The sequence below is a fragment of the Bemisia tabaci genome, chromosome 6 (genome assembly GCF_918797505.1).
Source record: "Bemisia tabaci chromosome 6, PGI_BMITA_v3".
Classification (NCBI taxonomy): domain Eukaryota; kingdom Metazoa; phylum Arthropoda; class Insecta; order Hemiptera; family Aleyrodidae; genus Bemisia; species Bemisia tabaci.
In genome coordinates, this window is record NC_092798.1 from 4950215 (window position 1) to 5176633 (window position 226419).

A 226419-nucleotide genomic window follows, 5' to 3' on the forward strand; every position below is an offset into this window, starting at 1 on the left:
TCCAAATGAAAGAAGAATAAATATTTACCTTCATTACCACCAAGTAAATGAAAGTTCCACTGTGAACTTAGTTGGCCAATAAAAATGCAAACAATGAAGCTATTTTTTTAATTTCCTGACTCGAAATGGTAAGAATTCCAAGCAGTGGTGTCAATCCCCCCCTAGGTACTTGACGAGTTCCCCCCCCCCCTATTTCATTACTTTTCACCCCCCTTAAACAGCCGCGAATTTCCAGGGGGCGGCCCCCTCCCCCGACGGGGGTCCGGGGGGCCTCCCCCGGAAAATTTTGAAAACTTGATGCTCTCTAGAAGCAATTTGAGGCTATAGTCAGCAGTTTTGTCTCCGATTCCACTGCAGAATTTTGCGAGAAAAGGAAATGGGGGGGGGAATAAACGAAGAATAGGGGGGAGAGAACAAAATATGGGGGAATGAAGGATAGAGGCGAAAAGGAAATGGGGGGGCGAGGAACAGGTGAGGGGGGTAGAACAAAATATGGGGGGAATGAAAGATTGGGGAGAAAAGGAAATGGGGGGGGGGAGAAACGAAGAATACGGGGGAACAGGAGACCGGGGGGTGGGGTGCAGAAAATAAGGAAGATGGGTGGAGAGGAGAATATCTACGAGGGAAAACAGGTACCTAACGCTTTGGCGGATTCACGGTAAAAGTGCCCATTTAAAAAAAAAAAAGTCACCCCCCCCAATTTCAAACTTGACGAGTTGCTCGTCTACAAACATGGCTACTGACACCACTGATTCCAAGGCATTGTCAAAACTGTATTTATCATTCCTCAATTAATGCAAGGTTGACTGTTTGCATGGAAATGGAAGTACATATATTAGTTGGCTTATCTATTTTTCTAAACTTTATATTAAGTTGATGAAGGTAGCAGGTTGTTGTCGGCTAGAGCTGTTGATATATTTAGTTTATAATGGTCTATTTTTAATTATTTCAGAGGAGCATCATTAGTATTTAATACAAAACTCTCTGGGTTCTCCGTGATACTATGCCACCTCTTATCAAGAATGTTTATGCTAATGTTGTTGCTATTATGGTGACGGAAGAGATAATTTTGGTAAAAGTCGGGCATACATGTGGATGCCAAGTTTATACGAAAATTTCACAAACCAAAGAGCAAATTGTTCTATGCCTCTGTAATTTTTAGCTACGTGCTAAGTTCTTGCAAGGTTAGCACAACGTGCTGATCAAAATTTTGTTGAATTTCTTGTTAATTTTAGAATGTGTGTTATAAAAGTCGCAATGAGTATTCCACAAGAATTTCAAATCTGAAAAATCTAGAAAAAAAAACAAGTACCTCTCAGCTTCCGCGCAATTTGCACCCCTGCTCACAAACTTCTGAGATAGTGAACACTTTATCCTCAAAACATTACTTACACTGATTCTGGACTAATAATTTTATGTATAATATGGTGAATCTGAGCTGTACTTACTCAGCAAACTTTATTAAGCGAAGTTGTTACTTAGGGGAAATCCATTAACTGCTGCCAAGGATTCACAAACTCTGACCTGACATAAATATTTCCTACAGATACTTGAGATACAGTCAGATGTTTAGAATTCTGGACATTCAGTTATTATGAGAAAGAAAAGGATTTTAGCCAAGGTGTTACGGTTATCACTGCTTTATTTATTTTATAAACATTTTAAACGTTAAAGCTTTTCGGCTCGCGGCCATCATCAGAGCATAAAAAAGGGTCAAAATCACAAAACTACAACACCTTTAACAAAGACTTAAAAAACATTATGCTGGTCACTATTATTGACAACTTGCCGCTGTGCGATTATCGGCATTAATTTAGGTGTGCTGAAGTCTACACTGAGTGGTGGGGATATAAGCAAACCTGATTTATCCTCCACCAGAGTGCAGCATCTCACAACACCTTTTAAATAGTGAGTTCTGGGCTAGGTCGATCTTGGTTTGTACGTTCATTAACTTAACACCCTCATTCACCGCTGTTGCAATTTCAAATCGCTCTAGGACACCTATATATTTTTTGTCCCTAGATTTATGGATGATCTCAATATTAGCATCTATAGAGAGCATCCTTTTTTATGCTCTGATGATGGCCGCGAGCCGAAAAGCTTTAGCGTTTAAAATGTTTATAAAATAAATAAAGCAGTGATAACCATAACACCTATGCTAAAATCCTTTTCTTTCTCATACTGAAAATGGTGTTACTAAGCATGAACGATTTCATAAATATTCAGTTATTGTTCACATACTGAAGAAGTTGACTTACTAATGCATCCGTTTTATATTTAAGTAACTTCTCAACAAAACATACCGGCAGTTGTAATTAGGTTCTTCAACAGCCAACAGCATTCTGATAGCGGTATTAGGTAAGGGATCCCTACCCTGCGGCAAAAAAAGAGGTTACTAGATAGAAATTTTAATTCACATGGTGCTAATGCTGTCAAGACAGAATTACACTCCACGCATAGTCAAAGAATATTTTGATAAGTAAGATTATCCATTAAGGAAATTATTAAGAATTACGCTTTAGTCTAAATTCAAAAGTCAGCAAAATCAGAGAAATGAAAGCAGAATAGTGCTTGGAAAAAACCAGAAAAATAGGAAACCAGGAAATTATTACAGGAAACTGTTTTTTTCTTTCAAAATGAAACACTTGCCTTTTCTTAGTAACTAAGTTTTACAACAATGAAATAAATAAATGTAGATCATATTATTAAAAACATAAAAAACCCCGCATTCGATTCAGCTATTGATTTCTGTATCGAGTGCGAGGTTTTTTATGTTTTTAATAATATTATCTACATTTATTTATTTCATTGTTGTAAAACTTAGTTACTAAGAAAAGGCAATTGTTTCATTTTGAAAGAAAAAAACAGTTTCCTGTAATAATTATTGAAGCATTATACTTAGATGAAAAATTTACTTCTTCTGTTCCTTCTCTGGTACATCGAATGTCATATTTTATAATGTTCCCCACCCTTCAACCATGCGGGGGAAGAAAAATGTTTCCTTTTAAAAGAAAGGGTAACATTAGTCTCTGTTAGTAAAACAGTTCAATTAGTTACGACAACTTTAGCTAAAGAGCTTTCAGGAAAAACGCCGAACAGAATTTTTAAGAGTTACAAAAACTGACATAAATACTTGCACTTCTGTTCTGAAAAAATAACATTCTTGACTGATTTATTCAAAGCAGGTACTTATGTATTTTAACCAGGAGGTCAAGATTTTTATCTCTTTGTTTCCTGATACTCACGTAAAAAAAAGTAAGACAAGCATTTTGTAGTCATGAAAAAATGTAAAACTTTTACTTCAAGAGCCTCTAACACCTATAGGTAAAATATGTCAATTGGTTATTTGACTACTACGCCTGTGCCTCAATACATTATTTTGAAACAAAACAAACCAATTTCTGCAAATCATTTTATTATTAATTTCAACAATAATTGATAAAAATATGTTTCACAAATTCAAGCAAAGACTTAGATGGATGACAAGTACAAGTAGTGTAAAAACGAAGAAAAAGTTCTTACTGTAAAAATAAAGCTTTTCTATCAATGTAGTTCCTGAACTGTAACAAAGTTAACCACAGACTTTAAAAGTTAAAATTAATACCTGGCTATTAAGTAAACTTCCTGTTAAAAACAATAAAAAACAAAATACGTGGTCTGTCCGGAAAGTATCAGGACTTTTTAGATTTTGAGAAATCGAGCTTACCTATGACATTGTGGCTTTAATCTCCTTCAAAGTACTCTCCGTAAGACACAATGCACTTGTTCCAGCGATTTTTGAGCTGTTCAAAACAGTCCAAAAAGCACTCCTTTGGGATGTCCTTCAGCGCTCTCGTCGTATTCTCTTTTGGGTCATTGATGGAGTCAAATCGAGTCCCTTTCATTGGAGATTTTATCTTTGAGAACAGCCAGAAGTCGCAAGGAGCTATATCTGGACTGTATGGAGGATGTGGAACCAGAGGAATACCGAGCTTTGCCCAAAAACTGTTGCACAAGACAGGAGGAATGAGCCGGAGCGTTGGCACAAATTTCGCTGCCACTCTACGGAGCCCGAGTTTTTCAGTTAAAATTTCCGCAACGACGGTCTTCGGGATATTTAGCTGCTTTTCCAGTTCCCGCATGGTTAACCAACTGTCTTCGGCAATAGCTTCCCGAACTTTTTCCACATTATCGGGAGAATTCGTCGACGGAGGTCTCCCGGACCGCGGATCACTAGCGACTGTTTCACGACCCGATTTAAAGCGAGCATATCACTCATAAATATTGCTCTTGCTCATAGAATCAGTGCCAAAAGCTTTCCGAATCATTTCCATGTTCTCCTTGGCAGTTTTTTCTAGATTAAAGCAAAATTTAATACAAATTCTCTGATCTTCACGCTCGGTCATTTCACGAAAAATAAAAAACGCGACGATAGCACTTGACACACACACTTTGATCAGTTGATTGCAATCGAATGATTAAAGGTGTGAAAGCCCGATTGTGTGGCTGCATTGGAATGGACATTGGCAAAGTCCAACCCAAGTTTCAGCTCATTATATGCATTACATTCTGAGATAATCAAAAAGTCCTGATACTTTCCGGACAGACCACGTACATACCCATAACTACTCATATTAGACGATTGGAGAAATAATTAAGGAGAAAAATCACAGTATTTGCTTTTCAAAGAGAAAAAGCATGTTGACAAGTGATTGGCAAAAAATCTAGACCAGGATTCCTGAATCTGCATGGACTTTTCAGGTGATGAAAAATCACTATTTGGAGTCCTTGAACGGCACATGAAGGTGATAAAATTTCATGCTAATTTTTAAAAGTACTTTAACGATCATCACATGATTATTAAAGAGTCTTTTGCAGCATCAAACATACAGTAAGGGCAAAAAGCAAGATCATAAAGGCATCAAAACTGCTTTACAATCCAAATGCTGTATAAAAATTCACATAATTGAAAACCAAAACAGGTAAAAATCACAAATCTAAACAAGAAAAATTAACTTGACAACAAAAAAGGGAAAATAAGAAAATATTTTCTTCGGAAAATTCCCTTAGAAATAGCGAGTAAAGGCCTACAGAAATCACAATGACTTTGAGAGTGAATTTAAGAAACTGCTGAGAATATCTTTACATATTGAGAGGATGGACAGAAAGACTGATGCTCACTCTGGGAAAAATTCTGACTGTGCTTGGAATATATCATCCACACTCTTAAAAACTTAAGTATTATGCAAATTCAAAAAAACAAAAATAAAACAAAAACATAAAAAAACCAACAACAATGATTTGATTCAAAGATTTACAAATATTTTCTTGTAAAACTCCGCGGGCTTCAACATTTGGAGTCGAGCTTGTCTCTACGATGACGTAGACTCAACAGCAATAAAAACTATGTGCTCAAATAGATGTAAGTAGAATCCGGTAGGGAAACTTATTCATATGACATAAATTGTTCTTAGTACAGGAGGAAAATTGACAGACGCAAATATAGGGGCAGACAGGCAAGCAGGGCATCCTGATGGGCTGGGAAATTAACATTTAAGTAGAATGGTTAGGTACCCGTTTTCTTGTAGACCATGTAACCAGTCCAAGCACTAATAGGCCAGTATTTCTGAGTCCAATTCCGCCTATATATAAACTGTTATCATCAAATCAAGGATACTACACACTAGAATGAATAACTTTACTCAATTCGCAAAAGTTTTCTTGTAACTTTATTGCACTGTTTTGCTGATATCACAACAATTTGTAATTAGGGTAGTCTCGCGATTCTACGGAAGAATTGATCAATTTCAGGAATGAGAAACCAAGTAGATTGATGGCATTTTAATTGAAAAGATAACATGCAATTGACGTCAGCAGCATTGTAATCATCTTTTCAGAAAAACTTTTCTGCATCACATAGGATGATTAAGGAGTTTTCTGCAAAGTAGAAACTCTGAACTTAAGCTGTGCTAGGTACTCATTGAGTATGACCCGCACTCAATGTCTAACTCTCTAAACATATGTTCTCATTCATTAGCTGCTAAATTTACTTCTTTTTCACAGTGAATCATAACGCCTTACTTTTGATAGGGGGAAAAACGAAAAATTAACAACCAAAAATTTTGGATTTGTGAGTGCTGCATATCATGTGAATTTACTTAAAAAACTGATGCAGATTTCGTAAGGTACATACTTTCCACAGTTATTTCAGCAACACAAGATCGATGGATGGTGAAACTGCAGGAACACATATCTCAGTTTGCAAAGTTGCAGGCTTGCTGTCATGATTTATTTTTTAAATTGTAACATCATCATCACTTCTTTCTGTATTTTCTTCCGTGTGTTAAAAGGAATCTAGGAAAATTTCAAGCAATGGCGTTGGTTTGTTCTCCTATGATGAAATAACGTAGAAGTGGAGATTTTAGAGCACTGCAAACGAGATACACATTCCAGCAGTTTCACTATCGAAATACAATCAAAATTCTTTACTGAGAGCATACGAAGAGCTGGGAACTGTGGAAACTAAGATTCAAGAAAGGATGAATACTTAAACATTTGTAAGTCTGTACATAGAAAGATCCTTCACGATGTCAGCTCCGCATTTGAACTGCTCCATTCACACTCTTTATTTTCCATCCATCGACTTATCCCATTTTCAGAGAAAACTTCTTTCTTCCAGATAGGTACAACTGCTTTGCACCTATCAATTGCAAAATGAACGGCTTCAAGAGCATCTTTTCGATGCGGCGATGAAACAGCTATCACGATGCTGGTTTCACCAACTGGCACCGAGCCCAAGCGATGACAAATTGCAACATTCTCAATCAGTGGCCACTTGGCTCGCAACTCTCCGCAGACGGTTTTCATCATTTTGATTGCCATTGATTCATAAGCTTCATAGACTAATTTTTCAACTTTGACATCATCCCCATCTTCCCTTGTTGTTCCAATGAAAATAGACTGAGCACCACAATTCTTTGACCCAATCAGTTTGCTTATCTGATTAACATCAATTGCTGAGTGTGTCAACTCAACGTGGTCCATCGTGTTTGGATTCTGAAGGGATATTACAATTGCTATCCTCCACTAAGCGGTGGGATTATGGCTAACTGATCTCCGTTCTTCAAGTTGATTTCCTCAGCATCAAGAATATACTCTTCGTTAACTGCGAGAGTAATGATGCTTTCGATGGCCTGAAGAGAAAATCTACTCACCAAGTCCTTGAGGAGGTCTTGGCGGGATACACTAGATGGTACGATGATCTGCGTTTCCTTTTCACCAGAGAGATCTTTCGCTAGACCAAAAAATAATATACGCACAGACACACTCATCACACATTGGATATTCAAAGAGGGTTGAAGTTGAGGTTACACTTAAAACCCATAAACTAGCCGCAAAAAGAACTTTTGGGCTAAAAAAACTGATAAAAGAAATAAGTAAAGACACTTCAAAGCGTCAGCATGCGGAGACACCGAAAGAATAATGGATTACGTAACAGTTAGATTAGATAATATGACTGAGGGAATTCAGTTCATTTTGTGCACGAACGCACAGGAAGACAGATAAAGACAGTAGTGGTGATAAGAGCCATGTTTACTGTTTACTTGGGCATTGTTTGAGGTTATATGGTCAAAGCTTCCATAAGAACATGGGATCGTATAGAGAGAAGTTGAATAATAAGTAGTTTTTCCCCTTGAGAAAGCAGATTTGTTTAAGAGAATGGAATTTTCAACAGATTTTCTCGGCAAGAACACTCAACTCGAACGCTAGGAGAGTCGAAAGGGCACTTTTGACCCGTCAATTTGAAATTGGCGCTAATCAGGGAGGACACTGGACAGGGCCGAAAAGCGCCCCGGTCCCGGTGTGGTCTGTTGGCACTACTTTTCAGCCTAAAAGTTTATTTGGCCGCTGTTCGATTCGTGAGGTATGTGACTTATCTTCCATTTTATCCATCTTAATCGCTATCAAATCATCAATTTTCACTTGTCCATCCGTCAATTTTTTATTCTAAGGGTTCTAAATTGCATTGCAAATTCAAGTCGACCCTCGGGGTGCTGTTGTTTTCCAGTCATAAGACTTTCATCCTAGCGGCCAGCGTGTCGATTCATCCTGTCAGGCATGTTTTCCTTAGACTCTTTGAAATCGGTTTGAACGTCTTTTCTAGTATATGTGTAACTTCAATCAAACTTAATAGCCCCCTTTTGACCTAATTACGCATATAAAAATTTCCGGACCTTTCTGTGGAGGCACCACACCACCTAGCTTTTGGTTGTTTACATCTCTAATCTAACCTCCTGAAATTGAAATGACAGCCCTCGCTTTCATCATGGTTCATCATGATGCCTCTCTATAAATCACTTCGCTAGCGTTAGTTTGTAAAGCATTCTAGTAACACCTTTGTTTGATCTCATCCTTGCTTGCTGTATGTTGTTAGTCAATATGGGGTGCAACATTTGGCAATTCAATTCACCTGGCTAGTGTGCTGTTTGTCGAACAATTTAGTCTTTAAACCAAGTATCAGAAGACCAGTCAGTCATTTTCGAATGAGCCTCTTTTATCTCCAATCAATAAGTCATATTCATCTCCTACCCTTGAACTGCATCCCCGTAATTGCTGGCTTTATTTTCTAGGGGCCAATCAACAGTTGAATCATGGCGCCTAAGGGCAACAACGTTATCCCAAATGTTCACTTCCACAAGGACTGGCAGAGGTACATCAAGACTTGGTTCAATCAGCCAGCCCGCAAATACAGAAGGAGGCAGAACCGTATCAAGAAAGCACAGCGAATTGCTCCACGTCCTGCTGCAGGTCCATTGAGGCCCATCGTACACGCTCCTACTCTTAGGTATCACACCAAAGTTAGGTTAGGACGTGGATTCACCTTAGATGAGCTTAAGGTGAGTTTTAGCCTCCTTCATTCACTCTCTTTCAAATATGGATGCCCATTTCACTAACTTATGCACTGTTCAGTTCGGTCAGACCATCCAATTTTGCTTCATCGGAAGCTGTTATACAGATTTCATTCACAGAATTGAGAAACAGATTTTATAATCATCTGGGTCAAAATAGAGTGGGAGAATGTGTAGACAGTAAAAGAATCTGAGAGATAATAGTCTCAGGGAGAGGTGGTGAAAGATCCATGGAACTTGAGCCACTCTTAGTAGGAACGACTAATGGCTTTGCATAGTTGCTGAAGAATGTAAATTTTGACCCACTGTAGTAAACCGAAGCAAACCACATTATGGTTGAGGAAACCAGCAAATACCTCTAAGCGTTGCCTACGAGAATGGAGAGGCCGTAACTAGTCAGTTCTGTGACGTCAAGCTAGTAGATATTTACCGAAAACAACAAGCATCTCCGGGTCATCAGTGCATCGATGAGTGAGGCAGTCGCTGCGTGGACCAATCAGAGTGGCTCTCGATCGGCCGAAGTTGCGCGAGCGGCCCGTTTGAATCTGAGTGGAGTAACGATTTTCGGTATTACGCATTCATTTCCTCGATATTTAGACAATGTCACAAATGAACTAGTTAGTTTTCTAAAGTGAAATTTCATCTTCTTTCTAAACGGTTCTTATGAAATTTTGCGTCAGATCAACCCTGAAAGAGATATCGACGAGAAATCATCGCGCGGCAAGCATTCTCCCGTAAGAACGCGTGTTAAACCGCGGCTGAGTTTCATCTACTAGTGTGACGTCACAGAATCGTAGTTACGGCCTCTCCATTCTCGTAGGCAACGCTCTAAGATCTCTTGAGGAATAATTTCAGCCGGTTTTATGCTTTAATCAGCTGTGTCTGATGCCGCGAGTCGCATCTAAAGAGCACAATAAAGCCTTCATGTTGTTTCTACGAAAAATGATTCAATGGTGTTGATCGTATGTAAGAGAAGCCCTGTGCATGCTATATACTGACTTCTATGGACGCGATCAAGAACTGAGAAAAGAAAAGAGTGGACATACGTCGCATCAGAAAATGGCACTCATTCAACAGAAACCAATAAGTCAATTGGATAATTGATGCATTCAGGTTGATGTGACATTTATCCATTATTTTCTTTCCCTAGTTCTAGCTCATGAAGCTCCCTAGCAATCCATCCTCCCGCAGGGTTCGGTAAGTTGATGACTTTCCCACCAAGCCACCATGATAAATATCTTGTACGAAATGCTTTAAAAAGCAGGGAACCCAATCCATCGCATTTCATGGGTTCCTTGGATTTAAAGGAAGCCCCCATTACTTAGATGTCAAAAAAGAGTTAATTACATAAGATAACCATTGATTGCCTGGAGTCTGAAATAAAACGCATCTTTTAACTGATGTTGAATCAGTACCATGACATTTTTTACGGGTGTCTTATGAATATATGCCCAAATTTCACTCATATTATACATATCGTCAAAATCAGTCTTATTGATGAAGTTCAATAGATAAAAACATCTCTTGGCATAACAAATGTATATACATTTTGGTAAAGAAGTCTTTAAATTCCTCATAATGCTCTTAGTCTCCATCTAAGGCTAGAATTAATCCCGGAAAAGCACGCTCCTTAAATCCACCTACAGAGCTATCTTTGATAGATCAGCAACTTTACCGGTTGTACATTGTTGGTGCTTGAGTCATAAGTGTGCAATATTATCATACTTGCAGTTCGGAACACTTGCTTGAGTCATTTTGACCTCTTGCTTGTTCAGCTCTGCGAACATTTTAAGTCATCGGGTATTTCTTTACTTGTATTTTACAAGATTTTCACCAGTCAAGGAAAGCGGAGATATGTTGGAGGAAATGACAAAACAGGCAGTTGAATGAACTTCCAATGGTGGATGCTGTAATATAGAACTCAGAAATATGGTATCATTTGTGTCGTTTATATATTTTACCACTAAATTCTTTGCCTAAATTACTCTTCACTCATTTTGCAGGCTGCAGGTTTAAATAAGAGGTTTGCACGCACAGTCGGTATCTCAGTTGATCCTCGCAGGCGCAACAAATCAGTGGAATCCCTCCAAGTGAATGTTAAAAGACTGAAGGAATACCAGTCGAAACTCATCCTCTTCCCACTTCACAACAAGAAGAAGTTGAAGAAGGGAGAAGCAACTGTAAGTTATCTCTTTCTTTTTTCCGAAGTTCAGGATTTAGGATTTAACCCTTACCACTCATCAATTAAATTCACCTAACCTCTCCTCCAGATCATATTTAAAATGGCAGTTAGGAGGGCCGACAACACCGAAAACACAAGAGAGGTTAGGCGCAATTTAGCGCAAAACAGTGCGATGATGCAGTTGTTGTCAGCTGTAGACGTAGTTCTCCAAACATCTGATAGATCGCGGCACGAGACAGAGGCGGCGTACTACGTCCGACACATGAGCTTACGCGAGGTGAACAGGTTTGTCGGATCAGGTCCGACACATGATCGGAACGGAAAAATAAAAATGTCGGACCACATCCGACACATGAATGGTAAGGGTTAAAGAATTTTCATTTTGGTCCGATAGTTGATATCACATAACCTCATTTTTCTTTGCTTTCACTACAGTCGCAAGGGTGTCACTTTTCGTTCCATTACAGGTCAGAAAAAAGTGATCTCCAATAAGTACTAATGCTGAATTTTTTACTAGCCCTTCGTCAAAAATATCTGCTGATTCAGGCGAAGCTTTGAATTTGTCTTCTATTTTTCATCAAATCGTGATTTCCCTGATGAAGGAACATAACTCCGTTCCAAGGTGGCCAAATCAACTCAAACAACAAAATTTTTACGAGAATATCATGAGCAGTTGTTGTCCAAAATTTTACTGTTTGGATGGAGACAGAGGAATTATTAGTCACATGTTCAGTAAGAAACATCTAACAGTTCTCAATCGCTAATAGAAATTTTGCAACATGGAAATCTAGTTATGTTCTTTGAGGGGGGGGCAGGGGCGAATTGACCATTAACTCATCACAAGTAGCACGCTCCTTAAATCCACCTACAGAGCTATTTTCGAATAGCTCAGCAACTTTAACGGTTGTACATTGTAGGTGCTTGAGTCATAAGTGTGCCATATTATCCTACTTGCAGCTCTGAACTCCCACGTGAAATAATTTCTTCACGCTTATTCGGTTCTGCGAACATTTTCTCTAACTTTTGTTTTAACCCGCCTTGCATTTTGGCCCTGTGTCTATGTCTAGTTTTTCTTTAACAGCGCATTGTCTCCTAATGTTTCTTTCACACTTCATTTTGCTTTCAGGAGGAAGAACGTAAATTAGCCACTCAGTACAAGGGAACCGTTCTGCCGATCAAGAAACAATCTGACAAGGTGCAGTCCCGCGCTATCACAGCCAACGACAGGAAATTCTCAGCCTACAGGACCCTCCGAAGGGTGAGACTCATTTATTTAGTTTCAGCTAATTCGATTTAAGAAAAACTGAATTCTGAAATAGCTATACAAGAGGACGGTCAACAAGTTAGCTTTTTTTCCCTTTAAAAGCTAAAGGATAAAATAGGGAGACAGAAGTAAAAGAAAATATGTCTCCTCTTTTTGAGTGAAGTGTAGTGGCAGTCCCTTTCAAAGTGAACGTTAAATGTGACTAATCACTGTATACAGTGCTACAGCTCACCAGTTAATTTGTGTATGCTTATTTGTGTCGTTTTTACTGTGACGACAAGATGACTAAGTTCATGGAATTCTTTAAATTTCTGTGTTGTCATTTTTGCCATCAATAAAAGTTTTGTCAACAGACACTGAAATCCAAGCTCTGGAAAGACAGTGTGCTTTTTAGGGGATTTCTGTTATGGGAGATCGTCCCAAGTGATAAGATGTATGAAAGTTCCTCTCACTATCCCCTCAGCTTTGCCTTGTCCTGAAAATCTAAACATGCTGGAGCCTTATTCCCCCATTATTCCGTTTTAATGATGCTTTTGAGTGGCACTCAAAGAATACAGATGTATATTGTTTGCCGTCACAATAATTATATGGATTATAACAGAACAGAGGGTTTCATTCCAGTTTTGTCTAAAGTGTAAAAGTATCGCCAGGCCCATTTAATAGCATTACTTTTTAACAGATCAGGCAATGGTGTTTTAAATTTTGATGGCTACTAACTAAAACATGCTTGAGGACTGTTTCAATAAATATGAAGAAGTCTTTAACCTCTGTTTTTTAAATTTCTCTCCCACCAGTGTGAAAAAATAACATGAGGATCCATCTCTCGCTGAAGAGAATCACGCAACTTACAATTAGTTCCACCTTTTCAAATTTTGAAACGCTTGTCAAGCTTGTCAGGAAAACCTGACTTTTATTGTCGGTTTTGCTCTCTTTAAAAAAGAAATTGTACAATTTGCCTTTAATATGTAGCAATAAGTCAAATTTTTGTTCGGTTTTTCACTTTTGTTATTTTTTTGACAGGCAAGGAAAGCAGCCAAGCTTGTTGGTGTGAACGAAATGAAGGCCCGTGAAGCAGCTGAAAACCAAGATGACCCAATGAAAGCTGCCAAGAAAGCCGCGAAAGCAGCCGCTAAGGAAGGAAAGAAGGAAAAGAAGTAAACTTTTGTATTTGACACTATTTTATAAATAAACAAGTTATGTTTTTAAGCGGTGAGTTTTTAATTGTATTTCCCTCTGGACCTTTACACTCATTAACTTATCATATCAAAATAAATCACACTCTCAAGTAACTGAACTTACACTACTATGGTAAGAAAAAATGCCACCTGAGCATCTGAATGCTGTCAAATTTCCCTCTAAAAAAAATTCCTTTTGAAGGAAGTTAAGCAAATTTGTTCTTGAAAATTTCCGATATTGATTTAATTGCAAACAAAATTTTCCGAAAAATTTGAAGGTAATTATACATAATTCTTTGATTATTCATATTTTATTGAAGGGAATATGGCGACATCTGAAGGCTTTTACAGCGCTCTTCCTTAGCACAGGAGTGTAAAGGTTTGTTCAGCAACAGTAACTCCTTCATGTTTAATTACTGTGCCCGAGGAAGATAGATAGTAACAGGGAAAAAAAGCCACTTTCAGAATCGCTATTAGAATATCAAGTTTCAGAACTTAGTCCACTCATGGCTGTATTTTTATCGGTGAGAATTTTTTGAAGCAAGTATTCAATTCTCATGTTTAAGAACTTTTACATTTTCAGTTCACACCCATGGTAGCTGCATTCAGAGCCATCTATACTTTGCCAGCCTTCTCATTTTCATTGGCATAAGCTTGGCTAATTGGATGAATTTCTGTCAAACGGAACTATGTGCATTAACTCATGAGCCCTGAGACCCATAAGAATACATGCATACCAGGGCTCACGTCATATTGCACATAGTTCCGTTTGTTAGAAATACGTCCAACTAATGACCTTTCCACTTCCATGTTATGAAAATTGTCTGTTCGATCAAATGTCCAAGTGCACGAAGAGTGTGATGCATATAATCATTTTTCCTCCTTTTATCTAAGTGAATTTATTAAGTTTTGCTATGACAACTGAACTGAAGTAACCCTCATTGTTGTAAAGCTTCAATAACTTGTAACATGACATGCATTCGGTCATTTTACCATGTTAGAGAAAGCCAATCTCTCACCATTTAAAGGATTTTAGCACAGAACCCTTCTTTTTCACATTTGAAACTACACCGCTTGTCTGCCATGGCATGTAAACTGCAAACTTTACGTAACAGATTGCAGTTTTTTTTAGCATAAAGGAACCAGCACTTCGTTATTCAATCTAAGTCACTTTTGACGCTCATGAGTTTAACTCTGACAAGCTACTTTGCCACAAAATGAACTTCTCACTGTATGAAATTTTTGGAAAGACCATTCACGAAGTTCTCAAAGCACTACCTTAGGGAGCGTTCATAAATTATGTGACGCACTTTTTCAGCATTTTAAACACCCCCCTTCCCCCTTGTAACGCTTTTGTGACGTGGGTCCTTATCCTCTAATACGTAAGAACAAAATAGTGTAAAACTCTTTTCAACCCTCTCCCCCCAGAGCGTTACTTAATTTATGAATGGACCCTTATCTACTTACATACTTGCTTCTGGAAAATGATTACTGACACCCGGATCGTGTTTATCAGTCTCACATTTAGTTGTGCTCTAGGATACATTCAGAAAAATATTAGAAATAAAGGAAAGTGAAACACAGAAAACAAGATTTGCTCATCTTTAGTAGAACTGTCCGATGCTTTTTTATTTTTTTACAACAGCTTATTGATGGCAAAACAAGGAATACATTTTGAGGCGCTCTCTTTTAAATTTCTATTCATATTCTGCTATAAAAAGATAATTTTTTGTGACTTCCACAAAATGTTCCAAGAATTTTCTTAATAGTGGTTTAAACAAACATCAAATTTTCTGCAGGAACATTGATTTTTGAGAAAACATTTAGGTATGACAGCGCAAGGGCTCTACTGGGATGTAGTGTCATTCAAGCGAATCCTTTTGTTAGGTTTCTCACATAATACACTATATTCCATTTTGGAGTGTCCCTGACTACTTGGCTGGTTCTGCACACTGTTGCAGCACAGTAAGCACCCCTGTAAAGGCCTCAACTCAAAGACCTTTTGTTCTTTGACCCTTTCTCTTTACCAAGTTAAGTTACCAAAAATGTTTAAGTACTCGGAAAATTGCACTTTTCATTAAAAAATCGAGATTGAAATTCTGAAGAATATGTACAAAAACTTCTATGATCGTGTCTTTTTACCCAGGTGAAGTCCAATTTTGAAAGTTCTGAAAAGTATTGAAATGCTTCGATTTTAGTTTTTTTGGATACTTTTTTTCAGAATTTCCCTCTGAAACTTATTCTGAGTTGAAGATAGCCATTTTATGTTTACCTAAAAAGTTATGTCCCATTACTCACGAAAAGAAGGGTTAATGGCACAGGTAATCACGATGCTCTTGGCGGACTAAAGGCTCTCCAGCCTTAGCCTCCAACTGCATTGTTCGTTCCTTGCATTTGCAGAGGGAATTTGTGTTAACACATGATTTTCCAGGGACGCTCCCAAATAAAACAGTTTATAGGTACTAGTACTGCTTGTTTTGAAATACCGTTACATTCCAGTAAGGCCACTCTTGTCAGTAACAGGCGGCTGCATCAGAGCTACGCAAGCTGAAGGCCAAAGCAATGTTGCTCATGTAGTCGTTTTCCTCACGAAAGAACGTAACTACATTTCAATGTTGCTAAATTTCCCTTTGTATTTTGCATTTTTACCAGGAATATCTCAGGCATTTCTAACTGAAAATTTCACTGATTTTTTTTCTTGTCCCATGCAAAAATCAACAGATTTTGGACGAAAAGTGTGCAGGGTTATTTTTAACTAAAAAAATTCCCTTTTGCAACCTCGTGATGAAGTTACATTCCTTCATCCGGGAAACAGCGGTATGTCAGTCTTGTTGGGTTGCCTAGGCAACTCAGCAGAGAAAATTCTGTGAAAAATTTAAAAATGAACTCTTTCTAGGTGCATTTGGATTTCATCGAAAGAAATTTGGCAACGTCTGGAAGTTCATACGGCGTTCTTCCAATGTTTTTTCCTTGCAAAAACGCCGTATGCACATTCGAGAGTTGCCAAATTTCCTTCGATACACGGTTTATTTTTTAGGAACGTTATGAATAATTTTCCATGGAACTTTCAGGAACTTAAGGTGAAATTGCGAACTAAATTATCTGAAAAATTGGGAGGAAAATATTCATAAATTCACCAGGAAATTCGTGTTCTACCAAGGGAAATTTGGCAACGCCTGAAAGCTCATACGGCGTTCTTCCTTAGCACGGCAGAGCACCCCCCCCCTCCCTCTCTCCGCGCTTCTGCCACCCTTACGCTCGTGGGGGGAACGAATTTCGGTCAGTGAGCCATACCACCCCCTTCCCCCTGCTTCCTGACTGCTAAGTAGGTTATCATCAGAAATTAATCTTTCGTCGGCGGGAGGGGGGTGGGATTGACGAGTGATCAAGTTGTAGGTTACCAAACCCTCCCCCCGCTGAAGCGACCTCAGACCCCCCTCCCCCCCTTCATTTTTCAAACCTATAATCATTGCATGTATCCAGCAACCCGATAGCCATGTGTAGTACTATGGCAACACACACATACGGCGTGTCAACAACGGGGCGGCGAATTTCCGTCGTGGTTTCGTGTTAGTGTGAGATAGCGCGGCCCGGGTGCCTCCCGCCCTCCGCCACCCCCAGCCGCGGCGATCAAAATCCCTCCGAAAATGGGCTAGATTTACTCGTGATTTTCGTTCCAAGACTAGCCAATGCCCATCAGCAGTGGGGCCACTGGTGTGAGTATCCTCACTTTTTTTTCTCTCTCATTATTTTCCTGACGAGTCATCTCTGTTGGTTTAGTTTCAGAGTCGCTCCTTCCTCACAGGTTCCCTTGCTACCTGATTGATAGAAGTGAAGCCCAGTTCACATGATAGAATATTTCATCAAACTTATCCCCTGTGAGTAAATTTTTTTTACAATCTGAGTTACACAGAAAAAATTGCCATGGAATAAAGTTGGAAGGAAAGTTGAATGAAAATTCGAACCGTGTGAATCGGGGTTAAGGGTTGTTTTGCACTAAGTTCTGAGGAGCATGTGTACTCATTGGTAGCATAAAAGATTTCATGGGGTTTTCCATCTAAGCTTCATCTGATCCAGTAATCAGCGGAGACAAAGTTATCAAAGCCTCACGGTGAAAAAGAGTTCTCGATATCTGCTGAAACCATGTTGATATTGCACCTCAGTAAATTCTTGTGTTGACACTCCTCAACATGTTTACACTCGATCAAAGGCAAGCTAATTTTTCTCCTATGATGCATACACTCACTTACTGAGCCTTTCTGGACAATTCTCTTAAGGGCCATCAAGTGTCTTGACAGAGGTAAAATTTCCCTCTGAAGGAATCCTGTCTCAGAGGATTCGGGCTCAACAATTTGCATTGTTCATTCAGATGTTGTGAAAGTCCTTTGATAGTTATTGGCAGTTTTCAAAAGCCTAGTTGCTTATGTTTTAAAAGTCAGTTTGCCAATTTATGAGCCATTTTGTTTCAATTTTTAGTGACCAAGGTTTCACGCTCAAGAGGGCAGTTTTAGCGCTATATCTGATGAGGAAAAACCTTTTTTTTGTTAAAGTTCAATGTAAAAAATTGCAAATTTAACATTTAAATATTATTTTCTTGCAAAATCAGTTTTCATTTTGCAGAGATTTGAAGATCAGTTTCATTTTTGTACTATTGTTAAAATCTACAGGCAAAAAATTATGGTCTAAGTGTTCTTGGAAAGCCTGTCGATGGAGCTCAACCTTCAAATGATAATCTTTTGGCGATCGTACCTGCCCTCCCACTTCTTCCAGCTGTGCCAAGACCTCCACGGCTGTTCCACCGCTCAGCAACTATACTGGGGTAAGGAAATAATCTCTTTAACACTGAAGGATACTCCTATTGTTTTTACCGGTAATAATGGAAAATCAATTTTCTTGCCTTATAACTTTTGTTGGGTTTAAGTTATTTATTTAGTTATATTTATTTGCATACATTATTTCAATGTACCCGTAATTTAGTCATATACATCATTTTAATGTTGAAACTATGAAAACTTTCATTTCATTAGCAGTGAGTTCAAGATCCATGTCCCTTTTGTATTTTTCAGACAGTAAGTACCTATTTACAGACATACATGTACAACATTTACTAAGAATATTATTGAAATGTGAAAAAACAAAATTACTCAAATTTTTTGCAGAATGATTGTTAGGTATCCTTCAATAAATTAAGACGTGACAAGGTATCTGTAATGTGTCAAGCCTTGCTTCATGGTTCTGTAGTTTTACGGTCAATTTATTTTTTACAGAGGGAATGACAACGAATATTCTGCAGTCGCACTTCAAACGACAACTGATGGTAAAGTTCAAGCATCCCGTTCACAGAAAGAAAAGGATCGAAATCCGGATCGTATAAGCCTGGATCGGTGAGCTGATAATATTTTTTTTCGTACTCAAATCATTTCTGGTTTCCGAAGTGAAAAATGAGGATAAATTACTCCCAGAAAATTAATCGCAGGAAAATTTTTCCTTTGAATGAAAGTTTTCTCAACTCAGTATATTCTAGAATTTTTTTGTTCAGAATGTGAGATGAACTAGTGTCTTGAAGTCTAGAAAATCTAGACAAATTTAAGTATTTTTCCCATAGCTTTAGAAGTCAGTTCATAGTTTAGAACTTTGCCTTGCAGGTCTTGAAAAATATTCAGAAACTCATGTAAAAACCTACATTATGATTTTTAACTTTTTGTCTTTATTTCTGCAGGAGAGGGTTAAGTTGCGTTCCAGTCATCGCAGGAGAGGCAAAAGTTCGTTTAATATCCTTGCAGCACAATTTAATCACGAGGCTTGACAACATGACCTCTGTTGGAGTACCTCACCTTGTCTTCCTGGATCTCTATGACAATCAGCTAGATAAAATATCTGGAATTGAATGCCTCTGTAATTTACGAGTCCTGCTCCTTGGCAAAAACAGGTCTGACTCCCATTTTAGTTTGTATCATACAATGAGAGAAAAAACAGAACCTAATTTATCATAAATTTCTTCATTATAGGCCTGATGCAAGCCCAGTCATTCACGGTTTCCACTAAAATTACATCCTCCTTGGAGAATGATGCCCTGCCTCCTTGAGTATTTTTATTCTTGGTTATTTACATTGTCTCTCACAAGCAGATGTTGTAATTGCTGGTCATTTTATGATCACCCTGAATACTTGTCACATCTGATAATGTGCAACCTAAGATTGGTAGCTTTCATAGCTCCTCCCTCCCCCTCCTCAAATCAGGGCTTTTCCAGTAGACATTGCTTTAAGCTCACATTTTATGAATAAAGTCTGGATTTTCTCTCACATATATGACAAAGTTTTAAATGCAAAATTCCCTTTATAGGAGCTGGCCTTTAAATATCTATTCTCATTCTAAGTAATGTAGTGGGAAACGATTTAAATGATTAATCTCTTTAAAAAATTAAATTCTTTAGCAGCCTTTAAAACATCCGTCTGAGGAAAAACATGGATTTCGAACAAAACTTATTTAAATACCAAGGAACTTAAATTTTTTGTTCAAGATACAGACAATAATTAACAGAAGATTTGAAATTAATTTTATTTACAAGACTAATTATTCATGGTTTTTGTTATGAATATCAAGAAAAATGCATCAGATGCATCAAAAAGCTACTGAAATTTTCATTGCCTTCTGCTGAGCCCTGCGAGAATGATTTTTGTTGTTTTTTTAATGATTTTCAATTAATTCCTTATTTTTCAGACTGAAGAGGATTGAAGGGTTGCACAATCAGCGAAGACTAGAAGTCTTGGACGTTCATGGGAATCAAATCTCTGTTGTGAGCAATTTGTCCTCGCTGGAGCAGTTGAAAGTCTTGAATTTAGCCGCCAATCAAATTCGTGTCATCAGCTCCACCGATTTGCATGGATTAGCATCGCTACAAGAATTAAACCTGCGAAGAAATCGAATCTCCAAACTCTCTGGCTTGGATGCCACACCTCAGCTCATGAAACTTTTTCTCAGCAACAATCTGCTTCAGACGTTAGTTGCATTTATCTTTAAACATCTCTCGAATGGCTTTCATCAGAATTAGCTTAACCACATTACATGCTGCCGAATTTTCTCATGTGTTATTTCTTTAACTGGAATTTTTGCAATAATTGCCTTTCAATTTTTTAAGCTAATTTTTCACTCCTGCGGCATAATTCAGAGAAAATTTCAAGGCATAGTGTTGTCAGAAAATTAAGAACTCAAAGTATATCATTCTCTTTTTAATAGGTTTCATCTTGTTTTTCTTCCATATGATTTAATTAACATCCTGTTTTGCCACAGTGTCGATTATTGAGCCTAATTTCATTAGGACAATTTCATATAAATCACCTAGATGAAAAATTCCTTGATTTTGTTGTCATTTAAATCAATAAGCATCCTTTTTGTATGCCTATCTGAGGAAAGTTAGTCTCTTTGCTGTGGTTGTATCAATCATGTGTAAATACCTCTGGATGAAATTTGGACTCTGTTTTAACCATCATAGTTTTCATACTGGTTTTTTTAGAATTCCCAATGTGAACAAATCCATTTGCTGGAATACATCTAAATATAGTTCTCGCTTATAAAATACAATTTCTTTCCATTGCAGGCTCGAGGGTATTATCCAAGCAGTGAATCTGCAAGAAATCAGCATTGACGGTAACCCAGTCTCAAATTCCGGAGATTGCGCTGCGTTTCTTGTTGCCATGTTGCCAAGTCTACATCTTCTGAGTCGGGTGCCAATTACACAGGAGGTACGAACAGCAGCCGCTGAATGGCATCAGTCGCATGTTGGTGAGAAAGTCATCCTCAACGCGCGCACCAACTGGCAGCTGCTACGATCGCAGTCGTTAGTATCATCTGCCTCTGCATCGACGAATCTCTCATCGTCAACAACAACAACAACACAGGAACCAACTAACTCAACGTCTGAATCGGACTGCTCAAGCTTGAAATGTGATAATTTCTGTGATATTAAGCCTTTAACTAATTTTAATTCTACCCCTCGGCTTTCTCCAGAGTTGAAGTCCTCGGAAGAGACGGAGAAAGAACCGATTCGACTCCCTGCACTCTTAGATGTTGCGAATGAAAGCTCTCCCAGTTCGGTGCTCTCTGATTCAAGCTCTGACAGTGAAAGTTCACCGGTGGAGACTACCCCAAATGCGCATCCTTTAGTAAGGAATATTAAAAATAGTGTTCAGAAGTCAGCCAGCATCCGTGGGAAACATAAAGTGATGAACCATTCACAGAGTAGGACGCGTGAACAAGGTACCATTTTATATATTTATTTTGGTGGTTTTCTCTCTCCCCTAATTCATGGTCATCTGCAAGAAAAGGGCATCACTGAAAAATTCAAAATTTAGTTCCTATTACCATTGAGCAGAGTGTGTTAAATTTCTTTTGTGTAAAAATTTTAAGTATAACTGAAATTATGATATTTCAAACTTTTTACTTTGGAGAAATAATTCTCAGGAGAGGCAATTTGAAGTTTGGACCTGGCAATAGCCTTACCTAAAGGTTAAAGAAAGATCATATTGCACCATTGAAAGACTAAAAAGTTTCATGTTTTTAGCCACAAGGCTCTTGATTGGGAACTGCATACCATGTACCAAAAAAATTTTCATTCTCAGGTAATTCTTGGCTGAATTCAGTTTTTTTTTTGTTCTTTAGGTTTTTTTTCTCGGCGCAGGGCATTTGTTCAGAAATTTAAGATGAGAATCTTTTTTGTAGTGGATTTTTCTACTGACAGTATAAACTCATTGCTTTCTAGCTGAATTGGTTGTGGCTTTCTATTCAGTTATCAGTGATCAAGGAATGAAAGTGCAAAAAAAAAATCTAGATTTTCCTGTGTCATTTGCAAGAATCACAAACATTTTTATATCCCATTAAAACTTCAGAGACATCTTTGACAACGAGTAGGTTCTCTTGTCCATCAACAATGATTTCATTCTTGAACTGTGTGTTGTGTGTGTGTAAAAGAATTTGCAAAGTAACATTTATCTTTTTGAAAAAGTCCTTGAACATCCATGCAGTGTGGAAAGTTGCCTCAATGCTCTTAATTTTTACATAATTCAATAATCTACTGAACAAATAGCCATATTTGAAGATCGGTCTTTTTTCTTCCAAGAATAATCGCTGAATAGTTTCACCTATTATTTGCATCTTTACAATATATTTACATTTTAAAGATATTTTCTCAAGGGAAATTTCCATTTTTGAATCCTCTTTAAGGCATGGAAGAGTTCTCTATAACTTCAATTACAACACCATGAAAAGTCCCTGAAATTCCAAAGCCTTTGATTTTTTTTTTAAAAAAAAAGCGTGTTTAAACTTTGAATTGACAGTGTAAAGTAGGTTATTCATCGGTAATCAATCCAATTTGCAGTATGAGAAAACTGAAAGTTGTATTTCCATTTACTTTTAAGGAGGTGACTACTTGGTGGAGATCAATGGCCGGTTTTTGAACGTCTATGGTCAGGGTGCAGTGCGATTCATTGATCGCCCATGGAACCCAGCCAAAGCTAATGATGTAGTTATCGTAAAATTCAACTACGTTAATTTTAATTCCTTGACGCCAATTTTTCCGAGACTTAAACATCGATTCCCAAATGTTGAGAACTTCATCTTCCGAGAGACTAATATCTATTGTCTGGGCCAGCTCAACGCCCTGGCAGATGTACAGGGCCTCACATCGCTCACAATTCATCCGCACGGTAACAGTATCACCCTGAAACCATGGCGAAGCTATGCAGTTTACAGACTTTCCCACTGGGGGCTCTGTTGCATCGATGAAAAAGAGGTATGTACTTACTTTGAAAGTACGTAAGTACGTTTTTTCTCTTTTTATTTCTAGAGGATCTTAGTGGAAAAATTATTGGGTAACTGAAATTTTTTTTTTGTTATTGAAAAATTTCCAGCACAGAAACACTCAAAACTTAGCCGTGAATACCACGGATCCAGGAGTGCTTTATGATCATTGTTACACAAAAAACGCTCAAAAATACTTAACTAAATCAGAGCTATGATGGTTTGAAATTCGCAGTTCGAAAAGCATAGTTTTGAGGAAAATGTATTTTAGGTTTTAATCTACCTTGTTACTGCCTCAAAATTCTTGATTTAAAATGCAACTCTACATCTTCTGTTGGTATACAAATGAACCACATTCCTCACATGTTGAAAAGTCAAACTCTGATTTTAGACCCTTCGTGAGAAAAATTTCTTTCTTGAAAAGCAGGTCTCTACAAATCTAGGTCTTAAAGGTCTTAATCTAGATATCAAATTATGAATCAATTATTTATAGTCCAACCCATGAGCCTAAACCAAGCAATCAAATAAAATTTCCTAATTATTAATTTAAATTTAAATTGTATATTGTTTTAATCATTTTATCTTATTTATTTTAATTTCTTGTTAATTAAATGTTAAAATAATTTCACTTGTCAAAGACTGTCACAATTAATTTTCTTTTTTAATAATGTATTTTATTTTTATTCGTGTAACTAAGGTGACGGAAGAAGAGGTGGCAGAAGCTAATGAAGAATATAGTGGGCTGACAGAACTAGTTTTACTAAGTCTTCCTGAAGAGCTACTCTCTCCGCTCTTGAATCGTTTGAGGTTGGAGGTTCATTCTCGTGTTTCTGCTAAGCAGTGGCTGTGGGCAGCTGATCCACCATTGCGTGGCGTTGTTGCTAAGGAGGCTTTACAGTGGAGGCACAACACCACTCTTTCTCAGGTGAGATATTTTACAAAAAATTTTACTTGAACTTGAGATTCCTTGATAAAATCGTAGTGATGGTCAGGGTAGGGCATATTTTTGAAATTGGAGAAATTTCTCAACGCTGCATGTTTAAGGCGTGACATGGGATGTAAGAAAGGACCACTCTTAAGGATTTTGGAAAAAGAAAGAAAGAAAGAAAGAAAGAAAAACAAATTAACCGTGCTTTGGCCTCATTAAAAGGCGCAAGTCCGAACTTTAGCATTTAAGGATTCATTTTCTGTGTAAATTGTGAAGTTATGGTCCTGAAGATATAACTGCAGTTGTCTCAAGACTTTGTGTTTTAATTTTAATTGAGATTCACATAATTTAAGTTTACTTACCCTTTTTTTTGACAAATGGACCACTAGACAAGGTACGAATTTAAGCAATTTGATACCAGTTTCTTATCCAAAATTTTACGTAGAACACGATTCGCAGAACGAAAATTACTGAAATCAACTCCTTACGAAGATATGAACGCTTTTATTTCACATTGGTTACGAAGAATTTGAACTGCCCGCTCACAAGAAACTCAAAGCTCTACGTGAGTCAAATCGAGCACTACAACGGTTTCAGCAAGCCTCTCAGTCGAGCAATGTTCATTTCCCACCGTGTTTTGTTCGAACTATAAGTAATTTGCTATAGCTGAGCCAAAGCGTCAACATTGAGGTTGCCAGATTTTTATATCGCAGAGACTGTCATGATAACGTTTAGCGCGCGATATGAATCACGTAGAGCAATGAGTTTTCATGCGCGGGCGGTTTAAATTCACGCATCAAGAATTTTTAATTATCTTCGTAAGGAGTTGATTTCGGTACTTTTCGTTGTGCGCATTGTGCTTTTCGTGAAATTTTGGTTCAGAAACATGTATCAAAATGCTGTAATTCGTACCTTGTCTAGTGGTCCATTATAATTAATTTTTGCTTCAGCATCTATTGCCAATTGGCCAGTAGCCCAGTGGCTCAGTGGTGTTGAGTTACCTCAAAGTGAAAAAAATGTCCTCCTCTTTGTGGTTTTTTTAAAAGACTGTTTTATTCTTACTCTCTTTTATGTTAAATTTAAGGATGAGACAGTGTGGAGGCACAAAGGAAAGCAGCACCTAGCAAACCTACTGGATCAAACAAACGCTGCTGTACGGAAGCTTAGTCTTTTAGATCAGGAATGGCCAACCATACTTCGCGAACTCATCCGAGACACACTAGTTGATTATTCTCAATTGGACTCGTACATGAAAAAGTGTATGAATGACTTGAAATCAAAATGATGAGAGGTTCAGAAACCTGTAGAAGGTTTGCATGAAGGAAGGGAAATTTAAGGTTTTTTTGTCTACCTTATCCATGTTTCTGGGAGGAGGAATATCGGCTTCATGAAATGAAACCCTCTGACTTACGGTTACAATTTCATCAATTTAAACTGTAAAAAAAGGAAATACTGAAAATCTTCCTGTGAATACTAACATTATCCGTGTTCAATGTTTTTCCTACGTTCCTTCTCAGCGGTCAAGTTTGAGATATTTAATCGAACAAGGATTGTTCAATTAGTAAGTTTCTTTCCTCTTTTCCAAAATCCTTGAAAATAACTGATTTTGAGGGTCTAATCGTGAAAAGATCCAAAGACTAAACTTTGAACAACAAGCCAAACTGAAAGTCCTCACTCAGTCAAGCAGGTCTTAGAAAGGGGCCAGCTTGTTCCTAATTTCATACAGATAGAAGCTAAGGCCTTGTCTCCACGAGCCGTTTCACGAGATTTGTCCCAGGGAAAAATCCCACTTACGAAGTTGGGAAAAATATTGAGTTAATCAATATTTTTCCCAGTACCAAGTATGGTACTTGTACCCCTAGGATCCACTGAGAGAAGAAGAAGAAGTGAAAACGAATCGTGCGATATTTTATTCATTACTACATTGTTAATGTTTGTTTAGTTAAAAAATGTGTCTAATTGTCAATTGAGTGCAATTATTATTTTAATCCCGGTTAAATACTCGACTTTAACTAATTTATCTTCCCGCGCAAACTAGTCGCAGGACTGTATGAGCCCCGTCCCGTGGAGACGGTAACTGGGAAAAATCCCAGAAGTTTCATCCCTGCGATTCGAACTTGGGACAAATCCCATGAAAACGTCCCGTGGAGACAAGGCCTAAAAAGAAAGAGTGGATAGTTTGTTCAATTGTTCAAGTCGGTGATGGTATCCTCTTTTAAGTGGACAATTCTGTGGCACTTACCTCTCTTATCCCTCTGATATTAAATTCATTGACAGACCTCTATTTGGATTGCATTTTGCAAAAAGGAGCCACTTGCATTGCAATGATGCTGAGATTGTACAACTTCATCTTGATTGCAATCTAAAATTGATTCGATAATCTTTGTGAAAACTATTGAAATTTTTAGATCGGTAAATTCTTGTGTAAGTCACACCCGTTACGCAAAACATGGGTTTTTTAATGTAACTATTTTAATTCATGTCATTTTGAGATGCCAATTTTTCCCGTACGTCTTCAAGTCAAGTACAGCTTTGGAATATTTTTTCCAAATTTTTATTTCAACAATTGATGGGCAAAAATGCGTAACGGGTGTGACACGTTACGGGTGTGACCAATGAGAAGAGGCTTCTATTATGCAGATGTTGCCTCACTTCTCACCATTTTCTCTATGGTTATCACAAAAAATACACTCATATGCATAATTAGAGGTTATGTATACATCTAATAAGAGAGAGATAGCCAACTTTTTTGCCATATTTCAGTATTTAAAGTGAATACACCTTATCTCAAAAGGACTTCAAATAGAACTCGTTGAACTCTCTCCGATTTGATTGAAATATTTTCACTTTATTATAGGCCCAGACATACCGTGCCAGGGTTTTTTATTTGGTTAATTTGAGCCATGCGAGGTCCAGGACCGCGGGGACGAAAGGCGAATCCTGGGTTACCCGAAGAAAAGCCCTGGGACGGTAGGTCTGGGCCACCCTGTAGAAAAATGTAGTTTTGGCATGTTCTACATTAAAATGCGTCATATTGCTGATTGATTTACTGCTTAGGATTGCCTACAATAAGAGTATGAGAAGAAAAGTAAGTTTTTTAACTTTTAAACTCTCTCAGAAATGATGGACCTCAGAGAGACAATTTGTCACACCCGTTACGTCACACCCGTGACGCAAACGGTAGGTCTGGGCCACCTTGTAGAAAAATGTAGTTTTGGCATGTTCTACATTAAAATGCGGCAAACTGGTGATTGATTTACTGCTTAGGATTGCCTACAATAAGAGTATGAGAAGAAAAGTAAGTTTTTTAACTTATAAACTCTCTCAGAAATGATGGACCTCAGACAGACAATCTGTCACACCCGTTACGTCACACCCGTTACGCAAACTTTCCCATTTTTCAGGGAAAGAAAAACAGATAATCGAAAACGGATCATCGGCAGTTGAAGCAAAAACCCTTGACTTCATCATATAATTTAATCAGATTTTTACATTCATAAAATTCGCTGAGTTTCCACTTTACACTCACTGAGGAAAAACTCACTTCCAAAATCGGTCACACCCGTACGCATGCCTTTTAATTTTTTCTGAGGAATGGAACAAAGTAAAAACAATTTCTGATAAACTGAAATGATCTTTAAAAAAAGTTCTCTCTGCTACTGCAGATGATTTTTTAATTAAACCCCAAGAAAGAATTCAAATTTGTGTTTAAAGTTAAATTGTTGTCACACCCGTTACAATGGAATGACCCTGAAGACTAAGAAAAGATTTGAAATACATTCAATGTTCTTGCCTTTTTTCCTTTATTTCTTTTTTTTTGGCAGTAAATTGTTGCAGCTTTCAGTGAGAACTTCTCGTAAATTGCAAAGATGTCACGGAAGGCTATTGTCTCGGCACATTCCTGCAGCTTGCATATGACTGCATTTGGTCCAATTCAGTGTCGGTTTGGCTTGTCGATTTCAGTAAAACCCTAAAAAGATTTTTAGATCTAGATGGTCAAAATAGGTTCATCTTCGTGGATTTTGAAAACAGAGGGAACTTGCAGATTGAATAATTCCTACAGGTAGAGTCCATGCCAAAGAAGTTTACCCTCTTTTAGACTGCAATAGAAGATCATTTGATGTTATTTTCTCATGGAATGTTAGTGCAAAAAGAAAGATAGTGGATCCTCTGCCACAGTCTAAAAGTGCTTAAAATTATTTGGCGTATACTCAAAGTCTTAAAAACAGTGAAGAATATCACAATTATAGACTCTACAACTTATATAGCATTCTGCAACACCCAAGGTGTTTGTAAATACATACCTGTAAATTTTTCTGAGAATTAGCTCTGTACAGAATTATTTAGCTCATTCTCCTTTTTGTAATGTTTTTATGCTTTTTCATTACTCTGTCAGGATGCAAGAATGCTCCTCAGCAAAAATGCTCAGTTTTTCTAAATTTCAAGAGATGAATCGATATTTCTAAAATTGTCCTCCTACCTGATTTTTATAGACGTTTTTATTAGACAAGATTTAATTTGTAGCAAAAAATTTTTAGTCAGTAAAACTGTAAAATTATGTCGTTGCGTTGATGTAAATACTTTAAGATTCGGATTTCCTGTTGAAAATAAAAAGGTGAATACTGTGTAGAGATTACTTAACAGTTTTATTAAACTAAAAAAGCTCTTAACAACATTAAAACCCGCAAAATGTATAGCTAACAAAAAGTAAAAGCACAGTCAACTATTTGTTACGGAGGTACAGTAATTCTCACTTGCTTAGTCCCTACCTAGTAACTGAAAACAAAAGTACATATTCATGAGAAAACAGTTGGGGAAGAAAGAAAAAACTAATCCAACCCCACTAATAAATTAAATAAGGTTGAATGGCAAATGAGGTATTAATCATGGATAAAATGGTTTTAACAGAGAGAGTTTTTTGAGACTTGCATTGGAACTAATAACAATGCAATTCATTGTTGTAGAATACTTCTTGGCTTATACCGGCTCAGATTATAAAATCTGTCTCAGGGATGACAAAAACCTTTTTTTCGACTTTTTGATCCATGAAAAACAACTCTCATTGTACAAAACAAGAGGAAAGGACAAGAAAAGGGAAAAATAAGCATAGAAGAGTGAGAGAAAAATGAAAAGAAGGGCAAACGAAAAACAAATTCCATAAAGATAAAAAATACACTGGAATGCCTGAGAATTTTTCACACAGTAATAGTCTCATTATCATCATACAAAATTTGCTCACATAAGAGCGGAAAAAAGTTGCAATGACAAGGGCTGTCTATAATGAATTTGACTGATAGAATATTGGTGTTGAAACTACCTGACCACATTTCTCGTTTGCGGCGTAAAAAATCTCCCCCATTTTATTTCTTTTAAGAACATATCAATATCATTCCTGGAAGTTTTCACACAGTTTTCTTTGCACTGAGAAGATACATCACCGAAGTTTTCAAAAAATCGTGTTAGGTTTTCCATTTAAAAATAAAGTATTACAGGAAGTCTGCAATGTCACAAGCCGCGATACGTAGTCTGGTAGTTTCACCGACAATATGTTTTAAGTGGTATTTGCGTTCAACGAAGAACAGGCACTCATGTGTTAGATGGGTATCCACTCGAGTACTTGATGCACGCATAGCAGGAGCTGCACCCAAAACACAGTTAGAGCGTGTTTTTCTTTGTTCCTGGACGTACTATCCTGCCACGCTGTTTTTTTGTCATGGCCCCTGCATAGTGAATATTGGACAGTGGTATATCGTGCCAAGTCAGCTATATTAAATGTGCCTTAGAGATAATCATTAGCCGTGCCTGTGCACAGCTTAGATACAGTTGAATACATAGGAGAACATAGAAGCTTAAAAAGCTTTCGATGTTGTTTCACCCGTGCAGGATAAACACTCAAGTTGTGCCAGAAGGTGTACCCTTTCAAAAGGATACCCAGATTAATAAGTGGACAGCAGATAAAATCATTCATGAAACGGTAGGAAAAACAGCATGGACTACCATCTGATGGTAGAATGATTTCTTACAGAATGAAAAATGTTTCAACAACTTTGCACCTGGTCCTATGGTCCAGGAAACTAACAAGAAAATATTAAATTAAAATTGTTACATTCAAAGCACGGCCTAAAACCGTTAAACAATTTGACATTAATATATGAATCGTATGATTACAGTCATTGACAGCATTGGAACGGTAAATCAGTACTACTGCCGCTTATAAAAAATACATTTTGACTGTAAGAGGCTTTGCTGTCATTTGTACTTTAGAACACTTAACATTTTAATGACATGAAAGTCAACGGTTTTGTAACCAACATTAGTGAAAGTTAAAACATACATAAATATGAGAGCTATAAATTATTGATACAGTTCTGTCAGTTATTGCGTTCATTGAACAACGTTTACTCGTACAGATTTGTAAAAGTGGTAAAACTAAGAACAATTTAGACTTTGAGACCGTCCTTAATTTCCTTCGAAATGACAAACCGCATACGAAATGTTTGATATCTATTTAAATTTGTCAGTGTTAATTTTGCCCCAGTCTTCTGATAATCAAGTCCATAATACCTAAACCTTATGACAAATATTTGATGACCCTTCAAGAAAACTATTTGGTGATATGGTATTTTTTCATCAATATTCAGTTGCAAATCACAGAAGAGGTAAAATTCTGGAACACAATATTGGACATCAAAAGTTTTTGCACAAGCAGATTTCAATTTGCTGCACCGTTTTTCTTAATTTAATCAATGTAAAAACTAGGAATTGGTTATGGATTCCTTTGTACTATGAAAATTGTTACTTAAGGCATATTTTTCAGTTCTTGCCCTGAGTATTAAAACAGCAAGATTTAGAGAATATTAAAAACTCGAAACCTTTCAGATGTGCCACTGATACTATAAAAAACAGGACTGTTTTCCACAATGGTCTTGAGATACAGAATCAGTAAAAGGCACAGTAATGGTGACCGTCAGTCTAAATAATAGAAGAATATACAATGCATGGAGAGATTTGTGGTAAATATAATAATTTGTACTTCGATGATCAGGTATGATAATACAAAGAGTGATTAAAAAATTACCTTTGTGTACCTCTGGCAGAAAAAATTAAGAAAAATTCATAACGCCAATTCATAAATGAGATGGTTAAGGAGAGAGACTCAAAGCCATTTTGAATATTAAAATGTGATTCAGCAGCGACTAAAAAATTGTTCTTTTTAAAGTTAAGAGCCTCCACACTCTCAAGAAAAACGTCTTTGACTACATTTTTCTGAGGTCCTGCTGGATGTAACAATTGAAAAGTCTGCCCTTAGAGGGGCGTATTGTAAAATTAGTCATCGTTTTGAAAATCAATTGTACAGCATCAGGGTATCTTCGGAAAGACACCGTCATAATTTTATATCGATCTGATGCTCCTGTGCGGAATCAAAGGCCAAAATGTGCAAAGCCACCTTCTCAAAGTTTCAAAGAGTTTCGCTAAAAAAAAATTTATCAAAGACACCCTTTTGCGGGCAAACTCTTCAATTATTGGTGCTGAGATCTAGAATTCCTTGAGTTTACTCAAACCGCAGTATGTTGTTGAAAATGTATACGGTTTTACTCTTCCATAGTAAAAAACTCATAGCTCCCAAGAAATAAATAATTTAGGGAGGGATTTGAGGTAGTGATTATTTTCTTCCACTTAAAAGTATAGTGGAACTCGATTAACCGACGGTTACAGGCTGCCGGGTTGTTGAATAATCAACACCACCAACAAAGATTGAAAAAAATTTGATTTCAGACATGCTCTGTCTGTAACCAGAAAGCACAAGCTTGGCCAATTTCTAATCGTATTTATAAAACATGGTCATTTGGAAAGAAAGAAAAAAAAACACACATTTATTACATTTTTGCCCAAAAGTCGATTTTCGTTAGCTATTTAGTGACAGGAATTTTCAGGGTGTCAGATAATCGAGATTCTACAGTACAGGAAGAACTATTCATACATCAGCCCCTCTCTGAACTTAACGAACTCATTCATTCTTAAAACAAGAGAAGTGTCGACGCATTTAGTGTTGTAAAAAACCGCTGTGAACTCATCTTTCATCAAAAACAGGACTTGTGTTTTTTAAGAAGAAAAAAACTTGTTAAAGAAGGAGCTGGCGTCTTCCAGAAAGTGAAAAGGAACCTTCAAAGCATGAGTCAAAGAAAGAAAGAATTCTTACAGTCTTAGAAATCAGTGCAGTGCAAACTATATGCAATATAAAGAAAAAAAAATTATGATGAGATAAAATCATAAAACCTTAAAAATCAATAGAACAAAACACAGACTTGGGTTACCATTCTGCGTTTGAAAGTAAGTCATCAGTTGCAACAGTCTTAGAGTTACTACGGTGTTGAATAAAAGGTTACATACTACTATATTATTTGAACTACAGTCTTTCGATAAACTACAGCTAAGTACTTATACCTAGAAATTTTTTGAAAAGTCATGAATTGTGTAAATGAAGTCCAAATCAATAGTTCTGAGACTAACTTCTTTCATCTATGGAGAAGGATTAATTTTTCTCCTGCAAGAATGCAGAAAAAATTAAGAAATATTTGTTCCATTGTAAATTTCTACGCAGTCAGCTCATCAATCAAACCTTTTTAAAGGACACAGGGTGTCTACTGGCTTAACCTTATTACTTGTCTACAATAGCAGAAAATGTGTAATCTTTAAAAAAGTTAGACTGGGAAAACAATATCTTCCAAGTTAATGAGTCAGTCTTAGATGATTGGAAACAAAAAAAATAAATTTCACTTGTAAAAGTTGCTGATATTCTAACGTTCATGTCATTCAAAACCATCTTTAAATTTATAGAATAAATGCAGTGTGACAGTGAACTTCCAAAAACATCACCATTGAACACACTTTTGGAGTAAACAGTGCAGTCACATTTCAAAAATGAGAGGAGAGAAAAAAGAACAAAGCAAAAGAACATACTGATCATTATGCTGATAAGGTCAGCTGAGCAATATGGAGGTAAAAAGCTGGAAACAATAAGACGATTTCTGGTTCAATCATATTCTCCATTTTTACTGCAAGAGCATCTATCAAGAGCCTCTAGGCTTGTTCAGTTGAGGCCATTAGTGTCTGGAAGTTAGCTGTAATGATTGCCTGTAAAAATGAAGGAGGGGAGCGTAAGTCTACAGAAAATATTAAACGAGAGGTATTCAACAAGTAAGTTTCCCCTCCTTGTAAAATTTACCAAGTTGACGAACTTTATTGATCATAGCCCAAAATCTTTGCTAGGATATGAGGAGCCCGAGAACCAATTCAAAGTGAAGGCCTAGATACACACGGCGATTAATCGCCGCGAGTGAAAGACGAAAGCCAAAGGAGAGCCTTGATTTCGATATATCGACGTTAATGGATCGAAATCAAGGCTCTCCATTGGCTTTCGTGTTTCACTCGCCGCGATTAATCGCCGTGGTCTAAAGGCCTTAAAGGTCTAGGCTACAGGTAGGGGTGTGTTAATGAAGTTTTTGACCTTTCTTCTGTGCGTAAGTTTTGCTTGGCAGACTTGGTAGCTATTGATTTTTTCAATTTTTTGGAGTCACGACAATAATTTCCCGTTTAAAATATGAAATTTTGTAAGAAATGAGGAACCAACAAATTCCTAGGAGCCGGAGTTCACTACAAGCTTTCAGCGAATAAATTAGAATGAGTGGCTACTAGTGACTTATTAGAATCACTGATTTAAATCTGCTACTACACTAAAGCAGTTTATCTGAACTCATGAAACACTAACCTGAAACTTTTGTCTTGACTCGTAAAAAGCATTCCGGATCCAACTAATAATTTCTGCATGGCTGGGAGATTTGCTGGATTGCAAAGTGTCATCCTGAATACCGCTGACACTATTTTGGAGCCAAGTCTGCCAATCCTGATTCACACGATCTGAAAGGTACTCGCAGGCCTCAGACAACACCCAGGTAAAGTGAGACGCACAGCCTGCGGGAATCACAGCAAGCAGGTTTCCATGGTGAGAGAAATATTCTTTGACTAATGGATCAACATGAGGCTGAAAACGATCGGCAATTAAAACGTTTGGAGATGAAACCTGTGCCCACACAGTTTTTCGCCCAGAATTGCATGGTTGCTGAATCCAGTGCTCCTGTCTCATGATAGGCAACAAAAACATCGCCCACCCTTTCAGGATCTGCTTGCGGGCCCCTGAGAATGATCAGCAGAGGTAGAATGCATCCATTCGCCAAGCATGAGAAAACGAAACTGCCTTCAATGTTTTTAAAGCTACAAACCCGCAATGAGCGCTTCACTTTCTTGGCTGAGGCCAATCTCAATGCACTTTCATCCAGTATTCCGATACGATCCAAAGGAATCAACCGCTTTGAGATAACTTTCAGAAGAGTTGCTTTGAATCGGTCTTTACAACTTTCACATTTCTCAGGCAAAGCTGTGCTTGGAGTGGGAGTGTTCTGCAAAAGATCACTGTGTCTTTTGCAAAATCTTTCTACCCAGCCTCTGGAGGCTTTGAAGTTGGTCTCTCCATAGATATTTTTATGCAATGCAGCGCACTTTCTTCTTATGCTTTCCTGGCTTGGTGTTGAGTTCTGATCGAATCTTTTAAGAATCCACTCGAGAAGCTGTTTGTCTAAGAGTGAATTAGAGGTGACATTATATGTGTTGCACCACTTGTAGAGCCAGCTTTTCGTGATTTTCAAATCATAACCCTTGGTTCTTGCGATCTCAGCAGCCTGGCGATGAATCTCTTTTTTGAGGGGCTTAAGATCTTTACCCATGTACCAATCCCATAAGCACTTACCAACATCATCTTTTCTCCCTGCAACTCGGGTCATAGCATGCTCTGGATGTGACTCTTTGGACCAATTGTATATCTGCTTCCTAGAAATATTCAAAATAGATGATATGTACTTCTGAGACCACAGTTCAGCCAATTTCACGACCTCTGTTTTGATAACTTGAGGGTACTGGATGTTGCTGGTCATGCCATCATATAGCCGAGAATAGTACTGCAAAAACCATTTGGATACTTCACCACTTGACCGTGCTTTGATTTTGGTAACCTCCTCTTGAACATCTTCTTTGCTGACTTGACGCTTGGAGAGTCTAAGATCCTGCAACCATTTTGCAAAGTCTTCCTCGATGCTTGATTTCTGAACACTTTCTGATTCTACTGGTTTTTGTTTTCCTTCAGCCCAATTTGAAACAGTTGTTGGATGGATTTTGTACTTCAAAGCAGACTCATTGAAAGAGTGGGTGACCGAGTGCGCAACTACTTTTTCTTTGAATTCCGGTCTGTAGCGCACTCCTTTGCGTAAGGTTTGCTTCTCAGGAATGGTGCCTTTAATCCTAGTTTGTGCTGGTTTTCTAGTTGGTATCGATTCATGGTAATGCTTCTTTGGTTTCTCCTTTTCCAAACTTTCAAGCGCTTTCAATAGCAGGTCTGGTTTACCGATGGAGAAAAGATTTTCGTCAAAGTCCGGGAATGCAAAATTAAGACCCTGAAAGAATTACATAAAATTAAAAAACTGATCTCAGTAAGATACTTGATTTTGTTACTAAAATTTCAGTAATCCAAAGCCAAAAGGTACCTAACTCACATTATCGGAAAAATTGAGTTAGTGGCGATTTGGGAATCACCAATGACAGATCTATGCGTGTGGCAAATTTAGTAGCCCTGTCTAATCCTGGTTAGGAGATTTACGTTGGGGCCGATGCACATTTTCTGATATCTTCAAATGCCAAGAATGAAGTTAAGTACCTTTTGACTCTGGGGTGCTGATTAGTATACACATATTTTCTTAATTCTTTTCAGGTTTTTTCCTGACCATTGAGCCAATTGTGCCGAGACAATAGGCACATTTTCAAAACATCTCTTGGACCTTTCGGGAAAAATACAGCACACGGAAAACCGAGAAATTCAGGGCTGCCTAAATTTTGTTCTCATATGATGTTCCTTGCAGCCTCCTGAGCACCATGAGCTTTTAAAATTAAACTTTCTACATACTGATCTCAAGAGAAGCAGGGTTGAGAAGGGAGTTTTTCAGCATTTTTATGCAAAATGTTGGGGAGAAATTCTGCAACATCTAATTGGTGATTAAAAAGATCCTTTGTTTCCTCATAATCCGAAAAATAATAAAATTTCTCCAAACAATAAGAGCTTACTGCGCTGTGTCCACACACATAGCAGCAGTCTGACACATCCATTAGAAAACGCATATAAGAGGGTCGAAAGAGTAACTTTTCAGCCTGTTTTATTTAGATCGGTACGTAAAAATTTTAATTTCAAAAGCATATTGAACACAAGGCATTGCAAGGAACATCTAATTATACTGAAATTTAGCCAGACCTGAAATTCTCGATATTCCAAGCGTAATCCTTTCTACACGTTTTCAGGACCTTATGGATTGTCTAGACCTGTAAAATTTTGCACTGCTAATAAATCAGTGACATCTGATTTTCAAAATGATAATTTCTTCAAAGGGAGGCTGCTTAAAAAGTACCCTTCCTTCATCCAACATCTCAATTGAACTACATTCTAAGCTGCTGCTGACATTGGATACTCTGATCATGGTTGATTTTATGAAGAGAAGTTATAGAAGCCTCACCTCCATGACGACTAAATCTGAATCTTGTAATTCCATTTTAGTTTTCATTGCATCTCCGTTTTTCATCCACCGATGGCGCCATCTCCTGTACCATCCATCACTTGCCTGAAGGACAGCATTTCGAATACATAGATTAGAATGGTTTAAAATAAGTTGAACAAAGAATCTGATCACAAATGATAACAGAAAACATTCCATTATTGTTTCACTCAGCTTCGATCATATAATGCAAGCATTGTTTCGACCATGGGACTACTAGACAGGGAAGGAAATAAAGTGTTCCAAGACAAGTTTTCAGATAAAAAGTTCACGCCGAATACTCATTGAGCATAAATGGCCTGAGCGGACTTGTCAGCGAGACATTGTTTGTACCAATTTTTAACTTTAAAATTCATTTCTGAAAAAAAAAAAAAAAAAAAAAAAAAAAAAACCGAAACAACTTCTGTCAAGTCAAGCGTTGGAAACAAATTTAGAAATGAGCAATTAAGTACAGCAAGTTACTCAAAAATATTCTTCTTTCTCTGGTACCAAGAGTTTGTAAAATCATGTAAAAATAAATTAGCGCACTGAGAAAGCACATAGAAATTAGTTTAATTCTTATTTTGATTTAAGAAGACTTCAGTTCATGGGCAAGAGGGTAAGTTTCTAGGTAACAAGTAAAAAAAACCTCTTATTTCACACCAGCAAGCTGAATTTGGACATTTTCAGTTGGTTCACCTTGTTCTGCAAGATATTTAGAGATTTGAACAGATGGAGCACATTTAGAATACGGGAACCAGCACAATTACGGTGTTTTTCAAAATTGTGGAACTTCTTCCAGCCTTTAAGGGTATTGAATACATGGACGGATTAAACTTATGCGATTAGTTTCCTCTAAAATCAACATCTGATGAAAAGTAAAAACTATTCTCTATTCGCAGAAATTTTACAGATAAGGATGAAGATGAATGATTTTTACACCACCCTGATTGCGCTGGTACTCTTTTACTAAATGCAATCCAGATAATGTACTCCTCCGTAGCAGCTCCATTTAATGCATCATTAATTCATGAGTCTCAAGGAAAATGAAACCTTCACACTGTTTCCCCTTGGAAAATAAAGTATGCTATGGTAAGAGTAAGACAAAAGAGACAGCTACACATCAGATAAATATGAGGACTTATATGTAACAATAGCGGTCGCTAACATCCGTCATTTTTAGGGCTAACGCTTTTCTTGAATTCTGGAGCCCTCAAGAATGCCAGTGCAAAGTTTCAGACTTCCAGCTCCAGGATGAATTTTTCGGCGAGATATGAACTGAAAACCATGTTATTTGTAAAGACAGCGGTTGTGAGAATCCACTGTTTTCCCCGGCCGGCGCTGCAGGACACTGTGGAGAGTCGAACCCACTTGCGATAAATGCCCGCCCACCGGCCATGGGCTGTAGCTGACACTCTAATTATATGTATCGGGACCATCTCGCCAGAATTGTTGATTTCTTAATTGATTTTATAATTTGTTCCTTATTTTTGTTGAAGAAGTTACAAACGGTTTAGTTTTTTGTTCAATTTTATTAAATGACCCAGCATTGACTTACTTTTGGTTCATTTCAATCATTTCACCAGCCTTATCCTTCCTGAAGACTTTGTTTCATGCATAAAAAAACGTTTTCAGTAAAAACAGCGGATGTCACATTTTTTTCAAATCGCTGTTACTCCTTCAATTTTTCACTTACATAGATCGCAAAGGGCATGTTTTTTACTAGAAGGGTTGCTCTTCATGAAAATCTTCATAAGAATCCTCTTGGTTCTACGGGCGGCAAAAAGCAAAGCTTCGAAAACTTCAAACGCGATTTTCTCACAATGTGAAAACTCCACATCCGCTATTGTTACATATAAGTCCTCATACGTACACTGCAACAAACCTTGAAATTTTGGATATTGGCCTGCAGATAGATGTTGCGAGCATAGTTTTGCACATCGCATTTTGTCAGATTCTGATTGTTCATGGCGCTTTTCCGATACCACAGCCATACTTCTTTGTCTAATGCAACAACATTAGCCTTCAATCCTTGATGACCCTGTTGACAAACACACATTAATTATCAGCATTGAATGGATGGTTGAATCAACCTATGCGTACTAATCTTGGAAGTTTTTACCATAGATGTGCAAACCGTTTCATGACCTATAAAATCTAGGTCCATCATCATGATCTGATGAACTTTGCAGAGCTCCAAGTGACTGTTTAAAACCATCAAAAAAATTATTTGACTCTGGTGGAAATTTTACTAATAAGTCCATCTGATAAGACTAGTGGGTATGCTGTCTTCACTTTCTCTTTGGTAGGCCATTCTATTTTCAAACTTTTTTGGATTGTGTGCAAGCCTGCTTTGCAACTGATCAAAGCCTCATAATGATTTTTTGATCATATGGAAAAAAAGGAGGCTACAGCCGTTTTCTGTTTATCTCCCTATGTCCTTAGAGAAAACTTAGTTTCTTTCATACTCTATATGGCTTTTTTTTTTATCTGAACCGCAGAGAATCGAAGGAACGCATCACTTTTTTATCCTGTTCCACTGGCACGTTCCATCCATTCCAGTGGAACGCTTGGACCGCTCTTCCGAGGTGGGTTGAGGCAACACCAACTAATAGTTGAGGCTGCGGTTAGGCCAGTTGAACCGTCCCGGACCGCGAAGATCCCGATCCATCGCATTCCACGGTTTAAAAAAAAGCCCTTAAGTGCTTCAACCCTCCCCTCCCCCCCATGGTGACTCTTCTTCCTTCTTATCATTAATTACTTGTTATACATACTCAGATGGTTTCTGCAATGAAAACGGTTATCAACTTTTAGTTTTATTCCTAACATACATTATTTCCTTGGAAACAGGATTAGTAAAACTCCAACATGTGAGTTCTTACCTTGCGTTTTGGAATGTTGACACTTTCATCCGTTGATTCACTCCTACTGGTCTCACCAGCTAAGGAGTCCATTGTGCTAGGTACCTAAGATCTTGCATCTGCGTACAGGTACAGCAATAGCAAAGAAAATTCTTCTGTTGACGAAGAATAGTACATCAGATTTGGACCATACAGTGTAAGCTGCTACAAACCGAACAGTTCAATTGCGTAATGGTTCAACTCATCACCAGAGGTATCAGAATGATGTCAAATGGGAGAATCTGCAGAATTGGGGCCATCTGGGCCATCAGAGAGGAGTGAGAACTATTGAGGTGGCTGATCGATTCCGACGGAGAACAGGATATGAAACTGAGTCCAAGGCATTGACCATCATTTAGGAGAATGAACTTTCATTTGCAGTCTTTCCATAATGAACAGTGTTGCATCTACATGATATAGGACACTTTGTAACAAAAGTAAGTAACAGGAAAAGCTTAAGTGAGCTAGTTGTTAGGTTATGTGCAGAGAAATGATTCTAATAATAGTAGGTTACCTTGATAACAAAAAATAGGAGCATTCAAGGAAAATATTGCCTAGAAGAATCCTCCATATTAATCATTGGCACTGTCATTAAAAGTGCCGAAACTTAATTCTAATTGAGAACAGAATCACAATTATCCTATCCGCTAACATCGGCGGAGGAGCGTGAGTTAGTTTTGGTGAGCGCCATTGGGCGGAAAATCCATGCATTTTAAAACTAGAACCAAAACTGAAATTTTGGCTATTTTCAGCAGATTATCGGCGGAGAATGACTCTTTTTCAGATTTTTTGTGGGATGAAACGTTCCGAAGATTTCAAGAATTAGTTTCTCAGTAAATTTAGTGGTTCAATAGTTCCAGATTAAATAATTAAGGTGGAAATAAATAAAAGTAGAGAATTTAATTAAAATACAGTAAACAAGGCTAAAAATTATTGAAACACGAAAAGGTAAGACTTGTCAGCTGCTTCCAGCTCATTTTCAGCTGCAAAAACACATAAAAAACAAGTAAAAAAGTGAGTGCGACCTGACCTCATCGTTTTCACGTAACCTCTTCATAATAACGCGGGTCAGTCCCACTCATTTTACTTTGTTTTGCAGCTGAAAATGTCTGGTAGGCAGCTCGAAACGTCCTGCCTTTGAATGTTTCAATAATTTTTACCTTGTTTACCCGTATTTTAATAATTCTCCTTCTTTTTTATTCGTAATAATCGGGCTAGGTTTGTGCTTTATCGGTAAATAAACAAAGTCAGAGTTCATCAGTATACTGAGTAGATAGACATTATTGAAAAAATTTGCAGAGTATAATATATCCTATTTTTTGTAGCTAAAGCCTTAGAAACAGAAAATTAAAGCAAAATCCTGCCAAACATGAACTTTGTTCCCTAGTTTTGAATTCCCGCCAGCCCCCATGAAGCAGTTAATTGCTACCACTGTTGTAAGAATATTGGAACAAATACTTTAGCATAACAGTACTTGATAACAATCTTTTTTTGATCAAAAACCATTATACACATTACTATTATTACGTTTTTCAATCTTTATAATCAGATTCATTAGGAAATTTTCTCTCGATCACTTGGTCAAGTTCTTTCACACCCAACTGTAGTGCCATCAATTTTCTAAAGTTTCCTAACCTGTAGCAAAAAATTACTCCACGCTCTGAAGCATTGGCTAAATTGATTTACGATCGGACTAATCCTTGAATGACTTGAACTGCACTGATTTTGTTATGTATACATTCGATTTGGCCAGGAGGGAAAGGGAAAAGGGAGAAGAGGGAATAAGGGTGTGAACATTACGCAACTAGAGTCCAGAATTAGGTTTTAGAGTTTGCGTCAATAAAAAGGTGAGACCACAAATTATTTGAGTTGTAAAACTTAAAAGACGTTTAAAAACTCAGGCTAGGTTTTGAGCTCATTTTGATCGAAATCTCGTTCAGTAGCCAAGCATAAAAATCGCTGATAATTTTGGAAATTAATAGTTTTTTCAACTGAAGACACTGTGTCCAAACGAGCGTACGTGATTGGTTCAGGCATGGAGTTGATAAGTTCCTCAATATTTGATTGGTGAATAAATTCCCAGTATCCCTCTAAAAGAATTCCCGGCTTCGTTACGAGGGAAAGTGTGTCTCACGCAGCGTTGTAAAATGATTGTCTTTAATTTAGTTAACAGTAAAGCGAGTATTGTGAAAATAAAACTTTTACGCATCACTTGACAACTAGAGTTTTATTGGCGCTTGGCGGGCGGGTTCATTGCGTTCATGAGCAAAGGGCAATGGCATTGTTTTGTGTCGGCGCTTTGATGTCTGGAATTCGTGTCTGGTTTGGCGCGTTTTTGTCTGGAAGCTTGCATCAGTTCACGTAAACAAGTTCTAATCAGGTGCCTTTGTTTTCCTCGAGTTAGTGTTTCGTTTCGCGTGTTCGACGTGCTAATTTGGTGTTTTCCATCAAAGTTTTCATGGAAATCAAGCAAAATCGTGTGGTCAGAGGTACAGACGTCCAACACGTGTTAAACTTGAGAATGATTCTTCTCTGTTAACTCAAAGTCTCTCGTTAAACTCTCTAGTAATTCGTGTTCGTGTACCCAGATCGCACTTGAAATCGGAAAGTTGCAAATTGAGTTTCGCTTCTCGGAATTTGCTTGATACGGTTCGTGCCATGTGACAGGTGGGACCTGTTTTGTCAGTTGTTTACATCAGTCTCGTACGAAGGACACACACAGGATTATCACATTAGAATTGGTGAGCGTTTATTATCAGAATTCCTTAAGCATCTTGGAGTCACTACATATTCCTCTATGGTCAGCCATGGTTAGCTTACAACAAAACCTATAGCAGGTGGCATGTAATGTGCTTTTAGGTTTGTCGAGGTCTAGCGCCACTACATACTTTCCTTTCGTCATACTTAGTATTAGGAGATTAGTTATTGATGGGCACTCTCAGAATGGTGATATGATTAGCCTCCAAAGTCAGTGTCTTTGTTATGTTCATCGTTAAAGCCTCAAATCAGTGATCATGAATGTATCGGAAATTGATCCTTTAATCCATCTGCTTGTCAAACAAGGAACCACCTCCACGTTCTTTCTCACCAGTTATTGCTGTGACTAATTGCCTTTAACTTGACTATGTCATTATCTGAGTGTGTTTCAAACTCGAAATTAAGGTATTAGTTGAGAAAGGAAATAGAAATTAGGGAATCTGAATCAGAAGAGTGGCAGGGCAGGGGAGGATTGAGAATAGCATGCGATTTGACCATTGATGTATAATACAATGTAGACCGCGCATTGGGCCCGACTTTAGGCGGGGAACGTAAGACAGCTAGGGGGGTAAATCAGGGCAAAGACGCGCCTTCAGCCTAGTTGATACCGCCAGACATACGAGCTAAGTGTACCCGTATCAGGCAACGGCACTGGCAAGACTGGCATTTCCACGAATTCCACCATTGTCTCGCCGGTACACTTGCTGGGTGTTGCTGGGTTGCCTATCGTCTCGCTTGAAGGGAGCCTAGTCTCGCCGAAATTTCCTAATGCACGGTCTAGATTGTATTATACGTCAATGGATTTGACAGGACGCATTTCATTTTAAGATAAGAGAATCGAGACAAACTCCTTATTGCGGCAGTTAAATCTGAAGCAAAATTGATAGATTTGGGGAAGGGAAGAGCTCAGTATCCGTGGGTAGTCCAAACACCAAACTGCGCTTGAGGCCCGGGCAGAAACGCCGAGCAATTGTCATGTTCTACCCTGAATACCCATCTCGGCTCCTATTGGACATAATTACCTATTTTTTGACCTTGGCCTACTAATGAACTTTATGATGAAAATAACGTTTCATCCAATTGTGCTTACTGAGATCCAATAAAGCCTCACTAATGTGTAGGGTTCTTTCAGATAAAATCTATTACCATCTTAGCATCTACTTACCATCTTTTTCTCCAACCAACCAGATAGATAGATAGTTCCTTATTCATCTTTAACAGTAATTACAAATATAATGGGTCACTGAACCTTGTTTATTTTATTGAATATTCTGAAAGTACTATGTGAGGAGATAACGTGGTGATTTTTCCACATTTTCATGGAGCCAAAATCGCTAAGAAAACCGCGTTTGAAAAATCTAAAAACTGCTAAACATTTCAAACGCACCTGAATGGCGGGAAACTGACGCGATTGATGTACTGCGGTAGTCATATCGCAATCTTCTCTCATTTTCCTCTGATGTTTGTTAAAATAAAACATATTTCAATGTGGAGTTGTTGCTTCTTTATTACAACTAACATATGAATGAGATTCTAGTCTTGAATTCAAAAGATATAATTTCGACTTTAGTATTGTTCTCATATGTGAAGAGTAGATAGACATCTGACGGACGTCGCGGAAAACTTTGACGTTAAAATTATTAATTTGATTGATTTAATGATCTTAATGATATGTTTCAGATGAAAATGGATTCAGCTGGTAGAGCGGAAAATGTTGTCAGTGAGAACTCTGGCAGAGACGAACCGTCTGACCTAGACGTGGAAAATCTAACCCACGAAGAATTACTGGAGATAACTCGTAGGACAGTCAATGATATTGTTGCAGCTGATCGCTTCTTGAAAGTACTGCCCCAAGATGTCACTTTGGATGAGGTGAACTCTGCCATTGCTGTTCATTATGGCCAGTCGATAACAATTTTTGTGGAAAGGAATGATGATGTCACGCTGTCAGTAACGGTAATGATTAATCAATTTTTTTGCAGAGATGAGTAGGAAAACACCAGAAGCATAGAAAGTTAAAGACCAGGGGGCAAACCAGAGGAGAAGTTTGTTGTCAAAGCCCAATTTTTTTTACTTTCAAAACATTTTTCTTTTTCTTATAGTATTGTTCATCAGTGTTTTGCCTTCTCCCTCGAATTTTTGGAGCCACCTCGGCCAGAAATTTCAAGTTTTAGAAGCCATTCTCAATTTCTTAGGAGCCAAATTAACTTTTTGCGTATGCATCGTGCGATATTGCTACATCACTATTGCGAGTTTAAAAAAATTGAAATAGTGTGTCAACTTTTTTAGGCGCCACTACGGCCAGGCTCCCCTAATTGTCTTGCACATTTGACCCATGGAGTCCTAGGAAGACAGAACACTGTTACTCATCCTATGATAAGGAACATCAATATGAAAGGCTCAGTAGATAGAGGGGTTTTCTAATGAGAGACTCCTTTCTTGAGAGGTTGCCTTGGAGACTTTTAAATAGGTCTGCCGATCTGTAATCGGCTGTCCATTACCTTTGATATTAAGATCATTGATCAAGCTGACCATTTTGAATGAAGAGTTATCGGTTGATGACTCCTTTAACAAATAGTCTTACACAAATGCAAGCTCAGGGACTTATAATTCAATGGATACTCATGAGGACGGAAAAAGTTTTTTGGAGCATAAATTAGTCGCAATCTCAACCGCAATATTTCCTCACTCTTGGGAGAATTTTATCATGCCACAAGAGTTTGAGCTGAGCATGAACATTTGAAAATCAATGTGCTTTAAGATAAAAGCCTTTTATCGTAAAACCATCTCTCAAACTAACTGACTTCACATCGCCGTCTGCATGTCCCAGTTACAGGCGATTCAGGCATATTTTGCACATTTTTGAAAAATTTCAGAAAAATCTCTTCCACCACACTTTGGAATTGGTCTGAAAACCTGTAAGTATTTTAGAATAAATGGTAAAAACTCAGCAAGTACCTACCTACCTAGGCAGTAAAAAAAAATTCCCTGTTGTCCAAGTCATTACTTTTTCAGCACCAAAGACTTAAAGACGGAGCGCTAGAAGAAAAACATGAGGCCACCTCTCCGATTGGCTAGAGGAGTGGTGGCGAAATAGGAACAAGTTTGAAATTCAAATATAGGGCAGGAACTGAATGAAATTGCGTAGTCAAATTTTTCTACCTTGATTCTTGATTAAATTCACTTACCCACCTATTTTTTTTAACTTTAGATTATTTATGGTCCGTCATCAACCGATTAATCTCATTTGGGAGTAACGATCATCTGAGACTGAAACGGCCTATTTGAACTGGCGGGACGACCATGAGCAACAGAAAAATTAACTTTAAGGGAGATCCTTGCTTGTTACCGAGTCGAAGTAGGTTTATTATAAAAAGTCACCCTACCAACTTTTTGATTTGCTCGTTTTAGGCATTTAAAACGAGTGTAGAGCAAAAGATGTGCAAAAATCAAGAGAAAAAGTTAAAATCAAATTTCTGTTTTCCGCCTTGGGTTCCTGCGCTCATTTACACACTCACACAAACACACAGCGCCAGGCCTGGCCTCACCTCCTCCCCGTGTTATTGGATTGGCGTGTTCCGTCTTTATGTCTTTGATCAGCACAAATATTTTATAATATTGATCCTTGTTAAATAATTTAAAGAAGAACAAACTGAGGAATCACAATTGCCATGCTAAGGTCCTTAGGACAAAGGTGCATCCTTCGGTCAGTCATCTCTCCAAACATATTTGGTTCTTCACCTTGCAATGAAGTATGCCTTTTCACAAAGCGGCAGACAACAATAATATTATCCATTCCTTAAATTGATTTTCTTTTCTTGAACATTTTATCTTGGTGTGTTCTCAGGTGCCGCAGCGAGACTCCACAGTTCTAGACCTGAAAAAACGGATAAAGACAACAATGATGCTCTACCTTCGGAGGCATAAGATTGATACTAAAGTTAGTTGGCGATACATCTGGCGAACTTACAGTTTGTCCTTCAATGGTGTGAAGTTAAATGATGATCGTGCACAGCTTCACAAACTTGGGATTGTTCATCACAGCACTGTAAAGTTTGTCAAAAAACTCAGAGTCAAAACGCCGCTAATTAATGACTAATCGCTGCTAGATGTCATATCGCTGCTGAGTAATTCATGATCACAGGCATTCTGGTGCAACGCAGTATTCAAGCACAAAGAAGTGTCACCAACCTTGGCCCTGAGGTGTTGTGCGGTATTTTTTGTGTAAAATCTAATATTTTTTAATTTTCCTTAATATTCTTAATTGATGTGTTGTGCGCGCTAAAGAAAAAAGAAATAGATCAATATCAGATATTGCATCAATCAATCACTAAATCAATATTTTTTAATGTATTCAATTTGATAAAATTCAGTAAATTATGGGCCAATGGTAATTTCTTTTAGTGTATTTTCTGGAGAAAAAAGTTACTATTTTGGTGTTTTTTTCTTTTATTTTGCCTCTTTTTCGTCATCTCTCAAGTACATCGATGTTGCTGCTGATTCTAATCATCCGACCAACTAAACTGAAATGGTGAGTCATTACTTAATTTTCATATTTTAGTTTTAAGATTTTTTTTCCACCAAGTGTGGAATTTCAGGAAATTTCTCACTTTGTGTGTGGGAAGGTAGGGCAAAACTTAAGAAAAGGCTCTACTTTTTTTAAGTTTCCTTCAATCGCTTGTTTGCTGCGCTCTGTGGGTAACAAGAACATACTTTTTCTGCACCCCTAGACGGTTCATCGAAAATATTTGCCCATTCAAATAATAATTTGATGGCATGACCCAGAATCTGCTAAACAACATCATATGTTGCTGAAGTGGTGAGTCCCTCACATATATTATTATATTTCCATGAGCATTAATCAAAATTCTCTCCCCAAGTTTATTGATAATATTCTTCAATATCTCGGCAAAATTATCAAATGATGCCAAAACGTTATGATGCTCAGTTTTCCTGTCAAAAAATTTAATGTAGGAGGAAAAACCAGGCAATTTTAAATGCAGATATGCAGATTTTGCTTCAATCTGTTGTTTATTATCTAATACAAGGAAGATTGTGAAAAGTATCGTATTCAGACAGAACCCAACAAAGATTTTTCTTTACAACGGTTTTTACTTTTCTTTAAGGCACTTGTTACAAAATGTATCAACCTACTTGCTATTTGTTGACTCATGAAATAGGATCTACAATTCCTGCACCCAATTTTCCTTCATTGATTTGCCGTGAAATCTGTTGAGACCATGGTGTCGAGGATTGAGATGAACCTGGTATTGTATCAGGGATTAAAAAAATTGCAGGAAAAATCAAGGCCAAATCAGAGAACCCCCTCCAGAAACCGGGAATCTCCTCTTCTACCACTTCGAGACATTTCGTTTTCAAATTTGAACAAAAGAAACAATTTTAAGGACCTAATGTCAGTAAGGTTTATGCTATTACACCTCAGTCACCATTAGTGACCTCTTCTTGAATGACATTTTTGAGTCTTCAAATCATCATTGTATTAGAGAATCTTTCATTGACCAGATATTATAACATCAGTAATGCTTTTGGAATTAAAAAAATTGATTACGCGCGAAAGAATCAGCTGAACAATGAAACAATTTTATATTCTTATCTGGAACTTGGAAGAATTTTATATTTTTTCCTGAGAAAATCTCGGGGAAGTGGGAGAGGACTTCAGTTTCTTATCAGGGAATGAGCTCCTGAAAATCAGGGAATAAGCATGGTCAAGAAGTATAAGAACCATGAGACATACTGAGTGGACTGGACATTGAGGATACTCGCTCGGTATCAATACCAAGGACCGATAGCGGAGGTTGACCCCCGGCATACGTCAAGATGCCGGATGCCCAAGTAGCCGGATCTGCCAGCATACGTTGGTAGCCGGATCCCCAGGTATGCTGGCATCCCTCGCTGCGAAGGATCCCAACATACAAGGGTGGACGGCTACTTTGATATGCTGAGATGCTAATATCCACCAGGTATCGCCTACTAGCCGGCTACTTGGTGCACCGAGATTGGCTGCCATAGTTCGCAGAACTTCCAGTGAACCGCTCGCATTAAGGACATTGTTTCCATTGTCCCTTGCACAGGATTTCCAGGGTGAACGTCGGGCCGAATTTGGACGTATCCAGCTTTCGAGGGCTGCTGCAGGATCCTGCTTACTAGGTGGATGCCAAGATCTGTCGGGTCACCGTCTAGCCAGCTACATGAGTATCTCGGGATCTGTATGCTGAAAATGATATGCTGAGGATTGAAGCCTTCTACCTACCAGCATAGCATATTCTGCGCATGCCCCGAGATCCAGGAGCCTTGAACATAGCTTAGTAGCCGGGATCCCGTATCCGGGCCACTTTGCGGCCAGGTAGCCGCTACCAGTCTCTGATCAATACATCGAAGGAAGTAGGTTTGAAATTGAAGACAATTTGAACTTGGCGGGCAGTCAGCGCGCGGACAAATGGGAAACGAGACAGTGACAAAATAGTTCAAGCGGACAGCGATAGGTAGCAGCATCGGTTCTGTCTTACGCCTCGTCATTGATCGCATCCCCACTAGGTCCCTCCGCTCCTCGGGAAAATTATCGTGCCACCTTCTGGCCTCTCAACTTCTCAAGGCTTCAGCTTCGACAAGTTCTCCGGGGATTTGCGATTTTCCTGCCGCTCTAATTATGGAACAATCTTTCGCGTTTTTATCGAGCTTTGTGCACTAAACGATCCGGATCACGCAAAGGCTCAACATCCCCCCCCCCCCCCCCCCCCCTCCTGCTGGAAGCGATTAGCAACGCAAGGGATCGAGAAATGACTAAGCAAGCACTGCATGATTCGCCTCGAGAGATGGAAAGGTGATGAATCCTGAATACAGTGACAATGCAAAAGCTTCGACGGCGATTGAAAGTTGAATCGAAGTTTTTAATTAACGCGAATCAAACGGATTCGATCGACGTATACAAATAGAAACGTGAATCGATCGACAAATGATTAAATTACCCGTGTCGATTCGATCGACATGAATCTATAAAAAAACAAGAAAAAAAAAAAAAAAAAAAAACGTGAACGGATCGACGTGATTCAATCGGCAAATTCGATCGACTCATGGATTTGTCGATCTATTCACATTCACGGCTTCATCGATCAATTCACGGATCAGCTCGTGGCGTTTGTCGATCAACTCTTTTATCATGTCGATTGACTCACGGATTTTTTCGATCGATTCACGGATTGTCGGTCAATCCATGGATCAACTTACGGCGTTTGCCGATCGATTCTCTGAATATGTCGATTGACTCACGGATTTTGTCGATCGATTCACAGATGTGTCGATCGATTAACGGGGTTTTCGATTCTCGATTGTCGATCGAATCACGGATTTTTTCGATCGATTCACGGATTGTCGGTCAATTCATGGATCAACTTACGGCGTTTGCCGATCGATTCACTGAATATGTCGATTGACTCACGGATTTTGTCGATCGATTCACAGATGTGTCGATCGATTAACGGGGTTTTTCGATTCTCGATTGTCGATCGAATCACGGATTTTTTCGATCGATTCACGGATTGTCGGTCAATCCATGGATCAACTTACGGCGTTTGCCGATCGATTCTCTGAATATGTCGATTGACTCACGGATTTTGTCGATCGATTCACAGATGTGTCGATCGATTAACGGGGTTTTTCGATTCTCGATTGTCGATCGAATCATGTCGAGCGAATCCATATACCCTTCGAATGAAAACGAGGGGCTCTGCGTAAAGAAAGTTGCATGCCGCAAGGACTGAGTTATTTTGACGGCGTTACACTTCATCTCAGCGGTACTGGGGACCAGTGATGATCTTGCAAGTTGGCAACGCCGTTTATCTTCCCAGGGTGTCTACTGTACGGAAAAAGTACAAATATACTGAAAAAGCACGGATTTCGGAAGGTCGCTACTAGAGTCCCTTTATTCTGAGAGTCAAGACAATTTGAATCCATTTCTGATTGGTTCCCGTATTTTAGGCCTCCACAGTGTCACAAACGGGAATAAAGATTACATTTTCACCATTTGCAAAGATTATAATCTGGAATGGACCAGGGAATTACGGGTTCGGCAAGGAACAAACGGAATGAGAGGAGGAACGGAGAAAGGCATTTAAGAATGGGCCGATCAAAGATTACGAAAAACGTTCAATTTCTGTAATCTTTATTCCCGTTTGTGACATCCATGAGCCGCATTGTCTTGACTCTCAGTATAAAGGGACTCTAGTCGCTACGGAAGTGTGGAAAAGGTATGGATTTTCCGTCGAAAGTTGCGGAAACTCGAGATTTTCGTGATGAACTATAACTAGTAGTCCTGGGGATACGCAATTTCCTAACATAATGCATTCATTAAAATCCCGGTTGTCGATTCCTCGTTCCTCAAATCTAGAGAGCGGCAAATTTTGCAGTCTTTTTAAATGTAGTCATATAAAGATCGGATTTAGAAAAAAAATTACAAACAAGAAAAAGCGGCAAAAGCTCTCATTTCCTGAGGGTATAGTAATTTCTAATTTTGTCGTCTTTCAGTGATATAAGAGAGAGCACCTTCAATTAGTCGAGTTAAGAGAGAAACCAAACACGCAAGTTGGTCTGGAACAGCTAGAGATGAAAAGGGGAAGCCCTCGGCGCGGCAGTCGGCATGGAACACTTATTAGCGCCTACAAAACGACATGAATACTTCACGCATTGCGTCAAACACAGTGCGTTCAGCAGCGACCGGCGCGGCGACTCGGCGTGAAACGTAAAGCGCCTACAAGACTGTAAGAATACTTCACTCATTGCGCCAAACACGATGCGGTCTGCGCGGCGCGGCGGCGGAAGTTGAAATTTTTAAACCACATTCATGTTTGTTCTTTCATAATTTTATGGCCAATGACCATGAGAGGTGCTCATCGTGTTGGTGGCTCTAAGAAGAGCCGTTGGAAAAGGCAAGCCGGCCGGCTGCATGATGTCCGCTGCGTGCTGTGTGGTGATGTGAGGTGAGTCCCGTGTGACGTACGGGTGCGGACTGTCTTGAGGCGGTGAGGTCACGACATATATAGCCGTGGTTGAGACTGCGGCGGCCAATCAGGAGCGAGCATGGGCTGCGTCGCCAAAGGTGAGCGGTGATTGGCCGCCACAATTTTTTCGTTCATTAAAAAATGGAGAGGTAGGTTTCGGAACGTAACTTTCGCCTAAAGTTTCGTGAACTTTTGCTAGTAAAGTTGACGGGGCTTTCCCAAAAAATTGTGTCCAACACGAGTAAACGCGTTTTATGCACCCCTCCCCCTCTGGCCCTCCGGCACGTTTACTTGATGGTTTTTATTGATGTTTCAAAACGAATGAGAAGGGGGTGGCAAAATACAGGCGGCTCATGGGCGGAAAGTAGGTAAATCCGGCCCTGAACAGAATTATCTGAGAAGTCGATAGAAAAATATTCCAAAATTTTCCCGAAAATTAGTGATTTGCCGGAGGAAATTTGGCAACGCCTGAAGGCTCGTACGACGTTTATCCTTGGTAGGTACGGCAGTACATAGTAGTGAGTATGTTGAGCCAGACTGCCAGACAATGATGAATTTGATCCTTTTGAGTACGATCATTGCATGAAGAAACTTCGACCGTGTGGACGGTCACTGTTCGTCTGACCATTTCATTCACCCTTTTTTCACTCAAGAGAACTAAATATCTATGTTTTTGACAACCCCGGACGTCCGAACCGCGGATAGCGCGGTCCTTTCTTATCAGTATTTCACCCACAGAATGATATAAAATTGGTAAAAAGACAGGAGAGTTAGATGGAAATGAAATAAGAGAAATGACAGGATGACTGAGTCTAGAAAAGTTTCTCATGCATCATTATGCGCTAAAAACAATGCAAAAATGATCCTACGTGACGCTTTAAAATTCCACGAACGATAAATCGAGAATCAGAGAAATATGTCGATTAACGGTGGTTACTTCATGTTTCGCGTGGACTACCAAAACCAGTAGCCCTATACGAAGGGTTGTTAGTTGGACTACTATTTGCAATAAGAAACTATCGATTCTTGGTGGAGAACCTGGCTTCTCCGAGGATCGATATGGATCGATTCATTTCCGTAGATTTAAATGGAGAGAAAACAAATATTGCCAACCTCTTGGATCCGTCAATGTCCTCGAGTGAGTTTTCTCTTTAGATAAGCAAGATGAATGATACTATTGGGTTCATCCGTTAGGCTCGCGGCTATTTTACTCGTGTGGAAATGTGGTTTTTGGATTTTTTATCGCTCGGCAGTGGCGTGTTGTGCTTTGCGATTTATCGATTGGTCTGCCATTTAAACCCATGGAAAAGGATCGATAAACAGGGTGTTCGCAACGGGCACCTGATATTCGATTCTTCATCACAACTTCCAATGAGGAAATATCGATTTTCGATCACTCACGCCTCGACACTGGAATTTTGTTATCAGCGCATTGTCGGGCCGCACGCGCTTCTCGAAGACAATGGAGATGTGTGTGTGTGTGTGTGTGTGTGGTGTGTGTGTGTGTGGTGTGTGTGTGTGGTGTGTGTGTGTGTGTGTGTGTGTGTGTGTGTGTGTGGTGGGGGGGGGGTCAATGCCAACCCACGAAGCCCACGCCACGCGTCTGACTCACGAGACGATAATAATTCTAATTTATACATAATTGTTTTACGTTTTTACAAAACTGTTCGGAATATCGCGTGCTGCTCGCGATATTGAGGTGAAATCACGAGGAATCTCTGAACGTCCACAGAAATATGCATAAAAAATTTGTATGAATCAACACTGTCAAAACGGACACCAACGGCGCAACTATTCGAACTCGAGAGAAGTCGTGTAGTATCCCGCGAAAATGAAGGGAACTCTTAATTTTTCGCCTGTCTCAAATTACCGACGCTTATGCCGCAATCACACGCTGAATGTGGGAGCTGAATGTGGCTTGAATGTGGAAGTCATCGGCCCGATGCCTGAATTTTGCGCGTGACGCGCAAAATTCAGCAACGATTCTCAGCATTCAGCAACCATCGGACCAATGTTGGATTTGTCTGAACTATTCGAGTAGATTTGATACACATCTGCATGAAAGTAACTCGAATTTGCGAAATGTCAGCCGTTGGGCGATGACTGTTGACTTCCACATTCAGCTGCTGAATTCAGCGTTTGATTGCGGCAGAAGAACTGAGGAAAGAAAAGAAGAGACCAAAGTCGCATCAGTCAGTCTGGATGCATCAATCATCAGTTGGCCCATTGGTTAGCATGTAAATATCTGTTGAATGGTGCAATTTTTGGATGTGACACTTGTCTCTTCTTTTCTTTCCCCAGTTCTATGAGCGTAGGTATTATGCTCGTATGATCTGGGGCAATACATTAACTGGATCATGGATCTAACTGGATTAACTGGATGGAAATATGGCAACGCCTGAAGGCTCATACGGCGTTTATCCTTAGCACGGCCGTACAGCGTAGAACACAGGTTTGAAACCCCAGGCTTGTCGACGCTCGGCGCTGAACGGGGAATTTTCTCGGGCGGAGATGAATAATTTCCAACAATTTTTCGCCGGGCGCTCGGAGCTCGGGAGGTGACATACCGTCTCCCGCGGCCGCGTTTTTTGGCAGCGACCCCGGTTTTCCTTTCACTCTCCTCTCTCCCGTCCTTTCCGCGAGCCCACTTTCTCTCTTCCGACTTTTCTTCCTTCCTTTTTCATTTGGCTTTCGCGCGTGCACGGGCCACGAACGGAGCGCGGGGCAGCAGTGTTGCGAGTTAGTGCTGAAAAATCGCCACTTTTCCTCGTCCAAACCCATGAAAAATATTCAAGTTTTATGGATCGTATTCGACACATCAAACACGTGAGATTGTATCGATGCCGATCGGTACAACATGTAAATATGCCTCAAAAGTCAATTGAGTAATCTGAGGGTACAGGTTTCTTGTGATAGGTTTTTGATTCTTACGCGTATAAAACTGCGTATTTTTTTAAAAATTGTGATGAAAAGTGAAATTATCAGGAATTTTCTCATTTTCGACTATTCCTACTATAATCCTAAAATTTTTGTGTAAGGTTACGTTCTGTTGTTATGAACCATACGATACATCGAACCACTATCGAATACGACCTATTGCACATGCACAATCTAGCAACCTTGCCAGTGGCGAGGCGTGAATGATCGATTATCGATATTTACTTATTTGAAGCTATGGTAAATATCGATTATTAAGGTGTTCGCGGCGAACACCGATCCTTTTTTATAGGTTTAAATGGCAGATCAATCGATATATCGCAAAGCACGCCACGCCACTGAACCTCGCGGGGCAGTGACACTCGGACACCCAATTTATACCGCTCCCGCAGCGAGTGCCAAGCACGACACTGCCGTACTCTGCCGTGCTAAGGAAAAACGCCGTAAGACATCCGAATTTTATCAAATTTACCTTTATAGAACATTCATTTTTGAAGAAATTTATGGATGTTTTCCTTGAAATTTTCAGATACTGCCGATGAAAGTACGGAATAAATGTTCTGAAAATTTGGGAGAAAAACATCCCTAAGTTTCCCTGGAAACATAAATCTCAGCAAAAGAAATTCGGCAACATCTGAAGGCTCATACGACGTTTTCCTTTGGGACGGCAGTTCTGAGGAGCAAGGCCGTATGAGTCTTCGTACGTTGCCAAATTTCTTTTACTGTCGACGAAAAACGAATTTTTTTAACAAACGCAACTCGGTAATCAATGATGAATTTGATTCTTTTTTGAATAATAGAAAAATTCAGTTGAATAAACCGTTTCGTTCGAATCAGGTGCGGAAAAATTCTTCAGCTCACGAAACTTCCCTTTAGAGTAAGGCAGTTTTTGCCGAATGAGAAAAAAAATATCAAATCGAACCCCAAATGGTTTCAATGCTAAGAAATACGAAGAAAAAAAACTGTCGAAGAACTTTCAGCAATCTCCGTTCTGCCTTGATTTGAAAAATGTCCAATTTCCATGTACTTGATGGAAAGCAGTACAAAACGCACCAGCCTCTCTTGAGCTGATTTCAACTCCTCGCTTAATTTCAGTCGCCAGTAGGCCGGCCGGCTCTCGCTCTCCGCGCTGCAGTAGATCCGTTCTTCTCTCAGCGTGCAACGCAAATTGCCGTCTTTGGATTTGAAGGATATTCTTTCACTCGAGTAAATCCAAGAACCAAATACACGCATTCCCGGCCTTCGTCAACATTTCTTAATGTTTAATTTTATTAATTTTTTTTACATCTGTCTCATGTGGTAACGCCTCCCCTAGGTCGTTTAAACTTGGTCTATGTCTCGTGGTTTAATTTTTTGACCCTTTTCCTCAATTTTGCACCCGAAACGGACGATTGTTCGTCAGAGTGAAAATACGCCTCAACAATGCAGCACATAGAGGGAATATTGAGAAAATTTGAAGACGGACGAAAGGAAAGAAATGTTACATGGCAGGATGGTTAACTTTGTATAGGAACGAAACTGATTTGAAACACAATTTTCTCGATTTAAGCCTGATCTCTGGATCTAATTTTACGGTTATGGATTCTTATTCTCGTGATCGCAGTTCTGGATCTAGGTATTGTTGATGTAATATTGTAGGTCAACCCTAATTCCATGCAGTTGTTTTATTTAAGGGTACGCGAGAAGAAATTCTACGGTCCTCCTTTTCAAAGAAAGCCAAATCAGGGTTCGAATCCGTGAGAACGAATGTTAAATGTTTGTAGTGAGCTCCTTACGATCCGGATAGTCGTCATAGTTTTCCGTGGACCTTTTCCCAGTTTTTCCAGATTCTCGCTCCAATATGTGAAGATTTTCTCTTAGATTCTGTCGAATTCTGAGCTTGCCGTGAACACCGTCAACTCCCACAGAATACTTTCAAAAGTCGTCAAAGTCTATCAAAGTCTCTTCGAAGTCGGTCAAACAGTTGGAATCGGCGTCGTCAGATCTTAATTCCTTCACTATTTTTACTGTCTCGTTTACCTCGCATTTGGCGTAGTTTGCGAATCGTCGGGTTTAATCTTATTTTCTGCGCCAACACCGCACGGCACGTCTTGACTAGCTGCGTCCCGATTTTGATTTTTCTCTTCTTTTTTCTTTTCTATCTTCCCGTTTTTTGAGGCAAATACAATTATTATTTTATCTTTATCGTCTACCGATGTGAGATTCAAACGGATGATCCCAAAAAATGAGCGAATCTGAAAACTTGAATTTACGGACATGATGGTCGCACGGTTTCTAAATTATTCTCACGATGCACCTACTTATTCAACAGATCGTCAACCTCAACCGTAGTAACTATTTTTCTCCGCATCTTGACAATTTTTCCTATCCCTAGGGTTTATATTATCATGTGAGCTGTTATCAAAGAGTTTGGCACGCGGTTCGAAACATTCTACGGCGCGGCGAGAGCGCTCGTCATCAAAATTGAGGGGCTTGAAGGACAAGGCGCGTAAGTGCAGTTTTTGAAAAAATTGAGATTTCAATGATTTCAAGTAAAACTAGTCTTAACGCCCATTCTGTGAAAAATTCGCTCCCAAATTCCAATTTTCAAGCATCCAAAAAGTCAGTTCGAACTTTTTTTCCGCCTTAAGGATCCATGTAATTTCGAAACTTCAAACACGTATTTCTCGAAACAGTAAATACTGCACTTGAGCGCCTTATCCTCCAAGCCCCTCAATTGTTCTCAAACGAGAGCCAAGGTCAAAATCTGTCATAGTTTCCCAAATATCTCCTTCCTGTGGAAATCACATCAATGGGGCTTAACAACTCTAGCTGGTCGGCTATCGGTAACCTCTTCGCTTCCTTGTCGATTGACCTTGACAGACAAACTTTAGAAACCCTGTTAATTCCATAGTTTTTCGCAGTCACAACCAACTTTCGAAGCTCTCGTGATGTCAAGTATCACTTTTTTAGGTAACGTTCCTAGGCAAACAGTATCATTATCCGAGACTGGTTCTTTGGTGCGATCTGCCTATTCGCTCTCGAGCTTTACCCCCCCCCCCCCCCCTCCTTCTTTTACCAATGATCCAAGAGGGGGCTTCGGCGAGGCAACATGGCGGCGGCTATTGTATTGGACAACTGTTCATTGCTAGCTGGGTCGTCTCGCCTCGCCTACGAGAACCCGGCGACCGTTGCCGATTCTCCGGCTAAAACGGCGCTTTTTGCATCCTCGATGGTCGGTGGATTCGGGGAGTCCGGCATCGGTGAGCCCCGCTCGCGGCTGGAGCGATGGATGGAAGAAGGAGAAGAAAAAGCTGCTAGCTGGAGCACGGACGCCGGACGGTTGCCGGTACAGCTACATTCAAGTCGTGCTTTACGATGGATCGATCGATCTGCCATTTGAACCTATGGAAAAGGGTCGATAAGAGGGTCTGCGCAACGATCCCCTTAATAATCGATTCTATTCCTCACCATCAAGTGGGGAAATGTCGATCGAAGGATCGATTATCGGGATAAAATCGATTCTTCATCGTAGCTTCAAATGGGATACAATCCGAGCCTTGGACCATTTTCGGGAGTCCGAGGCCGTCGTCAACGATTGGACCGAATTTGGCAGAAAGGAACCAAACATCTACGTTTAAAAGCACGTATGCGTGTAGGGAACACTGGAAAAAAACACATTGGATCTAGAGTCCAGACTCTTGAAAACATTGACAAGAAAAAATACTCTTGATTCAATCGGATTTTTGCTTGAATCAAAACGAAATCCGCTTAAATTAAGAGGCTTGGTTCTTGATTGAAGCTAGATTCTGCTTAAATCAAGAGTACTTTTTCTTGTCGATGTTTTTGAGAGTCTAGACTCTAGATTTAATGTGTTTTTTTCCAGTGAAATCGAGGACTCTTTCGGTAAAAGGGCGTATGAGGCTTGCAATGCAGCTAAGATTATGCGATTTTTTGTAGCGTTTGCGGCAGATGAAATTCATTCACAGTCGACTTATTCTTCACAATAGTGAGGACAAACTCGGAGCAGATTCAGGGAAAAATTCATGGCAGAACTGTGGGACAAGTTACTACAACTAGAGAACTACGTCGCTCAATCTTAGCAGCATTGGGAGTCTTCACACGCCCTTTTACCGAAAAATGCATAAATTAATGACATGTGCGTCGCTCCCGAAAGTAGCTGGAAAAGTCGGTCTTTCGTTGACCTTGAATCTATCAGATTGATCAAAAACACAGGGGGCAAATCATTTGCGTAGCCAAGGAGAGTCCGCGGGGTACGGACCCCCTTTTCGGCCAGGATGGCGAGTCCTTTTAAAGGGCCCCTCATGAGGTGAGTAATACACCGGGGGCGGGGGCGTTCATGGCTGTGTTTAGTACGGTAGAATGGAATTTATCGAAAAATCCAGGATGGAAACTCAACGCAAGGTTGCAATTTTTTTTTATTTTCCCGATTCGTTTCTCTTACGAGAAGTCTCTAATGGTGGTGGTGGTAGGGTCCCCTCCTCGAGAAATATTTGACGTCAGACCCCGCAACCCATGAACATTTTCTGGCTACACCACTGTTAACAAATATCCCGTAAAATTCGTAATTATTGAAGGAAATCTCGCAACTTCTGAAGGCTTATACGGCGTTTTTCCTCAGCATAGGAGTGTTGCGGCCCGGCCGGGAAAATTTTCTGGCTACACCACCATCGACAAATATCCCGTAAAATTCGTAATTATTGAAGGGACTTAGACAACTTCTGAAGGCTCGTACGGCGTTTTTCCAGAGGCGAGGTCCAGCAATTTGGCAACAACTGAATTCCTCCATTTAAACCTATGCTGAATAATCGACTCTTTTGCTGGAGCACTTGGCCCCTCCAAGAATCGATACATTTCCATAGGCTTAAACGGAGGAAATCCGGTGTTGCCAAATTTCTGTATCCGCCGATGCGTTTTTCCTCAGCTTAGGAGTGTTGCCGGGGGCTCGAGGGCCACTTCTCCGTGTCGGAGGTGAGAGCTTCGTGGGGGGGGGGGGGGGGGGGAGCTTTGGCCGCAAGCTCCGAGTCGGGGGCCCTAGCGGTGTGCGCGGGGCCGTAAGTCGTAAGTTGTTACCATGAGAGCTCTTTGTTTACCCTAGCCGGGAGCCGGTGCCGGGTTGCTAGGCGCCGCGCCATTGGCTCCGGCCCGGCCAATCCGCGGCTTCGTCCGTGCCGTCAGCTGATGCCCCCGCGAGCCGCGACCCGACCCAGGACCGCGAACAGATGAGCGGCGCTGTTGGAAATTCAGTCGGCCATCCGCGCTCCAGCTCGCCACATCTTTGACGTCGACGTCGCTGCCGTCCGGCGCACGTCAACGAAAGACGTGCGCTTACGGACAGGGATGAACCCAGTGAACAGCGGGCCGATTATTGAAACTGATAGACAAAGCTATAGATAAAGACGACAAAAGGGATTTGGAGGAATCCTATTGGTGGAAGCAGGTGGTGGAAATGGACATAGGAGGTAGGTAATGGACTAACTAACGGCAACCCACGAGAAACCTGACAGTTAGTCCATCATTTTCTTCCTTAGTCTATAAGAACCAACCATGTCAACCAGTAAGATCGCTCCATACTCCCTATGTCTTCTTTGTCTATAGCATTGTCCATCAGTTTCATTAATCAGCCCGCTGGTTCGACGGAAGCCGAAAAGAAACCAAGGTTTACGGAGAATATTGGGTCATGAAATACAAGGTTGTTGTCATCACTTTAAAATGGATTTTTGTTCGAAGCTGTCATCTTTAGATACCGCGGAAGCCTTTCGCAAGTTTTTTTAACCGAATATGGCTAATTTAATGCCAAAATCATTTTTTTCTCCGTGATACACAGTGGTGTGGCGTGCTTGGCGATCTATCGATTGATCTGCAGTTAAACCTATGGAAAAGGATCGATAGACAGGGTGTTCGCAACGAACACCCTAATAATCGATTCTTTTGCACAGCCCCAACTGGGGAAATGTCGATAATCGATCATTCGCGCCGCGCCACTGAACTGATACTGTTGTTACCCTCGTAATACCAAAAGAGCCCAGAGGCGGATGCAGCAATTTGGCAACATCGGATTCCCTCCATTTAAACCTATGTTAAATAATCGATTCTTGTCGGAGCACCTGGCCTCTCCAAAAATCGATAAATTTTCATAGGTTTAAATGGAGAAAAACAATGTTGCCAATTTGCTGGATCCGCTAATGAAAGAGCCAAATTATTTCCGAGGGAGAACCAAGTGGGCAGTTGGTTCCATCTCGTATTTCCTCTTGGTGATGGCAAGAGAGGAACCAACACCAGAACCAACTGCAGGATGGCTGTCCTCTTTTGTTAAACTCGACCCAATTGTATTCCTAGGCACAATTTCACAAGATTTCCGAATTTTCGTAAAATGAAGGATATTGCCAAGTGGGCTGAATTCATGTGTGTCAAACTAAGAATCTAGTAGTGTCAGTTGATAACAATTTAGTCGACAACTTAATCAGAACGTGAGAAATTTTGGTTTCCATTCTGAGTGCGAGGAGGGCACCTCGTAACCTCTCGGTGCGGTTGCCGTGTTTCCATCGGCAATTTTGAAAGTTGGCATCACTGCTTTTCTTTCATTTAAACTTATCAAAAATATCGACTTTAGGTGAGGTAACGTACCTCATCGAGAATCGATTGTTTCATACACATTTAAATTGAGGAAAAACATTGTTGCCAACATAGGCGGTTCTACGGGGGTGCCAGTGGGTGCCAGGCACCCCCAAGCAAAAATTAAGTACGGTTAACGGAACCGTGAAATTACTGCTTTTAAAGATTCTGTGGTCACTCTCACTGAGAAAAAATCCCAGCAAATTGAAACTGTTTTAAACAGAATTAAAATTGATAGCCGTGTTTTACAAAGATTCCTCTGTTTTTTTTATGGTAAGATTGTAGTTTTGATGGAAAGTTTTGCTAAAAATTTTCTAAATTGAATATGCAGGTATTTAAGTGGAGAGGAAGGAGAGAAAAAGAGAAAGGAGGGTAGGGAAGGGATAAAACATGAGGGCCGAAACTTAGGCCTCCCCTGAGCGGCTGTCCCCTTTGGAGCCGGTCTCCGACTTTTTCCACCCCTTGGCACCCCCAAGAATGAAGGTCTAGAACCGCCTATGGTTGCCAACTCACATCCATCGCCAATGCGTGTTTCAGAATGTCACCTATTTCATTAATCGTAAGGCAAAATGCATGCGAGGGGCTGCGCGATGGATTTTTGCTCCCTGAATATTTAACAGCGCTTCTATCAAGTTGGCAACACTGCTTTTCCTCTATTCCAATGTATGTAAAACAATCGATTCTTCGTAGGCGAGGCAGGTTGCTTCATCTATAATCGATATTTTTAATGAATTTTAACGTAGGATAGGCAAGGTTGCCAACTTCCTCTGCTATTGGCAAGCACGTTAGCAGTGGACGACGGCTCACGTCATCCACGTTCGCCGTAATTCGTCAAAGGGCGAGGCGACACGTCCGTTCATAAAATATGCTGAGAATTGGCGTTTGGGTAGATTTTATGTTTTAAAAAAAACCTCCCCGGAAGCTGAAGAAAATCTGTCGTCCAAAGATTTTATCGACCCCATCGGCGCTGGTCGAGGCCAGAACAGCAGAACACGGAGCGATCGTTGACGTAGTCGCAGAAGATCCCTCTGACGTCCGATCGCTCGTGAAGCCTCAATTATCGACTATCGATATTTTCTCATTTGAAAGTATGGTGAAGAATCGATTATTTACAGCGGCGTGGCGTAATTTGAAATAAATCGATTGATCTGCCATTTAAACCTATGGAAAAGATCGATAAACAGGGTGTTCGCAACAAACATCTTAATATTCGATTCTTTATTACTCATAGCTTCAAATATGAAATCATCGATAATAATCGATCATTCTTGCCTCACCACTGTTATTTAGGTATACGCTGTCAAAAAAGCCTTTACCACGGGTTTAAATGGCAGATCGATCGATTAATCGAAAAGCATGACACGCAACTGCCTCCTATCATAAAGTCGCTGCACAACCACAAATGACGAAACGAAGTAACTCTTTTAGTCAAATGAACCTTGTTGTCTACTGAACTCCGGGATTTTCGGGGCTCATGTGGCAACGGATTTACGCGTTTTTGCGACTTGAGGCTTCGGAGACTGCGGTGCTGTGTAAAAAACGTTTATCTGAATAGTGGTTCAGTTGGACTTGTGGGGTTCTTTCTTAGTCGGGTGGAAGGGATTCGCTGCCAAAGAAATTTCGGCTCCGAGTTGCATCAGACGAACGGGCGTCACTAACACGTTGTCGTTGTTCAGGGTCGCGGTTTGTCGACTGACTCGCGGCAGGAAAGAAAGCCGGATTTTTCGTGTCTTTTTCTCTCTCCGCGGAGAATATTTTGTAAAAATTGCAGACATTAGCGCTGGTTTGTCTTCTTTTATTAAAATGAAATGGGGGCGGAAATTTCAAAATAGCGCAAACGAATTCGGTTTGACCCTGAAAACACGTATCATCACTAAAATTAACGAGATACATGCATCTTGATCCCGTAACTTGAAGCGTAGACAGTGTCGTTAGAACCAAGGCGCGCCTTCAGTGAAAGCGTGATACTCCACGCATTACGCCGAAGTTGGTTTAGTTGCGTGACCCAAGTAAACCCAACTCAACAACTATGCACCGTATAAGCTACAAGCAATAGTGTTTGTTTGTCCCTTTTGATAAAATTTAATGCGAGCGGAGATTTCGAAACAGCGCAAAGTTTGACCATGGAAACACGAATCCTCCGAAAAAATTATCGAGAAACCTGCATTTTGATCTCGTAAGACAGCGTTTCTAAAAGCTTGGCGCGCCTTCGGTTAAAGCGTGATACTCCACGCATTACGCCGAAGTTAATTTAGTCGCGTGACCTAAGTAATCCCATCTCAAAAGCTATGCAATGCATTTTGCATCGGTGGAATGTGTTTTACTTTTAGGCTTTGATGTCATGGATTTCATAACCTACGGATACGACCGTTTCATTTCTTGAATTTGAAACACCGCGAACGAGATACGAGTTTTTGCAGTTTTACCGTCGGTACATGTATGATGCAACGCGGCTTGACTGACTTCTGTTAGACGAACGTTAGTCCAAAAAATCATGAGCCCTGCCTTTCGCTAATCACGCAGGACGGTAGAGCTCATGAGTTTTTGGAATTTCGCTCATCTTACAGAAACCGATTCATTTAGAGATCGGTCGTTTTTTTTTACTCTCTCATTCATTTTCCTTGTCCACTATTTTCATAATGTGCTAATCATGTTTGCCATCATGAAGAAAAATCCCCCGCTTTACGTTTAAATATTTCTTTTTTCATTTGCTATCCAAATTGATCGAAGTTATCGAACACCAAACGATCGCTTAGAAACCTTAATAATATCTGCCAGAAAAAAATACGTCGTCAAACACGAGTAAGACTAATTGGACTGCATTTTGCAATTTGAAACTATACATTCTGGCCCGGTTTAAAAACAACGTATGTGCTATATGGACATGCAAGTTGTCTTGCGAAGGGTGGAATTAGATTATTGCCGCACTTAATTCGTCGAAGTTGCGTAAAGGTCAACCGAGGAGCCAAAATGCAGATCCACTTTTCAGGAAAGATTTATGGATCATATGGACAAAATTTTGCGATTAGGAACTACTGATTTTAGCTCTTTCTAGAAAAAATGCACGTGCCATTTGTTTCCCTATGTGGATACTTGCTTTTATTGATGAGCCAGAAATTGTGGTTCCTTATTGCGAAATGTGGTCCGTATTAGCCAGGCCAAAAACCGGAAGGTAAATTCATTTTAAAGGAAAGATACACACTATAAGATTAACCCCAAAACGCTTGGATTTATCATTTTCGAGGGCTCATCGAGAACGTGCACTTCCGTGCTAAGGAAGAACGCCGTATAAGCATTCGAGAGTTGCCAAATTTCCCTTGATGAAACGTGTATTTTTGACAACATTCATGAATGTATTTCCTGAAAATTTGTGATATTTTAGATTAAATTGCGCACAAAATGTCTGAAAATTTTGGGAAATTATATTCGCAATTTTCCCAGTTAATTCGGGTTTTATCGGAGGAAACTTGGCAACGTCTAAAGGATCATACGGCGTTCTTCCTCAGCACGGCGGACTTCTTCGTGGATACAATGCTAAGAAATTATACAAGCGAGGGGGGGGGGGGGGGGGCTCACAGGTTTTGTCTCCGTGCATTTCCGAGGCTTTTCTTTTGTTGGTTCGAACGGGGGCGATTAGATAAGTTAGTTAACTTTAACCCCCCCCCCCCCCTTTCAGACTAAGAGTCGTTTATCCTCAATCTGTGCCTCGAAATCTTAAAAGGGCTCGCTCAAGAAAAAAAAAAAGGGGGAAAAAACGACCGGCCTCATCGCTTTTGTTCGCTCCTCCGACGTAAGGGCGTGTCTGGATTTCCGGATGAACCCTAGAAAGCGTAGATTTATATGCAAAGCAGGGCTCATGTGGAGATTGGGTTACGCCCTTGTGTCAAATAAGCGACGTTTTGTTCGCCCTGTGGATAAAGCGAAAAGCGTGTTCCCTAAGCGCCACCCCCTTCCCTTTGCCGTTTCGTAGACCCGGTTAAAGTATCCGGGTCGTAAACTGCCGTGCTAAGGAAGAACGCCGTATGAACATTCGAGAGTTGCCAAATTTCCCGCGATAAATCATGTATTTTTGACAACATTTATGCATATTTTTCCTCGAAATTTTCAGATACTTTAGATTTAATTGCGTACAAAATTATCTAAAAATTACGGAAAAGAATACAGGCGATTTTCCCAGTAATTTTGGTTTTTATTGGAGGAAACTTGGCAACGTTTGAAGGCTTACACGGCGTTCTTCCTTAGTACGGCAGTAAAGGAAGCCTGTGTTCCAACATCGGGGGATCTAAACGCGGAAGGATTATCCTCGATTTTTTCCCGGATATTATCGTTTCTGATGATGCAGGAAGCATCTGAGCACCTTACGGCCGTACACGCGCCCTTTTTCCGAGGTTTTCCACCGATTCGCATCTGCGTTTTCCCGGTGGGAGAAAAATATGTTGAAAATGTTTTGGAACCATTGTTGGGGGAAATGGGTCACTGAACAACGAACGGAGTTTGGCTCCCGACACATTTTTCTGACGGTGAATGACGCGAAGCTCACTTTGCACACATTAAAAACGCGAAAAAAACAACGCAGAAACCGAAAAATACCCTGTTCAACATGCGCAACTTTTGCTCAGATTCAAAACGCCCCGATTTCGCGCCGAACCGCGTGATGTCATCCGGCACCGATCAGAAGCGAGCATGGGTTTCTACCATTAGCGGATCCAGCAAGTTGATAACACCGGATTTCCTCCATTTAAACTTATGGAAATGTATCGATTCTTGGAGGAGCCATGTGCTCCAACGAGAATCGATTATTTAGCATTGGTTTAAATGGAGGAATTCAGTGTTACCAAATTGCTAGATCCGCCTCTGGTTTCTACGACTTCCGTCGGATGTCTTTCTTCACTTTCTTCTCCTCGTATAAGAACTTAACAGGAATGTCGTAAATAAACTACACGTTCAGAATCAAAGAATTGAATCTCATTCATGTTGTGTTATCCGCAGTTAACAAGGAACAATTTGATTTTGTTTTAAATGTTTTAGTCTAAAAGATTTTTATGGGGAATGAAGTGAATAAAATTAATGTTATGGGTAAAATTTGAGTTCAGTCAAATTTTTCCCAATTGAAATAAGTCTTATTTTCGCCAAAATTAATGATAAATGAGAGGAGATAGCGATAATTTTTTAAATGAAAACGGTCGTGCGGTTTTTTGTCCAAATTGCACTGAATTTTCTGCACTGCACGAAGCCAACTCCTTAGAAGTTTCAAAGGAATCCGCACAAACGCTCAATTCTAAAAAATCAAATTGCCCTGTTAAATTTGGCAATAGCTGATGTGACTTGGTTCTTTTCTGCTGAACGCGGTCCAATCGCGACTGGAATTTTTGCACTTTACAAACCCTCCCTCGTTCACTCAAGTCAAAATCACATCGAAACGAGAAGTTTCCTTCTCTTTTTTAATGAGCAGCTCACAATCGGCTATTTTTGCATTTCTGCAGGAAAAAACATGACGAGGTAGTTTTGTTTTGCTTCCTTGCGAAAGGAAATGGTAAATAAATCCGAACTGTTTTCCTCGGTATTTCAGCGTGAGAAAGTCCTTGACACTGCCTAAGCGGATAAACACCTCGTGCATCTTAAGAGCAGAGGCGGATCCGACAATTTGGCAATACCGGATTCCCTCCATTTAAATCTACGTTAAATAATCGATTCTTGTCGGAGCACCTGGTCCCTCCAAGAATCGATACATTTCCATAGGTTTAAATGGAGAGAAACAATGTTGCCAATTCGCTGGATCCTTTAATGCTTAAACGAAGCCGGACCTCGAATCTTTCTCCTAATCGGTGATGGAATTTTGACGAGAGCGATTTTGTTAGCTTAGTAATTTCGCTCCAATAAACGTCACCTTTCTCATAGATAAAAAGCACCACGCGAACTGCAAAACGACCGATAACAACGGGGATTCCACTGTATTTACTTATTTCTCCATCGAAAACGCGAATTCCTTCATTTCGGTATTAGGCCTTGAATGGCCTGCGGACTGTTTGTTGAAACTGATAGACAAAGCGATTGACAAAGAAGACGTAAGGAGAATGGAGCGATTGAAATGGTTGGTTCCTATTGACCCAGGGAGAAAATGATGGTCTAACTATAGGGTCCCTCGTAGATTACCGATGGTTAGTCTACATTATCTACCTCCTTCGCCATTACGACCACTCGCCTCCACCAGTAGGATCCCTCCAAATCATTTTTGTCCTCTTTGTCTATAGCTTTGTCTATCAGTTTCAACGATCAGCCCACTGAAACTGGTGAACCATTCATATAGCGCCGCATACGCTTTCTGTAGTAAGTACATGCAGTCTGATTGGCGGAAATAGTAGGGGGTCGAATTTGCGTCACGGGTGCGTTACCGCCTGGCGGGGGCGTTTAGGGAATTTTAAGTGAGAAACGGGAGTCGAGAAATGCACCGCGCAATCGGAAGAAGACGTTTTCATCGAGACATTAGCTTCCATTTAGGAAAAACAACAAAGTCGGGGTCTTGAAAAAAGAAGAAAAACGAGACGATAAGCCCCGCAAAATCGGGGGGCGTGAGCCGAGCCGAGCCCCTGCTCCCCGAAGAAAAACGAGCGCGCCAGGAACTGAAAAACTGCTCCCCCGAAGTTGGCCTGTTGTTTTGATAAAGCGATTTCGGAGTGAGTTTCCAAAGAAACTTTCCCCTAATCGAAAAGCCGTGTCGGCAATCGCTTCGCGTAAATCACCCGCACCCCGCCCCCGCACTCGGTGCAACCCCCTTCCCCCCGGGGGGGGGGGGGGGGGTTGTTTCTTCCTGATCTCCGCGGGCCCCCCGATAAAAATGAAAAGGGGAAAAAGTAAGAAGGCGATCGAAAATTTGTCGAGTTGAATGTGATCTACGGGGTCCGCGCCCCACGCGTGTGGCGGTGATCCGAGGTTGCCATTTTTGCGATAAGATGTGGATGTTTTACATGGGTTCAAACGGGAGAAAGCGGTGATTTTTCGGTGTCGTCTGGCAACGGTGCGGTGATGAGCGATGTGGCCCCGTGCCAAAATGCAGATTTTTCGATGCACATTTATATTTACAGATATGAGCCGCACGTGTACAGGGCGTCAATAAAGGGACGCAGGTCCGAGTGTGCACCGATTCAGGCCTATGCTTCGTGTTTGGAGAAAGCTGCCAACTGTGTAATACTGCCGTGCTAAGGGAAAACGCCGAATGAGCCTTCAGACGTTGCCAAATTTCTCTTGGCAAATCACTAATTTTCAAGAAAATTTCTGAATATTTTTCTGCCAGTTTCTCAGATAATTTTGTTTGTAATTTGATCTAAAGAGTCTGAAAATTTCAAGGCAAAATTTTCATAACTCTCCTCAGAAATAAACATTTTATCGGAGGAAACTTGGCAACTCTCGAATGTTCATACGGCGTTCTTCCTTAGCACGGCAGAACAGGAGGGTGGCTGCATCTCGAGCGGCAGGGAAAATCGTAGCGCTAATTTTACTCCGCGTGGAAAAGTCAAGCGCTGCTGAACCTTGAAGTCGTAACGTGCTATTGTAATTTCTCATTTGAGACTTACGGGATCAATATTTGTTCATGACTCACGCTTGAGCTCCGCCTTCCATTTCGGTGCATAGGCAACAAGCATACCTGGCAACAAACTGCTGTTTACGTAGATGCTTTTATATTCCGAAAACATTTCGGGGAACCGGAACCCCTTTCCGCCCTACTCCCCGTTCGAAGTTTCAGGATCCACATGGACTGCATTTTGCAATTTGGAACTATAAACTCTGGCTCCTCTGAAAAAACACTTAAGCGCATAGGAAAACTAATGGGAAATACGTTGTTTTTAAACCGGGCCAGAATTTATAGTTTCAAATAGCAAAATGCAGTCCACATATGCACTGATCCTAAACTGATAATGAATGGACTACATTTTGCAATTAGGAGCTATAAATTCAAGCCCAGTTACAAACAACGTATGTACCATTAGTTTCCCCATGCTCATAAGTGTTTTTCCCGATGAGCCAGAAATTGTAGTTCCGAATTGCAAAATTCAGTCCAAATGTCAACATGTAAGTGTTTTACATCACATTTCATAAATTTTATCGAAAAATATCGGTAATTTTTCTAGAAAACCCTTGTTTTATCGAAAGAAATTTGACTAAGTTAGTCCCAAGGTCGATATGGCGTGCTTTCTTTAGTACGGCACAATGGTGATTTTCAGGGCCGGATTAAGAGGGTGGCCACATGGGCCGCGGCCCATGGCGGCGAATTTAGGGGGCGGCGAATTTTGAATTTTTTAAATGCAGGTATGAAAAAAATCGGATTCAGAAAAAAAATTACCAACGAGAAAAGGCGATAAAATCTCTTTTTCGTGAGAGTATAGTAATTGCTAATTTTGTCGTCTTTCGGTGATACAAGAGACTGCACCTTTAATTAGTCAAGTTAAGAGAGAAACCAAACACACGATTTGGCGTGCAGAGAGGCATGATGACCACGAGGACTTGAGATGTTAAGGAGAAGCCCTCGGCGCGGCGGTCGGCATGTAACACATATTAGCGCCTACAAGACTGCATGAATACTTCACGCATTGCGTCTAACACAATGCGGTCAGCACGAAACGCATAGCGCCTACAAGACTGCACGAATACTTCACGCATTGCGTCAAACACAGTGCGGTCAACGCGGCGCGGCGGCGGACATTAAAATTATTAAACCACATTTTTGTTTGTTCTTTCATAATTTTTTCGTTCATTTCTTATAAATGGAAGGCCTTGTCCACACAGAGATAGGTTGTGCGAAAGTTTAGTTCCGTAAAATTTTGCTGGTAGTGTTGATGGGGCTTTCGCAAAAAATGTATCCAACACGAGTAAACGTGTCTTATGCACCCCTCCCCCTCCGGCACGTTCACTTGATGGTTTTTATTGATGTTTCAAAACGAATAAGAAGGAGGCGGCATGTAGGTAAATCTGGCCCTGGTGATTTTGCAAGATGGCAACAATGTTTTTTTCCATATAACTCCATTAATTATATCGTTTCAGATAAGACGAGCTTTTTCACCAAGAATCGATTGTTTTACATGCATTTGAATGGAAGATTAACAGTGTTGTCAGCTTTTGAGGATCGCCACTTGGATGGCAGCGTTGGTTCTTAGCTTGCAGATGGATGATACAGGCAGATACGTGTATATTCTCGAATCCTAATCCGTCCGGATTACTAGGCGCGAGGTAGCGAGCCAAGCTGGCTGCCCGTAATTTATTCACCCGAATCGCGGCCGGGGCAAAAGCGCGTATCCGAATCGGCTCCGCGTCGGGAGTTGCGCGGTTTACCCGACGGCCGTGTTCGCGCTGAGCGGTGTTGCCGCGCGTCAAGAAAAAGGCCTTTTTATACTGGAGGGTCCAGAAATCATGTTTTCGAGGCCTCGCACTGCTGGTTTTCTGTGTAGAGTTATTCACTGCGGCCGAATTTTATCGGCTCTTTCACTTGGAGGTGCCGTGCAATATCCTTGGATTTGTCCAAATCGCACCACCGGTCAATCAGAAGTTCTAGAAGCCGGACTCAAGTGCAGTCGAGACCCGTTCTAAGTATATTTAAGTAAGTACGCTGCAAGAACCGAAAAAACTCGGCCCCCGAGATTTTTTTCTAGCTCACTTCCGAATGATTTCCGTACCTACTTTACCAAATTTTTCTAAGTGATGACCTTCTATTCCCTCGCCCTACTATTTTTTACTTTCTCGCTCCCCTAGGGTAGAGAGGAAGTTTTGTCATCCTCCAAAAAAAAAAAAAAGAAAAAAAATTGAAATTTCATCATTTCTAGACTTTTTTTTTATTATTGTTATTAATAGGTAATCACTCGAAACGTTTTCCGACGGTCGAATAGATCAATAAATCTTCAGAATTCTTTCCGATGTCGCTCAGAGCAAAAATTCTTCTTTTAAAATTTTTTTTGCTCAATTTTTTTCTGAATTTTCTCTTTTGGATCCTCGGATCGCATGCTCGGGCAGATTTTACACCTTCCACAGAATTTATCTTTTCCCTCTCTTGATTACATTGCTTTCAGTGGCGAGGCGTGAATGATCGATTATCGATATTTCCCCATTTGAAGCTGAAGTAAAGAATCGATTATTGAGGCGTTCGTTGTGAACACCCTGTTTATCGATCCTTTTTCATAGGTTTAAATGGTAGATCAATCGATGTATCTCAAAGCACGCCACGCCACCGATCGCTTGAATTCTCATATTCGTGCGAGGTCTCGACGATGTATTGGCTCCGAGAAAATCTTGCGATTTCCCGCCGGTTCGGCAACATCGGAGCTAGGCTGCCAGGGCCCCGACTCTGCCAGACTTCTTGACGTGCATCGTGCATTGAACGTTGCCGGTTATGCAACGGAATTAACCCCCGTCCCCCCTACCCCCTCGTGCGGTGTTTTTCACTCCACGCGAAGCTCGGCTCTCCCGGTGCGAATCTCGCGGTCTCGCGCGGATCACGAGATGACCGAGAGTGAATCATCGGCTGTAGCCGATGTCACACGATCAGATCGAGCCGTCAAATCTCCAAGGTCAGGTGTCGTGATTGGCGCATTCGATGACTTAGGCCGTTCACAGCACTTGACCTTGATATTTTGATGGCACGGTTTGATCGTGTGACATTAGCTCTTTGATACTTTCTCACTCAAAACTGTGGTGAAGAATCGATTATTATAACAAAATTGCTCACAATCTATTCCTTAGGATCCAAGAGGATGTTTTTTAATTTTTAATTTTTTTGGAAATTTTTTTATCAATTTTTTTTCCAGTCGAAGAATCAGAGTCTAAAGTTTCCATGCAAGTAGCGTTTGTGTTTGTGTGCAAAATCCTCTAAAAAATTAATGAAAAAAAATGCTCTTTTTTTTGGTGGTGGAAACTCGTGGCATATGAAAGGAAATTTGGCACCGACCGAATGTGCATACGGTGTTATTCCTCATCACGGCAGAACGCCCGTGTAATTATATTCGCTTGCTCTCCCCGGCTTTCGGATGATGCAAAAGAGTATACTATCTTGATTTTGCATGTGAATGTGTATATTGTAGTCGTGTGTTTCGGAGGATTTTCCACGTGCCAAAACACAGGGTCACCCTGTCAGTGGTGTAGCCAGAAATTTTTCATGGGGGAGAATTGCGATGAAAAATCTCCAAAGTGGCGGGAGGGCAGTGTTTGAAACTCACCTTTGATTTTCAGGAGCCATGTGGCCCATCAAGCTCGACTTTTAGGGACCATTGCAGATTTTTCAGGGGCAAAATTGACTTTTTGCCCGCATATCACGGCGTATTTAGTGAAAAGTCAGAATCCGATGCTGTGCGTCGAAATTTCAAAAATTTCACTCAACAGAAAAATTAGGATTTTTTGAGGGGAATTTTTAGGGGACACGTTGGCGCAGAGTCTTCATTTTTTAGGCGCCGTGGCCGATTTCTTAGGCGCATTTGACGCATTAGCGCCTGTGAGTTTGAAGTTTTGAACACTACGGGAGGGGGATGTTCCCATTCAAAAACGAAAATGTTAAATATCACGAAAACTGAGGTTTTTCGGGGAAACTTTTCAGTCGTTACATGAGAGTACCGTGGATCTCTTCCCTTACCCCCCCCCCCCCCCCCCCCCGTTCACTCCACTGGACCCCTTCCGACAGGGTTTAAAGGGTCCATTTCCACTTCCAGAGAAAAATGACGTGTTTTTGCGCTAATTTTGTGTTTTCACGCACGAGCGACAGTCTTCCTAACTCGGTGGAAAGCGAAGCGCTCGTGAGGCAAAACCAAAAAAGAAGAAAAATAAAAAAAATGGGGAAAAGAATGAGAGAAAAAATAGATAGGTTCGGTACATGCATGTTCCTCCAATTTTTTTTTTTTTTTTTTTTTTTTTTTTTTTTTTTTTTTTTTTTTTTTTTTTTTTTTTTACATATACCTACGTTACGAAATATCCATGTTTAGAGTTGTTAATAGGTTACTCGCGTGTTGCGCGGGCTCGTTTTTCGCTTGATTGTGGTGGGCAAAAAATAATCATACCTTCTCTGACGCAAAGTTCATTCGACCGCGGAGCCAAAAATTATCGCTGCTGGTTATAGAACCCGCCGTCGTCGCTCAGCTATGATGCATGAGCGTAACTCCTATTTTTACCGGAGCCCCTTTAAGCATGGAGTTACGCAGAAAGGGCTCATCTCCAAGTGTAGCTCCGCTCTTTTGTCAGCAGGGCGACAATTTTTTTCACGACTCCAGGTATTTTTTCTTTTTCAACTTCAAGACGATCCTGTTGTGAGTACAGAGTACACAGATACAACATTCCTGCACTAATAACTAGAGTCCCTTTATACTGAGAGTCAAGACAATGTGAATCCATTTCTGATTGGTTCCCGTATTTCAGGCCTTCACTGTGTCACAAACGGAAATAAAGATTACATTTTCACCGATTGCAAAGATTATAATCTGGAATGGACCAGGGAATTACGGGTTCGGCAAGGAACAAACGGAATGAGAAAAGGAACGGAGAAAGGGGTTTGGGAATGGGCTGATCAAAGATTACAAAAAACGTTCAATTTCTGTAATCTTTATTCCCGTTTGTGACTCCATGAGGGGGTGTTGTCTTGACTCTCGGTATAAAGGGACTCTACTAATAAATTATCTCAGGGAATGTAATCCGGTAAGGCAAGGCACAAGTCAAGGTGACTCCTCCCAGGAAGTAAACAAAGATCGATGTATCGAACAAACGCTAAAATACTAGTTTGTTTTTCTTGTTTGTAAAAACCGAAAAGCAGCAGTTTACGGGTGTAAAATCTCTTCTGGAAGCTCTATAAAGCCAGATGAGACTTGACGCGCAAATTCCAGTCAAATTTGGCAAATCGAATACGACATTTCGCGTTTAGTTTCATTTCGTTTTAATTTAGGGCTCTCGGAAGGGATTTTTCATCACTATGTAGACTGCCGTAGTATGCTTCTACACTATTCTCTGTTGTTACAAACAGAATAACTTAAACTCTCATTTTAGCAAAAGTTTGTTCGATATATCGATGTTTGTCTACTTCCGAGGAGGATCACCGAAAGTTCATGGGCCCAAGCTACTTTTCGCCGGATAATGCTTGATGAGCAACTTTTAGAAAAAAGTTTATGGAAATAGAAGTTTCACTTTTTAGCCGTAGAACACCCTCCTGCAGTCCGATTCGTATAGTGATAACACCCTCCTTCAGTCGTCCGATCCGTATAGTGATCACCCTGTATAGGCAGGGTGTCTAGCGACCGGGAAGAGTAAGAGACCCGGGAAATGTCAGTGAATTTTTCTGGATGTCAGGGAATCTGCAAAAAGTCGGCGTGTCAGGTAATTTTTTTTGCAAGCAATTTTCGTGTCGGAGAAATCGAAAAACAAGGATTTTTCGGATGATGTTACGTCAACTTCACTCTTGCGGGGATTTCTACCAAAATTTCTGCCGATGTCTTTTAAATTAAAAAACGAGGCATAAATATCTCGCATTAGGTTAGGCGCTGTATATTTTGCTCTATTTATTACGTTATGCTCCTAAAAAATGAAAAAAATTCTTACTTGGGTACATCTAATCAATCCAAACGTGTCGAAAAAATAGGAATATTTTTCCTCCATGTCCGGGATTGTCAGGCACGGAGAAAAAAACTTAGTGCATGGGACCTGAAGTTGAGGTCTTATGAAGGTCTTGTGTTGGTCTCTGAAGTTTTCGGATCACGCATCCGAAAACTTGAGGTTCAGCTGCCGAAGTTCGGGTCAGACATCTGAAGTAATTCGGTATATACCGAAGGGTTCGGGTCACACATCTGAATGACTCGGGTACATACAAAAGTACTCAGGTGTCTGACGCGAACTTCAGCAGCTGGACCTCAAGTTTTCGGGTGCGTAAGCCCAGAGATCCATATGACCTCAACTTCGGGTCCCACGCACGAAGTTGTTTTCTCCGTGGGGAAGTCAATGTTTTCCAGGTTTTTTGGCCGTTTTTGTCAAGGAAATCAGAAAAATGTCAGGGAATTTTTTTTTTTAAAAAAATCACTAGACACCCTGATAACGGAGATGGCGTGCGGAGTCAGACACGTAGCCAGGATTTTGTTTCGAGGGGGGCTTCGTCGGGTGAGCAGGGTTCTCCCCCCCCCTCCCCGGCTAAGGGTGGAGTTCGAGGGGTATAGAATAACTCCCAGTTCATAGGGGAGTTCGGGGGGCTTCCCCCGGCAAATTTTTGAAATTTTAATTCTATTTGGACGCATTCTCAGGCTTCCGTGACGCAGATTTTCCATCAATTTCTGAGGAGAAATTACGTATCTTTTTTTACTTTCAGCCTGCGGTACCGTCAAATTGTTTAATTCAACACATGTAGATAATTTTTGAAATTTTAAATCTATTTCGACGCATTTTGGAAGTTCAAACTTCCTCTTTTCTTGCCTTTTTGTATTTTCTGTCTCCCCTTTTCCCTTTCTTCACTTTTTTCCCTTTCTTCACTTTTTCCTTCACTTTTTCCCTTCCTTTTTGCTTTCGGAGGGGGCTTGAGCCCCCCCCCCCCCCGGCTACGTGCCTGGATCGAGGTCTCCAAAACAGATGGTCCGTGATTGAATTTCGACTCCTCCGATTCCAAGTCCCCGAAAGTTCTTTCGCCTCGCCCGGTTTCGTTGTTTGGCCCCGGGCGGGGTCTCGAAAACATCGGAGCTCGGATCGGAAGTCAGCGGAGGTGACCGGACCGGGCGAGTGTCATCGGCCGACGGCGGGCGTTGCGTCGGCTGCGGCGGCCGCCGGATTCGCACGAAACCATCCGAAACAAAACACCGAGACCTTGGCTCGTCCACTCGACTCAACTCAGAGTTTAACTCCGAAATTTATTTCCCGAAACCGAAACAGTTAGCCTAGCCCGGACCCCCGGACCCCCCCCCCCCACCGCCACTTAGGGCCCATCGAGTATTTAATGATGGGGCGAAAATTACAGGTGTCCCGAATCGAAAACCAACAATTCACCGAGCACATGGGACGGGGGAGGAGGACCTTTCACAGTCCGTAACCACGGATATGCCTGCATTTAAAAATAATCACTGTCATTAGGCCGCCTCGCGACCTGACCCGGACACATCCTCATCCTCCGAAATTACGGCCCCGGGAGGTGAGCTTACGCCCCCTTCCCCTCCCCGGATTGCCGGGCGGCCAGTCCTTCAACCCTTTGTCCGGGGGTTGACTTCTGGGACCTCTCGGTGAGGGGCCGTTCGTGAAATACGTATGTATGTATAAAGTCGCTTTTATAGCGCTCTTTGGCGCTCTGCGACCCCTAGCCGCCAAAGTCCCCTATCCTCCCAAAGCCCTTCAGGGAGTTGACAAACCCTCATTTCTTCTAAAATCCCCTGTCGCCACCCTTTCACTGGGCGTCCCCTTCGTCTCCTTCCAGGAGGAACCCAATCAAGCAACTTCTTTGGCAGCCTTTCGTCCGTCATTCTATTGACATGACCATACCAGACAAGCTGCCTGGTCATGAAATACGTAACGCTGAAAATCGGGTTTTTTTTTTACTCTTCTCTCTTTCTCTAGAAACTTAACCGTGAGACAGGGCTGGAATATTACACTGCCGTACTCAGGAAAAACACAGTATGAACCTTCAAGCGTTGCCAAATTTCATTTGATAAAACAAGAATCTCGCGGTAAACTTATGAATATTTTTCTTCCAACTTTTTAGATAATTTTGTTCATTTTTTCACCTAAAGTTCCTAAAAATTTCAAGGACAAATATATACAACTTACCTCAAAAATAAGCATATTATCGGAAGAAATTTGGCAATTCTCGAATGTTCGTACGGTGTTCAGTTGCCACAGTGAAGGAAAACCAGGAAATGTCAGGTAATTTTAAAAAGTCAGGAAAAATTACGAAAAAATCAGGGAAAATTTGTTAAATCACCCTCGGTTGCTGTCTAGAATGGATTTGAGATTTTAAACAAGAAATTTTGCCTGAAAGCTTTTTTCAATTATGCCTTCTTAACCATCCGTCAAATCTCAAGTGCCACGGAATTTCACCAAAATGTGTCAGGGGAATCAGGGAAATGTCAGGGAATTTCATTTTCTAAAGTCTGTGGCAACCCTGAACATGGCAACGTCTGAAGGCTAATACGTGGTTCTTCCTGAGCACGGCAATAAAGCTGCGTTTGTTGTAGGTGTATTAAGGTGATTCGTCAAGCTCAAAAGAAGTGGTCGAACTGGCATGCGATATATCGCATCTTTTAGGTCAAAAATCTCGGCAGATTTTGAATTTTCAGTAAAGAAAAGGACGATAGCCCCTGCGCATGAGCCTAAAGAATCATTCTAAACCTTAAAATCGGCAAAATTCAGAGAAATGAAAGCAGGATAGTGTTTGGAAAAAAACCTCGCATTCGATTCAGGTATCGATTTCGGTATCGAATGCGAGGTTTTTTTCCAAACACTATCCTGTTTTCATTTCTCGGAATTTTGTTGATTTTTGGGTTTAGAATGATTCTTCAGGCTCATGCGCAGGGGCTATCGTCCTTTTTTTTGCTGAAAATTTAAAATCTGCCGAAATTTTTTACCTAAGAGATGCGATATATCGCATGCCAGTTCGACCACGTCACTTGAGCTTGACGAATCACCAAGTTGGCCTAGGCCATCCGGGCATGCACCTTCGTTCGGCTCGGCTCGCTCCAAGATAGTCTCGGTCGCCGATGACTGATGACTGCCAATGATGGCGGATCAGCTGGCGTCGGGATTGCGAAATTAGACGGGCGCGAGGAGGCGAGCCGGATTTTGCATTCGGATCCACAATCCACATCCAAATCACGTTCCCCGGGCCCCGAACCTCCGGCCCACGGCCCCGAACCTCCGGCCCACGGCCCCGAACCTCCGGCCCACGGCCCCGGGACCCGGGACCCGGCTCGGAGCCACCAATGACAGAGACGGCCCTCGCGCCTTTCATCTTCGCGGCGATCAATCATCCCGCTAATCACTCGCACGTCCGACACCGCACACTGGAACGAGTCAACCGGAGAAGTCGCACACAATTTGAAAACTCTCAAAGCTCATAACCAGGGTGTCTCCAAGTCCGGAATTTCCGGAAACACTGGAAAAAAAACAATTTGGATCTAAAGACCAGCGAATCTTGAAAACATTGACAAGAAAAAGCCTCCAACCGACCAAGCCTCTTAATTTGAGCAGATTTCCTCTTGATTTAAGCTTAAATTTGATTGAATCAAGAGTCCTTTTTCTTGTCAATGTTTTCAAAAGTCTGGACTCTAGATCTAATGTGTGTGTTTTTTTTTTTCCAGTGAAGTCCGGAAAAAGTACTGATTTTTTAAGGGAGGTCCAGAAGCACTGAGAAAGTGCGGAAATTCTGCAAGAAGGTCCAGAGTTTTTTTCATTTTGTTGTGATTTTTGTGGCAATTTAAGTGAGAAATTCAAATTTTTCAAATTTTCCCAATTTCCTCAAATGGAGGTACTGAGAAGTACTGAATTTTTCTGTTGAGGTAATACTGAATTTCTTGGGAATGTACTTACTGAAAAAGTACTGTAAAAGCACTGACTTTTGGCTAGCCTGTTTAAGTAGACACCCTGAATTAACTTGGTTCTTACAACATTTAGAGGTTTTAAAAGTGGCTCCATTGGTTTCCTCGTGAAATTTTCTTTCAGGTGCACCCCTTATAATTTAAAATTTGACGAATTAAACTTCAAAATTTGCAGTTCAAGTTACAAATTTCATTCTCTGATTGACTCGATCCACTGTGCGCCGCGACGCCAACGCCGACGCCGAGGGACCCATGCCCCGCGAACCCGCGATTTCTGCAAGTGCAGCGGCCACCGCACCGGCGGCCACCGTCCAACAGGTCAGCGGCCACCGCCTGTGATGGATGATGCACGCTGCGCTCACGACGCCGGGTAATTAGTCTGCATTGTGCGTTACCCAGTGGCGAGGCGTGAATGATCGATTATCGATATCCCCCATTTGAAGATGCGGTAAAGAATCGATTATTAAGGTCTCTGTTGCGAACACCCTGTTTATCGATCCTTTCCCCAGGTCTGAATGGCAGATCAATCGATATATCGCACAGTATGCCACGCCACTGGCGTTTTCCCAAAACCCCCGAATCGTGACTTCCGTCAGTGACGACTCACGTCAGTTGACGGCACTGGTTTTCGGCAAATCACGGTAAAGTCGGGAAATTTTACAAAATAGACTGAGAAATAACTAAAAGTCCCGATTGATTGTCGAGATTCTGTAGAATAACTGTTCCAAAAGCACATGTTCAATGTGGAGCGCCTTCATTTCCTGCGATACCTAACGTGCTTTGTCAAGCAGTAACTTCAGTTGCCTTTACGATCCGAATTCATCTTTGCGAAATTTTTTATATGCACAAAAAATGACCAATGTTGCCAATTTTTGACGAAAATATGTAACTAATTTTGTGTACTTTGTAATAAAAAGTGTTTTCTTTCTGTTGCAGGTAAGCATGAAGTTCAGTCCTCAATCCTCTCGCAAGGAGAAGAATCGTGAGTTTTATCTTCCTGTAGTATTTGAGGTTTGATCGCGTCATTTTGCAAAGTAGTGCATGCCGTGATTGTGTCAGGCATATACTAATGTCCTCAATGGGGAAGCTGCAATTGGTCAGCGTACCGAAACAAAACAAACAATTTGATGTAAGAAAATACTAGTTTCCAGCTTTCGATGCTGAACGCTTACCAAGATACCTACCCAAGAATATTGGGTTAAAAGGTCAAGCCATTATTTGCATAATCCTAATGCCGGCTTGTCGCGAGAAAGCAGAGGAAAACCCCTTGAAAATTTTAAGAAGAAACGCCGAACAGTCTCATAGTAAAATACAATTAGACGGCAATCTGCACTAAAGAACTGCTATTTTTGGCCTATTTTAATCGGTGTCCATAATGCGGGCATAATGCCAAAAACTCATGAACCCCAGCGTCCTGCGTAATCAACGGAAGCCAGGGCTCATGACTTTTTGGACGAACGCCTTTTTAGCACGCATCCATTCATTTTCGATACAAAATACGGGCCATGGGTTCTTTCATGAACGACCCAGAAATAGTAGGTCCTTATTGCAAAACTTAATCCAATCTTAGAATTTTGCTACGTTGATTTGTACCGGATTTTGCAACAGAGAACTACTATACTATCTGGCTCATTTTCAAAACAGCATCCGTGCCATGCGTTTTCCCCTGAAGATGAGCGGTTTTATAAATGAGCCGGAAATATTAGTTCTATATTGCAGAATGCAGTCCATACATAGTCACGTTCTTTCGCTCGAGGAGTAAATGATCGATTATCGATATTTCCCCATTAAAACCTATGGTAAAGAATCGATTATTGAGGTGTTCGCTGCGAACACCAACTTCATCGATCCTATGCCATAGGTTTAAATGGCGGATCAATCGATACATCGCAAAGCACGCCACGCCACTGGTCGAATCCCTTCACATCAGCATCGATCATTTTTCGGAAAACTTGGGGTCGGCATTTTTTATTTTGGCAACGAATTCTGACTGCGTGAGAAATCGGCTCACGACGCAATATCCGTGAAAAGTCGGAAAAATGTCGGAGATTTTATTTTAGCTCGGGTGTGTGCGTACGCGAAAGCCTTGCCAAAATTTGAAAAGCAAGACGCGTTGAACGAATGCCAATTCCCCGAAACTCTTCCTTGAAAGACAAAATTCACCTCCGTCACTCCTGCTAATTGCTCTCCCCGAGAGCCGAGAGGGAAGAAAAAAAGAAGAGGAAGAAACGTAAACTATTCTGCCGTGTTGAGGAAAAACGCCGTATGAGCATTTGAGAGTTGACAAATTTCCTTCGATAAAATGTTAATTCTCGAGGTAAGCTATAGATATTTTTCCTTACAATTTTCAGGAACTTTAGGTGATATTGCGAACAAAATAATCTGAAAAAATTGGAAGAAAACTATTTACAAGTTTTCCCAAAAATTCGTGATTTACGAAAGGAAATTAGGCAACGCCTGAAAGCTCATACGGCGTTTTCCCTTAGCACGGCAGTATTCGTATGTGCCGTGCGACACAACGATTGGCAAAGCCTTATTTTGCTGTATTATCAATTGGATTACATTTTGCTATAAAGAACCACTATTTCTGGCTCTTCCATATAAGCACGTATCTGAGTGAGGAAATCAATGGCATAAATGTTGTTTCTAAAATGAGCCGGAAATAGTGATTCCTTATTGCAAAATGTAATCCAATTGTCGATCATACATAATTTGAGAAGCTTTGTAGCGATCACTTTAGCTACGCGAAGGAATAAAGAGAGGGACAAGCTCTTAAGTATAGCCGTTCTCGTTCATATAAATTAAAGGGGGGGGGGGATTTGGTGAGAGTGTATTTGTTTTACGTGTTGAAGGACTGGGATCCACGCCACAAAAGCGTTACAAGTGGGAAGGGGGGTCAAAAATGTCGAAAAAATGCGTTACGTACCTGATCGATGAGTGCACCTCTAGACAGCGGACCCTAAAAAGACAGGGAATAGTCCGGCAGTTTTGCCTTGAAACCTTGAATTTTCTTGTTTAATCAACACATTGAATAGCTTTGTTTACACTCATTTATTCTGATGATAAAGTTCCAACTTCCAATCGATGGAAATTCGTATCAACACATTTAATCTTTACCCCTTCTTATGAAAGTGCTTGATCAAATGAGCTCACAATGTTGCTAATGAAATCAACCAAACTTCGGGTAGGTAACTTCACAGGGAACGTGCGTTAATCCTTCACCACTTTTTCAGCAATTTTGACCCCTGCCTTCCTTCCCCTCCGAAACGCTTTTGTGGCGTAAGTAAGTCCCTATCATTTAACGCGTAAAAACCAAAGTTATTACGCTTTTCTCAACCTTCCTTACTCCAAGAGCGTTATATTTATTGAATTCCTGAACGGCCCCTAACTTTCTAAACCTCGTTGAAAGCATTTTCATGGCTGAAATCAGAGAAAAATTTATTGAAAAATGGGGATAAATTCAGTGTTTTTCGATTTTAACTTTGTAACGGCAGGAAATTTTATCATGCCAGTCTGGGTGTTACCCTGAAAAACCGCATAACCGCAATGGAAATCTGCTGTAAGATGCGAGGTTTTCGCTTGGCACGACGATAGTGCAGGTCGTCGCGCGATCGATTCTCTTTGTTAGCAGTCGGGGCCTGCGTTGGAGCGCTTGCTGCCTGCGGCATACAGTGGACGCAGTCGCGATTTTTCTAGTTGGCAACACTGTTTTTCCTCCATTTCAAGAATCACCCTTTATGTGCTGGTTACACGCTCAAATTCCCATCTATTTCCGATCAAATAGTGACTGGTGCGCACCATCTACCATCAAATTTCTGCGGCCTGCAAAAATTTGATGGTAGATGATGGAGCTGTGGGGCTCATCCTTCATCTGATTTCCACACAACCGTGCTTATTTCATGCTTATTCAGCGTGTAACACAACATTGAAGCACTGATTTTTATGCATTTTCATTTACAAGTGGACTTGGAAAAGTTTAGAAAACACTTTTTTTGGCCCCAACTTGGAGGGGCTGTAACTCTGAGAGGGTGTTGTGGGTTGGAGTAATGACATTGAACAAAAAGTCTCACGTTGATCTCCGCGGAAAAAATGGATTGCTGATTTAACAATTCAGTTGTAAAAATACTTCCTCTCTACCCTAGGGGAGCGAGAAAGTAAAAATGACTTCAATGTTTCAAATGTACACTTTACAATAGTGGAAAGCTAATTCAACCAAGGGGGTTGTCTACAGTAGCATTTTGTCGTTGTTTAAGTAGCAATTTTGGTTGTAAAATCTACATTGAAGGATTGCCGTCACTTTTCTTTAGCAACAAAATTGTTAGACCAGCAATTTTATTTTTTCCGCGCCGAAAATCCCTTCCGAAAGTATCCGTGTTTAACGTTGGGACATCCCGTACATTATCGTTCGTTGCATTATCGTCCCACTGTGCGGCGCGGCGTTATATGGAAGCCGGCTGTTGCTACCCGGCCGGTGCCGCCGCGAGGGAAGCCGTCCGTCCTCCCGTCGGGATTCGATCCGGAGACCCCGGCTCCGCGGCTCCGTCGCCGGGACCACGGCACCGCGACCAAGGACGGGCTCCCCTGCTCGCTCTTTGTTCGGACGGTGGAAGCCCGTGGCCCCGGGCGAAGGGCTGAAGCTGGATGGCGAGGGGCGAAGGGCGGAACAAAGAGAGAAGAGGGCTCCTCGAGTCGCGTTGAGTTGGCTAAATACACCCGTGTTAATAGCATGTCGCGCTTGAGAGGGGGGTGAACGGGCATCAAAATAAAGGGGAAGTAACTGGATAACCCCCCGCACCGCCCCGCCCCGCCCCTCTCGCACGGCCTACTGTTCGTAGCGCGCCGTTGCCGGTTCAACACGGTTGAGCTTTGTTCAGGGAGCTTTGTCTCGGGTTTCTCCTAGTTGAATCTGAATTTAAGCCTTTTGGTGCAGGAATGGGGTGGTAAATGCCAGGAAGAGCCTGGGAACACGGGATAAGTCAGGGAATTCTATATAACGTGAAAATTCAGGGAAGAATTAGAGAACTTTATAAAATTAAGTCTTTTGGTATAGAAATGGGGTGGTAAACGCCAGGAATAGCCAAAAAACACGGGGTGATTCAGGGAATTGTATATAATGTGGAAAGTCAGGGAAAATCAGGGAATTTCATAAAACCTAGAAAGTTAGGGAAAAGTTAGGGAATTTCTCCATTTGTAGAGGAGACCGCCCTTATTGTTAGCTACATTTCTTGCCCAAGCAAATAATCAGCATAGTAGGAATTCATATTTCCAAGATTCGCTGAAACAATGCGTCTCTAGTTTCGTATTAATGCCGCAATGCAAGGTTCACCTTTCCAAAAGGAGCCAAGCAATTACTTTTTTTAAAGTCAGGGAAATTTGCCAAAATTCGTCAGGGAATTGACATTTCTGTTCATTTTCCAACCTAGAAATGACTTAAAGGTTTTTTATGCATGCTAGAATTGTCCACATACGTGCATAATTTGCAGCTGAATTCCACCCTCTGGAATTCTCACCCCAAGAATCTACTGTGTTTAAATTCATTGCTTTAATTCATGAAAAGGTTTGCACACATTTGTACGACGTTAAGAACAGCTGCAATCTTGCAGAAAAAATAGGCTTGTTTTAAAGAGGGCGCACCTATTGATTACCATCATCAGATTTTTCATGAATATTTTTAAAAACTTGGCTTCCCTTTGTTCACCTCGGTCCACTCGATGAATAGAAGCTTATCAAAGCTTAGCCCAGCCATTTTGAAAATATCTGACAACCGACTTTTCAAACACCATGGCTTGGCCAATTATTGGTATTTTGCCCTCGAAACATCGCCCGAGTAATGCCATCTGCATTTTCCACTCAAATTTTCCAGACACTCGCTCATTTCTTTAAGTTTTGGCTCAATGGATCCCATTCCGCAGACCTCATCATATTTCGGCCGAGTTCAGCAGAATATAATCAACTTTTTCGACCTTTTTTAGAAAGAAAATTTCTGCCTTTGATTACCCGACGCAATTGCGGGTGTGCTAATGGGTGCGTTTGAGGTGCTTCCTCAAACGCTTCCAAAAATCCAATTCCTTTCTTTTACCACCACGTAAAAGAACTATTAAAGAACTAGAACCCTTACTTTTGGGCCTGCGTTTTCCAAATAAATGGAAGAAATAATCGTAAAATTTCAGAAACTATGGATGCGTAGCTTTGATTTTCCTCTCTTCGTCCGACGAACAGGAGCTCACTCTCCGAAGATCCTCGCAAGCTCGTCGCAAAATCCCCGCTTTTCGGGGCCGAAGCGGCAGCGCTGCGCGGAGCTCTTTGTTTGCGGCAATGTTGCTGTTGCATGCTCGACGCACAAGGCACAACAAAGGTCGAAAGGTACGCAGGCAGGGAATAATCAATAAACCGATGCACGGACGCATAATGTTTTTGATTTACCCATCAAATCAAAAGATGACGAGTTCGCAATCCAACAGAAACTAACTAGATTTTATTGTTGCCCAACCCCCCTCCCCCTCCCCTCGGAGCTGTGACGCTCACGCAGGCTCCAAGCCTGGAGTGCCCGCTCCTTTGTCCCCGGCGCAGTGCTTTTATTCTCACGTCCCTGCTCGCCCCGCGGCCAAACCGCGTAACCGCCGCGGGTTCCCATTGCACTTGCGCGGTTTTGCGCCTCGAGGATGCAGCTCAGCTCATTGCGCTTAGCCCTAAGCCTTCGAGTGGGACTTGGAAATTCGCTTACCTTCCTCTTCAATAACCTTCTCTTCTCGATTTCTTTCGACAGTGGCAAACCACCACCCTCCCCCCTGGGAGGAGGAGGGGGGTTGTTAAAAATCCCTTGCTTGTTGATTTAGGTAATAACCGAAAACGACTTCCGGGTCCGTGCGTCCCGAGGGACCGTTTAAGTCCGAGAAGAATCGTTAACTCGCCAGGAATCAACAGTTTTTACGACCTGTTTGTCAAATATTTCTCGACCGCGTTCATTCAAATTTCTGCCGTGCCGAGGAAAAACGCCGTATGAGCGAGCGATGCTGCCAAATCTCCAGCGACGAGTCGCGAATTTTCCGGGAAACATGTTAGTATTTCTTGTCGAAATTGTTGGAGCACTCTAATTCCGCTTTTGTCCAGTGTAGGTAGAAATTTTGGAGAAAGATAGGCATTACTCGTCCGAGAGAAAATATTTTAGGTATCGGTGAAAACTTGGCAACGTCCAATGTTCATACGGCGTTTTTTCCGTAGCACGGCAGATTCGATAACCGTCGTAGGTCGGTCGTTTTATCGCTCGGATTTGTGACGTTTATATCGGTGGATTTCTGTTTCTTTCGTAAAACTTATTCGAATTTATTTTTCTTTTCTTTTTTTCTCAAATCGGGGACTGAGAACTGTTAACGACTTTTTATCGGATGGGGGGGGGGGGGGGGGGCGTCGGTTTGTCTTTAGACCGAAAAGTATGGGATGATGCGCATTCGGGGCAGTCCCCAGGGGTAAAGAATCAATTATCGTGTTGAGTTACGGTTTCCTTTCGACTTGGCAAGAGAATTTTATTATGCTGCGGTAATGGATTCGTTTTTCTCATCTTTATGTTTCTTAGGTACCTAGTCGTATCGAATTTTTGGATCCTATTAATGGTCCATTTTGGTAGGCTTTAAGTAGCTTATGTCCGTTATGAAGGTGTCGTGTGACATAGCTCGACATTACTGGAAGGAACGGTTCCATAATAGATTTATTAATCGATTATTTCTGGTCTTAAAAATCGGGGACATTTGTATGAGTTTTATCAATTCCTGGCCACAAAACATAAAAAAACTGAAGAGATTGATGTCTTACACGGATTTTGCATATTTTCAGAATATCAAACAAACCATTTTTTTCCATAGTCTTCACTTCCTTTGTTGTTGTAGTAAGAAAATGGATGAAAAACACTAAAACATACCCGTTATAAAATATTGAAACAAATTGATTTTCTTCTAGACTCTGAGGAATTTTGTCGCTTCCTCGCTCGTTCGTATGGATCAAATAAAAATAATATCCTCGAGCATTAAAGTCTTTATTTTCGACGAAAGATTGGGATGCGAAGTATCATTATTTTAATTCAGGACATCCTGTAAAATCGTCCTAAGCTCCGAGGTGATGTCTAACACACCCTGATGGCGTGGATCAACACAACGTGGAAATAGAGCGAGAGAAAGGTTGCGGGTTGACGGCGCAGAGATACAACTATTCGTGCTTGATGGATGGTCGTGTTGCATCTGCAAAATTGAAGGCGCGATGGCATGGGGCGTGAACTCAAAATGCCCCATGTCATCTAAAATCACTGAAAACCCGATTTTAGGTGAGGCGACCCGCGACGATACATCATATCGATTATATTACATGCATTTGAACGGACGGAATCCAGGGATGCCAACTTGCGATAGGCGCTTTTTAGCAGTCTCGAAGCAGTGGCGTGGCGTGAATTGCGATGTATCGATTGCTCTGTCATTTAAACCTATGGTAAAGGATCGATTATTAAGGTATTCGCTGCGAACACTCTGTTTATCGATCCTTTTCCATAGGTTTAAATGGCATAACAATCGGTATATCGCAAAGCACGCCAGACCACTGTCTCGAAGGGACGTCACTGTAACCTATCCGGGAAGGATTCCCCGCGAATTTTGACGGGAATCGGTAAACCAGTGATTATCCTGGTAAGCGGACAACACCTTTATTCCTTCATTTTCATGTACATCCATTTTATAACCAGGAATAAAAAAACACTGAAGTGATGTTTGGTTTTTCGTATGTTTTCATCGGCTCAACATGACTTGTACAATTAGTCACATAAAATACGCCGTTTAACGCTCCATCTAGCTCCCTTTCTCTTACCATTTCGGGGAAGAAAGTCCCCGATTTCCTTGAAAAACACCCCTAAAAGTTCCCGAAAGTCTCCAATTTCGGTTTTTTATAACTGGACTGCATTTTGCAATTTGGACCTATAAATTCTGGCTCATCTGAAAAACACTTATGTGCATAGGGAAACTAATGGTACATACGTTGTTTTTAAACCGGGCCGGAATTTATAGGTCCAAATTGCAAAATGCAGTCCAACTGGTAGACACCCTGCCAGGACGGGCGCTCTACTTTATATCGAGCGGTGCCAGGGAAAATACGCGATCAAGGAAGCTCGGAGCATTGGCAATTTATGTTTCCCAACATTTACGGGAAAAATCGACACAGCAGCCGCGAAGGGTAGCAGCGGGGGTCGGGGGAGCGAGAGGGGGTGTTCGTCCCTGGCCCCGCGTGCCGCACTTGGGGGCTAACGATTTCACCTTCATTTCAATGCAGCAGCAACAGACCCGCTGTCCTCGGTAAGAATAACGTAATCTCCGTAGGGTTTGCTTAAAAGTTGCGCGGTTTTCGCCTATCATGGTTGCCAAATCATGCTGAAAATCGGTTCTTTTCCCTTGTAACTCTTAGAGTCCCTTATAGCGAGAGTAAGGACGGATCGCTTCATGGAGGGCGTAGGGCCCAAAAGTGCAGCCATCCTTCTAACCACCCCTAACACACAAAATTTTCCTGCCAGTCTGCAGACTTCAATTTTAACCAAGATGGCCAAGAATGTACATAAATGAGCGTTCGTCCGCCAAAATGAGTTAAATGCAAAAATGAAGTCAAATACGTGCTTTATAAACGACAGTTCTTAATAATTGTACAAGTAAATCGCTCTGGATATTAGAAATTCGTAGGTTGGCTGCATTTCTGGGCCCTAACTTCGTTCGCGGAGGCATCGGTGAAGGCCTGGTGGATTTTCGGGGTTTCATCTCTGTCTATACGCTCGCTATATTGGTACTCAAGTAACTCCATGTAAATCACGCGGATTTTATCGTAAAAACGATCATAGTTCACCCCAGCGAGCTTTTATTGCAGATATTCAGGCAAGTTTTAGACGCTCATGAGACGCTCTTCCCTACGGCGCCAGGGGGTTGATTACTGAAATCTATAGACAAAGCGATAGACAAAGAATTGCAACTAAGAAATGAAGCGATCCTATTGGTTGAAGCGGGTGGTTGCAATGGACAAAGGAGGCACTCAGAGACATGGGATCACGAAGGAAGTGAACTTATAATACTTTCGTTTTCCAAATTCCACCCCATTCTCAGAGGTCACGACTTGATTGTGGCCAGCGCATCGGATTATCACCGATGCGATCATGCAAAAAGTAAGAAAAATCAACCCCACAGTTTGTGCTACCTCCTGTTTCACCGCCTATTTTAATACAAGATTTTGGCTACTTTCTCTTACTGCGTTTTAGGATCCAGAAGGATAGCCAACCTATGAACTGACATTATCCAGAATGATTTCCTATCACACTTGTTACGACCCGTCATTTTGTAAAACACGTATTCGATTTACAATTAGTTTCTGCGTACATTTACTCATTTTTGCGGAAGAAATCTCATTTATGAACATTCTTGGCCATTGGTTTGATATCGGACTCTGAAAGATTGGCAGTGACATTTTTTGTGTTGGAGGGTTGACTACCCTTTTGGGCTCTAAGAGCTTCATATTTCGATATGGCTGTACTCAGGGTGTGTGCAGTGTACCGGTCTCCGAAAGTCCCCAATGTCCCCGATTATCCACAATTTTAAAGGATGTCCCCGATATCCCCAAAAGTCCCCAATTTTCTTGTTCAGGTCCCCCAAAAATGACAAAATCGTCCTAAACACCGGCGTTTTCAAATTTTCCCGCCAGCCGCGGTATAACCAGGAATAAAAAAACTGAGGTGTTGCTTGGTTTTTTGTATGTTTTCATCGGTTCAACATGACCTGTAAAATTAGTCGTATAAAATACGCCTTTTAACGCTCTAACTAGTTCCCTTTCTTTTTCTGTTCCGGAAGGAAAAGTCCCCTATTTTCTTGAAAAACTCCCCTGAAAGTCCCCGAAAGTCCCCAATTTTGGTTTTTCACAACTGGCAGACAGTGGTACTCTCCCCATTTAGGTACTCCACCTTACGCCTGAGAAGCGACGATGTGACTCATTGTCAGTGTAAACGGGGATTTAATCGGAGGATGCGGCAACCCTGTGGCTCGGGCAAAGCAGCCCCCGAGAGCGGAGGAGGGGCGGTCGGGGGTTGAGCTTTCCTCCCACCACTGGATTTATGGGCCTTTGTTCGGCGCTTCGTCCTGGCGTTACCGTCGCTTCCGATTCCGACTTTCTCATCTCTCCTCCGAGCGCCGCACAGTGGATCGAGTCAATTAGAGAGGTCGGACATGAAAATTTTTACTAAAACTACTTATTTTGATGTTTATTTCGTCACATTTTAAAGTTCAGGGGGTGGTTTATCTAGAAAATCTTACGAGGATTTCAACGGAGCCACTTTTAGAGCCTCAAAATTTTGTATAGACGGAGTTATAAGCGTTTAAAGTTTCCAAATTTTGTCCGAGCTCCCCGATTGACTCGGTCCACTGTGCGCCGGGCCGCGCTGCTCCGCGATGGCGATGGCGATGGGCTCATGTACTATCGCCGAATTTAGTTTCACGCAGAGTCTCTGGCGACTATTTAGCGACGGCGCGGCGCGGCGCGTTGCCTGATAACGCTCTCATGAAGACGCACTTGTTCCTCTGTGAGCGCGTAGTCACTAACACAGACGCACATGAAACACACACAGATATTTTCGCTCATTGACCGTGAGAATTCACGTTTTTGGCTCTTTGGAATGTAAACAAAGATTCGTAATGACTTATCGCGCATCGATTCCAATTCTCACTTGCCTCTTGTTCTTGTGACTAGAGCAAGGAAGAAAGGACCTCATTCCAAATTGTCCGTTTCAACCTTGGCCTGATCTTCGAAATATTTTCAAAGTTGATAGAGGATCTCCTCCCGAGTCTAAAACACTGACGCTTTTATAAATCGGACGATCACGGAGGGAGGGGGAGGGGAGTCAAAGTAAAAAAATTAAACTCGCATATCTCGCTAACGCTTTGTCGTAGAAAGATGATATTGGTCTACAAATGTAGAGAAAACCACCAGCTTTCAGGCGATAATTACAAAATTGGTCCATTTTGGAAATTTCATCCATTGTTGCCACGTTGCCGAAGTTAAAATGTTCAGTTTTTCACCTTTTTAGCTGTGACGTTGAAGGAATCGCACAAAAAGTAATCTAACTATTTTTTGATGAAAGTAGACCGTTTAAGCTTTAAAACAAGCACAAGTTCATCCTGGAGAAACAAGTTGGAGGAGAGATATGATTTTTCAAAGTGGATGTGGTACACTTGGACCTGGTTTGTTCCGAGTCCCAAGATCACCAAATGCCCCCAAACCAATCACGAATTGCAAGGTTGTGCATTTTTATACCCTATTATAGCTAATTTCCGAAGAAAATTATTGAAAAAGAACAAAATATCAAGACATATGAATGTTACAAGACTAGCCTGAGCTGACTCTCGCTGCATCAACAAAAATTCATGCCTTTTTTTCAAATCGTTTCTGTAGGATGGATTTAAATTTAAAAAGCTCAAATGGTACGATTTTGTTAGCAATTCCTCTTTTTTCCTCTTATTTCTACCCAGCGAACCGTTGAAGGTAAACATACATTTTTTTATGATCGAAAACTTTGATTTCTCTGTATCCATTGCATATTAATCATTTATCCTGATCTTGTCATTTTTGACGAATGAGTTTATCTAGGAGTGACCTATAAAGGTCGCCCCAGCTAAAATTTGAAAATTTGAACTACGGCAACGTGAAAGCAATGGATGACATTTTCAAAATGGACCAATTTTGTCATCATTGTCTGAAAGGTGGTGGTTTTCTCTATATTTTGAGATTAAGATCGTCGTTTTATGACAAACCGTTCACGATAAATGCGAGTTGAAATATTTATCTTTGAACCCTTTTTTCTCTATCCGTACTTGTTGGATTTCAAAAATCGTCGGTGTTTTGGACTTGGAAAGTGATCCTCTATCGCGAAAAATTAAAAGCGCGATGACGTGAGTCGTGAGGCGTGAATTCGCAATATGCTCTTCTCTAGGCTGTTAGTCAGATCCGCGAGAAAAGTTAAAAAGCGAGGCCGGATTACGTTTTTCCTACCTTCGGCTGTGTTGCTCACGTAGCCTTTGAAGCACCACTACAAGTGAGACAAACGAAACCAACACAATAAGGAAATGGAGCAAGGGAAAGGGCTCGCGTTGATCACGGCGCAGAGATACGACTATTCGTGCTTGATGGATGTCCGTGTTGCATCTGCAAAATTGAAGGCGCAATGGCCCGGGGCATGAACTCGCAATGCTTCGCTATGTGCTGCCAATGAGGTGTCGCTCAGATTCGGGAGAAAAGATAAAAAAGAGGCCCAAATAGGTCCCTCCTTTCTTCGACTGTGTTGATTTGATACTCGATTCTTTTTTGAATGATTTGCAGACCAACATCTAAAGCTCGTGTGAACCGGCCCCATCCAATCTGCGGAGCAGGTTTTGTTAGGAAGCCTCGCAATTTAACCCGGCTTCAGCATTTAAGGGTTAATAAAAATATCATTTAAATGACTGCACCTTCCTCGCAAAAAGTCAGTATTCAACATTGGATCCAAAATAGGCCATTCAGACCGTGAATTTCAATAAAATTTGGTTATGCTATCTCACAAAGTTAGGCTCCAATTGTTCGGTCACGTCTGAAAACATTCTCATTTCCAACAAAATTATTGCTGAATGGATCTTCCTGCTGTATATACCTGATGCATTTAATTGATTCGTTCCTATCTCTTTTTTTTACTTGCCTTACTGAACACCTTGTCCTTTGCTAGACTCAACACTCTTTTTCCCTCTCTCTCTCTCTCCTTCAAAATTTCACCTTGTGCTAACTAGATTGCATGTTTCATTTTCTAATCGAGGAAGCTAAAAAGATCTTTCCAGCTGACGTGTTTCTTGGGTTCATCATTTTCAGGCTTTTAGTGTTTAAAAGCAGTATTTTAGGTGGCCAGATCTGCCTCGGAATCTCTGGAAATAACGGAACTTGGATGCGTCTGGTAGCTGTGATTTGTTCTCTTTTTTTTCGTTTCACAACTCTATCGATTACTTTAACACGTTCAATTTTAAAAAAAATTTCTCTGGGGGTGCATCCCCCCGGGAAATATCATACGACACCCCCTTAACCGGCCAAGGGTCCACGCTCTTAGATGTGAGCCAGTCCGTCCATGCGAGGAACGTTTAATTTTACGAGGGAACTGGTGTCCGATAGAAATGAATAAGGTAATTTTTGGATAGAGTAACTAAAAATACAAAAGGATGCAGGTATTGCACGTCCAACGAATGTCTCTCACTTTTTCAAATAACAATGTTTTTCCAGTCAAATGACATAATGCGCTTGTAAAGCATCATGTGGAACGCATCATTTTGTTTTTCGTCCGAAAGAACGAAAAAATTATTTTATCTAGGTCCTTAATAGAGGACCTTCCACTAACTATATGTTTGCTGCTAGATCAGAGAATGGTCGTGTTTTTTTTTTATATACTTCTGACCAATATTTTGGAAATCCGAAGGTTTATATATAAATGCGTATTTTTGGCATCTGAATAAGAGGTTTTTTCCGTGCAAACTCGATCTTTCGGAAAATTAGTGGGTTGTGGAAAATACAAAGGTCGATTCCGGGTCAGAAGCAAAAAATAAGATATAGTAGCCCAATTATAGCTATCTGAATAAAATGATTTTCTGTCCTTCCAGACTCAAAACAACGGATCAGTTTTATATAGGATTCGTGGGTGGATAATGCCATTTTGACCGGAAAACCCTCATCAGAAAAAGGGAGACATGTTTTTTGGACATGCGGTATGCAATACATATGGCTAGTGTCTATGTATCTTTGGCCCCTAAATTCAAGAATTACTTCGGTTTATCTCGATCATGCATCAATTTCCAGAAAATCAAATTTTCTTAGGAAAATTCATGTTTAAATAATCCCAATTTGCCTGGAAAATGGCAGAGACAGGGACAAACCTAGGTCATACTTGGACCCAGGGCTGAATATTACACGAGAATTCACTAATGAAGCATTCATTTTTTTCGGTGTATACTTGTGTAATCTTTCATATTCAACAGCGGACCAGTTTTGCGTCATTTTCAAACTTCCTGCGCGAAGAAGTATATCCTGAATTAAGGATCCTTTGTAACAAGGGTGTGTGCTCAAAAAGGTAGTTCCGCGGAAATCGTATTTGAAAGTTTAGAAGTGTATAGCGTTGGTACTAGCCAATATCTTCGCAGGAAATTTAATTAGTTTGAAAGAACAAGTCTTTGAGAGTATACTTGCAAAAACGGAACATTGTGACTACATTCCCCTATGATCCCTACAAGATAACGTGGATCGTTGTGTAAAAAGGGGGGGGGGGCAGGACTTTTTAATACACTATGTATATTTCCTGAAACTAGGAAGAATCCAGTTTCAGAAAACGCGTTCTCCCGAAAAAGGGCTCATACGCCTTTGTCCCAAAGAACTCCATGTAACCTGCCGGCACGGCGCGGCGGCGTCTAGAAGAAAAAAATCAGTTGCACCTCATGAAATTTCAGCTCTATTTTCGAGTGACCGCGGTGTTGCGCTGTCTGTTATGGGTTTGCACCTGTAGATGCTTGTCTGAGGGATATTTTCTTGAAAAAGTAGTAGATTTGTCAATTGTTCATGTGCCTCCGTTTTCCTCGTTGGCATGAGATGAGATAGGTCCAGTCAGCACCCGATATCTCCGAAACGCGCCACGCCGCGCTGCGCCTCGTCGCACAGTTTACATTTGATTTGGAGCGGCCTATGCGTGAAACTAAATTCGGCGATAGTACCTACTCATCTTCCCGCACCCGCGCCCAATAACCGATACTTTCACGTTCGCCGTTCGCTGCACGCACCCTCGATTTTTCGCCGGGTCCCTTTGTTCCGGACCCGCGCCACCCCCCGCGCCGAGGGTGGAGACAAAATATCTTCAAGACGAGGAGCGCCTTCGCCATCGATACCGCGCCGGGGAAAGTCGGATCCATTACACCCGAGGGGAGGGTTTCCTTTATTTCTCCTTGCGCGCGGGCAGTACTGCGATTTAATTTCACCGAAGATTCCGGGGTTTCCGAAAAAATTCCGATTTTTTCTTCAAAAGTTCCAGGAGAAATTCCGATTTTTTCTTCAAAAGTTCCGGGATAAATTCCGATTTTTTCTTCAAAAGTTCCGGGGAAAATTCCGATTTTTCTTCAAAAGTTCTGGGAGAAATTCCGATTTCTCCCCCGAAGTTTTCGGAAAAATTCCGAAGTACGCCCGGATTTAGTTCCGAGGACCGTCTTCGGCCAAGAAATTATCGAAGTCGACCGAACAATAATCAAACTGACATAAAACCCCGTATTTCCGAGACAATTCCATAAATACTGGAAATTCCTCGATATTCCGGAAATGTCGAAGATTCCGAGTAAAGTTCCAAGAAATTACAAAAGTTCTAAAAGGAGGAAATGGCAGCACCGCGCTCGAGAAAATGCAAGATGCGTCAACAGGGTTCAGGCAACACATTTTTTCAACAAACTAACCACGTACACGTTACCCTGGTAAAAATTGGCGATAAGAGTTGCGTTTCAAAATACCATAGGAATTTTAATAGCCGGCTAAAGAAGGCTATAGAAAATCATATAGCTGACTGTAGAATGCGGAGAAAATCATACGGCCGGGCTATACGAAGCGATAAAAAATTAAGCAGCCGGGCTATAGTTCCTATCGCCGGGCTCTACATTTTATCGCCTGGCTGTTGCTTTTTCGCCATCGATTATAAAAGGCTATAAGAAGTTTTGTAGAAATTTGTGTGCCTCGGAAATCATTAAGTTAGATACGGGACCACCTTAATATTTACAAAACACACATTATATTTTCCTCTAATACATATTTTTTTTCATCAATTAAAATGAGAATAATCCATACAGGATGTGCAAACATTTCAAAATCATGAGTTGAATAACGCTGACTCCGCCAGATTAAATATCAGAGCCTAACACAAAGCGGAGCGGCGACGCACTGGCGCCTACAAACCTAACAGGGTTACTTCACGCATTGCGCAACGCGTGAAGTATCCCTGTTAGGTTTGTAGGCGCCAATGCGCGTTTCGCGCTGGCTGCCCGCCTGCCGCGCCGCAGTGTGCCGCGCCGCTTGAAGCAACTATTTCACACCAGCCAGAGGTATTGCACAGTATCATACGAAATTGAAGGCGCTCTAATATATTAGGAATGGCAGGCATCCATCAAAAGTACGGAGCTTTCCTCGCAAAATAAATCCAGATACTACGGCTCAAAAAGAGAGAAGTAGTCCAAAAACTCACTGAGTCCTAGCATTTGAGCATACACTTTATCGCCTGGCTGTTGCTTAATCGCCATCTGCTATAAAAGGCTGTAAGAAATTGTGTAGCCGGCTATAGAAGCTATTGGAAATCTTACAGCCGGCTGTAGGTCGATGGTATTTTGGAACACAGATTCTACTGCCAATTTTTACCAGGGTACTTAATTTATCCTCAACTTTAACTGTTTTACAAGAAAACCAACCAGAATGCCGAATTTAACTTTTAAGGGATTTTTTTTCCTAGGCATGTAATCAAATCAGACATTTCGTCATCATGCAACCGAGATTTTTCTTTGGTTCGGTTTGGTTGCATGAACCCAGAATTCAGTTCCCAAAATTAAGAGCATGGTTGAAGGCACCGAGTGCGTCGCGTCGTCTCCCGGACGAAAGCGAACGTGACTCTTTTTCAACGTTGCAAAATTTCACATTGAGAATCGTATTTTTACGAAGAAAAAATTGGGTGATTCTGACTGAAAATTTCACCGATTTTTCCTCTGATAGCAATCAGAAAAATTTTAGACGAAAATTTTACTGGTTTATTCTCGTGAAAAATTAAATTGTTTGCTTCAATTATGCAACCCTGGAATGTAGTTGCACTCCTTCGTCCGAAAATCGACAAATAGTGCAGCCCGATGTAGACCACCGTTTGTACTCATAGCTCGTTATATGACCGAACGTTATTCCTCAGTTTGGTTTTTTGACGAGAAACCAAGCAATATTTTGACTCGAAATTCTGCCAGTACATTCCTGAAATCCAGTATCGAAGTTGGTTTGCGCAAGGCGCAACTCGTTTCAGCAAGGAATTGCACCAAAGAAGTCCTTCGACGACAAGGATTCTTCATTCCCTGTTTTTTATATGATTTGCCCTGATTTTCAAGAGTTCATTCCCTGATGTTTATATTACCGAGTCTGTGAAAGCTTCTCTACTGTTCTGATGATTGGAAGATTCAAATATGTTATTCAAGAGGTTAAAAATGGCGGCTCACGTGAAACAACGTGAACTCCATGCGATGCGGAAGGAAATTCTCAGTTTCTTGTACAAACTGCCCGATTCCTCCCTGATTTTCTCTAAAATTTTTGATTCCCTGATGAATCCTGGTCGTTCCAAATCCTCGACACCATGTCATAAGGTATCTGCCCTGAAACACTTAATCTAATTGGTAGAGAGGACAGTGCCAAATCCTCTTAAATATAATCCGCGGAGCTTTCATCCCATGCATCTCCCGTCCGGACGAAATGACGAAAGTCCGAAACCCTCGGGAAAATCCCGGAAGAGGATTTGATCGAATTAGGAGGAATATTTTCGTCGCTCCGCCCTCGATTTTTCATCTAGCTAATGGGTATTTTTTTCCGCGCGGTGGCAGTAAGTGGGGGCGGGGGAAAGGGGGTTGGTTTCGGAGTGCGTGCAGCGATCAATGGACGAAAGTGCGTGGGGTTTTCGGATGCGGAGTGGGGTGCGTTGGGGGACGGGTGGGGGTCGCCTGGGCTCTCCGCTTTTCGCCGCGGGTTCGGAGCGAGCGATCCGCGAAAATACTTTCGCTCGACGACTAGTACTGCCATGTTCAGGAAAAACGCCGTATGAACCTTCAGGCGTTGCCAGATTTCTCTTAATAACCAACAAATTTCCTGCGAAAATTCTGAATATTTTTCCTCCAATTTTTCGGACAATTTTGTCCCCAATTTAATCGAAAATATCGGAAAATTTCAAGGAAAAATACGCATAACTTTCTGCAAAAATACATTTTTTATTTGGGGAAATTTGGCAACTCTCGAATGTTCATACGGCGTTCTTCCTTAGCACAGCAGAGTAGGCTTCGGAAAACTCATTTCTGTCCTTCCTTGGCTTCGAGGGCGGGAGGCAACGAAAGCGATCAATCAGGGTTTAACCTAGTCTGACAAACTCGGGGGTTTTTTTCTTCGTAGGAGTGCGAGGGCAGAGAAGGGGAAGAAGAAGAGAAAAAAAGAAGAATTAACAGGAGTTTAGAAATGCAAGAAACAGAAGAAAAATAAGAAAAAACAGAGGCAGAAGCAGAAGCAGAAAGAGAAGATGAAATAGAGGAGAATAGAAAAACGGAGAAGAAACAAAAGAAGAAGAGAAAGGAAAAGAAGAAGGAAATAACGAAGAGCAGAGGAGGAACGAAAGAATAGGAGCACAGAGAAAATGAAAAAGATAAAGAGAGAGACGAAAGGAATAAAGAGGAAGAAAGGAAAAGAAAAGACTCGAGCGTCGATCCGCGATCTGATGTTGAGCCTATGAGCTTTGTGAATAGAAATTCTTCCATGTCTTTTTACTATTCTTAGCTCATTCTATTTTTTTCTATTCCTTTTCTGCTTCCGCCTTTTTCTTCTACCTCTTTTCCGATTCATGCTTCCCTTTCCTCTCTTCCTCCTCCTTTTTTTCTCTTGCAAATTATTCTTCTCTTTCTCCTTTCTATCCTTGTTTTTCTGTTTTTTACTGTTTTTTTCTCACTCCTTTTACCTCTTCCGTTCTCTCTTCTCCTTGTTTTTCCCTTTTTTCTCCTCGCCGTCTTCTTAGAAGCGCCTAACGAACGGAATGACGAAGCGCCTCGCACAGGCTGAACGGAAAACCTTTGCTAAGGAAAAACGCCGTTCGAACATTCTAGTGTTGCCAAATTCCCTTCGATAAAACGTTTATTTTTGAGGAAAGCTAAGAATATTTTTCCTTGAAATTTTCAGGGACTTTAGTTGAAATTGCGATCAAAATTATCCGAAAAATTGGAGGAAAAATATTTACAAATTTTCCCAAAAATTCCTGATTTACCCAGAGCAATTTGGCGACTCCTGAAGGTTCATACGGCGTTTTCCTTAGCACGGCGGTTTGATGATCGGTACTGTTGTTACATTACATCGTTGATTAGGTTGCCTCCGAGTTTCGCAAAGGATGCTGACCAAAAAGGCCTGGATACACGCTCAAATTTCCGTCAATATCCGATCAAAATGATGACAAAAATGGCGATCAAATTGCTGGTGCGCACCAGTCACCATTTGTTCGGAAATTTGAGCGTGTATCCAGGCATTAAAACAAGGAAGCCATGTCGTAACTCAACATTCAACATCCAACAAGAAAGAAAGATGAGCATGGCTGACCGGGAGAAGACGTTGACGTTGCGTCCCCGAAAGCGAAAGTTTCCACGTCGCTCAGGATACTAATGGAGGGTCTCTATTTGTCCCTGACACGACAATCTGGATAAGCGCCTACCAATTGGAGCGCGGAGGTAGGGGGAGGGCGCGCGTCGTGGGGTGCTTAAAATGCGGACAATAGATTCAAATCGTGATTCTTGCCACCCCTGCGCCCTCCCGTTTTGCTACTCTCGGTAAAGGGAGAGTTTAGGCTAAAAAAAGGAAAAGGATTATTCGGGGCTCGCGAATAGGAAGGAAGAGTCTATCGATCTCTTTTACATAGGAGTATGTTCTTTTTTCGTCCGCCTCTCCGCGGAGTCCCTCTCCTCTCCCCTCCCGCCCTGTGCCATCCTCCTCTTTCACTTTTTTCTGCCATTCTGCCACGCTCAGTTTTGTCCCCTGCCGATCGGCGAAGGCGTTGCCAAATTGCTCTCTCGGTTCTCGTCCTGGGCTCTGTGACAAAATATTATACTGCTACTCTAAAGACAAACGTCATATGAACCTTCCGGCGTTGCCTAATTTCCTTTTGTAACTCTCGAATGGAGAATTTGCAGGTGTCTTTTTTGTGAATTTCATGTCTAAAATGATACTACTAGGATGGAGAAATTATGACGAAATAACCTAATCTGCTAAAATACATGTGTTTAAATGGAAAATGCCGCCAGATGACGTCATAAGGCGGCACATTTTCTCACCTTTAAATCTATTTTCCTCCAATTTCCCGTGTCAGAAAAAAATTATGAAAATTACTGCGAACTCAGCTCATTAGGCACTCTTAGATGAAGCAATACAATTTTTGCGTGCAAATTCTCCATTCTTGGGAAATTTTGTAAATATTATTTAGATAATTTTGTTCGCAATTTCACCTAAAGTTCCTGAAAATTTCAAGGAAAAATATTCGTAGCTTTCTGCAAAAATAATCACTTTATCGAAGGAAATTTGGCAATTTTCTATGTTCAAAAGGCGTTCTTCCTTAGCATGGCCGTATAGAGGACGCTACTGCTCATACTATACTGCTCATTACTTGTCCAATTTAAGACGGATCCATAGTGTTCAAGAGAGAGTGTTGTTATTTGACTAATCGGTCAGCGTTGCAAGGGTTAGGGAAAAATTCTCTGATGATCAAAGATCTTGAAGGAGAAGCTCTTTCCTCCAAAATCTTATTAAAAAAAACCCATTGGTTCAAGAGTGACCTTACTCGCCACTGATGTTACGATCTCAAAATTTATCTGCTATTTCTATGGCACTGATCTGCTGGTGATGCTACCGCTTATCTCTACCATCTTCAACCCCTATTTTCTAGCGTGCTAAGGAAAAACGCCGTATGATCCCTCAGACGTTGCCACATTTCCTCTGATAAAACACAAATTTCCTGGTAAACTTATGAGTAGTTTCATTCCAATTTTTCAGATAATTTTGTTCGCTACTTCACTTGAAGTTCCTGAAAATTTCAAGGAAATTTTTCATAACGCTCCTCAAAAATTAACATTTTATTGATGGAAATCAGGCAACTCTCAAATGTTCATACGGCGTTCTTCCTTAGCACCATCGTATTGACCACTGTTCTCGACTCGAGACTCGGGTACCTGGGTTTGTGGCACCTCGATCACTGCGGTTACGTGCGGGACAACCGTCGGGGGTTGTTTCAGAAAAAGAGTAAGTCCGTTTCTCAGAAGAGCCCTACAACGGCAGAATTCTTACGTAGCCCAGGGCTCATCCTCAAAATGGACGTCTTCGCTTTAAGAAACGACCTGTTCAACTCTTTTGGCGTAATAAACGGGAGGGCCCGACGACCACTTGCGGTGAGGGTTGCACTCTAGTCTGGTGAGGATGGTCGAGTGTGAGGGGGAGGGGGGGGTGGAAGTCGAGACGGATAAACACCCCCGCACAGTGGAAAGAGCCAAGCGGAGAGGTCAAACATAAGTCAATCTAATAACATTTCAAATTTTTATTTTTATGCTGTCACAATATGGATTGAAAGTGGTGTTTTTTGGAAGAAATTGTATGAGAAAATCAATGAAACCCCACTTCTAAACTATCACTTATCGCATTGACGAGGATGTAAGCTTTGAATGTTTCCGGACTGTGTCCGAACTTTTCGATTGATGCTTTCCCTCTGTGCCCCGCTTGACTGGGCCCTACCTGTCTTTGCCATGATGAGGCAATTAGCTCACCTGGGCCATAAGGATGGGTCATCCGACCACAGCTCACAGATTAGGACGCCAATCTGGACCCGACCTTATTACGCAGGGACGGCGGCGAAGGGGGGGGGGGGGTTAGGGCAAGACAAATGATGTTATGATAGGGGGAGGGGTAGTTTAGGTTACACACACCCTTAACTGATTTACTAACTCGGCGGCGATGCCACGTGAGCGACTTCTTGCTGTGCCACCGTGCTAAAGAAGAAAGCTGTATGGGTTTCCAGATGTTGCCGAATTTATTTCGATTAAAGTCGAACTTTCAGGATTCGTGAATGTGAAAGTATTTCAGGTGAAAATGACCATGGCTATCCTCAAAAATAAATATATAATCTGGGGAGAGGGAATTTCGCAAAATTTGAATATTCATGCTACGTTCTGCCTGCTATGCTGTGTAGAAGAACGTCGTATGTGTGTATGGAAGTTGTTAAACTTTCTCCTGAAATATTTAAGTTCGGGAAAAACGACGACTGCCCCTAGTTTCTTCAAATTCTCCAATGCTCTATCTGCTGGAAGATGACTAAAAGTTACTTCATTATTATTTGGGAGTTGACCTATTCTATTAGATTCGATTGAAAATTCATTTTCGGCTAATTTTTGAGATCTCATGGAGTTATCATCTTGAGGCGTTCACTTATCACTTTCAAAATATTTGGTCTTAACTTTGAGTCTTTGACAGGAGAAACTAAATGACAATTAATTGAGCTGAAAACCTCATCAATGACTCATTTTTCCTTCTGGATGAAGCATGGTTCCTTTTGGCTTAACTCACTATCAGTCCAGAATATATATTGTTTACACTTACTCAGTCGATTTTTCCCACCCCCTCCCCTTCATGTAATTTCGCTGCTGAATAATTTGAGAAGTCATTCGAAGCATGCGAGCAGTGGCGTTTTGTGGACCACCTTTGTTCTTACGTTTCGAATTCGACTAGATTACGTCAACACAACGCTCGCAAATTTGTAAACTCGACTTTTTCTCGGGTCATTGTTAGCACCTGAACAGAGAACTACTGTCGATCCATGCAAAAATGAGAACAATCGTCCGAATATGTAATGTAGCAGCTGGAAAATGGATCTTAAAAGACAGCGAAATGTCAGGAGTTTGTAATTCAACTCTCCCCCCCCCCCCCCCCCCCCCGCCCCGCGGATCATTTTCACTGTGCTGTTTTTCGAACCTCGCGTCCACAAATATTTTGAAAACTGATGAGCTGTGCACGAGGTACCTGCTGGTCATCAAGAAGGGAATTTTTTTCCGGGTTTTGAATTCCCTTTAAAGAACCTCGATCATATCACAGCAGATGCCCCCAAAATAAATTCATGCACGATACAATAAATACCTGAACCATACACTTCCGTGCTAAGGAAGAACGCCGTATGAACATTCGAGAGCTGTCAAATTTCCTTCGATAAAAGTTTTATTTTTGCGGAAAGTCATGAATGTTTTTCCCTGAAATTTTCAGGAACCTTAGGTAAAATTGCGAAAAAAAATTCTCTGGAAAAGTGGAAGGAAAATATTCATAAACTCACTAGGAAATTTGAGTTTTATCAGAGTAAATGTGGCAACGGCTGAAGGTTCATACGGCGTTCTTCCTTAGCACGGCAGTAGTCATTCCTGCAATGTTAGTCGATCCGTGCAGAAACCTAATTCTTGTCCACAGGAAAGGTACCTCAGTCCGAGAGGGCACAATTCGACTGCGTTTTGCAGTTGGGAACTACAATTTCTAGCCTATTCGTAAAAAAAAACACTCATAGGCATAGTGAAACTAATGGTTCATACATCGTTTCTTAACTGCGTCAGATATTGTCGTTCCAAATAATTGCAAAAGTTCAATTCGTCGTTTTACAGACGAAAGAACGTAACCGCACACCAAAATCAGCAAAATTTCGGAGAGAAATTGCGCGGTGATATTTTTGTAAAAGATTTGATTGTTTTAGACAATAATTAAGGCGTTGGGAGTGGAGCTACATTTCTTCGTTCGAAGAACAATGAAACAATTTTTCTAGAGCTGCACTTTTCAAATCGCCAGTATCTCCAATTTCGGTCTGACATTTTTGAATCGGTCGATGTTAAAATTTAACAAGTCCATTTTCTGACGAGCCCCGAGCGTCGATTGCTGACTCGGTATCGAACTACCTCAATCGATAGACAGCATTGCTGAAGTGGGGGCGTGTAGACTAAATTCGATATATCGATTCAAAAATCGATCCGAGGCTCACAAGAATACTTGTATCTTCGATTTCATCGAGTCCGTCGATTGCTGAATCGTCATCAAAGGCCCTCGATCGATAGACAGCATTGTTAAAATGGGGATATGTAGATTAAATTCGATATATCGATTCAAAAATCGATCCGATGCTCACAAGAATACTTGTATCTTCGAGTTTATCGAGTTCGTCGATTGCTGAATCGTCATCAAAGTCCCTCGATCGATAGACAGCATTGTTAAAATGGGGATATGTAGATTAAATTCGATTTATCGATTCAACAATCGATCCGAGGCTCATAGCAATACTTGCATTTTCGAGTTTCATCGATTGTTGAATCGTTATCAATCACCTCGATCGGTAGACAACATTGTTAAAGTGGGGATATGTAGATTAAATTCGATATATCGATTAAAACATCGATCCGAGGCTCACAAGAATACTTGTATCTTCGAGCTCATCCGATAATGGACACGGTCGGGTTTAAAATGGACCATTTCTCAACTATGACTGAGCGAACTACTAATGAGGCAGAAGCCAACGAAACGAAATCGACGGGATGCGAAGGTTGCTCCAAAATGCCACTGGAAAATTCCGATGAGGAAAAGACGAGGAATATCATCTCGATTCTAATTCTAGGCCTATGTCGACACGCTTGTCGTTCGAAATCCGAGGGCCAAGGGGCGGAAAGAAATCGGAACTAATGTCGCCACACTATTCCGACTAGAAATCGGTAGCAACCCTCACAAAAGTATTTTGTCATAAAAAAAAAATTAAAAAAAAAAAAAAAACAATAGTTTTTGGCGCCGAACTTGGGTTTTCAAATATTTTCAAATCGATTTTTCCGGAATCGAATTTTTATGGAATTTTGAAATCGAATTGATTTTTTATCGAAAATCAATTTGATCTCGCGATATCGATTTAATCGAAAAATCGCCATCCCTCGGACAACGCGGCACTTGTGCGGGGCCGACCCAACGGTAGCCGCACACGCTCCCGTCTCTTCTTCTTGGGACCTGTCTCTCCTCGTCTGCTGTGCCAAGTAAAAACGCCGTATGAGCATTCGAATGTTGCCAAATTTCTACTTTGAAAATATTTATTTTCGAAGAAATTTTTAAACATTTCTCCCTTAAATTTTCACACTTTTTAGATCAAATTGCGAACAAAATCCTGAGAAAAACCTGAGGAAAAATGTCCACAAATTTTTCTGAAAATCCGTGATTTTTCGAAGGAAATTTGGCAACGCCTGATGGGACATACGGCGCTCTTACCTAGCAAGGCAGTCGTCTCGTCCGTTCTCAATCGTCTTTGTTGCCGGTGCAAAAATCTCTTCATTGTGCAAAACCGATCAGGATCCTACCTGTTCAGGTGCGGACCGGTTCCAGATTCACGATTCGACAGGTTCACCGAGCACAATCACAAATCACGAGATCGGACAAATGAGGAGGGCTCAGGTGTACCTCAGGTGTCCCGGGCGGTCAGTGACTCACTCCCTCGCTCCTCCGAAGTAAAGACATATCCCCATTTCTACTCGAGCTCCAGAAAGGATGGATTTACACGGAGAATAGGGCTCACGTGCAAGTGAGATAGGCCCTCGAGTCAGAGGAGACTTTCCAAATAGAGTTGCCAACATCCGATTCCATTGTCCATAGGATTTTCTCTTTTTTTGTTCTTTTCCGTTTTGTTTGAGCCGTTGCGGTGGCCGGTGAGTCAAGTGGAAGGTTCCGCATCCTGGCTCGCCTCGAAACGGTCCAAATGCACTCGCAAAGGCCTTCGAATGAGTCATTACTGCCGTGCTTCGAAGGTAAAAACGCCCTATGAGCATTCCAATGTTGCCAGGGTGTCTACAAGTCGGGAATTTCCGGAAAGTCCGGAAATAGTACCGATTTTTCAAGGGCGGTCTGGAAGTACTGAAAAAGTACGGAATTTTGCACGAAAGTCCGGGCTTTTTTTCGTTTTTGTCGCAGTTTGAGCGGGAAATTCAAATTTTTGAAATTTTTCGAATTTCATCAGTTGAAGGTAGTCAGTTGAAGGTCAGAAAAAGTACTGAATTTTTCTGTTGACGAGGTACTGAATTTCTTGGGAATGTACTGAAAAATTGGGATTTTCAGACTTTTTAGATCTAATCACAAACCAAATCCTGCGAAAAATCGGAAAAGAGGGTTGCCACAGACAGAGAATACCCCGAAATGTCTGGGGATTCTAAAAAGTCAGGGAAAACCTGGAAATGTCAGGGAAAATGACAAAAATGTCAGGGAAAAAGTGTTAAATAGGCCCCCTTTATTTCCTTCCTAGAATGGATTTGACGTTACGAACAACAAATATTGCCAGAAAACTGTTTCTAAGAAGGTCTTCGTAACCATCTAGCGTACTTTCAATTGTCAGGGAATCACACCAAAATTTGTTAGGGGAAGCAGGGAATTTAATTTTCTAGATTCGCAGGGTTGCCACAGTCAGGGAAAACCGGGAAATGTCTGGGAAAATGTATTAAATCACCCTCATTTGCTTCTATGGGTTTGAGGTTTCGAACAACGAATTTTGCCTGAAACCTATTTTCAATTATGCCTTCTTAACCATCCGTCACATCTTCAACTGTCAGGGAATTCCGCCAAAATGTGTCAGGGAAATCAGGGAAATGTCAGGGAATTTTATTTTCTAAATTCTGTGACAACCCTGGGAAAAGGATTATTCACAAGTATTTATAAAAAACCGTGGTTTGTCGAAGGGACTTTGGCAACGCCTGAAGGCTCATACAACTTTTTTCCTTAACACGGCAGATTAGTCATTCTGATCAGTGGCGTGGCGTGAATTGCAATATATCGATTGTTATGCCATTTAAAACTATGGGAAAGGATCGATAAACAGGGTGTTCGCAGCGAACACCTTAATAATCGATTCTTTACCATAGGTTTAAATTACATAACAATCAATATATCGCAATTCACGCCACGCCACTGGATTCTGGATGAGGATGACGGAGGGCAGACGCAAGCCGCGTGTGCAGTACGTGCGAATGCATTCGTCCTCTGCGCGCGCGTGTGTGCGATTGCGTGTGCGCTAGTCGTTCTAGAAGCGACAAATTATAATGACATCACATTACGGACATAATGGGAGATGCGGTGACGACCATTATTAGCGAGTCCAGTTTGCCCCGATGATGGACCGATCCATGCAAAGGCACTTCCCTCCTCGAGTCGTTCGGTCAATTGGCCGTATTCATGCTAAAAGGGACTATGTGCATAGGGTTTGCATGTGACATAGTTCCTTTTAGCATAGTTAAGTACGTCCAGTTTGAAAAACGACTCGCACGATGGACGAACGGGCTCTTATCGCGAAAATAATGGGTCGGTAGCACGTGTTCCGAAATGGGTTGATGCATATGAAATTGGAACTGCTGCAATATTAGACACTTCCTAAACGTCGATTCGACTATTCATGGTAAAAGGAACTATATCGCATGCAAATCCTGTGCACAGAGTGCCTTTTGCCGTAAGTACTTTTGAGTCTCCGGGCTCAAAAACCCTGAGGAAGGTCTTAAAAGGTGACGTAACAATCACGCGCGGAAGAAATGAGCTCTTATCGCAAAAATAATAGGTCGGTATTACGTAACCCTCGATGAAACGTTCTCGCTGAAACTACTGATAAATTGGACAGTGCCTATGATTAAGGATAAGGAGACCATTTAAAAAAAAGTGACTTCGACCTCAACCGGACAAAGAAGTTTCGTTTCAATTTCAATTATAAGTTCGGTTATACGAACCAAACGTTCGGTTACACCAACTGAGAGTTGGGTTTGACGAACCGATGAACCGAATAGTTGGGATGAAAGGAACACAGCGTTTTCCTTCATTTTGTTGATATATGCGATTTAATCCTCTTGGAAGTCAAAATAATTGTATCACTTGTCGCTCCATTCAACTTTTCTACTCTGCGTTGAAGTCTCCGAGTCAGTCGAAAAAAGTGCACGTTCTCCTTCATTCCGTGGATATGCAATTTTATCTACTTGGAAGTCGAAATAGTTGTATCCCGCGGGTCTTCCCATTCAATTTTTCTACTCTGCGTTAAAATCTCTGGGTCCGCGGGAAAAAGACCAAACCTTTTTCCCCCATTTTCTCTCTTTTCCCGGACCCCCCCTCCTTTGACGTGTCGGGATCCGCCTCTGCCCCATTCTCACTGAGGTCCCCCTATTTTATTTTATACATCACAGAAAAAAATGGATGGTGCTGACGACAGAACCTTTTGTTCATACGGCTCCCACAGTTTCTTTGTTACACTTACAGAACTTTCTGTCGTGGGAACAGAGTACTCTGTTCCCACGACAGAAGTTCTGTTCTCACAACAGAAAAGTTCTGTAAGTGTAACTAAGAAACTGTGGGAGCCGTATGAACAAAAGGTTCTGTCGTCAGCACCATCCATTTTTTTCTGTGATCCGGGAAATTACAGCACCCCTAACGATTCTCCGAAAAGGCAGGCGATTTTCCCGCAATTTAACGCAAAAAAAACCCGGGGGTAGAGGCCGTTATATAGCCATACCGTCCCCGTTCTGGGCTCAGTGGCCGAAAGTTCCGGGCGTAGCACCTGCAGCAATCGAAGCTACGGCTCCAGTACCCGGCACTTTCGGCTCCTGAACCCGGAACGAACGGCATGTCTATCTAGCCTGTAACTTTTTTTTTCAGTGAATCTTCGGTCTCTGATGACTTCTCGCTAATCCTGGTTTTTCCAGGTCCTAGACACAGCACTGTAGGAGAAAGAGCTCGACATTAAAGATGTCGAGAGAAGACGCAAGAAGATACAAAAAGTCGCTCTAAAGCACGAACAAATGAGACAAGCCGCGCGGTTGTTTATTGATGTTCGATCCTCGGTGATGAAGTGCTTTTCGAAGACGCGCAAGGCACTGATCGTAAGTCCGGAGCCCTGATCCCGTCCAATCAACAGTAACTGACGGCGACAAGTGGACAAGTCCCGGTACCGTAGACAATACCGTACGGCGGCGCCGTCCTCCGATCGAAGTGAGCAGCACGGGATCGCAGGATCAAGCGAAACGCCTCGACGGATCCACCGCGTACAACCGAGGGAGAGTGGGCAGGAACATCGACGGCCCGAGTTCGAAACCACATATCTCCATTGCATTGTTTCAAAATTTCCGCTTCAATCGTATTTTTTCGAGGAGTAACAAGTCCACTTTACAGGGTTGCCGGCGATCCGGTACATCAGGGAAAGTAAGCAGGGTGTCTACAAGTCCGGAATTTTCGGAAAGTCCGGAAATCGTACTGATTTTTTAAGGGCGGTCCGGAAGTACTGAAAAAGTGCGGAAATTCCGCAAGAAGGTCCGGGTTTTTTTTTTTCATTTTTTGTCATTTTTGTCGAATTTTAAGCGAGAAATTCGAATATTTGAAATTCTTCGAATTTCTTCAATTGGAGGTCTTGAGAAAGCACTGAATTTTTCTGTAATGAAGGTACTGAATTTCTCGGGGATGTATACTGAAGAAGTACGGCAAAAGTATTTTAGTAGCCGGCCAGCCTATTTTAGTAGACACCCTGGTTAGGGAATTTGCGACGACCAAGAAAAGTCATTGGATTCGTGGGGAAAGTTAGGGGATTCGTGAGAGAAGGAATTCATGGGAAAGTCAGGGAATTCATGGGAAAAGCCAGGGAATTTCTGACACACATAAAGTAAAACATATCGCTGATCTTCCAACTTTTTAAACCCTTTCTGGTCATTATTACGGCTCTTCATCTGCTAATCAGCTACTGAGTACTTTCTTCCATAATTTGAGCTGAAAACAAGGAAATTTTGTAATTTTCGTTCAAAGTTCAGAGAAAGTCAGGGAATTAGAAAATTTTGGATTCAAGGAACAGTCAAAATAGTCAGGGAATTTTAAGATGAAGAAATTGTGGCAACCCTGACTTTACAGCTTGAAATTTTTACGAATGTTATGCTGAACAGAGAGGAAAAATCAAGGCAGTTTTCGAGGAATTGAGATGGCTAGTTTTTCCAAGGAGAAAATAAGGTAACGTCGCAATCGGAGATACGTGATCTCGCACTTCGGCCATCGACATGTCGCAGATACGTCAAATCATGAATGATATCAACTGCTTAGGCAGATGGTCAAATTTTGAAATCTGCGAAAGTTTCGTGTGTTTTCACCAAGAGCCCGCAAATTTTTAATGTTTTGAAACTGAGATTTCATTCAACTACGAACCACGATTCCCCCCCCCCCTCGTAATAGAGCAATACGTGCTGGAAAAAAAAAAGGGGGGGGGGGAATGTGAGTGGAGTTACGGCGTTTTTGCTGTGAACGGTAGATAAGCGCTCTTCGTCGACGCGGGCCACGTCCCAAACGTGGTTTCGTAGGTTTTCCATCGAAATATTGCGAGCGTTCCCATCGTGACAAGAGCAGCAATTTTTCTCGGAGCAGCTGACATGCGTGGCGGAGTGCCTTCCACATTTCGTCAGGGTGAAAGTGACGTAATGACGGAGGGTGGCAAGTGAAGAAGCCGGGAACGACACCCCCCCCCCCCCCCCCGTCCTTCCGGGATCTAATCTCAGTAATTCCGCTCCGTTTATGTTGAGTTTTGACGCAACACTCCGTCGCCCTCGTGTCAAAAGGACGTAACTCCACACATGGATATGAGCCCGGAGAGGCGTTGTCGCGTCGACGACAGGGTGCGTCGGAGAGTGGAGTTGCGCCCTTTTGCCGGGGAGGCGACGCCTTGACGGAGAGAAAAACCCGGAGAAAGAAACGTAAACGGGACAAAACAAGCACTCAGCGATGATTTGTAGTCAGGCCGGGCGATCCATAATCCTAGTCCCCGCTTTGTAAGTGGCGGAGCTCGAGGCGTCGGGTATCGATACATCCCCATTTGAAGCTGTGGTAAAAAATCGATTCTGGAAGTCGATCCTGGTAATCGACCCTTTAGTCCAGGCGCCTGGTAGCTAAAAATGAGGCTACCTGGAATTTTGGGTACACAGCGATTTTTTTGGCTTACTTTATGTTTTTTGGGTCGCTGAATCCGAATCTGAAGTTTCCGCACGCGTATCTGGTGAGCATTTTCCGCTATTTTGAAAAAATGGCCTAAAAAGGCCTTTTTTTGCGGTTTTTTTGATATAGCGGCTACGGATGAGGAAAAGTCCCGGATTTAGCTAATGTTTTGAATAGCTGACAAAATTTGGAAGAAAATGGTATATGAATATGCTAGGTTTGCTCAAAAATTGAGGAACCTCGGATTTCGGAACTTTAGAACGCTTCGGAACTTGGCTGACCGCGGCGAGCCGGATCGCGCGTTGACGGGTGCGCCGCGAAAACGTGAATAGGCGCGATGTTCACGATGCTGTATCTTCCTCAATTTTTAAGCAAACCTAACATATGTATACACCATTTTCTTCCAAATTATGTCAGCTATTCAAAACATTAGCTAAATCCGGGACTTTTCCTCATCCGTAGCCGCTATATCAAAAAAACCGCAAAAAAAGGCCTTTTTAGGCCATTTTTTCAAAATAGCGGAAAATGCTCACCAGATACGCGTGCGGAAACTTCAGATTCGGATTCAGCGACCCAAAAAACATAAAGTAGGCCAAAAAAATCGCTGTGTACCCAAAATTCCAGGTAGACTTACCAGGCGCCTGGACTACTTTTCAACGGGCTCGAGGGACAGGCGAGCGATATTATCGAAAGCCCGCTTTCTTCCCGTGCCCCGTGGATGGATGCCTCGTCTATTTTTTACCTCATTTCGTAATCACTTGTTCGGAGCCGCAGGGGCTGCATTTATTTGTCAACGCAGAAAATCATCTCGCAGGCTCCGTCCACCTGTTAGAAGTTCTCATGGGCCTCGGAAATACACACGCATTGTGTATTTGGGCCGCGCCCCAGGGGTGAGCCTAAGCGCGAAGGGAGGGGGGGGGTGCAAGCGTTTTGGTCCGAACAAAGGATAATAAATATCCATAAACTCCACCGGAGTTGCCGGCGCGCTCGGAGCTGTTTGGGCTTATCCGTATCGTGTGGTGTGTGGAGCGACAGAAGTGGCAACAATGCTCTTCACCGCACCTCGCAATCTTCATCCCTCTCCTGCCCTTCCCCCCAACCCCCGTGACCGTGGAATACTGATGCAATCAAGGGCTGGGTTGCCAGATGGTGCGCGCGTGCGTTCGGAAGGGTTGTGAGCTTTGTTTCAAGGGCGAGCGGTGCGCGGGGGTGGTTACGGATTGTCGGTCACCCGGAAAATAGGGGGTAGATTTTCGCCGAGCTGAAGGGGATGGAGGATTTCTCTACCGCTTAGTTTACATGCTACAGATGCCTGAGGCATTGATGCTTTTTTTCGAACTGCCTGTACTTCGAGAGAATGAAGTCTAAGTGAAAAATAGTGTATTTTCTTCGAAAAATACACTAAAAAGAATACTAAAAAAAATATAGTGGATTTCACTATACTCTGACACAGTGATCCGAGTATAATAATTAACATCAGATTCTGTGATAGCATCTACACTGTGGTAAGAATCACTTGAGTTCTATGGCGAATACTACTATAATTCTGGTCTTTTCCACTAAATATTATCACTGTGAAAAAAATCAAGTAGAATTATAGTAGCCGTTACCATACTTTTTTTCAGTGAAGCCCGGAAAAATTTGACCTTACGCTGCGTTCGAGTGGTAAATTGAGCTGATTTTGAGGGGCGATTTATGTTCCGTTTCTAATTACATTATTTTATAATTCAAGTTTACAACTGAATGTTTCATACTTTTATGTATTCTTAAAAGCAGGAGATACTACGTACTAGCCGTGTAATGTCGAAATGTCAAAAAGATTTTCTCTTTTTTACAACACCCATTTGAAAACTAACCGAGTGTTATCATATGCACTACTCCTTAGTCCCTATTTAATAACTGGTCTGGCTCGGACTTGGATCACTTTAGTCGTATATTCCTTTTTCCCAATTTATATTAACCTGCCTGTATTTTCTGTTTACAGGTGAGTTCAGGTCACTTACCAGTCTCATTACTGAAAATCCGTAAGTTGCCCAATCATAATCATTTTCCGTCATTACTTTTTCCCTCGGCACTTACAAGCTGTCGAAAATGCACGGAGTTCAGTTAATAATTCCCGGACGAGAATTATCGTTGAGTCGATCGGCATTCTGTCTCATGTGACTGGAAGTCACTTTAAATAGCAGACCGTCAAAAAACGGAGATTCCTGGTGTCTCAACAAGAATTTTTCTTGACCGGGAATCATGAAGTGTTTTCGCTCCAGCACAAAAGGATTTTGGTACACGGATGGGCCGATTTTGGATTTCTTGGTGTCGATTTAAGTTGAAAATTTCCGTACGTTCTGATTCCGATGAAATAGTTTCAAAATTTTTACATAAACCCTGACTTTTGAAGTACGGACCCCCCTTTTATCCCCAAAGGAGCGCCAGGGGGGCTCTGGGACCATGAAATTTGGATTCCTTGGGGTCGATTCCCTATTTATCACTGCAATCCTGGACTTCGTGCGACCCAAATTAACCGAAAAAAGGCCTGGTACGGTAGGTCTGGGCCACCCTGTATTTGCAATGTTCAAGGGAAAATATGCATAACTGTCCTCAAAATGTATGTTTTATCCCGGGAATTTTTGCAACTCTCGAATGCTCATACAGCATTCTTCCTTGACACGACAGAACTGAAGGAGTAAGTTTCAGCAGTCGCTTCTCTTCTCTCCGTATACCATCTCCATTCGAGTTTTACGAAATAACTAAAAACTGTACAAAGGATAACTAACCACTAAAGTTAATTGAACTGCATTTTGCAATTTGAAACTATAAATTCTGGCTCGGTTTAAAAACAACTTATGTGCCATTAGTTTCCCTATGCACATATGTGCTTTTTCTAATGAGACAGAATTTATAGCTCCAAATTGCAAAATGCAGTACAATTCATATACTAGATTTTCGCTCAACATCATCCTCTTCATCAGAAATTTTTTAATGCGAACGCAGTAATAAGATGGATAAGAAGTCAAAGCCTTTTGGCGAGGGAATGCTACAAGAAGTGAGCATAAGAAGATTACAAGTTTTCCCCCTTCAACTTCTCCCGTTGTATAATTTAGAGTTTTTTTCTGTCATAGTATTCTATAAGTACGATTTCTTCTCTAATCATTCCTCATCGCATTAGGTGATCTATTTTTAACGTCAGTTGCTAAAAGTCGATTTTCATGACTATCCTTGCCGGCTCCACTCTACAACTACGAGAAAAATTGGAGTAAAAAATAGAACAAACAATAGGAGGAAGATAGGTGATAGAGTCTATAAATATCCCTCAACTCAGCTGGTTATATACCGGCTAGTCCAGTTACTCTACTAAAGTCTGAATCACCAATATTTCGGCACCTGTACTCGCATGGATAATTTTAAAGCTATGCCGGTTGCATAAATCAAAGACAATACGTACACACCACGATCAAGTAAACTTGCGATTCCGTAAGCACCCACCCCTCGCCCTCTCCTTCTACATCTATTGGGCCAGTTTCATAACGCCCGACAGCTAATATTCTGTGTTTACATGAATAATAGGTCGTAATAATGCTGAATGAACTACATTCTGCAATGAGAAACTACTATTTCTAGCTCATCTATAGAATCGCGTATCTACGTAGGGAAACTAGCAGCACATGGGCTTTTTTCTATAATGAGCTAGAAATAATAGTTCCTTATTGCAAAATGTAGTCCAAATGGAACTAAGTGCAAATGGACTTTCAACAAGTGTGTTGGATTTGCGTGCTATATAGTTTTTGTGATTTTCTCGCTCCGCTTTCGGGTATAGGAAGTTTTTTCATCCCCAAGAAAGAAAAGGCGAAATTTCATCATTTTTATGCGTTTTAAGGTGCCTGTAGTAAAAATACCCGCACTTGAAAAAATTTGTGTCCGTCCATCCGCCCGACGCGGCATCTACAGTGGCGTGGCGTGAATAATCGATTATCGATATCTTGCCATTTGAAGCTATGGTAAAGAATCGATAACTAAGGTGTTCGCTGCAAACGATCGCTGCAACGATAATCGATCTTTTTTCATAGGTTTGAGTGGCGTATCAATCGATATATCGCAAAGCACGCCACGCCACTGAGTCTTCTAAATATGTGGACCAGCCGTATCTCAAAATCCATTCCTTCAATTTCTTTCAAAATGTGCATGTAAGGCCACATCTATGGACCCCTTATGAACGTCAAGTGATTTTTGGGTATGCTAAAATTTGGGGGGAGGCATAACATGATTTTTATCAGATTCGCACGAGGGCTCACTATACTTTGCATTGGCACATAGCCCCTTTCAGCATGAACACGTCCAATTATCTCGTTATTATCACTGCATAAATGGCCAACCACGCCCGGGGTTGTGACGTACCGAACGGGGGTGAATCATGACTGTTTTGTGTTCGGGTACCCTTCCTGAGGGTTGCTCACCCCCACCATCCCTCCACCCCCCGCGTCCGCCCTGTCAAGGAGTGAAAAGGAGCTGTGGAAAAGGTCCTTTTCAAGATGAGTCAACAGAACCGAAGAAACTGAGCACCGTCATGCAATACTCACACACTCGTGCGTTGCCTCGCCACTCACACTGTTGACACACCCACACACACGGCCGCAAATCCCTCGTCACCAAACAGGTTGCTCCGAGGCTGTGTGCGTGCGGGGCCTTCTCTGGATACGATACGATACGTTTTTTTCGCCCCCTCCCCCCCCCCCTTGCCCCCGCGCCATCGCTCTTCTGGTTTCTGACAGGTCTTGCTGTCTTGATGATCCCCCCCGCCTCCCCTCCCGCCGGGGGATCTTCCCTTCTGCTGACCCTGATCCGCGCCCCTTGTTGCCTCCTCTGGATCTTGGATCGCTTTATTGGATGTCGCCATCTTCCGTTTACGAGGACCGATCGGGTATCCTAGCTTCTGTGAAAATTTGCGAAGTGTCTACCCTCAGTTGAAACCGGAACATATCGTCACCTTCCAGGCAAAGTATCACAAGCGCCATGCGACGTTTAAAAATTTCCGCCGCCATTTCATTTTTTTACAGAGAAATTGTTCAACGAAGCTGACCGAAAATTTCACTGAATTTATTTTGTGCTGCCGATAAAATTTAGTGAAATTTCCAAACAGATTCAACCAACCATTTCTCAGTAAAGAAATAAAATGGCGGCGGAAATGTTTAAACGTCGCATGGCGCTTGTGATACTTTGCCTGGAAGGTGACGATATCAAGCAATTTGATGTCAACAGGAAAAATCAGGAAAATCGGTTATAGATTAGGAAAGTCGGAGTCCATCAAGCGTCTAACTGATCGTAAGTTTCATCCAAGGTTCTTCGGACAATCGCGGATAACGATGGAAATCTCCGTTAATAGTTTTTCATATTTTTTTGCCTCCAATCTATGTCGAAGTTCCGTGATTATCGAGCCGAACACCAAGTTCGCAAATGACTCTTCTCGCGTCCTAAATGACGAGGGATTTACTTCGAACAAGTCACCAAAAATGTTGGTGCTCGTCAACTTCTTCAAGCGAATCAAAATTATCTTTATTTTTTTTGCCTGCCCCAGCGTTACTTTGTCATTCGTGGGTTCCCATTTTCCTCCGACGTGAAAGTCCCGACGATCCTATAGTGTCTCTTCGTAGTATATAGTATCATAATCATGAAGTTCACATTTATCTAATGATCAAGGTTTTCAGCTTTGGAGGTCACAAATTTTCATCTATCTTCGGCAGATCGTTCGAGTTTCTCGAAAAATCAACGGAATGAACTCTATTTTCCTCCTAGTAATCGGTGTAATTCGCTAAGTCGTGATGTGGAAATCGCCATGATTATTATATAGCTTTTTTGCGTTTTTAAGGAAGGAGGTCCGGGACTCGTACCCTAGCTCGGTTCAACCGAGCAGCTAATTTTTTCTTTTTTCCTCCCAAGACGTGGCAACGTTGGATTTTGTTGCAGGTCCCTATCATTACATGTGTACCTGTTTTGTTGCTTGCCCTTTTTTTGTGCCACTCGCCTTCTTCTTCTTCCCTTTGTTCTTCTTCTTCTTCGCTCCTTATTTCTCTCCTCTCATTTTTCTTCTTCTCCGAGGCTTCTTTTTCTTCTTCCCAATCCTTAATTTTGACGTGGCTGTCGTATATTTTGAAACCCCCACTGGTTCGTTTTCTCCGCTCTGTGGTCGTTATTAGTCGTTTCATCCACCTCAGAAGGGAGGGAGGGGGAGGGGGGTCGGGTCGTGATTTTCCTCTGCCCTCAGCGATCAGCCCTGCCCCGCCCCCCGGGGCCAGTCGAGGGTCATCCGGGCGTGTTCTGAATTAATTTATCTACGATCCGTGTTTTTTAATTGTTTCGACTCTTGCCCCCTTTTTTTCGCTTCTTCGTTTTGAATAGCCTTGGACTAGGGGTTGCCAAGGTCTCTAAATCTCCCCCAAAAAGTATATTCACGAAGAATAATCCTCGAGCTAAATCCGTGCATGCGTGGGCGATTGGTTGTCCCTTTTTTACCTCTTTTTTTTCTTTTTTTATTAATGGTTTGATTTTTTAAATGGGGATCACCAAGTACAGTGACCTTCCAGGATGATGGAAACGTGGAAAAGGCAGGCAATTTTACTCTACCGGAAAAATTTTGGTTGAAAGCGAAAAAATCCTCTGTTTTAGCTTGAATTTCACCCCGCATTTGTGCGTTCCTAAACTTGAAATAGGTATGTTTATAAAAATTTTATGGCTGTAACATGTATTGTATCGTCGTTGCTTATTTTGTATCGTAGCCTCCACAGCCAAGCTCTTTAATTCTACATGTCTTGTTTATTTATTGTTATATTACTTTTTTAAACATTTATTCCTTGCAATTTCGAGAAAATTAGTGGGGTAAATGTCTCCTCCCAAGCATTTTCCACTTTTTGCACCCTTGAGAAAGTTTTGACTGCCAAAAATCCTTTTCGCCCAGTTATTTTCGATGTTTAATCCTGTTCGGAAACTGCAAACTTGAATGAGCTATAAGAGAGGAAAAGTTGAGATGAGGTTATTCTAGATTCATGGTGAGATTGCAGAGGGTTGGTCCTCATAGGAATATTTTTTACTGTATTTATAGAACTACCAATACTGAAAGAAGAGTTAGGTTTTACACCGAGTTGGAGTATGGATGGCCTTCAAACACTTCTACCTCGTATTCCTACATTATTGAGCCAAGCAATCGAGATTGAGGTGAAACATGTTTAGCGCAGACACGTTTTGAGCCCAATGCTGAAACGCTCAAGTGATTGTTTCAAATAGTCGGGTGATACGGTGATATGGTCGGGTTAGTGACTTAATTATAATAGTTTATCGAGTTCCAAGAAATGAACGCAGTTATGCCGAAAAGACCTATGTGAATAGGGACTCCGTGCAACATAGTTCCTTTTAGCGTAAATACGTCCAAATGAGAGGACGTACACGGAAAATCTCCCGTTTTCCCTCTGCTTATTGTTTTGATTTATCGCTCAAACAAGTATGCCGAAGACCTGAGAAATGAATTATGGAAAATATCTCGTAGATCGTATAACTTGTATTTGTAAAAAGTGAGGTGGCGTTTTTGATGATTCATTTGCGATCGTCGGAAGAGGGGAGCGTAGAGGGGGCGGGCAGCTCGGTTGAATCACTGCGTCTTTATACCTTTTAGTGTATAGGAATAGGGTATACTGGTTTTTGTGAAATTATCATATTTTTACTCTGGAAAAAAGTCTCTTGGATTCAAAGTCCAGACTGTTAAATTTGTTTTAAAAAAAATACTTTCGTTCAATCGGATTTTTGCCTGAATCGAGAGCCAAGCCTCCTAAATTAAGAGTATTTCCTTTTGACTTAATCATCTTTGTTTTTTTTTGTTTTTTTTCTTGTCTAATTTTTTAAGAGTCTGGTCTGAACTCTGAATCCAATTGATTTTTTTCCAGTGTAAGGCTGTAAGGTAATTTTTGTAGTAGTGAACTTAATACTCCACCTCGGTATTGAGAAATTACGGTCAATTTAAACGCAGGATTACTGGAAACGAGGTATAACTGATCTTGGAGGGACAGGTTGAAATCTGAACATCGCGTTTCATTTTTTTGAAAGAAATTTCAAATGTTATTTCAGATTTGAACGAGATGTCAAAAAATTGCAGCTTCTTCTCTAGATTTTCTGAAAATCTACAAGTTAAAACATCTTCACATCCTCTCTAAGAAAAAGAGGAAGAAAACATCTTCGATTGGATTATTCCCTCTTTTCTTTAATAGACGATATTTCTGAGGATTTTTTTTAAAAAGAAATGACAGCGGGTGATATTCTACCGTAAAACAACCAACAATCGCGTGCTAGGGGTGGTGAATATTCAAAAATTTTCCCGTGGAGGACCCCCTCGGCTGGAAAACACCTCAACCCGTTTTTCCAAATTTTGCCCCTCCCCCCTCCAAGTTTCAGTACACGCTCCGCCTTCAGCGCAAATGTGATTTTTTAATTATATTTTTAATTTTAACCCGTCTAATTTTTCTTCATGCGAATTGGTCTAATAATCCTCTAGGATTAGTCGGGTCTTATGACAAAATCCTCTTCTATCCTTACTTCTCAATCAAAGATTTTTTGGATTTTTTCTCTTTTTAATTAGATTTCTATTTTTAATCCGTTTCTTTCCTTCAGTTCTAGTTGATTCTGATAATTTTACTATAGTCAATTCACTTGTTGCTCTATTCAGAAAGCCCCGAACATTCTCCTAGCGAAAAACAAGTCAAGTCGAAATGCCTGAAGCGGCAACGGCGGCGCAAGGGTTCGACCAAGTGTTCAACCTCTTTTTCATGCCTGGCCCTAACCTTCCTGAATTATGGCCTGAAACAATCGATGCACTCTCGGACGATATCTCATGTAAATTTACGGCCATTTCGAGGCTGCGTCCTCGCTCGACCAATCATAGCGTCGCCCGTCGGCCGAACGACGCAAGCGCCCTCCGAGCGAGCCCCGGCCCCCGTGCGATCCCCTCGCTCCGGGAGCCCTCGCGGAAACCGAGTTGAGCGTTTCTACCGGCCGCGCCGCGAACGGTCCCTCGTTGCCGGATCGTGCCGGGAGCCCCCCGTCCCGACCGTGCAGTTGGTGCACCCCCCGCCCAGTTCGGCAACGCTGGCCCCCTCCCTCCGGGCCCCCGAGGGATCGTCCCGAGTCATTCGAGATGCTACTGTTGAGGAGCTCTGCCGTACGAAGGAAAAACGCCGTATGGACATTCGAGAGTTGCCACATTTCCTCTCAGAAAATAGTTATTTTTGAAGAAAGTTATGAATATTCCTCCTTGAAATTTTCAGGAACTGTAGGTTGGGTTGAGAACAAAATTATTGGATAAATTGGAAGAAAAATCTGTACAAATTTTCCAGAAAATTGGTGATTTACCGTAAGAAATTTGGCAACGCTTGAATGTTCGTACGGCGTTCGTCCTTAGCACGGCAGAGCTGGAGCCGGGGTATTAAAAATAATGTGAAACAGGCTGTTGAAGGCCTGTTTTTACACGCCCGGGGACCCCGCTTATTGGGCTCACGTGTGCTTCTAGACAGGTCCTTGTGGTGCACCCGGGGGTTGGGGGGCGGAGGGGACGAGAGTGGTGCCTACTTCTGTCCGCCTCCGATAAATCCAGGGCTCAACTCTTTCGCCGGAGTCAGGGCTTCAGGGCGACTCCCGCTGAAGCTGAAACCGTCCCGACCGGTGCAGCCATCCAACGCCACCGGCATGAGAGACTCCGGTAGCTTTGTTTCGAATGGAACAAAAGTGGGCATATTCACCTCTCTAGTCTGAGAGAGAAGCTTTCGTTTCTGCAATTTTTCACGAGAAGTCCTTTAATGGAGACACCAACACCCCCCCCCCCCCCCCAAGTAAAGTCCTGGGAAACATGTCGTTTTTCCTACAATTTGGCAACGGCCATGCGCCGAATCTCATTGAAATTAGTTTGCACCCCTAATTGCATGCGGTTGAATTCAATTGGGCTACTCTCTGCAATCGGGAACTGTAATTGTTTGCTCATCCGTAAAAACGCTCATGTTCACAGGGGAACTAATGGCACATACGTTGTTCCTAAGCTGAGCCAGGAACTGTGGTTTTTAATTGCAAACTTCAGTACCACTAAAAACTGTGGTTCCGACAGGTTCAGGTAAATACCACCTTTATGCGCCTAAAAATCCGATCCGTTGGCCTTTCAGCTTGGATTCCCCCCTCTCCCGAAACCCCATCATTATCTGAGATTCCGATTTTTCTAATGTCTCCATGAAGTTAACGTAGGAAATTATGGATGCCTACCAATTTTCACGAGGTTCGGTGCATTATGTTGCAAAAATGCAGGGAAAACGACTTCACCTCTCAGAACTTCAAGTGGCTGTAGGAGTGTAGCGTAGCTCTCTATCGGAGATGAAAGTCTTATTTTGACCAATAGAATACGCTCTTGCATTTCTGCAGTCTGACGGTTTAAACCTGGATCAACGTATATTCAATGGCGTTTTTGAAAGTTGGCAACCCTGTTTATTCCCTATTTAAATCCATTAAAACTATCGATTTTAGGCGAGGGAAGCTGCCTGCTCACCGATAATCGATTGTTTTGCATACACTTTAAAAAAGGAGAAACCGTGTTGGCAACTTTCAAGTATCACCTCTGCAAACTAACAGGACGCAGGACGCACACTGGGAAAAAAACACATTGGATCTAGAGTCCAGACTCTTAAAAACATCGACAAGAAAAAATACTCTTGATTCAATCGGATTTCTGCTTAAATCAAGAACCAAGCCTCTTCATTTGAGCGGATTTCCTTTTGATTTAAGCTAAATCTGATTGAATCAAGAGTATTTTTTCTTGTCACTGTTTTCAAGAGTCCGGATTCCAGATCCAATGTGTTTTTTTTTTCCAGTGCAGGCGGAAAAAACAGTTTATTTTCGAAAACCTCGGGAACGGCGTTTAATATCAATCAAGAAACAAGACCCGTCGTTTCCACCCCTATTTCGTTCGATTGGGATCGAGGTCTGTATTTCAGCGTAGATCCTCCTGATAAAAACGTGGACCGTTGCTCAAAAATAAGCCTGTTTCGGATGAACTCGAGATCACTGTTGCATTGTACAGATGCTCCGAACAATCCGAGTCTCTTTGATAGAGTTCCTGGCCAACTTCCAGGACTATTCCAAGAATCCAAGGCGAAGTTCAAATAATCTCTATCGGTTACCCCCGATTCTCAATGAAACCGCCTTCCAAATGTTAGTAAGCGTATTCCCTGTGTGTTTCGGAAATCGGTGCAGGACGTTCATGTTGATTTAATTGCTTTAATGAATCATAAATCCGTAAATATTATGAATCTACGTGCAAGAGAGCAAATGAATTTCAAGCGTATCCGCAGGGACGTCGATCGTAACTCAGGATATGAAATTTTGATGATCTCGAAGCGTGCACTTAAAAATGCCGATGTAAATCGTCTCAAAGAAGTATGTTTGGGGGTTAGTGAAGCACGTCCGACTTATGGAACTGTTTTATTTATTGTAGTAAAACTTCTATTTCTGAATTTTCTTTCCTTCCTCTAGAGTCCCTTTATACCCAGAGTTAAGACAACTCACTTTTGGTTGGGCCAGGGTTGGGCTGAAAGTGGCCTAAAAAAAAATCCAATTCTGATTGGTTCTCGCTCATGGAGGCCGAAACGAGTGCACCAAGATGGCGGTACCTTGAATGTGAACAAGAATAATGAAAATATTACCTAATTGTGGTTTATCAAGAGTAAACTGTTATTTCCATTGGTCCAAAATGAAAATAGATTAAGAAATTATTCACAAACCAATCTCATTTTCTTTTTAATTGATCAATTTGTTGATGTTGTTGTTTTTGTGTGACAGACATCGCAGGATTCCTGATCCTTATCCCTCAATATCGTTCGTTTGGGTGCACTCATTTCGGCCTCCATGGCCAGCCAAGGCCGGCTGCCAGTCAGCTGATAATCGAGTTGTCTCAATAAAGGGACTCTACCTTCCTCTACAGGGATGCAGGGAGCTCTTTGACTTCTTATTCTTCAAGGCAGCCACCGTATTCCTGTCCTCAAAAAACTATGTGCCTCCTCATCCTTTCAAAGGAAATAGCGCGTTACGCAGTTTCCCTCGCCTAAAGTAACGCACTCAGTAACGCGTTTTCTTCCGATAAAATATTTAATGCGTTTAATAGTTTCCTTCACTTAAAGCAACGCTGCCTTCACGTTTTTCTCCCTTTTCAGGTGCCCTCACACTTTCCTCTGCGACCGGTCGGTTGAGCTTTTTATGCAACCATGATCCTAAAGTTTCGCACGTGACGGAACGACTATTTTCGACTATTTTTGGCTACTCTCATGCTCTAAACTATCTTCGGCTGTTTTCTGGCTTTAATGGCGATCTCCGTCGTTCACTTTATCCGGCTGTTTTCGACTTATATCGGATGTCTCAAGAGTTTGATAATATTTTCAGATATTTTTCATTTTTTTTTTATTTTTAATTTTTTCTAAGTTGAGCGCGCCTTTCACCTTAACTTATTGTTAGCTTCCGTTTTTCGCTTTCCTTACGGATATGATCACGGCAAAAAAGAGAAAGGGGTTTTTAGATGATATGGACGTTTCTTATTAATTGTGGTAGTACCCCAATAAATCAAGTTACTAACCCAAATGTTGCGAACCACCCCAACTTGAGTTGCAGAACAAATTGGGGTAGTACAAAAATTTTAGGGGACGACCCCTAAACCTTTTTTCTCGTGATTCTAAGCATTTCGGTGGACCGTTGATCGAAAAAGTCTGATAACTTTTCCTTCTGAGGTGTGTTGACAGACACTTCATCCTGCCGTGCTAAGGGAGAACGTCGTATGAGCTTTCAGGCGTTGAGTCATTTCCTTTAAAAAACGAATTTACTGGGAAAATAATGAATATTTTTCTTCAAATTTTTCAGACAATTTTGTTCGCAATCGAATTGAATTTATCTGAAAATTTCAAGGAAAAATGTGCATGAAACTCCTCCTAAATGCATTTTTTATCCACCGAAGTTTAGCAACTCTCGAATGTTGATACGGCGTTCTTGCTTAGCACGGCAGTATCCAATCATCGATTTTCGATATTTCCCAATTTGAATCCGTGGGAAAGAATCGATTATTAAGGTGTTTGCTGCGAACACCCTGTTAATCGATCCTTTTCCATAGGTTTAGATGGCAGATCAATCGATATATCGCAAAGCACGTCACGCCACTGGCAGTATCGTCGTGTGATCGTGTTCAACAACGGAGGAGGGGGCAAAAAAAGAAGAAAAAATTCATCCGCACTTGCGCGTCATACGGTCGGGTCGGTACCTATTTGGCATGCAACAATTTTTTCCCCTCGTCCAGTGGCAGATTGGTGAATACGATTAGTGACGGAATCGTAAGTTTTCAGGGATAAACATGGGAGGAAGAGGAGGTGGAGGGAACTACCGGTGAACGGTGAGAAGCCGCAACCAAGTGCAACGATGCCTGTTGCGCAAAAACCGCCCATCTCCCACGGGCTCCGATCGCAGTTACGTGGTTCTCGGCAGGGCATCACTCTTGACAGCTGGTTATCGGATTTGCGGGGCGGGGCTACGGTGCCGGGTCTTGCTCGAAATTTTTCGTTTTCTTACGGCAAGCGGGAATGAACAGGTAATTATTATTATAATCAGAGTGTCTGCTGGTCCAGAATTTCTGGAAAGTCCAGAAATAGTACTAATTTTTTAAGGGCGGTCCGGAAGTACTGAAAGAGTGTAGAAATTCCGCAAGATCTGGAATTTCTCCCCTCATACCATGCGTGTTTTTTTTTTTTTTTAATTAAAGCGTGGAAAGTATGCAATCCCCTGCGCGTTGTTTCTTAGGGTAGTATTTTCCAGCAATATCGCGATTGTTATCAGTTAATCTTCAAGCGACCAATGAATTTACGTGTCCACGTCATTTTTGTCGCAGTTCAAGCGCGAGTTTCAAATTTTCGAAATTGTTTAAATCTCGTCAAATGGAGGTACTGAAAGAGTAGGTACTGAATTCTTCTGTAGAGAAGGTACAGAATTTCTTGGAAAAAGTACTGTTATAGTGCTGTTTTTTGGCCAGCCTGATTTAATAGACACCCTGGCTCTGTGTGTAGGTTTTAAGGTAATTTTTGGAAGGGTGACCTCCTTTAAAGCCTTTAGACCTCCATGAAATGATGGATGTTCTCCCAACAGGAGCTTTTGAGTTAAAAGTGATGTGTAGTGGGTTCGGTCTGGCGACGCTGTTCCCATGCAAATGCGGCCTATTCCGATTTGACGCCTAGATAGGTTTATGATACGCGGATACGCTGCTAACCCAGCGGCCGGTGTTGTTAGAGCTCACGCTTGAAAAATTCACAAAAATTCTCGCCTAGTCGTAGTCTCACCCCCCTCCCTCCGTTTAGATTCTTCATTTGCATGCGTTTTATGCGTTTATGGGAGTTGAACCGGTCGGTTAAAAAAATTGAAAACATCGCCGCACCAGAGCGCGGAGAGATTCCATTTTTTTTCCATTTTCAGTTTTTACTATCCATATAATCCTCTGGAGCTCGGTAGATTTCGAGTGCCGCGATACACAGGGTGCGTCTAGCGGCTAAAAAATCAGGCTACAGGAACACTGCGGGTCAACGAAAAACTTTTTTTTTCTGTAAGGTTTTTTCCCTAAAAATCCCTTCAATCACATCTACGGCCCCCAAACTTTCGGTCAAATAGTTTTTTCGGAATTTTGGTCGCAGCTCTGGACCAAAACTTCATGGATACTGGTCACTCTCGTAAATGTTGGCCTTTAACTCATCCGTGCCTTCAGAAATATCAAAATCTCTAGCGGAAGGGTTATTTGAGGGGGCCTTGGATCTTTCAGGGTTAAAACTCAGTCTCCCTTCCCTTGCACCCCCTGAAATCCCCCACAATTTGAGCGTAGAAGTTTTTAATGCTAAGAATTAATGGGGGCATTTGGTCAGGCTTTTTTGCAGGGTTGTACACTTTTTCTGACGTAAAGTTTCTTGGAATAACTATAAAAATCTTTCAAAAGTTCAAAAAATAATTTCTAAGAGGAGGGAAAGCTCATAAAAATCCGACCAAACAAAAGCCGACAGTCGAGTTGAAGTAGCAGACCTATTCCCGAGGCTCAAGCAATTAGCGAACGCTGTTTCTCCTGCCTGGTCACGTCATCGGAGCCCGCCACAAATATCGTTTCAAACGGGTCTCATTTTGGCATACTCGAAACGGGATTTTCTTGTCATTTACTTGAAGATAAAAAAAAAATCTGAAAAATTCCCATCAGCTTAGTTCAATCCATCCTTTCTGAAAATGGATGGAAAAAAAAGGGTGCCACGCAACCATTTACCCCTCGTCGCTCCTCTGACGAAAAAGCGTATCTCAATTGCTAAGAGGTCTCTGAGAAGAATGGAGTTACACGGAGCACAAGGCTCACGAAAATGTCAGGGAAAATTTGTTAAATCACCTTCATTTGCTTTCTAGAATGGGTTTGAGATTTCGAACAACAAATTTTGCCTGAAAACCTTGTTTCAATTATGCCTTCTTAACCATCCGTCACATCTTCAATTCAGGGCATTCTACCAAAATGTGTCAGGGAAATGTCAGGGAATTTCATTTTTTAAATTCCGTGGCAACCCTCTTCCGAGTCCAGGCATGGAGCCCGAATTTTCCTAGTCCGACCCTTGGAATTTCCAACGCTTCTACCGATGTTTCTCGTCCAGCGCGGCCCGCTTTCGGCAACAACGCCCCGCGAACTTGGAGGCTTTTTGTATTTCCTCTTTTTTTTCCGACTTTATTTGCGCAACCTGCCGCAGCGAGGAGCGCACACAGGACACAGGTGATTAATACCCGGCAAGTCCACCCTCCGTCCGGGACGGGGGGTTGGGGGGCGGGAAGGGGGACTGGGGGAGGGGGTCAAGGTCGAAGGGGCCGGAACCAGGATCGGGAAAGGGAAATCGGCAGTCAGCTGTGGCATTCGCACGCATTCGTTGGGAAACCTCCAACCCCCGCCCTCCCCCCCACCCCGCCCCACACCGGGCCTCAAATTGCGCAGCGTCCGTGAAATGGATCGCGCGCTAAGCCGGAGAGAACTAAGTTTTAGGGATTTTCCAGTTTAGCAAACGTGAATTTATCCCTGAAATCCCTCCTTGCGAGATCGGCTTCGGGCAGCATTTTGGTTTTTTTTTTCCTCCTGGAAATTATGATTACGGTAGAAATGAATTGTGAACCTAGAAACGAACCAAGTCACGGTTCTAAAAGTGAACGAAGAAAAAAAAACGAGAATATTAATATTTCCTATTTAAGAACGGTAATCCTATTTCTCCCTGCTCAGATGCCTTTTTGCATAAAGACTACCTCAATACTGCCGGGCTAAGGAAAAACGCCGTATGAACATTCGAGAGTTGCCAAATTTCCTTCGACAAAATGTTTATTTTTGAGGAAAGTTATGAATGTTTTTCCTTGAAATCAGGAACTTCAGGTGACATTGCGAGCAAAATTAGCTGAAAAATTGGAAGGGAAATATTCATATTTCATCAGGAAATTGTTTTATCTGAGGAAATTTGGTAGATTCTAAAGGTTCATACGGCGTTTTTCCTCAGCACGGCAGCATTGGTTATCTCATGAATGTATGTTGAGTGGTGCCATTCTCTGACTTGGACACGGAATCACCTTAATATTTACACAACACACATTATATTTTCCTTTAATAAATATTTTTTTCATAAATTAAAATGAGAATAATCCATACAGGATGTGCAAACATTTCAAAATCATGAGTTGAATAACGCTGACTCCGCCAGATTAACTATTAGAGCCTAACACGAAGCGGAGTGGCGACGCACTGGCGCCTACAAACCTAACAGGGATACTTCACGCATTGCGCAACGCGTGAAGTATCCCTGTTAGGTTTGTAGGCGCCAATGCGCGTTTCGCGCTGGCTGCCCGCTCGCCGCGCCGCAGCGTGCCACGGCGCTTGAAGCAACTATTTCACACCAGAGGTATTGCACATGTATCATACGAAACTGAAGGCGCTCTAATATATTAGGAAGGCAGGCAGCCATCAAAAGTACGGAGCTTTCCTCGCAAAATAAATCAAGAAACTGCGGCCCAAAAAGAGAGCATTAGTCCAAAAACTCATCAAGTCCTATCATCCGTAATTAGTAACGTTTAACATTCACTTTATCGCCTGGCTGTTGTTGCTTAATCGCCATCGGCTATAAAAGGCTATAAGAAATTGTGTAGCCGGCTATAGAAGCTATTGGAAATCTTACAGCTGGCCGTAGGTCTATGGTATTTTGGAACACAGATTCTACTGCCAATTTTTACCAGGGTTCGTTCGTTCGTTTTTTGTCTGTCTGTTTGTTTGTTCGTTCGATTGTTTGTTTGATCGTTTGGTCGTAGCTAGCCCTTAAACCTCTATTGGCCGGCGGCTTTGCTCTCGCTACCAAGTCGCTCCAACATCGACGGTTCGAACTGACCGTCATAAGTCCAAAAACTCATGAGCCCCGGCGTCCTGCGTAATCAACGGGCACCAGGGCTCGTGAGTTTTCGGACTTGAGCCCTCGCAGCATGCATAGATTCGTATACTTTCCAATCATAATTGAGGTTAAAATTGCTCTGCGGAAACATAACCGAGCGCCCCCTGCCCCTCGGAGGGGGGGGGGCGAAGCTTTTGTCCCAAGCTAGCCAACTCTAATTCCGTAGCACGCGCGCACGCCGCCGCTCGGCTATAATCAGAATAATCAGAATCCGGATTTCGAGAGAAAAAAAAAAGAAATTAGTTAATTATTATGCGCAGATAAGGCGGACGGTTGTCGACTCTTTTTGTTCGGGCCGAGGAGTGACCGATAGGCCGGTCCGGTCGGGCGAGCGCGCTTCCGCGGCGCCCCGCGCGGCACTGCCCAAGCGTGAATCACCCGCTATCGATTTCCTCCCATTTGAAGCTACGGTAAATAATCGATTATCGAGGTATACCCTTATACTCGATCCTGATCACCCGCTATCGATATCCTCCCATTTGAAGCCACGGTAAATAATCGATTATCAAGGTATATGCGGATAATCGATCCTGATCACCCGCTATCGATATCCTCCCATTTGAAGCTATGGTAAATAATCGATAATCAAGGTATTTGCGGATAATCGATCCTGATCACCCGGTATCGATACCCTCTCATTTAAAGCTATGGTAAATAATCGATTGTTAAGGGACATGCTGATAATCGATCCTTTTCCACAGGTTTAAACGGCGGATCGGTCGGTTCATCGCGGAGCACGACACGCCACTGCGCCTCGGGGCTACCGCTGCTGTCCATCTGATAACGTGTTCATTCCGATACATCCTGCTCTCGAATCCCCGACCGAGCGAGCGGGGGGGGGGGGGGTGGAGCGGCCCCCGGGTCGGGCGGATGCGAGGGGGCCACCCCCGAACACGATTCCAGGGCGTAGCCCCCTCTGGTAAAAGGACTCCGGTGGGACCGTAAGTTTTGGTTCGAATGACGTCATCGCGGGTTTCGATCGACGTGGACTTAGTGGGCTGAATAGTAAGATTGATAGCCAAGGGATGGACAAAAAAATGGAGCGGCCCAATTGGTTGAAAGGGATGGTTGTTGCTGAGGAAAAATGATGGACTAACTATGTATACCCTGGAAAAAAAACACATTGGAGCCAGAGTTCAGACTCTTAAAAACATCGACAAGAAAAAGTACTCTTGATTCAATCAGAATCTAGCTTAAATCAAGAACCAAGCCTCTAAATTTAAGCGGATTTCGTTTTGATTGAAGCAAAAATCCGATTGAATAAGAGTATTTTTTCTTGTCAATGTTTTCAAGAGTCTGGACTCTAGATCCAATGTGTTCTTTTTTTCCAGTGTAGGTCTCTCGTGGGTTGCCGTTAGTTACTCTGTTGCTCACGTACTCAGTTCATTGTAACCACACGCTTCCACCAATAGGATCGCTGCATTCTCTCGTTATCTTCGTTGTTCATCGCTTTGTCTATCAATTTCAATAATCAGCTCGCAGCGTCGCAAATATATTGTGGCGTCAGCACAGAATCGTAATCTAGAGTGAAAATCGTACCGATTGAATTGAAATAACATAATTGAGAAATTGGTAATATTCATCCAGTAAGCGTTCCCTGCAAACGAAAGTATAGCCTTTCGAAAATATGGACGTTGCAGGCGATCAAAACTCGCCGGAAATTTGAAAGCAACAACTTATCAAATTGCAATATACGCATCAGCGTAGTGTAAGCTTCATCAGCGAAACACTTCAATTGCACGACCACGGCTTGGGCGCCTTCAAATCCCAGCGATACCTTCAGCTTTGCCGGGAAGTTAGTTTAGTTGCGTGACCCAAGTATTATATGATCACTGTCTTTACCACACGCTCTCACTAGTGTGCTAGCTGGTACCACGCTTTCAAGTTGATAAAACCATCTGTTTTGAATTACAAGCTTAATGATCGGTACTTTCCATCTTGTATCTTTACTTGTAAAGTTTTACACTTTTTTATTCAAGACAAAGAGATTGAAATTTCACGGCGTTTGCTAATTGCCTGTGGCATGCACCCGATGATGCCTCTCGCCAGAAAATCCTGAAAATACCGAGGGAATTGAAAACCGCCGGCAAAATTAGAGAATTCATCAGTGAATTGTGTTTATGACCCGAAAATGTTTTTCTTTCCGCTTTGAGACTATTTTCCTCTTACATTTTTTAGTCCGATCCGTCATGGTGCAACATCGAAATTCAAGAAATCAAAATAAACTCGAGAAAGTACATGTCGTTTGACTTCCCGAGAACTTTTAGTGTATTTTTCGAAGGAAGTACACTATTTTTCTTCTTGTTTTCCTTTTTCTCTCTTCTTTTTTTTTACTGGTGAATCTTTGAGAACGTCGTAAGGAACACCAGTAGCGTGGCGTGAATTGCGATGTATCGATTGTTACGCCATTTAAATCTATGATAAAGAATCGATTATTTAGGTGTTCGCTGCGAACACCCTGTTTATCGATTCTTTCCCATGGGTTTAAATGGCATAACAATCGATATATCGCAATTCACGCCACGCCACTGAGGAACACCATAATTGGATTAGACATCATTCTCTAGAATCGAAGGAAATATCACGGAACGTAAAAATACAAGTATTTTAGCCAGCATAGTTTACGAAATTGTAGGAATTTTGGGGCTTGGATTGAAGCACTAAATCACGAACAATGCGACTGTCATGCAATTGGAAACTCTTTGCATCTAACCGAGGCATTATTTTATTGAGGTCCATTTTAATTATATGTTAACTATTAATTAATTTTTGGTTCGGGCCTCATGTTCTCACGAAAGAGTGAAAGAGTTTAATAATACAGTTCTTTCTCTAGAACATTCTATAATAATCCCCTGCCCCCCACCTCGCTTCGTGCCTCAGAATTTTTTTTCTGGCGATCCGTCAATTTTTCACCGTAAAATTAACGCGAGCGTAAATATACAGGGTGTCCCAAAAGTCCCTTCCACCCCCTCTAAAATTTTACCTAATTAATATTTTGAAACGAAACTTTGGGGATGTTCATCGATCAATGTTAGCTACTTTTGGGGCTAACATTGATCGACGAACATCCCCAAAGTTTCGTTTCAAAATATTAATCAGGTAAAATTTTAGAGGGGGTGGAAGGGACTTTTGGGACACCCTGTATAACGTTAAGAGTTCCTTTGCCCGGTGACCTCGAAATGTATCACCTTGGAAAATTTTTGCACCCAACCTATTGGAGTCTAATTGTGACAGTGTCCTTTGAAATTTGGATGTAGATATTTCTGTGTTTGTGCACCTCGTCAGCGCATGCCACGGCCGCGAACCAATTTAAATTACGATCGATTGATAAGCTTCATCGTAATCACTTCAAAAATAGTGAGGGGTCTAAAGGTTTTATTTAATCCGGACTAAACAAGCCGTGTGTGTCAACGAAAAAGTGTGAACATTTTTCCACCTCGTCGGCAAAGGCCTCGAGTATCGACATGCTGCCGTGCTAAGGAAAAACGCCGCACGAGCATTCGAGAGTTGCCAAATTTCTCCGGATAAAACATGTATTCTTCAGGAAAGTTATGCTTATTTTTCCTCGAAATTTTCGGATATTTTAGATTAAATTGCGTACAAAATTGTCTGAAAATTTTGGGGGGAAATATTCACAAATTTCTCAGTAATTTCGGATTTTTCCGAAGGAATTTTGGCAACGTCGGAAGGTTCATACGGCGTTTTTCTTCAGCAGGGCAGCACGGCTCGATAACCTTCATTTGAAACACTTTCGGCGATCAAAACATGAACTTCTACATGAATGACGGTTTCATGTGCCACGCGCGCTCCAGTCTACAAAAATATCGAGTCACCTTCTTTTCCATTTATTTTTTTCTTTTCACGTAACTCCCTCGCATGCTTGGGGAACGTTCCCCAGTTTCGCGAGTGATAAAAGTTCAAGCAATACCTAACGCTGTGGAGGGGGGGGGGGGGGGGGTTCGATCGGCCTCAGTCCGAATTACCACCATGTGCTTTGCGATGTATCGATTGATCCGCCATTCAAACCTATGGAGAAGGATCGATAAACAGAGTGTTTCCAAGGAACGCCGAAATAATCGATACTTTACCGTAGCTTCAAGTAGGGAAATATCGATAGTCGACCATTCACGTTTCGCCACTGATTACCATGGTGTAATACGATAGAGGGGGGGGGGGGGGAGGTTTTAAGCTTCACACCACGTAACGGTGCAAATCCTTCAAGTTGGGAGGGACTTCCAAGCCTCATTGCATCGGAAAACCGATACGAATTGGGGACCCAGCACATGAAAAGGAGAATAGGAGTTACCTCCATTGAATGATGCATATCTGAAAATTTGAGAACTTTTTTGGCCTCATTTCTGTGCAATCTTGATGAAAATTGGGGGCCCTGCACAATTTTAAATAAATCCATAAGTGTTTTTGGAAGGAACTGCCCTTAAAATACATGACGCCGATAACTTGATCCATCGATTCGTCTTTCCCCCTAACCGGCGTCTACAACCCCCTTTCAGCCCCATCAACTTCCCGTAAAAAAATTTCGTGATGGTTCAATAACCCCTCCCCCCTCTCAAATCGGCGTTTTGAGATTAATTTTATAGGTGTAAAATAACCACGGAAGCATGCAAAGGATAGCACCTACCCTACCGGTGTCGTGCCCAAAATAAAATCCCATTAATTCAGTCGATGATAAACAATTCTGTGAAGAACGAATGGTTTCGTACCGGACGCTACTAAGTTCATTTTTTAAGAAAGAAGGAAATCATTCATTTAACTTGTTCTGATCCCATTCATGGCCCAATTTCTAGGAGTCTTTTAGATGATGATTAACAATTCTATGAAGAACGGATGCTTTGGTTTCGGACGCCCCTAACAATAAGTTCATTTTTTCTTCACATAAATTATTCATTTTAACTTGTTCTGATCCCATGCATAGTTTTTTATAATTTTTTAAAACCAAGCTTCAGCTGAACTACTGAAACGACTCTCATTTGTAACACTGCTTTGCCAGGGATGGCTCCCGGCGTTTCGACCCGGTTTATTTCTAGGTAAGCCGCGTCCGTCCGTGGAAAATACTGGCGAACAATTTTTCCCGGTTTCACCATGGTCAGTTACATTTCCGCCAGTTTTTTTGCTGGCGGCTGCAGGAGAACGGGGAAAAAATGACATTCAGGCGAATATCGCGACTTGTCAGCAAGTTTCAGGTTGATCCGTCGACTGCATTCGGAGACAATGAACTCAGACCATCGGCGCTCAGTAGACGAGTCGAGCAAGGTCTCGAATATTCGGACCAAATTTTGCAACTAGGAACTACAATTTCTTACTTACTGTAGATACAACATATGTGCAGGTTTGCCATAGTCAGGAAATACCGGGAAACGTCAGGGAATTATAGAAACTTGCGGGAACGTGGAAATATGTCAGGGAAAATGGCAATAATGTCAGGAAAAAATTGTCAAGTCGCCCTCATTTGCTTTCTTGAATGGGCTTGACGCTTCGAATAACAAGTTTTGCCTGAAAACTATTTCTAATAATGTCTTGTAGACCATGTGATATATGTTCAGTTGACAGGGAATTTCACCAAAATATGTCGGGGGAATCAGCGAAATTGTCTGGGAATTTCATTTTCTCAATTCTGTGGCAGTCCTGTTTGTGCCATAAGTTATCGTGTAGATACGCGTTTTTATGTATGAACCAGCAGTTGTAAATGCAATCCATTGACGGATGACCTCCCGAAACATGACGGGCCGATCAACTCAACTACATTTTTCAATTAATCAATTAATGAAATTCAATTTTTCAAATTCTGACTCAGTTTAGAAATAACGTATGCACCACTAGTTTCTCCATGCACATAGGCGTTTTTAGGACGAGCCAGGAATCGCAGTTCCTAATTGCAAAAGAAGGTCCAACTTTCGTTTTCTTTCAAAATAGAGCAAATCAGTATACAGGGTCTTACAAATGGAAATTTGAAATTTTCGTCACGGCAGCCTCAAGATGAGTCCAAATAGAGTTACAATTTCACAAGTTTGTCACAGCAGAGCCTGGGACCCGCTTTAGACTGGGAGGGGAGGTAGACGGGGGTGATAGGGGAACCAAGCCCTCCCCAGCAAATGACCTAGCTACGCCTGTGGCTATTGCCTCCTCCAAGTAACCCTCCCCCCCCCCCCCCCGCCCCGTAGATCTAGCTGAAAATGATGCCCTTATTCATCTGCTGTGCAAAGTTGAAACTCGTCACGACTGAGCTGCCGTGCTAAGGGAAAACGCCATAAAAACATTCCAGAGTTGCCAAATTTTACTGGTTAAAACATGCATTTTTGAAGAAAGTTCTCAACATATCTCCTTGAAATTTGGAGATATTTTGGATCAAATTGTGAACGAAATTGTTTGAAAACTTTGAAGAAAAATATTCACCATTTTCCGAGAAAATTCGCATATTATTGAAGTGGATATGGCAACGTCTGGAGGCTCATGCGGCGTTCTTCCTCGGCAAGACAGCCGTGTGCGAGCAACGACCAAGCTCATAAATCGGACCGAATCGAAGCACTTGATAGTACCGTCGTGCTGAGGAAAAACGCCGTATGAACATGCGAGAGTTGCCGAATTTCCTCAGTTTAATCATGTATTTTTTAGGAAAGTTACTCATATTCGGTATGACATGCTGGTGACAGCTGTCACCAGCATGTCAGTTCGGTGCCAGTGTTTCGGTGCCAGGTTCGTGCCAGTTCGGTGGTGACATGCTGGTATGGACATGTGCAAAGAATGTCGGAGGAGAGGTTGCCCAAACAAGTTTTGGATTGGGTACCACCTGGGAAGAGGCGACGGGGACGTCCCGTAAAGGGTTGGCGGCAGGGCGTTGACGAAGAGATGTTGCGGTGTCAGTTGCCCGAGAACCTCTGGGAAGACAGGCATATGTGGCGTTTGGGTGTCGTAGAACGCCAGAGTGCGTTATAAAGCGACTATATATATATATATATATATATATATATATATATATAATATATATATATATATATATATATATACACACACTCATATTCGGATTGCATTTTGCAAAAAGGAACTAGAGTCCCTTTATACTGAGAGTCAAGACAATGCGAATCCATTTCTGATTGGTCAACCGGATTTTAGGCCTTCACAGTGTCACAAACGGGAATAAAGATTACATTTTCACCAATTGCAAAGATTATAATCTGGAATGGACCGAGGAATTTCGGGTTCGACAAGGAACAAACGGAATGAGAGAAGGGACGGAGAAAGGGATTTAAGAATGAGCCGATCAAAGATTACGAAAAACGTTCAATTTCTGTAATCTTTATTCCCGTTTGTGACTCCATGAGGGGTGTTGTCTTGACTCTCAGTATAAAGGGACTCTAAAAGGAACCACTAGCATTGCAATGATACTAAGATTGTGCAACTTCATCCTTTGCAATAAAATTGCAGAAATCGTGAAAAAGTATGAAATTTAGATGGTAATTTTTGTCTTAAATTCACAGTTTTTAGCGAGTAAAATAGAAACAATTAATGGATAATCGGGTTTTTCCTCCAAGACAAAAGAAGTTGCACAATCCTAGCAACATTGCAATGCTAGTGGTTCCTTTTTGCAAAATGCAATCCATTTTTCCTTGAAAGTTTCAGGTACTTTGGATCAAATTGCGAATAAAATCGTCTGAAAATTTTGAAGCAAAACCTTCAGAAAATGTCCAGTTAATTCGGTCTTAACTGTGGGGAATCTGGCAACGCCTGAAGGCTCATACGACGTTTTTCCCTCAACACGGCAGAGCTGAAGTCGCAGTGCGCGATCCGGTCGTCCGGCCCGAGGGACTGAAACTGAACCCACTTCCCTGGATTTTCAGCCTCGGCTCCTAATCGGCGCGAAGCTGAAATTTCTGCCCGCGACCGAGGACCGAGTGAGCGACGATCGTCTGGGCCGACCGAACGCGGCGACGATTGCATCGGCGCCGCCGGCGTTTCAATGCTGACTGCACGCTTTTGCCGACTGCGAAATTTAGCGCTCGAGCCGGAAAATATATTACGAAAAAAAAAAGAAAAAAAAATGACATTTTTATAAAGTTGCACGCGAGTCCTTGAACGGCGAGCGGTCGAATTAAAACTCATTAGATTTAACACGAGGAGCCGGGTGATACAGCTTCGTCCGCCGCAGATTAGCCCCTTTCAATTCTAAGGAAGAACGGTCTACGAGCATCTGTATGTTGACAAATTTCTTCCTCTAGAGCGTTTAAAAATGAGGAAATTTATGAATATTCGTACTTGAAATTCTCAGACACCGTCGGTTAAATCGTGAGGGAAATTATCTGGAAAACCTAGGGGAAAATGTATGCTTGGTTGCCTGAAAACTTGTTTTTAATCGAAGGAAATCCAGCAACGGTTGAAGGTCCATACGGCGTTTTTCCTTCGGACGGCGGGATCAGCCTCGGAGAAAAATTGAGATGAATCGAGTCGAGAGGGAAAAGGCCGATCGAAAAATCGTCCGGGCTCCCGGAGGCATTGCGTAACGGCCCGCAGTGAGCATGACTCAAAGCCGTACTGTTGTGCTTAATGAAAAACGCTGTATGACCCCTTAGGCGTTGTCAAATCTCCCTCGACAAATCACCGATTTTCGGAAAAAATTGCAGTTGGTTTTTCTTCCAGTTCTATAGAGAATTTTGTTTGTAATTTGGTCGGAAGCGTCCGAAAATTTCAAGGGAAACCATTGGTTGAGTTCTTCGAAAATGGATATTTCCTAAGAGGCAATGGACCACTAGACAAGGTACGAATTTAAACAATCTGATACATGTTTCTCAACCAGAATTTCACGCAGAACACGATTCACACAACGAAAATTACTGAAATCAACTCCTCACGGAGATATTAACGTTTTCATTTCACATTGGTTACGAGGAATTTGAACTGGCCGCTCACAAAAAAACTCAAAGCTCTACGTGAGTCAAATCGCGCACTACAACGGTTTCAGCAAGCTTCTCAATCGAGCAAAGTTCATTTCCCACCATGTGTTGTTCAAACTGTAAGCAATTTGCTACAGCTGAGCCAAAGCGTCAAGATTGAGGTTGCCAGATTTTTATATCGCAGAGACTGTCATGATAACGTTTAGCGCGCGATGTGAATCACGTTGAGCATTGAGTTTTCATGAGCGGATGGTTTGAATTCACGCATGAAGAATCATAAAATATCTTCGTAAGGAGTTAATTTCGGTAATTTTTGCTGTGCGCATCGTGTTCTACGTGAAATTTTAGGTACGAAACATGTATCAGAATGCTAAAATTCGTACCTTGTCTAGTGGTCCATTTGGCAACATTGGAATGCTCATACGGGGTTTTTCCTCGGCGCGGCAGCGTCGCGGAAAAAACTCCGCCGCCGGATGATTATGTTGAGTCCCGGAGATTAATTGCTACAATTAATTAGCGCTTTGATATCGGAGATATGCTACGGCGAGAGGCCGGCACTCGTTATCAGCGCAGCTTCGGAGCGGCGCACAGTGGATCGAGTCAATAGGAGAGGTCGGTCATAATTTGGAAACTTTAAAAGCTCATAACTCCGTTTATACTAAACTTTGAGGTTTTGAAAGGGGTTCCATTGGTTTTCTCGTGAAATTTTCTTCTCGAAGCACCCCTAAACATTTAAAATATGACGAAAAAAACGTCAAAATTTGCAGTTTTAGTCAAAAATTTCATGTCCGACCTCTCCAATTGACTCGATCCACTGTGCGGCGCGGCGAAAGGCTCTGCTTTTGAAGCGCGCTCGATCCGTCTTATCATCGGCCATGTGGCCCCAACTCACGCTCCCGTTTTTCTTCTTCTTCTCTCTTTTTTTTCGCTCATCGATAAACCTGGCGAAATTCGCTTGTTGACGATACCGGCGGGAAAGTTGCGTCAGATCCGAACGCTATGAAATTGGCGGGAGAATTGCATCAAGTCGGGATCGTGGATTGATGAGTTCGACGAGGAGAGAATTGCATCTAATGGGATTTGTGACTCGATGAGTTCGACGAGGGTCGAATTGCATCAAATTTGAATTTGTGACTCGTAGAGTTCGGCGAGGACAGAATTGCATTGGGATGTGTGGCTCGATGAGTTCGACGAAGACAGAATTGCATTGAATTGGGATTTGTGACCAGATGAGTTCGACGTGGACAAAATTGCATCTAATGGGATTTGTGACTTGATGAGTTCAACGAGGAGAGGAAAGAATTGCATCAAATTGGGCTTTGGGACTCGATGAGTTCGGCGAAGATAGAATTGCATCAAAGAATTTGTGACTCGATGAGTTCGACGAGGACAGAATTGCATCGAATTGCGATTGTGACTCTATAATTGGTTCGACAAGGGAAAAATTGCATCAAATTGGGATTTGTGACTCAATTGAGTCCGATGGGGACAGCGGGGTGACCAGAAATTCTTCATGGGGAGAGGGAGGGGAGCCTTTGATTGAAAATTTTTCGAAAAAACAACGAAAAAATTATTTCGGGGGAAAATTTTCAGTAGTAAGAGATAGAGGCTCCGGATAAGTAGAGTCCCTTTATACACAGAGTTACGACAACTCGATTATCAGCTGACTGGCAGCCGGCCTTGGCTGGCCATGGCCCAAGTAGCCAAATCCAACCAAAAAGTTGCAACTAAGTTTCAACTTTGTTTCAACTTAGTTGCAACTAAGTTGTAACTTTCTTGTCATCAAGTTGCAAGATGTTCCAACTTTCAAACAACAAAGTGAATACTTCTTCCTATAAGTTGTAACAAAGTTGCAACTTCTGATGCATCCCTCAGGTGACCCACGGGGGGGCGGGGGGAGGGGGCGGGGGGGGTGGGGCGGGGGGAGCGGGGGGGGAGCGGGGGGGGTGGGGGAGCGGGGGGTGGGGGAGCGGGGGGTGGGGGAGCGGGGGGGTGGGGGGAGCGGGGGGGTGGGGGGAGCGGGGGGAGGCGCAGAAATGGAAATATACGGCAGTTTACACTCATCCTTGCACAATGTGATAACTTTAAAGCTACTTTGAAAACGTAATTTTTTCCAATCACTATTTAACATTGTGTATTCCTGCGTAAGAGAAAAACTCACAGAAGACAAAACTTTACAGGCAAAGATGAACACTTTGAATTGAGAATATTGCTCTTTCCACATCTGGGTCTGAGTGTATGAAGCTAGGCATGGCAGCTAAATTGTGCGATTTGGCATACAATCTGAGATTATTATATATATTGCTTTACCGCCAGATCTGTCCATAGAAAAAATGTAGGATTTCTTTTCAGAAAACTGTATAGCAGAACTTTTGAATGGATTAACTGAATATAAAAAGCCAAGATGCACAATTTCCGCAGCATTGTCAACCTCATCGCTCTTTAACCAGAGAAATCACAAATTGCTTCATGAATGCAGAAAAAACAAGTACCTCCAGGAGTTTGTCTTACTTAAATAAATCAAATGGCATATTTTGTGAAATAAAAGATGGATACTTAAAGGAACCAAACTTTTATTGTTTAAATGAAACTAACTTTAATGGACTTGAGGCTCCTTAAGAAACTAACAAAACAAAAAAAGAATACATTGCAACATAACTACTGTAAATAATTTAACTAAACAGAAACAAATATTTAGCAAAGAGATTATCAAATTATTATCACTTTCAATTGCAACTTGATCAGTCCTTTACACTAAATGTGTTGAGAAGAAGCAAAATTAACTGAACAGATCAGAGTAGTAACACAAAAGGGCTATCAAAATTATGAGTATTTACAATTGCAAATTAAAGAAATCATCAGTCTGTCTAGATTTGCTTTTAATATATTTGACAAAAGTAAGCGAGATAGACTAATTTAGTCAGACTAGTAGAACAAAAGCGACGGCCCAGATTTTTAATACTTTGATCAAAACTTAAATGATGATTGATCAGTCTTCATTTGCTTACAATATATACCTGACAAAAACAGCTATATAAACTAGAGTAATCGGACTAGTAAAACGAAGTGACAGCCCAAATTTTAAATACTATGATTGTAACTTAAATAATCAGTCTGCATACACTTACTATATACTAGACAAAAACAAGGTAAAATAAAGCTACGTGATCAGTTTAGTAGAACACAATGATTGTCAGAATTTTCAAAACTGGTTATCACAACAAAAATGAACGATCGGTATGTTTTAGTTCATTTTCAATTCTTGACAAAAAAGAATCAATTCAAACGTGAACTGAGCATAGACTAGTACAAAAGAGAGACTGTCACAAATTAGATGCATGTCTTTAAAGCACTCTTTTAGTAAAAGTCGAATCAGTCTTGGTTTGCTTACAGTACCTGAGAAGGAAAAACTTAATTACATTAATTAAAGTAAGCGATAGCTAGGTTAACAAAGAACTTTCAAAATGATTATTATTTTTAAGGCTTGAATTAGGTAATGTGTTGTCCTTCAGTAATTGACAGTTTGTTAGGCAAGGAACTACAAAAACTAAACTGTACATGACTCACATGAGTTGGTTCTGGTGCACTTCTGAGAACAAATAAACAGAGGACCAATGAAACAAACCTTCCTCCTGGATCCTTAAATAAGAAGCGGAACTGTCTTAACTTGATTACTGAAGTTAACAAGAGGAACTGAAGAACTGAATTAAACCAACTGAATAAACTGAGCATCGATTAGTTCAGTAAAAGGAATGACATAATGACTAGTACTTAAGGTCGAGAGTTATATGCCATTCTTCATTAGAGGACTGTTTTTTAGGCAAGGAATTGTAATAATTGAACCACTTACGTAAACGATTCCATGGTCTATCGGTCAATTTATAATCATCCATTAATAATTATTAATTGTTATTTCCATGTATGTTTCCAAAAATCCCATAAGGTCACAGTAACTCTCAGTGCATCACAGATGAATGTGCAAAATCCAAACCGGAAACATTTTGAAAACACTACGAGAGCCACCTAACGTGAATGACTCAGATATTAAGATGAAGCAACTTCAAGTAAGTGCTTCCGAAGCAATTATGAAATGCTTTCCAATTAAAGTTTGTGCACAATATCTGATACAGATTGGTGTGATGACTCAGGGATCTCCAAAATTGACTTAGATTCAGAAATTATCGAGAGATAGATCATTATTCAAACCTTTTTTACAACCCATGTACGCTTTCGTTAAAACAACAAAATAAATTATGATATGTGAAAATGTGAAAAAGCATGAAACTGAAGATAAAACAGTTCATCAAAGATTCTGATAGAATTAAAACTTCGTCACCACAATACTTATATGTAGGAGAGGTACCAAACACAACAAATAACAGTTTTCACCTAAAGAAAATGGAAGTTGAAGAATAAACATTTCTGTAAATACTATTTAATCATCCTCACGTCCTGGTCAGAGCCTACTCATTCTTCAGCTGGCTCAGCAGTAGAGCTCGTGAGGAGAGATCCAAGAGTGCCATCCATCAAGTCATGGTAGTTGGCAACTTTTCCCGCATAAAGACTTTTCACAACTTCTGCAAAAAGCATAATACAAAAGGCTGATTACTTAAAATGATAAAAGCACTTTTAAAAGTAGGAACATTTCTCCAACACCTCATTTATTCAAAAAGGAACCAAAATATAATATGATATCTCCTAAAATAGCTGCATCTATGTTGAAAAAAAGTTCACCATTAAGTAGGAACAGTAAATTTATCACCTTCATACCGGTAACTGAAAAGAAGATGCAATAAGACTTTAAGGGGGGGTGGAAAGAGAGAAGGAAATCTATTTTGAAATTGCTAAAGTACAGACCTTCATATGAATTTCAAGTAGGCTACAGTTGAACAGCAACTAGTGCAACTCAATTTGCTCTGTAGCAGGGCTGCACAAAATGTCTGATAGGGCAAAAAAAACCTGAGAGGGTCCTGAGAATTTCTAAGGTGGGAAAACTTGTAAGGGTTAAAAGTTTAAAGTCAAAGATTACAGGAAGAAAAATGAGAAAATAGCAGGGCATATTATGACAGGCTGATGAGAAGAATGTTGAAGCTTCAAAGATTGTGAAATCCTGGACCGTAGGTTGTAAATTTAATGTTCTATTGTACTTTTTCTTCAATACATATTTGGATTGACGCAACCTTAAAATGTAGAGCTAGACCGACTGGAGAGCTTCAATAAATAATTAAGAAAGGAAGTCACATGGCGACTAGGTCGTGGGAAAAACAAATTTTAAAACATAAGTATGCTCTCTTTTCATTTCTGGTCCTTCAGACTACAAGGGACTTTTCTTGAGGCAGAAAATATAAGTACTTACTCTGGATAATGGAGTAGATAGTTAGTTTGTTCAACGCGTGTTTTTTCTGCTGCCCCGCTTTCAATTTCTTATTCGCATGCCCACCTCTTAGGGAGTAGAGTTGTTGGACTTCTTTCACCATCCATTCTCGGAGAATGTTGCGGGCAGTTTTTGATAGTCCTGAATCGTGTTGACACAAGAATTTGAAATAATTGATCTGGAACAAACAATAAAAGTTTAATTTGATATTCGAACGAAGGTTAATATTTTTTTTGAGAATTATCACTCTGACAATCTGTCATTTCAAGTACAAACTATTCGTTTGCCGCTAGAGAGGAATTAGTAGAAACGTTTCATTTTATTCATAATTTGTCTAATTCAAATTTTTCCTCGATAACAGGAAAAGTTAAAAAAAAAATTGCTTTGCTTTCCTCCCTACTATTTAGTGATATGCCTGGTTACTGTCTACTGAAATTTTGATCCTCTTTCTCTAGAAATACTTAAAAAGTTGTGATGAACTATTTATGACTTTTAAGATTCTTGGAGAATCCTTGCATGCAGGAGCATAAAAATGATGGGAATTTTGCCGCTAATTGTGTACGGAATACCTTGATATTACTTGATATTTAAGAAAGAAGATAATTCATATTCAAAAATGTTTAAGTATCAGAAAACTGAATTTATTTTACAGACTCCATAGACAGGCCAAGGGGTACCACCATAATGATTGAATACGAACTCGAACAACTTATTTTTCATTGGACGGATTTGTCCACATTTAACCTGACGGTATTTCATGTCGATGGAATCCACACCTTAAAAAATCTACTGAATGAAAATGAACTTTGTAAGATATCCAATATTTGGCAATACTGCACACCTTAATCCACAAGTATCATTAATGTGGCAAAACATCTCATTTCGAGAAATAAGCACTCACCACTGTTTCAACATGAGCTATATCTTGTTTTAAAAAGTTCTCTGCCTCATCAACTGCTTCTTTGGTTTGACAAGGAAGCAGGTTCGCAATGGCCTCAGGTAGAGGGACCTCTTTTACTTCCTCCGACTCTTCGGCTCCAGGGGCAGGTGCTGTAACTTTCGACCTTTTTGCGTGGCTTAGTACACTCTTAATATCAGCTGGAAATCAGAGAAATGAAAAAAATTACCAACTGAGTACTGATAAGAATCATGTTTTCATACTTTCACAACTTGGAAGTTGTTTCAATACAAAGAAAGGGCATTATGATTCTCGGCTAGGGGCAATGTGTCATGTAAATGCATACCCAGCTGTGTACAGCAATGGCACAAAGAAAGACTCAGAGGCACAAGATTGCACTAGAGTGAAATGGCAAGAACATACGTATGCAGAGCTGAATGTGATGCAACACATACAAGGGGAGTTTTCCAGAAATGACTGAGAGTTGATTAATCGTAATGTAAATATTTACTTCTGAAACACTCACCGGACAATGTGCATAGGACGTGCATCACTGCTTCCTCGGTGGATCCTTGGAAGAGGAATGGGCAAGTATGCTTAATTTTCTTGCCTAAGTTACATCTGGGTTTCTTCACTTTCCTCGGAGACTGGCCGGTGGGGTTCTTGTCAAAGTTCAACTTTTTCTGCACTGATTTGGGAGGTGAACTTGAACTTTGCCGATTTTTCAGTGGAGTATTCAAGTCGATGGGCCCATCTTGATCATTTTGCAGAAAATCAGGGGTCTTGGGGCGATCCGTTTCTGCAGTTTTCGATGTAAGTACTCCCTCTGTGAGTTGAGCGGCAGTGGAGGTGGATGGCCGAGAGAGAACATCAGAAGATGGAGTTGATGTCTTTTTTGTTGTGGAGTCTTTTGCTGTCAAAGCAGGAGGTGTTGGCAACGGAGTCTTGTGAGTTACTTTTTCCAAGGCCTCGTCAATTTTCCTCCGCCTCTCCTCATCTTCATCTTCATCAGATGAATCAAGTCTCTTCCTCCTTCCTCGCTTGCCACCTTTCTTGGATTTTTTTCTGGTAGGTTCATCACACGAATCGTCATTAGAGTCTGATGATGATAAGCGGCTAGTTCTCTTTTTTTGCCGGTGGCCTCTACCTTTCGGTTCTCTTTCAGATTCCGATGCTCTTGCTCTTCCAGCATTTAGCCGCCAGGCATCCTCAGAGCACTTTTTGAAAGAATCTGTAACAGTAGATGAAGAAGTGTAAGCACTGAAAATTCTCACTAAAATATTAGGTCAGTTTAAATACTTCTGCACCATTATTTGCAGCAGAGAAGGAAAAAGCAAAGAGAAATAAAACTGCAAGCAACAGGGAATTTGGAAATCAACTTCGCGGCGATATATTAACATGTACTTACAGTTGACACTGATCAAGCGAAAAACAAACCATATACATGCAGTCATTCACAGCTATGCCATTTTACCAATGTAAAATATACTTAGAGAGCTAAATATTACTTAGGGGTTGATTTCCAAAATTTTTGTTGAGTGAAAATACACTTTTTTGTAAAAAATAAAAAATAAATATATAAATAATAGTAAATTAAATAAATTCAAATTTGTTGAATACAATTTTGTAGAGGCAGCAGCTATCTTAATTCTTCAGTTTGTACCCGATATAGTGCCTCATTCGAAACAATTATTCTCCATTTGCAAAAAAGAAACAGCTTCAATTGACTCGGCTCATGACAAACATTAGTGGACCACGTCTTTTCCTTTGAATAATACAAATAAAAAAATTTCTTGGACATAAAAAAATGAGGTTTCAGCTCTACTTTAAAACTCTAGGCATTACCTACTGGCCAGAATGAGCCTGACTTCATTACAAATATTTTCCCCCACTCTTTTGAGTGTATTTTACAATTTTATATTTTTGTTTCATTGTAAGAAGATAGACCAAGTTGCACCATCCTAACGCAGTGCGTGGTAAAGATGCAATTCAAGAGTAAAACCTGTACCTACATTTGAGTAAGAAATAGTCCTTCAGGTACACACACCCAGTAATCTTTTCTATACGATAGAACATGGCGCTTTAGACAAGTCTCCCAAAAATTAGGACGTAAAGAATGTTAGCTTTGGTGGGGACATACTATAGGAAAAACTGAATGAGGAATGAAGCCTGCTGTAACCCGCCAAAGATCTTTTCTTCGAAATAGCTAAGTTTCCTTTTGGTAAAAAATTCAAGATAAATTGGCTTTGACTCACCATACTTCTCTTTGATCACTTGAATAGAAATAGGATCAAATGTTGCCAAATCCTCGCCGGCTGCAGCTAGGTCGATAACAGAAGTGATGGGTTGGTCAGTAGGATATTTAGCAGAAGACTTAGTGATGATCCACACACTGGGCACAGCATCATACTCTTCCGCATCACATTTGAAAATTAGAGTCCACATTCTGTAAAATAAAAAAAGAAATTTAATTAATGGTACCTAGAATTAAAATGTAAGCATGCTTACCTACAGTTATCAAGATGTTACATGTCAGTAAGGAGTAAGAACGACATTCAACTTCGGACTTGACAAGAGTAGCCTAAAGCCATGAAATTACAACATTTTTTTATTACAGTAAAAGCTCGCTAAGTAGAACAAAAGTTAAGATGAACTGCTAAATTATTAAAAATTTTGTAATTTCATCCATCTAAGCTACTCCTGTGAGATCATGTTTAATAGATGCAATAATGCAGAATTACAAGATATTATTCATTCTTTACTAACATTGTGACTGATATGTGCAGAGAAAATTTTAGGTTATATGAAACAATCCTGAAATACGAACATAAGAACTTTTAGACCAATCTTTAAAAGGAATGTTTCACTCCCCTTCACATTACCCTCACCTCCCCCAACTCTGCAATGAACCCTGTCCTCCATACAATTCAACGTTTTTCTGGGCTCATCTCTATGTGTAGTTACGCCCTTTTGTCAGCCAAGCGCAGAGTTAATCTCTGATTAGCCCTAAACCAGCACCACTGGGTCAGCTTAGATATGAATTCAGATAGCACCATGCACCTTTCATGAGAACTGGAGAAAAAACTATTTTCAAGAGCAGAGAAACTTGTTCTTAGCATTACGTTTAAAAGCTGGAAAAATGACTGTAATATAACTAGGAGAAAAAAAGTTAAATCAGAGAATAGAACTAAGAGTAACAATATACTGGTGATAAGCGAAAAAAAGTTCTCGGCTCTAAAATGCAGGGACGCCCTGCCATGCTGCTTGAATTCTCGAATGCCCTAGGAAGGCTGCAGTTTGACTGCTGGAAAAAAATCAACTGCTGACTTGTCTAAAAAAAGAACGACAAGCATGGATATCATAAGAAAATTGTAAAAAATCCAGCTACCATTTCATGCAGAGCATAAGCAAAATATCTTGTCATCATACGTACGTTGGATCCTCATAGACTGGGAATATGAGGGATACAGCATCAAAGGAATAAAAGATGATAGGGCTAGGAGATGATAGGAGAAGGAGAATAAATAATGGCTGTAAATGTGCACCTAAAGAGTTACTAATCCTAACACAAATATAAAATTTAAACTAAAAAATCTGTGACCTGAAAAAATCCTGATAAATATATGAGTCTTTATTTAAACGGTATGCAGTAAGGGAGCCAAAAAAAGTTCTTCACCACAAGGAAGTGCCATGTACTTGGTAGCAACTGATGTTATTTTCCAGTGCTTCCTGTTCGATAAATTCTTGCCTCTGTAAATACCTAACTGAGAGCTATTAATTATAGGATCACCGTAATGATCGGTCAAGTCCGTGAATTTTTTGCCGATTATGACAACCTCTTGCAGTTCCTGAGAGAAGGCAAAATTTTCTATTTTGACGATATCTTTGTTTTTCATTCGACAAAATGAAGATGAAGCAGGAGTAATGGAGAGCTTGAAATCAGGGAGAACAAGTGTTTTGTATTGAGGATTTCTATAGGATAAAGGCAGTGGCCCATCATTATGCTTGTGCTGGAACGAAATATCCGGCTTGACGGAAGTTCCATACAACTTGCTCTGCAACTTGCAATTAGACAATTCTCCTAAGCGATTAGCAATTTGCTGCAGGGATCTGGCTGGACCTCTTGCTAGCTTTTTCAATTTGCCCAAAAAGTTTTCATGAGCAAAAACTGTGAGGGCATGCAAAGTGAAGTCAGTGAAGTGAACTGAAAACCTATCGACATCATCCACAAGATGGATGAGACTGTGAAAATTTGGGGTAATGAACTCAACACCATAAAGCTCGATGGTTTTCGTGACAAAGTGTATTAATAATTGGCGAGCATAGTTTCGAAAATCTAGATTTGCACACAAGTCTTGCCTACTCAGAATAGTTATCGCAGCATGCAGGTAGAGAAAGTGATCGTATTTTGGAGGCACCAAGAAATCTCTAAGAATAGCTGGCCCTACATAGAGCAGAAAAAGTCTGTATTCCTTTGATTTCCATTTTAAGGAGACCTTTTCTTTCTTTTTGCTGATTGCAATTTCCTGCAATTTTCGCGAGAAATCGTCTGGAATATGAATCTTCAGACTCTTGATATTTTCTCTGAATGCTTCACGAAGTTGGACAGAAAATTTGTGAGGAAGGGAACCATCGAGCCAAGTACAGAGCAAATATTTCATTATACCGCCATACAGCAGGTGCATAGGATCTAGAATAAAATCGGCACAGAATTGAAGCCCGTCCAACTCTAGAAGAGGAGTTGATGTGCCAGGTGGTCGAAAACGAGTATCTGCTCTGGTCCTAAATTCTTCGTCGGTCCTAAGTGCCGCATCAATTTCAGGGAATGCCCTCTTATTTCCAACATGAAGACCAAAAGTTTTGCAACGAATGCAAGAAGAATAACCGCCATGACCGATAATATTCAAAATAAAACATCGTGCAGGAGTGTCACAATCAAAACCGAACAGTTTAATAGCGACAAGCCGACCATTGTGCATGAAACCATTTGCGAGTAATCCCTTCAGTTCATCAACAAAAGGCCTGAGAAAATCTTCAACACTGTCAGGCTTTGAGGGTCCACCATACAACCCAACTGGAAAAACCGTGTCTCTAAGCTCTGGAAATGTGGGTAGATTAAAAGTAATTACCCAGACCTCTGAAAAACTACTCGTTTTGAGGGATATTCCATCAATGTTAAAAAGAAGGCGGAGGAGAACAACATTGTTCGGCAACAAAGAAAGAATAAATGTAAGATGTTCGGTGATTGTTATGGATAAATATTGCCCTGGAGGAACTTCACTTAACACAACTTTAGCTCTAGGGGTGTGCAAGATGGAGCGAGCATCAGTGTGAAGTTGGGAGAAACAACCAGGGTGAGCATCCTTTAAGGTTTTCAACAGATCACCCAATGCAGCGTGTGTTTCATTGTGCTTTATGGCCCACTTTCTCAGACCACTTTCAACAGCACTGACACCATCACTGTCAGAGGAGTCATCATCGACAGGGGAATCATGACCATCGTCAGGAGGTTCATCACCGATATCAGAGTCGGAGCCTAACACGCTAGAGACATCAGAAACTGGGCCGGAGCTGAATGAACTAGGCGAGCCATGAGATATAGAGTGGGAACTGGATGCAGGGGAAAGACCGGGAGAATCTATGGATTGGAGGGAATCATCAGGGCATGGGATTTGGTGGGCATGAGGAACAGAACTGGGACCCGCAACTGGGGAGGCAGACGGTGAAGCAGCACTCAATTCTGCAACAGGCTGGGATTGCCTTCCTTCGGATGATTCAGAGTCATTCTCTGAAGAAGTTGATGACGATGATGCTTCTGCAGATCTCAGGCGTTTGTACTGTCCAGAACGAGAAAGCCTGGAAAACTCGTTACGGTCCCTGCTATAATTTCGGGACATTCTCAAAACTGTTCGAGAGTTAACAAGATAGGTACTTACATAACATAGTCTTGATAAGTATACTGTAACTACTTGACACTGATACACATTCACAAAAGTTCACAAACTGACACCAAACACACAAGGAGAACCGGAAAGTCGATTTTAGGCTCAGAAATTAGCAATTAGCGCAACCACTCAACGACTTCTAGACCGGCACGACTGGTTTCAACTAGTTGCTGCATCCAAGATGTCGGACGGCGGTGTATGAGTGATTTGATTGGCGCATTCACGTGTCATGGCGGATTGTGTGACGCGAAACGCGGGGGCGACGCTCGGCCGACGCATCGTTCGCGACGATGTCAAGTCTAATAACGCATTGGGTACAATTACTATTAACATTTTTCTTGTTACTCATTGTTTGTTATTCACTTTACTTGTTTAAAATTCCTCCCAAAAAGTTCGAGGAAAAAGTTGCAAAAATATTGAGACTTTGTTTCAACTTTCCTGCCATCTTCTTCCAACAAAGTTGCAACAAAAGTTACGACAGAAAGTTGCAACTTTTCTATGATGTTGTTGCAACAAGTTGCAACCGTGGCTACTTGGGGGAGGCTGAAACGAGTGCACCCGAACGAACGATATTGAGGGATAAGGATCAGGAATCCTGCGATGTCTGTCAAACAAAAACAACAACATCAACAAATTGATCAATTAAAAAGAAAATGAGCTTGGTTTGTGAATAATTTCTTAATCTATTTTCATTTTGGACCGATAGAAATAACAATTTACGCTTGATAAACCACAATTAGGTAATATTTTCATTATTCTTGTTCACATTCGAGGTACCGCCATCTTGGTGCACTCGTTTCGGCCTCCATGAGCGAGAACCAATCAGAATTGGATTTTTTTTTAGGCCACTTTCAGCCCAACCCTGGCCCAATCAAAAGTGAGTTGTCGTAACTCTGGGTATAAAGGGACTCTACGGATAAGTGGAAACTTCTTCATCCGGAACCAGTGGTGATTCTTGAAAGTTGGCAACACTGATTTTTCTCCATTTAATCGTATGGAAATCAATCGATTCTTGGCGAGGCAGTTTGCCTCACCTAAAATCGATATTTTTGATGGATTGAAATAGAGGAAAAACAGAGTCGCCGACTTACAGAACCGCCACTGTCCGGAGCTCCACCACAAAACCCTTGAAAGACCATTTTCGTTGGCTGTTGAGCAACGAGTTGAGCAAGACTCTTTAGAAACAAGGCTCAGTTTGGTAAACTCGCCGGAGTAATCATTCAGCAAGTTGGTAAACAACCAAAAGGAAGCAAGTTGAAGATGAGTGTTGCTGCCCGAAGAGACATTTTGAGTCTCTAAAAGTAAAATATTCTGTCATTTTTGCGTTCCTAATATAGATATTTAGTGTGTCTCTGACAGTGAGTAGGCAATTAGGCATCGAGACTTTTTACCGATCAAAACTTGGAAACCAAACTGCGATTCCATCAATCTGGCTCCAAAGAAAAGATAACATTATCTTGCAAAGCTAGTAGCCGAGGAAATGGTGGCGACATGTACATTTACATCTCTTCATTGTAACATCGGTATATTTTTTTTTAAAGTTTTGTAATATTGCGAGTATGGCAATTCAACTAATATTACAACATTTTGTTTGTTTCAGGTGAGGATTCCTTGTCGTTTTATCGGTTTTCTCGTCTGACTTCGGGTATCATTGTTCGGTAAGACTCATTTATAAGATCATTTGGACCGCGTTTAACAGAAAGGAACCAAGCCACATCAGCTATTGCCAAATTTAAGTAGGCAATTTAATTTTTTACGAGAGAACGTTTGTGCGGATTCCTTTGAAAATTTTGAGGAATTTGCTTCTCACTATCTAGATAATTCACTGAAATTCGCACAAAAATCCACACAACCGCTTTCATGTACAAAATTAAATTGCCCAGTTAAATTTGGCAACAGCTGATGTGGCTTGGTTCCTTTCTGTTTAACGCGATCCATTTATAATGCCGCCCATTTCACAATTATTTTTTGGGTCTTCGAAAATGTAAAAAGTTTATGAAGAACGCAGTTAAAAATATACATATCATACAAATGTACCCAAAAATACTATGAAAAATTAATAATAAGTTTAATAAATGGATGGATCCCCGGCTCTTTGGCTTGCTTGATTCTGTGATTTACGGCAAACGAAACCATCCTATCGATGGGTTACTGATCATATCTCGCGTTTGACCTAAAAACTACAGGGTTATTCAAAAGTCACGCACCACTGGCCATGAGGGGTGGGAGGGGTGGCTATTTGAAATTTTTAAGTTGCCCCCCCCCCCCCTCCCTCCGAGGGAATCAAAAACTGGAAAGTACCTAAAAAAAATTTCCCCCTCGATAGGAGGAAAAACGTCTTAGACCGCAAATCGATATCATTATTAGAACTAAGTTATGGCCAGTGGTGCGTGAATTTTGAATAACCCTGTATAAGGTACGACCCCGATCCTCCCGATAATGCACTAAATGGTCATTGATGAAGGTTACACCTTCGGTGGAAGCCTCATAGGATCAGTAATAATTCACTGATGGGATTGCTGTATCTGCAGTGATCTATTTCAGAATTAATGTACCCTCAGAGGTGCCTGTGCCCCGATCCCTTCCCCCGAATTGATTTTGATGTTAGAATTGATAAAAGGTTCGAGTATGCAGTACCTCAAATATTAAGCTCGGGTTCCTATGATTTCGACATCTAGATCGTTCAGTGTGCTGATTATTGAAATCGATGCACAAAGCAATATACAGTAGACTCTGGATTATCCGGCTTCGTATTATCCGGACTCTGGATTATCCGGATCGATTTTGCAACCATGTAACTGCGTACGCATTCCGATAAGTGAGCGGATCCGCGGAGAAGCGGTCGCAAGGCATATTGGCGCCTGCAAGGCTGAAGGAATACTTCACGCATTGCGGCTAACGGTGAGGTCGGCGTGGAACGCATTAGCGCCTACTAGATTGCATAAATACTTCTCGCATCACGCCAAACGCAGTGCAGTCGGTTAGTTAGTCTAAAACGCACATTAGCGGCTACAAGATTGTATGAATACTTCACACATTGCGCGCTTTAATTGTTGTTGGAATTCATCGTTGTCGGCTACCATTCACAATCACCATCGAGTCGTTCAATTTGGCGTTAACCTTTTAAATTCGTGTTGGTATGTACATGATGTATACATAATAAGAATACTGTGGTGTCGGTTGGTGGTGTTTGTGTTTACTATTGAATCGGCTCGTGCGAAAACCGCTAATGTCCATTTTCTCTAATTTTGAGAGAACTGCAAAAAACTGTAGGAGCCTTTAAAATGCGGAATTAAAAAATGTTCGGAAGTTAATTATTACAGGAGAGGATTGTAGAAAAGGATCCCTAACAGTTTCCAGCTCCTCTTCTGTCTGGGACGGAATTATTAAAAAGAAAAGACTCTGGACATTAGCGGTTTTCGCATGATTCGTGAAAATCTCCGAGTTTAGGAACCGTTTGATACTTTCAAAATTCATTCTAAAGATATTAAAACGATAGATTATCATTCAAATAAAGTTGTAAAACTAAAATTCTTGACAATTGCGGCGTTTAAAGCAAGTTTCATCACGAAACGACCAGCAATAAACTGGACATTCGCGGTTTTCGCATGATTCGTGCATGGTCGGTTCTAAATCATCGAAAACGCATATTTTTCAGTATGCCTTTCGGGTAAAGAAAGTTACCCTTCCGTATTTTGATGCGCTGAATCCGATTAGGACCTCCGTTTTTCCGCATTATCCTCTAATTTTCCGGAAAAGCCGATTTTACTAGGAAAAATGACCATTTTAGGGCATTTTCAGTGTTTTTCCGACTGCTATCCCCTGCATAATGTAGGTGAAATTTTTCGTAGCTACGAGATTCAGTTGTACCGATGTCTTTCTAACTGATGAGTCCGGAAATGACCTTAATTTTTCCCGTTCACCTCTCAGTTTTCCGGGAAAGCAACTTTATCCCGGCAAAATGAGCAAATCCAACGCATATTTGTCGTGCATGCAATGTATTTTTATAAATTTTCCTGGACCCGTGGTAGCATGTTACTCATGTATTTTGAGCTGCTAAATCTGAATATGACTTCACGGAGAAAAATGGAACAGCGTTGTGAACATGTTGCCGGCTGTGTCCGGTAAGAATGCGTTAGAGCACATCTAAGGTGGTGTGAACATCTGGGGATGGATGCGTATAAGGCATGGGCCGAATTTTTTGCTCTGTCCCAACGACATGTGCGGAACTGTGCTGAACCCTTGGTACGCCCGACGAAAAAATTGCGGCAACCACTGTTGCGCCTCGGTCTAGCGCATGCGCATAGACGCCGGGGTGTGTACGTGCACTTCCGAACAGCGCCGCGGCACCAAGGTCGACAAAAATGCTGAGTAACGGTTTTGAGTTTGCGCGAATCTGGTGTCGTTTCTCGTTTGGTCGTTTCTAATCTCTTTATCTGTGTGTGTGCTTGCGGTTTGATTCGGAGTCGTATGAAAGTGTGTTTTTTGACCCACTGATTTTCCATCAACATAAATAATCTACTCGGGAGGAATAAAGTGAGCTTGAAAGATTCAAAGCTTTTGTGTGCGGTGTGCCAGCTGTGCCTATGATCTCTCCAAGTTTTATCGCGTTTCAGTTCAGCATTTTGTCTTGACCCAGTGAATTTTCAGTGAGTTCTTTCTTCTTTTCACACAAATTCTAATTAGTCTTCTACTCATTCATACATATATTTAATATTGTACATGCAATGTCTCAGCACATGTTATGTTGAAAGGTACGTTTTGCTTGCTCATTTAAACAAAATATACCTTCCAATCAAAGTTTGTGCTGTACTTTTATCTGCCTGATTCTGCATTCTTATTGTGTGAGATGAAAAATAGAATTTGGATATCTTAGTGCTTCCTCCTTTCGTGCCTTGTTCTACCGATAAGTTCCGCTGTGAAATATACTAGTTACTTGCATTGATAATTTGATACAAAGAAACAACTCATTTATTTTTTTGAATTGAGTCCTGATTATAAATGAAGCCTTTACACAATACCTGCTAAGCATAAATTTAAGCCGCTTTAAGCAGTTTCAGTTAAAAGTAGGTTCCTGTGTCTCATTACCTCATTTCAGTGAATAAGATTTAAAATGCGCATAACCTCAAATACTCAGTGACGGTTTTCGAGGTAGGTATCCTAATTCACAAGAATCAGTGATGTCTCCGTAAAGTGGAAATCATTACAATGGTTTGGTTTTGTGAAATGGAATTCTTGTCAAAAGATTTCAAATGCCCATGCCCTGAATAGTGTCTCAGTCCACAAGATTTCTCAACATATGACCTCATTAGGCCTGCATTATCCTGTTTCGGTGAGTTCCTTCATCTTTCATGTCTCCTTTCCAGTGATCTGCTTTTGCAGCATGCCTGTTTCTTCGACATTATCTTTTTTTTCACTTCTAGGTATCTAATTTTTTATCCCATTTCTCCTAGGTACTCGCTCCGTTCTATATTTTTGTTCCACTTTTCTATTTTTCCTCTGTGATTTTTCAGTTTTTTTAAAATAAAATACCTAGTAGAAGTTAACAAGGTCCTTCAAATGTCAAAATTTTCATGTTGATGAGCATGTTTTCCTCCTCATTATAACTTGTAACATGTAACACCAAAAACATTAGAGGAGAAAAATAAAATGGTGAAGAAATTTTAAGATTTTTTAAAGATTTAAAATGTGCTCAGGTTTTTTCTTTTGTTTTTTGTTTCATCCTCACTGTTAACAAAAGAATATAACAAAGCAACCTCCCCCTCCTCAAGGGGTAAGGGCTGGGGGAGGGGGGTCGCCCCTCCCAATATAACGCCTCCGCCCCCTCCCCGCGCTGACCACAGGCAAAACTGTACGTAGGGGCATGAATTTCCGCATCTGGGTACATAGATTCCGCACCTGGGCGCATCCGCCGAAACTGTGCTAGGCACATCCGGATGGCTGCGCTCAAGTGCAAAAGAAATGTTGGAGCAAAATCGCCGTCCGGGACCATGTGCTGGAGTCCATCTTCTGGTACTCAGCGCGGTTCCATTTTTCTCCGTGTTCGGTTTCTTTCTATCACGCTTCAGATTTCCGGTAAAGCCGAGTTTTCCGAGCCTAAAATTGTGTATTGTTAAACCTTTGCCGGATCAAAGTATATTCAAAATTCATTGCATAAATGTCTCCGATATGTGAAACATTGGTTCCTTTGTATTTTGATCTGTTGAATTCAAATATGATCTCAGATTTTTCCGATCACCCATCATTTGTCCGGAAAAGTCGCTTTTCCTAGGAAAACGCTCTTTTCAGATATTTTTGCGATGATTTTTGTGCTCGTAGGAGTTTCAGAAATTCTCCGGTAGGTTATAACGAATTTCTAAGGTCATATTCGGGGTTTTCAGCCCAAATTACATGAGAATCGATGTATCACACATACGGAAAATGTTTTGAATTTCCCTAGAAGTGGGAACAGTCCGGAAAAGCTTTAGGCCCGGAAAAATCGGCCCTTCTAGAAGACGGGGGGTTGTCAAAGATGAGTGAAGGTCAAATTCAAGTTCAGTGCCTCTTAATACAGCAAGAGAGACCTAAAGAGGATCTCGGAAAATTTCTGAAGCTCCCTAGAGCAGAAAAATCATTGCAAAAATATCTGAAAAGAGCGTTTTCCTAGGAAAAGCGACTTTTCCGGACAAATGATGGGTGATCGGAAAAATCTGAGATCATATTTGAATTCAACAGATCAAAATACAAAGGAACCGATGTATCACATGTCGGAGACATTCATACAATAAATTTTGAATACACTTCGATCCGGCAAAGGTTTTACAATACACAATTTTAGGCTCGGAAAATTCGGCTTTACCGGAAATCTGAAGCATGATAGAAAGACACCGAGGTCATATTCAGAGTTAGCAGCTCAAAATACATGAGTAACATGCTACCACGGGTCCAGGAAAATTTATAAAAATACATTGCATGCACGACAAATATGCGTCGGATTTGCTCATTTTGCCGGGATAAAGTTGCTTTCCCGGAAAACTGAGAGGTGAACGGGAAAAATTAAGGTCATTTCCAGACTCATCAGTTAAGAAGACATCGGCATAATTGAATCTCGTAGCTACGAAAAATTTTACCTACATCATGCAGGGGATAGCAGTCGGAAAAACACCGAAAATGCACCAAAATGGTCATTTTTTCCGAGTAAAATTGGCTTTTCCGGAAAATTGGAGGGTGATGGAAAAAACGGAGGTCATATTTGGATTCAGCGCCTTAAAATGCATAAAGATCACCTAATTTTGTCCACGAGACATTTTTTTTATTTTGGTTTGTTGTACAGTATAATGAGGCATATAACGAAAGATGGACATTAGCGGTTTTCGTATGATTCGGACCACGGCCCCCCCTGAAAAGAGGTTCAAACCTAAGGAACAAACATTTTCACCACATTACGAGTGTGTCTAACCTCCGAGAGTATTTTAACCCAAAAATCTCAAAATTGAAAAAAATGGACATTAGCGGTTTTCGCACGAGCCGATTCTATTATTATCCGGATTTTCTTTTATCCGGATCGGGCCCGGCACCAATTAATCCGGATAATCCAGAGTCTACTGTACAAAGAAGGCAAAGGGTTAAAGGAGCGATCCTATTGGTCGAAACGGGTTGTGGTTTTCGACCAAGGAGGAAAATGATAGGCGAACTGGTCTTTTTTGGGTTGCCGACAGTTCGGCCATTACTAACCTTCTCTGTCCATTGCAAGCAGTGGCATGGCGTGAATTGCGATGTATCGATTGTTATACCACTTAAACCTATGGTAAAGAATCGATTATTTAGGTGTTCGCTGCGAACACCCTGTTCATCGATCCTTTTCCCTTGGTTTAAATCCTCTCTCTGCACCCCTGATTCCTTATTTCGAGGCAAGCGAGATCGTTCGTTCAAGTGCGAAACCACGCATCTCCATTGCGGTGTTTCAAATTTTCCGCTCCTTTCTTATTTTCCGATGAAAAATATAGCCAAACTTCTCGACCAAACGAAACTGCTTTGTCAATCCGGTAGCATGCACCGAACAGAAGGAGGGACCTTTCCCATGGACTCCAAGCTTTTTTTTTTAATAATTATTTTTTGACATTTACTTATTTCCAAGTAATTTCCATGTCCAGCAGTGTTACGCCCAGGCTTGGCTGACCCATCTCCGCGTTACTCACCAAAAATCGAAGTAACGTGCCCTCCCCCCCCCCCCCCCCCGTCCCCTCCAATGGAACGTTACGCTTTTAATGAAGGGTCTTCAAGCAGTATGGTTTCAATGTCTCTTTTTCGAGTTTTTCGGTACAGAGGCTCCAGGTCCTTTGTGTGCATTTTTGTGACTTCACCTCTCCAACCTAGAGTACCTTTACAGGCAGAGTATGGACAATTCGATATTTGTAGCTCCTAGGACCCAAAAGCGCGACAACGTGAAAAACAAAAATCACTAAACCCCTGCCGCTGCCAACCTATACATTTTAAGGAATAATCAATGGGGTGGACACTTGGACAGCGCATTGTAAATAAGCGTTTTTAAGGATTAAGACTTTAAAACTGAGAAAATGTATGCGAAATCAAAATTGTATACGTTCTTTTATAATTTTTGATCAGTGCACCTACTCTCGGAGTTTGAATGAGCACCCTTGGTTGATTCGAGTTAACAGGATGGCTGCCTTTTTGGCCATTCTACATGACCCGATCGAACCCACCCCCCAAATTTTCGAGCTGTCCATACTCTCCCTATGGAGGTACTCTACACCAACCTATCCTTGCCAATAAAAATTTGACCGAAAGTTGGGCTTAAGCGGCAACAGCCTCCGGTCGACATGAGTGCTGTTGGTTCTGCCAGCTCCAAGACAGCACGTCTCCCCCGGCCGCTCCCTCCCCCTCCCCCTGTCCCCTGCCTCCCTGCCGCCCCCGTCATCGCTCCCAAAGTAAAGCTAGTCTTTATGAAACTCGGTTTTAAGTTTCTCTTCTTGTTCTTGTTCTTCCTCCCGCTCCTCGCTTCCCGATTCTCTTGCCTCTTCTCTCTCTCTCTCTCTCTTTCTCGCTCCTCCTCGCTCGCGGAGTGGTCCCCTTGCCAATATGTCCTCCTCCGCTCTTTTTCTCGCCGTGTTATTATTTCTCTTTCTCTCCTTCTTTCTCTCTCCCCCCCCCCCCACTCTTGAACTCTGGCTAACGTCGACTTGTATGTTTTCTTACGCGAGGCAGGCCGCGGCCGGAGTGTTCACACTTGGTTCACGAATCCGCTCGCGTCGAGGCGAACGCTGGGAATGACACTCCTCGAGGAAAGGATCGATATTCGATTATCGATTTTTGTTTTGTGCAGAAGCGGATCCAGCAACTTGGCAACACCGGATTTCCCCCATTTGAACCTATGTTAAATAATCGATTTTTTCAGATCACCAGGCCCCTCCAAGAATCGATACATTTCCATGCATTTAAATGGAGAAAAAACGATGTTGCCGATTTGCTGGATTCGCCTATGGGAAAGAATCGGTATTCGATTATCGATTTTTGTTTTCTCCGCCGGATGTGCGGCTCGATAACCGGTGGTGAAAATCGAATTTTCGCAAATTAGATTTTTTTTCGATTTCCGACCCCGAGTGGATGATACACAACCCCCGTCATTGTCGTAGAAGTTTTCGAAGTTTCGTCCAGCATTTGACAAAAATCGTTTGATTCGAAGTGTGTGTCGGAATCGGCCTTAAAAATCCAATTTGATTTTTCAGACGATTCATCCGATAGAATGAACATCTCGAAATAATCGATTTGAAATGTCGGGTGGTTTTGGGTTGAATTTTTTCCCCCCTTGCAATCGCAGAGAGAATTCTGGGGAAAAAACGCAGGAAAAACGTCCGGAACCCAGGATGGATTCTTAAAGTACGTTCAGTGGCGTGGCGTGCTTTGCAAAGTATCGATTTACCTGTCATTTAAACCTATGGAAAAGGATCGATAAGCAGGGTGTTCGCAATGAACACTTTAATGATCGATTCTTTACCACAGCTTCAAATGGGGAAATGTCGAGAATCGCTATTGAACGCCTCGCCACTGAATACGTAACGCTAAGTCTTTGGATTTTTCGACCCTCCTAGCAACGCTTTTGTGACGTAAGTCATTATCCGTTAACTCGTTAAAGCAAAACGCCGTAACGCTCTCCTCGAATCTCTCCCCCCCCCCTCTCCCAGAGCGTTATGTATTTAAAGGACGGTCCCATACTATTTAACTCTAAATTAATTCTTAACTTTGAATCTTACTGGAGGAATACAAATTCAACGTCTTCTTCTCAGCCCCTACTCGACGTGGGTTATTTCATTCTGCTGAATTCGGCCCAATTAAGAGAGCTCATTCGAAAAGAACCTCTCAGAGAAAGGAGGTAGGTGTGAACACCGAACTCGCTTTTGAACCTTACCTGCCCCTCCTCCCTCCGTTTCCTCCCTTTTCACGGCGTGAAAGTATCTCAAAAGCTCTTTCGCCCCATCGCCAACTCGGAAGGCCAACCCGAGAGAAGCCTTTTCGTTTTCCCTCTGAAGATCACTCGAAAGTGAGATTAGCCTTTTCGTTCCCCGTTCGAGGATGACCCGAAACAAAGACACACCCCCCCCCCCTCCTCCGTTCACCAAAATCTCACAAGTCGTCGCTCTTCTGATACAAGGGCGTGTTTCGATTTCTCTATGAGTCCTGGAAAGCATAGATTCGTATAAGGAGCAGGGCTCACGTAGAAATTGGTATACGTCCTTACGCCAGAGGAGCGATGAAAGGTAAGGCTCGAGTTCAGGGCGAAGCGAAAGCGTCGATGCTTCCTTTCGACGAGCGTGCGGAGACCGTGGCAGTAAGAACTTAAACCGCCTAACTCTGCCGTGATAAGTAAAAACGCCGTATTAGCATTCGAATGTTGCCAAATTTCGCCTTTGAAAATATTTATTTTCGAAGATATTTTTTTATCATTTCATCACACCAAGATAATGGAGACGGTTTTTTCTGCCTTCCTAAGGAAGAACGCCGTCTAAGCCCTTAGATGTTGCCAACCTTCTTTTGAAAAATCACGAATTTTCTGGAAAATTTTTCAGAGTTGGTCTTCGAATTTTTTGGAGAATTTCGGTCGTAATTTGATCTTGAGTGTCTTGAAAATTTCAAGGAAAAATATTCGTAACATTCCTCAAGAATGCATTTTTTGTGAGAGAAAATTTGGCAACATTCGAATGCAGGTACTGCGTTTTTCCTCAGCACGGCAGTGCTAAGGAAGAACGCCGTATGAACATTCGAGAGTTGCCAGATCTCCTTCGATAAAATGTTCATTCTTGAGGAATGTTACGAATATTTTTCCTTGAAATTTTCAGACACTCAAGATCAAGTTACGAGCGAAGTTCTCTAAAAAATTCGAAGACCAACTCTGAAAAATTTTTCAGAAAATTCGTGATTTTTCAAAAGGAGGTTAGCAACATCGAAGGGCTTAGACGGCGTTCTTCCTTAGCACGGGAGTATTAGGCCCTCGTGGCATCCCTTTGATGCCTGTGGTGTCTCCTCAATGAGCAAGACTTTGAAGTTGTGAAGTTTCCCTGTCAACGTATCTGTTTCCGCGACCAAAAGCCCAAAAACTCAAGTGCTCTCGATATCGACGGGGCTCGGTTAGCACTCGAAAAGGAAGTAGTTGTTTGAACGGACGTCATTCAGATAATTAGGTTTATTTACTCGAGTGCCTCGCTCTCAAAATGCCGGAATAGCTCCGGCTCACTTTACGTGATGTCTTGGATTACTCTGACTTTGAAAAGTTCGTTCGGGTTTGTGTTGCAACGACCGAGAGTTTTTTCTCGGGATGATCTCAAACCGCCGTATAGACTAGGAATTTTTTTAATTTTTTTTCTCTGACTTCTTGTTTATCCAGACAAAGTTGCTACAGTCAGGGAACACCGGGAAATGTCAGGGAATTTGAAAAAGTCAGGGAAAACCGGGAAATGTTAGGGAAAATTACGAAAGTGTCAGGAAAAATTTATTGAAGCTCTTTTATTTGCGCTCTAAAATGGGTTTGAACTTTCGAACTACAAATTACGAAAATGTCAGGAAAAATTTGTTTAAGCTCTCTTATTTGCGCTCTAAAATGGGTTTGAGCTTTCGAGCTACAAATTTTGCCTGAAAACTATTTTATATTATGTCTTCCTAACCGATTGCCATAACTTTAATTGTCCGGGAATTTCACCAAAATGAGGCCTCCGAGAGGAAACTCTCGAGTGAATTGTCTGAAATGTTTAGTTTTCAGTAAAAGTTTTTAACGAATTGCGTTTTAAGTGGACGAAACGTTAACCGAGATACTGAGGTACCGCAACCAAGAAGTGCCCTCTCTTCGCCTATAGCGCTTCAATCCCTGAACAAAATCAGGAAAATCTGAAATGAAGTTTTACCCCTGTGCCCTTGCATCTTGTCTGCAGTGGCGTGGCGTGCTTTGCGATTTATCGATTGTTATACCATTTAAACCTACGGAAAAGGATCGATAAACAGGTTGTTCGCAGCGAACTTCTTACTTAGTAATCGACTATTTACCACAGGTTTAAATGGCAGAACAATCGATACATCGCAATTTACGCCACGGCACTGCTTGTCTGGGCCATTTTAAAGTTGGACGTCGAAGCTTGGAAACGTCTTAAACGCACGTGTTCGTAGGCTTCAAGCGCGGATTCGTGCGTGAAATTCGGACGAATCCAAACCGAAAGGAACTATTCCCATCGTGTCCTGAGCCCTGGAACCCATAAGAATACACACGTTCCAGGGCCCAGGCCACAATGGAGATGATTCTTTTCGATCGAAATACGTCCACTTGGTCGCTCGATCTGGCAACGGGTGATCAACCTACTGATCAACTCTCATCCAAGAGTCAACAAAGAGCAGGGCCCCATGTTGGTGTTTCTGATGCCATAAAACTCCCCCCCCCCCCTCTCCCCTTCTCCCCCCGTCCCTCGCGGCCCCCGGCGACCGATGGAAGAGGTATAGCGCCGCAGTGTTGCCGCTCGTTGCGGGATCAGCTGATCGCATCTGGATTACCTGTGTAGGGAGAGTATTGCCATCACTGTGTCGCTCTTTGATTGGTTCATCAGTTTCAGGGTATCGTGGAGCTTCAAAGTTGGACCGGTGTTAACAAACCCGACACAGAGGGACACGTATTATCGGCTGAGAAATGAATCTCGAAAGGTTAATTTTTTGGCATAAATATCCATCAAAGTTGGAGTCCAGGCAATTTAGAAGTCGGGTATTGAAAAATTTCCATCACATCCAAAATCACGTCTAGAACTATGTAGAACTTTGTCGCCATCTTGTTTGTTTACATTGGGCCTAACTAGGAGCGGAGGGGCTGGGGTTTGTTTACATTGGTCCAACTTTGGGGCTCCACGATAGCCGACCAATCGGAGAGCGGCACAGTTTTTCCGTAGTAAAAGGATTGAGATGGCAGTACTCTCCTGGATACAGGTACTCTAGGGAGAGTATTGTCGAATATAAAGCTCCTAGGACCCGAAAGAGCAGCCAACCTTCAAACACGAAAAACACCAGAAAAATGCCGCTGCCAATTTAATCTTCGGATTCCAATATGAAATCATGAAGGCCAAGAATGGTTATAAATCAGCGTTCCTCCGCAAAAATGAGTGAAGGGGGGTTCGATAAGGGTCATTTTTGGGTCCACCCTTAATTTCCTCAACTCGACGATCTTTCGCGCTTTGAAAGTCTATATTTCACGGAACGCATCATGATTTGGCCATTTTCGACTTCACTTCGGGTCCATTACTGGCCTAGACGTGGGCCTGAACGCGGATTGTGGCGGGACAATCGAGTTTTCCGGGTTTCCGATCGAATGCCCAAGCCAAAAGCGGCCTTTAAACTCATAACTTGGCTAAAAAAAAAAAAAAAACTGTTATTGATCAAATCATGCTGCATTCCACCTTCAATAAGCGAATAATCGGAGAGTTGAGGACATTTAGGGTGGGCCTGTAGACGGCCCTTATCAGCGCTCCTCTTTAATGAAAGAATTGCGTCAAATTTTGATTTTAAACACCAACAGTTCGTAACAGTTCTGGACGATTTGAGTTTATAGGCGGTGGCCGCCCGCGCCCCTTTAAGCCCCAAGAGCTCCATGACCGAACCTCCGAAATTACCGACATATCCGTCCGTCCATACTCTCTCTACATGTGTAGGTACTCTTATCGGATCGGGTTCGACGGTCGGATCTCCTTGTTTTTGTCGCCAAATGCGGCAACGATGGGCGAGCTGTAAGACAGAAGCCGGCTCAGGCCGCGGCTGCAACGTTGCCGATTTGAACGTCGAATCGCTTTGTTTACATTTTTAGGCGATAGGGAAAAGCGTGTGACGTGAGGTTTCGTCGGACACGGTGGGCAACCCTGTGGAAGGAATACGGTATCGGAATCGTCATTGGCAAATTGGACTTCATTTTGCAATTAGGAACCAGAATTAGTGGCTCATCTACTAAAACATGGAAACTACCTACCCAGGGTACTTTGTTTCTGAAAAGAGTCGGAGATTGTAGTTCCTTACTGCAAAATGAAGTCTTCTTGGATCTACGTTTTGGCGGCGTTCATTTTCGTATCGGTGAAGCCGAGGCATGAGTTCGATTTCCAACGAGTAAGAAGACTGTCGTGCTAAGGAAAAACGCCGTATGAGCCTTCAAACGTTGCCAAGTTTCGATCAATACAAACTGAAATTACCGGGAAAACTGTGAATATTATTTTCCAAAATTTTCAGACATTTTCGTGTGTAATTTAATCTAAAATATCTGAAGATTTCAAGAAAATACATGCATTAGTGTTGTCAAAAACAGTTTCAATTTTTACAGTAAAATTTTGGAGCTATGGAAATGTCTGGAGGCTTATACGGTGTTCTTCCTTAGCACGGCAGAACTGCAAAACGACCACGGATAACGGGGATTCCAGTGTATTAATTATTTCTCCCTCAAAAACGCGAAGGATCGGCATTGGGCCTTGAATGTTCTGGGGGCTGATCGTTTAAATTGATAGACATAGCTATGGACAAAGAAGACGTAGGGAGTATGGAGCAATCCTATTAGTTGAAATGGGAGATTCCTATTGACTAAGTTAGAAAATGATGGACTAACTATCGGGTCTCTCGTGGGTTGCTGTTACTACCTCGTTTGTCCATTGCAACCACCCGCTTCCACCAATAGGATCCCTCCATATCTCTTTTGTCTTCTTTGTCCATCAATTTCAGTAATCGGCCTGCAAATTACAGTACTTACAATTAATTTGTCAGTGCGAGGTTTCCAAGGGTATTTTCCCGGCGTTCGTGATTCTCATTGAAGGGTTCGAGAAGCAGATGAAAACGCTTGCTCCTTGTAAGAACTCCGTTGGCTTCCGGTCTATGAACCAAGTCTCGGCTCCACCCGACGCCACTCAAGATGTTTCGAGGTTCCTCTCCGGAGAGGAACTCAGACTCCGGAGTCGTCAATTTGACCTCAAGCATTTGGGGTTAGTTAACCCCGAGACTCACGGTTGATATGCACGGAGTTTCCGGGTCGGAATTGGCCTCCTGCGCCAGAACCGCTTATCTGATGAGGGTTTCTGAGCCGGTCGCATGGTTTTCGCCGAGGAAGACAAGCGCAGCACTCGTGCATCTCCCCCGGGTTGGCTGCGCTGCGCTGCCGCGACCAGCTGAGCGGCGTTGGTGCCGTTCTAGGTTAAAAAGTGCATTTCCCGTGATGGGATCCGGCGATTTTCGGCAGCTGAGCGGCAACGGTGGAGAGCAAGCTGAGGCCAAGTCAGGCCACGCACACTCCTACCAAGCCGCTTCCATGAGGCGCCACATCTCACTTCGGCGATTTTTTGTCCGATTCGGGTTTGCCTTAACTTTCTCCTTATCCCATCGAACTTTGGGCATTTTCTAGTGTAGACTGATCCCGGGAGGGAGGGGGGCTTACGCCAGTAAGGGGGGAAAAGGGAAGAGAGGCGGAAGGGAAGAAGAAGCAGGGTTGCCACGGTCAGGGAAAACAAGGAAATGTCCGCAAATTTTAATAAGACAAGAAAACCGGGAAATGTCGGGGATAATGACGAAAATGTCAGGGAAAATTTGTTAAATCACCTTCATTTGCTTTGCAGAATGGGTTTGCGATTTTTGAACAAGAAATTAAAACTATTTTCAACTATGCCTTCTTAACCATCCGTCAGATCCTCAACTGTCGGGGAATTTTGCCAAAATGTGTCAGGAAAATCAGGAAAATGTCAGGGAATTTCATTTTCTAAATTCAGTGGCAACCCTGAAGAAGGGAGGACGCTCGTATTTGATAATTGTTCATGACGTGATTGACTTAACATGCATCATAGGTACTTTAAGATTTCGACAATTTTCTGAGGGAATTATGCGGAAGCCGCCGCCCCCCCCCCCCCCCCCCCCCGGCTCGGACTTCCTTTCACCCTGCAGAGACAATAAGCGACTGGATCTGTGAAATGGTTCCGTATCGTCATCCGAGAGAATATTTTCTTTACCCTCGTAAAAATGCATAGAGGAAGAAAATCCGTTACCATTGCGCAAGTTTGAATCTAAGAGCACCTGAGAAGTAGGAGAAAGTAGAAGTTTTCGGCGAGAATCGCCTCCCATGTTCGATCACAGGACGAGAGAAAATTTGTGCGACACTGAAGTGAGTTAGAAATAAAGTACGCTTTATCGAGGAAATTATTCAGAAAAAAATACGCTTTATCGAGGAAATCATTTAGAAAAAAATACGCTTTAACGAGGAAATTATTTACAAGAATTCCAGTTACTTAACAGCACTAATGCTAAAGGTAGGACGGTATTTGCAGAGGGGAGAGAATTAAACATTTGAGAGAGAATAGGTCGGGGTCTCAACGTCGCAAGGCAATGTTGGATCAGTGGAAGCAGTCGGTACTGACGCAACAGGGAGGGTCATTTGGTCTTGTAAAGCCCTAAACTCTAAATTAAAAACAATGTTGGAGATGTCCCTTTTCGCCTCGAGCTGGAGGAGCGGGGGTAGGTTTTTTACGGTCGCTAAAATCCCGCTGAAGTAGGCGTCGATCGGGTCCGATGGAGGCTGAAGCTGAGATCGAGATCTGCCGGAGATGTTAGTTTCAGTCGATTCATTACATTCCTTGGCTTGCCGTCGGAATTTTTTGGTGGCCCTGTCGCAAGAGACTAGCTTCCTTTTACCGAAAGTCCTGCTCCTTGACGAGACTCTGGATATCGATGTGGCTGAATTTCGGGATGTGGAGGTCACGGTCGGGGCAGTTGCCCTCAGCCTCAATTTACGGATCTGGTTTCCAGGTGTTTCTTTGACACGATTCGAAGCTTCTTCTTCCTCGTGCGTTGTGTCGTCACTGGCTTCGTCGTCTTCCTCTGAAGTACCATCATTACTCTCGTTGGTAGTTTCTGGAGGAATATCTCCAGCCATCCTAAAACAGAAAGACACATACATAAAGTCGCTTTTAAAGCGCCGCCTCGCGCTCTGCGACGCCCAATCGCCATTGCCCCCTATCCTCCCAGAGATCATCAGGCAATTGGCACCTTCTGATCTCCTCCTCCACCCCTTGTCGCCAACCTTTCACAGGACGTCCACGCCGTCGCCTTCCGGGAGGAACCCAATCGAAGACCTGCTTGGGCAACCGATCATCTGCCATCCTTCGCACATGTCCATACCAGACCAACTGCTTGGACCTGATATTGTGCACGATGTCCTTCTCCACACCCATGATCTCGCGTACTTTTACATTGCGGATACGCTCTCTTCTTGAGATGCCAGCAGACCTCCGCCAAAAGGCCATCTCAGTTGCCCTTGGCATGTCTTCAGTTCTTTTCTTGAGTTGCCAGACCTCACTCCCGTAAGTTACGATACTCTTCACGATGACGTTGTAAATTGAATGACGTTGATTGACGTTGTAAACAGAAAGAAAAGGTCAGAAAAAATGTCCGTCGAGATTAGAGTCCCTTTACACTGAGAGTTAGGACAACCCCTCCTCATGGAGTCATGAACGGGAATAAAGATTACGCAAATTGATAGTTTTTCGTGATCTTTGATCGGCTCATTCTCAAATTCCTTTCTCCGTTCCTTCTCTCATTCCGTTTGCTCCTTGCCGAACCCGTTATTCCCCGGTTCATTCCAGTTTATAATGCTTGCAATCGGTGAAAATGTAATCTCTATTCCCGTTTATGATACTGTGGAGGCCTAAAACACGGGAACCAATCAGAAATGGATTCACATTGTCTTAACTCTCAGTACAAAGGGACTCTGGTCGAGATGTGTTCCGAAGCGAATTTTCCGATGAAATTGCTGACATCGATGCCATCGGTAGGGCAACGGATTCGTCCATCAGTGACGGCATGCTTAGAGGATCCCATATGTGAATTTAGGTACCTATTTTTGAGGAGTTTGAAAAATGGACGGAAAAAAAAAGGAACATCTTTCCATCATTAATGACCCAGGATGTCTACGAGTTCGGGAAATTCGAAAAGTCCGGAAATAGCACTGAATTTTTAAGGCGGTCCGGGAGCACTGAAAAAGTACGTATATCTCCCCCCCCCCCCCCCCAAAAAAAAAAAAATTTTTTTTTGCTTCATGCCACACGTGCTTTTTTAAACCGCGTGGAAAGTATTTGATCCGTCACGCAATGATTCTCAGTGCCGTTTTTTCCGCTAGATCGCGATTGTGCTGCCAGTTGATCCCCAGGCTAGCAATGAGCATTAAATCCCCTAGCTACGTCATTTTTATCACAATTTGCGCGTGAATTTCGAAATTTTTCGAATTCCGTCTCCTTAAGGTACCAAAAAAGCACTGAATTTGAGTTTTTTCGGAAAGTAATGAAAAAGAACTGTTGAAGTGCTGATTTTTTTTGCCAGTCGGTTTTAGTGGACACTGGAGTACCTTTGTAGACAGAGTATGACCATTTCTATCTTGTTACTACAGGAAAACTGTGCCGTTTTTTGATTGGTCAACGAGTTTTTAGGCTTCTTGGTGCTATTACGGCCGTAAATAAACAAACAAGATGGCGACTCACCGTAACATTGATAAGAAGCTGAAAGTCGAAAAACATTTCGTCTCTGAATTATACGGCAGTAACAATTTAAACTAGCACATCTACGAATAACATGAAAAACACATGAAGAGACTGCTAAATCGCCTTTTGTCTTTATCACAGGAGGATGTAAGATGTGCATAACCTCAAACTTGCTTGCTGATAACCAGAGACAAGAGACCCTCCACTAGTATCTTGGCCATGGTGGAAGCTTTTACTTTCGGGACTTCAGCATTCTACTGTTGACTTACCTACATGATTGATGTTCAACAACGTGTTGGCAGTTTCGTTTTGCAAACAAGCCGAAAATGGCCGAAATTTAGGAAACTTGTTTGGCTCATGACGTCACCCGAAGCTCATCATCGACGATGTAGGTAGGTCAACAGCCGAAATTAGGGTGATGACTGTTGCTCCCTTATAATTGTCCATAAGGAACTGTTGAATCCCCGAAAGTAAAAGCTTCCACCTGTTGCCAAGAGGCCAGTGGAGGGTCTCTTGTCTCTGCTGATAACAGCCATCTTGTTTGTTTATTTACGGCTGTAAGAACATCGTGTCAGCCTATCTTCTCGCGACCAATGAAAAACCGGCACAGAAATGGCCATACTCTGTCTATAAAGGTTCTCTAGCGGACACCCTGTGAACACCAATCAGGCACTGACACTGGTGTGAGTAAATTGTAAGAAAATTTAAGTGTCGTATGCTTTAAATGTTTGCTGTTCTGTCCCTAAATGCATAGTGATTTTAACTCTGGAGAATATACTCACGGGCCTGTTTCTAAGGGATCACTCAGGAATGATAGGAGATGACAGACAGATGCGTCCTTTTCAGTGGGCAGTCTCTTTTGGCGCTTCCTCTTGATATAATAGTCGCGCATATACTTCCACTTGAACTTGCATTCTTTCTCTAAAAGAAGATGGAAATATTAACGGTCCGGTAAGTTTAATAAGTAAAACAAGACTACTAAAGAATGTGCAGGGTGTCTTCAAGTCCGGAAATAGCACTGATTTCTCCAGGACGGTCCGGAAGTATTGAAAAAGTGTGGAAACTCCACAAGAAAATCCGGAATTTTTGTCGCAATTTTGAGCGAGAAATCAAAATTTATCAAATTTCTTCAAACGGAGGTACTGAAAAAGTACTGAATTTTTCTGTTACGGAGGTACTGAAATTCTTGGGAATGTACTGAAAACGTACTGTATAAGTACCAGGGCCGGATTAAGGGGGTGGTCACATGGGCCGCGGCCCATGGCGGCAAATCTATAGGGGGCGGCAAATTTTGCAATTGTTTTAAATGTAGATAATAAAAAAATCGGATTCAGAAAAAAAAAATTACAAACGAGAAAAGGCGACAAAATCTCTAATTTTCTGAGAGTATAGTACTTTCTACTTTTGTCGTCTTTCAGTGATACAAGAGACAGCAATTTTAGTTAGTCGAGTTAAGAGAGAAACCAAACACGCAATTTGGCCTGGAACGGTGCGACTTCCGTAAAGAGAAATGATGAGGACTTGAGATGAAAAGGAGAAGCCCTCGGCGCGGCGATCGGCATGTAACACATATTAGCGCCTACAAGACTGCACGAATACTTCACGCATTGCATTAAATACAGTGCGGTCATTGCGGACAGCGTGAAACGGATAGCGCCTATAAGAATGCATGAATACCTCACGCATTGCGGCAAACACAGTGCGATCAGCGTGAGACGCATAGCGCCTACAAGACTGCGTGAATACTTCACGCATTGCGTCAAACACAGTACGGTCTGCAAGGCGCGGCGGCGGAAGTTAAAATCATTAATCCACAGTTATGTTTGTTTTTTCATAATTTTTTCGCTCATTTCTTATGAATGGAAGGCCTTGTCCTCACAGAGATAGGTTTACGAAACTTAACTTTCCCGCAAAGTTCCGTGAACTTTTACTAGTAGTGTTGACAGGGCTTTCCCAAAAATTGTGTTCAACACCAGTAAGCACGTCTTATGCACCCCTCCCCTGCTGGCACGTTCATTTGATGGTTTTCATTGATGTTTCAAAACGAATGAAAAGGGGCGGCAAAATACAGGCGGCCTATGGGCGGCACGTAAGTAAATCCGGCCATGTCGGGACATCAACATTAAACTGTTGACTTACCTACATGGTCGATGTTTAACAACGTGTTGGCAGTTTCGTTTTGCATACAAGCCAAAGCAAGCCGTAGTTTGGGAAACTTGTTTGGCTCGTGACGTTACCCGAAGCTCATCATACACCATGTAGGTAGGTCAACAGCCGAAAAAAGAGCGATGACTGTTGCTACCTTATAATTTTCTGTGAGGAAGTGTATCCCCGAAGTTAAAAGCTTCCACCTGTCGCGAAGAGGCCAGTGGAGGGTCTCTTGTCTCTGCAATGAACTCACCAGTTTTGTTGACAGCCTCGCTGATACTTTCCCAAATGGCCGCTTTCAAAGCCGTGTTCTTGTAGTCTGGGTGTTCCGGAGAATACAACGCCGGGTTTGATCGAACGAGATTTATGAGCAGCTCCCCCTCGTCCCGAGTGAAAACTTCTCGCCACATTTCGTCAATTCAGTGAAACACAGGGAACACAAGCTCCAACTTGGGAGGAAAGCCGATGTCGACACTCGACATGCGCGGAAGGCGACTTCAAAGCCGGACTGCACGCGGCGGACTGGGACTGGAGCTGACGTCAGCGTCGGATTCCGCCGCCGATTGCGACTTCGGCCTCGGCCGATTCCGCCCGAGCCCCGGTGACATGACGCCACGGCCGCGCCGGGCGTTCGCTAGCCGAGTTTCGGCGGCGTACTGCACTGTATGCAGCACTGCTCCGAGAGCGGTGTTGCGCCCTATTCTGCCATGCTTAGGAAGAACGCCGTATAAACGTTAGAGTGTTGCCAAACTTCCCTCGATAAAACTATGTATTATTGACAACATCGATGCATATTTTGTCTGAAAATTTTGGAAAGTAATATTCGCAATTTTCCCAGTAAATTCGGTTTTTATCGCACTGGAAAGAAAAACACATTGGATCTAGAGTCCAGGCTCTTGGAAACATTAACGAGAAAAAATACTCTTGATTCAATCGGATTTTTGCTTGAATCAAAACGAAATCCGTTTAAATTATGAGGCTTGGTTCTTGATTTACGCTAGATTCTGATTGAATCAAGAGTACTTTTTCTTGTCGATGTTTTTAAGAGTCTGGACTCTAGATCCAATGTGTTTTTTTTTCCCCAGTGCGGAGGAAACCTGGCAACGTCTGAGGGTTCTTACGGCGTTCGTCCGTAGCACGGCAGTATTCGTACAGGGCGGTCCGCTGGTCGACGCATACGCGCGCGGAAATTCGCCCACGAACGCCCAGCGGAATCGCGCCTTGAGCGCATCGTCATCGCACAGTGAATCGAGTCAATCAGAGAGGTCGGGCAAGAAATGTTTGACTATAACTGCAAATTTTGATGTTTATTTCGTCACATTTTAGTTGCAAGGGGTGCTATGAAAAGAAAAGTTCACGAGGAGGCCAATGGAACCACTTTCAGAACCTCAAAACGTTGTATAAACGAAGCTATACGAGCGATTAATTCAAATTATGAGCATTTTTTTCATGGTGATGCGTGAGTCAGGCGGTCAACCGTCTTAAATGTTGAAAGTCTAAAGATAACATTTCGGGCAAATTCTGCCATTTTGGATTTTTGAATTTTAAAAATTCAAAAGAAGTTGAGATTCAAGTTCCTCATTGAAAAATACCCCCTGACACTATGACGGTAACAGTCAATTTTTATTCGTTAGTACCCCTTCAATTACATTTGATACGGTGCAATACTTTCGTGGTGGAATAGTTGCATTGGCGCCTACAAACCTAACAGGGATACTTCACGCATTGCGCAAAGCGTGAGGTATCCCTGTTAGGTTTGTAGGCGCCAATGCAACTATTCCACCACGAAAGTATTGTACAGTATCAAATGTAATTGAAGGCGCAATAACGTATGAAAATTGACTGTTACCGTTCACCACTGTTTAAGAGTCCCGTTGATCCGACAGCATTAAGCGTTTAAAGTTTCCAAATGGGCCTGTTGCAAACTTTTGCTAGAGCAAAAATAAGAGTTGTTTCTTATAGATAATGCCTCAAAAATCACGATGAGCGCATCGGCAAAGTCTGAAATGCACTCATAACTTCACAGTCTGCGTAAGAAATTTGCGGTTTTTTGAGCTTCCCGCTTCAGAAACGATACTACGACACAGGTGGACATTTTGTAAGAGGAGTCGTTCCATCGTCGGCAATAATCATCATGGCCGACGCCAATCCGCCAAAACACGTTTGATGGGACGAGATAACACCTGAACTGGATTAGACCAGATAACAATCGGTGTGTTAACGTTCATATTTTCCACGCCCGAATTGATTGACCTTGAACTCTCCTCGAATTACGCACGGAACTGCGCGCAAGCGTCGGCCATGATGAATATCGCCGACGATGGAGCGACTCCTCTAACAAAATATTCACCTGTGCCGTAGTATCGTTTTTGAAGCGGGAAGCTTAAAAAAACGCAAATTTCTTACGCAGATTGTGAAGTTATGAGTGCATTTCAGACTTTGCTGATGCGCTCATCGTGATTTTTGAGGCATTATCTACAAGAAACAACTCTTATTTTTGCTCTAGCAAAAGTTTGCAACAGGCCCATTCTGTCCGACCTCTCTTATTGACTCGCGATCCACTGTGAGTCGTAGCGCTGACTTCGGCGCCGCGCATTGCATGGTAGGGTTGTTGCTTTGTCCCCTCAAAATCGATACATCGAAAATATCGACTTTGTCCAAAAAATCGATTAATCGCATAAAAATAAAGGAAACAATCGATTATGAAGGAAATCGCTCTAAGAAAGTCGACTGTCAGGAAAAGAATTGTTCCGTTCGGTTTTCTTCAATTCTCGCCTCACCAAGCGTTGAGTTTCATGTCCCTTGAATTGAAGGTATGTCGATGGCTTCTTGTAGAATGATGTAGGTTTACTGCTTCCTTAATTATTCAGGTGTAAAATTTTTATTCTTACAAAACCGAAAATTCGAAAGAAATCGATTCGGCGGCAAAGTTGCGTGCAAACAATCGATTCAATTTCGTTGATGATTTTGTGCAAAAAACCAAAACTACTATTGCGCGTGCTCCAGAGGAGCGCGAGTCGGCTACTGACGTCGCGACGTTATGCGGAGCGAGTCAATATGGGAAAAGTCGGAAAAGCTTGTGTCTATGTTAATACAAAACGCAGAGATTTTAGAAGTAATTCCATTGGTTTCGTCGTAGAATTCCCTCCAATGAGCATCCCGTACAATATGAAATGTAACGAAATTATCACCAAATTGATAGTTTTGACCCATTGCAGACTTGCCATAATCAGGGAATACCGGGAAAACCTGGAAATGTCAGGGTAAATGACGAAAATGTCAGGGAAAATTGATAAGAACCTTTATTTGCTCTTCAGAATGGGTTTGACGTCCGAAAATTATGTCTAATTTTGTCTTTTTGACCATCTGGCTTACCTTCAATCGTCAGGGAATTTCACCAAAATGTATCAGGGAAATATCAGGGAATTCCACTTTCTAGATTTGGCGGCAACCCTGCCATTGGTTTAGGAATTTGATCGTGTATTAAGGCCTTGCCACGTCCATACTCATCTTATTCCTTTGCTCTCACTGTTCTCCCCGCCCCGGTAAAGCCCTGGATAGACGATCAAATTCTCGAACCAATTCCGATCAAAGTAGCATCAAAGTGTCGGGAGTCATCAGTTTTAAACTCATTAATTTGCTTAATTTTAAAATGAAAACTTGGCAGAAATGTTTCCTGTGGCAGGAAATGATGAATGGTGGCACTTTGTTCTGATCTTACTTTGAACAAAATAGTGCGGTCCGTCAAAATTTGATGGTAGATGGTGACTATCAGTCATCTGCATGTCTACTTTGATCGGAATTGGTTCGGAATTTGATCGTCTATCCAGGGCTTAACCCAGCATGCAGTCGATGCACCGAACGGCAACGTCCATCGTTGTTTTTACGTTCGATGGTGAGGCGCTCGGCAACATGGCCGTCGGTGGGGCCAGGCCGCGGGGCCAAGCCTCCGCTATAAATTTGCGGCCACGGCCCGGTGCCCGATGCCTCCTCATATTGTTCGCCGATACTTGATGAGTGCTTTATGCCCCCCCCCCCTCTTTACGCCCCCCTCCCCCCTCATCGAGGCTCTCAGTCGTACCCGCTTCGGCTCTCCGATTTCGGCCTGGGCGACTGCAACTTCGACGATGACAGAAGTACAAAGCCGAGACGAGAGCAGTCTTCGAGAAAGACACATTGAAAAAAAAATCGGTTGTACGCACCGAAGCCCGGTTCATAGAACACGGAATAGTTCGGTTCATAGAACAGGGAATAGTTCGGTTTGTAAAACACGGAATAGTTCGGTTCATAGAACACGGAATAGTTCGGTTCATACAACACGGAATAGTTCGGTTCATACAACACGGAATAGTTCGGTTCATACAACACGGAATAGTTCGGTTTGCATAACCGAAAGTTCGGTCTGCTGAACCTAAATTCAGTTATGGAAACCGAACTATTTGGTGAAGATCGGTCAGTTGCGCTGGTCACAGAATCGTGTTTTGATGGTTGATCCTTATAGACCAGCTAAAAATAATAAGCGTTCATTATTAACCGAGATATCGCGTTTTGAAAAATTCGGTTTATGACGTCATCCACCGCGGTAGTGACACCCTTGGTTTCTTCTGCCCTGCGTACTCAATGTGGAACTCGGATGAAATCAATAGGTGGAAGAAGCCAAGAGTGTCACGGTGGATGACGCCAAAAACCCGACTTTTCAAAGGACGACATCTCGGTTAATTTTGGACTTTGGACGTAGAGAGTTGCGGATTAGACGGAGCCTATTATTTTTAACTAATCTACTGGAATCAAGCGACAAAACGCGATTCTGTGACCAGCGCAACTGACCCATTACCGAAGTCTTTGGTATTAGATTACCGAATAGATCGGTAATTCTACTTCTTCTTGTCGAGAGTCAACTCTAAATCATAGAAGGTCCCTCCATCCGCCCCCCCCCCCTTTAATAACTTCCCGAAGGCGGAAATTCAGAGCTCTCCGAGTTAATCAGCTGTCTATACTTATTTGTTAAGATACAACTAAAAGTTGTCCGTTTCCCAGCTCAGAGAGCTTTGTTTGGCGCTAAGTAGCGTTGGCTAAAAGTTCACATATCTAGGCGCTATTATTTCTGAGGCGACCATATTTACACGTATGGAAGAGGATAAAGTTGCGACCCGCCCATGAGAAGCCATGCAGTGTGCATATCGTCGTCCTCTTGACGTAAGGGCGTAACTGCACTCAGCAATGAACCCTATCGCCCGTACAATTTAGTGCTTTTCCGGGCTCATCTCAATATTTAGTAACGTCTTTTCGTCAGCCGAATGACGATAAACCTACTCCCCTCTCGCTTTCATCGCAAATGAAGAACTTATTTGTATCAACTACTACACGCGCCTCATCCAGGATTTTCCCTTATTTTTCTGCTTTTAAATTTTAAAGTCTCGCTTGGTCAGGGCCTGATTAAGGGGGTGGCCACATGGGCCGCGGCCCACGGCGGCAAATCTAAGGGGCGGCAAAAATTTGCAATCTTTCCAAGTGTAGGTATAAAAAAAATCAGATTTAGACAAAAAAATTACAAATGAGAAGAGGCGACAAAATCTCTCATTTACTGACAGTACAGTAATTTCTAATTTTGTCGTCCCTTAGTGATACAGGGACAGTACCTTCAATTAGTCGGGTTAAGAGAGAAACCAATCACGCAATTTGGCCTGGAACAATTTGGACTCAGAGAGAAATGATAACGAGGATTTGAGATGAAAAGGAGAAGCCCTCGGCGCGACGATCGGTATGTAACACATATTAGCGCCTTCAAGACTGCACGAATACTTCTCGCATTGCATCAAACACAGTACGGTCATTGCGGTCAGCGTGAAACGGATAGCGCCTACAAGACTGCGTGAATACTTCCCGCATTGCATCAAACACAGTGCGGTCATTGCGGTCAGCGTGAAACGCATAGCGCCTACAAGACTGTGTGAATACTTCACGCATTGCGTCCAACACAGTGCGTTCAGCAGCGGTCGGCGTGAAACGCATAGCGCCTACAAGACTGTCTGAATACTTCACGCTTTGCGCCAAACATGGAAGGCCTTGTCAACACAGAGATAGGTTTACGAAACTTAACTTTCGCACAAAGTTCCGTGAACTTTTGCTGGTGGTGTTGACAGGGCTTTCCCAAAAAATGTGTTCAACACGAGTAAATGCATCTTATGCACCCCTCCCCCGCTGGCACGTTCAGAAGGGGGCGGCAAAATACAGGCGGCAAGTAGGTGAATCCGGCCCTGCGCTTGGTTATTCATTTTCGAGCTAAAACAAATCAAGAGATGATTCATTGAACAGAACGGCAACAGTCAGGAGGAATTCGGAAAACCCGAAAAAGTCAGGGGAAGAGGGCCAGGGAAAATCAGGGAATTAGGAAATTTTGGAGTCAGGGAAACACTGAATTGGCAGGGAAAGTCCGGGAATTTGAAGATAAAGAAATCATGGCAATCCAGGGCGTCTACAAGTCTGGATTTTCCGGAAATAGTGCTGATTTTTCAAGGGCGGTCCGGAAGTACCGAAAAAGTGCGGAAACTTTGCAAGAAAGTCCGGAATTTTTCGCATGTTTGTGGCAATTAAAGCAAAATCAAATTTTTTAAATTTTTCGAATTTAGTCAGTTGAAGGTTCTAAAAAAGTACTGAATTTTTCTGTTGAGGAGGTACTGAACTTTTTGGGAATGCACTGTAAAAGTACTGATTTTTGCCAGCCTGGTATAATAGACACCCTGCAATCCTGCTATCTAGCCCCTGAGAAATATGTCTCAAATATGATTTTTCCTATCTGAAAATTGAAATTTCCAGAAATATTCACGGAAATTTTCAACTTTTCATATCATTCTCCCATTGTATACCGCACCCTGACTTCGGCTATACTTGTTCTGATTTTTTTCCTATCCATATCGCTATCTTTATCTCTATCTTTTCGCCCGGGTCCCTTCGGCGGCCGGCGGCGAGTCGGGTGGGCACGGTGTTCGGGATGCGGGGTCAAAAAACTGAATCTCGGACGAGGCAGCGCGCGGTGGCGAGCGCGGCGCGCGGCGGAGGGCAGCGAGGGCAGGGTTGCGCGCTGGCAAACGGCAACGTCTTGCTGCCATGATGCAACTAATAGTTCTCACCAGTTGCGAAACAGCACATTCACCTCGCCGCCACTCAAATATTGTGAATTGCAAAAGCCCCAAAGCAGCCGAATTGCCGCCGCCGCCGCTCTCGCTCTAAACCCCCCCCCCCCCCCGCTCCGCACCGCGCGACAAACGACCCCGGTACGGTGCGGTGTACGGTCCGACCGGCGGCCGGCCGGCCGGCATGGCATGACTTGGAAATCGAACGCCTCGAAACGCACTCAACAGCGGGCTGATCGTTGAAATTGATAGACAAAGCGTTAGATGAAGAAGACAAAGAGAAAATCGAGCGATCCTATTGGTTGATGCGGGTGGTTGTAATCGACGAAGGGGAAGGGGGTAAGTGATAGACTTACTACATGCAGGGTCCAGGGTGAGTACAGTGTTCGAAACTCACAGGCGCCAACACGCCGAATGCGCCTAAAAAATCGGCCTTGGCGCCTAAAAAATGAAGGCTCTGCGCCAACGTGGCCCCTAGAAATCTGAATTTTCTTATTAGGTGATTATTCGACATTGTCAGCACCACAAGTGAAAGCTTTTTTTATTCTTCACGATTTCATCATTTGTGCTTTTGTCTTCCCCAAGTTACAGCTACTTACTAGTTCTGGTACGAAAACATCTTGTGTCTAACTTTTCACTAATTGCGCCATAATCTGTAGGCAAAAAGTCAATTTGGCCCCTACAAAATCCTCAATGGCGCCTAAAAATCGGGCTTGATGCGCCTAATGGCTCCTAGAACTCAAAGGTGAGTTTCGAACACTGGTCTACTCATCCGGAATTTCCGGGAAGTCCGGAAACAGTACTGATTGATTTGTTAAGGGTGGCCCGGAAGTACTGGTAAAGTGCGTAAATTCCGCAAGAAGGTCCGCAATTTCTTCCCTCATACCACGCACCACGCGTGTCTTTTATTAAAGCTCGGAAAGAAAGCAATCCCCCGCGCGTTGATTCTTCGAGTAGTATTTGCTTGCGAAATCGCGATTGCCGAGTCAGTTATTCTTCAAGTCAACAATGAAATTTTGTGTCCACGTCATTTTGATCTCTCATCGAGCGAGAATTTCTAATTCCGTCAAATGGAGGTGCTGAAAAAGTACTGTGAAAGCACAGATTTTTGGGCAGCCTGCTTTAGGTAGGAGACACCCTCCTGGTCATGTAGTTAGGTATATAACGTTCAAAATTATGCCGTGAGGCAAGTCGTCGACGTTTTGGAACTTTCTGCTCCCGTGCTCGAACCCTCTACTAATTTTTCCCGGATTTTGTAGAATGAATTCATACATTTTCAAGGCAGGACACTGGCTCTACTCAGCTCGTTGTTTTCCAAGAGGAAAGTGACGGAAAATTATGCAGCGTGCATTGCATTTAGGCCGACTCCGGTTAAATCTGCTCGTTCTAACCATCTCACTTTTTCCGTGACAAAGACCCAGGATACTTATCGTTCACTTCTCTTGTGCACCTGAGAAAGAAACTAAAGGAATCGAGTCAAACGGAATCAGTGTATTAACTATTAATACTTACTATCTTATTGGATTATGATTATTCTCGTATTTGGATTGCCGCCACATAATCTGGCACTTGTGATTCTCTCTCACCCGTTCGCAGAAGAAGAAAAAGTCGATCTCAGGTGTCGGGCGTAGATAAGTCAGCGAACGTGCAAGTAAACTGCCGTTCCAAGGAAAAACGTCGTAAAACAATTCGAATGTTGCCAAATTTACTCTTAAAAATAATTATTTTCCAGGAAAGTTAAGAACACTATTCAATACAATTTTCGGACACCTCAAGTTAAATTACGAAATAAATTCTCTATAAATTCGATGGACAAGTGCTTACAAATTTTTATCGAAAATTCGTGATTTTTCGAAGAAGGTTTGGCAACGTCTGAAAGCTCTTACGGCGTTTTTCCTCGGCACGGCAGTAAAAGTGTTTATCTCGGGTGTTTGCGCAGAACTCAATGGAGCTGGCCGAAACGAGTTTTTTTTGGCGGATTTTAATTCCTCCCGCGAAGTGTTTCCCGCATCAAGGCTACACTGCCGTGCTAAGGAAGAACGCCGTATGAGCCCTCAGGCGTTGCCAAGTTTCCTCCGATGGAAACCGAATTTACTGGAAAAATTGTGGATATTTTTTTTCCCATAATTTTCGAACAATATTGTACGCAATTTAATCTAAAATATCTGAAAATTTCGAGGAAAAATATGCATGATTGTTGTCAAAAATACATATTTAATCAACGGAAATTTGGCAACTCTCGAACGTTCATACGGCGTTTTTCCTTAGCGCGGGAGCACAGTCGGAAGAGGCGGGGAAAAAAGTTATCCAGGACTGTCGTCAACACTTGACGCGTGCGTTTGTTTCTCATTTTATTGTTGTTCCTCGGAGCCGCCGAAAAAAAATCGAAGAAACGAAAACAGGATATCGGAGAGCAGGACCGGTTTTTCTTTCAATCGAGATGAGGAGCATGACTCACCTAATTGAACGGCGAAAGATGTAAATGCCGCGTCAAGTGAACGCGAGTAAGAAGAACAAGCCCGCAAAAGACTCCGCGCCGCGGAAAAAAAAGGGAGTCACGATTTCCGTGCGTGCACCCCCGAAACGCCGGCACAGGGAAGTCCTAGTTCGAAGGAGCCAGCGGATTGGTTATTGGATCATTTCTAATCGTTGGATTTTCAATTTACCTTGAGAGTATGCTGCCGTGCTAAGGAAAAACGCCGTATGAACCATCAGGCGTTGCCAAATTCCCGTTGATGTAACAAGAATTTCCGGGTAAACTTATGAATATCTTCCTTCGACTTTTTCAGATAATTTTTTTCGCAATTTCACCCGAAGTGCCTGAAAATTTCAAGGAAAAATACTCATAACGTTCCGCAAAATTAAACATTTGTTCAGAGGAAATTTGGCTACTCTCGAATGTTTATACGTCGTTTTTCCTTAGCATGGCAGTATGGATGCCCGCAGGCAATCAGTCAAATCAGGCATTTTATCAAATGTTTAGGCATCGTCAAATTTGGACAGGTCACGAAATTTTGTGATTTTGAGGCGAAGAGCCCACGAGTTTTCAATGTTTTGGGAAAAATAACTCAGCACGAGCTCTACTGTTCCTTCCTCTTCAAATGCTTTTCATTTACTTAATAGAAAAAATCATAGAAATTCTTTGTTCTATGACTTGCTGCTTTCAAGATAGACGTTCGTTCCGGAGTCAAAAATCTTTTAAAATACTGTCGTATGATGCACTGGAATAAAAAACACATTGGATCTAGGGTCCAGACTCTTGAAAACATTGACGAGAAAGAATACTCTTGATTCAATCAGATTTTTGCTTAAATCAAAAGGAAATCCGCTCAAATTAAGAGGCTTGGTTCCTGATTTAAGCAAGAATCCGATTGAATCAAGAGTATTCTTTCTTATCGATGTTTTTAAGAGTCTGGACTCAAGATCCAATGTTTTTTTTTCCAGTGTGCACATTTTTACAGAGAATTCTTTCTTACTTGAGGAATGATTAATTTTGTCAAAAATTCGGAAATTGTTTAAAATTTCAATCCTAGTGTAAATTTTGGACTCTTTTGTCTAGGCTGTAGGCGTTTAACTAAATGTCTGTTTTTAGTGTTTTTCCGGAGAAAATACACTACTGCGTTTCACTATTTGCCTGTGACATGGACACTGCGTCGATCCTCTGATGTAAGGGTGTATCTATATTTCCACACAAGCCCCAGAAAACAGGGTTCTCGTGTAAATCGAGATATTCCTTTGTCAGAGGATTGATGACTGAAGGGTGCATTTCTGATGGGCTCCGCCATTTTCCTTGGGTACCTAATGGTTTACACGGCACCATATGGGGCTTAGGAACGCAATAGCCGTAGAGAAGGGGCACTAGTAAAGGTACAAACTGTTCTAGTTTTCCTTTCTAATTTCTCTGTAGTTTTGAAAATCCCCTGAAATTTTGGCAATGCAAAACTAAATTTACTGTGAAATACAACTTGACAGCAATGCAATGCAGAGCCCCTATAGCATTGACCGCTTCAAATCAACTCATTAACAGGAAAATTCCGTTTCAGTATAAATTAAAATCGGGCAATTCAAACTTCCGCAAATACAGTGACGATTCCGGAAATGACTTAAGTGGATTTCGCCCCTCCCCCCTGGACAGATGGGAAGTTCGGATTGACGAACAATGATTTTTCTCACCCATGGATATAATTCGGAAATTTTCAATTCGTCAGTCGTATTCTGTGCGAAATTTTGAGGAGGAAGCTTATTATGCTTGTCGATCTTTTTCTTTCTTCCTCTCTTTCTTTCTTTCCTTTTTTTTACCCTGTCCAGTAAAATTTGAGCACATCCATGTCCTCTTTAATGAACCCCATATTTGGGCTCCATATTTTGATGAACCTTTTGAGACAGCGTGTCCGTGGGAACTTTCTATCAAGGGCTGCACTGCCGTGCTAAGGAAAAACGCCGTATGAACCTTTAGGCGTTGCCAAATTTTATCCAGTGAAACACAAATTTCCTGGTACATTTATGAATTTTTGCCTTCCAATTTTTCAAGTATGCTCGTAATTTTACCTCAAGTTCCTGAAAATTTCAAAGAAAAATATTCATAACTTTCCTCAAAAATGAAAATTTTATCGACAGAAATTTGGCAACTCCCGAATGCTCATACGGCGTTCTTCCTTAGCACAGCAGTGCCGCCTTCTATTTTTTTCCCCGGCTTTTTTTACTTCTCAGCGTGTTTTCGTGGTTTCGCGAGTTTCATGGTACTCGCAATTTTTTGCGCCCTGCCCTCTCATCTCTCTGTGTGCTTAGATTGTAGTCTGGACTGCCTGGTAGAAAATGGAAACAGGAGCTATAGCCCATTTGACGCGGAAAAAAGAGCTCATAAAATGTGAAAAACGATCCCCAAAAATATGTCGATGGCCCAAGAGCGAAACCAAGTATCTCCGTTCGCGACGTTGCAGACTTCTGCCGTGCCAAGGAAGAACGCCGTATGAACATTCAAGAGTTGCCAAATTTCCTTCGATAAAATGTTTATTTTTGAGGAAAATGGTGAATATTTTACCTTGAAAAATTCAGGAACTTTGGGTGATATTACGAACAAAATTATCTGGAAAATTGGAAGAAAAATATTCATAAGTTTACCAGGGGACTCTTGTTTTATCAAAGGAAATTTGGCAACGCCTGAGGGTTCATACGGCATTTCTCCTTAGCACGGCAGACTTCTTGTCATACTTCATTTATTATTTGAAAATTATTCAACGTAATATCTTGAAAACCTGCTTGATTTGTCCACCCTGTAAGTAGAATATATTCTTTATGAATTACAAGCTGTACAGTTGGCTTGTTTCTGCCTGAAAAAATAAAATAGGAGCGAAAATTTTGAAACACTGCAATGGAGATGCGTGGTTTTACACCTCGGCCATCGACGCTTGTTCGTTAGCCTGAAGCTTTCGAGTACCGTGAAAACCCCATTTTCAACAATGTGTGCATGACCGGATTTACCTACTTGCCGCCCATGGGCCGCCTGTATTTTGCCGCCCTCTTCTCATTCATTTTGACACATCAATAAAAACCATCAAGTGAACGTGCCGGAGGGAGAAGGGTACATAAAACGCGTTCACTCGTGTTGGACACATTTTTTGCGTAAGCCCTGTCAACACCACCAGCAAAAGTTCACGGAACTTCACGCGAAAGTTCAGTTCCGTAAACCTATCTCTGTGGGGACAAGGCCTTACATTTGTAAGAAATGAACTAAAAAATTAAGAATGAACAAACATAAATGCGGTTTAATAATTTTAACTTCCGCCGCCGTGCCACGCTGGCCACACTGTGTTTGGCGCAATGCGTGAAAAATTCATGTAGTCTTGGAGGCACTGTGCGTTTCACGCCGCGGCGCCGCGCCGACCGCTGTTGACCGTACTGTGTTTGACGCAATGCGTGAAGTATTCATGCAGTCTCGTAGGCGCTAATATGTGTTACATGCCGAATGCCGCGTCGAGGGCTTCTCCTTAACATCTCAAATCCTCGTCATCATTTCTCTTTGCGCCGCGCCGCGCCGTGCCGCTCCAGGCCAAATTACGTGTTTAGTTTCTCTCTTAACTCAACTATGTAAGGGTGCGCAGTCTTTTGTATTACCGAAATACGACAAAATTAGATATTAATGGACTCTCGGGAAATGAGAGATTTTGTCACCTTTTCTTGTTCGTAATTTTTTTCTGAATCCGATTTTTTTGTACCTGCATTTAAAAAAAGTGCAAAATTTGCCGCCCCCTAATTTTGCCGCCATGGACCGCGACCCATGGCGCCACCCCCTTAATCCGGCCCTGAATGTGTGAAACAAATTTAAAAACTAACCAAAGCATTTTACCTTTTGCTCCTCTAAAATTCTTTTTAATTTACCAGAAACCCGTTTCAGGGTTACATTTATCCCAGCATGAGTCTTTACACCACTCTCGTGGCTGCACCTAACCAACAGAAGTTTCATAAACTGACAAGTCAGAAAAAACGCACATCAGCTGTTTTCCTTCGAGCCGATTCAATGGTCCTTCCTGGAACAACCCGTAAAAAAGTTGCCTCTTTTTAGCCGAACTCGATTCAATTCCTCACACGTGGCGAAAAAAAGGCGACGAAGTATATGAAACCGAACCACGGTGGAGGGATGACACCCGGGGGGGGGGGGGGGGTCGGAGGCTTTTGGTATAAGCTGACGGGACGAAATAGAAAATCGAGGAAAAGGACTCCTCCCCGTCCCTGGGGGCGCGAAGGGAAGCCAGGCCGCGGCGGCAGAAGCAAAACAAGCAATATCCAAGATTGCACTACAGGGCCTCGGGGTCCGTCAAGCACGCGGGGGGGGGGGGGGGGCGTAGAACTCAAATCACAATAATGTCGGGAGAGGGCGAAAGGATCCCGCGCTGAAAATAATCCATTTTTCCATTTTGACGAGTTTGTTTTCCGAAGATAAAAGGATGACTAGCCCGGCTTAACGCCTACGTGAAGCCTGAACCGCCTGGCTCTGAAACTGGCCGAGTCTAGCCTCTCTCCCGCCAAATTTCGTTCATCCCTGTTTTGAACGATTTACTTTAATGGTTTTCGCGAGAATCAAGCTAGAGAAACGCGGAATTCAACCAGTGGCGCGGCGTGAATGATCGATAATCGATTTTCCCCCATTTGAAGCTATGGTAAAGAATTGATTATTACGGTGTTCGTTGCAAACACCCTGTCTATCGATCATTTTCCTTATAATTGAACGGCAGATCAATCGATGTATCGCAAAGCACGCTACGCCACTGCATTCAACATGGCTTCAAGCTCCGGACGAGTCAGATGAAATTATGAATAGTTAGTTTTTACTCATGGACCCAATGTAAAGATAGTTCTTAAGGACCGAAATTAACCCTTATTGCAGATTAGATGCTTCAAAAATTCGAAAATTGTCTTGTGGAAGCCCTTTAGACCCCCCTTCCGCCCCCTCTACACCTCGTTCGAAGTCTCTGGATCCGCCCACCTTCGACTACTGCTCCCTACGGAACGTTACGTATTTTACGGACAACCCCTCGCAGCCACGAAATTCCCAGACCGAGAAATAATGCCGGAACAGACCGGATGAGGTAAAGTCTCGGAGAATTGCGCAATCTAACTCATCGCGAAACGAGAGTGCAAGTGACACCTGAAACTTTTTTGCACCCCTATCTTCATCTATCTCTTCAGTGACGCTCGCGACGAGTGGCGATAAGCGGACGGAGTCGATAACCCCTCGATAAGCTCCACCGTTTTACGGTAGGTCACGAATTATCAGCGGCCAAGTGTGAATCATCGACTATCGATTTTCCAATTTGAAGCTATGATAACGAATCGATCAGTAAGGTACACCTTGATAATCGATCCTTTTTATAGGTTTAAAATATGACGGATCGATCGATTCATCCACGCTGCTGATAAATATTTCCCCGCGGACCATCACTTTCCCACGTAACGTCTAAGGACGCGTAATTTTTTATCGCCAGCTATCAAAATTGCACTCGCCGTCACATCGATCGATCTATTTTCGCCCCGGGGAATACTGCCGTGCTAAGGAAGAACCCAGTATGAACCCCCAGGCGTTGCCAAATTTCAATCGATGAAACACGAATTTCCTGGTAAACTTACGAATATTCTCTTTCCTATTTTGCAGATAATTTTGCTCGCAATTTTACCTAAAGTTCCTGTAAGTTTTATCGAAAAATATTCATAACTTTCCTCAAAAATATATATTTTATCGAAGGAAATTTGGCAACTATCGAGTGTTGATACGGCGTTTTTCCTCAGCACGGCGGAGTAATGTCAGTGCCCTCGGTTCGTATCAAGAGTGCAAAGCGGAGAGGTCAAGTGACGTCACGAATCGGAACGTTTGTTTGCCGCGCGATGCCGAATATAGAGAGTGGTTCTCGGGGTAACGTCGGCGATGACGTACGCAGAGATGATGTGACGTGACGTCATGACGTGGTCGCGATTGTAAATGATGTTAAATAAGTAATGTAACGACAAAGGCCCCGCATCTTGGCCCGGATTAAAAAAAGTCGCTCGACGTCGGAGGAAGATGTGTATTCGGAATAATTAAAAATCCAGGCGCGGTTGCCGCTCTGCGCATTATTATATTACAGATGGTAAACAAGAGGTGTTTTTTATTGTCTGTTTGTTTCTTTGTTGTTTTGATTTCAAGCGGTGATTTTTTCTGATGATCCATTAAGTCAAGGCTGAAACGATGAGCCTCAACTGGATTGCATTTTGCAAAAAGGAGCCAGGAGCATTGCAATGTTGCTAAGATTGTGCAGCTTCTTTTGTCTTGGAAGAAAACCTTGATTATAATGAACAGTTTCTATTTTAATCGCTAAAAACTGTAAATTTAGGACGAAAATTACCATGTAAATTTCATATTTTTTCAGGGTTTCAATAGTTGTAATGCAATGGATGAAGTTGCACAATCTCAGCAACATTGCAATGCTCTTGCTTCCTTTTTGCAAAATGCAATCCAACTTGCATCTAACCGCTTAACTTGCATTTGGATTGCATTTTGCAAAAAGGAACCAGAAGCATTGCAGTGGTGCTGAGATCGTGCAACTTCACTCTTTGCAATAAAATTACTGAAACCATGATAAAATATGAAATTTACGTGATAATTTTTGTTTTAAATTTACAGTTTTCAGCGAGTAAAATAGAAAGTGTTAATGGATAATCAGGTTTTTCCTCCAAGACAAAAGAAGTTGCACAATTTTAGCAACATTGCAATGCTCCTGGTTCCTTTTTGCAAAATGCAATCCATTTATAAGAACTCTATTAGGGTAAGGCGTGGGAGCTCTGGGTCCAAAAATCTGAGCTCTTGACATCCCCCCTCCCCCTCAATCCTCCTTGTTGTTTCCTTCTTGAAAAGTAATTTTTCGCGATTTTGAATCATTAGTTATCCTTGAGAATCCCTGTGTAAAATTGAATGTTTTAAATTTCCTACTCCCCTCCCTATGAAAATGTCTGTCGACGCCACGGAGTGACCCCACCGTTACGTCCTAGAAATAAAATACGTAACGCTCTAGGAGGGAGGGGGCTGAGGAGAGCTTTACGCTATTTTGCTCTTACGTGTTAAAAGATAGGCAACCACGTGCGGAATCTTGGAATTCACATTCCGGCCAAAAAATCCTACTTTTTCACTTTTTCAGTTTCAAGATTCCGCGCTTCAAGTATTTCATGAAAATCGTGCCTCAAAAAACGTTGAAATGTAAGGATCACCTATGTTCATACCCTTGAAAAGTCAGGAAATGTCTGTTTCAAAACGCTGAAAAGTCATAGAATTTTGAAATCCAGGAACACTTGTCACCCTGGCCAGGACCCCTCCATCAAACCGTGCTTTCAATATCTCAAGTTTATAGGTGTTTTGATTGGCTTACTCGATGTCTTGAACCAACCTCAGCACCGGAGCTTGATTTATGTATTGGTAGCATACTTTGATCGTGGCTTACTCGATGTCTTGAACCAACCTCAGCTCCGGAGCTTGATTTATGTATTGGTAGCATACTTTGATCGTGTGGATTAGGCTCGAAATGACGTCACTTTTTTTTCACTTCTCTTCACACTAATTCTGCATCATCCCATATCGGAACTTTTTTTTTTGAAAATGACTGTAAATGCGAGGTCCTGAAGCACTCTCAGACAAGATAGCACGGAACGTGGAACGTTGGAAATTTCCGTGAAAATTTTCCGGAGAAAAATTTCACGAGCCAAAAGTTATTTCCGACATTTTATTTTAATTTTTTTTTAGGGGCTAGGCATGCGACTTGCACTTAGATGCAAGCAACCTTGATCTTTGGCACCCAATTCACAATTATCAATTTCTGAAATTTCCAGAAATATTTCAAGAGAAGTTTCATTATTTGATATTTCATGAAATTTCGCCACCCTCCTCTCAGTCGGACCGAATTTTTTCGCTGAAATTCACCAATAGTCTATTCGGCAACAATGCGATCACAGCTCGCAGTGAAGCGTGAAACATTTTAAGGAAAAGCCACTGGGACTTTTTTTTCAGCGTGCGCTCGCCGGGCGTAGGCCTTTGGCTCGGCGCTCGACGACGTCATAGGTTCCTCTGACGCTTGTTTTCAAGCGCTGGGCTTGTTTTTGCACGTTGGCTCTCTCTCTCGCTCGCTCGTTCGGCTGATGCAATCCGCGGCGGATTAATCGGCATGGCGCGATAATGGGAAAACAGCAAAACAAGGCCCGATGACTGTTCCTCGCGGTGACTCGCCGAGTGTCATCTGTACGGATCCGAAATGAATGAGACTCGAAACGCCAAGGCCCGCACGTACTCGGCCGATCGGAATCGGTTCGGATCGGAAGGAAGAAAACAAGGCGAGGATTGTTTTCGGACTCTGCTAATTGCCGCTGATAACGGCCGCCGAATCCAGCGACGACGAGTTCGAGGCTGGCCGGCCGGCCCGGCTCGCGATCCGGGTCGTTCGACGACTTCGACCGACAGAGCCGGCCGGTCGCCGACTCCGCGCCTCGTGCGTGGTTTGTTCCAACTTTCCACTTTGAGCTTTTCGGTGCTCGATCTTGCCGCTGATTGTGAGATCTTTAGATAGATTGATTCTGAAAAGAGTTACTGTATAGAGAGATTACGAACACGTCTGTAATGTTGGAGGGCATGTTATGGAGCCTTTAGGGCGCAAAAGGCAGCCAACCTATGACGTAAAATTATCCAAAAATGGAGATTTCGCATGCAGTTTTTTTATTGCTTCATCTGAAAGTGCCTGAAGAGCTGATTTCAAAGTATTTTTTTATAATTGTTTTCTGATATGAGAAATAGTATACAAATAGGTTTAAAAGTGAGAAAATGCACCGCCTTGTGACGTCATCTGGCGGCATTTCCCGCTTAAACCTATGTATTTTAGCGGATTAGATTATTTCATTATATTTTCTCCAATAATTGGCCAATTTAGAAACCAAGGATATCCTCGAACGCAGTTTTTCTAGCAGTGTCATTTTAAAGATGAAATTCACAAAATTTAAGACACCTGCAAATTCTATGTTATTTATTATTACAATAATTGTTATGACCCGTCATTTGTAAAACACTTATTCCACTTACGATTAGTTTTTGCGTGAACTCACTCATTTTTTAGGAAGAACGCTGATTAGAGTCATGTATTTTATGAAGAACCCCTTACGTTCTCTAATATACTTTCAATGGAAGTAAACCGATTTATGTCGAATATCTCGACAGCCGCAATTTGACGCAGGGCTGACAATGAGTCAGACCTACTCCGCCGGGCTAAGGAGAAATGCCGTGTAAACATTCAAGAGGTGCCAAATTTCCCTTAATGAAACATATTTTTTGACGACATTCATGCTTATTTTTCCCTGAAATTTTTAGTTATTTTCGATTGAATTGCGTCCAAAATTGTCTGAAAATCTTGGGGGGGGGGGGGGGATTCACAAATTGCCCAGTAAATTCTGTTTATACCGAAGGAAACTCGGCAATGTCTGAAGGCTCATACGGCGTTCTTCCTTAGCACGGCAGTACTGTTCCAGTAGTGACGTCAATGCCACTACCTGGATTCTTCGTCGGAACATCTTTGTCTGTGGATAGTCGAATGCACTCGGCGTCACACTAAGAACCTTAGGTAAAAACAGGCATCGATTGCATCATATTCTCGCACTACATCCGAAAGGTAAAGGTAAAAACAGGCATCGATTGCATCGAGGTACAGTGGGCGCCGCTTATTGTGGTCAACTTGGGCCGGGCCACTTTGATCACATTAAACGGCTGATTATAAAAAGCGAAAAAAAAAAAGTGAAGTTACTCACGATGATTTGGTTGCGGTTTTTTAAACTCAATGCCTTCTCTCTTCAACCAACGATTAAACCAACCATCCGTTGCGACAAAACCTTTTATTCCCAGTCTTTTAGCTAAAGACTCGGCTTTTTGGCGCATGATAGGACCGTTTACACGAGCATCTTTCTCGCGCACTTGCACAAACCACTCTTTTAATGCTTGTTCAACTTGCACATTTTTACCGTGCCGCACACGTTTACGCGCACTTCCTTCATTTTTTTCCACCGGCTTCTTCTCGATTTCATACCGATTCTTTACGAGTTTACACAAAGTAGACTGCGGTATTTGTAACTTCTGCGCAGCATCCCGCTGATTTTTATTCAAAAGTTTGTCGTAATCCTGTAGAATTTGTTTCTTTTCTGCCGTGGTTAAGTCTCTTCGACGTTTCCTTGAGTCCGCCTCCATAGCTTCAGTCAAAAAATAAAACTTTAAAAACGGCAATAAAACTTTAAAATGGGGAAACACTGAACTGTACGGACGCGATGCGAGTCTAATAACCGCGCGGAAGGCACTGATTAGGTGTGTCTGTCAACAAAAATAAGCTCTCACACCAGGTAAGTGCTGATAAGGCTCCGGATTCCCGATCACAATATGCGGCCGGCGAACACAATACGCGGCGGATTTCGTATGGAATTGGATGTTGCCGGTCCGTTCCGCGAGAAATGATTCCATTATGCGGCCGATTCTATTAACCACGTTTCTAATAAGCGGCGCCCACTGTAGATTTACACAGGTATGGAAAAGTTGACAATTTCCCATGAGCCTCAGTACGTGTCACATGACTACGTGACGTAGGTTAAGGGGCCCGTTTTTTTAATTAAATTACAATCAAATTAACATTCAAACGTTTGTGCGTTTAAACGTTAAAATTAATATCGCATTATCAAAATTGTGCAAAAAATCCCACAAAATTTTGACAAACGATAAACCGAACATAATAAATCAAAATAATCAAAACATTCAAAATGGCTGACGTTAAGGGGCCGCTGGAGAGCCAATCAGAGGCCAGTTGTTAAGTTCTGTCCATACCTGTGTAAATCTACCTTGGATTGCATCATATTTTCGCACTATGTCCGAAAGGTAAAAGCAGGCATCGATTGCATCATGTTTTTGCACTACATCCGAAGAAAACTTCTCTTTATACTACAATCGATGATATCGATTTGTGTTACGCGTGTCAGAAAATATAGCATGGCTATACTTCCATCACCAATCCACGCGTAGACAAGCCCCTCGTTGGCGAATGGGGTTGTCAGAAAGCCAAAGCGCTAGTGATGAATAATCAAGGCACGAAGCTGCAGTGACTCATTTATTTTATTCGTTGAAGCTTTTCGGCATTGCATCACAGCCAAGACGGTTAGTTACTTAAAGTCTAAAATTACGAAACTTGAACATTGTTATGATTCAATTATGCAGATTACTATTTCTCAGCAGCAGCGTTTTATCAGTTCTCAACCAGAGGTCAAATGCATTAATTCCATCAGCTATATTTCACTTAAACTTTTGCTACTCGACAATCTCAGATCAACTGTAGTTGATAGTCGCAAATTATGTGATCGTAATCAAACAACAATAGCGAGAGATAAATACTCTATGAAAGGAAAATTCCATTTCGGAATATTTTTTGAAAATTTTGGTCTATGATTTGGGTGTATTTCGGATTGCTTTTGTTGGGTCTCAGACAACATCAGCCGAGTAATACAGTTTGGCTATGCGGAGGCTACCTACGACTGCAGGGGAATACCCTAAAATGAGGGAAGGTCCAGAGAATGGTTATTTCCCGTAAAGAATTTCCAGCCCAAATGGACTACATTTTGCAATTAGGAATTGCAATTTCTGGCTCATTCGTAAAAGCACTCATGTGCACAGGGGAATTGATGGACCGTACGTTGTCTCTAAACTTAGCCACAATTTTCAGTTCCCGCAATTTCAAAATTTAGTTAAACTGATTCTCTCGGTCCAAAAGAATTTAGATTTTCCCTGAGAGTATTTTTGAGCCGGTTTCATTCTACGCAGAGATACGGGCAGATAAAAATGTTCGCTTGGATCCAAAGGAACGTCAATGAATTCAGCGGCGTGGCGTGCTTTGCGATATATCGATTGATCTGCCATTTGAACTTATGGAAAAAGATCGATAGACAGGGTGTTCGCAACAAACACCCTAATAATCGATTCTTTACCATAGCTTCAAACGGGGTAATATCGATAATCGATTATTCACGCCACGCCACTGCAATGCATCTTCACCGCTTTATAATGCTTAAACTGATTAAATTCTGGTTGTTTTAAAGAAAATTCCAGAGTTCGAAACATTCTTCAGAAATTCCCGTATCCCAACTGAATCTGCTTGTTCATGATCACAATTTTCCCCACATTTCTCAATGTAGATTATGCAGGTGTTGAAAATCTGATGAATTACATATTTAACTGGAAACTGCATGGACTCATCGTGAGCACGAGTCATTGGCGGATTTAGCAATTTGGCAACACCGGATTTCCTCCATTTAAATCTACGGAAATGTATCGATTCTTGGAGGGGCGAGGTGCTCCGGCAAGAATCGATTGATTAGCACAGGTTTAAATGGAGCAAATTCGAAGTTGCCCAATTGCTGGATCCGCCTCTGGCACGAGTATATGCTATCTGTTTAAATTGACCAGTTATTGGAAGTGATGTGTGAAAATGAACTAATCCACTAAAATGCATTTTTGTTAAAGTGGGATATGCCGCCTCATAACATCACGTAAAGCAGTACATTTTCTCGTTTTTCAATCTATTTTTCTGCAATTTCCCCACATCGGAAAAAAAATCTTAAAAAAATTCTGCGAACTCAGCTCATCGAGCACTCTCAGATGATGCAGTACAATTTTTTCACGCAAATGCTGCGGGATACCTCCCGAGTTCAATCCTCTGAATCATTACTGGAGCTCTCTGATGACCCCGCAAATTTTTATTTTTCGCACGCTGTTCCAAATTTTTTTATGCTCCAACATGACGTCTACTATATTCTCTTTTCTCATTGTTTGTTTCAGATACGTTTCAAGTCTCTCCCACTGCATTCGAATTTCTTGCTGGATGAAACGATTATGCCCCGGTGTGTCAACAGCGGACTCGCAGAGCGGGCAATCTGGAAATTCCCTCAGGTTAAATTTAAACAGATTACCCTAGGCGATAAAGTTGTAAATTCTCCCATTTAAACAATGCGAATGTTCATTTTTTGTCACAATTCGTTCGGAAGATCCACCGCACCGATTTTCTTAATTTTCGCGGCGACTGATAGGAGGTAGTCTTTGAATAATTCCACCCTCTTTATAATTAGATTAAGTCTCAAGGATGCCCCAAGCGAGCCCCCGGGGGTTGGGCCGCGCAGCGGCCAGGGGGTCAGTATGCTCGAATCATCAAACCTTCTACCTGGGCTTGCCTCTCTACAGTTAGTTAACTTATCCTAGTTTCTTCCTTGCTGTCAGAGGCTGTTCCCGCAATTTGGCAACACCGGAACCCCTCCGTTTAAACCATGGTGTCTAGTTTTTTAAAAACCGGGGAAAACCGGGATTCATCAGGGACTGAAAATTCGAGGGGAAAATCAGGGAATCTGTTTCAAAAACCGGGAATCTCTTCTCGAACAACCCAGGGATCATTCCGTTCTCAAAGGCGGTCTAATCTGACGTGCGCCAAAGAAATGGCTGTAAGATTAATTAAAATCGATTTGCACATCTAAAACTCTGGAAAATTATATTCTTTTTCCCAAGAAAATCCCTGGGAAGCGGGAGAAAACTTCGGTTTTTCATCAATGAATGAGCTCCTGAAAATCAGGAAAAATCAGGGAATGATTACCAAGAAAACTAGACACCATGGTTTAAACCTATGACAAATGATCGATTCTTATCAGAGCACTTGGCCCCTCAAAGATTCGATACATTTCCATAGGTTTAAATGGAGAAAAACAATGTTGCCAATTTGGTGGATCCGCCAACGCCTGCCATAAATGCAACCGCAGACCTTCGATCGATACATCGGACGTCTCTCTCCAGTCGTAAAAAGACCAGAGCTTTATAGCTTTGGCGAATAGGCAAATAATCGGGGTTTCGCGGCGAAGTCGAATCAACGGCCTCCCCTCAAGACAATCAAGTGGGACCGGGTCGGGGGGGGGGGGGGGGGCTGATTGGGCAGAAAGCTACGGAGGCCGAGGCCCATCATCCACTCGCTGCCGATGCTGATCACGGGTGTTGTCAGTTCGTGCCGTACAATGTGGACGTTTGGGCGGGTCTTTTGAAGAGGCGAGTATTAGAGTAACCGCCTAATTTTCGGAATTTTTGGAAATTTAGAACTGCAATTTCTGGCTTATTTTAGAAACAACATATGAAGAACTGTCCCACACAATAGCATTTAGCCATGCCAACGTTCCCAATATTGTGCTAATATTCAACTGTCTTGTTGGTAGAGAGCTGTAAGCACTATTCTGAAATTTGCTTCGAATTGTCTTTCTTTTGTTCTGAGTATTTTCGCAGAGAAATTACAATGTGGACGATTTCGGATATTTATAAAGAATAGGAAGAGTTGCACAACCATAGTGACGTTGACATGCGTTCATGCTGTTTGGTCGGAAAGGTCCTCATATCTGTCATTAGTTTCCCAATGCATATAGGTGTAATGGAGATGTTGCATGTGTGAGGAATTTGCGATTTGACTATTGATTCCTATGTAAAAGTTTGCGAGAAACACGATGGTGCCACTGGTTTTCTCTGAAATCAACTCCCAAGCTCAAAAAAAGCTCTCAAGTTGAGGCCAAAATGGAGGGGATATCCCACGCTATCCGAGAGTCCACCTCTACATCAAGACAAACTCTCCATGCGAAGATAGGGAGCAAATACATTAGCAGTGATGCCGTGTTTTCAGTTTTAGAGTCCCCAAATAAAGTGGCAGCCCTGTTAATGTATTTGCTCCCTATCTTGCATGGAGAGTTTGTCTTGACGTAGAGGTGGACTCTCAGGGTAGGGTGGGATATCCCCTCCGTTTTGGCCTCAACTTGAGAGCTTTTTTTGAGCTTGGGAGTTGATTTCAGAGAAAACCAGTGTCACCATCGTGTTTCTCGCGAACTTTTACAAACGAATCAACAGTCAAATCGCAAATTCCTCACACATGCAACATCTCCATTATGTACGAGTCAGGAATTTTTAGTTCCTTTTCGCCAAATGCAGTCCATACAACCCGTCCATTTTGAATTGGTCCAACTGGTATAAACGGCTGATTTTTCAGCATTAACTGGCATCACCGAAAACCGCGTATCTCCTTGCGGCTCCGGTCGGGACTAGAGTGGTTCTGTTTCGGCACTTTCGGCCCCGGCCGGCCGGCCGGCGGAGTGCATTTCCATGGTTCTACACCGTTGCCAGATGTTGTCGGTTGCAGTCGTGCGCCTGCGGTTGCTGACCAAGACGAAGCCCGGTGATTAACAAGGCAATTTCGTGACGGCGAGGGGCGGGGATGGGGGGGGGTGGCCGGCGGGGGTCGGGGCAGGCGTTACAAATCGACTTATTAACCTATATTTTTGCCCGGAGCGATCCTCACGCGCTGCGAGGGGGGCGGGGCCACGGACTTGCCGGATCGCTGCGTCCGAGCTGCCTAGAATATCCAGTTCTAGGCTCTTACGAGGCAAATGGGGGATAATAGCAAAGGCCCGAATTTTCGGAATGGCTCGCGAACATATTTGCGCGTTGGATCACGGATGGATCGTCCGAATCGGATACTGTGACTCCGTGCTTTCTCGTTTTCGGGGCTCACCAAACGGATGGTTGGTGCTCACCGGGGTCATCGTTGAGACCCAACCTGGACCCCGCGGAATGAAGCGTATTTTTTCGCGTCGGATCGGGTGGAGCGTATGAATCCGATCCGCGTTTTCGGGGTTCATCGAACGGATGGATGGTGCTCGCCGGGGGCATCGTTGGGATTCAAGCTTTTTGTGCTGGCTACACGCTCAAATTCCCATCAATTGCCGATCAAATGGTGACTGGTGCGCACCAACTACCATCAAATTTCTGCGGCCTGCAAAAATTTGATGGTAGATGATGGAGCTGTGGGGCTCATCCTTCATCTGATTTCCACACAACCGTGCTTATTTCATGCTCATTTCAATCAACACGCTCTTTTACTTAATTTTACTCATCAATCTAGATAAGTATCGACCGCCATCTTGATCATCATTTTGATCGGAATTTGACGGGAATTTGATCGTGTAACCAGGCCATTACTCCTTGGAATACTGAGGGTTTGGTGAATCGAGTGGGAAACTGTGAGATTGGTCCGCACTGGTGGATGGGTTTGTCGTCCCTCGGATGCTGATGGCACCGACGAGTATCCAAAACGAATCGTTCGAATTGACGCGAAAATTCGCTCCGTGATAACTCCAAAATTTGCAGGATTGTCCGATCCAGGAACATGCGCCCGGCTCCGTACCTTAGGGAATTTGTACCGAATTTGAACCGAAAATTGTACAATTTGAAGGCGAAATTCCCAATTTTACGGCAAACTTTGCGATTTGCTCCTTTTTTCAAGTGTTGGATCGTTAAAACAGAATGAAAATGGAAGAAAGTCATCGCACTTTCGGAAATTGCCTCACGACCTGCACAATGCACGCATCGCGTGATGGGCATTTTTTTCACCCCTTCGTCCGTGACTGCGTGCACATATTTCTATTCTTTGATTGCCTGCTTGATAGAGATCCACACCTAGGTTTAAAAAAACCAGGTTTACCCACAAGCCCAGTGGAGTGGACACGAATAGGTCAGGTCTGTTCAAGTTAAGTTACGCTAGGTTAGATTTCAAGCTAGGTTTAAGGTCTGTGTTGATCAGATCAACATTCCGCGATTAAGTACGAGTGTATGGATGGCTCAGGTCAACCGAAAACTTCACGAATCACAAAAAGTCGGACGAAGTAAGAGCCCCGTTGCCAGCACCCGTTGACTTCTTGTGTACGTGAAAACACAATAAAAGCAGCTGGGTAGCAAATCATCAAGATCGTTTAACCTGGTATTTTGTTATGCTCTGAAAGTTTTGTGAACTTGTAGCTATGCTGAAAGGAAGTATGTTGGATGAAGAACCCTATGCACATAGCTCTTTTTAGCATAAATACGGTTATGTATGGGGGCCGATTGGGGTTGTCTTGATGGCTCCTACATTTTAGTCCCTAAAAGTGCTACCAACCGTTGGGAAGATCATATGTATTTCTAATGGTAGTAAGTTATGGTTTACACAGAGGGATCCGGCCAATGGAACGGAGAAACGATAGACACAAAAAGAGTGAATGATATCGAGGTAGGACAAGAGAAGTTCAGGGATGAACAAATAGGGATCGCTGCAAAGCTGTGCAAATTGTAATATCTTTTCAACGGTTTGTGATATGAGAGCCATGACTTGTCTCTCCTCTCCATTCAATGCTTTTATCAAGACTTATTTTTTTTAAAAAAAAAAAATCCCGACCTTTCCCTGAATCGTTTCCTCAATTCACCATACCTCTCGGGATCTCATCGTTAACACGTCAAGAATACAAAAGATAGGCGTCTGCTCGTTTTCTACAGAATTGGACTACATTTTGGTACTAGGAACTAAAATTTCTGACTCATTCAATGAACCATCTATCTGCTCAGGGGAAATGGTTGCGCTTGTGCTGTTTCTTAAATTAATCAAAAAAAGTAGTTCCTTATTGCAAAATGTGGGCAATATTTAGGTCCACCGGAAAAAAGCATCAGAGGTTTTCCCCTAAAATTATGGTACTACCCCAATTTGTTGAATTGTATGGGCTGGGCATTTCCCATTGATTGGATGTATTTCTGCCAGACGGAACTATGTGCATGAAGACATGAGCCCTGAAACCCACAAGAAGACGTGCATAACACGGCTCACGTCATAATGCACATAGTTCCGTCTGGCAGAAATACGTCCAATTGCGGCAGTACCGCCACTCAAGTTGGGGTTGTATTGCAACGCAAGGTCGGTTAGTACCGCAAAATTTGGGTTGGTAACCTAAATAATTGGGGCACTACCAAAATTAATCGGAAGTGCCCAAGTTAGGTCTCAACCCCAACCTCTTGTTTTCCGCGTCGAAGCTGAATTTTTTGAGGTTTCTTAACTACAAGTAAACCCATTTGCCCCAATTTTTTTGATACCTCTATGATTTTGTCCCCTGGAAGTTAAGAGTTCTTGATTAGTTTGGTATTAGGATTGTTCCAACGCTCGTCACCGCGGATAGCGATCCAATCCAATACGAGAAAACGTTGAGGGTGAAAGTGATCATTTTCGGGCGGGCCGGCAACAAGGCGAGCAAAATCTAATTGAGCCGAGGCTTCAAAAAAACACGACTAGCCCTTCGTGCTGGCTCGGGCGGTGTTGCCGCGTCTCGCTGTCGTAGCCTTTTTCTCCGTCGAAAAACCGCCTCATCCGACAACACCGCGGCTCCCGGGCCATCAATTCTAATGGTCAGATTAAAGGATAAAATAGGAGGAGGACCGAAAGCGATGGACCGCGGGGGCCGTGGGGGAAGGGGGGGGGGCAAAATGAAAAAAGATGAAGAAGGGGGGGGGGGCTCTGCCCTGCAGTAACGACTACTGGGGATACGCAATAAACGTCGACCAATGAAAGGCAGGCAAGAAAGGCCGGCGAAATTTACGGCCCCGTATATCTCCTGCCGGGAGCTCGTAAAAGCGGGGACAAATTTTCGAGTTGGGTTGTTTGTGTTTTTGAGTCTTTATATTATTTTATTCTTTTCGAGGGAGATTCTGGAACCGGTTCCGTTGTTGCGCGCGGGGAGTTTTCCAACCCAGCAGCTCCAGTGCGGGGGGGGGGGGGGGGGGGGTCGCGAAGGTGAAGATAATAGTGATCCTCGTTTTTTTGACAGCTCATTGAGGATTCGCTGCGCTGACTTTCGGGCGCAAAACAGGAAAACGTGCGCTGCCGCACAATGGATCGAGTCAATTAGAGATGTCGGACTTGAAATTTTTGACTAAAACTGCAAATTTTGATGCTTATTTCGTCACATTTTAAACATTGAAGAGTGCTTCTGGAAGAGAATTTCCCGAGAAAACCAATGGAACCACTTTTAGAACCTTAAATCTTCATATAAACGGAGTTATGAGCTTTTAAAGTTTCCAAATTTTGTCCGACCTCTCCTATTGACTCAATCCACTGTGCGTCGTGGCATATTTACCCGGCCGCCTCGATCCGATGATAGCGTTCAAGGTCGCTGTTAATTTGTAAGTCTTCTCTTATTACCGGTGGGGAAGATGCTCCGTGACACACCGTGCGTCGTCGCCCACGATCAGCGGCGTGGCGTGCTTTGCGATGTATCGATCGATCTGCCATTTAAACCTATGGAAAAGGATCGATAAAGAGGGTGTTCGCAACTGACACCTAATCGATTCTTTACTATAGCCTCAAATGGAGGAATATCGATAATCGATGATTCATGCCTCACTACCGGCCCACGATCGAAGCTGGAAGTCGGCCGTGCGGTGAGAAAATGGGGTTGGAGTTGCCCGCAGGCCGATTATTTAAATTGATAGACAAGTTATAGACGAAGACGACTGCAGGGGTATGGAGGAATCCTCGGTGGAAGCGGGTGGTTGCCATGGACGAAGGAGGTAGGTAATGGACATAGTAACGGCGACCCGCAAGAGATTCTAATCCATCATTTGAGGCATTTTTCGGCCAAAGGACGTATGAGACTTCCACTGCTGCTAAGATTGTGCAACGTAGTTCTCTAGGTGTAAGTAACTTATCCAACGGTTCTCCTATGAATTTTTCCCTGTATCTTTTGCGAGGTTTTCCTTACTATTGTGAGGAAGTAGGTCGACTGCGAATGAATTTCATCTGCCGCAAACGCCAGAAAAAATTGCACAAAAAGAATTCAAAAAATTCAATCGTTGCAGCATTGCAAGTCTCATACGCCCTTTTACCGATGAATTCCTCATTTTCGCTACCAGTCTTTAGATGCCACCCAGTCCAACCAACAAGGTCGCCTCATACTCCCTTCGTCTACTTTGTCTATCGCTTTGTCTAGGAATTTCATTAATCAACCCGCTGGAAGTGATCGCCTCTAGTTAAAAACCTTTAATCGAAGCACAACCCCAAACCCCATTTTAAGGAATTCTACAGCTTGCGTAATATTATTTTACGGTTCAGTGACATTTCCCGGCTCTTGAGGGACATATTTAAACTAGGAGTCTTAACCTCCGGTTAAAATTTAACAGATACCCCTACTACTTGTCTAATTTTAACCAAAGGATAAATCCTTAACGAGAAGTGATAGAAATAGAACAGAGCCTAAGTTGGGCCGTAGATCGTTGGCTCGCACATGAGCGAAGACCTAAAGTGAAATGACCCTGGCTTCTGATTTACAGCGAGCGAATTAACGCGTTTCGAACCACTGAACGACTTCGAAATCACTAGACGAAATTCGGGCCTCCGATCGGACGAAAGTCTCTACAGCTCGCGCGACTTGAAACACAAGGGTCCCGTGTCTGAAGTTGGCCCCTTTTCCGGAAAACTATCATTAGGACCACATTTAGCATTAAGGAACCACTATTTCTGGCTCATTTTAGGAACAGCATTTATGCCATTGGTTTCCCTGCGCAGGAAAGTGATTTTGTGGAAGAGCAGAAATAGTGGTTCCTTACTGCAAAATGCAATCCGTTTGTCGAGAGAAAATACCCGGAATTCTTACTTTCTCGCTCCCCTGCGGGTATCTTTAAGTAAGGACTGCATTTCAGACTTTGTCGATGCGCTCATCGTGATTTTTGAGACACTTCTTATGAGTAACAACTCTTATTTTTGCTCTAGCAAAAGTTCGCAACAGGCCCACGCCGTTCTTCCTTCGCACGGCAGTGCAGTGCTGCTGCGTAAAATATCAACGCGAAAACATGTCGCAGCGCAGTGGTCCCTTGGAAAACAACGTAAGTCATCATCGGCGGACCGGCGCGAAAATATGTCGCAGTTTTCAGTGTAAAAACATGTCGCAGCCCAGCGGTCCCTTTTAGCCATCATAGGCGGGTGTTTTCGGAGCTGCATCGTGTTTCGTGTTTTCGTCGCGCGGCGCACAGTGGATCGAGTCAATGAGAGAGGTGAGACATGAAATTTTCGACTAAAACGGCCAACTTTGATGTTTATTTCATCAAATTTTAAATTACAAGGGGTGATTCTGAGAGAAAATTTTACGAAAAAACGAATGGAACCACTGATAGTACTTGAAAGTTTTGTATAAACGGAGCTATAAGCGTTTAAAGTTTCCGAATTGTGTGCGATCTCTCCCATTGACTCGATCCATTGTGCGCCGCCGGGTGCATCATCCCAAAGGCGCGCATCCACGAGCCGCGAAAACAGCTACGAAAACAGCGGCCGCGAAACTCGTCGAATCGGCGATAATTCGGGGCGAGATAAGAGCCCGGCAGATGGAGGAAGGGTGATGCCGATACCACGAACACGTGAAAGCGATGTCGAATATGGACTGATGCAATATCTGCGGATATTTCCCTGCCCCCGGCCCAGGCCGGGCGGCCGCGGCGCGTGTAGAGCGATCCGTGCTGATCGTGTGCTGAGCGGAGCCGGTGTTGACAGCCGGTGCCGCTGCAGCCTGCAGGTAGAGCCGGTCCGCTCGGCTGATGCAATCCGAGAAAATCTGAGCGCAGCCGGAGCCGGACTGGTCGGCTGCCCGCGGGCGCGATCGCAACACCTTTTTCTGGCCGTTTTCGAACAACCCGTTCACGAGATGACATTGAAGCCGTGCTCGAGTCTTTTGTTCTGGCTCGGTGTCGGTCCGTCTTGGCAGAACCCGAGGGGTTTCCTTTGATTGGCGTGTCTGTGGATTCTAAGGGCCTCCCTGACACCCGTGCTCATGCCTTGCTCTCGAAGAAAAGGACCCGACCCGCTGAATCGGTTGTTTTCAAGAGAGAATAAGTAAATTTTTCTGAGGAGCCCTGCGGGCTGCGGTTGATCGTTGAGACGTATGTCAGCACAACAGGACATACTGTGGATTGCATTTTGCAAAAAGGAACCAGGAACATTGCAATGTTGCTATTTTGTCCTGGAATAATACCGGATTATCCATTGACAGTTTCTATTTTACTCGCTAAAAACTGTAAATTTAAGACAAAAAATACCATCTAAAATTTTATATTTTTCATGATTTCATTAATTTTATTGCAAAGGATGAAAATGCACAATCTTAGCATCGTTACAATACTTCTGGTTCCTTTTTGCAAAATGTAATCCCTGTGTAGACGGTCGTGTTCTAATGTGGATAGATAGCCGATTGAATTGAAATAACATTGATAAGAAATTGGTAGATCTCGTTGATTACCGTTAGTAAGTCTAATAATTACCTCCTTCAGGGTTGCCACTGTCAGGGAAAATTTGTTAGATCACCGTCATTTGCTTTCTAGAATGGGTTTGAGGTTTCGAACAAGAAATTTTGCCTGAAAACCATTTTCAATTATGCCTTCTGAACCACCCTTCACATCTTCAATTGTCGAGGAATTCCGCCAAAATGTGTTAGGGAAATCAGGGAAATGTCAGGGAATTTCATTTTCTAAATTCTGTGGCAACCCTGCACCTTTATCCATTGCAACTACCCGCTTCCACCGATAGGATCACTCCATGTTCTCTTTGCCCATAGCTTTGTCTATCGATAAATTTCAATAATCAACCCGCGGCGGAACAAATACAATGTGGTCTCAGCACAGAATCTTGATCTTATGTAGACATCTTACCAATTGAATTGAAATGACATAGATGAAATATTGATCAGGATAAATCCATTAGGCGTCCCATGCAAACGAAAATAAAGTCGTCGAAAAATATGAGCACGTCGCAGGTGATCAGAAATCGCCGCCAATTTGAAAGCAACATGCCCGTCACCTTGTAAAATTGCAGCAGACGCATCAACGTGGTAAAGGATTCATTGGTGAAACATTTCAAGAGCACGACCACGGCTAGTAACGCCTTCAAATCATGGCGATACTCTCCGCTTTGTCAGGGAGTTAGTTTAGTTGCGTGACCCAACTTAACCCAACTGAGGTCACTCCCTTCACTGCACACACTCGGCAGTGTGCTGGTTGATACTATGCATCCCAGAGGGAAAAACGTCTGCTTGGATTCCGAGCTTAATAATCAGTACTTTCCATATTTGTTCCTTTAGTTTTGAAGTGTTACACTTTTTTATTCAACGTAAATAGATTGCAATTTGCCGGTGATTGCTAATTGCGTGTGACATGTACACACGTCTAAGACTTGCGGAACAAATACAATGTGGTCTCAGCACAGAATCTTGATCTTAAGTGGAAATCTTACCGATTGAATTGAAATAACATAACTGAGAAATCGGCAAGATTCATCTATGAAGCGCCCCTGTTAACGAAAAAACCGTCGTCGGAAAATATGCACGTCGCAGGCAATGAGAAACCACCGGCAATTAGAAAGCAACATGCCCGTCAACTTAACAACTTGCAGTAAATGCATTGACATAGTGAAGATTTTATTTGTGAAACAATTCAAAAGCACGACCACGGCCAGGGGCGCCTTCAAATCCCGGCGATACTCTCTGCTTTGCCGGGGAGTTAGTTTAGTTGCTTAACCTAAGTTAACTCAACTGAGGTCACTGACTGCAGTGCACGCATTCGGACACAACCAAACTCTCGATAAAGTATGTATTTTTGAGTAGAGCTATGTATGAGGAGAGTATTGACATGTCGGTAGTTGTAGAGGTTAGGTCAAAGGGCTCTTGGGGCCCAAAAAGGCAGACAACCTATGAATTCAAATCGTCCGCAATGAGTTTTTATTACAGTTTTTACTACCCGTTGTGTTGGTTTGTGAGGTACCGCTTCACTTGGGCACAGGAAGTAATAACCAACAGACTGAAAGACCGTAACTTAAGCGCATTCACCATAAACATGATAAATGCTACCAGAACCAGTTATCTTAACCCTACAGTGTCTCGGTGTTAAAAATCAAGTAGACTAATGATATAATTTTCCATACCTCTGGTAAAATTGTCCGTACTTTTCTCAGTGCTCTTCTTACCCCCCTCCCCGAGAGCGTGGCGTATTTTTTGTCATCAAACTGCGTTTCCGTCAAACCTCGTTAAATTTCATTATTAGTATTCAAGCACTGGAAAAAAAACACATCGGATCTAGAGTCCAGACTCTTAAAAACATTGAAAAGAAAAAATACTCTTGATTCAATCAGATTTTTGATTTAATCAAAAGGAAATCCGCTCAAATTAAGAGGCTTGGTTCTTGGTTCAAGCAAAAATCCGATTGAATCAAGAGTATTTTTCCTTGCCGATGTTTTTAAGAGTCTGGGCTCCAGATCCAATGTGTTTTTTCTCCAATGAGCGCTTGAATATCCTCGAATTTTTCTCAATACCCTCTCCCAATTTTTCGGAAACCTCAATATTCACCGTAAACCGAAGTCGTCCCGAAGCGAGTCCAACGCTCGTGTTCGTCGACAAGTTGCCCGGTGGATTCACCTCAATGCGCTCTCCTCCAATTAGAAAGGGCCGGTAACTCCTCCGCCCCGCCCCTCCCTCCCTCGCCTAAGCCTGCTGCGAGGAGGACCTCTCCAACTCACAATCAGTGAGCTTTTTCTAAATCGAAGCTGAAGTCGTTTCGGGTGATTAGCGAGGAAGGGGGCACCTCGGGGGGAGGGGGGGGGGGGTATCAGTCGTGCTCCTGTTGCCCGGCCGGCCGTGGGCGCTCGGGTTCAGCTGGACCCCCCCCCCTCCCCCTGTCCGGGACCACTTCTAGCTTGCGCCCGATTCGGCGCTGATAGTGTTCAGGTTCCAGGGCCTCCTCGCTCGCACTCGACCATCATCTGGACGCGTTTGAATCGAAAGGCAACTGTACCCGTCGTGGTGTGAGCCCCGCCGTGCGTGAGTTCTTACGGATCTCGAGGCTCGTGTCGGGATGGATATAGGTCGTTTTTGACGTAGATGCGTCCATCTGATCGTCGGCCGTCGTTGCCCATCCGACCGGTTTATTCACCGTCTCGAGGTTGCCTACGCTACGGAGACGATTAATTTTACAGACGCTGCATCGGTATCTTCCCTAGAGTACCTATATTAAGAGAGAGTATGGCCACTGGAGTTACCACCTCTGATTGGCTCAGCCATCTTAGGCTGAATGGAGCCCTTAGGACCCAAAAATGGCGGACGCCATAAAGTTAATGTAATGCAAAATGATTCAAAATGTAGTTGTCTTTGCTTATCGTAACGAGAACTTTACCCAAATGCACTATTGCGACTTTTTTACATATTTTTAAGGCTAATCGTGTGCAATTTTTGAGGAAAATGATCTTAGATGTAGTAAGGTTGGCAGCAAGAGCGGTTGGTGATAACCGTCAAAAGTTGGCAATGACCCCCCTCCCATCCACAAGAACCATAACAAAACACCGCCATTTTTGGGTCCTAAGCCTCTCCATGGGACCCAGTGGCCATACTCTCTCAATATAGGTACTCTAATCTTCCCTGTAGTGCAGAAGTTACACTCGGAAGTCAACACTCATCGATGACCGATGACCGGGAAGATGAGGAATCGGTGTTGTAATCCTAACCTGATTTGCAAAAACTCGCCTAAAGCGCCCGCCTCACCCCGCGACCGAACTAGGGCCTTCGCACTACGAGGTATGGGCTCGATCTCTGTGCCTGGGTATTATCAACGATTGAGAACTTTTGCGGTAAAAGGACGTATGAGGCCTACGCTGCTGCTAAGATTGTGAAATGTTTTATAGCGTTTGCGGCAGCTGAAATACATTCACAGTCGACTCACTCCCTTAGAATAGTGAGGAAAACTAGGAGAAGATTCAGGGACAAATTCATAGCAGAACCGTCGGATAAGTTACTACAATTAGAGAACTACGTCGCACAATCTTAGCAGCATTTGAAGCCTCCTACGCCTTTTTACCGCAAAATGCCTCAATTTCTTAGGCCGATACTACCCTAGAACGCATTAGAGTCTCGGTTATCCGCGAGGCACCGTGGATAATCAGGAACTAAGCAACGTGCTTGGAAAAAATTGTACAATCGGAAATCAGGAGTTGATTATTATCCTTTTCTGACCCTTACTAACCTTTGTTTCAACACTCACACTTCACTTGTAGCACCTCCGCGTGCGTGGACCCACAAAAGGGAAGATGGATCGAAAGGCTGAATGACCCCGACTTTCCACCGTTCGGTCATGGTTGCTTTAAAAAAAAGGGGGGTGGGTGTAAATCGCGGATAATCGAGACCCCGTCGCATTTGGACTGCATTTTGCAATTTGGAGCTATAAATTCTGGCCCGGTTTAAAAACAACGTATGTACCATTAGTTTCCCTATGCACATAAGTGTTTTTTTCAGGTAAGCCGGAATTTATAGTTCCAAATTGCAAAATGCAGTCCATTTGTAGAATCGTGGAAGCTTGAAACTCGAACTGTTGATTCTTCCAGCCGAACTTAATTCAGGTTTTACAAAATAGTTTTTTGGGGGAATGAACTGCCGAAAAGTGCCTGCAGGCGCAATGGATCCGTGCCTTGCCGAAAAAATACGAGTAAAATCAATACTTCTAGCAGAATTCATTCGATGTAGCGACGTGCTCTTGCACCCGGTATAGATTCGCCGTTGGGTGCCGTTTGCAAGGCCCAATTTACAAAGGTCCTTTGCGTATGCTGTCGTGGTTAGGAAGGACGCCGTACGAACATTCGATAGCTGCAAAATCTCCTCCTATAAAATGTTTCTTTTTGCGGAAAGGAAGGCGTATTTCACCTTAAAATTTCAGATGTTTCAGATTGAACTGTGAGCAAAATGCCTGAAAAATTCGAAGAAAAATATTCAGAATTTTCCCAGTGAGTCGGGGTTTTATTGGAGGAAATATGGCACGTCTGATGGCTCTTACGGCGTTTTACCCTAGCACGTTACGTCGCATTATGCTGCCGTCGTAAGGAAAAACGCTGTATGAACCTTCAGTTGTTGCCAAATTTCCATTCATTAAACACGAATTTCCTGGTAAACTTACGGATATTTTTCCTCCAATTTTTCAGATTATGTTTTTTTTGCAATTTCACCCAAAGTTACTGAGAATCACAAGGCAAAATATCCATAACTCCGCTCACAAATGAACATTTTATCGAATGAAATTTGGCAACTGTCGAATGGACTGCATTTTGCCAAAAGGAACCACTAGCATTGCAATGATGCTAAGATTGTGCAACTTCATCTCTTGCAATAAAATTGCGGAATTCGTGAAAAACTATGTTTAGATGGTAATTTTTGTCTTAAATTTACAGTTTTTAGCGAGTAAAATAGAAACTATTATTGGATAATCGGGTTTTTCCTCCAAGACAGAAAAAATTGCACAATCCTAGCAACATTGCAATGCTAGTGGTTCCTTTTTGCAAAATGCAATCCGAATGTTCATACGGCGTTCTTCCTTAGCACGGCAGTATGTGACTTTGTTTCGCGGATCGTCGAAGCGTCAACACGGCATCTGAACTTGGAGCTTTGGTGCCCATCGTGACACCGCTGTTGCTGTTGGGTAAACTGAACAAGCGTCCCTGGCCATCCTCCCTCTCTGTCGCTCTCCCCTCCCCCTCTTTTTCCGCGTTTCTCTTTCTCTCTCCCGCCCTCGATCCGCGGAGCCTCCTCGCCTCTCCTGTTGGAGGCTCTCCTGAGTCCTGACTAGTTGTGTTTTGCTCCGCCACCCTCCCCCCCTCGCGCTCGGCTTCTGGGTTTACCTTCGGGGACAGGGTTGCCAGCTCGACGGAGGAAACCCCGCATTTCCCTTGTGATCCGGCGTCGAGTCCCGAGGCTTGGCAACCCTGTTCCCATCTTTGCCAGCCTCATCCGAAAAGTTGCCGAGCTTGCGCTGCCGTGGTTGCGTCCCACAACGTTTCCAAGTGTGGATTGGTTACTAGAGTCCCTCTATGAGAGTCAAGACAACACCCCCTCATGGAGTCACAAACGGGAATAAAGATTACAGAAATACTGGTTACTAGAGTCCCTTTTGAGAGTCAAGACAACACCCCCTCATGGAGTCACAAACGGGAATAAAGATTCCAGAAATTAAACGTTTTTTGTAATCTTTGATCGGCCCATTCTCAAATTCCTTTCTCCGTTCCTTCTCTCACTCCGTTTGTTCCTTGCCGAACCCGTAATTCCCCGGTCCATTCCAGATTATAATCTTTGCAATTGGTGAAAATGTAATCTTTATTCCCGTTTGTGACACTGTGAAGGCCTAAAATACGGGAACCAATCAGAAATGGATTCACGTTGTCTTGACTCTCAGTATAAAGGGACTCTATTGGTTACGAGTTCCTCTCGGGGTCTCCGACGCCCCCGTCCCGCATGCAGCGTTTCAAAATTTACCTGTAAAGAAATCTTTTTTTCCCCCCGAAAGTTGAGCTTAAACTTGTGAGGTGGCCGCTCGATTGTGACGAGGAGTATAAGATGGTTTTCATTTCGCTGAGGCATTATCTCCCTTGATTTTTTCCGTCCTCAGGGTTGCAGGTAGTCTGGAAAACCTAGGAAAGTCAGGGAATTGACGGAAATGTCAGGGAAAGTCCGGGAATTCCCAGGGGAGGTCCGGGAATTTCGCTAGCAGCGTTTCGCAGAAATGAGAGGTAGAAAACGAAATCTGAGTGGAAGTTTTGTTCGGAGGTTGCAAGGAAAGTGGCATGTTTGCCTTTTTTCTTTCTTCCAAGCACCATGTAAACTTTGCTCCTCTTCGCCAAACCTGATCAAACTCAAAACTTCAGAAACATGTAACTCATCCAGCAGACTGATCATCGGGTTTGATAGACAAAGGAAAATGGAACGATCCTATGGTTTGAAACTGCGGTTTGTGTCGACTGCGGGGGAAAATGATGGGTAAACTACAGGGCCCCTCGTAGGTTGCCGTTACTTAATCCATTACTTACCTCCTTTGTCCATTGCAACCACCCGCTTCCACCAAGAGGACTGCTCCGTTTTTCCTTCGTTCTCTTCGTCTATAGCTTTGTCTATCAATTTCAACAGTCAGTCTACAGTAAAGAGATGACTTTTTAAGGGGAATCAAGCAGAATCGAAGTTCACAATTACGAATCGTCGAAAAAGTTCTGCTGTTTCGTGATAGAACTGCGGATCAAGTACAATCGACTATCGCTATAATCCTGTGGTGAAGAATCGATTACTATGGTGTTCATTGCGAACGCCCTGATTATCGATTTTTTTCCATTGCGAACGCCCTGATTATCGATTTTTTTCCATAGATTTGAATGGCATATCAATCAATACATCGCAAAGCATTCTGCGCCACTGGTCGAGTGTTGAGTTGGATGAAGCGCTATTAATGCTATTATAACGATGTGATATATCGATCGAAGTTGTTTAAAGGATAGATCATGGTGACTGCAGGCTCGCTCGAGAGTCGGTTGTCGTTTACTGCCCAAGTGCGAACATCGGGCCAATCGGAGGCCTTCTCGCTCCTCGCATGTTGCTCGTAAAATCGGTCAGTCTCTCCTGGCTCGCATCTCGGACGAGATTTATCATCGAATCAGTGGCGTGGCGTGAATTGCGATATATCGATTGATACGCCACTCAAACCTATGAAAAAAGATCGATTATTAGGGTGTTCGCAGCGAACACCTTAGTAATCGATTCTTTACCATAGCTTCAAATGGCGAGATATCGATAATCGATCATTCACGCCACGCCACTGCCCCAAACCGTGCTCCCTGACGAAGAGAGAATAATTTTAAGACCCGGGGTTGGGGCCTCTTCAAGTTTCAAGTAACTTTACCACAATTGAGGGGCTGGGAGGACAAGGCGCTTAAGTGCAGTTGTCGAAAAAGTTAGGATATTATTGATTTCAAGTATAACTAGTCTGAATGCACACTCTGTGAAAAATTCTGGAGCTTTTTGATCTGATCTCCCTATCGCTTGAATTACCTGCAGCGCCTCGCTGATTTCGTGGGTAGAGATGCAAAACTTCAAGAAAGTTCATAGAATAAAATCTCGTGAAAATTCATGCATTTTTTTTTTTTTTTTTTTCAAGTGAAGGGCTTGGAAGACAAGGGCATACGTGCAGCTTTTGAAAAAAATTAGGTAACAATGATTTCAGGTAAAACTAGTCCTAAATTCCGGTTTTTAAGCATCTCAAAGTCAGTTGGACTTTTTTTCCGCCACAAGGATCCGTGTAATTTCGAAACTTCAAACACGTATTTCTCGAAATAGCAAGAACTGCACTCATGCGCCCTCTCCTTCAAGACCCTCGATTCTCACTCAGGGTCGCAGTCTTAGACGTGTGTACATGTCACACGCAATTGGCAATCACCGGAAAATTGCAATCTATTTACGTTCAATAAAAAAGTGTAACACCGCAAAACTAAAGGAACAAGATGGAAAGTACTGATTATTAAGCTCGGAATCCAAACAGACGTTTCTTTTCCTTCTGGGAAGCATGGTATCAACTATAACACACTGCCGAGTGTGTGCAGTGAAGTGAAGCCAGCGACCTCAGTTGGGTTTAGTTAGGTCATGCAACTAAACTAACTCCTTGACAAAGCGGGGAGTATCGCCATGATTTGAAGGCGTTACTAGTCGCGGTCGCGCTCTTGAAATGTTTCACCAATGAATCCTTTACCACGTTGATGCGTCTGCTGCAATTTTACAAGGTGACGGGCATGTTGCTTTCAAATTGGCGGCGATTTCTGATCGCCTGCGACGTGCTCATATTTTTTGACGACTTTATTTTCGTTTGCATGGGACGCCTAATGGATTTATCCTGATCAATATTTCATCTCTGTCATTTCAATTCAATCGGTAAGATGTCCACATTAGATCACGATTCTGTACTGACACCACATGCTATTTGCTCCACTGCAGTCTGATTAATTAAACATATTGATAGATAAAGCGTTGAATAAAGAGGACAAAGAGAAAATGGAGTGATCCTAATGGTGGAAGCGGGTGGATGCAATGGACAAAAGAGGTAAGTAGTAGACTAACTACCGGCAACCCACAAGATGCCCTACAGTCAGTATATCATTTCCCCCCTTAGTCTATAAAGACAAACCTTTCAACCATCAAACTGATCGTTGAAATTGACACTATAAGCTACAGACAAAGAAAATATTGGGAGTATGGTGAAATTGGTTTAGATGGTCGGTTCCTATAGACTTAGGGAGAAAATGATGGACTAACTATAGGGTCTTTGGTGGTTTGTCGTTATCTACCCTCTTTTTCCATTGCAACCACCCGCTTCAACCAGTATAGGATCCCTTCATATCCCTTTTGTCTTGTTTGCCCGTAGCTTTGTCTATCAGTTGCAATAATGAGCCCACTGGCAAGTAAGATCTCATCATGTATGTGCTTTCCTGATACAAGGAATAGTTCTCTACCTGTAATTATTGTAAGTACCTACGACAGATTCTCGGGCACATACACAGCTGACCTTTCCGATAGCTTCTCGCTACAGTTTGCAACGGTCGACTTTTTCTATCATTGGCTCACGAGTCCGGACCGTTCGCTTTACTGTGGTAGTGAATTTGTTTTACCGGGTAATTATTATTGGATGTTGCGTGTAGGCCTGGAGGAACCCCCCTTTCCCTTCACTGACCCCTCCGCCTCCTTGCCGCAACCAGCTATTATTATTTCCTCTCGGTTATTACTAGCTGTACCTCTCTCTCTCACTTGTGCTTCTCACCCCTTGGGGCTCACCCCATTCAGCTGTAGTTGGGAGGGACGGGGGGTTGGAGGGGGAATCGTGCTGCCACTTCGGACGAGAGCCGTGTCACGTTCGCTCTCCGAAGAGAGGAGAGAGAGAAGCGAGAGAAGGGGAGGGAGAAGCAGAACAAGGGAGAACTGCTAAATCTGTACAGAGTCAGCTGGTCGCGCAGGAGTGGGGATAAACGCCGTGCGGAGGAGATAGGCAAGCGTAGCGATTTTCAGTTGTTCTTTGTCCACCAAGCAGAAATGAAGTGCATATCGCAGTCATAGTTCTAGTTAACAAAGAAAGGTTTTCTCCATCCCAAGTCGAGAGCAGTGTTTTTCGGTTCTTCGGATCGTTTTAGCTGTTCCGCAAATTTCTACCTCGCTCTTCTCCGCGGCTCTTAGTCGGTCGCGACTTCGTGATATTTAGGTTTTTCAAATTCGGTCAAAATTTCCTTTGTTCCGCTCACAATGGAAGTTCTCCACAGAACTGAAAGTGTCTCCAAGTTCGCCGTCAAACGCAAAGGTACGTTCGATTTTCCTCCGCGATTTTCCCACAAGACTCTTCCTTTTCTTCGTTCTACTATTTTTACTCATAAATCTTCCCATCTTTCTTTTTGTCCGGCTCTTAGCGGAAGCGTTCCAGCTGTACGAATTAGGTCTTTGCTTTCTAGAAACTTTGTATTTTCTCTACGGGACATCTTCTATGCTTCTCAGTCTTTTATTGCATTTATCTCGAAAATTGACGTGAAGACAAATTCGGTGTTTTATTTCACTGTGATCAGCCGATTTGTGGACGACTGCCTACGGCAGTTGAAACGGCCGATCGATGTTCCCCCTCGTCCGACTGTCATTGCATCAGCTGATCTCGGCCTCTAAGCTTTCACCGTCACCGGCCAATTCCTATTTCAAAGTGTTTCCTTACCAAGTTATCTTCTCTTGCCGGATTTTTTAAGTGTTTCAGTACTTTTTCTGCAGAAACGCATTTTCGAATCGTGCTGCATCCGGGACCTCCTCTTAATTACGCTCTCCAATTTATTCTTCCAAAATTTAATTAATTACCATAAACCAAGTTAGATGCGTTAAGTTTAATATTTTTCTGTACATTTTAAGGAGTTACCTACATATTCCATCATCCCTAAATTTGCGAGATAGGATTGAAAGCAGTTTATAATTTTTTATTCGCTCCCAATATCATTAATCTTGATCCTCCCCTAATTTTTAAAAAGTATTACTGAGTGATACTGATCCAAGGTTAGCAAAAACTAAGTCCCTGTGCTTAAGTAAGTAGTTGATCTGTATTTCTCAGGTCGCAATGTCAGTGCCGAGATAGTCAAGTTTTGCTTGGTTTGTCGGTAGCCTTACAAAGTAAATCAGCTATCGTATGCATATTCAGGTGACTGGCCAGCAGCTGATGCATGCACATACTCATTTGTCTTCTGAAACGTAAAAATATAGATGAGCAAATTGCTCATATTCCCAAATAAATGTTTTTGCAATTCTGGAACCAAACTAGTTGCTTAGTGCAGGTGTATGAATTTCCTAATTCATTTGTGCTGTTCTTCAAATGGTTTCATTGTTATGGAAAAGAGGGTTGGATTGAAATTTGGATTTGATTTCAGTTATGAGATGTTTCCGATGTTTTTTCCTTTCCAGGAAAGGAGATTGTGAAAAATTCCTGCAGATTCAGATAGTGTTGGGTTTAACTTCCTGTTCTAAACCCTAATCATTTTGTTGTTGTACCTTGTTTAGCAATCTTTATAGTGAACCATTATGTCTGTCTTTTTGCAGGATTTGTGTTTGACGAAACCGAACATTTAAGCACTTGCCGTGTTCTAACGGAAAGGCTAGAAGCAGAACTTAGGGCAGCTAAATCTGAGCAGCTGTCATGTGGTGAAGTGCTTTTACCAGCAGACCTGCTACCTAGGATAGCTCTGGACATTTTAAAAATGGCAGAAACTGAGCCTTGCGGACTTAGGTAAGAATCATCACTCCCGTTTCACCTACCCTTCAAGTTCTGATTGCTTTTCTTTTTCTTCTCTGACCTTATAAATGAATGAAGGTGTGCCACTGTCTGGGAAAAATGTTAAAGTCACCTTAATTTGCTCTCTACAATGGGTTTGAATCTTAGAACAACTTATTTTGCATAAAAACTATTTCATATTATGTCCTCTTATCCATCTGGCATTTATTTGTCAGGGCATTTTACTACAATGAAAGAAAAACCAGGGAATCTCATTTTCTAAATTCTATGGCAGCCCTGTTCAACTTCAAGATTTGTACACAAGATTCAAAGGAATGTGTGTCCTTTTAACTTGCGGTGATTATGTGCCCACAATGTCTTCACAAACACTTCTTGCACATGTTTTCATTCCAGGTACTTATCATCCAAATGTGACCAAGTATCATCCATTACTCCACTCAAAAATATTTTCCTCTTTTCATACCGAATTCTTTCATTGATCTCTGACCTAAGTGTTTTCTTTGTTTTCAGGGGATGCACAATCTTCATCAACTACGAATCTGATAATCAGTGCCGAAGGATAGGAACTTTAAAGTGCGACCCCTCAACCGTGTCAACATTTGAAATTCATTTAACTCTTAGGCAAGACCTGAAAGCATCTTGGAAATCTATGTTGCCACAATTTATCAAGTAAGTTCATTTTTAGTTTAAATTGAGCTTATATTTATTTTTCAGTCTTTGAACTTTTAAAACGCCTTGAACTTACCCAAGCATCTTAGAACTGGCAAGCATTTTAGTTCAAACCTTCCCCTTCTTGATGCAGAGAGAATTTATATGGTCCCTTTGTCAATTACTCAATTTTCATTGACCACAGGCAATTAGTTTGAAGACTCATGATACCTATTTAAATGGTAAATTCAATCGTCCCACCCTCTTTGATTTTCTGCCTTTAATTGTTCAAGTACTCAAAAAAATCCTCCTCAGTAGAAGCATTCGTCCAGGGAGGGATTTTCCCTGTCCAAACCCGCAACATTATTTCATTTATCTTGCGGTGACCCAGAGCAGCTTGGAAGCTCCGGCAATGATTGGCAAAAGTTAGTTTGACTCATTCTAATTCTCTGCCATGTAAGCCTGACTAATATTGTTCAATCTTCAACCAATAAGATCACCTTTCCTCCTAATATTTCAGATTTCTACTTTCTCGCTCCCCTTTTTTGTATAAAGTATCATTCTTTGGATCGGTATCTCATACAGTTTCCAATCTGTGTCTTTCATTTTTATATCAACATCCTAAGTGAAGTGATTCCATCATCATTAATTTGAGTTAGTGCAGTGACTAATCAGTCGTCTCCTCTGTTTTCAGAAACTTTACCAAAGGTGGAACAATTGTGATAAGTGGAAGTTTCTCTCTGCAAAGGAAAAAACTCTACCGCTCATTCCAGGACTAGGTCGAGGTTCTCGAACCTTGACTCAGGCTAGAGAACCAAGACTGTTTCCAATTTCCCATCGAAAGAAAGTCCCAAGCTTGCCCGATACCTTCTGAATGGGTAACGTTAATCACTCCGTTTTAAGTTTCCGATTACCGTACACTATCGTCTTATTTCGTAATTGTATCAGCCCTAAAACACAAGAGATCATTTCATGCAGTTCTCCCCATCAAACTTCTCAAGGATTTTCACACTATTCCTCATCAATTTTTGATTTTTCAAATTAGGCAGTTTTCTCCTGTAATTTTCTGCAAGTTATAAAGATTTCTGCCAAAAAGAATACCTATCTAAAAGGTAACTTCAAGTATTGCTGTGATAAGAATGAATTTCCTCTTATGAGCAGTCTAAATTAGCTCTGAAATGCTTTACTGTGACTTCAGAGCATATGCTCATGGAAAATCTCCTGATCAGTACTCATCAGTCTACAATGCAACCAATCCCCCCCCCCCTTTTCAAACGCAATGCTCTGTTGCAATCCGTCTATTTACCTCCTGAATGCATCGAGTTTTCAGAGGTTCTCTTGAGTCATTTGAAATTAATATATTAGTTGTAGTTGTCAGAGTTTATTCGTTCGGCTGTATCCACGTTTTATTATTTTGTGATGTTAATTTATTCTTTAAGTCTTGTCAGATTTTATGATCCTGTTGATAGAATCAGTAGCAGAGAAGGTTAGCTTTTCCACATTTTTTCGAAGGGTACTTGAAAGGAACCTTTATATTCTACACATCCCTTGAATCCTCCATCGCCCTTTTATTAGAATCTAAGAGAATTTGAAATTTTTGTCCTAATCCCCCATTTTTTACCCATTAATAACCTTCTATTTTGGTCTCGACCATTTGTCAAAAAATTCACAAACGGCTGATTTAAACGAGCCAATTGACGCAGAATTTCCGTTTTGGAATCTGTATGTCTTTTATTTGCTGCACTCACAATCAGAGGTTGTCTCTTATTTTTTGCACGCACAATCAGAGGTCCATTTCAGTTTCTTTGATCTCACAAATCTCTCAAGGTTAGTTCTTCATGGAGTAACCTGATTATTGATAGAACTGGAATGAACCGAGTGTGCTACCTTTAAAACTGATCCAACATCTCAGCTTTCTTGGGTACGAGCGAAGACGTTACTTATCAACAAAATTCTGTATGCAGAACTGTTTCTTCGACAAGTCGAAACTGTTTAATTTCTGTCCCGTTCGTTTATGCTCTCCCCTTTGTTTGATTCTCTGCTACTGATGCTTTAAATTATTTATTTCTTATGAATATATCTCTATTAAATTATATGTATCTTTCTAACTGTCTATCCTTTATAATAATTTCTGAATTTTCATAGATTTCAATAGGTATCGTGTGATTTATTATTTATGATCAGAAACTCTATCGGTTTATGTACATACATATGTGTAAATACAGAGAATTTTATCAGGAACCCCACAGAGATTTATAATATCCGTTTATATGTGTAATTTGGCTACCAAAGCTTGCAAGTTGGTCACTATCTTCAACATTTAAAGCTTTTACAAGTGATAATCATTCTCTCACCATGTCAGTCTCGGACTTTAATTTTTGTGCAAATCAGATTTTCATTTCTGACCCAAACCAAACTTGAAGTACTGTCATTTCTTAAAGATATGTGAGTCTATTTCAATTCAAACAAAAGCTGTGTTGTTAGACTTTTTACGTGAGAAGTCCCAAAATGTCCCTTAGCCTCTTAATTTTCAGCTTCAATAATATTTAAATCCCCCCCCCCCCCCCCCCCCCCCGATATGTGCGAAAGTAGTATGACCCCGTATCTAATCATTTCAGCTGTATGTATGTGTGTAAACAACCTTCGGTAAATTTATACAATGTTTCATAGAGAGTATATTTTATGGTTAGATGTACAGAGGTTTTAAAGTTGATTTATAAATTTATAACGAATGCTAATCTCGAGCACTTTATTGAATGTTATAGTATTGAATTTACGAAAGAAGTGATTTTTAATTTTTTCTCTCTTTTGTTTATTGTTTTTGTCTCGTCCATTACATTAATAAGTTCTGGTCCTTGCCTATAATCAAAAGAATCAAATTTTTCGCAGAATTTTATCATTGTAATCTAAGCACCCATGCCGATCATACTTCTGCAAAACAACGTAGCAGAAAGTTTTCTACTTTTCAAAACCGGATTGGATTCTCAGTGCAGTCTCTCTTAAAAATCTCTCTCGAAAATCCCCAAAAATACGAAAATCTTCAAAATTAATTTTAACTTAATTTTTTCGACCGGTGATAGAAACTTTGATTATCCTTTGTAGAAAACAAAGTGTGTCTGGCTCTGAAAGTTAATCTGTTCATGATGCTGAACTCATGAACTCTATCTTACTCTTTACCTAGTGAAGAGTTACGTGTGTCTTTCAACTAAAGCTAGTGTTTAGTTTTTATGCGGAGAAGTTAATTTATTTTTGTTTTTTTCCATGTGATCTAATACGTGTATAAAAGAAAAAAAATATATATTTATTTACTTTAAGAATTTTTAAATGTGATCTAAGTTGTAGTTTCATGCTGAATCCCGTGAATGTTGCGAAGTCATACTTAAATTATGCTCTTGATTGTTATGGCGAAAGGCAACCATTGTGATTGACGTTGGTGGAAGAGAGGTGTACCTCTCGTGAAAGTAAAGTCTTAAATTAGTGGCTAAGTCATTAACACCTCTCTGTAGTATGCTGTCTTAATGTAACTATCAATTTTCTAATTATCTGGTGCATTGTCAGACTTAATTATGTCTCTTCATAAGTCGCCAATTGCCAAGTAAATTTTTAAAAATGTATGGAACAAATTAATGTTTAGTCTTGGCGCTGCCATAACCTTTAGTCAGCAAAATTTTTTCTGCCTAAAAGTGGTACTTGTCAATCTCATTTTTAGTATCACACTCTTCCAAATATTCTTGGTATAGTGATGACTGGAAATGAATTGACAAAGAATAGAGCCATTGGATTAGTTTCTCCGATTAATTTCCTTTAAAAGTTAAAAGCCTCAAATGTCTTGAGTGCAGATTTTATTATTCTGTATGTAGTTTTGAAATGTTGTCCAGAATGTTCGACTTCGTAAAAATACACTTGGTCATCCTACTTTCAGTATTACAGCCGAAGTATGTTGAATGTTTTACGTTTAGTCTTCAATCTAGCACAACTATCTTATCATTAAGAATTTGTCTTCTACCTCTCTGTTCCCTTTCTGCCCTCGCTTTTTCTTCCCCCAACTAAATCCAAAGATACTAGCTTCTAGTGTAGCTTCTCTGTAACTTTAACTTACTTAAAGTTTAAATGTTCCTCCCGGCTAACCCTAATTGTGCCCTTTATTGTGTATACGCCCCAATTTTCACTTTATCTCAGCAGAAATCTATCAATCAATTTTTTAATGAAAATTCGTATGTTGTAGCTGCTACAGCATCAAAATGCCCTTTCCCTATTTAATTTTTTAAGTTCCTGTTGTATTAGTGGCTCATAAAGATCAATAATATGCCTGACGAAGCAATAATTGTGTGGGTTGCTTATCCCGAGTTTGCGAAATCTATGTTAAGCGGAAGGCAAGTTCAAATATCCTTCCGTATGATTGTAATTTTTTACCCACATTGTTTTTTTTTTTGTTCAAAGTGATGATGAAAAACGGTTAATTTTTATTGTTTCGTTACTTGGTCGTTTGAATGTTCCTTGTTACGAAAGAATCAGCAAATTGTCGATCCAACAACCGCCGACAACCAAACGTACCAATCTGTTCTCGTTTTTGCATTGTATCATAACGTGTGTACATCTTGAATCGCATAAGGGTGCGAATCGAATCGTTAATAAACCCGTTTACGTATTTTTAAGTTTTCTCGTCGAAAAATATCATTCTACCTACTTTGCCTGTAAAATTACAAATAATGTTTCCAAGTGGAGTCCCTGAGCGTCTCCAGAGTGCTTCTGTAGATTTTCTAGTTATCCTGCTAAAATTTAACTTTTCCAACTTTGTCAGAAGCTTTTAAGAGATTCATATGAAACCAGGGTTCTCCATCCCAAGTTAATAAACTACTCTTCATGGTTAACCAAAGATTACTTTTCTCGATTCTAAAGGAAGCAAAATAAGTTACTCGGCCATCTTCTTATAATTTGCTTGTAAACATACTCATGAAATGTGTAATCTTTCAGATTTGCCTCCAAATGCTTTTTTCTGTTCTTGTCAAAGTCAAAACGTCCGAAATGTGTGCTTATATGAAGATAGATTGAGGCTCTTACTATCTGCAGATAAATCATTTTCTAAAGAGAAATTTTTGACTTGTTTTTGATTTGAAGATCTTTACTAAACTGAGACAATCTTCTCATCCCGACCAATTGGGTTCTATGTACTTCACAGTTTTTATAAATCAAATCCTTAATTTCTCTTCTCAATACACCATCTGTCTCAGCATATCGCAAAATACGCACATACCCATTTTTGACCTTTTATTTTCCTTCATGTTTGTGCAAGTTGAAGCATTTGAACAAGTCAGTTTATTATATCAGTAATTTTTGTACGAGTTTGTGAGTTTTAAAATCTCTTGAACTGACAACAAGCAATGGTAAATGTTCTTGGATTTAAAGGCCTTGTAATATTGTTTAAGTTTATTAATTTGTGATAATTCCATGTGATAGCTGATGAACGCCAAGGGAGATTTTGTAATCGCTCCTGTTTTGTGTCATGGAGAAATTTTCTCATCGCTTGGTCCCAACATCAATGTCTCAATCATCAGACGGAACTTGTCGAATAAGATTTAATTTATTAATTGATTTTATTTATTGATTTTTTTTAACTGATCTCAGGAAATCTGTATTGGTATGATGTATGTAACAGTTTCCACAACTTGTTTTTGTATATCAACAAATTTAAGTTTATCTTTTTCTACTTTGAATTTTTATTTTTTGTAAGTTGATACTGAAAAAGGAACTATTTCACTCTAAGAATAAACATTTTTAAACTTGAACCCTCATCTTATTATTTCAAACTTATTTTCCTTTCTTTCCCTGTGGTCTCGTTTTTTTCGAGTAATCTTGAAACTTAATAAACTAGTACTTCTATGCTGAACATTTATGGCAATATATCCAAATTTTAAGAAATTTATTTATGAACTCCTCAAAATATGATTGCAACAAGGGGTCTACTGGTCTGCAAAACAGGGACTTTCACCAGACCAAGAAAAAAGTCAGGGAATTTTATGTAGAAGTTTGGAATTGTGCAAAATCTTGAAATCTGGAAAAACATGAGTGCTGTTCTCTCAATCAGTGTGTCAGTCTGGTTCAAAGCCCAGTGCTATGAGTTGCACTCTGAAAATTATACAGATGACTAATTTTCATTGGAATTGCAATTTAAGTCAACTTAATAGTTAATTGAGAGAAGGTCCATGTGTTCCTTTCATCTGCCTAGAAATGTGGGACATAACTTCCATTTTCAACTCTACGTCCAATTAACCCTTTGAAAAGTCAGGAAAATTCTTTCCACAGAATCTGTAGACACCCTGAATATTAAGCCACCCAATAAACTTCTTTCAAATTTTGATTTCATTTGTGTCAGATGTCTCCTACCAAGGACCATTCAATCAAAAAAAAAAGCCATGAAAAATTGATCTTGTGGCATATTTCCCATGGTCTCTCTTTAAGAGGTAAACAAAATTATTTTCAATGTACCATGTTTCACTATATTTTAATATTTCTTCACTATGAATCTCACAAAAGTCAATCAAGATTTCACTATGACAAAAACTTAAGTTATTTTTGTAGAAAAATGTCAGTAATTGGGTGCCCTTCAAATTATTTTACGAAATCATTTTAATCAGTCTATTCAGAGGTTGCAACTGTCAGGTCCAGTTTTAAATTAAACTGAACACTTACATCTTGATTCATGAAGCTTCTTGATATCGGGGTCATTTCAATACTAATTAAGTAATTGAAGCTAACAGTAAAAATAGTTGTCTAAATACAGGATCTTGCTGAAATTAGAGACAATAAGTGGAGAGTTTGATATCTTCACAAGTAACCTAAGTGCTCTCAAACTTCAATTATTTGACATGAGCTAGCAGTATTTTGGGGGTACAGAGTATTGCGTATGTTGTGTTGCCTACCCACTAATTGAAGGGGCCCCTCGTTAATTACGATCAAGATGAAGTAAGAATCAATTGGATCGCATTTAGCAAAAAGGAACCAGCGTGATTACAGTGTTTTCAAAATGGTGGAACTTCTCCTTTTCTTTTAAAAATACTGAATTTAAGTACAGTATTAAAAGTTACACAATTATTTTCCTTCATGTTTAACAATTTTTTGGTGGGGAGCAAAAACCACTGACTAGTTCTGGAGATTTATTAAATAATTATGAAGAAGCAATATTTTTACAAAACTGGAATTGCGCTGTTTCCTTTTTGCTGAACGCTATCCAATTTTTCTTTGCGTTGAAAATAGCAGGGTCTCGTTAAATCGTTCAGAGTTGTCACTGTTGTCAGTTAATGGATTTAGTGACATTGCAACTGTATTTCAATATTTTCGTCGCGAAATGCCACCAAGGGATTTGGCTATTGAGGTTGAGAGGGATGATTCCGTAGACCTGCCCCTCGTATTTCCGGTGACCTACCGAGAGGTCAGATGAACTCCAAGCCCCCCCCCCCCCCCCTAAAAAAATTGCAAGCCGAGCTCACACAGAGTGATTTTCCCAAGACGGTCTGGTCCGTTCACGGGATGGGTGTGGTGAAGGGGCACAATATTTTTATTCGTCCAAGGAGCTGATACTGAGAACAGAAGAAATAGGGTAAGTTTTGAAGAGCCTAGAAGTTTTATGGTTTCGAGGAAAGTTGCCCATCTGCCTACCCGGCGAGTGATAGAGCCTATCCGAGGAGGAAACCGACCGATGTCGGCGGAAAAATTCCATCGGGAAAAGTTGAGGGTGACACGGTTTTAGTGTTTTAATAGACAGCGATGCGGCAGAAGGGTCAATTACTCATGCGACGTTGCAACATTTCCAGTAATCACTCAAATGCCCCGAATTGTAATGATTTCCAAGTCGATTAAATCAGGTGGAAACTTTCAGCACGGTATTGCTATCTGCAGATACTTCCTTGAGGAGACAGATATACTTAAAACATTTGCGAGTAGGGACAGTTTTTGCTATTTCGAGTAATACGTGTTAGATTTTTTAAATTACATGGATCGATCCTTATATCAGAGAGAAAGTTCTAACTGACTTATTGATGTTTAAAAATTGGAATTTGGGAGCGATTTTTTCACAGAACATGCAACAAGACAAGTTTTCCTTGATATCATTACTATCTCAATTTTTTCAAAAACTGCACTTATGCGCGCTTGTCCTCCAAGCCCCTCCTTTAAATAAATTTTAAAAAAAATGGGGGAGGGAATTTTTTTAAAGAGAAAATTACCTAGTCCATTTCCACGTGCATCTTGAATAGGCGATTGGGTGTAGGTACCGAAGCATGTTACGTCATGTAAAATAAATCTATCTAACGTGGAACTCCAACGCAGATACGCTCCCTCTGCATAAATGCTCTTCATGATCCCTCTGCAGATTTATCTACTTGCCGCCCATGGGCCGCCTGTATTTTGCCGCCCCCTTCTCATTCGTTTTGAAACATCAATAAAAACCATCAAATGAACGTGCCAGCGGGGGAGGGGTGCATAAGACGCGTTTACTCGTATTAAACACATTTTTTTGGAAAGCCCTGTCAACACTACTATCAAAAGTTCACGAAACTCTGCGCGAAAGTAAAGTTTCGTGAACCTATCTCTGTGTGGACAAGGTCTTCCATCAGAAATGAACGAAAAAATTATGAAAGAACAAACATAAAATGTGGATTAATGATTTTGACTTCCGCCGCCGCGCCGCGCAGACCGCACATGCACAGTGTTTGACGCAATACTTGAAGTATTCACGCAGTCTTGTAGGCGCTTTGCGTTTCACGCTGATCGCACTGTGTTTACCGCAATGCGTGAGGTATTCATGCATTCTTGGAGGCGCTATCCGTTTCACGCTAACCGCAATGACCGCACTGTGTTTGATGCAATGCGTGAAGTATTCGTGCAGTCTTGTAGGCGCTAATGTGTGTTACATGCCGATCGCCGCACCGAGGGCTTCTCCTTTTCATCTCAAGTCCTCGTCATCATTTCTCTCTAAGTCGCGCCGTTCCAGGCCAAATTGCGTGTTTGGTTTCTCTCCTCACTCGAATAATTAAAGGTCCTGTTTCTTGCATCACTCAAAGACGACAAAATTAGAAATTACTATACTCACAGGAAATGAGAGATTTGGTCGCCTTTTCTCGTTCGTAATTTTTTTTTTCTAAATCTGATTTTTTTTTTTATACCTACATGTAAAAAAATTGAAAAATTTGCCGCCCCCTCCAGATTTGCCGCCATGGGCCGCAGCCCATGGGGCCACCCCCTTAATCCGGCCTTGTTTGCAGCCGCTGAAAAATCGTCGAAAATTTGTGGAAAATTAGATTTCATTTTGCATCTGTGTATGTATCTGAACTTTTTGGGTGTAAAACAGTTTGTTCCTTGGAAAGAGTCGGAGATTCGTGTCGATGAGGCAACAGGTACAAGTATGATGAGAGTGAGTCAATGTGAGCACAGATGTCATCGTAATTCGCGCGAGCTCTGGATCTGGCTGTCGAATTGGTTCAATGTCTGTTTGCCTCTCCCGCCGCCCCCGGTCCCCAGGACGCGGCAGAGCCGTTAACCTGAGCCTCTGCACTTGTGTCACTACAATAAGCCGCTCTGTTGGTTTAGCGAAAAATTCGCCCGAAACCCAAACACAAAGCAAATAGACCTTGACACTAGGACTAGACTTCCACTTTCCACGACGCCGCACGGTGGAGCGAGTCGATAGGAGAGGCCGGACAAAATTTGGAAACTTTAAAAGCTCATTACTCCGTTTATACAAAACTTTGAGGTTCTAAAAGTGTTTTCGTGGGTTTTCTCTTGAAATTTTCTTCAAAAAGCACCCCTTAAAATTTAAAATTTGACGGATTACAGATCAAAATTTGCAGATGTAGTCAAAAATTTCATGTCCGACCTTTCTGATTGACTCGATCCATTGTGCGGCGGGGCGCTGCCCTCGGGGCTCGCGGAAACTTCTCGACGAAATTCAAATAATCCTGAATTAATGCAAACAAAATTCCGTTCCCGAAAGCAGGGGGAGCAGGGAGAGAGTAAATTTTACTTTTTCCGTAGCCTCAATCGTGAGATGGGAGCTGATGAGATTCGAGGAGACTAGGTGATTAGGATGAGGATGAGATGCGTAATAGTCTGCGCTTGAAACGCCTTCTAAACCCCAGGTAGGCAACAAAGGGTACATCTGGATCGCATTTAGCGAAAAGGAACCAGCGCGATTACAGTGTTTTCAAAATTGAGCAACTTCTTCTTTTTTTTTGAAAATATATACTTACTAGGGGCCTGAGGCCGCTACGCGGCTGCCAAACACTGGAAGGGAACTGCTCGTAAGAAATTATAGAACGACCACGTTCAAGTTATATATTATGATTGAATAGCAACTTGAAATGACAATAAATTTTGAAAGAAGATATAACATGCTCTGAAATTTTGGAAATTGAAATTGGAATTTTGAATTTATCATCATTTAATAATAATTTAAATTTATAATCTGGAAAAACTAAAGTATTCCGGAAAATAATTTCGGACTTTTAAATGTGAAGTGCCCGTATTGTGATGCCTTGCATTTCAAAAAAGAGGAGGTGAACGGCCATTTTAACAGATGTTGTCATAATGGTCTTCTCAGACTTGCCGAGCCTGGAATCAAAGACCAACTTCGCGACCTCTTCTCCAAACCCATTTTCATGACCAACATTTTGAGGTACAACAGTTGTATGGCTTATGCATCTCTGTCTGCTTCCAAAGCTCATATAATTTTGAACCAAATCTTCTGCCATCGAATACGAAAAATCATGGAGAATTTAAGTTTTATGTTGACCAGCTTCTCGAAAGAAAAATAAAATTTCTAAGGAAGTCTGCAACGTCGCAAAAGGAGAAACGTCGTCTCTCATTTTGCCCAAAAATATGTATGTATAAAACTGAAGGCATTATGACTGGCCTCTCTCAACTTATATTCGCCTGCAACGATAAACAATGGGACGCGTTTGCCACGGCGCCTTGATACGACTATACAACCTCGACGGATGTCCGTATTGCGTTCAAAAAATTGAAGGCGTTTTGACCCCCTGCTCATACTACCTGTAGTTGATTCGATCGACAAACGCGTTGGTCGGCGGTGACGGGGACTTGATGCATTTTTTTGAACTTGATGGATGTCCGTATCGCACCGACTGAAGTGCGAAACCACGTATCTCCATTGCGGAGTTTCAAAATTTCCGTTCTTAATTCACCTCTTCCATGAGAAACAATCCAAATTTACGACATTAAATTATGAACCAAATCTTCTGCTATCGAATACGAAAAATCATTGAGAATTTAAGTTTTATGTTAACCAGCTTCTCGAATGAGAAATAGAATTTCTAAGGAAGTCTGCAACGTCGCAAATGGAGAATCGTCGTCTCTCATTTTGCCCAAAATTTGTATGTATAAAATTGAAGCCATTATGACTGGCCTCTCTCAACTTATATTCGTATGTAAGGCCTTGTCTCCACGAGCCGTTTCACGAGATTTGTCCCAGGGAAAAATCCCACTTACGAAGTTGGGAAAAATATTGAGTTAATCAATATTTTTCCCAGTACCAAGTATGGTACTTGTACCCCTAGGACCCACTGAGAGAAGAAGAAGAAGTGAAAACGAATTGTGCGATATTTTATTCATTACTACATTGTTAATGTTTGTTTAGTTAAAATAATGTGTCTAATTGTCAATTGAGTGCAATTATTATTTTAATCCCGGTTAAACACTCGACTTTAACCAATTTATCTTCCCGCGAAAACTAGTCGCAGGACTGTATGAGCCCCGTCCCGTGGAGACGGTAACTGGGAAAAATCCCAGAAGTTTCATTCCTGCGATTCGAACTTGGGACAAATCCCATGAAAACGTCCCGTGGAGACAAGGCCTAACGATAAACAATGGGACGCGTTTGCTACGGCGCCTTGATACAACTATACAACCTCAATGGGTGTCATACCTCATATCAAGGAAAAATGTCGAGGGCTGATGTCAGTTGCAAGTGACGATTGGTATTCGCAAAAGTACTATTGCTAAGTTTAGTAATACTTAAACAATAAATAATTTAATTATTTTAAAATAAAGATGTCTCCAATAATTGATACTTTATTTTGTTGTTTTTATTTTATTTTAATTTTTTAATTTTTTTTCGATATTTTTAATTGTTTTAATTTTTTTCAATATTTTTAATTTTTTTAAATTTTTTTTCAATATTTTTAGTTTTTTAAATTTTTTTTAAAAAAAACAGTGAAGGCACTCTATTTTGCAAGGCATAATAAATGTATTCTCTAGATCAAGATTTATTTGAACTTAAAAAAACTCGACAAATTCCGTATTCTATGTTTATTTTTTCATTTTACTTAAAAACAGGTCAAATTGACAACTATGGCGAGGCATGATTTATTGGATTTCGAAAG

The 226419-nt window shown here is 41.8% G+C and overlaps 7 protein-coding genes and 2 non-coding genes across 12 annotated transcripts; 5 read left to right on the plus strand and 4 right to left on the minus strand.

Annotated features, from left to right (window-relative positions):
* Positions 1-3398: 3398 nt before the first annotated feature.
* LOC109038502 (Molybdenum cofactor synthesis 2B) lies at positions 3399-7246 on the minus strand. The gene has a single exon (XM_019053570.2). The coding sequence runs from the start codon at positions 7021-7023 to the stop codon at positions 6562-6564; it is 462 nt and encodes a 153-aa protein (XP_018909115.1). The 5' UTR covers positions 7024-7246; the 3' UTR covers positions 3399-6561.
* A 500-nt stretch (positions 7247-7746) lies between these two features.
* Positions 7747-13540, plus strand: RpL13 (ribosomal protein L13). 2 transcript variants are annotated; one of them, XM_019053568.2, is made up of 5 exons: positions 7747-7903; positions 8610-8876; positions 10892-11068; positions 12197-12328; positions 13355-13540. In XM_019053568.2, exons 2-5 carry the CDS (start codon positions 8631-8633, stop codon positions 13490-13492), a joined length of 693 nt encoding a protein of 230 aa, XP_018909113.1. In that variant the 5' UTR covers positions 7747-7903; positions 8610-8630; the 3' UTR covers positions 13493-13540. The 2 variants fall into 2 exon arrangements, with proteins under 2 accessions (XP_018909113.1, XP_018909114.1); XM_019053569.2 differs by lacking the exon at positions 7747-7903 and adding an exon at positions 7928-8095.
* On the plus strand, positions 10509-10676 carry LOC140224949 (small nucleolar RNA SNORA53). Its single transcript, XR_011900170.1, has one exon. It is a non-coding gene; the product is annotated as a small nucleolar RNA SNORA53 (small nucleolar RNA).
* Positions 11916-12082, plus strand: LOC140224948 (small nucleolar RNA SNORA53). The gene has a single exon (XR_011900169.1). It is a non-coding gene; the product is annotated as a small nucleolar RNA SNORA53 (small nucleolar RNA).
* Positions 13541-16657: 3117 nt separating the features above from the next.
* On the plus strand, positions 16658-26540 carry LOC109038471 (uncharacterized). Its single transcript, XM_019053517.2, has 9 exons — positions 16658-17225; positions 18177-18328; positions 18777-18893; positions 19229-19438; positions 20230-20508; positions 21107-21765; positions 22923-23296; positions 24002-24229; positions 25317-26540. Exons 1-9 carry the CDS (start codon positions 17199-17201, stop codon positions 25515-25517), a joined length of 2247 nt encoding a protein of 748 aa, XP_018909062.2. The 5' UTR covers positions 16658-17198; the 3' UTR covers positions 25518-26540.
* A 2319-nt stretch (positions 26541-28859) lies between these two features.
* Positions 28860-40397, minus strand: LOC109038512 (uncharacterized). The gene is made up of 5 exons (XM_019053581.2): positions 39744-40397; positions 38747-38902; positions 36844-36948; positions 34002-35736; positions 28860-33367 (listed from the first exon to the last, which is right to left on the minus strand). The coding sequence occupies exons 1-4, from the start codon at positions 39813-39815 to the stop codon at positions 34264-34266; spliced, it is 1806 nt and encodes a 601-aa protein (XP_018909126.2). The 5' UTR covers positions 39816-40397; the 3' UTR covers positions 28860-33367; positions 34002-34263.
* Positions 40398-41995: 1598 nt separating this feature from the next.
* On the plus strand, positions 41996-219810 carry LOC109038499 (protein charybde). Of its 3 annotated transcripts, XR_011900117.1 has the most exons (5): positions 41996-42502; positions 44199-44474; positions 46366-47049; positions 192725-192835; positions 213184-213320. XR_011900117.1 is itself a non-coding variant. In XM_019053564.2 (4 exons), exons 1-4 carry the CDS (start codon positions 211864-211866, stop codon positions 214801-214803), a joined length of 486 nt encoding a protein of 161 aa, XP_018909109.1. In that variant the 5' UTR covers positions 211597-211863; the 3' UTR covers positions 214804-219810. The 3 variants fall into 3 exon arrangements, 1 of the variants encoding a protein (XP_018909109.1); XR_011900118.1 differs by lacking the exons at positions 192725-192835; positions 213184-213320 and adding an exon at positions 79537-79650; XM_019053564.2 differs by lacking the exons at positions 41996-42502; positions 44199-44474; positions 46366-47049; positions 192725-192835 and adding exons at positions 211597-211918; positions 213887-214045; positions 214719-219810 and having other exon boundaries at positions 213184-213370.
* Df31 (Decondensation factor 31) lies at positions 138890-146708 on the minus strand. The gene is made up of 5 exons (XM_072301547.1): positions 145380-146708; positions 143651-144355; positions 143128-143324; positions 142209-142404; positions 138890-141429 (listed from the first exon to the last, which is right to left on the minus strand). The coding sequence occupies exons 1-5, from the start codon at positions 145567-145569 to the stop codon at positions 141320-141322; spliced, it is 1398 nt and encodes a 465-aa protein (XP_072157648.1). The 5' UTR covers positions 145570-146708; the 3' UTR covers positions 138890-141319.
* LOC109038497 (uncharacterized) lies at positions 165717-170857 on the minus strand. The gene is made up of 3 exons (XM_019053561.2): positions 170481-170857; positions 168862-169000; positions 165717-166480 (listed from the first exon to the last, which is right to left on the minus strand). The coding sequence occupies exons 1-3, from the start codon at positions 170635-170637 to the stop codon at positions 165886-165888; spliced, it is 891 nt and encodes a 296-aa protein (XP_018909106.2). The 5' UTR covers positions 170638-170857; the 3' UTR covers positions 165717-165885.
* Positions 219811-226419: the final 6609 nt, after the last annotated feature.

Bases quoted from the DNA above. Each gene is read 5' to 3' on its own strand.
- Df31 (XM_072301547.1), bottom strand. From the start codon at position 145,569: ATGTGGACTCTAATTTTCAAATGTGATGCGGAAGAGTATGATGCTGTG. The intron at 144,356-145,379 runs GTGAGTCAAAGC...CTACTGTTACAG, and splicing joins AGTGATCAAAGAGAAGTATG to ATTCTTTCAAAAAGTGCTCT. The intron at 142,405-143,127 runs GTGAGTGCTTAT...TGTTTGTTCCAG, and splicing joins TAGCTCATGTTGAAACAGTG to ATCAATTATTTCAAATTCTT.
- LOC109038499 (XM_019053564.2), top strand. From the start codon at position 211,864: ATGGAAGTTCTCCACAGAACTGAAAGTGTCTCCAAGTTCGCCGTCAAA. The intron at 213,371-213,886 runs GTAAGAATCATC...CTTTGTTTTCAG, and splicing joins ACTGAGCCTTGCGGACTTAG to GGGATGCACAATCTTCATCA. The intron at 214,046-214,718 runs GTAAGTTCATTT...CTCTGTTTTCAG, and splicing joins ATGTTGCCACAATTTATCAA to AAACTTTACCAAAGGTGGAA.
- LOC109038502 (XM_019053570.2), bottom strand. From the start codon at position 7,023: ATGGACCACGTTGAGTTGACACACTCAGCAATTGATGTTAATCAGATA.
- LOC109038512 (XM_019053581.2), bottom strand. From the start codon at position 39,815: ATGGACTCCTTAGCTGGTGAGACCAGTAGGAGTGAATCAACGGATGAA. The intron at 38,903-39,743 runs GTAAGAACTCAC...GTTTGTCAACAG, and splicing joins TCAACATTCCAAAACGCAAG to GGTCATCAAGGATTGAAGGC. The intron at 36,949-38,746 runs GTTTGTTGCAGT...GCTGTCCTTCAG, and splicing joins CCAATATCCAAAATTTCAAG to GCAAGTGATGGATGGTACAG.
- RpL13 (XM_019053568.2), top strand. From the start codon at position 8,631: ATGGCGCCTAAGGGCAACAACGTTATCCCAAATGTTCACTTCCACAAG. The intron at 8,877-10,891 runs GTGAGTTTTAGC...CTCATTTTGCAG, and splicing joins TCACCTTAGATGAGCTTAAG to GCTGCAGGTTTAAATAAGAG. The intron at 12,329-13,354 runs GTGAGACTCATT...TTTTTTTGACAG, and splicing joins CCTACAGGACCCTCCGAAGG to GCAAGGAAAGCAGCCAAGCT.
- LOC109038497 (XM_019053561.2), bottom strand. From the start codon at position 170,637: ATGTGGCGAGAAGTTTTCACTCGGGACGAGGGGGAGCTGCTCATAAAT. The intron at 169,001-170,480 runs GTGAGTTCATTG...ATCTTCTTTTAG, and splicing joins CGAGGCTGTCAACAAAACTG to AGAAAGAATGCAAGTTCAAG. The intron at 166,481-168,861 runs GTGAGTATATTC...TTTCTGTTTTAG, and splicing joins GATCCCTTAGAAACAGGCCC to GATGGCTGGAGATATTCCTC.
- LOC109038471 (XM_019053517.2), top strand. From the start codon at position 17,199: ATGCCCATCAGCAGTGGGGCCACTGGT. The intron at 17,226-18,176 runs GTGAGTATCCTC...TAAAATCTACAG, and splicing joins TCAGCAGTGGGGCCACTGGT to GCAAAAAATTATGGTCTAAG. The intron at 20,509-21,106 runs GTTAGTTGCATT...TTTCCATTGCAG, and splicing joins AGCAACAATCTGCTTCAGAC to GCTCGAGGGTATTATCCAAG.